At 38.8% G+C, this 216,227-nt stretch overlaps 10 protein-coding genes across 17 annotated transcripts; 4 read left to right on the top strand and 6 right to left on the bottom strand.

Moving 5' to 3' along the window:
• Positions 1-3,714: 3,714 nt before the first annotated feature.
• On the bottom strand, positions 3,715-17,788 carry LOC121516923 (large neutral amino acids transporter small subunit 1-like). Of its 3 annotated transcripts, none has more exons than XM_041798350.1 (11): positions 17,618-17,788; positions 16,461-16,994; positions 16,217-16,342; positions 14,440-14,545; positions 14,238-14,282; positions 12,574-12,697; positions 12,380-12,483; positions 12,088-12,184; positions 8,638-8,787; positions 5,128-5,302; positions 3,715-4,894 (listed from the first exon to the last, which is right to left on the bottom strand). In XM_041798350.1, exons 1-11 carry the CDS (start codon positions 17,691-17,693, stop codon positions 4,818-4,820), a joined length of 1,614 nt encoding a protein of 537 aa, XP_041654284.1. In that variant the 5' UTR covers positions 17,694-17,788; the 3' UTR covers positions 3,715-4,817. The 3 variants fall into 3 exon arrangements, with proteins under 3 accessions (XP_041654284.1, XP_041654285.1, XP_041654286.1); XM_041798351.1 differs by having other exon boundaries at positions 16,461-16,991; XM_041798352.1 differs by lacking the exon at positions 3,715-4,894 and having other exon boundaries at positions 5,177-5,302; positions 8,638-8,725.
• Positions 17,789-30,235: 12,447 nt separating this feature from the next.
• Positions 30,236-70,710, bottom strand: LOC121517734 (N-terminal EF-hand calcium-binding protein 1-like). 2 transcript variants are annotated; one of them, XM_041799731.1, is made up of 13 exons: positions 70,450-70,710; positions 66,403-66,427; positions 50,484-50,592; positions 50,120-50,145; positions 49,864-49,961; positions 39,796-40,054; positions 39,555-39,634; positions 37,337-37,390; positions 37,046-37,158; positions 36,824-36,901; positions 36,569-36,660; positions 31,951-32,013; positions 30,236-31,412 (listed from the first exon to the last, which is right to left on the bottom strand). In XM_041799731.1, the coding sequence occupies exons 1-13, from the start codon at positions 70,564-70,566 to the stop codon at positions 31,381-31,383; spliced, it is 1,146 nt and encodes a 381-aa protein (XP_041655665.1). In that variant the 5' UTR covers positions 70,567-70,710; the 3' UTR covers positions 30,236-31,380. The 2 variants fall into 2 exon arrangements, with proteins under 2 accessions (XP_041655665.1, XP_041655666.1); XM_041799732.1 differs by lacking the exon at positions 31,951-32,013.
• A 3,258-nt stretch (positions 70,711-73,968) lies between these two features.
• Positions 73,969-82,572, top strand: alas2 (aminolevulinate, delta-, synthase 2). The gene is made up of 10 exons (XM_041799775.1): positions 73,969-74,122; positions 76,433-76,784; positions 76,870-76,965; positions 77,046-77,268; positions 77,681-77,865; positions 78,099-78,278; positions 79,005-79,169; positions 80,363-80,631; positions 81,539-81,701; positions 82,060-82,572. The coding sequence occupies exons 2-10, from the start codon at positions 76,454-76,456 to the stop codon at positions 82,221-82,223; spliced, it is 1,776 nt and encodes a 591-aa protein (XP_041655709.1). The 5' UTR covers positions 73,969-74,122; positions 76,433-76,453; the 3' UTR covers positions 82,224-82,572.
• Positions 82,573-82,714: 142 nt separating this feature from the next.
• ttc34 (tetratricopeptide repeat domain 34) lies at positions 82,715-92,422 on the bottom strand. Its single transcript, XM_041798731.1, has 8 exons — positions 92,262-92,422; positions 88,454-90,223; positions 87,942-88,164; positions 85,932-86,124; positions 85,373-85,539; positions 84,769-85,042; positions 84,439-84,653; positions 82,715-83,686 (listed from the first exon to the last, which is right to left on the bottom strand). Exons 2-8 carry the CDS (start codon positions 90,169-90,171, stop codon positions 83,141-83,143), a joined length of 3,336 nt encoding a protein of 1,111 aa, XP_041654665.1. The 5' UTR covers positions 90,172-90,223; positions 92,262-92,422; the 3' UTR covers positions 82,715-83,140.
• Positions 92,423-95,855: 3,433 nt separating this feature from the next.
• Positions 95,856-119,131, bottom strand: si:ch211-112c15.8 (tumor necrosis factor receptor superfamily member 25). The gene is made up of 10 exons (XM_041800250.1): positions 118,976-119,131; positions 112,536-112,632; positions 112,310-112,429; positions 111,915-112,043; positions 111,746-111,785; positions 104,523-104,626; positions 104,202-104,369; positions 98,265-98,302; positions 97,865-97,979; positions 95,856-96,280 (listed from the first exon to the last, which is right to left on the bottom strand). Exons 1-10 carry the CDS (start codon positions 119,063-119,065, stop codon positions 95,895-95,897), a joined length of 1,287 nt encoding a protein of 428 aa, XP_041656184.1. The 5' UTR covers positions 119,066-119,131; the 3' UTR covers positions 95,856-95,894.
• A 5,421-nt stretch (positions 119,132-124,552) lies between these two features.
• On the top strand, positions 124,553-139,095 carry znf362b (zinc finger protein 362b). 3 transcript variants are annotated; one of them, XM_041799899.1, is made up of 9 exons: positions 124,553-124,829; positions 128,349-128,412; positions 128,688-128,922; positions 129,216-129,320; positions 130,286-130,655; positions 131,379-131,603; positions 132,385-132,463; positions 132,621-132,779; positions 136,921-139,095. In XM_041799899.1, exons 2-9 carry the CDS (start codon positions 128,350-128,352, stop codon positions 137,035-137,037), a joined length of 1,353 nt encoding a protein of 450 aa, XP_041655833.1. In that variant the 5' UTR covers positions 124,553-124,829; position 128,349; the 3' UTR covers positions 137,038-139,095. The 3 variants fall into 3 exon arrangements, with proteins under 3 accessions (XP_041655833.1, XP_041655834.1, XP_041655832.1); XM_041799900.1 differs by having other exon boundaries at positions 128,661-128,922; positions 130,337-130,655; XM_041799898.1 differs by having other exon boundaries at positions 128,661-128,922.
• Positions 139,096-141,547: 2,452 nt separating this feature from the next.
• Positions 141,548-163,729, bottom strand: ccdc30 (coiled-coil domain containing 30). 3 transcript variants are annotated; one of them, XM_041798517.1, is made up of 27 exons: positions 163,665-163,729; positions 162,660-162,892; positions 161,597-161,755; positions 161,266-161,386; positions 160,802-160,992; positions 160,481-160,558; positions 160,247-160,321; positions 159,638-159,794; positions 158,817-158,888; positions 156,731-156,846; positions 156,525-156,640; positions 156,215-156,407; positions 155,800-156,027; positions 155,471-155,608; positions 154,875-155,053; positions 154,412-154,679; positions 154,006-154,128; positions 152,770-152,940; positions 150,780-150,989; positions 147,466-147,623; positions 147,160-147,325; positions 144,992-145,113; positions 144,665-144,806; positions 144,376-144,512; positions 144,015-144,132; positions 142,973-143,037; positions 141,548-142,864 (listed from the first exon to the last, which is right to left on the bottom strand). In XM_041798517.1, exons 2-27 carry the CDS (start codon positions 162,678-162,680, stop codon positions 142,654-142,656), a joined length of 3,735 nt encoding a protein of 1,244 aa, XP_041654451.1. In that variant the 5' UTR covers positions 162,681-162,892; positions 163,665-163,729; the 3' UTR covers positions 141,548-142,653. The 3 variants fall into 3 exon arrangements, with proteins under 3 accessions (XP_041654451.1, XP_041654452.1, XP_041654453.1); XM_041798518.1 differs by lacking the exon at positions 158,817-158,888 and having other exon boundaries at positions 141,549-142,864; XM_041798519.1 differs by lacking the exons at positions 141,548-142,864; positions 142,973-143,037 and adding an exon at positions 143,880-143,937.
• Positions 163,730-164,654: 925 nt separating this feature from the next.
• LOC121517952 (epithelial membrane protein 3-like) lies at positions 164,655-167,506 on the top strand. Its single transcript, XM_041800075.1, has 5 exons — positions 164,655-164,770; positions 165,726-165,813; positions 165,899-166,001; positions 166,108-166,248; positions 166,531-167,506. The coding sequence occupies exons 2-5, from the start codon at positions 165,736-165,738 to the stop codon at positions 166,704-166,706; spliced, it is 498 nt and encodes a 165-aa protein (XP_041656009.1). The 5' UTR covers positions 164,655-164,770; positions 165,726-165,735; the 3' UTR covers positions 166,707-167,506.
• An 11,834-nt stretch (positions 167,507-179,340) lies between these two features.
• zmynd12 (zinc finger, MYND-type containing 12) lies at positions 179,341-185,895 on the top strand. Its single transcript, XM_041800079.1, has 8 exons — positions 179,341-179,603; positions 181,171-181,300; positions 181,502-181,673; positions 181,778-181,947; positions 182,216-182,338; positions 182,413-182,506; positions 183,749-183,894; positions 185,232-185,895. Exons 1-8 carry the CDS (start codon positions 179,446-179,448, stop codon positions 185,361-185,363), a joined length of 1,125 nt encoding a protein of 374 aa, XP_041656013.1. The 5' UTR covers positions 179,341-179,445; the 3' UTR covers positions 185,364-185,895.
• Positions 185,896-186,326: 431 nt separating this feature from the next.
• Positions 186,327-213,281, bottom strand: rimkla (ribosomal modification protein rimK-like family member A). Its single transcript, XM_041800206.1, has 5 exons — positions 212,547-213,281; positions 199,459-199,689; positions 197,445-197,531; positions 196,038-196,241; positions 186,327-190,624 (listed from the first exon to the last, which is right to left on the bottom strand). Exons 1-5 carry the CDS (start codon positions 212,707-212,709, stop codon positions 190,104-190,106), a joined length of 1,206 nt encoding a protein of 401 aa, XP_041656140.1. The 5' UTR covers positions 212,710-213,281; the 3' UTR covers positions 186,327-190,103.
• Positions 213,282-216,227: the final 2,946 nt, after the last annotated feature.

Below are 216,227 nucleotides of genomic sequence, written 5' to 3'. Positions count from 1 at the left end.
TTGAAGCAGCAGCAGCAGTACGCAGTCTTACAGAGAACTACCTGAGAAGAAAAAAAAACGGACTGCCTTTTACTTATGAATTTCACAGTTGGATTAAAGGCAGAATAGAAATGGAATCTATCAACCCTCCCCTCCTCTCTCTCTCTCTCTCTCTCTCTCTCTCTCTCTCTCTCTCTCTCCATGATGATGATACAGTGCCCCCTAGAGGTAATTCATAAAACTCATGTTGTTGCTCGTAGATCCACTGTCTAAACAGGGAGAAAATCATCTCACTGATGTTTGAAAATAATGCTTATATATTTGAACAGTGACATAGTTCATTGAAGGTCCTCACCTCACTATTTTATCACCATGACTCTGGGGGGGGGGGACTGGATAGAATCAGTCTGAGGAAAAAAACACTAAACATTTGGCAAGACAAGCACAGTCTTACATTGTGAACAAATCAGAGAATACATTAAGAACTTCACTTAAAATAGCCTCTCTGGCAGGTGTTTGAAAAATTACAAATGCATAAAGAGAAATGCAGTGTTTCACTGGAATGCTCCTCTTTACTGAGTTACTACCGACTAAAGATGCTCCTCTACCTCCATCTGCTGGTACTTTGGGTTCAGGAGGTTCATCTTTGGTTTTAATATCAGTTACACTTAAACATCATGAATGTTTTTTCATTTAAATTAAAAAAAAATATTTAAAAAATTCATACATATATATGTTAAAAATTAAAAACAGTCAGTTCAGTTTTAAATAGAATGTTATTTTTGCTTTAATAGAAATTTATCAGAGAGGTCAAGCCCATTCAAATGAGTCATTTGTTTGTTTTACAAACTTTTCTTTCATTTGAAGACTCTCTTTGAGCTCTGTTGATCAATTTTAGGTTTGTGTTGATTCCCTTCAGTCTTTGCTGATGTTGTCCAGTAAATATATTAGTTATGTTTTTTGCTGTATTTTAACAGTCATATGGTAGATTCACTTGTAGCAATTTTCAAGTCATCTGACTACTCAAAGCATATGGAGAATTGGCCATCAGTATTAGCTAGCACAATTCAGACACATCCATGCCCATTTACACACCACTGACAAAGTGGGAGCAAATTAGGATCAAGTATCTTTCCCAGGACACATCAAACCCACAACTTTCCAGTTACAGGACAACTGACTCTACCTGCTGAGCACACATATCACTCACTGCTCCTTGCCATACAGATGTTAAAAAGAAAAAACATGTGGCTACATTTACAGCTGCCAAGCTTGACGCCTCTGAACTTTTCAGAACGACTCCATTTTGCATTGCATGTATGGAAGAAGGACTTAACTTGTAACGGCTCTTTTAGTAAAGTCAACCTCAGGGCATGGAAATGCAGTATAAGTGAAAAAGGTTTAAAAAAAAAAAATCCCAGCAGGCATCACTATACAAAAGGCAACATCCAAACACAACTAAACTCTCTGCCCAAGGGCATGATGGGAAACTCCACTCACATGTTCCACCAGATTTGAGATGGCAGTTAGCATAGCTTAGATCAATTGACTCTTTACCGAGTTAAACTAACACTGGTAGATCTACACTGTCAAATAATTCCAACACTGAAGACCATTTCACTCAGAACAGAGTTAAAGTTAGCCTTTGGGAGTTAAAATCAACTTTGAAAATGTTTGACTGAGATGTCCAACAGCTGTTTTGGGATGTGATGTGGAATAATCTTCTCACCATTTTCTACTTCGTAGTCAGCAGAAGTGGGAAAAGTACATCTTCTCAAGTACAGTTGCTCTGGTTAAAACATACTTAAATTTAATCTTTGAGTTTTTTTTTAAAGTGGTTGAAACATGAAGGAGCAGTGGTGGTCTTATTTTACATCACAGCTGCAGGGAGACAATACAGTGGCTAAACTAAAGTGTGCTAAGGGGATAATAAAGTATTAATTTTATGCTATTTAAAAACGTCAGTGAACTAATTATTGTCCTTAATGGCATCCCAATTAGTGCAGTTATGCTGACGGCTCTAATTTTGATGTATTTTGAAAATAAATTCTGAATACTGATGCATGTAATGCATTGTATGTAAGGAATTATTCATAATTTCATAGTAAACAATGCTTGAGCATATTTCTATATAATACATCCCCGTATTTTACTTATCTTTACAACTTTGACAGACTTTCTTTATTCTTAAAAATTAAATGAATCACTCCTGTTCCTCTCTATGCCCCCTCTTTTTTAAACAAAGTATCAAAATACTCTGTGCGTCACTTGTGTAATATTGGATCCTTGCCTGCCCAATCTCCCATCACTAATATTGTGTCCAGCACCTCAGATACTGCTTTCATCAGTAGCCTTCAGACCCTCTCATTTCCTCCTCAGACGGATATGAACTCTCCTGACAGCACTGGCATCAGACGCATCATTGTCTGCCGGCCAACAAACAAGAGCAGATAAACAAGAAGGGACAGGGCGTTTCATAGAGATCACTAACCAAACACTTGATGGCTCTGATGATAACATCCTCGGACAACATTTGGAGAAAATCTCGCTTGTGACACTTCCTCATTTGGGTGGAAGTGATCCTATGATGCTGGATCGCCTGTTGTATTTGGAAGTGTTATCTGCAGAGAGGCTGGCTGGTCTTTTGTTAACTGATACAGGTATATTGGGATGAGACATATTTAGTGCAGTGAGGAATCTGATGTGAAGCCTCAGAGAGCACTTCTTTTGTTGGCTTTACTTTATAAAACAGACAGATTTTGAACAAAAATATTTTTATTAATATATGTACCTTTCATGGTCCATGACAAACGAACAGTTACAATAGTGGGCAGAGCTTTTTCAATTACTTAGATTAAAAGTATGGTTATCTCACTTACACTTCTTCATAACTTTTCTTCTTCCATTCCATATACAGTAATAGCTTTTATACAACTTGTTGTGCATAAAACAAACTATATGCTCATATATGTAGGCAGCATTTAACCTTTTACAACCAGTGATACACTTCATGCTTGTTTGCAAACATGTGTTTCCTTCTTCATTTCATAAAATTTATACTGGAAGGGTTCGAACAAAATCAAACCCAAAGCAGCTGTGAAATATTATGCTTGCAACTTTAAAGTTCCTGTATGTTTAAAAATATATAAAAGCATACATAACTTATTTAATCTTCTGGAATAAATAATTGGCTTCAAGAGGAATTGATGCACTTCCTTCTAGATTTACAAGTTTAAAAAAAATCACAGTGGTGTTTTAAGCTTTGATTGATTGATTATTTGATTTGTTCAGATGCTGTTGTCTCATTTCCATAAAGACAGGATGATGACTGAATGACATGTGAAAAAAAGAGGAGTAATACTTTCATCTCTGTTCAGACATCTTTAGAGGCCCTTGACTCTTTTCGTTGTTAGTAAATGTGAGGACTTTGTCTGCATAAGCATTTATGTTTAAAGAATAGCGCACATATTTTTTGTCTGTCTTCATCCAATATGCAGTGTAGTTTGATCTGACTGTGAAATTTAGCAGACAGTGGGTTTTGTCTTCAAGGACCCTCTTAATGTCAGTGCAAAAATAAGTTAAGATTATATCCCAAACTACACAACCTCTGCCCTCCTTTACTCTCCTTTGGGATCCAGAGCAGACTGGGAGTGTGCGTGCAGCAACTTTGGGAAAACATAATTTGGATTTTAAGGTACATTTCCTACTTAAAAAATAAAGGCAAAGCACATGTCAATAATTTGCAACATTCATTCTGGTCTTATAGTGACAATAAAACCATAAAACTTGAACATCAGCACTGACATGTCTGTCATAGACTATACAAACAATGCAAAACACTAAAAAACTAAAGCAAAATTACTAAATACAATCAGAATGACATCTGTACAACACTTCATTTTCCTATGATAATGCCTCACAAACAGGAGCTGGTATCCACTCTGTTTTTTTCATCAAATATCATCACATATGGAGCAAGACAATAATGTGTTTTGATACAGAAAAAGTTGATACAGAAAGCAGAGCAGATTCACAGCAAAAAGAATCACTACATATATGGTTTTATCTCACTTTAGGTTGTGCTTCACGACTGTGATGTGGGATCATTTTACAAGTAAATAAAAACACAAAACTAAAAAAAACATAGGTATTAGTACTGTATGAGTAGGATGTAAACTAGGCTAGAAAGCTAATCCCTCCAACCTTAATCTTTTTATGGAAAACATTTTAAAGATTGTTTCTTTAATGAGGTCTCTTTTGTCTCCATCTATCTTTAAAGCTGAAAGTAAAATTCAAAAGCATTTTGCTGAAACTAAAACTACAATAAACTATGTATTACTTGGTTGTTAGTGTCTGTTATTTGTACAAAAATTCAAAGATTTTGTGTCACTAAACTATTCATTTGTACACTTTAGGTGAACAATAGGCCACTAGAGTGCGTTGTATGCAGCTTCTGATGCTATTTGACTGTCCACTGACTTTCATGCATGCACACAGACGCATGTGCTAGTATTTGAGGAGTTATAATAGTCAAATTAAGTTTGGAATAAAGCAGCTGAAAATGTAAAAAAGAAAAACTTTCCTTGGTAATATTATTTCAAATTTAAAATGTTTCTAGTGTTCATATATGCTATCATACTTTGTAATCTATAGCATACATTCATGTCAAACCCTCTTTACCAGGATTGCCAGGCTCACTTTCTTTAAGGTGCAACCTGGAAAAAAATGGACTTCATGAAACAAGTGTTGCCAAATGACAAGGGAATGAATGTAAACATGTCAAGAATGTTCAGACATAAATATGGACTCAGTCTTTTGCCCTATTCAAGCTGCAGGAGTTACTCAGCCGCTTCATGCCGCTCCCTCTCCTCAGGAACAGACATGAAGATCTTCTGACAGAACATGGTGAAGATTTCTGAGAAGAAAAACAACTCATGACATTAGCCGCTCAGTGCAGGTCAGACGTCTTCACATTTTATTAAACATCTGAGTAACACCTTGTTTTGTGTGCTTTCCAACAACTATGCAAACATACTAAACGTATCAGTGCTGCGTATCAGCACATATTCCCCCATGAGTTTCATAACAAACTGAAATGAATTCTTCTCCAGCCTTGCCAGAACAAATAAACGTTAATGCTTCGCTCACCCAGCATCTTCTTGACCACATGAGGTTTCTTCCACTTGTAGCCCAGGAGGTACGCTGGGATGCCCGTGAGAATAATGCTGCAGCCGATCAGGCTCTCAAACGGAGCTGCCCAGAAGGACACAGCAATCATGAAGACACAGCCCAGAACAAAAGTTATGGGGATGAAGAGACACACCTATAAAAATAAAATAGAAAAGACACCGTTTTTACTTATGAAAAAAGATTAGGTATAAATATAGTATAAACTGTTTAAATACCATACAAGGTGTTTTTATGTAGAGAGATACAGTAAAAGGTGAAAAATGTAAGATGTTTTATTTTTACATATAGCATTGATGCCTGTAAATAAACACTTTATTAAAACTGTAAAATAAAGTCTAGAAAATGTTTGGAAATACATATATTTATGTAAAGATTAGAGGTGCACATTCCAGGACTAAAACCTTGTTCTTTGATCCAACAAAATGTTCTTTTTAACTCCAGTACATTTTGTTAGCTGTCTAATTCTAAATTCAGATTAATAGTTCCAAATATATTGGAAAAATGAATTGGAATTTAATTATTTTACTTTGTTTTTAACATATAACATATACCACAAGGAGGATCAAAAAGTTAACAAGCCATGTGAACGGTTTAATATACTAGTAAAATATGTCCTTTAATTTCTGATATTAATGGTAGAATAGAGATAGGGCGATACAAGTTTGGTTTATGTCAAAGAGAACAAAAAGAAGACCACAATTTAACCACCGTTCATATCTGTCAAAACAAGAGCAGAGATTTATTGGAAGAGCAATGAAGGTATGTCAGCATTTTCTTTGATTAATTCAGACTCAAGACCTGCCCTTTTAGTCTGGCTTTTGACTAAATTTCAGCTCATCACATTAATCTGTATTGGTATCTTAGGTTTTATTTTACTCTATTTTAAATCCAGAATTATGTTTTAGTTGTTTATTCTATCATTTCATCATAATTAATAACAATTCAATTATTCTTTTTCTGTCATTTTATTTTTTATTTCATGTAATTTTATTTTTTATTTCATTCAATTCTATTGTTATATTTCATTTTATGTTATTTTGCTTTTACCTAGTCTCCAGGGTTTCCTCATTGCAAATTCGAGACAGCATTTCCTCTGTACAAAAGTTTCTCTTTTTAATAGAATCTATAATTTATTATATATTTGCCAGCGTTGTGTATGGATTACAGGGTGGGGGGGAGGGGTGGATGGGCAGAGGACAGGTTTTATTTATTTTTCCTGTGTGTAAAGCACTTTGTACAAAATATGCAATACAAATAAGGATTTTTTGATTGAGTGATTCAAGTCATTATAGTGTATTAAAATTAGTGTTATACAGTTAATTTAAGTTTTAAGTTAATTTTACAGTATGGCAAATCAAATTAATTCAAAGAAAATAAATATGTTTGATTTAAATGTAAAGAAAAACTTTCAAGAGAGTACATGACTAAAATGTGAATAAAACTTTAAAAACTTTTTTATATGAAGTATAAGACCAATACTTACTAAAAATATCTGCTAAAATAAACACTGATTTATATGGCTGTAATGTGACACATCTAGTCACAGCATGCATCATAACTGGCACAAAATATTAATCATTACAATGGATAAACTGGATGTTTAGTTAAAATGGCAGCATAAGAAAAAATGGACACTGCAAGACTATTTCTGTATGTCAATCATGTTTAATGCTGCTGACTTGTGATGAACTATTATTAATTCTGCCATCAGCTGCACATTCTACCTCTATCTTCCAGAAAACTTTGTAAATAGCTTGCATTACAAACCAGGAAGGCCAGTTTTAACAGCCTTTCTTCCTTTTATTTTAATTAAAAAGGCAGTGTACTCCTGAGTAGTTGACTGTTTTTATGAGTCCTCAGTTCAAAGCAGCATAGGTGAGCAGAGGTAAGCAGCACATCTCTACTCATCATCTTTTGTTATTGTTTTGATTGACAGCCCCCTGGAAGTGGAATTTACATAGTGTGTGTTTTAAAGTGTGTAGTTTTTTTGTTTGAATACCTCTATATTTCTGTGGTAGGGACGAAGGTTATTATAGTTTACTAAAACTAACTAAAACTAAAATTCAAAAATCATTTTAGTTAACTGAAACTAGATAAAAACTAAGATTTACTAGAATATGAAAACTAACTAAAACTATACAATGCGCTTACAAATCTAACTGAAAACACATAAAAATAGAGACAAAATATCCTTAGTTTTAGCCTTTGACAGAGCCATACTGCCTGGCACCCACATCCAAGCCTGGGGAGTGTAAAATGGCCTGATTTGATTGGTTAAGATCTCACAGTAGTAGTTTTATGTCCAGAGTTGTATTCAAACACCATCTATGAATAAATAAAATGACAAGTGAAGAGTAGCTTGTTTGAATATGTTTTTAAAAATGTATGACGTTCATTCAGCCCTGACATGTATCTGTAAAAAAAACTAAAACTGACACTAAAACTGATAAAAAACTAAACTAAAACAAAGCATTATTGCAAATCAAAAACTAAACTAACAAACCAGCGGAAAAAAAATAATTAAAACTAAACTGAAATTGAACACAGAACATGAAAATGAAATCAAAATAAAAACTAAAGAAAATTCCAAAACTATTATAACCTTGGTAGTGACATTCTGTTAGAATTTTAGGGGCGTTTGCATTTACAACTGTTGTAATTCTTTTATCCAGTTCTTCATAGATCTGCCTAGAGGTACCTCTTAAGCCTCCGTTTAAAACATGTGTGAACACATGGTTGTTGATAATATTATCCTTTATATTATCCCTGTGTTATTTAGAATTTTATCGAATTTTTAAAGTAACTGGGTACCTTTAAATCCTGGTGAAAATTCTGACCCTCAGCACCAATATAACTGATCAGTAAAGATACATAGTGGTGTTCTGGAAATTTAGTTTCACAGCTAGCTGAGCTTCACAAGGTAATGAAGCAAAATGCTTTGTTGCCCTGTCTGTGGATTTAGAGCTAATAAGCCAGCAACCATCTTGTTTCATGACTGAATAACATCTACGTGGATAGCTCTATTTATACCTTGTTAGTGGTTTACTTTTAAAACAAATTGCTGAGGACACTTTGGCTCAAAGGAAAAGATGAAAGACTGTGATCAACTAAAGTAATATTCCCATGATCAAACAGGAACAAAGAGGCATGTATTTGTGCTCACAACCAATCCCCTTATCTTGAAAACACAGCATGGTTCCACTTCCAGATAATAACAAGAGCACTGATACAATGGTGCTTTCATAAGAAAATAAACGATGAAATAAAAAATGTAGGTGCCATATGAAACCAGGAGGTGTGTCGATGTTTTGCACACACAAAGAAGCCGGCCAAGGTTCAGCTGGAGGAAAGGTCGTGTTTATCTATCAGTGAGTCTCAGGTGCTTTAAAATGACTTTTCATTGATTTATCTCCCCTGTAACAAGCATTGACCAAATGTGATGAAGCAATTCAGACACTGGCACTTCACCTTAATGGGCCGTCTGAGGTCGGGTTTGGTAAAGCGCAGCCATAGCATGCCCGCAATGGCCATACCCACGCAGAGCCAGGTGAAGAAGCTAAAGAGGTTGATGACAGAGAAGATGTCCTGAGAGATGGCATACAGCATGGACAAAATACACTGGAAAAAGAGGGGAAAGACAGGGTAGTATTAGTCTTACAATATATCCATAGCCAATGAAAAATAGCTCTTGGTCTTCACAATTTATGTTAAATTACAGGTTATGATTTTTGTGCACAAGGCTTAATGCTAAAAGAATAATCACTATGTTCACATGCACAGTTTAGTTGAGCAACATTAAGATATAAGCGTAACTGGCTTGCTATCCTCGTCTTAGTATATGCACAGTAAAGATAATAGTGAATTGACCAGAGCTTGCCTGCCTCTGTTATGGTAGATGGCGATATGCCCCCTTTCAGTTAGAAACTGTGGATCTTCTTCCTGTTGACTGTACTAAAGAGTTAGTAAGCTGCTAACTCAAACACAGAAACACTTTACAGCCCTGTGAATTTTCTGAACACTCTTCGCTTTCATTTTCTTGCAAGTTAGATAAATGCTATGCCTCTAGCTCCTTGGTTCTCAACTGGTGGGTTAGTGGGTCACAAAGCCATTTTCAGTGGATCAGATGTCTGCCTGAAAATAACATATGTGGTTAAAAGTCTTATTTTAGAAGAAATGTCTCCTTTTTTGTTTTGTTTCATCTTTTGTTCAATCTCAAGTCCAAACTACCCCATTTCTCATCAAAAACATTTGGTTACAATTAAAATTTGTGAGAATTTTGATCACGGTTTGTCATTAAGGAGATAATGGTAGGTCCTTCATTTGTTTAAAATGAAGAACAACTGCTCTAGCTTAAGTTGATAACAGAGGGGAGATGACAAATCAGCGTCTGCTGTGCACAGCATTCATACTGTTCATCTTTCAGATTAAAACCAAGCTTGGTAATCATGCATGGAGTTCACTGGCCATATCATCGAGGTGTGTTTTTCCAGGTGTGTTTCTTACTTTAAGAAATACAAGCAAAAGGTTTTTAAAAATGGAGTTGTGTTAACTAAAACTAACTTAAAATCCATAATAGCTTATTTGAACTCTATTTGATAGAACATATTTTTAGTTTTAGATAACAGTACCCAATCATTCTAAGTATGTTTTTGTCAGTGTACTCAAATTATTTGACAATTATCCCTTAATCTGCATAGTTTTCCCAGAATGCCTTTGCCTTTGAGCATTAGACACTTTTGCCCCATGTGCATAGTTACTGACTCAGTTAGACAAGTCCCATCGGTGGCGACCTACCATCTTGTCATTCTCACTTGTAGTCACTTGAATCTGCCTATCTTTAGTGGCATAAATCTTTAGCATATATGATGGAAATAGGGAAGTTTGCAGTGGATGAAGACTATGTGGCTTTATGAAAAATACTTAAACATGTACTTCTGAGTTGGATTTCAAAAGGATTTTTATGTGTAGGAAAGTTTCCACATCATAGTTTAACTCAAAATGTTAAGTTAACCCAACATAAATGTACAAGTAAAACTGATTTGATATAATTTAAAAACACCTGCTACTAAACAAATACTGTTCCTTTAATGAGTTTTACTTACAATTTTTACATAATCACTGGCCTCTGATATTTTGAGTTCTATTACCTCATCCTGGATTGCAGTGTAAATTATACATGTTAAGTTCAGTCATACTCAAAAAATCTATTTCCACTACTTAAAATGTTGACATAATCAGTTTTAACAAATATTTTGAGCATTTTCAACTTGATCAGTTTTACAGTGTAATACAATGACAATTACTTTATCAAAATAGCTACTAAAACAACAGTCTAAACTGATGTGTGGCCTGCAGTCTGTATAACTAACAACCAGAGGTGTCAAGTAACTAAGTACAAATACTTTGTTACTTTACTTAAGGAGAAATTTTGGGTAACTATACTTTACTGGAGTAATTATTTTTCAGCCTACATTTTACTTCTACTCCTTACATTTTAAAAAAAGCCTCGTTACTGCTATTTCATTTCAGTTTGTTTTCATTCCGACTTGGCATCGTTCAAAAAAATACACAAATAAAAACCCAAAACCTATCCAGATAAATTGCGCCATCCAGATAGAGTGAATTGGATTGTGGTTGGATGAGGAGTATAAACATAATACCATTCTGACACCCTATCGGTTTGTACGCGATCCATTGCACCTTCGGACATGACACAAATCACGTCACACTCCAGCAAGGAAATAGCAGACGTATGTAGCCTAGTACGAAGATGTCTGTGGCAGAGACTCAAGAGAGCTGGAGCGAAATGTCCCAACAAGCACCAGCGAGGAGGTTGGTAGTACACATACTGTATATGGTTCTTGAATGTACTAAAATGTGTTCATTTTCAATGGGCATAAATACGGCTGAAACAGGTGCATTCCAAATTTTTCAACATTAACATTTTAATATAACATTATAGTCATTATGGCCTTTAATAAAATGTTTTTTGGGGATGTGAGGTAGTGCACTATGTTAGAATGGAATGCAATGGAATGGTAGAATGGAATGGTAGAATAGAATAGAATGGTATAATGGAATGGAAAGTATAATGGATTGGAATGGTGGAATGGAATGGAATGGTAGAATGGAATGGTAGAATAGAATGGAATGGTAGAATGGATGGGAAAGTATAATGGATTGGAATGGTGGAATGAAAGGAATGGAATGGTAGAATAGAATGGAATGGTAGAATGGAATGGTAGAATAGAATGGAATGGTAGAATGAAATGGTAGAATAGAATGGAATGGTAGAATAGAATGGAATGGTATAATGGAATGGAAAGTATAATAGATTGGAATTGGGAATGGAATGGAATGGAATGGTAGGATGGAATTGGCCCCTGTGGCACAGTCTAAGCTTTTGTCCTTAATGGAATTTTTTCCCCTTTACATTACTTTTACTTTTATACTTTAAGTAGTTTTGAAACCAGTACTTTTATACTTTAACTTGAGTAAAAAGCTTGAGTTGATACTTCAACTTCTACAGAAGTCTTTTTAAACCCTAGTATCTATACTTCTACCTGAATAATGAATGTTAATACTTTTGACACCTCTGCTAACAACTAATTTGTTGTTGTCTTGTTTTTCTTTTTTGTATTTTTTGCAGGAAGTGTGAAATCAAACAAAGTATGTGACTTTATCCCCCAAAGTTATTTTTACAAGAAAGACAGGAAGCATGGGCAGAGCGAGCAGGACATGCACCAGAGACTAGGAGTTGATCCTGCAGCAGTGCATTAAGGACTATCTGTATGGGCGCCTGCTCTACCCACTGAGCTAAACCAGCAACCCCCCAAAAGCTAATTTGACAGGGAAAATGTTTAACTGTGAGCATTTATAAAGCATAAAAGTGGCAGTATGTTGCTGCTGCATCCTTACTGTGAAGATGAGGGATGGCACTGGTGTGAAGAGGTCAGTGTGGACCAATCCCAGTGCAGCAGGGAGCTGACCTTCTCGAGCTCCAGCATAGAACAACCTAAAGGGGCATAAGGCACTTGAATATCATTTATTAGCATAGTAAGCTGTCTGTAAGTGATGACATGGATTTTTTGATAACTTTGTCAAGAAAAACATTACACACTCATTCCCAACTCAAATTCCCTCTGTCAACTGTAGAAAAGATAGACGTAATGAACTGCTGCATTATCATCGCATTCAATTAAATACAAACCTTGCAGAGGTAAACAAGGACCCATTGACAGCTCCAAAACAGGACAATCCCACAAAGACAGGAATAAGCCAGGACATCACACCAAGGTGATATTCTCCAAAGCTCTGCCAAACAGCATTTATGAGGAAAGTTCACATTTTGTTAAAACACAGTTTACGGCTGCCAAATCTGGCTGTCAGAAGTGTGAAGCTCACCACAGCAACAGCCTCGGACTCCACCATGACTTGAGGAGGGATGGTGGTGAAGTAGGCCAGGTTGGTCAGAACGTACACAACCGTCACTATAGGCATGGATATGATGATGGACAAGGGAAGGTTCCTAGTGGGGCAGAATTAAAGGTCACTAAAGGAAAACTGTATTTGACAAAATCTCTGAATGCTTTACTGTATTGATGAGGGCTTTATGTGGCTTTTTTTATGCAATCTAATCTGACCATAGTAGTTCATATGTGATTAGGTGCATTCAGTGATGAGTCATGCTAGTCTATATAATGTAACAAAAAAAAGTCTAAGTATACCATGCTTAAGGCATTATATGAAGTCCAATTCTGTGCCATAAAACTGATGTTTACAACATTTTTTTTTCAAAACTAAAGCAGTTATGAGGCTGTTGTTAAAGTGGATTTTATTAAATTACAAGGTTATATGCAGTGCCTATAAAAAGTATTAACCCCCTTAGATGTTTCACCCCTTGTTAATTTTTTAAAACAGTCATGGTCTAGATAATTTGACTTTTTTGATGAAAACAAAAAACACTTTAATGTCAAAGTGAAAACAGAATTCTACATGTCAAACAAAAATATGTCGTTTAAAATAAGTGATTGCATAAATATTTAACTCCTTTAAAATGACTGACCTAATTCTACAGAGGTCCAGCCAATTAGTTGTAGTGTTCCCACAACTGATAAAACCTGAGTGCAGCGAATGTGTCTCAAGTGATTGAAGTATAAAGATACTGGAAGGTCCAGTCTGTGGTTAACCAGTATTCCTGGCTACCATTACACCATGAACACAAAGGAACACTCAAAGCAATTCAGAGAAAAGGTTAAAGAAACGTAAAAATCCATCATCCAGAAATAGAAGGAATATGACACACATGTAAATCTGCCTAAATCAGGTTGTCCTCACAAACTGAGTCACTGTGCAAGAAGGAGATTAGTGAGAGAGGCCACAAAGACTACTGCTTGGCAGACACTAAACTCTGCACATCACCACAAACACATCCTCCACACTGTTAAGCATGGTGGTGGCAGCATCATGCTGTGGGGATGCATCTCGGCAGCTGTCCCTGGAAAGCTTGTAAGGGTAACATGAATGTGGGAAAATATAGGTCCTGGAGGACAAACTTATTCAGTCTGCAAGACAACTACAGATTGGAAGAGGATTTCATTTCCAGCAAGACAATGACTCAAAGCATACAACGAAAGACACAAAAATTGTTTAAAGACAACAAGGTGAATGTTCTGAAGTGGCCAAGTCAAAGCTTAGACCTTAATCCGGTAGGCAATTTGAGGATTGGCTTGAAAAGGGTTGTTGTACTAAATCCCCATGCAACCTGACAATGTTTTCTACTTTGTAGAAATCTGTTTTCACTATGACCTTAAACAGGTTTTTTTGTCTTTTTTGTTGGGGGGGGGTAAAAAAAGCTAAATTATATTGACCATGCTTGATTTATACAATCGATAAAAGCGTAAAACATCCAAGGGGGTGATTATTTTTTATAGGCACTATAGTATGCTGTGTCTCCATGCAGTTAACTGATGATAAACAAGATGCAGTTAGTCATGCACTTGGCATATGCAGTATTTACAGGAGAGGCTGTACAATCCTCAATACAACCTTCATTACATTTAAGTCACCTCTCTGGATTGATCATCTCCTCTGTTACGTAATTCAGGTAATTCCTAGAGGAAAACACAGAGCAAGAACATTGTTTTAGGGATTGGGTAAAGACTTGAACTATTGTTTATTGGGTTGTAAAGCCAAGTAGTTAGCTGCTAAAAATAAATGTTCATCTATTTCAGGTCTGTGATTATATAAATAAAGTGACAGTTCCCTCACCAGCCTCCAAAAGCAAAAAGACCACTGTAAAGAGCCAACACAATGTTGTCAACTCCCATTTTGCTGCCTTCAAAAGACTTTTCAGGTGTAAGGTACGGCACATCACCTGCACAGACAGAGATAAGAAGAAGAAAAAGTTAAATCTAAAACAACTGAAAGAGAAATATCTCTCTCTGCTGAGGGATTTCTGTCACTTTTTATTGCTTGCATGAATGCCAGTCAGTACTCGCTTGCCCTTTCACACACTTGACATTTTCAACCAAGAACCAGCCTGTTGGGTCTTCATCCGATCACTTTGTCCCGAGGCCTGAGCGTCTGCTTTGATGTACTGAAACATAATTAGACCCTGACCAGCTGACATTTGAGATGGAGCAGAAAAAGTATGCTCGTTTATTCACACCAGCTAAAAAAAACAGTCTTTCATTAAAAACCATCAAGTAGTATTTGTGTGTGTTCAAAAGTGTGTGTGTGCTTAAGCCTTGGCTGTGCATGACTCTCTTCTCTACCTGTCGCTTTCAGATGCTAATGACTGTGCTCTCTGTGAGGCCTATCACACACACATTATTTTCTCACTCCATCCTCCTCTCGTGCACTTTGAAAGACCACAGTGTGACAACAGCTTCGCCGCCTAGTTTCCATGGTAACACAGTGTAGAGTACAATGGCGGTGGGCTCGGCTTGCAGAGGGGGGGAGAGCAGCAGATGTATTAAGAAAAACGTGGCCTCACTGTCTTCCCGCTTTTTGGAATTTTGAATCTCATGGCTGGAGTTCACTCAGTTGCTTGATTTCAATTTTTAGAAGCATAAATGTATAAATATTTCTATTAAAATGAAGCAGATATATACATATGAATCATATCAGCAGGAGTGGTCTCAGTTTAATCAGAAACCAATGAGAAAGATTCTGTTAGCAACATGATGTATGTATGAGTCACATATGAAAAGATGCCCTGCAGCGTTCAGCTATTAAGCTCACCCACACACTGTAGAAAGACACACATGCACATGGTCGCACGGTGGCTCAGGCCCAGTCACTTGGCTTGCAGACAGACAAGGCTTTGTGTTTAGACTCAGTAACTGTGCTCACAAAGTGAAAGGAGGGCAGTCTGCTTGATTGGGCTCATTAGTGTTAGTCAACTATTTGTTGATCGTTACAGACAAAAGGAATTAACTTCTAATTGAGTGGCAGAAGATGGTCATCTGGATGACACGACAATGGATATAACTATATTTAAATAAGAGGAATGATACTTCTTTGGGTTTTTTCCTGCTTTACTTATCATAAAGAGTATTTAATACCATTCATTGACTGGCATTATAGCTTGACAATTATTTGGCTTACAGCCAGCTAGAGCTTACTCAAACTATGATTAATTTTCCTGTGAATGAGTTGTGCAACTCTAAGTTAACTCAAGCATCAAACTTCAACTATTTTTGCTATGATACTAAAGGGAAGATGAGCTAGACTGCTATTTCTTTATTTGGACAGTCTTACAATACAACATTTCTACCTTATTCAGTCCACTTTGCATAAACTTATTATCACAGTTATGATCTCAGCATGCCAAGACGCCAGACAGTGAATCATATGTAACTGGAAAACCCCGCTGGTAGTCATGAAATTTAAATAAGTTGAGATATTAAACTATTCTGAATGAATGTGTTATTTTAGCAACCCAGCATCCAAAAGCTATGAACTAGAGAAAATATAGACAATCTGAACTTTAAGGCATCTTCATATGACTTTATCTGTGTATATGAAAGTCAGCAAGACTCACCTGTAAATATCTGGATGAAGCCAAAGAGGATGATGATGACCAGGGCTAGCAATTTAGAAGCTGTGAACAAGTCCTGGACTTTGGTGGCTGCTCTCACACTGATACAGTTTACAAATGTCAGAGAGGCTACAGGAAGAGTAAAAAAGAAGAATAGCCAAGGGAATTATAGAAAAGTAACCATGAAATGTAACTGTAATTGGTAAATAAGAAGAACATGTTTCAGAACCTAAAATCTGTCACTCACTAAGACACAGGCAGGCAATGAGCTTGGCAGCACTGTCCGGCACAGCACAGTTTGGGTACAGAGGTTTCAGCAAGTACGTAGCAAACACCAGAGACACCACATACTGGGATGAAGGCCGGATTATCAGCATCTCTACCCACAGCTTCAGAAAGGCCGCCAGTTCTCCATACACCTCCAGGATGTAGGTGTAGTCACCCCCTGACTTTGTGATGGTTGTGCCCAGCTCGGCGTAGCAGAGGGCACCCATGGTGGAGATCACTCCGCAGACAGACCAGACAATGAGTGAGAGCCCAGCCGAGCCAGTCTCTTTGACCACACCTGTCGGAGTGACGAAAATGCCAGAGCCGATGATGGTGCCTATTATCATCCCCACACCATTGAAGAGGGTGATGCTGCGTTTCAGTTCAATCTTCTCCCCTTTGGCAGGGGAGTTCTCTGTGGGGCTGGTGGCAGTGGCGGCAGAGACCATGGGGGTGGTCGGAGACGTTGGCTGCTCCACGATGAGACCATCTTGATCTGGGTCTGCTTCAGCTGCTAGGGGAGACAGGACAACAGAGCAGATGGAGAGAGTTTCACATTTGAGGTACAAATGTGCATTTAAAGCCACGAAAATGAGAAACTCATCACTGAAACATTTTTGATGCTGTCTGGTTTTATCTATTAAATCAGACATTTCTGAGCACATTTCACAACAGTTTTCTCTACTGCTACACTAGGTATCAAGCAGGAGAGGAAAGCTCTACTTTGAATTCTTGGTCAGCAATTTGGGAAATGTTGTGGAACAGTTTGTCCCAACAGGTAAAACAGGATCATCCTAGCAACTTCAATAACCTGTTTTTATGAATCACTCCCTCATTTGCATCTCTCTCAGTCAAACACTAACATATTGAATCAGGTAATTTCTACACACATACACAAAAGGCAAAGTGAGGCATAAAATGTCTATTTTAAGGTAACATTAGTTAAATTTTATCACCTGTCACTTCAGTCACCTGCCATCATGACACAAGAGTTCAAAACTGAATGATAAGTCTCTAGAGCAAAATCAACACAGTGTACTTTTTACATTAGGCAATGTTGCATCAGAACGCATGGCGGGATAATGCAGCCTTGCACCATGTGGTATCTTCAGGAGAATGAGCATGCACTGTACCTACCCCCCATCTTCTCCTGGCTCACCGCCTTGGCAACGCTCTCCCGACTGCTCCGTGATTTCAGCTCAGGCTCAGCCATCTTCTCCTCTTAAACTGGGTTCCCTTGTCTTGTCTTTTTCCTCCTTACCCCCTTTTCCTTCCTCCCTTTATGTCCCCTTCCTCCTCCTGCCTAGATTTCCTCTCTGCCTCCCTAACATACACAACCTCACCCCCCCTCAACTCTCTCTCTCTCTAACCCTCCCTGATTCGTCCTCTCTCACACACATGCACACGCACTCTCCTCTTCATTTGCAAACACGCCGCCTTCGTCAGACTGGAATCAAACTGACCCTGATCCTGTCTCTGTCTCTCCCTCCCTCCTCTGTCTCTCCAGGATACAGCAGGGAGGAGCTGAACCTTTGTGATGCTGCTGCTGCCTGAGTCCACACCCACTCCAACTGAATGATGGGATTGCCCTGAGTGGGAAGTAGGTTACTTGCAGGCACCATTTGGAGGGCCTGTCATGTGACGCTGTAATCTCTCTGTGTGCTGCCTAATCCAGTAGTATACAGTCTGTCAATGTGTGCCTGTTTGTGCCATCATGTCAGAGTGAATTAGGGAGGATGTTGTAAATCTGGTGCTCCCTCTAGAGGTGTTACCAGTGAAATGCAGGCACCATTGTTCTCCCTCTGTCATGCAGGAAGGTGACACCACAGAGAAAATGGAGACCCGCTAGCCATATTCAGTGTAGACAATGCACAGTAGCAATGATTAGGCTCTTTGTGGTTTAAGAACTGCTTATTCCACCAATTCATTTACACAAAATGTTCTGATTTGTTTAACTAAAAGTTCAAGAAACAGGATCAACCAGAGAATCACCATACCCTTATGTTGATACCATAACAGTAATGGTGATGAGGCTCAATAGACCAAAGTACAAACATTGACTGGTTTATTCTGGGAGAACTTCTTTAGTGTTTGTTAGAAATTATGGACGGACATATAATAAAGACATACAACTGACTATTTGTGTATCTGTGTGGTAAAAATTAGCATCTGATAAATAATGCATATTTATTGCACACTTGGAATATTCCAATATCAAATCATGCTTTTTCTTTAAATCACCACCTAGACTTCGTAGGAAATCAAAAAGAAGTTTTAAAAAAGTTTAATAATAATGTAAAGTGAGTATGTTTGCCTCAAATTATCTTATACTGGGAGCTAAACTTATAAGGTTCCATGTCCAATATTCAACCACCAGATGGCGACCATAACAAGCAAATTGGTGGTTATAAAGTTGTTTCTCGTTCTTTTTCAGTACTGTAAAGAGCAAAAACGAGGACTGCTGACTTAAGAGATATGAATAATAGTAATAATTACTAATCTATTTAAAGCAATCTAAGATAGAAAGATAGATAGATCATTTATTTGCAGTTGCACCTGACACAATGGTCGTGCCACCTGACATTTATTTGCAGCTAACTTCAAATTAAACTGGAAAATGCTTTGACACATATTAAATACTTTTGATATATTACTTTTGTTCTTGTTAGAAAGCAGATGCATGTATAAATAACTTTATGGTAAAATAAATAAAAAAATTTACTTTGTCGTGGGTGTCAGTTGGAGTCAAATTTTGAATAACATTTGTTTATTTAAAAGATTTCGACCATAAACTCGTGCCAAAGTATTCCGATTTGAGTTTCTGACAATTACGTAATTTTAATAGTGTCAATAGGCTACTCTGACGTTGGCACCACCTGACAATTTTAGGGTTTGAGATGCCAAATTATGAAATTAATCAAATATTATCTTAAATAAAATAATACGAAGAAATATGCATTTCATGCCACTGATCCTTGCGACTATGTATTGTTTGGTACAGGTCTGCACTTACTCATGAGGGAAAAGTTAACTTATGGTTAACTACTATCTCTCTATTATTATCAATAGCGCTAACAGAAGTAAGAGAAATTACTTTTCTAAAATGGACATTCCGAGAATGAGCCCCGTTCTGTTTAAGCCCGTTCATGAGCTTACTTGCATTACTACAGTAGCAGACGAAGTCGACACACATATTACCAAGCTCAGTTCTCATGAACATCTTAGCTTATCAACGGTATAGCGTGGGACGACACTGAGACTACCCAGAGCACTTTCTGCCATGAGTCCGGGGACTTTCCCCTGGGCGGAGGTAGAGAAACGAGGTTCTCCGCTTGTAGCCCAGAATGCAAGTCTTCCGAATGCCCGGATGTGAAATACGGAAAACGACACCTACTTAGGAGGACAGAATGTAGATACTTTCTATTAGGGTGTAAAACAGTGGAGTATTTTATCGCAAAGTAACGCTATTGTTGAATAGTACACACAACTTTGCCATTACAAAAACAGTCTCTTAAAAGTTTGTAGCGTCACTTTCTTGTTAATAAAACGGTTATGATGCGCGTGGGATTATGGGGAATCTTAAAGCAACAGTAGCCTCATTTTCCAAACTCAGTACAGGCGTACAACTATTTAAAACGCGGTATTTTAAATTAGATCACAACCGGTTCCTACCACTTTGAACGCAGTGACTGCGTTTTGTTGGTCGTTTTGTTTGTTTCAGACTTCTAATACATTTCCGGATAGAGTCAAAAATCTCAGCGGATCTTTTTCATGTTTTAGCAAAACCACCCGAAAGACATTTTAGTGTTTTATTCAAGTTAAGGAAGAGCAAGAAAATGAGTTATAGCTCTCTCTCTCTCTCTCTCTATCTATCTATATACATCTATCTATATATATATGTAAAGTACGCTATAGAAGAAAGTCAAAATTTAAAGTTTGGTGCAGGGAGGGCCTGCTCCTTATGAGCTTACCTCGAGAAAAGTCCAAGTCGGTCTTCGTTGAGGAGAAGAAATTGACCTGTGTCAATATGATCATTTCCCACACAAACAGGCAGATGGCGCATGCTCATATTTTACTGACAGTACAACATGTATTCTTACTGGAGGGTGTAACATTTTAAAACAATTCTTGGTAGTCTATGTTCGACTGGTCAACCTCACGGTTAAGTGAAATTAATCATGCGGGGAAAAAATGTTAGAGTTTTAAGCAATGTAAATTTTCCTTTGAAATTGCTAATTGTTAAGTAGAAAATAGATATTCTAAATGCGCGCGCACACACATAAATATATAATTATATGCATTTAGACTTCTTGCGCTTCCTCAGACAATATATAAAGTAAGAGTTTGTTGACAGATTCATGCAATCTTTAATCGCAGATATGTAGTAGGCCTAATGTTGTATAGTTTTACATAAATCAAAAAATGTACAGATTCGACTGAGTTTTTAACAAGGGTAGGTTGAGAGTAAAGACAGCTGTTTATTCATTAGACTGATAGCAACTCACAGAATTGCAAAACTTAACATCTTATAGACAAATGATCCAACTGCTCCAGGATTAATATCCCAGATGCATTTTATTTTATGGGTTTGACCATCTGTGCCAGTTATGATCTTATAAATTGCCAGGGTTTAATAAAGCATTATTTTAGATGAAGATTTAAGAAAAATGTAAGTAAGCACCAATACTAGTTACCAGCAAATAGAGAATATGTAGAATCCAGGTTCAAGTGAAATCACACATTCCCCAGAGGAAGAATACTTTATTTAATTATTCCTCCATGGATCTGAGGGAAACGCATATTAGGCTGTTCATAACCTGAGTGTTTGCAAAGATCAAGTAAAGCATACTGCTACAGCACCACCACAATGTTTTTCTCTATATCCGTTTCCCCTCCAGCTTTCTTTTGACTTACAGCGATCTGATGTCTGTAATCTTATTCCTTAGACGACTTCAATATTCTCTATTTGGTCATTTAATCCTATAGTCTTCTCTCCTGACATTTTTTGAGTGAACTACTCTCTCACTCTCTTCACACCACCCATATTTTATGTTCTCTTTTTGATCTGTCTGCCTCCACTGTTACATCCCACACTCTTCCACTGTATGATTTTTTTTCTTTTTTGTTTGTACATGAAAATATACTTTGATAGCTTCGTGATAAAAGTTTAATCACAGAGCACCACTTCTCAAGTAAACCCCAAACATTAGAACATCTGTCTTCAAAAGTCTCAGATATCAGCGTTAACATGCATGTAAAAGCCTCTAGTCAGTGTTTTCTTAACACTATGAAACATTATTGCGGGAGTTTGCCCCATGTAGCTGCAGAGCATTGTTTCATTCAGGCACTGGTGTTTGCACACAGCAATGCTGACGTCACAAGGTGTTTGTGATGTTGAGGTTAGGGGTCTAGGTGGATCAATCGAATTCTTCCTCTTCAAAAATTGAGTGAAACAACAAAACTAAATTGGTACTGAGAACATGGTCAAGAAAAAAATCAGACAAGGTCAATAAATGTTATTAATCCTTTTCTATGAGCAAAAATACTTTAGGCCACATGTGCAAATCACTGCCAGTGTTGGGCCATGCCAGTTAAAAAGTCTGGCTACAGTGACATGTATGTTGATGTGGGATAGTCTGTAGAATAGACCGTGAGATTGACAAGAAGACTGTTGCAGCATCAGCTGTGTTGCAGAGGTTGTACTGGATTGGTGTGGTCAAGAGGGAGCTGAGCCAAAAGGCAGAGTTTTCAACTCACTGGTCTATTTTCTTCCCAAAGAGCTTTGGGTGGTGACCAAAAGAATGAGATTGCAGACACAAGCAGTCAAAATAAGATTCCTGGGGAAGGTGACTGGGCTGAGGAGGTCCAACATCTGTAGGGAGCTTGGAGTGGAGATGCACTCCTCCAGCAGGAAAGCTACTGCTCATTTGCATCAAAAGAGGTCAGTTAAGATGATTCTAGCATCTGATCAGGATGGTTGCCTCCCCATGGAGGCCGTCCAGTCAAGGCTGCTCATAAGGGGTGTGAAAGGGTCAAGCTTTTGGGACCCAGAGTCGTGGAAGGGCCCAGGAGGGTTAGCAAGCACATGGTTAATATTGACTAATATTCTACCCTCCTCATTAAGATCAAATGTACCCTAATGCTGGAGAGTAGTTTGTGCATCTATTTCTGAAATGTTATGCCTGTACACTGCCATCCTCTGCACTATCCATTATGCTGTCAATGTAAAGGATTCAATCTCTCTCTATTTCCCTGCATTTTTCTTTTCTTTACCCCATTTTTGTTCCCTCTGTATCACCATGCCAATTTACCATCTCCTCACACTTCAAAGAACCCTCCCAACCCTTTTCATCACTCACTGGTATTCCTCTGCTCATATTTCTTTTCAGTACTCCTCCAACAGAAAACATACTGCATTTCACTTTGACAACCTCATTTCAAACTGGGCCTATTTTACCTTCCTCCAGCTGTTTTATTCAGTCATTGCTCTCCTCCCTGGAGGGGGTGTAGCGGTATCCTCCTGTGATACTGTGATGACTTTAGCTCCACATCCCCTGAAACCTCTTGGCTGCTTAGTGGACTGTAGATGGCTTTTTTGTAAGGCCAGTTCCTCTGTATGTCACGACCAAACTGTAATCTCATCTTGATATGAACTATTTTGGTATGGATTGGATAATCTTGACTATTTTAGCAATTTGGTTTGCATCATAAGTCCACACAGGCTATACACAAATGCTAAAAAAAAGAAAGAAATAGACACAAATAATACATACCGCCCATGTATGCCAATGTATCGTGAAATACTAAGAGATGTAAGAAACATCAGCATAGTATATGTGCAACAGCAAACATGCCAACATATTACTTTAAAAGACATCTGCTAATGGAATAAAGGACAGACAATACCTGTTCAATTACGCTCTAGTTAGTGAAACTCAGTCAGCTGCAGTCTAAACTCTACATTAAAGATGGTGGTAAGATTTTTTAATGATGACCTTTGCCTTCTGAGTGACACAGGCCAACAGTCTTTTGGCAAAGCTTAACAATATATCCTCTTTTTTTTTTTTTTTTTTTAAACAATGCAGAGGTTACCAAACCAACAGATCATCACAAAAGTAAATAGACTCATAAAAGAAAATTCAATCCATTTTACTAGTTTGTCATCAGTAAATCCTGCAACTTTCTCAAAGAGAAAAATCTGATTAGACTTTATGCAGATGACACCAGTGTAAGCATTAAAGGTTAGTTTGTAACTAAGGATGGTACCCAGTTTTGTAAATGCTTCTCAAGGACTTAAGTAAATTTTAAGCTCCTTGTGAGGCCTTTTAAGCTGGTTATGACACAGACAGAGATTAATACTGTTGCTCCCATATGGGCTAGAATAGCGAACAACACCAGCAGTGTCTAGAGTGATTACTTATTTATGGTTGTTTTAATAAAAGTATCTTCTGCTGTTGGGTAGGTGTAACTTACCTGATAAGCTGTTTCATATATCCATTGCATGGATAGATTTCATATTCATCTGGTAAACCTCCCAAAACATTTGTGAAGGGCAGGACTTTTCAAAAAAAAAAAAAAAAATTCTGAAGGTAACAGAGCAACAAGACAAAATGAAGTTGTAGACATGTGCGGCTTTGGTTCAGCGCTACAGGCTAAAATTCAAGTGGATGCCATTCAGGAGACCTGCAAACCATCTTCTCTTCCAAACAAGCTTTCGGTGTGGTTCTTTGCTCTTGTTTGAATGAAGAAATGCGTCCCAGTTCTGATTAAACTGCTGCTATACTACAGTTACATCTGACCTAATAGCTACCACGGCAGCAGACACTATAATGAGGGCAAACTCATGCTATTCTGACAAAACTGCTGCTGTGGATACACTGTTCACATTTTCAATATCACAGTAATCAACTGGCAGCAGGTTCCCCATTATGTTACTCTAAAATAACCAGGCTTTTACTGTCACTAAAATTTACAGTATTGTACTGTTAGTGAAAAAACAGTGTAAGCTGTTTTTAAAAATTAACTTTATCTTGTGTTACTGTTAACTTATTTGCTTTTACTGTACCTAACAGTTAACTGATTTGTCTTAGATGCTTCTTTGTATGTTAGTTCTTGCTTATTTGTCTTACATACACTTGATAAATCAATATTTCTTAAAAATTAATATACAGCAATTTGTAATTTTAATAACTTAAAAAAGTGCAAAGCACTCTCAAACTTAAAAAATGACATGCCAACTAGCCATGAACAACTGTGACTGTGAATAAGCCCTGAAATGAAAGTTTGTCCTTTACTGTAGACCAAACCTCAACACAGTTAGTAAGGGACCAACTTAGTGGATAACTTCACTTATTGTGCAGAAGTGTTAAACATTAAAACATCAATAATTCACCAGAAATATGAGTGAAAGAATCCCAACAGTGATTACTGTTCAACAGGCAATATCTGAGCACATACAAACACATATAAATGCATTTAGACTCTCTACAGAGTTGAATTAACACTGAATGCATTAACACTGTCAAGAAACTCTAACACTGAAGGTCATTTCACTCACAATGGAGTTAAAATTACAGCTCAGGAGTTAAAATCAACTCTGAAAAGTTTAACACTGAGATTTCAACACTCCAGGTTTTGCAGTGTAGACTTTGCACTAACATAAAGGTTCAGCTGATACGAAATGACCATTTAGATGATGATTGATAAAGAAAAGAACAGACACAGCCCGAGATGTGTAGATTACATGAAGTTACCCCTCCTAAAATACATAATATTATTTATTTATTTATATATTTAATGTCTGTTTGAAAAGGGACAAGTGTGAAGCAAGTAAACCATTTCCACACTTACAGCATTTATAGCCAGAGCTAATTCTCAATGCCCATCCCTTGCTGTGCATTTAAAAGACAAAAAAGTCAACATCAGATACACACAAAACAATGTCAACATTAAAAAGCAAAACAAAGTATATACCCCCTAATTGGGGTTTTGCCAGATGGATTTTCCTGATGATAGACATGGAGGCAAATCCATTTGCTAAGGTTAAGGCATCGCACAAACAAATGGGAAAAATAGCCAAATGTACACAGCAAAGTTTTATAATGAAAAGTATGTTTTTAAAATTGCAGGAGGATTTCATTCTTCTGAAAACGCATCTCTTTTTAGTGGACAAAATGAGTAAAGCGATTACATGAGCTACTTTGCCCACAGGGGTCACCAATATGGATACAAACTAAACATTCTTCACAGTAAGGACCAGATTTGTTCTTATTAGTATTTTTATTTATTTATTTTAAACACATTATTGTTTTGTGTTTGGCATCTTTTTTAAAAGATTTAGTCATAGATAACATGGCATGAAACTGCATGTAAAATAAAACATCAGTAAAAGACAAATTTTCCTCTCTGCACTGAAATCACAGATTTCATCACTCATCTCTCCTGTTGGCAGAAGCAGGAAGAAAAACTGAACCTATGCTACATGTCAGATGTACAGCACTGAACTGAAAAATTGCCAAAAAGCTCTGCATCACTCTGGCTGTTAGCTGATGCACTCCCCCACTTACACTTGTGTCATCTGCCACTGATGCCAGGGAAAGCGTGGCCGATGAAAGCGTTCAGCAAAGCCCATCTGATAAGACAGATCAAACGCCTTCAAATTCCACAAATATATTTTGTGCCTCAGGCCATCACTAATCCCTCCTTGTTTGACAGTCACTAAGCTGGCCTGGAAAATGCTCCAAGATGTGAAACTGAGCACATCACTGCATTCCCAGCATCCTCCACTCCAACCTCCTACAACCTCCCTCTCCATCCTCCTCCATCTATCCTCCTCTCTGTACCTTATAGCTTATCACGAATCATGCTACTGTTGTGTGTATTTTTGCGTTCCTCTTGAGGGAATCAGAGTTCAGGCTTTCTGCTAGAGTTTGCTTTCTTGCTGCATCAATGTGCCCTGACAGCTGACCCTGATTTTCTCCCCATTTCTTCACACATCATTTCTTTCTCCCTCTCTTTCATTCATCGTCTTTATTGTTTTTTTCCTGGTCTCTATCTGGTTCATTTGCACTCAACCTGTTTCCATCCAGTCCAACCACGTATCCTTGATTATACACAAACACACAAGCACCTAATTGATCAAGTGGCTGTGCGGTGACACTTGGATGCATTAGAATAGTGGACAGAAAAACCTTGTCTGCTAATGGGTGGCAAACATCACAAATGGCATCCATTAATTCCCACAGGTTATAATCTATCTATATATTGACTGATCTGCCTTACAGTTTTTAGTGTCTGCTTAGTCTGCTGTGGAAAAGTCCATTCTCAGCTCAATTTGCAACAGGAAATTGCACAATCTGAGCATAATCCGATTGTTCTCCTAAAAGGATTATAATGTAACAGAATACCTGGCCTAATGCCAGTACATAGAGAATGAAATAGATGCATGGAGCATGTACGAGCATTTTCTCGTCCATGTAGCTAGCAGTTTTTGGCCCGGACATCCGTGCACAAGCCTCCCTGACACTCCGGAGAAAATAGCAGCAGGGAAGGATTACAGTGTGAGTCTGAATGCAGAAAATTCTCTTTCCTCTCGAGGCTGCAGCTATGAAATGCATTATGCATCAACCATCTTCACTTCCTCCAGTCTCTGAGATTGCTATAGTACTCAGTTTTAACTCTGTAGGGACCTAAAAGAATGGATTTTTCTCATTTTGTTGGAAAACAACAGACTGAAAGAATATGCTTCCGGGCTTTATAGGCTCTATTAAAATCATGTGACATATGTAAATAGAATTTGTACATGAGCTTCTTATTCAAGCTGATCTGACTTCCAGCTGCTACTGTTAGGTACTGCCAAAGTATTGGCCTATTTTAAGTATCATCCGCTTATGAATAACAGGCATAAGAACCACAACAATACAGTCTTAAAGAAATCCTCATTTGTGTAAATTGTGTATGGATTATATGTAAAGAGATTTTCCATAAGTGCAGGGTATAAAAAATTCACCAGTAAAGCTTCTAAGTAGCACTATAGTTAAAACATAGTTGATTAATTAAAAAAAAGTAAAAATTTTGCTGGATTAGAGTTGTTTAAAAGAAGGAATTGGTTGTAAGAGCAAACTGGCTTTGAGAAGCGGAGATCTGCCAAATGCAAAAGATAAAACAGAAGGTAGATCTGAAACGGTTCCATTGTTTTTGGTTTTTCAAAGGTTCCAGCTGCTCTAATCTTAAACTCATATTTACAAAGAAAATCTGTCAGTCTTCTTCCTCCAAAAGGATGGAAAATAATTCCTTCTTTTTTAGTTTTTTTTTTTTTTGCCAACTGTAATAATGTACCTGCAATTTAGGTTTTATTTTTTGACGATGTAATGCTGTCTAAAAAAAAAAGAAGCTCATTAACACTGATAAACTTATTATCAACAGATTTCTGGAGCTACCTTAAGTAGTATGGTGAACAACATGATGAAAAATGAGCTTTTTGCCAGTTATCTGCTCAGAGCATGTAAACAGATCATTTGGTTCTTTGTGTTCCAGTATATGGGTGCATGAGTAATGCACATTACCAGATAAAAGAAATTGTAACCAACTGTATTGAGAAGCAACCTTATTGGAATGACACTGATACAGATTTCATAAAATAACAATAGTGAACTATTTCAGAAAGTGCCTAAACACAAAACAAGGCTCTGCCAGCCACTGGATGGAAAAAGAGCCAAAGTCAAAGTCATGGGTTCTTGGCCAGTGATAAAGAAACACATTGTTCCAGACCAGACAGCCACTGAAGGCAAGACAGTCTGGCTGCAGCCTGTTTAAATGTGACAGCTGCTCTCATAACTGTTCATCTGAGACACCATCTCAGAACAGAAAAACACACTAGAAATATTTGAAATAACATCGGATAAAACTTTTGTGTGGGGTTATGGTAAGGGTTAAGGTAATGATTAGAATACTAAAGGTAAAAATCAAAAACCTGGCCTGCAAAACCTGATTCCAAAACATTGAACTAAGACGAGAAAACACACTGCTTACAGGAGAAAAGCTTGTCCTCTATGAAAACATTCCAAGGCAGCCAGCTTAGCTTACATAGCTCTGTTAGCTCCGCAGCTAATGGAGCTACATAGCTAACCTAGCAAAAGCTTAATTCACAAAGCAGCCCTGTAAGCTATGTAGAAATATTATCTATTATCTAGCTAAAGTTCACATTGCTAAAGCTAACTTAGCTACATTGGTTTATGTAGTAACTCTTATTATTTAGCTAGCATAGCTATGTCAGCTTTAGCTGTAGCTAACAAAGCTAAAGTGAGCCACTGTTCGTGTAACTACTTCTAAAACAGATCTATGCATATTTTAATCACAAATCAGACCTCTGACCTGTTTGTTTTTTTTAATCAAATGTTTCTTAGTCTTTAATGTTTGCAATATGGTTATTTCATAAATAGATTTTATAAATAAAGTTTACAAATACAATTTAATTAAGAAAGTTGAATCAAAAAAAATTTTGAACAAAGGCTTTTCCTTTCTGAAATGAACGGTCTGTGAGAGCCAAGAGGGTCTGGCTGCAGACCTCGACAAAACCTCTAAGCTGGGGCGTTCAGCCGGAGACCCCTACGCTGGGCCGTGCAGTAGCAGACCCTGACCCCTACACTGGGGCGGGTCTATGCTATTAAAACCTGAGTGCTTAGGTTTAGGCATTAAAACCCAAGTGGTTAGATTTAGGGTAAGCCAGTGGGCAGGCAGCTAGAGCAGAAAATTTGTTGCGGGTAATATAGGTCATCGCCCCAGCGTAGAGGTCCGCGGGCTCAGGCAATATACGTCACGCCCCAGCGTAGAGGTCCACAGCTCGGGCAATGTACGTCACACCCCAGCGCAGAGGTCCGCCCCAGCGTGCAGGTCTGCGGCTGAACACCCCAGCGTAGAGGTTTGCTTGAGGTCTGCAGCCAGATGCCTCTTGTGAGAGCTGCCATCAGAAATGTACAGTCTGCAGCCAGACCCCTCTCACTCAACGCCCCTTCCAAGCTCAGAAATTGGAAAGTGTCAGGTCAGGACCAGATTCATTCCAGAATTAACATTTTCCAAACTAGCACTGAAGGCAAAATTGATAAGAAGTAATGAACCGAATTTAAAGTTGCTGGGTCACAATGACTTTTTGCTTCTGAAAAGTGGGTTGCCAGAAAAAAGTCTGAGAAACACTGGACCAAAGGATGCTGTATCTCATGGATCTCTACCGGTCCCTTGTTGATGCATCCGTCCTCTAACCAGCTGTTCTCTCTCTGTACCCAAGTAAGCTAACATCATAGATGTTTGTGGTTTCTTTAACAAGATTGGGTGATGTTTCCTCAGAAAGTCTTTGTAAAGTTCTGCCTTTTTCAAATTATTATTCTTTGTTGTGTTTTGCTGCTCTGGCTTGAACTGCTAGCTAAATTGCTCAACACTGCCCCCAAGGTCACCAGTGATATTGCATTGTTTGGTTTGTGTCTGGCTTCAAGAGAATGTGCTGAAATATGGGTGAAGGGAACACAGATTACTGTCAGAAAGCTGTCTGTCTCTGTATGCTTTCATCGGTAGCATGGAAAGGAACCTTTACCTGATTTGCCCCACTAATCATATTAACGTAATCAAGGTACTCAATCTAATATACATTTATATTTTTCTATTAAATCAAACATTGTCTTGAGTAGACAGTAACGTAACATTCATTATTTCATCAACAAGTCATGAACTTTATTACATGCTTGAAAACAAACATAGCATCCACATAACGACATTTTATCCTTAAAGGAATTAAGAAACACCTAAAAGAAAGAGTAAACACATTCATTCCTCCTATTAACAGAGCATAAATCAAATCTCAGTAAACTATCATACTGTACATTTAGCATTTGTCTACGACAATTACTTACACACTTAGAGCTCTCTTTAACTACTGTACACAATCTTCTTAGACAGTCTTTCTAATCTATAGTTTCTACTTCTGTACTCAAAATATAAACTTCTATTTGAGTGTGCTGTTCCTTTAATCCCTTATGAATACACACTGCAAATGTAAATTAATGGCTTTGAATTTTAGATCTAAAGTTACAGTACAGGCAGACAGCAGAATTATTTGGTTTCTTGCAATCTCTGCTGATGCCTCACTGCACCTCAATGCAGTGGCTCATTTTCACAGCACTTATTCTATATTTTCAATAGACAGTCTACAATAAATAATCAACTGTTCACGTTAAGGTCCATGTTCAATGTTTTTTAAAAGTGCAGGAGTGACACACAAAAAAGAGATGGGGACCTTTTATCATGTACTTTTCTTCTACTGACTGTCTATTTAATCAACAGAAAGACGATTGGTAGCAAAGCTTTGAAGGAGACAACAAAGCACAATACCACATAGAGAACAAGGAGAATGCAGGTTAATCTTAGCACTGTGTCTGTTTTTTGACCGTACTCAAGAAGAAGTGATGGAAAGTGATAGATGGACAGATCAGGTGTCATTTATGTTTTTTTTATTCGTGTGGTATCATTGACATTTAATCTACTCTAAAGATGTAGCTTTGATCAAAATAAACTAGCACTAAGAAGAAACAAACCATGCAGATATTCCTATCAAACTTTAGGCAATCATGTGCCAAAACTGTCAAATTTTTGTTGACACATATCCTCATCAAACAATAAAATATTGCATTAGTTCTATTCCTTCTCTCCAAGGTTTCAAGTTGCTTCTCTGTTAACTGATTCCCCCAAAGAATCTTTGTTTTTAATATAACCTCAGAGCAAAGCTTTAAAAAAACAATCCTGGTCATGCCATGAGGAAAAAGTGGATATCAAAGAAAGTAAAGAAACCATCATTATAACCTCCTCTCCCTCCTGCTTTTATTAGGTTGATTAGCAGCAGCCAGTTCATTCTGTCAGTTGTTGTTGTTCATAATCCACCAAGAGGCTGTTAAATCAAAGAAGAAAACATTGATGTTAGATGATCTTTGCGTAAGAAGAACAAGTGAGTAATGAAAACCGAAAGAGATACTAAATGCATGCACTGACAAAAGTAATGGCATCATTAGATTACAAATTGTTATGAAATACAGTAAACCTACAGCCTACAAGCTGTGTTCACATTATTCTATTGTCACTTTAAAATTGAATATGTAAGACTTGTTAGCAAATGTTTGCCATGCTACAGTAAGTATAATTGTAGGTCATAAAAAGTAAAGTATAAAAAATCATAAAATGTTACAATGTGGACTTGGACATGGACTTGGATTAAAATCATCTGACTTCATCGCTATGAGAAAATTTTGTTGTTTGGCAATTTTTTTAAATATAAAACTCTTAATAGTTGCCTCAATTAAAATAAATTACTGTACCTAGAAACTTTCTAAATTTTATTGTTTTCCTTTCAAAATGTAGCCATCAAATCATGAACATAAAGTTGTGGGGTTGTGATATTAAGTCATGTACTCGTTGTACTTGTTTCCAACCTTGGGGTCCAGGACCTTGCAGGGGAGTACCAAGGATCTCAGGAGATGTGCAAGTCTTTAAACCTGACACCAGATAGACTGTTTCACAAATCCATTGCAAGGATATAATTCAAATTTGTCTGGGAAACTTTCCATACAAAATGTCTGGGAAGGGCAGGACTTAAAAAAAAAAAAAAAATATATATATATATATATATATATATATATACACACACAACTGTGATTGGACAAACGTTCCGTCACATGTGTTAAGGGCCAATCAGAATGACAAGACAAAATTACATAGACGGCATGCACAGCTATGAATATAATAAGAGGAGGCATTTATATAGTGTCAGCTGTTACAGCTAAAGACCCCAATTTAAAGACACCATTACACTGATAGTTACACTAAAGCCTGGTCGGTATTAAAAGATCTTTCAAATCTTTATAGATTTTGAAAATGTGAGTGAGCTCAGAAATGGCAAAAAATGATGATAGTTTCAACAATTTTGTTCCAAATGTGTGTGGAAAACAACCATAGAGCCAGAAAATCACACCACACACTAACAGATTCCACTCCAAACAACCAGAATCCTGACTCTAAAACCCAGAAATGTCACAAAAGGATAGATGACAAGCAGGAAGAGTTTGCAATCATATTTTTTGGATAACAAAAAAAGGAAAAACTCCTGACTAATTACTTGAGCAATCATAACCATGATCTGTGCAAGATGAGAGTGGGTAAAAATTGATTTGCTGCTCCCTAATTAGCCATCCTTTAGTTCACTTGATGATCCACAAACTGTGTGCTTGGCTGCCCTAAAGGTTCCCCCCACACATCAAGATATTAGATCATAACTACTGAACATGTTTAATATTTATGATTTGAATTCAGTGCAGCCAGGACCAATATCACAATTTGTGTTTTATAGAGAGGGGAAACTGGGCCCAAAATCAACCTGACTGTAACCTTTATCAGGCTTCCAGTGAAACCAACAATTAGCAATCAAGCACTCTTTTTAAATTTCTTTTAAAGAAAGTTTCTAAGAGAAGCCTACATGGGACTCATCTCACATTCTTAAACTGCTGCATTGTTTGCACCAGTGTTCTGATGAATGATGTTGATAATACCAGGTGCTCGTAAGCTTCTAATCAACAGAGAAACACCCTTTTTATGATCATATAAGGACATATAAGGGATGTGTGTGAAGACAGAAGGCACACAGGTGTGAGAGAAGAAGAGCAACATATCACTAACGTCCAAATTAAAACAAATCATAAAACAAACAAACATACTTTGATAGTTCAAAATTGGATGTAGTCCTACTCCAAATGACACCAGAAGAGGAAGATTTAATTGTATTTTTAACACCTGTAGATAATAAATACACACTACTAATACATGAATTGGATAAAATCACTGATTCAGAAGGTGCATTCATCAGAAATGGCATTTACACTATATTGCCAAAAGTATTCGCTCACCTGCCTATATGAACTTAAGTGACATCCCACTCTTAATCCATAGAGTTTAATATGATGTCGGTTCACCTTTTACAGCTATAACAGCTTCAACTCTTCTGGGAAAGCTTTCCACAAGGTTTCAGAGTGTGTTTATGGAAATTTTTGACCATTCTTCCAGAAGCGCATTTGTGAGGTCACACACTAATGTTGGACAGGAAGGCCTGGCTCTCAGTCTCCGCTCTGATTCATCCCAAAGGTGTTCTATCGGGTTGAGATCAGGAGGCTAGTCAAGTTTATCCACACCAAACTCTCTCATCCATGTCTTTATGGACCTTGCTTGTGCACTGGTGCACAGTCATGTTAGAACAGGAAGGGGCCATCCCCAAACTGTTCCCACAAAGTTGGGAGCATGGATTTGTCCCAAATCTCTTGCTATGCTGAACCATTCAGAGTTCCTTTCACTGGAACTAAGGGGCCAAGCCCAGCTCCTGAAAAACAACCCCACACCATAATCCCTCCTCCACCAAACTTTACACTTGGCACAGTGCAGTCAGACAAGTACCGTTCTCCTGGCAACCGCCAAACCCAGACACATCCATCAGATTGCCAGATGGAGAAGCACGATTCGTCACTCCAGAGAAGGTGTCTCGGCTGATCTAGAGTCCAGTGGCGGCTTTACACCACTGCATCCGATGCTTTGCATTGCACTTGGTGATGTATGGCTTGGATGCAGCTGCTCAGCTATGGAAATCCATTCCATGAAGCTCTCTACGCACTGTTCTTGAGCTAATCTGAAGGCCACATGAAGTTTGGAGGTCTGGAGCCATTGACTCTGCAGAAAGTTGGCAACCTCTGTATCCGCTGACCGCGCTCTGTCATTTTACAAGGCCTACCACTTCGTGGCTGAGTTGCTGTCATTCTTAATTGCTTCCACTTTGTTATAATACCACTGACAGTTGACTGTGGAATATAGGAATGAGGAAATTTCACGACTTGACTTGTTGCACAGGTGGCATCCTATCACAGTACCATGCTGGAATTCACTGAGCTCCTGAGAGCGACCCATTCTTTCACAAATGTTTGTAGAAACAGTCTGCATGCCAAGGTGCTTGATTTTATTCACCTGTGGCCATGGAAGTGAGTAGAACACCTGATTTTAATTATTTGGATGGGTGAGGGAATAATTCTGGCAATGTAGTGCATACTGTTGTAATAGGAAGAGGTTGTTTAGATTGTTTTGTTTAGTTTTTCACAGTGAGTATGATTTGATTAAATTAACATTTATTCTTTAGCTGGAGGTTTTAAATTGGTGAAACATCATCATTTGAACACATTTAAACACCTCTGTGAGGAATTTTTTATTAATTTAATAAATAAATAGTGTCTTATGATTCAAATTAACCCTTAAATTGCTAAATTTACATTCCAAATGTAAAAATGTGCTGGTCAAATCAAACTCTGCATGTTTGAATTAATACTTGACTATATTTAAGTCATGTATTTTGGCATAATTAATTATAGCTGTGTTAAGTTTATAAAAAAGCAGCAAAACAGAATTAAAAACTTGTGTCATCCTCAATCTTTTATTTTTGAGTGCTTTTGAGTGCAAAATAAACATTTTATCCCCTCATATCAGCACTCACATGTTTGTAACAATGCTCCAGATGGTTCTGAGATTTTATTGTCAGCTCAGAACAAATCACAGATAAGAAAACTATGATGGTTATCAAAATCTTCTTAAAAACTGCATAAGAGGGTTTAATGAACAAATTTCCTCTTAAGAATGGTTGGTGAATTCTTCTCTGTGCTTTGCCACTGACATACCACAGCATTGTTGTGCATATCACCTTCTGCAGTTGATGTTTCCTGCAAGTGTTCTAGACTGTTAACCAGAGTTCACAATAGAAAATATGTTCTAAAGGGTTACCTTATCTCTCTATTTCTATTCTAACATATTCTAAATCTGTAGCAAGCTGTCCATGACTAATAAACTAGTGAAATATTGCCTCTTATTCTCCCATAATGCATCAAGTCACTTGTGCATATCTGCAGCTGATCAGACAGGGGAAGAAGAAGAAGGTCGAGCATCCATCCAATTAATGTATAAGAAAGGGAAACATCTAATGTCAAATACGAACCACTCCTGTTACATTTAACAGTTTTTATCCAGGTGATGATGTTGATGTTATTCTCTGCACTATAAATCTGGGATCGATGTGCATCCACAACAGCCCTCTTTGAACAGATCAGCTGTTGCAGCCCAGCCACTCAACGCTGAGCAACAAATTTCCAATAGTGCATTTTGTTATGCATGGATAGACGTCTAAATAGCACTGATATAAAGTCAGGAGCTTGCAAAGAGAAACTGTAGGAAGCAGAGTAGAAGCCCTGTGCATATAAAGAGAGCAGTGTTTCAAGCACGTACATTTGGACAGCAGAGTTTGAATAAATGTGTTAAGTAATTTAGAGCAGTTTTTACACATAAAATGAAATTTCTTGAAAGAGAAGCACTATTTATAACCTGCGTCAAAACTTGTTAACAATGGATGCTGATTAGCACAGAATTACAGTTACCTGTGGACCTCTGTGTGTGCAGAAATATGATAGGTAATCTGCCCTTGAATATTTTTCTCTGCAAATTACAGACATGGTCAATTCAGACCAGATTAAAAGCACACGCATCCTACATTATTATTATTGGGGTCCCTCGGTAACACTAATCCTGTGCAAATAGGGTATTATTTTTCACTATATGTTCACAAAGACATCTATTTATGAAGATCAATCAAGAAAAAATTGTTGTCAGTTTTGGATCTAGGCTGCATATGCTGGACTGCTTTCTGCTACTTTAGCTCTCCACCAGGATTGCTATCTTGCAAACAGCCAAAGTTGCAGAAATGTTAGAAGATAATGCTACACAAGCTATGAATATAAACCAGATAGTGTCACCTTCCACAAATCATGGTACATGTCGGTTCCACATTTCCATGCCTAAGCTAACAGGTACCATGAGTGAAAAAGTGACATTTTCACCTAGGCTAGATTTTAATTCCTGCCACTGACATTACAAAGTTATCTGTAGTTAAAATACTTAAACTAAGATTGTTTGTACTGTATTTCTAACTGTATTTGCATAGAATTTTGTGCTGGAGATAGCAGTTTGTGGTTGTACCTGGGAGGAGCATGGTGGAGACTATCTCCGGTTCCTCCAGCGTGTCAATAATGCATCGCTGGAAGGTCTTACTGATGGATGACTGCAGGTAGCTGAGAGGAAAGAGGGACGAAAGGCATGAGATTGCCATTTGCTTCTCAGGAGGGCAATAACACATCAAAGAGAGCCTGTGAGCAGTTCGCTGCTTGGTACTGCACTGAAATACTCAGAACTTGTTTTCTGGTTTCATCTACTGTAAAGTCCCTCTGATCCTACCTCATCCAAGAGAGACGATCCTGCCAAAACTCATACATGATGAAGCATGATCTGTCGGGCAGATTCTGGACTGAAACGCTGGAAATAAATAGAGACGGAGAAAGAGGGCAAAGGGGGGTTATCTAATATGTTTGGGAAAATTGAAGCAATCTGAAATGGCTGCAACAAATCACAGAGAGATCCTGAGGCAAACAAAGGCACACAGGCAGACAAAGGACTCACTGCAGGTTGTTTAGCTGGCTGCAGGTGGCATCTGTGTAAATCTTTAGAGCTTGCTGAAACTGATCCACATCCCTCTCCTTCACTGACATTTGCCGCTGGACAAGAAGAATGTTCTGGAGAGGGAGGAGAAACAAAAGTCAGGGTCAAAATAACATCTCCTGTCACAACTATTCACAGATGTCATGTATAAATCTGAACTCGAACAATAAGCATGCCTGTATTGATTTTTAGAGCATTGTTTTGTGAATATACATCCTGTAGCTTTGACAAATACAACCTTTCAGCACTCACCGATTTATATGTCCCTGCCAGTGTATCCTCTTTGAGAGGTTCAAGGTGTGGACTCTGAAAATAGAAGTATAAATAATTTAGTCAGAAATGAGGAGAAGAAAAATTAGCAGGAAAAACTGGCTCAATCCATCCCAGCAAAAAGGTCTCCTCTTAGTACATCTTGTAGCAACGCCTCATTTTTCAAAGGGAAAACAAAGGCAGATTAATATCCTTCATCCACCTTCCCTGCAGCCTTGTGGCATGTCTTTATTCTATACTCTTGTCTGCACGGCCAAGATAAGAAAATGTTATTATTAGTGCATTAGCGAGATAGCTTATTACCCTTCCAGCACAAGGATTCAACCTTGGAAAATGCCTCATCTATATTTTCAGATGAATATTTTAAATTTTAATCAGTGCCAACATGGAAGCTAAAATAGATTATAGATAGACACAACAGCACCTGGCAGCTATTTGTGCTCTGCCTAACTCCTCCAAGCAAAAATAATTAGAACTGTATAATTCAAAACATCTGTAAACATCTGTTATCCTTGGAATCTGTACAGCACTTGTGAATCCACATCAGTGTGAGGTTTCATATTTTCCCACAACCACTCTGTCTCATCAGCTCATATTTCTCTCAGTGGAGTCTGAGTGAACACAGCATGGATTCAAAGGAGATCTTTAGGCCTGACATTCAGTTTGTGTAGGTAAGTGTAGCTTGTACAGCTGGGCAAAACATCAGCATCTACACATATTCATTTTGTACAAATCATTCTCACTGACAACTTGTTGGATCTCCTGCAGTGTAAACTCAGACTGCAGATACATTTGGGCTCAAAGTGTCTCTTTTAAAATGTTTTGTCAGCAACAGCTTAGACTCTGTTTAAATGGATCCTGACACACAGACGTTCTCCCTCATGAGATAAAGCCTGCAGCATCGTATTTGAGTAAATCTAACATATGAAACTGCTTGAATATTTATGTACTTTATTTACAAGACCATCAATTCCTACATTTATTTTACAACTAAAACTTTATTTTATACCTAGACTTTGATATAACCTTTTGAGATTAAAAAAGCCCATATTTGCACCATTATCTACAGTTAAATTAAGAAACATTATCAGACTTAAATATCAATGGTAATGTGGAGATGGCCCTCCTTTTGCAGATATAACAGCTTCCACTCTTCTCAGAAGGATTTCCACAAGATTTCGGTGTGTTTTGGTGGGACTTTGTGTCCAATCGCTCTGTAGAGCATTTATAAGGTCAGGCATTGATGTTGGACCAGCTGGCTCCAATCTCCATATCAGTTCATCCCAAAGGTGCTTGATGGTGTTGGGGTCAAGACTCTGTGTTGGCCAGTCAAATTCTTCAACACCAAACTCATCAAACCATGTCTTTATAGTCCCTGCTTTGTGCATAGGAGCACAGTCATGTTGGAACAGTAAAGGGCCTTCCCTAAACAAAGCTGGAAGCATAGCATTGTCTAAAATGTCATTGTATGCTGAGCATTAAGATTGGCCTTCACTAGAGATAAGGGGCCTAGACAAAACCCTGAAAAACAACCTCATACTATTATCTCTCCTCCACCAAACTTCACAGATGACAAAATGCAGTCAGGCATGTAACGATCTGCCAAACCCCGACTCACCCATCTGACTGCCAAACAAAGACGCATGATTCGTAACTCCACTGATCACACTCCCACTGCACAGTTCTCCACAGTTCAGTGTTGATGTGCTCTATACCACTCCATCTGTCGCACCATGTGCTTTAGCAGTCATTGACTGTGATTTCACGTGGTCTTCCACGTCTTGGCTGAGTTGCTGTTGTTCTTAAACACTTCCACTTTCTAATAATATCACTTACAGTTAACCGTGCAATCTCCAGCAGGAATAACATTTCTTACATTGTCTTATTGCAAAGGTGGCATCCATCACAGTACCAAGCTTGACGTCTCTGAACTTTTCAGAACGACCCATTTTGCATCTCAAATGTTTGTGGCATCAGGTCTGATTGAAACACCTGAATCTGATAATTATCAGGCGTGGCCAAATACTTTTGTCTATTAAGGGTGTAATGTCTTCAATAATTCTAAAATTGTGAATATCATAATTGTGAATATTATCCCAACAGTTATTTTGTATTGTTGTCTTGCACATTAGTCATGACAATAAAGCTTTCCAACTAGCTTAGTCTTGCTAATAGGCCAGATAAATGATTTTATACAAACCTCACACTCCAGTTTGTCAATGAGCTGCTCCAGCTGGTTGATCTGGGAGCCCCAGTGATTGTCTGGCTCCACGCTGACCCCTGATCCCAGGAAATACAGGTCAAATATCAGCACAAGTGCATATTTTTTTAAGTTAACTCTCAATTCTGCCTGATTCAAATATGCCCTTTCATATTGCAAATACTTTTCAGACATTTACTTGAATCAGATCTTTCTCTGGTGTTTTGTCTCTGAAACAAACCTGTGGTGAGCATGCCAGAGTAGGGGTCAGTAGGAGACAGACACATGTTCTTCTGGATGCGTCGGCCAGGGCGTTTGGCCACCCTCTGAATGGGCAGGTCCTCTGGTTTTTTTAGCACCCTCCTCCCTGTGCATCCCTGGTCATGAACTGCCTCCATAGCACAGTCCAGAGATGACTGAAGGGACTGCAGCTGGGTGGAGGTCTCCCTCAGCAGGAAGCGGGTCACAAACTGACCCAGCACTGATGAACCCTGATACTCCTGCAGGCAGGAGGAAGAAGAAAAATTAATGAAAATGATTAAAAAGTTAATTGAATCCTTCTTTTGTATATTAATTTCTTTTCTAATCTTATTTTCCTTTGTCCTTTGTTGGTAATAGATAATATACAGAAGTCCTTGGCAGCAAGTTAGAATAAATGTCAGCCACTTTATTCCTTATATCTGATCTGAACTGTCTATACTATGTTTATGAATTAGAAGAGATTGTAGAAGGACTTAACTTGTACGGCTCTTTTCTAGTTTTCTTGAGTTTTTCTTGCACTGTTGGTGACATTCACACCCTGAGGCTACTATGGAAAGTGCCCATCAATATTAGCTTAACCAACTTCGACACTTTCATACACCTCTGATTAAGCAGCAGGAACAAGTCCATGCAGGAGTCCATGTCTTGCCAAAGGACACTTTGAGATGTGGCTGCAAGAGCTGGGAATCAAACTCCAAACCCTCCGATAGGAGATGGCAGACTTTACCACTGAACAACATGACTGATGTAAATATTTTTCCAGTATATTCTAAATTCCATTATTGCCATGCTTTTCCAAGCACACTGTTAAGCTACATTTATAGCCAGGAAGAAATAGCAATCATGTTAAGCCACTTGCTAATGCTGAAATCCAGTATCCAGGGGCAGCAGTCTGCAAGGGGTGGGAACCAGAGGATCACATGTTCAAGTCCTGGTTGGACCACAACCAGAAACAGGTCTAGTCGCTGAAAAGGTGCCAGCTCACTTCCTAAGAACTGCCAGGGGGCCCTTGAGCAGGACAATGAAGCCCCAAACTGCTTAGCTGCACCCTAAGTAGTAGCTCCTCACTCTGACATCTCTCCATTAGTGCATTTCCATGGACCCTGTTTAAGGATGTGTATTACAGACTCTGGCATGCAGCAATTCAGTTTACACATAGGAGTGAGAAACTGAATTTCCCCACTGAGTAATGTAGAAAGGTCATCTTTCAGCCCAATAGATACTTAAGCCTTTATGGTGCAAGGAACAATATTTGGTCACTTTGGTAGACTTCCCCTGTGGCCTCCCCCCAAACTCTCTGTGATACAGCAGAACTAGAATGATTTTTCTCAGCCAACCAGTTTAGATTAATGAACATCACACAAAGTGACATCACACCATGCAACCAATCAGCAGTGGCCCACAGCGTCTCAAACTTTGTTTCTTCCAGTACATGCAAAATGCAGATTTATCTCTTTAGGTCCCAAGGCCCAAACATGGCCTTAAAATCATAACTAACCATGAAAAGTTGATGAAACTCACTCATTAAAAGGTGAGTAGCAGTGCTAAATGTCATGATGGTTTTGTTGGCATAGGATTTCTAGCAGTTACAGCAATTTTAGTCTAGCAACCCTACTAGGGAACAATTAACTAATTATAGTGTCGGATAAAAGCACTCAAGGGTGCAGTTGGACTGTTGCCCCAGGTTTATAAACAAAATTAAAGAGTGATCCAGAGGTAAATTTTAATAATTTACAGATGTTTTGAGGACATAAATAGTGAAACAGCTGTAATTCTTTGGTCAGTTTTATAACCTTTTAACAGTTTTATCATACTTGTGTTGATAATATCAGTTTTTTTAGTTTCACTGTGAGCCTTATGTCTGCTTAAGTTCATGAAGATATTTATTATTTGTGAGTTTTTTTAGGTTTTCTGATGGACCTATCAGGAAAAATAAATGGTTTTAAACAATGAAATATATGTGATTTTAGTCAGTATTACAAAATTATAACAGTTTTATTAAACTTAAATGGCATAAATCAGTTTTTACTTTTATTGTGAGTCACATCACTGCTAAATTTCACTAAGTTATTCAATATTTGTGATAATTATTGGTCTTCTTTTGAAATTATTAGATAAAACTGGTGGTACTACCATTACATATACAGTGATCTGAAGCCAGTCATGTCTTGCCTCTAATAGAGGTCAGAATGTAAAGGCAACCTCACCAACCCTGATGTTTCTGACCCCGTCAGAAGAAACTACAGCAATCTCAGAAGACTCTGTGGGGTCTGATCTGTCTCTGTTTTATGCCCCATGCTCTCAGCTTTATGCTTTAAGAATCAGTATGTGGATTCCCTCTTTCAGTGTTATTATGTACCCCCAAAATTATGCAGATAAAAAAGTATTTTGTAGTAAAAAACATTTTTTAATTCATAAGTAACTCATTTGACTTTTTTTCAATTATGAACATTTTAATATGCATACACTATGGATTTTTTGTCTTTACCAAAAATGGGAAAGGAACCATATATGGTCACTTCATTAACCTGGATTTGTGACCATAATAATGAAAATAAATATATAAGTGAAAAAGGTTTAAAAAAAAAAAAAAAAAAAAAAAAGTATTGTGATGTCCACTAAAAAAAATTCTAGGGATAAGATTTGAATTTCCAAGTATTAAAGGGTTTAAAAACTACAGCATTTTCACCAGGACAAAGATCCCCTTCCGCTCCTTTTTTGAGTCAAAGAAGAAAAAAATGAGAAAATACACTAACGTTTCTTATCCTCTCTTCTCCTGGGCTTCCTGGCTGATAATCTAACAATGTAATCACTTTCATTAATAGCTTCATGTCAATTCTTGTTTCATGTTATGCTCAGTTTTCTGAGCGTGAAAATTGCTGATGCTCAGATAATCTATCATCTCCTCACAATTTTGTTTTTGGGGTTTTTATGATTTGCCAAGATTATGTTCTCTCTCAGTTTTTAGCTGAATAAAATCCTCTTCAATCAGGGGCAGGATATAATTACATTTCTTCATCAGAGGGGCCCAGTTGGAGTAAAATTATCGCCCTGCTATGTTTTGAACATGTAATTAAGTAAATTACTGTGTCTATTAATGTAACGCACATAATGGTGATAATGTTCCCCTCCATGAACTGGAAAGTGTATAATGGTAGTGTATGGGAGTATGCTCACAGAGACCTTTGAACCGTGTCATAGCTGTGGCTGCGGTTTTTCTGCCAGCTGGGGTGTTTTTTGGTGGATAATGAAGCCTGTCACACTCCAGCACACTGTAGTGCAGCAAAATAGAGTTAGGAGAAAAATGACAGGAGGACACTAGAAAAATGACCACACAGCTTGTCAGAATCCATAATAGTGTGTGTGGAGATACTGCACTACATGAGTAATGAACTTCAGTCTTTCTCCAGTTTCTCCTCCTTTTAATCATCAAGACAGAAGAGCTGTAACACCACAGTGGATGTTTCTGTTTGTTGATCATTTCAGTTACAGAATTTCTGTTTCAAGGCATTATGACATTGTTGAAAACAGATGATTATGTAAAAATTCAACCATATTTTTAACAATGACAATTTAATAACTATGGCTGTTTCCAGGTTGTCTAAAAGGCATCAGAGAAATCCTTGACTAAGAGCAACATGAAAAATGTATGAGTGTAGGAGGGCAAGGGTGCTATAAAGACGGGGGGAAACAAGATGAGAGAAAACAGCCAGACAAGATGACAACGCTTAGAGGATGGAAGCAGAGAGAAACATGAAATAACAGAGGGGAAAAGGCATAAGTGAATTATAGAAATGGAATAACAAAGATGGAAAGAAAGAGGAGGAAAAGGAGATTAGAGCAGATGAGAAAATGTCTTTGTGTTTGTGGAGGACATCTAATGTTAGATCAGTTTGACAGCTGGGGGGTTTGTCAGCCTCACTTACTGTCATCCACACTCTGCTATCATCCAATGTTTCTATCATTTAATATCATCAGTTACACCCACTTCCTGCACTGCAGTTGCTGCACACCACAGAAAACAAGTCATCATGAGTCGGCATCCACATCCATCTATATATTTACAGTCCATACCTGAGCTTCTAGCCCTGCCAAATACAGATAAATATTCACTGCTTGGCTTTACATGGAGCGTAAGGTATGTGAGATCGATGAAAAGTGAGCTGAGCTATTGATTTACAAAATGTATCCAGCCCTGTATATACAGACACTTCAACACCCTCTGCATCTCGTGGATTATACAGTACATGGCTCTGCTCGGCCAGCCTTCATAATAGGATTTCATAACGCTCTAATAAGCATGTTTCATTGTTGTTTAAAGCTCATCGTTTGATGAGAAACTGTGTGTAATTATCTGGAAGTACATGTAAGAGAATTATAAGTTGCATTGTTTTAAAGTGAAGTGCACTGACGTTGATGCCAAAGTTGATATAAAAGAGACATTATCAATGGTGTGCAGCTTTACTGAAGACATGTTTGTACTTACTACTGCTTTAAAGATCAATTTAAATCGTCCTTTCTGCTTACAAAGCTTTCTACCTGAGTGAAACGACCTAGAAGTCTTTTAGTGCTGGCCATGATAAGGGCTGTTCAAATTCTCTAAATTATAAGGAAAGAAGCTTCCTTGCCTCCTTCATCTTATCTCCTACAACACAGGATACACTGGGCCATCCTTTACCAAAAGACAGGAGAAGAATTGACCCACATTTCTTTGACATGCCTGTTGAACATTCATCAGAACGTGCAATCAGTGTGACTATAACGTTACTAACACTAAATTAAACAATAATTTTCAATGTGACTCTGCAGTGCCTACAAGTTCACCCCCTTAGATGTTTCACCCTTTAATTGATTTTATAATCAGTCATGGTCTATATATATCTTTTTGTGAAAAAAAAAAAAAAACCTCTGTAATGTCAAAGTGAATGCAGACTTCTACAACGTAATCCCAATTACATAAAACATGTAATGTAGAATAAGTGACAGCATAAATATTCACCCCCTTCAAGTCAGTATTAAGTAGATGCACCTTTGGCTGCAATCACAGCACTGAGTCTGAGTCTGTGCAGTGTTTGGTGTCCATCAATCATAGTGTCTTGATGGCCAAAAAGCACCTTTTTGGTGCCATCACACCAAGCGTCAACCTCCGGTCCCGAAAAATGAAGCCATTGCAGAAGTGCAAAATATTGTAATACCATGACTGTCCACTTGAGGCTGGCTGCAGGAACACCGGAAGTCCCATCTGGACACCTGTTAAACAGCCAGTTTTTACACTAGAAATAAACTGTTTTACTGCCTGGTTCAAAAAACCAAACGTGTCTCATTAGCTAATGTCTTCATGTCCTCTCATTGTACGGGGGGTGAATTTTTTTGTACCACAATGGTTTAGATTATATTTCAGAAAAACCTCACTGCGGACTGATTGGTGCATCTCATTTGATTGACAGATAGCTCGACAGGCAGAAGCTACGTTTCTGTCAACCAGAATATGGAAGCCACCGCGGACTGGCTTCAAGAGCTGTTTGAGTCCGCCTATTGTAACTAGACGGCTGACGTCACACAGGGTTTGTCCAATTCTTTCTACAGTCTATGAGTCAGACCAAAGAACCTTCTTTCACTTGACCATGAAGTCTCCCACATACCTTTTTGTGAGCTCTAGTCGAGATTCAATCTGTGTTTTCTTCAACATTGGCTTTCTCTTTGCCACTCTGCTACAAAGCTTTGACTGTGAAGAACCCAGGCAACAGTTGTTGTATGCAGAGTCTCTCCCATCTTAGCAACTGAAGCTTGTAACTCTTTCTTCCACAGTCACTCAGTTTGTGAGGCAGATATACACATGTGCCATATTCCTTCAATGTCTTGATGAAGGGTTTAACTGAACTCCAAGGGAGGTTAAGTACCTTGGGAAATTTTTTATGTCCATCTCCTGACAAACTCTTCAATAACCACTGAGTTCTCTGAATTGTCTGCAGTGTTCTTTTGTCTCAATGGTGTAATGGTAGCCAGGAATACTGATTAACCAGTACAGGACCTTCCAGAAACAGGTGTCTTGAAAACACTATCCCTTGAGACACATTCACTGCACTCAGGTGATCCCCATTTAGCTAACTGTGAGACTTACAGCACCAATCGACTGGTCCTTTGTTGAATAAGTTCTATCACTTAAAAGGGGGTGAATATTTATGCAACTACTTATTTTACATTACATATTATTATTTAATTTACATTCTTTTTTAGAAACCTGTGTACCCTTTTGAGTTTTTTTTTTTTTTTTGGCCTTTTTACCTTTATTAGATAGGACAGTGGATAGAGTCGGAAACAGGGAGGAGAGCAGGGAGAGACATGCAGGAAATGGTGCCACGGGCCAGATTCAAACCCGGGTCACCTGCGTACATGGCACACGCCTTGGCCACTCGACTACCGGCATGCCCCCTTTTTGAGTTTTTTTTGTATTTTTTGTAAATTAAGCCAAGTTATATAGACCATGATACATTCATAAAATCGATAAAAAGGTAAAAGATCCAGGGGTGAATACTTTTTATAGACACTGTAAGTGTAAGTAAAGAAAAAAAAGAAAGCAACCTAGCATACTCTTAGCTTAAGAGCGAGAGTGCTTAATGATAACAGCAACAAAATCACATCAACGACAAAAACTTAAACCAAAGGGACAATTTAGCTCTGGATCCAATGGCTCATCATGGCATAACATAACACATTAGCAGCTGAAAAACAGGAAGTGAAGAAATACGCTCAACATAGGCTGCAAGATGCAGTGAAAGTAAATCTTAGACCAATCAGACTGTCAGTCTTGTGGGACCTGTCACTTAAGTTCCCAGCCTTTGGGAACCCCAAGCAGGGACTTTTCAAGGGATGGATTAATCACTTCATGCATTTCAGCATAACGTCCCAATTACGATGTTGATTCTTTATTCTGTGAGTACTAGACATTTGCAGATCTACTTTGAGTATTTGCTCTTTCACAGTTTGAAATCTCTGTCTTGGCTTTAACTGACTATGGTATCAAGAAGGTGTTTGGGATGCTGGTGGCAGTCGGCCGATGAGCTGCTCTGATTTTTAAAATATCTAAAGAGTAACATTTTTCTGAGTCTCTGTAAAGATATTCTTGGAGCTCGGTAGATAAATCCCACTCACATTAAAATTAAACAGCCATTTAATTCTCCCACTCACTTGCACATGCCCTCACAGTCAGGCCCTGGAATATTTAGCTGAAGTTATTCACCCCTACAGGGCTGCTCGCTCCCTCAAATCAAACACGCTACATTTGATATCTGTCCGTGTACACACCTGGTAGACCTGTGGTGACAGAGCTTTCCATGCCACAGAGAACTTTGTAAATGTTCTACCCACATCACTGTGCTTTTCAGACAAAGTGCATGCTTTCAAAAATCAGAACACCTGTTCAGACAGGCATCAGGTAAATATCACAGATCTTTTCTAATGAACTATGTATTTCATTGGTTTTGCATCAGGGATCTGTGTTTCTTTTTCCAATTTTGTCTAACAAAATTGATTAAATTAATGAAGTTATGTGCATCTGATGTAATTTGCATCCTTTGTCTTCAAAATCAACTATATAGATATAAAGATTTACGTTTTCATTCAGCGGATGAAAAAATGAACATGTTTATAATTTATTTTCTAAGGAATTCATAATTAATTGCATCTGTAAATATATAAGTAGGACTACATTACAGGTACATTGGTTATACATATAAATGTATGTATATACATTGCTCCCTAAATTTTACTCTTGTCTTCACATTATTTAGAGCTAATTATCAATTTGACATATCTGATTTGCTAGTCTTTTGACATATGAAATCCTCTTTTCCCCCAAAACAAACACACTGGCCATACCTCTGCTCTCAGTCTGCACACAGCTGTCTGCCTCACCCCTTTTTTGGATCGCTGCCTCCTTACTGAGGTTTTGTTACTCCTACAATTCACATTGTTATTCCTCATGAATAAGTTTTTATTATGCGTGAGCACGCACAGGAAGCTTCTTGTGAGTGATGTCAAGAAAAGTTTGTAATGAAAGAACATGCTTTAGACCTTTGTGCGAGGTTTTACAGTAGCAATGTTAAAGGTAAACTTTTTAACAGGGACGTCTGCACATCAATAGATAAATTCAACATTTTTGGATGTAGTACTTCAGTAACGTCTCTGCATGTTGATGAGAGTGCTTGTCTCTGTGTGTATGTATGCAAAACTGGTGCACAGGAGGCCACTTTTAACAGCTTTTCTCCCTCACTGTGTGAAATTCACCATTTAAACAAAAATGTGATCTACTATTTAGTAAATATATCTTATGAATTTAATAAGTGTCGAATGGGTCACAATTTAAAATAAGAAGCAGACATTAGAGATGGACGAAGCTGAACATTTTTACACTTGGAAAGATTCAGCTGGGCTGCATGGCTATGGAGGAAGTTTGGGTTACAGAGCACACAGCCAATGGCAGAGTGTCTATCACAAGTAACACAAAACATGAAAGAGATTTAGCAAAAGAATAGCAGTTTGCTGTAGCAGTTCCAGTTTCCTAATATAGCAGTCTTTGAGGTTAAATCCAACAGTAACAATTAACATGTCATAAATGTCACAACCACATTGAGGCATGTCCCACTACAACTATAAATGTGAAGGGTTTCATTTAACCTAGACAGCTACAAAAAGCTTGGTAAAACTGTCAGCCTGCTGAAAATGCTATTTGGCTGAGTACATCTTCACACAGCTGGGCTCTTGACACAAGCTCTGTTGAGTATTTTGCTAAGCAAAATCAAGCCCTATCTCTTAAACAGGGTTTATTTTTAGAGGTTTTTTCTTATACATTGTGAGTTACAGATAAATGGACAAAGTGAATATATACATACAGATGCATAACATCGCATTTTAGCAGATGCAGATGCTGATACTGCTGTTTTTTATCACTTCTTATGGTGTAAGTCTCCTGGTATGCCAAGATTTTTGTCTTACATCTGACCATGAAAGAAGATCAGAGTTTGTCTAACTGGTTACTTCTTCCACCCTGAAAAGATCTCTTCTTTGATTTAGCAGCTACAGATACCAGCATAAAACTGGTTGACAACAACAGAACAGATACACTGGTGCATCCCTAGGAAAAAAACAAATTTTTAAATAACATCAGTAACTACTTTTCTGCAGCTTGGTGGCCTTTAAGATTAAAATAAGAATCAGCTTAATTGGCCAAGTATAACAAGGAATTTGACTCCAGTCAGCTTTGCTCTAAATGTAATGGAATTGATTATTAAATAGAAAGAATAAATAAATACATCTGAAAAAGTACCAAGAAATTCAGATTTACATATGTGCAAGCTCTTGTAAGGTTTTTATCTAGTATATACAAGTCTGTGTGCATTGACAGCATGATTGCAAGATGTGCAAAGGGCGCAACAATGCTAAATATGCATGATCAGAAGTATAAAATGTGAAAGGATGTGGAAGGATTTACATGAGGTAGACATTAGTGAGTACAAATGTGCATGAGGTGAAGCATTACACGATAGGGAGTTTTCTTAGGTAACATCTGGTTTAGGTTTTGTTATTGTCATATAAATTTCTATAGTTCATACTTCCTGGCTGGCCAACTTATTTTCTGACATGTTTCTCCTCCTACCAAGCTGTGATCGTCTGTCTTGTTAGAGGAGGCTCTTGTCAAACAGAGCTTGTCTTGTAAGGTTTTGTGAGCTCTTGTTGGAAATGAACTGTTAGTGAGGAGAGGCAGTGTTGTTCTTATAGGCAGAGTCAGTCATGCTGTGGCTCTCTCTCCCTCTGTAGCGCCGCCACAGCAGAGTGATCTCAAAGACCTCTCTGAGGGTTTCAGACTGACAGCTGAGGCACAAACAGAAAGACTGTCTGAACACTCGGAGGCATGGAGGATGCTGACAAATGTCCAGAAAGCTTTAAAAGGGGATGATAGTCTAGCTGTGATGCCACATGTCCATGACATCTTGTTATGCAAAATTTAACCATGTGCAGAGATGATAGTTTTATTACTCTTATCCCTCACCTCTTTAGTTTTATCCATGGCCTTCAGTATGGCAACATTCAGCTTTTCCAGAGCAGACAGGACATTGACGTATTCTCCCAGATGTGGAGTGAAGTACGCTGGAGAAGAAGAATTTGTTAAACACTTGTACCATAATAAGTGAAGGACAATAATTATGTACAAAAGTAGCTCCATTACAAAGAATTAGCAGAGTTAAGTGACTAAATGTCCCACTGACAGTGGTGCATGCTTACCCGACAGTATTAAGATTAATTACCTGAGAGTTTGTCTATGTCCAAGTTGCTGAGAGACCATGAAAAAAGGATGAAAAGTGTTATAAAAGAGACAGGGATATTTCTGTAAATGCATCAAAAACAGCGAAGTGTTTTTGTCATTTCGACTGTAAATTGTCCCTCTCTCTGTGTCACAGACAAATGTTTGCATACTTCAAAATGTTATTGGTACTCGACAGCGTGCACACACAGAGTCGAGCAAACTCTGCAGCTAAAAGCTCTCCATGGGATATTGACTTCCTCTTCACTGAAGTGAGGTGCTGACGTCTCGCTGCCAGGCAGCAGGAGAGCAGGAGGGGCTGCAGATGGCAGCAGATTTGGAGGATATTCAAGGAAGGATGAGCTTACTCTGTCTGCTGCCTGTCGATGGAGTAATACAGCTCCTGCATCTGCTCGTCAGTCAGGATACCATCAGTGAAGTATGACTGGAACTCCTCCAAGGACAGCTTCCCATCGTCTGAAAGGGGAAACAAAGCTGTGAAAATCACACCTCACTGAAGCATGGGATGTTTCATCACTTTAATGAAGAGTCATCTATCATTCAAAACAGTCAAACAAGGTGACTATGGCTTCAAAACACAAAATGTATTCTACTGATAAGCTTAGAAGTAATTTCAAGTTCAGATACATAAAATCAAACCTCGCTGTCCCAAAACCTTTCCTGATTTAGCTTAAAACCTCTGCTTGGCACGCAACTTTCTTCTAAAAAGAAATTAAACTTAGACTGTCATTTCTATTTATCAGACTCCATTACTGGAACAAATGATCATTTGTTGGTTAAAAATCCAATTTCTCCTCTCAAGACTAATAATGACCTAATTTCACAGCACTGAGGCTTTATCACACCTTTTTTTTCTTATCCTTATCACTCCTGCTTCAGTTCATTTCCTATGTTACAAACTAGTAAAAATCGTGGCCATACAACTTGCACAAGCACCAAACTAATATCAGTGTGTAGTAATGACACTGTAGGGGAGAAACACAAAACAAAATGTCATGTGAAGGTTAGTAAGCTGATCCTCTGATCAGTAGCTTCAGGGTCTCTGTGCTGTGAGGCATTCAGGGCCCAGAGGAAATAAGAGGATAGAGGGCTAGTTTGAATAGTCAGAGCAGAGCTCAATAGCGGACAAACTTCAGACGATAATGAGAGCTTGTCTCCATCTCGCCAGCTTTGCTCTGTAAGCACTGAAACCTTTTGAGACTCGACTCTGAGATCCCCAGCAGGCAGCGGAGCTCAGACTAAGAGGCATGAGCCAACAGTAAATCATATCATCTGGTAGTGGTGGGTAAGGACTCATCTGACTCTGTGCCAGCTCACACAGGCTCTGGACAGGATGCATTTGCAGCAAAAGCTTTAGAGCCTCATGACACATTTCAAGAACAGATTCTGTTTTCTTGGTTTAAACTATTTGTATTCTGTGTTTACCTCATTAAAGTGGATTAAGCAGAAATAATTTACCATTGTTTTATTGCCATTTTATCAGCAATTAATAAGACAGGCTTTGTAATGGGCTTCAGTAACGTGATTAATGGTGGCCAAAATTTTACAAAAAAAAAACAAAAAAACAAAAAAAACAAATGATTGCTTAAGAGCTTGGGTTTGGTCTGTCCATTCTGGGCTCGACTGTATTACAATAAATCAAGAAGCATTCTAAAGAGAATCTGCTCCTGCTGTAGCTATCAAAGCCTTTAGTATGTATCAAAAACAAAAACACACAAAAAAAATTATTCAGGTAATTAATCACCAAAAATATTAAATAGGGATTCACAAAATTGGATTTTAACCTGAATCCTCTAAGCCGGTATTTCCAAATCCATTTGAGCAGATACCAACATCAATATCTGATTGTGGTTCAGACCTTAAACTTCAGTCCTTAAACACACTTAAAACCCCACCTTAAATTTTAGAGAATTAGGAGAAACAAAAAAGAAATAAATTCAAGCAGGAAGACTATTTCATTTCCACTCATCTTTTACTCATTAATAATCACTTACTCACATGTCTGCCTTTCCCTGCTCTATTTTCCTGCTCTGGTAATCAACTAGTATGGGCGTCTACTCACTTAAATTCTAAGCCAATCCCATTCTGCTATGACCTCTCTCAATTCAATCATCATGCTGCTGTCATATTTTAAAATCTGTTCTATCCTCTTCCACAGTCAGTCTGTTGTTTCAGTGCGACGGCTGCAACCGTCCTCCACCCCAGCCACCTCATCTCCAGCTCCTCATCACTATCCTTTTTCCCTTCATCACTAATTCCAAGTCATTTCATCAGTGTCTGGGTCAAGCTTCTCATAAGTTCATTCCTTAGAAGTCCACTCCTCATCTTATCCTGTCTTCCATCACCACAGCCAGTGTCTAGACTCCATGGGAGAGTATCCCAGCCTCATTCACATTCATAAAGACATCACAATGGAGTCTACCTGCCTAAAGCATTTCACATTTTCAAACATTTCCAAACTTATAAAGTAAACTATTGTTAGACTAATTTTAAGTCTCTCCTAACTGAACTACCTTTTCAATTGCAGGACTAAAATCAGCGGCTTTTCCAAAGCTTTTTTTTGCATTTCAGTGTGGCACATTTTCTTTTGATGCTAATTCAAAATGTGACTTTTTGATATAATTATTTGTAGTTCTCAAAGGACAAAGGGCTTGATATTATTTAGATTTTCTCTACCATCAATAATTTACATTTTATTTCTTAGAAATTAGTGTTGCTCTCTGTAACTAAATTATCCATATTTCAGTTCCTCTAAAAGCTTCAGAGTTGGGTTACTGAAGAAAGCTTAAAAGAAAATGGTTATAAAATTATATAACCTTTTGTTTCACTTCTTCCTACATCATTTTCCTCTTTCAACTTTGTGCTCTTTACTCTGTAAAGCAGTGTGAATTTTCTGTGTATGAATGGTGCTGTATAAATAAACCTGCTTTGCTTTTGGAAAAGTTAAAAACAGAGACTTAACAGAGAGTGGGCTGTTATTGATTTTTGTTGGCTTCACCGCCTTATTTTATTCTAAAGATTTTTGAAATAACTGGAAAAAACACAATATTTATAATGTGCCACTATATTCATTTTTTTATTTTACAAAAGACGTACACAGGACTATAACATATTTTTATGTTATAAAAGACTGGATCCACCCATTCTCCATGCTCCAATCTGCTTTAATCCCTTACTCTTACACAGTGTCGCCATTTTAAGATTTTTTGTATATTTGCTATTTGAACATTTGTTGTGTTCTGGCCTTGTTAAACCTCAGCTGGAAGATAAATTTATTTAAGGAGTCAGATTTTTTAAGTCCCTCCTCAAACTTTGCTGAGAAATTCTTCTTTCCACATGATGTGGGAGTAAACACAATCTGTTGCAACTGTGACTCATTCTCCAGCCTTCTCCATCTGAACTGAAGATTCACACCCAATCAGACACCCGAGAGTACTTCAGATGGTTTAATAGGCAAGTATTTCTCAACGTTAACGCTGCACTGATTGAGTTTCTGGCTACAGACTTATGACTTATGTTTCTTCTTCCTAAAGTCCTGTCAGACCAGACTAATAATTTGAGAAAGTAAAGCTAAAAGTTTAGTAAAGTAAAGGTGGAACCATGCAGTCAGCAGTACAGGACTGTTGTGTTGAGAAGGGAGCAGAGTTGGTAGGTAAAGTTTTAATTTATCGGTTGATCTATGGTCCAACCCTCACACATAATCATAAGTTTTGGGTAATGAGGACAGGAATGAGATCCCAGATCCATGTTGTCATTGAGATTCCTCAGTAGGATGGCTGGGCTCAGCTTTAGAGAATGAGGGAGCTAGAGTCACAGTTCCTTGTCATCAAAAGGAGACAGTTAAGGTGGTTCAGTCATCTGACCAGTCTTCTGATTTTCTGTGAGTTCTAGACCCTGAAATCACTGCAGGGATTCTATGTCTCATCCGTCCAGGGAACACACACGTATCCCCCAGATAGGGCTAGAACACAATGCTGGGGAGATGGATGGATGGATGGATGGATGGATGGATGGATGGATGGATGGAAAAGCTTCATAAAAATAACATTTTTTTAGACTTCACTGTCCAAATCAAACCTCTACCAACCGGATTAGGAAGCCTTTATAACCTGTGTATGTAAATCTATCTATAGTTTAATCCACCCTTAATGCAAATATGGCCAACCTTTTCAGCTTCCATCTTTTCAAATATTAGAAACTAATCCCCTTGTTCCATATGGTCCTCAGATATTAAAAAATGAAGTTGCAGATACAGTAGGTTGCCCCCTGATGTGAATCTGCACATCCTGCAGCAATTGAACCCAAGGCTTATTCACCAACAACTGTCAATACAACACCTCTGCAGGGAAATTTAAAGTGTTGCTCACATGGATGATAAATCAGTACCTCTGTGCAGAAGAGAGGATGCTTACAAGCTGTAATTGTCTCAGTAAATAAAACTGCTACAGTGACCTAAATTAAAATGGCTCCCTGTTCTGAAGCTTGTATCTAGCGAAGAACAATTTTCCTCGAGGGGTTCCTAAAACTGAAAGAGCTTAAACCTAAACAGCAGCAACATTTCATAAAGCCCAGCAGTGCAATAACAGACATAACAAAAGAGCAGTCAGAGACAACACTGAAGGATACTGACAGAGCAGGACAGTAGACTGAGTCTTTAAATGTAAATTATTCCATTAAAGCATTTAGTGTGTGCCAAAATGTGAGGAATAAGTGATGAGATCATTTTTGCTAAATAGTCAGTGAGCCAGCTCAATGACAGCCAGATCTCTGCTTCAGCTCCCTCCAACTAAAGCTGCATCCTGAGAGGACAGGGCTGTAGTCTACACTCCGCACTGCTACAGAAAAAAACGCTGCTTTAATTAAACAGTATGAGAAGAAGAAACTTCATTCTTTTGATGTGTGTGTCCACAGAGATGCAAAAACCCTATTATGTACTTTACATTGTCATGAAAACCTTTATCCAACTAACACCAAGAATAAAAGAATTAGAAATACTTTAAAATGTGGTGAATAAAAGACTTCTGCAGATATATGATTCACTCTGGTACTTCTGTACAGGAAATTGTTTTGAATAAAATTAATCATAGATGGTATTATTCTTCTATTTGTTGTTTTGTTGTTTCTCTGGTCCTTCTTTCCTCATCCCCCAGCTTCTCTCATCCTGCTTCTACCCCACCCCCTACCCCTCTCCAATCTCATCATGACTTCCACAGATGACTGTCAACATGAGTCTGACTCTACTCAAGGTTCCTGCCCGTTAAAGAGAAGGTTTTCCTCACTGCTGTAAAAAGGCTAAATGTTAATAGCACTGAGCTCATAGTGATTAGCATTGGGTCTTTATAATAAAATATTAAAGAGTACTGTCTAGACCTGCTCTCTTTGTGAAGTGTCTTGAGATAACGTTGATTATGAATTGGCACTATACAAAGATTGAGTGATTGTTTTACAGTTTTGAAAATATTTCTTCCAACTTACAAATAAAATATTCTCATTCAGATATTTTATGACAAGTGGTTAAGAGAACAACAAAATGCAGCTTTTCTCAGACCCCAAACATATAAAGAAAACAGGTGCCTGATCATTCCTTGGACACAGAATACTGGTGTTTAAATGAAGAAGGAAGAGAGATCATGAAAGACATGAAAAACTACTGCACAAAGCTGAGCTGCTTGACTTTTAGCACCAAGAGTGACATAACATCACCAAACACCAGTGTGAAGGATTTATAATTTTCTACTATGTTTTAGCATGACATTTTCATTGCTCTGTTAGCTTTGTTTTAATTCTATTTATCTTTACTTGTTTATTTATTGGGTTTTCTTTTTATGGCTTTTATGTTTTACTGCTTTATCTGTATTTAGCACTATCTCTTTTTGTTGTCTTTGTATCTTTGTTCCATATGTTTTTGGTTTGATTTGTTCTATCCATTTTAACCAGTGCTTTACATCAGGATACAGTACCACCAAATCTATGGCATAGAAGTTTTTTTCTGGCGTACCTGATCTTCTCACCAGTTGCAGGTATGCGCTCCTGTCTTCTCCTCAGCCTAAAGCTTTTAATTGATTTGTCTAAATAGTCTCTGTACAAGTAAATAACATTTAATAACAATAATGTCATTGAAAATGAACGGCCAGACTGTTGATCATGGTCAGTATTTTTGCTCAAAGAACATCTGGCTCATTGGCAGAGACTTAAAGCCTGGATGTACGGTGGCAAAGTCAGTTCACAAACACAGCAGGGACTCAGGGTGTCAGTGAGTTGAGGGGCCGTTTAATCTCTACAGCAGGTGCTCACATTTTTTTCAAAGCATAAGACATTTTAGCATTATTTATTGTAATTTTTTTAAAAATATATCATTTTGTTGTAGTTTTTCCTGTCTCACATTTTAATTTATAACCCTGTAATATTCTCTCCTTATTTGCTTTATCTCTATTTTTTATTTTCTTAAATCATTTGATCCTCCTTCATCAATTAATTTTGCTGTTCTGTGATACTAACGTTCTCTTGATGTATTTGGGGTGTTGTTTTTTACAATATTATGGTTATTTATGTTTTGTATGTTATGTTTGTTCAGTGGTGTTTTTGTATTTATTGGCTAAGTTATTTTGTGTCTAGTTTTTGTGCTTCCATCTCTCTAGTCCTGTTTTAAAAGTGCTATACATTACCAAGGATTAACAGTAGAAGGAAGAGGAGCATTTTAGTAGATGCAGTACATTAAAAAATGATTTTTGACTATCAAAAGTATTATAACCAATTTAACTGATGTACAAAAACATTCCAACCTTTAATAACAAACTAGAAAAGCACTTGTAGAGCACAGACCTCTGCCATTAGCCCTATCTCCCAATAGTAAAGGATCCTTTAAAAAATTCCTGGATCCAGACAGTGATCTGAATCACTCCCAAAATCTAATCAGTTCTTCCTTATACCATTTGTGTCATTTCCTGAAAATTTCATCAAAATCTGTCCAGAACTTTTCAAGTTATGTTTCTAACAAACTAACTAACTAACAAACTCTGCTGATCACATAACCTCCTTGGCAGAGGTAATAAATAAAATCAATGGGATTTATCTAGCTCATTGTGCACTGAAATGAAAACCACAAAGGAATGAGGTTTCGCAAAGGTTCAGTCAGTGGGTGGCAGCATGTTTCTCTAATGATGTTTTGTGGTCAGAAAGTATAACCACAAAAGAAGAGCATTTGCACTAAAATGTGGCACCTGTGCACTTTCCCAACCTTCCCTGACCTTGTTTAAAGCCATAGCTTGGTTTTTTTACTCATTGTAGATTGAAAACAAGGGAATATGAGTGAAACACATCATTAAACATTTGTTTAAGCTGTTATAAGATGAATCACTGCAGTGCTGGGCTCAAGACACAGCAACCACACTCGCTGTATGTTGCTGTTATTACAGGCCTTAAACGTGGAGAGGAGAGAACAGACATTACATGTTGACTATGCTTAATTACAACGGCATAAGTGGGTGATATCTGGTAAGTTATTCAGCTGCTCGTAACTCTAGTGCTAAACATACTGATGACTCTGACTGAACTGTTGTCTTTCACATATAACTCTGCAAGGCCAAAAGTTGCATCAGTTATGCCTCGTGTGCACCACAACACAACGCATGCATGCAAACCAGGGATGACAGTGCTGCAAAAATCCATTCTGTGGCAGAAATTCTACCAGTGACGGTACTGATACTGGTTTACTGTATACCACTACTGAGCCATGGTGACTGTGACTCAGCTGGTAGAATCTGTTGCCTTGTAATCACAAAGTCATAGGTTTGATCCCCAGGGACCACAGTTGTCTGTTTATGTGTCCTTAGTGTCTGATACTCCATGAATGGATAGATGTGACCTGCAATGTAAAATCGCAAGTCCATTTACAGTTGAAACCAGAAGTTTACATACACTATATATTTTTCTCACTGTCTAACATTAAATCAGATTAAACTTTTCCTGTTTTTGGTCAGTTAGGATTACTAAAATTATTTCTATTTGCTAAATGGCAGAATAATGAGAGAGATCATTTTTTAGACAATTTTTTATTATTTTCTTGAGAGTCAGAAGTTTACATACACTAAGATTACTATGCCTTTAAACAATCTGGGAAAGCCCAGATGATGATGTCATGTCTTTGGAAGCCTCTGATAGGTTTATTGACAACATTTGAGTTAATCAGAGGCACACCTGTGGATGTATTTTAAGGCACACCTGAAACACACTGCTTCTTTGTATAATATCATGGGAAAATCAAAAGAAATCAGCCAAGATATCAGGAAGAGAATTGTGGACCTGCACAAGTCTGGTTCATCCTTGGGTGCAATTTCCAGATGCCTGAAGCTGCCACGTTCATCTGTTCAAACAATTATATGCAAGTATAAACACCATGGGAATGTCCAGCCATCATACCGCTCAGGAAGGAGACGGGTTCTATGTCCCAGAGATGAACGTGCTTTGGTCCGAAAAGTGCATCTCAACCCAAGAACAAAAGCAAAAGACCTTGTGAAGATGCTGGCTGAAGCTGGTAAGAGTGTGTCATTATCAACAATCAAATGAGTCCTGTACCGACATGGGCTAAAAGGCCACTCTCCCAGGAAGAAGCCATTACTCCAAAAGAAACATAAAAAAGCCAGATTACCATTTGCAAATGCACACAGGGACAAAGACCTTAATTTTTGGAGACATGTTCTGTGGTCTGACGAAACTAAAATTGAACTCTTTGGCCATAATGACCATCGTTACATTTGGAGAAAAAAGGGGGAAGCTTGCAAGCCTGAGAACACCATCCCAACTGTGAAACAGGGGGGTGGCAGCATCATGTTGTGGGGTTGTTTTGCTGCAGGAGGGACTGGTGAACTTCATAAAATGAATGGCATCATGAGAAAAGAACATTATGTGAAAATACTGACGCAACATCTCAAGACATCAGCCAGGAAGTTAAAGCTTGGGCGCAAATGGGTTTTCCAAATGGACAATGACTCTAAGCATACTGCCAAACAGGTTACAAAGTGGCTTAAGGATAACAAAGTCAATGTTTTGGAGTGGCCAGCACAAAGCCCTGATCTCAATCCCGTTGAAAATTTATGGGCAGAGCTGAAAAGGCATGTGTGAGCAAGGCGGCCTACAAACTTGGCTCAGTTACACCAGTTCTGCCAGAGGAATGGGCCAAAATTCCTGCAAACTATTGTGAGAAGCTTGTGGAAGCATATCCAAAACATCTGACCCAAGTCATACAGTTTAAAGGCAATACTACCAAATACTAATGAAATGTATGTAAACTTCTGACTCTCAAGAAAATAATAAAAAATTGTCTAAAAAATGATCTCTCTCATTATTCTGCCATTTAGCAAATAGAAATAATTTTGGTAATCCTAACTGACCAAAAACAGGAAAAGTTTAATCTGATTTAATGTTAGACGGTGAGAAAAAAAAGTTTATGTGCCTTTTTATATAGTGTATGTAAACTTCTGGTTTCAACTGTACCTTATTACATAAACCCAATTTAAGTCAATTAAGTACATTATATGTGCTATATTTCCTCAAATTCGAGTTTTCACGATCATTTATCTCAGTTTATTCAACATAGAATTACTTAATTCAATTGGTTGGAAATTTGTCATTTTATTGAAACGAGGGGTGCACCGATCGATCGGCCAAGATCGGTATCGGCGCTGATTTCCTTAATTTTAGGAGATCGCTGATCGGCCGATCCTTGTAAATAAGATCGGTGGATAAGATCGGTTTCATATGCCTCTACCTACTAAAATGTGAAAGATGAAAGACTAAAGGAACTGATATAATTCAGTAGTTTGGACAGCAATGCTTTAAACTTTTCATTTATATTTGAGAGAACTACCTCATGTGCAGTTAAAACAACAAGTTTGTATTGTTTCACGGGTATTGTTCAATGTTATTCAATAAAATAAGATTGGAACATTGAAGGTGTATGCCGTCAGTTATAAAAAAATCGGTATCGGCAAAAATCGGAATCGGCAGATCAGGCTTTTTAAAGATTGGTGATCGGTGATCAGCCAGAAAATTGCAATCGGTGCACCCCTAATTGAAACACACACAACCTTAAACACACATTTTGACAAGGAGTGATAGCTGTTTTTCAAGACTAAATTGAGACAACACTATAAATAGTAAAAAATATTTGTCACCAAAATAATAAAGATATCTTGATTTATAATGCCCTAATGGATTACAGCAGCAAATAGCAGCACGATGCTCCAGGGGTCAGTCCAGTGGCAGCCAGAGCTGACTCGGGACACCTGAAATCTGATTGGCCTCCTGAAAATAATTGGCCATTTGCCTTGTCAGCCATCAACTAGCCATTTCAGCATATCAATCATTAAGCATATCTTAACCAACATTAGATTGGTTTTACTAGCTTTAATATCAAGGTGAGATATGTAAAAGTGGCCCCACCATCCCTATATATTTCTGTATGTGGGCCCTAATGGAAAAAGTTTGGACACCCCTGATTTAAAGGTTTTAGTGTACAATCAGTTTGGCTTTTCCTGACACTCAGCACACTTTTCTCCTTACATTGTGCGTAAGTCACTGTGTACACACATTACTCATATTAGATTCATAATTTTAAATTGATGCAGCTGTCTTCTGCTTTCAGTTTTTTTAATCCTCATTACAATAGCACAGAAACAAAGAAGTGTAGTGTGTTGGTAGCCAGCCCTCATTATGTGTTAAATCTGCTGTGTTCGAGGCCGATCATGGCAGCCCACTCAGAGCTGATTGGTAGGAGGCACTTCCCCTCTTGGGTGTACGACTCAGAATACGACGGGCAAGCACAGCTCAGCTGCATGTTGAAGATAACTACCACAAACAAGCGACAGAGTTTTCCTCTCTCACTTTATCTATCCTCTTTCTACAGAGAGTGAAAAATAAAAGGCTGGTGTGAGTGCTAGCAGGCGGCAGGTGAAACAGACTATTAGATGCAGATAACACAAAATAAAACTAATATACATATAAAGACTTAACTGGAAGAGAGTCAGCATCCAAATGCCACAGCCCTGCCATCTCTTTAGACACTTTGTTTCCAGCTAATTTAACCATCCGACACACAAGTTGAAATAATAAAAACCACCCACCCTTCCTTCTACCTCCGACCGTTTCTTCATAACAGTCAGAAAGAAGGAAAAAGCATGCTCCAAGGGCTTTTTCATTATTCACAAACTAAAGTGTTTTTTCTTTTTTGTTCCTAAATATCTCCACAGCGCTGCAAGGCACCCCAGACAACCCCTGCTCATGGCTGCACATGTTGCATCATTAATCCTGCTCTTACGTAACACATCCACCATCCTCCTGAGGAATCTGATCAGAGTTTGCAGATAGACTACATGCATTTATCATCTGCCTCTTTTGCATTTTGCAGCCCATTAAATGGAGATGCAGATCATGAATAAAAAATTAACAGCAAAAACATTTCTCCTGTTTGTCAGCACTCCTTTTTATGCAAAGTATATTCATTTGTTTTCTCCCAGGAGATATTAAGGAGGGGAAATCCTTTGAAGTAAAATGAGGATTTAGATTGAATCACATTAATAAAATGTAACAGTTTGCAGAGGTATTAAATTCAAATTTGTCTCAAGTGAAATATTAATATTTAGAAGGCAAATACTTTTGATTAATGTAGGTGTCATTTTTAGGACCCGAGCACTGACTTCAGAGCACGGACTCTGTCTGTAGGTGTTCTTATTATTTTTCTCTCAAAACAGTTGCTTAGGGTGGCTTAGCGTGCTCAAAAACTCTCCAAACTTTGCAGATATATTAGTCCTGATGAAAAATTACATATTTTGATGGTTTTGTGTCAGTGTGTCAAAACTAACCCCACAGTGGCTAAAAACCCCCTTTTTGGGCAGCAAAGTTTGGGCTACATGCATTAAAATTGGTACACATATGTATCATGTCCAGACAAACAAAAAAACTGATTTACTGTCTTTTAAAAATATGTACCTAAAGTGAGATTAATGGTAAAAATCTGACGTTTATTGGACAGTCTACAGGTCTCACATTTTACATATACTCCACCTAGGGATTTTATCTGATTGACCCCAGATTTTTCTGTACGATTTTAGATGAGATGGAGATCTTAAGTTGTGCAAAATGTCCCATTTCACCATAGGACTGGGTCAAAATCTGGCCCCAAAGATTGAACCATGATTTTTTTCCCTCCAAAATCTATTCAAACAATCAGCCCCCGTGCCTTATGATTTTATTTTATTTTTTATTTTTGGCTGACTGCTGAGGTCAGCCCTACAGATGGCTCTGTCCATGTACTGACTGACTGAGTAAGTAACTGACTGAGTGAGTGATTCTTCTTACAGAGCTGGGTTTGCTTGGACTGAATGCTGGCAGTAATGGCTGCCTCCACTGTGTTAACTACAGCCATACATACAGAGTTGCACTATGGGCGGGGTTTATTTGTGCTCAAAGCCCTCTAATGGCTGCCTTCACAGCTATAAATACTCAGATATAGTTTTAGCCTCTGTTTAACCAGAACTGGGCCCTATTTCTGTATGACAAAGAATAAAAACAACCATATAAGCTTTTCATGTTGGAAAAGATGTTTTCACTCCTCTGCTGACCTGCTTTGGCATGACTATGTGATAGATGAGGGGGAAAGGGTAACTTCTTGTGTGAATGCTTGTTTGCGCTGGCTGCCCGTGTAGCGATCAGCTCTGAATTAGTCACTACAGCACTTTAGTCAAAACTGGACATTTCTTGATTAAAACAAGTGAAGACAGCAGCACTAAAAGCTTTCTGTGACAGAAAGGTTGGGATTTTGAAGCAGCGATTTTGTCTGAACCAGACATCTCTCATCCAAACAAGCGCGGAGAGCAACACTGAAAGCTTTCTGTGACAGAAAAAAATGTTCTTGCTCTACTCCCGGCCCTTTTCAGCATGGCGTTCCATCATTGCAGTGGGCTTGTCCAGTATTGCCCACCGTTAGCTGTTAGTTTGGATGTCACAGTAGGACCGCTGCAGTTTTCTCCGAACTGGACTGCTGTCCTTGTTAAAACCAGAGCAGAGAGCCACACCGACAGCTTGTCTTGTGCAGAGGAGAGGTTTTTGACCATTTCTTGTAGTGTTGTCTTCCCTTCGCGCACTTGTAACAAAGAAAACAGAGAGCGTCTTTTCCCCTCTGTTCTCTAACTGCAGCTGAGACGACGTGTGTGTGTGTGTGTGTCTGTGTTTAACCAATCAGATGCGGTAGAAGAAAAGCAGGAGGAGAGGGGGAAGGATGCTGCTCTGGGCTTTATTACACACAGAAGGAGATAGAGAGAGAGAGAGAGAGAGAGAGAGGGCAACATGTAGCTTTTAATATTTCAGTAACCACTTACTATACCTTTGGCTAAAAATAATAAACTACTAACAACCATGACAAAATCACTCTGCCAGAACACACATTTCAGTCAGGCATTTCAACAGGCATCCCAGATAGTTGCAGTCAGCCATATACTAGGTTTTAACCTAGTCTTGTTTTTGCATATGGATCACCATGAGACCTGCAAGAAGAAAAACTCTTGGACCCATACCAAGTTCCCAACAGGAAGTCCACCAGCTTCAGCTCAATTTCAAAATAAGGCATTTTTGATGGTGCCAAATGACTGGCGTGTTGTAACTTTTGTATACATTGTTCTGTGTTCTTCTAGTCATTAGTGTATTCCTCATACTGTGCTGAAACTATCAAGCTCAGAACTGAACTGAAGTCCTTGATTTTTTTCCACAATGCTGACATGTTTCGTTAATAGACACCTCACTCACAAGCAAATGATAGCAAGCTCTTGATATCTCATCAGTTTCACAGGAAGTTGGCATTAATTTCATATGCAATATCTGATTTCATTCAAATTTCACATATATGATAAAGGTCTGATACTCTGCACATTCAAAGATTAACTTCATGGTTTTGTTGTAGGGCACCTACTGTACCAAGCCAGTAACACCTCCAACATAAAATGTCTAACTGTCTTCGAATTATATATAATCAATATCAGCCCTGCCCAGATCACATCTACATGTTAGCACCTTGCTTTATCATACCACCACCTAGTGTTGACAGCCAGTACTACCTCATATACAAAGTGCAACATGCACATTATTTTTTAATTTAATGACAGTCCTGTGAGGATCCGCTTATCTCCCTGCTGTGCTGCAGCATACTGCAAGGGTTACCAACACCCAGTGGTGGCATCACACCATCCCAACATGCACCGGGGTTTGCGGAGACTTTAGAGCTGCTTGCAGCCCTATTTTATCAATGAAACCGGCATGGTAGGGCCAATTTGCACAAAAGGAGCTGTCAGTACCAAACAAACACAACCACTAAAGGTAAATAATAATAATAATAATAATAATAATAATAATAATAATAATAACTTTATTTATATAGCACTTTTAAAAGCAAGGTTTTACAAAGTGCCTTCACACTCAGAAAAACAAAGCAGCAGGACAACAAAACACAACAACAAAGTCAAAAGAACACTCAAGGGGAGAGAACCTAAACAAGATCAAAACCAAACTATAGGTCCAGCCCAAACAACAATATTACTGAGACATTAGAAATACAAACCCAATGGAAGTCATGAGAGCTTTGATATGTTTCACATGACTACACCTGAGCTGAGACATCCTGGGACATCATTAAAACAAGACATCATAAGAACCCATGGGTACCCGGCCAACACAGGAACCCAACCACAGAACCTGAGACCAAGGGGACTGAAGTTTTAAAAGGCAAGTAAAAGAGAAGCAATAAGAACTAAAACATTAAGAGAAATAAAATTGTAAAGGAAGAATAAGTGTAAAAGAATATGTCCGTGGAATGAAAACACTAAAATGATACAAGCATCAAAGGTAAAAGCTAAAACCAGTAAGAACTGCCTAAATTAAAAACTCAAGATCATTAATATAGAAACTCAAAACAGTAAGAGGAGTAAGAGATATTAAAACATGAATAAGAAGAGTATAAGGTACTAAATAAGCTAAAAATCAGAAGTAGTAAAGAATTAACAGTAACAATAATAACAGTAAAACAGCAAAAATAAGTGTAATGTAACAAAAGTGGAGATAAAGGGTAAAATGATGATTGAAGGAATAGGAATGAGTAAGAAGACAACATCACATAAAAGCAAGTCTATAAAAATGAGTTTTAAGAAGTGATTTAAAAGCAGTGACTGTTTCTGTACGGCTTATTTCCCCGGGGAGGTCGTTCCAAGGTCGAGGGGCCCTGATGGAGAAGGCCCTGTCACCTTTACTTACAAGTCTCGACTTTGGGATGACCAGGAGGCCCCGACCCAAGGATCTCAGGGTACGGGCTGGCTCATAAGGGGTTAGAAGTTCTGTGACATAAACTGGTGCCAGACCCTTTAGTGCTTTAAAAGTAATGAGTAAAATCTTAAAATCAATTCTAAAACTAACTGGAAGCCAATGTAGAGACGCTAAAATGGGGGTGATGTGATGTCGTCTGTTAAAACCGGTTAGAAGCCTAGCTGCTGCATTCTGGACAAGTTGGAGGCGGGAGAGAGATTTTTGGTTAATACCAGAGAGAAGTGAGTTGCAGTAATCTAGATGGGAGAAAATGAGGGCGTGGATGACTTTTTCCATGTCTTACTGGGAAAGGATGGGTTTTAATTTGGAGATGCTGCTTAAGTGAAAGGGCAAGACTGTGTGATTTTATTGATATGAGCTACAAAGGTGAGGTTAGAATCAAACTGAACTCCGAGATTTCTGGCTGTTGATTTGATATTTGATGAAAATGAACCAAGGCTGTTATTGATTATGTTTGAGGAATTTTGTAAATTGAACAAGATTATTTCAGATTTGCAGGTGTTTAGTTGAAGAAAGTTCTGGGCCATCCAACAGTTAATAACAAACAGGCAGTCTTTTATAGCAGCTAGGCTTCTAGGATCCTCAGGTCTCAGGGGCAGGTATATCTGTGTGTCGTCTGCGTAGCAGTAAAGGGAGACACCTGCTCCTAACCTCTCTTGTTTATATCCTTTCTACCTGAATCTGTCACAAATGACAGTAAATCAAAAAGCTTAGTTCCACCAGGGTCACATAAATTTCCTCAGTGCCACAACAAGCTGTCTGTCCGAACACATCCATCAAAGCTGTGCCTTTTTTTTACACTGGTGTATCCTAATTTTGTGTGCAACAGCTCCTTCAACGAGCTTTTTAATTGAGTTTTAATTTGCCATATCATCTAATTAGCTGCATATTTTGCTTACTCACCATTTTTATCTGCCCGGTGGAAAATCTGCAAGAGAAGAGAAGAACATGTTGAAGGTATTATGTATAGGAATGACAAGCAATGGCTGGGAAATATTTCCATCTTTATAGGGAAGCCTTTCACGTGTAACAGTTTTAAACTGTAGCTCTAATCTGTCAGAAAAGGCTACTGAAATCAAGATTTTTTGCTTAAGTAGAGATTCAAGTCAGCTGAAAATTTTGAGGTGTTCTGTTCTTAGAAGAACAATTTTTCAGCATATCCTGCTTTCTGTGTGCACATTAGGACAGTGAGGAGGAGCTGTAATTTCTGCATTTCAATAACAAAAGAGCCACAAGACATCTCAGGAAAGGAAATGCTGACATTTCTGTGGATCCCCAAGGAGCGTTGAAATGACAGTTTTTATGTTTCTAGTCCTCGTGAGCACGAAATGATGCAGCTGCTCTTACATATTTCTTAGTTTTTGCCTATCCTGCAACCAGAAGATGACAATCCTTTCTTTTCATGAATATTGCCTCTAACACAATCATTACATTGGAATTAGCATCCTCCATTTCATCATAGTGTAACAGTGAAGGTGTGAGAAGTCAGATCCGCTCGTAGGTGGGAGGTGTTGTGTGTGAGATCAGAGTGACACCTTTTCTCGCTGTTCAGTCAGCCTGTGAGGACCAAAACAGTCCTGTGTCTTCTTGATTAAGAGGATCATCAGAGTGAAGCGCCGCTCTCACATCACAGCTGTCACCGTCAGAGCACAGCAGAGTGTGGATGCCTGGATGCACTCCGGTCACATCCCATTTTTTAACGGCATCTGTCCATCCTCCATTAGTGACACGTTCACTGAGCCACACACTAATCTATACTACAAAGAATAGTCCTGAACATCCGACAGATGTATAAAGGTTGCACTAAACAGGACTGTGCCTGTTTTTCTGCATCTACCACTAACATTTTAACCCTTACTTTACTATAGTTATTTGACTTGATTCACTCTTTCATTTATTAGAAAGTTACACAAGCTTTTCAGGATGATGTAGTTTAAGGGCTGCTTGTTTTGAAAGTCTGCACTACAATCTATAATGTAGCATTTCCAAAATGTTACGTATCTTGAGCTTGTTTGAAGACAGAGCTAAAAGAGCTTGACGATGAAATAAAGTGAACCAAAGGCTGACAGGAACTGTGGAAACTTCAGAATAAAACTCAAGGCAGCTGAATACTTACTAATCAGTACTGTATGGTTAACCATTTGACATATATTTTTAAAGAAGGCCTATTGCATTTTTTTATTTTGATTTTTTTACTAGCTTTTAAAACTAAGCTCACTCTCTTAAGACTTGAGGCTCTTTAGTGTGGGGCCCCTAAATCTGACCTCCCTCCAGTGATGCATGTCCACAGAATTCTTTCTCTTGTGGATGTGTGTGGATCATGTTCACTAACAAGGTGTGAACATTTATTTCCCCCTCAGTGATTGATAAATATATTGTCTTCTTGTTCTCCTTCTCCTATAAGAAAGAGAAATAGAGATATCTCAAATGGAAAAAGGAGACTGAGAAACCTTTATTGCTTGCTAGTTTCCTTGCTTTCTTCTTCTCCCTCGTCTAGCTTCTGTTGCTCCCTTCTTTCTCTATCTGCATCTCCCTTGTCCCTGTTCCCGATATTTTTCTGCACCTCCAACCACACCCCAACACAGCCACAGCAAGTAGCTGTTTAACGAGAGCCTGAGACATGAGAGTTTCCAAATTGTAGCTCAGTGCCATGTTTATGAGCTAGTTTTGAAAGTAAATAAATAATTCCATCCATCCATCCATCCATTTTCTATACCCCTTATTCCAATCTGGGGGGGGGGGGCTGGAGCCTATCCCAGCTGTCATTGGGCGAGAGGCAGGGTACACCCTGGATTGGCCACCAGTCAATCACAGGGCTGGAAATAAATAATTAATAGTTACTATTGAAAAATGAAATTAGATGTTTAATTTATAATAAAGTGATCCAAAATTAAGGTAAAAATATTTTGTAATCCTTCAGAAAAGCTTTCTAACCCACCCCTGGGTATGAAGTCTAATTCTAAACTATGTGAATTTATTTTTCTCAAATCTGCAGTGTAGTCTCTTCTGATTCATTAACGAGTTTAAGCTCAAAACTTATGGCAAAGTCTGTGATGTTATTACTGTCCATAAATGTCTGTTTGATCTAAATGTTACATTAAGTAATGAATTGCATGCAAAAAAAAATGCTGCAATGGCCCTTTAACATTTCTGCACTGACATTTTCCTTGATGATTTCTAGATGCAGGTGATGACAGAAAACCTGGAGGCTGTTCCATGACACATACTTCCCTAATGAGTGGAAACGATGATTTAAGCATCACCCTAATAAAAGCCGCAGAGGAAGCCAACAGAAAGCTGCACAGTAAAATCTAGGAAACTAATTGAGAGCCATAAAAATCAGCTGAGGAGAAATCTGAGGAGGAGATTTAGTGCCTCCTTATCCTCCTTTGTGCTGTTAAGTGGGAGGTTGGGGGGAGTCAATGGAGCTGTTGTCATCCTACACAGTGAATGGAGATCTTAGGAAAAGCAGCATTAGCTACATTGATGAAGCTCGGTTGTAATTTTCTTCTTAGCCAGTCCCTGGGGTCTGTTAATATTTCACACTGAGAGCTGCTGAACACAATAAAACTACAGCAGGAGGACAAGCTGACACTGTCTGAACATCTACTTCAACCTGGCTGTGTATGAAATGTTTCCCTTCAGCTTGTGAAGTATCTCAAAAAGAGCAGCATAACACTTTCCAGGCATGTGAAGGCTAAGAGCTTTTTCACAACTGAGAGGCTGTTAGATTGAATACAGTGAGTGCTTCGACTAGTCTAATGATAGAAGAAAAAGCCTTTTCTTAGAGACAGAAATAAAAAATAAGCTTCTTCAAGATAAATGAAGTGTCAGTTAAAAGGGGAAAAGAATAAATGAGGCTCTGTTTTAAGGGAAATAGTGAAGATTAGAGAGAGAGACAGCATGATTTAACTGTTACAGAGGACAATCAGTGCAACAGTGACAGTAAAGTTGCCTTGCACTCTTAATTCCTGCAGCTGTAACACAATAGCTGAGCATTTACTCGGCCATTGTACTACATCAAGTGAGGAAATGGGACCATATTGGAGGTAATGCAGTCTTAGGCTGGAGCGCAAGGGTGATAAATGCATTTGACTTGCTGCAGTCTTATGTTCCCGTCTTGTCGGTAAACTGAAGAAACAGCATAATTGTATTTACAGCCAGCTGTCAGGAAGTGAAAGTCTGGGAAATGATGCAGCCTGTATTTTATGATGTAAACCAGAGGCAAAACAGCTAGGCTCCTGACAGAACACAGCATGTTTTAGTCATAATACTGCATGTACATCATAGTACAGCCATCTTTTTATGGGGAGATTGCTGTTTTTTTATTTTTTGGTTAATTTTTCAGCAAAAGAGGAAGAAAAAGGCTGCTAGCTTAGAGGTACCTCCTATGCATGTGAATCCAATCCTGTATCAACTGTGCAAGCAATACCCTGATGAAATTATTAAAAATGTAGGATTATCTATCTTCATGTTTGGAGATGTGTGAAAGGAAGGCTGCTCTTTAAAAATGTAGCTACAAGTCATGATTTATAAGAATACTATGCATTTTTAATATATTCTAGTACAGCACAACCAGTGTCATAAGTGGGGAAGGAAAAAAAAACTAATTTGCACAACCTGATAGCAATTTTGTAAAGGTGAAAGGTGAAATGAAAGCAAACATGTGACCGTGCTGAGGCATCTCCTTTGTTATTCACGCATTCATGGGCATGCCCTCACCTTTCTTACATAATAGAGCTCCTTCACATCAAGCACATGTGAATAAGTCCACTGGCTCAGTGTAAAGCCATTCATAAAGAGGATGATGGAGCACAAGGGGCTACTCAGATCGTGCCATTGTAAGAGAGGTGAATGTCTAATTATAGATCTGATTTTTTATTTAACAAGAAGAGGTGTCATGCTTAAAAATGGACCCTATCAAAAAGAACATAATGTGTGCATACTTACATCCTGAACCAGAGAAAAGCCTTGGTTCTTGTTATGGTCCAGCTCCTGCTGTTTTCTCAGGTGTTCGTGTTTGGCAGATTGAAGACACATGGTTATCATCTCTGTGCAGGCCAACATCTTGCCACTGTCGATGCGATTTTCACCCTTTTTCAAAATCAAATGTCCTGTCCCTGTGTGTTACTCTGGGAGCGGTTGTCCTTGTCAGGGTGGATGATGATGATGATGATGTCGTTCCTGTGTTCCAGTCAGGATGATGATAGACTCAGCCTGCTGCCCTCTGCCTGCCGCTGCTGCTGCACGCTGCCTGCACGTCGACGACAGCGGGGATAACTCCGCCTCTACACGAGCACAGGCTGCACGAGCGATTCATAAAAGCCCGGGGAATGCACCATCTGCTGGTCAGGGCACGCACACACACATCTACATAGAGATACACGCTGACAGAAGGATGAGCAGCTAATTAGCGGCCGGGCTGACGGACGGACAGAGGGTTGAACAGACAGGATGAATAAAGAAGAGATGAACAAGAACAGCTTGTAAAGCCAAAGGCGGTATTTATGTGCACATAATATTTGAAGACCAGGATGCTATCTGTGATTTAACTGCAGTTTTAACCATACACCCCTAACACAGCCTGGGTATAAACTAACGTGTATTATAAAGTCTACTGTAGCCCTAAAGTCAGTCTGTAAGCACTCTGGTAAAATCCTGATAGTAGAGCTCATTGCACGTGAAAGTAAACTTTCCTTTTTGGCCCTTATGAGAATGATCATTGTCTATGCCAATTCTGGCTACTCCTTTTTACCCCTTTATGATACTTTGCTGGGATCTCCCCAACAGGCCCCCCGCTCAGCCTTAAAAGCATGAACATAGGCTATATGTTTGTGCAGGAAATGGTCACTGTAGAGTCACTTCCTGGACGAGCCCAACTGATAGTGCTCATACATACACTGCGCACCAAAAATTATTTAACCAAAATATTTACTTGTACAACGGCTATCACTTAGCTAGGACAGGTACTATCGAGTGTTGGGTCGTTGATGACCGAGACAGTTCTTTTACGTTTAAAGTGAACGATAAGATCTGGATCCTGTTTGAAATGTCTGAATTATTATTTTATATTTTGGGGGCTTTTAGCCTTTGATAGGATAGCTGCAGAGAAACACGAAATGAGGGGAGAGAGAATGCACTGACACCTGGGAATTGATACCACAACCAGTGCATTGAGGACTATAGCCTCTGCTTATTGTTACCTGCTCTACCAGCAACACCAGTGACCTACTATTATTGATGTGTGTGTCTGTGTGTTATGTGATTAATGGAAAATGAACTTGAGTTCATAGCATCACAGGCCAAACCTACCCATTCATACCTTATCACTCCCCATTCACACACTGGAATTGGCCATCAGTATAAGCTATTCCCATTCATACGCATCCATACCCATTTACACACCACCAACGATGCAGTGGGAGCAAATTAAGGGCCAATCCCATTTGTACCCCTAACTCTTCCCCTTAGCCCTCCCCCTTCAGCTACCTCTTCCGGGCAGGGGCAAAAACCTTCCCATAAGAAATGAGATGCCACTTGATTGCATCATCACACATTACTGATAAACAGTGCGCCATTGGAAGTGACAATAAAGCTTCGACCATCTCATTTATACTGTGGATCTCCATGTTGATCTTCTCTGTATACATACAGTCAAAAGCCCTCGTTACCTGTACTGAAAATACAATAAACTCCCATCCTATTAGCTAAATACTGAATACATTACATGAATACTTTAATACCCCCCTCCCTGTAGTTTGTTTGATCCAAAAGTTGCTGCAGAAGCTCTCAGCAGCAGATGCAAGAACTGTCAGAGACACAAATGACCGGTACCAGTGTGTGGGGGTGTTTAAAGAAGACACTGTAAGGCATTAAGTTTTGCTTTTAAACTTGTTAATATGATTTATAATGAGTTAGACAACATTATGCTCCTGCTAAAGACATTTATCATCCATAATTAAGTTGGTTTAGCACTCTGGCTTGCTAGTTGGTATCTTAAAATGTAGCTTCCAGATGAATACCAAAAAAGTGAGTTAAGTGCTGAATTAATCCTAATGCAGAGCGGGAAAGACTACAGGACTGTTGCTCTCAATTAACAGGGTAAAGTCTAGTTGAAAGGTACTTAAGTCAAACTAAAAGTACTGAACTAAAAATCTACTCAAGTAAAGGTAAAAGTATTTAATTTAATAATTACTTTGACTGCTGAGTAGTTACTGAGGAGTTGTACAATAAAATATGATCTTTGCTTCCTGGCAATAACAACATCAGAATGTAAATCTACCATTGTTCAGTTAGCCACACCTTTATAATTAAGTGAAATGCAACAGCTGTTTTAGGATTTGATGTGGGATCATTCTCTCTATGTGCTGCTGTGGTGTCAACAGAGGCGAAAAAGTACAAAAGTATTGTACCCAGGTAACCTACTTAAGCAGAAGTGAAAGGACTGAATTCAAAATGTATTCAAAACAGTAGTCCCCAAAAGAGCTACCCAGTTACAGTATTTTGTGTAAATGTAAGTTACTTTCCACCTCTGTCCTAAGGACAGCCAGAGGACTAGCAGGTAATTTTCTAACAACTAAATCAGAGGAAAACAGTAGCTATGCCATAGTTAAAGTTTTAAATAAGTGGGATATCTTAAGCTGAAAAACCTCAAAATGCACCAGATATAAAAGATGAAAACCCAGGAGATGTGTTTCTTTTTTTTAGTGCAATCACTAAATACCCCTTGGCTCTCAAATACCCCTTCTGTCCTACCTGACAAAAATCTTTTTAAATGGCCAAGATGGTTTACTTCAAGTAAAACCCCGAATTCAAGATTTTATTACTAAAATAGACATGGTATAACCAAAGTAATATGCTTAGCAGAGGCAAACTTTCACGCTGAATGTGTCATACCAGAATAAAATGTTTTATATTTCTTATTGTTTGTTAATATGTTTTGTATTAATGTGAATCTTTAAATATGTAAAGTTAAAAGTGTCTTTGTTGACCTCTGACCTTTTCAGGCTCTCTAGTCTCTTTTCTCAGCAGATGTTGCTGGCTCTGTTGTGTAAACAGTTTTTTCTGATTATTAATATAATAAATAACTACATCTTTCACTCATGAAGAGTACATTTTCAGCTGAGTTTTAGCTGATGGGAATGACACTGTTTAACTCTAAGACTTAAATACATCCTAAAGTGTGCCTCCAACATGATTTCGTTTTGTGAAAGACCCTCAAACTTGGTTATTTAAGGCCAAAACAGGTATTTCTTTAAAGAAAATGATACTATTTATCTCACAGTGTCCATTGGCTAAATATGCTTTGGTATGAACTGTAAGATCTCAATTATAATGTCTAACACAAGAATTATGTAAATGAATTTTGAGAAGTGTAACTGTTTAAAGTTCACTGGCATGTCCAGCATGAAGGCCCTTTTCAGGTTCAGTGGAGCCCTATCATTTCTATGCACCTCCCATGCACACATACACACCTCCCAGGCTGGCCCCCGGAGCTGACACCTCTGAACACTTGTAGTGGAGTCAGTTGCATCATTTTCTTTAAATCTATCCAGTAAGCCTCAACACTTCTAACCTTGGTTTGTTCGCTGTTTTGAAGTTCGTCCTCAGTGCAGGTCAACAGGTGAGCTTAATTTTATGAATCATTTGCTTTATCTTGTATTATTTTTTAAATTATTTTGTTTATTGTGATTTTTAATGTCATTATTTTTGTTATTATTGGTTGTAGTGCTATCTTTGTAATCTTTGTTATTACTGTTGCTGTCAACAATTCTGTCATCACTTCATATATTTTGCAGTAGTAATATTGGTTGCATCACTTTTATTATATTCATGAATATTATTATAAGCAGTGTTATACACGGTTATATGCCACCATTTAATACCCTGGTCTTTTGCATTATAACAATAAGGCAGCCATAATAATTATTGATATTAAGGAATGATTTAAAAATGTAGTCTCAAACAGTTTATCCCAACAATTTTTAACCAGAGAGAAGAGACATGAGATATGAACAGTCCAGTCTTTGGCTGGCTGAAGGATGTGCTTTCTATCATGTGATCCAAAGTTTCATGTCACAAAAAAAAAACAAAAAAAAAACGTGAAACTGACTTATTGTGTTTAAAGTTACACGTGCAAAATGATAGCATCTAACCACAAGAGAAAGCCACAATCCTAAGAATTACCCTTATCTGCTGACCGCACAAGATTATGCTGGAAATGATAGGAGCAGCCCACCCCTTTGTAAACGCCACTACTAAGATCAGCAACAAATTTTAATCTGCGTCAATAATTGTTTTATTCTTTGATTAAACATTCAGTTAGTAATTCGTATGTGATAGTCATAAATATAATGACAGCAGCTGATGACGTCTGTCAAGGCAGCACTTGAGCGTCTGCAGGGAGAAGATAAGCAGCAACAACCTGCCGCACCCTGGAGGAGGCTCCCACTGCTTCCTTATGCCAAACTAAACCAATACAAAGTTTTATCTCTCCCACGGACAAGTCAAACTTTGCAAACTATGATGGGATTTCAGTTTTATGGTCTATGTTCATGTCTAATCAATCCTTGGACTTCCTGGTTTCACATTTAGCTGGTCAGAGAGGAGATTTTTTTTCTGATAATGCTTAAAAATATATTTTCCATACCCTCACTGCACCAAATTTCTTACTTCTTACATTTACATTTCATACACCACATTCAAAAAATTATGATGCAAATTGGATTTTAGTGTCATAAACTTTCAATTTTTTGTTTTTCAGTTAAACTCATGGATGATATTGTGTCTAAAGACTCTTTGACTTAAATCAAGCTCAGACACCTGTGGTAATTAGTTTGCTGGGTGAGCCCAATTAAAGGAAAACTACTATAGAAGAATGCTCCACATTATTAAACAGACCACAGGTTTCAAACAATATGGGAAAGAGAAAGGATCTCTCTGCTGCCAAAAAGTGTCAAATAGTGCAATGCCTTGGACAAAGTATGAAAACATTAGATTTTTCACGAAAACTTAAGCATGATTACTGTACAGTGAAAAATCTGTGGCTGATTCAGAGCACAGACGGGTTTGAGCAGATAAAGGCATAATGAGGAAGGTTTCTGCCAGAAAAAAAATCATCGAATTAAGAGAGCAGCTGTTAAAATGCCATTACAAAGCAGCAAACAGGTATTTGAAGCTGCTGGTGCATCTGGAGTCCCATGAACCTCAAGGTGTAGGATCCTCCAGAGGCTTGCAGTTCTGTATAAACCTACTATTAGGCCACCCCTAACCAATGCTCACAAGCAGACACAGTTGCAGTGGGCCCAGAAATACATGAAGACTCATTTTCAAACAGTCTTTTTTTTTTACTGATGAGTGCCCTGCAACCCTGAATGGTCCAGATGGAGGAGTAGTGGATGGCTGGCCACCATGTCCCAATAAGGCTTTAACATCAGCAAGGAGGTGGCAAAGTCATGTTTGGGCCGGAACCATGGGTGAGACCTGGTATGCCCCTTGAGGTCCCTGAAGGTGTGAAAATGACCCTGGCAAAGTGTATAGAGTTTCTGACTGACCACTTTCTTTCATGGTACAAAAAGAAGAACCATGCCTTCTGTAGCAAAAGATCTATGGGGGTGGGAGGCGGTTCACATCAAAACAGAAGCTCTAGGAGGCTAATATGACATCTTGCAAAGAAATTCAAGTAGAAACTCCCCAAAAACTCACAAGTTCAATGGATGCAAGAATTGTGAAAGGTTTTTATTTTGAAAAAAAAAAGTTACCATTGGGAGGTTTGTTCAATAAAATTTGAATTATGTTGATGACTTGAAAATTATTCTGTCATTTGCATCGACTATTTAGAAAAATCAGTGAAATATATCATTTGCATAATAACTTGAAACACAGTGTAGGTTGGCATCTAAAGCTCTATGTCCTCTCCTTTTTCTTAATTCAGACTCAGAACAGCTGAAGAACAATGGCGGCCTTCCTCCATCACTGCCCCTTCCTAAAATCCGTGCCTATTCCAGCTCTGAGGAGAACCGGAGCTACCCTGCTGTCTCTCGCTGATCAATGCCCCATCATCACTCGACAAATCAGTCTGAGCAGTCTGAGCTCTCTGGACAACAAGCTGAGCACCTCACCCACCAAAACGAAGACTTCCCTTCTTCCCACTGTGGACCAAAAGCAGCTGTATGCTCAAACAGCAATGCAGGTGGCTGTGTCTGTATCTGAGGGCTGCCCTTTTGTCACCACTCAGATTGGGGTGGTCAAAGCCAGCCCCGAAGTACAGGAGGACATCAAAGAAGGTGAGGAATTCATCATCGCACTTTTTATACACAGATGTAGTACTTGAATTCTAACAGATTTTGCTTCTGCTTTTCTCTTTCATAGGCTTGATGGGCTCTCTCTTGAAGGGTTTAAAGGATAAAATCCAACCAAAATCAGCTCTAAGCAACACTGTCACCCACCTCCTCAAAGACTGCATGAGTATGCCTCAAATTAACCTAGAAACTATACATAAAATAATGTATTTTTGCAGTTCATTCAAAGAAAAATCTTTCTTTCAGTTGGTCCAAGCTTCGACTATGATCGCTTCTTCATTGAGAAGATTGCAGAGAAGAAGAAGGACCACACATACCGAGTCTTTAAGACAGTCAACAGGAGTGCTGGGGTCTTCCCGTTTGCTGAAGATTACTCCATATCCGGGAGAGAGGGCTCCCAGGTGTCTGTCTGGTGCAGCAACGATTACCTGGGCATGAGTCGTCACCCTCGGGTCCTTGGTGCAATCAGGTAAAGTGAGACAGAAAAAAAGACAGTGGCTTTCAAGATTTTTAAGTTGAGATCTAAATGAAGTTCTGAGTATACAGTAGGAGAGTTTGAAAGTTCTTTCAGGTGATGAAAAAGGTATTTCTGCATTTTAAAGTAGTGTTTTTGCTGATCTTGTCAGCTTAAATTCATTACAATTCAAAGAGTCCATCATGTTAAGTTATTCAGGATCAATCTAAAGACCCTATTTTTAATTTTACTCTAAGTCAGACTTGATTTGACATTGCTTGCAAAGAACAAAACAATGGTTTTGCCGCACTGGCATATAACCATTCTAAATCTTTAATATGAAATCTGATTGAAAAGAAGAGTTGAGAAGCTTTTGAAATGGAATTTATATGCCGGGTGCTTTCTCACTGTGTCCCAATGTCCTCAGTGACGCCCTGGACAGACATGGTGCTGGAGCAGGAGGGACCAGGAACATTTCAGGCACCAGTAACTTCCATGTATCTCTGGAGAAAGAGCTGGCTCAGCTGCACCAGAAAGATGCAGCTCTGGTCTTCTCCTCATGCTTTGTGGCAAATGACTCAACCCTCTTCACTTTGGCCAAAATGCTTTCAGGTAAACCCTGATCTCTGACCTATGGGTTGTTTGAATAGAAGTGGGTGATGACTTCTGTTTTAGAGAAGTCTGGCTGGGGTGCTGATGTCACTTCAAATCAATTACATTTTAGACAAGATACATTATGTTTGAATATATTTAGAATATTCTTTTTAACATAGTGGGAGGTGAGTCGGCTACATAAAGGGAAGTCATCTCCATTGGTTTCACGGTGTGTTAACTGTGGCATGCAGGTTGCGAGATCTACTCTGATGCAGGGAATCACGCCTCAATGATTCAGGGCATCAGGAACAGTGGAGCAAAGCGATTCATCTTCCGCCACAATGACAGCCGACACCTGGAGGAGCTGCTGCAACGCTCTGACCCAAAGACACCCAAAATAGTGGCCTTTGAGACTGTGCACTCCATGGACGGTGAGTACTATAACATGTTTTTAATCAGAGTTTTGTTTTTATTTAAACCTGTTACACCTAGACTTTATGCATAAAAAGTGATAAGACTAAAATCAAGTAGTGGTTGAAAATGTTCTATTCAATGTTTAATTATCTATAGTTATGAATCTGATAATATAAGAAAGCTAAAAACAAAATTTACACAAAATGGATCATCAGCCATATTTTATCACTCAGTGATAACACAAGAAAAACATAGTTATAAAGTGAAAAAAATGTGACTTCTTGATCCATGTAATGAATAAAGTCCACACATTTTCATAAGCAGAGTTCATAGTTTTGTGCATTTGTGTCTGTAAAAGCTGCAGTTATTTAGACAGTATCTTATGCCATCCATCACTGTCTTGTGTAGGAGGAAATAGATTTCCTCCCTCAGCTCTATTTCTCTGTGTGGTATTACTCCGCTGACAGCTTCATAAACCACAACCTGAAGTAGACTGAATGGGCTGCAGCGACTGCTTCCTAAAGGAGGAAGAGGATTATAAAACACTAACACTAGAATGTTGTTCTGATGTATTTTTTTTTCTGATCGTAAAGGAAGGAGAGATAATAGTTACTCATATGAATGTGTGTTATTGCAAGATACCATGAAGTCTACATGCATAGGTCTCAACACATTTGTTTCACAGATTCTTTTCTAGTTTCACACTTCTTATTGTATCTCTTTTCTCTCTGTGGGTCTTTCAGGGGGCATATGTCCTCTTGAGGAGCTCTGTGATGTTTCTCACCGCTATGGAGCTCTGACGTTTGTTGATGAGGTTCATGCTGTGGGTCTGTATGGAGCTCATGGAGCCGGAGTGGGAGAGAGGGACAACGTGATGCACAAGATCGACATTGTTTCTGGGACCTTGGGTGAGTGTATGAAAAGCTCAACTTTTTATTTTTATTTTCCATCTTTGTAAAACTGCTTTATTCAATTCCAGAGATATTAAGACCCCTCCTTAGCTGATAACTCTTCTCCTGTTAATTGCCCATCTCCTTTCACAAGGGCAAGGCAAACGGCTTCAAACTGTCAGAGATGAATTGCCTCTCTTCTTGGAAAACCTCTTACTTCCAGGCGCTTGCGCTAACTGAAGTTATCATGGTGCCACCATGGCAGCTATACATCTAAACAAGCATGTTACTTCTCCCATGTGCTGTGGGTTAAATAAGGACAGGAGAGGAGTGAGCTCTTATTAGAGAAAGCAGAGATTTTATCTGCTAGCTGCCAGCTCTACTCCCTCTCTGGTGGCTCTGATAAAAAAAACCTTCAACAGGGATTTCAAGATGTGTGTGGCTTAAAGACAGCAGGAGGGCATGTGAGGGTATGTTTATGTAAGAATCCCTGTGAAACACAGCTCTAGTGTAATACACTCTTAATGTTTAATATTTGACTTAACTTATGTGGTTGAAAGTGTGTAATAGGATATAATCTTTTTTTAAAGCCTGATCTGAATACCATCAAATTCTCTTGTAGTATATTTTTCAGCTTTATTTTGTTAAATGTACTGGATTGCAACCTTGTACTTACAAATATCAACAAATCCCTACAAATAAAGAAACATACATTTCACTCATTTTTCAGACACTATATTTTAAAAGATATTTAATGCACAACTATTGTGCTAGTACATAGATCTATTTCATGGTCAACCGTATTGAAAAAATAACTATTTAATACCTATGGGCATTCAAAATAATAAGTATCTGCAGTAAATGTAAAAACATAATAAAAGTAAAGTTCTTCCCATGAAAATGGTCAAGCAATTGGAAAAGTTATAGAACTGCCTAATGACATTAACGTAATATGTTGTTTTGTATTACATTGAATGAATATTTTACATTCATTTTACATTTTTTTACATTTAACAATCATCAAAGACTGTTAGATTTTAAATACAAATCTTCAAAGTTACCTTCCCTGTAAAACAAAGCATGACTATGAGACTAAAATACATGCTAGTGATCCCTATGTCATCTAAAATTGAGTAAATATGATTCAGCTCTTTGATTATTTTCTTTCCAGTTACCTCACACACACCGTTTCTCATCTGTTGCTGTTTCAGGCAAAGCCTTTGGCTGTGTTGGAGGCTATATTGCCAGCAGCGCCGCCCTGGTGGACACAGTGCGCTCCTACGCAGCCGGCTTCATCTTCACCACTGCTCTGCCCCCCATGGTCCTGGCTGGAGCACTGGAGTCAGTCCAGCTTCTGAAGAGTCTTGAGGGTCAGGGGCTTCGCAGAGCCCACCAGAGGAATGTGAAACATATGCGACAGCTGCTGATGGATAAAGGCCTTCCTGTGGTCAACTGTCCCAGCCACATCATCCCCATACAGGTATGAGAGTTTATCAGTGCTGGTACACCACAGCTTCCACTCCAGAAAATGCTCATCTGACTCTTCTGGTAGTAATACTGGTAATAAAAGTGGGTTACCATTGGTATGTGCATCTCTGTTTACATATGTTTTGCTTTTGTTTTTATTTTATTTTTGATTAATGCTACCCTAGAGGCAGCTTAAACGAGTGCACTTGAAATCTAATGTCGTCAGTGTGGGATATTAAAGTATATGATCTCCTACTTTATTGTATCATACTGTGGTGTCTTCTTTTCATGTTTTATTTTCATTCAGGGAACAGCACTTTGTAAAGTACTGTTTGATGTAAACATAACATCCCCCTGTTGGAAAGGTACTAATTCACTTTCAGTGATCTGACATTCTGCATGTTGGTATTTCATGTACTTGCAAAGCCTCCTGGGACACCTGAATAGAACATCAACAGTGTTACTGCCATTTAAAGCAACTGTGACAAATTAAATTGTCGTTGATAAATATTCCTTTAAAAATAAAACCATTTCACCACAATAGAAAATGAGTCAAGGCTATGCAAGCACAACAATCTGGGCTTTTGCAGTGTTTCATTATGATACACCTCTTATTTTAACAAAAACAACAACAAACATTAACATCATAAAGTTATTTAAACTCAAATTAAGTAATGCTAACTTATTTTTGTGACATCTTTATTACGCAGTTTTATATTAAATCATATTTTAAATACACCATGTCACTTAAATTACAGTTAAAATACAGCTAAATTTAAATACCTTGTTGTTTTGACCTTTACCTTTTTCAAAAATTATTATTCCTGAAAAAACTTTCTCCAAAGACCAAATCATTCACAAATTATTGTAGCAAACATTCCCTTAATGGCTCCTGTGATCTTTCATGTTCTGTTGTTTAGGTGGGCAATGCTGAGCTGAACACTAAAGTGTGTGACACCCTTCTGGAGAGACACAACATCTATGTCCAGGCTATCAACTACCCCACAGTGCCTCGTGGTGAGGAGCTGCTGCGTCTGGCTCCGTCCCCTCATCACAACCCTGCCATGATGGAGTACTTTGTGGGTAAGTGCGGGGATCCTTAAAGAAATAAGGTCAGAGTTGTTTAACTTATTGTCTAATCAAATTAAGTGGGTACAATGGCTGCTCCAGGTGATTTATATTTGTCCTAAGGAGTCTCTTTGATTTTCTAGGTATACAGAAGTGTCTTGGTATCCCACTTGTTCTCAAGAACACTGCACCGCAGTCAAAATGACAATACTCAAAAGAGAAATGCACATTTTTCTCCTTTAGCAGACAAACCAACACTGCATTCATGATATGTGCATGCTTGACCAGGGATTGATTTAAACAAAACATGTTGTAGCACATATCTGCATGTGTGTTAGCTGCATTTTAATAAATACTTGTATTTTCATTACAGAGAAACTGATGGAGGTGTGGCTGGACGCTGGGCTCCCTCTAAACAGCACAGCAAGAGCTTCATGCACCTTCTGTGACCGTCCGCTTCACTTTGACCTCATGAGTGAGTGGGAGAAATCCTACTTTGGCAACATGGAACCACAATACGTAACTGTGTGTGGATAATTACCATCCCAGCAGAAGTTATTTACATAATGATTTAACATTCCTCTATCCATTTAAAGCTCTATATCAAGTGCACTGAGAAAATAACTCAAGAAATAATTTGGTAATTTGATGTTAACATTACTTAATGTCAGAACAAACTCCAGCATTAATTCTATCTTTAACATATTTATGCTTACCAAAATGTGTTAGCTGTAATGGTTGTGATGGATATTATTAGAAAAAACTGTGCCTTCTTAATTTTAAGAGCATAAAACCTGCACATTAGGCACTTTCTCAGTATTTTTGTCTGGTTGTGGTGATGGTTTGAAATAAATTACACAGTTTCAGTGTGGTGTGACCTCTTTCATACAGTGTAATCATTATTATGACCATTATTTGCTTCCTTTATTAACAATATTTAACCAAACGATGTTCATTTATTCAATAATGCAATAATTAAAGTTTTCTGGATCACAAATAAAGCAATTAAATCATCATAAATCATACCTCTATAAAGATCCTGAATTTAAAAAAGTGGAAGACATGTGATTAATTGCAATTAAAGGTCCTTAAAGAATTTTTAAACATGCCTCTACAACATGTGATTTTCATTTGAGCCCTAATCCATGAAATGTAAAGAACGCTCCAGTGAGGAGTTTTTAGCTGGTCATGAAAAAGACTGATCTAAGTACAGAAGCGCCTTTTTAGGCTACAAAGAAATAAGACCATCAGGGACTGGACCGAATTATCACTAAACAATTAATGCTTGTTGCCTCTGTTACCAGGTAGGTGCCAAACCAGCTTCTTAATACATTATACTGCAAAGATTCATGATGATTACACTAACAGTTCCTCACAGAAGCTTGAAGGTAGACACTTAGATAACTATATTACATCACCTCAGCCGGAGCTCTTCTTTCATTCTAACAATCCCTCTAGTTGACATTACAGGGACTGGCCACTTCTCGTTTGACCTTTGCCCTCAGTCTTCGTAGCTCTGCATTTTCAGCATCCATAATGAGGCCACATTCAATCATAGTCCAGGCTTTACTGAGCTGCTGCTCTCCATAGTGCTGCAGCGCTCCCCGCAGGAAGCACTCAGCCAGACGCTGCCTCCCCAGACTCGTCTCCACACACTGAATGGTCTGGTCACTGTGGAGCTTCAGGGCTTGCATGAAGTCCCCTAGAGCCGCTCCCTCTCTGGAGCACAGCACCAGGCTGCGGCCACGTCGGCAAAGGTCCTCCGCCCAGACTTGAGGTTCCTCTGAGGAGCTGGTGTCAGCTTCCCCGTGTCTTTGGATAACTCTGTCCAGGTCTGCTATGGCACGCTCATGCAAGCCCAACTGAGCGAGACAGGCAGCTCGCTGACGGAGATACTGAAGTCTGTGACTGCCAACTGCGTAAACTGCCACATTCAGGAGTGCGAGGGCCTGATCCCAGTGGCCACTTGATGACACACTGCTGGCTTCCTGTGCTGCTGCCTTTAATAGGATAGAGTGGAGCAAATTATATCAAATTTAAAAAGGCAATAATCTTCATGAACAACATTTTAACATAAAGAAAAGGTGCTGTTAGTGTGTGTTGTAAGAATTCTTAAAGTGTTTGTTTTCTGTCAACTATTATGCAAATTTATTCAATTTCTTTTGAGCTTATTTCATGTTCAACTCTTATGAAATGTTAACGGCAATATGTCAGGAGAAATACGAAGTGAATGACAATGATTCAACTTTATTTTTCTCTTATATGACTTTTTACCTTAAACTGATTTAAAAAAAAACTCCAGATAAAATTGTTGTATTATCTTATGGTCTTATCTGAGATAAACTGATTCTATTAGTTTAACTTTTTGATCCCTTACATGTAATTAGTTATTTGTTCATTCTTGTTTTTTTATGATCACCCAAATATATACAGCTATCAGCATATAAAACAACAGACATGGGCACGTTTTTAATTCCTGTCATGTAAAATTTGTTGCAAGAAAATACTTCTTCATTGTATTTGTTGTAGCATGAAATACACATCAATGCTGGCACTCACTCTATGCTCTATACCCATGTTTACCAAAGTGCAGGGTGGTGGGGGGACTACTTGATATCTGCCATTGTAATGTACAAGGAAGTTAAGGAATTTTTCAAGACGGGGGTCTCTGCAGATACTAATGCTGTATATGGAGGTCCTTGGCTTGCTCCACTACTCAATACTGAAATGAGTCTTCCTGCTCTAGGCGTACCTGTGCGGTGCGTTTCCACAGACTGACTGGGATCAGGGCCAGCAGGAAGTCCAGACTAGATGAATCTTTCTCAGTCAGTTTGCTGAGCCGGCGAGCTGCACCACTGTAGTTCTGCTGCCAGGCTTCCACCACACCCAGTCGGGCCTGAGCTACTGCATCCCTTGGCTCCTGGCCAAACACCTGGCACAGATGAGCACATGCTGCCTTCACTTCACCTGGAGCAGGTGGACAACAACAATAGGAATAAGGACAACTGTAAACAAGGTGGTGCACCTGGTCAGTGCTCTTTTATCAGAGTGGAAATAGCCCGAACCATAATTCCCTTCTAACCTTTAGCTAACAGTGTGTCCACATAGAGGAGATGCCACCTGGGGTCCCTGCAGTCAGTCCTCATCAGAGCTCCACCTATTATAAAGGCCTCTCTGAGATGCTCCTCATGGCAGGGGACAGTGTTAGTAACCAGGATGTCTGATAGATTAGTCCGACAGAACTGATGCAGCCATTCACAGACCAGCTTTCGTGCCCTGTCCTTGAGTGACAAGATGTCTTTGGTAACTATGTCTGTGTTTATCTGAAGTGCAGCCAGGATATCACGAGTGCATTCCTAAAGGAGAAATGATTTTCAAAGTTTGAGTTTATTAATTGAGTACATGGCTGTTTCCTACAGTTAAATCAACTTTTTTGTTATACATTGTCTTTTGCATCAGCAATAAATGTTTGTTAAAGAAAAAAACATCGATGACTACTTATATCCCAGAAATAAGCTGCTTGTGTGCTCAATAACTGCCAACATAATTTTTTTTCTTTAAGTTGGTCAGCATGAGCTTTGTGGACTACAACATGGCACCTCCACCTCCTCCAATACTGCTAGCTGCAGCTACTTATATGTAATTGTGTCCAAAGAAGCTGTAATTCTGAAAGGCAGAATTATAACCTGTTGTTGGTTCAGCATAAGATATGTGAATCCTCTTCCACAGAGTGCATGAACATGTTTCGGGTGCTCCTTCAGAATGGCACTGAAATCAAAGATGGCAGTCTTTCTTTGGCCCAGCAAGGCATAGCACCTTGCTCGCTCCAGCAAAGAGTCTGCTGCCTCCCCACCTGCAACAGCACAATCAAGTGATTAACATAAAGTATTCAATGCAATTACATTTTCCAGATCACTAACTACTTTCATGATAATTACTCATCAATCGCACTAATCCAAAGACAGTTTAGTAGTGTGTATGAAGAGATACATTTTAAAGGTTTTCTGCTTTCAATGCCTGTCTTTATGTTAAAATCTAAAAGATCCAATATGACTATTTTGTGTGCAAAGATATGTTCATGTGCTGAACTACAGCAGAACATGTACACAAAGTCCCAGGTTTTATTTTAACTCTCCATCCTTCTATTCATTCCAGCTATCTAGACTGAAGTGCTATAAATTAATTTCAATCAAGGGATCACATAAATTACAAACATCTACATCTCATGAAAGAGATTCTAATCACCAGAAGCCATGATAGCGATGGAGAGATAGACCACAGCCTCCCTGACAGCACTCTCCTCTCTCGTTCCCTCCAGGATGCGTTTAGCAGCAGAGTGACAGTGTGCATGCAGCAAAGCCCGGTCCTTTTGTTGTGCCACTGCCAACAGGGGGCGCAAGCAGCATGTATCACCACAATGGATGAGCTTTTTCAGCAGCTGCAAAGATGGAAATATATTTGCAGTATAGCATTAGAGGCTAAAATCCCTGAAATGTCATGCTATTCTAGTTTGAAGGAGTATATTTTCTCTCTAAACCAAAGAATTGCCACTGTCACAATCCCATTCATGTTATAATTTAAAAAATATAATATTTTTATGTTTTTTATGTGTTAAGAAAGTGGAGAATTACTGCGGCACCAAGTCTAACAAAGGCTAGAGCAACTGAGATACAAATTAAGAATTCTAACTGGAAGGCTGTAAAACAGTCCTTGTGGTTTATCTTTATCTTGAATAGAGGTACTTTGAGGCTTTGTCTGGGGAGCAATTTAAGTAAATGAGAACAGCTCAGGCAGTTCTCACCTCAAATCTGACAAAATTCTGTTGAGTTTAAAAGTAGGTACCCAGTCTATATTTAATGTTTCAAATCAAATGACAGAAACATCTGTTTTATTGACAACAATACCTTTGAAACATGGGGTTCCCAAAGTTTTTGCACCCAGGCCTGCCCACAGATTTTGCTGGGCCCCTGACCATCCTAGTTGTGATTTATTAATGATAACAAGGTACGTGTGTTTTACCAGTAACATCAGTGCTAGCATGCCTAGCATTCTGAAGCTGAAAAGTGTGTCAAGGTAATATTGGGTTCTGATGTTGTAAGTATTAGTGTTACTTTAAACTCCTTTAAACAACTTTTTACGCATATTTTTTTGCCACTGTTCATCCATATTTTTTTGCCAATTTTGGCCTCTTTTGCCCTTATAACACTTAAAATCCATCTTGTTACATTTCACGTTTCATCACTTTTTTGGCCTTTTCACCAGTTTTAACTCATTTTTGCCACTCTTTAACTATTTTGCCTCTGTTAACCCATTTCACTACTTTCAAATTCATTTTTGCCACTTTTTAAACCATTTTCACAACTTTTCCTGCTTTCTGCCATTTAAATAATTTTTCACTAGTTTCTGTTGTCACACATTTGTTAACCTATTTTGACTAAGCTTAATCATTTTTTGCCACTTTATTTCCATTCTTTTTCACTTTTAACCCCAATGTTGCAATTATTTAATACTTTGCCCTTAAGGTTGTCTCAGTTTGTTCTTCTTTATTTTCTGGCATCCTGACATCTATGCATATCATGGCTTTGCTTTGAAGTCTGACATTGTTTTCCAAATGATTTAGTTTTATGGGCCCATCACATTTTATTCAGTCAGGAACACCTGTCATACATTTAACCATTTTACTGCAAAATGGATATACAGTTTACTTGTGGAGAAGGCTCTTCTCAAAAAATGCTCACTGGGTTAGTCAAGCAACATGCTTTGACTCTCCTGGGAGTGCATAGCTAGAAACCCCCAATATGGATAGATACATTTTTATGACAATGCATATTGAATACAATAAAATTATTTCAAAAGCAACTAAACCATAGTAGCATAAATCTGAATGAGAGTGCAACAAACTTTATGCTATAAAGGAGGGGGCTGGAGTGGAGGAGGTTAAGCCTTGCCAGTAGCAGCAGCAGCGTGGTGCATCAGCATTAGTGCAAGCATTGATTAGTGTGAAGTATGTCATAATTAAATACACCACTGTGTTGAGAGAAAAAGGTGTGATTATTTTATGAAAAGGGGCTTACATTTTGAGAACAGGCTGTTGGAACAATAAATGAATCAAACATTTGTTGCTTTGATAAGAGTGGTTATTATTCAGATAGGAAATAAAATATAGTTATCACAGCTTTATTTTACAATAGACTATTACTTTGCTGACTTCCATGCCCCCCCCCCCTCGGGCAGTCTTACCCAAAACCATCATACCTGATTGGTGTCGTATAGAAAACCTCTGTGCAGCTGCAGCAGGGCCAGGCGAGCTAGTATGGGGGCTCGTGGACCGCTGGGTCCAATGGAAAGTAACAGCCGATACGCCTCTTCCACCCGACCCAGCTGGTACAAGGCATCTGCTGCCAGGATCTGCGATCCATCAGTCCCAGGCTGGAGCTCCATCAATAGCAGAGCCAAGGAGTGAACCCCAGCAGGAGTTCTGATGCACAGAGCAAGAAGAGAGAGAAAGAAAAAAAATATGATTGAGGACTTTTTTTAATTCACTGAAAAGAACTTTAAGCATGGTAAAAATTGATTTTGAGTTGATGACAGCATATGAAACATAAGGTTTTGTGTTAATTATTTCAATGTAAGTAACATTGACAATAGTTAAACTCCATTAAAAATCCACTTAATCTCTGATAGTTATTATTCACGACTGCAGGACCTCAAATCTTTGGCAACTTAACAGTGAACTTAATGAACGAGATGTGAATAAAACACCATACCCTGATCTCTGGCTGTCCTTCTTTGATAAGACCTGCAACGGACCTCCCTTCTGATGCTGTTGAGAGTCTTCAGTATTACAGGACTTGGAACCATTCTCTCCTGTCCCCTCCAACATGGTCTGTCCCTGTTCCAGTAAAACAGTGACCAGCAGACCCCGGTAGTTCCATGGCACCAAGCAGCGAACGGTCAGTGCTGTTTCCTGTGGCTGTAGCCGACTGGCGGTCATGTAATCCAGGGCCGTGAGGTAGTTCAAGCCACTCGTCATACGCAGAAGGCCCCTGCCACACAGTGCCCGCACACAGCTGGATGGATGGGGAGCATTGTGCTCAATAACAGCCTGGAAGTCTTCTAGCGCCCCCTTGTGGTCATCAGAGAGAAGTCTGGCATATCCTCGGAGAACCTGTACTGTGTTCTGATAGCTCTGATGACCTTGGGCAGCAGCAAGCTGGCTGCAGATAGAGAGGGCCTCTTTGTGCTCTCCTCTGAGGAGAAGACAGTCAGCCAGTCGGACCCGCAGCTCTCTTCCTCCCCCGTCAGGCTCCAAATGGCACAGAGTCCGTAACTGAGTGATCACAGGATCTAGAAGTTCAACTCCCTCAGTAGACCGAAGGTCTGGGCGATTGAGAACCTGTTCTCTGTAACCAGACAGGCCCCTCTCTGCCTGCTGACGGAGATGGTTGCGAGCAGCCATTCCTGTACCTTGTTCTGTGAATAACTTTTGGAAGTAAATCCTGGAAGTAGCAGGATGGAATTCAAAAGCCTCTCCCAGGTCCCTGCACGCATCTGTAGCCCGTCCACCTGCTGACAAGTAAGCTGCTGCTCGACTGGTTAAGAGCCTCGCTCTTGTCTCAGCAGTGTCTTTGAATGACTTGTTTTCACTACTCTCTGATGTTTTCTGACAATCACCATGATGCAAGAGAGCAGAGTACACCTCTGCGCTGTCCCCAAACTTGCCTGTCAAAAACAAATATGCTGCTTGGACTTCCTGTACTTGTCTGTTATCAGGAGAGATAGATACCAAGAAGTTGATAACTGTAGGAGAAGCTTCCACACCAAGCTTTTCATTCTCCTTTGTCGTTATTGCACAGTCATCATTGTCAAACATCAAAGAAGGATGTATTTTCAGTAATTGGTCTATAAATGCCCCAACTATTTTTGGGAGGTGCTGGGCTTGTCTGCTTTGAATGAGAGTGACAGTTTCTGATTTGTTACACAGGTAAGTTCTGAGGTAAAGTTTCAACCCTTTAACACTGTGAGGTTCAGAGAACAAGCAAGCCAGGGCTCGGGTTATCTCCAACACAATACCAGTGTCACCTTGTGGATGAAAACTTTGCTTTCCTTCAAGCAGAGCAGTGCAGCGAGCAAAAATCTCCTTACAGCTATGCCCACCACTCTGAAGCAGGGACTCCATTTTGAAAACAGTGGCTGACAGATTATTGGGGCACAGTGTGGACAGAAACACGGCTGCAAGGCCTTTATTGAGACCTTCAACAGGCTGATTGTCCCCAATGCCATCAAGCCAGCCTTCTAGAGTAGTGATCACTCCATCCAGGCTGGACTCTAACTTCCGCATGTGGGACATGGTGGAGGCAGCATGAGTCCTGAAGGCAGACATATACAGACTGGTAGCTCTTCCTAGCTCTCCAGCCTCAAGGAGCCTGTCTCCTTCTTCACATAGCTCTGAAACATTAGCCCCAGGTCCAACCACAGCAGTCATGATCAGGCAGCAGACACTCCCCTTACCAGAAAGATTAAAACATTGGTATCATCTGAGGGAATGAGGACAGACATGGTTTAGAACACTGAAATTACAAAGCTTTCACATCTTTAAACAGGCAATACTATCTAAGGAAAATCTGCTGTTACTTACAATATTGACAGTTTCTTTTATAAAACTAGCCCAGTACAGCATACATAACAGTACTTTTGTTCTGAGGTACAAACATAAGGCAACTTCCTATTTAGAAATGTATTAGCCTATATATATATATATATATATATATATATATATAAAGTGCCTTTATTTGATAGAGGAGGATAGTGGATAGAGTCGGAAACAGGGACGAGAGCAGGGGAGAGACATGCAGTAAAGGGCCTCAGGCCGGGTTCGAACATGGGGCAAGCCTTAACCACTAGGCCGCCTGCGCCCCATTAGCCTATATTTTTATTACAAGAAGTACAGCATACACTGGCAAGTGATTACTGGCTATGTGTTCACCTTTGTGCAACACATTTCTGTCCTCTACGCTGATATCCCTGAGATGAAACGGTGCCAAATTTAAGGACACTACCCTTCACTGTAAGACTGAACAGTAGAGGGTTGCTTAAAAAAATTTAGTTGGTTAACTTAAAACTCCAAAATGGCTATTTTAGCTCTATGTTTTTGAGTTGATTAAAAACATGTTTTATTTTTATGTAAACAGTATTCAATTAGTTTAAGTCATTACTCACATTTTTCACAGTCAGCCCTTATTCTGCAGAGTTTTTCTTGAATATCTTTGGGCATAAAACACTTCTGCACCATGAGTGAAGTTACTAACACAGTTGGATAAGTCACACCTGTGGGAACTGTTTCAAATAGGACAAGGATAATGTAGCAAACATTGTAAAAGAATACATTCTGGGTTACAAGTGCACTTCAGAGTTTAACACTATGAGACTTTACAGCAGAAGTTAAATGAAAAATATATGTTTTTAAGTAAACAGTGCTCAATCACTTATCAGTATTTTTTGGCATTTTTCTCAATTTGTATAGAATCAGCTCTTAATCTGCATAGTTTTCCCAGAATGCGTTTGAGCATTAGACATTTTGCACCATGAGTGAAGTTGCTGACTCAGTTACACCCTCCACCCCGTGGGGACCATCCTCTTCTTTAATAGGATAGCACACTTTCTGAGTCCACGTGAACTCTTTGTTTTTCACTGTAGACTAAATAGTTGAAAATATAAATTGTAACTATTTTTAAAACATGTAAACAACTACACAGCTCTTTATTTCTGATAAACATAAAATGCATTATTAAGTTTTGAGTAAACAGTACTCAGTTATGTATTAAGTATTATTTGGCATTGTTCTCAAATTTCTGACAGTAAGCCCTTGTTTCCTAAGTATCTTGAGGCAGTAGACACTTTTGCACCATGATTGAAGTTACTGACTTTATTAGATAAGTCCTGTCTCTGACGATTGTCCTGATAATTAGTAGGAAAATGTAGTAAACCTAGTGAAAGAGCACTTTCTGGGTCCAGGTGTACCTTTGAGTCTTAAACTGCAAGGCTGAACAGCTGGAGTAACTTAAAAATATAGCAACCACAATATACAGTGGATGGTATGATGGAAGAGGACTTCCTGGTTCAGTGTGCACCTTTCAGTTATTGTCACCTGCAGGCATTTGCATAAGTTTGCCTGCCTTGGTTGGCATAAATTTGCTAGAATAAAGACTTCAAAAAAAATTTGGAAAGATTGCAGTGGATGAGGAACATATAGCTTTATGGAAAATACTTAAAAATATTGTTTTGAGTTGGATTTAAACAAAAGTGTAAGAAAGTTTAACGGAGTTTAATTTTAAAAAGTTAGGTTAACTTAAGAGAATTGTACAAGTAAAACTGAATTTTACTTGTACGACTTGAAATGGCTAAGTACCTTCCACTAAACAAACACTGTTTTTCAGTGTGTATTGCTTATAGATGGGGGGGCTTGCACCCTCTGGCCCATGGTCTACCTACCTACCTGCCTCTTCTGCTTCGGTTGCTAACAGAAGACCCCCCCTGAGCTAAACCCATGACTTTCTATGTAAGGAAACAACTCACCCTTACAGCTGGAGTCGGTTACTTTCTTAATTTCTTCAGCTGGACGTCCCGTAGGCAGCAAACATTGGCCTCATGTTTGTTATTCGATATCCCAGCGGCTCAAAGTTGCCAAGACGACGCCGTGTGCTTGTACAACAAAAGCTCTCGCGAAGTTTTTTCACCTTTATAAACAGCGGAAATAAACAAATCTAACACCGAGAAAACTTCAAAGTAACCCCCACTATCTCCACATCAAGGTAAACGCCCCCTAATGGGGCTCCGTCTGTCGTCGGAATGGGACTGTCCTGACACGCGAGATATTGTTCTTGTGAGCACGGGTCCGGTTGCCAATGGAAACCAATAACGCCCGCTCTCATAGGAAGACGACAAAACCACAGAGTCCGGATACCAGCTCGGTTTAAAGCGATAATATCAGTTCCTTTACGTTAAGACAGATGGTGATGTTCTCAGGAAAGTTAAAGGGAACCAGAGAAAAAGAAACGAGTGATTTCATACGTGGGCCTCATTATTACTCCACATACTTACCTGAGCCTGGTATTAAGGAGACACAAACATAGGCTGTAGGTCTACTACACTCTGCGTTTACGTTTAGTATTCGTTCACTTTTTAAAATAGAAAATAAGCTGTAATTGTAAAAAAAAAAAAAAAAAAAAAAACAGTCACCGATAATGCTGCATTTACACACAGATGTAATAATTAATTTATCCTGCAAAACCCACTGCTATCTCAGTATATTCACGTGTGCATATTGCCGGTATAATAGCCTACATGTCTGTGTTCGGGACCAGTGCTTTCGATGAAAGGTCCATAGACAATGGCCTAGGTCAGGACAGCTGCTCTTTGTGTTGAAACCGAATTTGCAATTCATGAGACTGGTCTAATCCAAATCAAGAATAAAAGCTCCTCGAGCACCCTGCAAACATTTTCTTTGTGCGAGATTTGTGAATAAAACTTTAAACCAGCTGCTGCTCTGAAAACACTCAGCCAATACTCCCATCTTGTGGCCAGAATTTTATTCATACAGTACAACATAATACAAAATCAATTCACAGAGCCCTTTAACCTCCTGAGACCAGATTTTTTTCTTTTGAATGCATTTTTAGGTTCTCCCTCTTATTTGGGATCAGATAAGTTTGAAAGCTCAGCCTTGTCTTTGAACAGGAATAAGTTAAAACCAAAAATGATGTTCCCAAATCTCCTAAAGGTCCAAGTCTCTGCAGAAAATGCAGACCTGGATTAGTTTTAGAGCAGATGTTTTATTCAGGTGTTGTTAGGGGTCTTTAGTTTGTAAGAAATGGTGTCAGTCCATCAGAGAGGAATGGTGGAGACATTTTTCTGGGAAGTTTGATGATGGGCAAGGACTTGTTAAGGCCAAGCATCAACAACACTTAAACTAAAATATTTGCCTTCCAAAAATCCACAAACTCCCTAAAATTTCAAAGAAATTTCAGGAAAAAATGTCTTAAACATAATTTTAATGTAACCCATAAAAAGTAAAAGGTGCAAAAGATGCATTCAATATATAAAGGTGATATTAGCAATACAATTTGAACTGCATTTAAATTCACTTTTAGATAAGAGAGTATAGATGAAAGTTTCAAGTAAATTCCCCATATTTCAAAGAAAATTTCCTGTGAAAATTTTCTTGAATTCCTCCATATTTACGAAAAAATTCCATGAAAGTCCACAAAATAAATTCCCTGAAATTTCCATGAAATTTTCAGATGACATCTCAACCTAATTTCTCAAACACATTTACAAAAATTTACAAATTAATTTACCAAAGTACCTTGAATATATCCTAAAAAATTCAAAGCAAATTCCCCCCAAAATTCAAACCAGATTCCTCAAAATAAGAAATGCATTTCCACCATTTCCATGCAAATGCCTACAACTTTCTGAACACACTCTGCCAAACATTGAAACAAATTTCCTAAATACCTATTAATTAGTAATTCCTAAAATACAAAATAAATCAAAGCAAATTTACTCCCAAATCATAATGAATTCCCCTAAATTAAAAATATATTTCTCAAATTTCCTTGAAAATGCATGAAAATCTCCAAGCAAATACTCTCAAATGTCCGAACAGAATTTCCCAAATTATAATGAAAATGCCAACAAAAACCAAATCAAATTTCCCCAGTGAAATTTTCCAAAATATACAATCCCCAAAACCGTTGAGAAAATACTTCAAAATCCCAAATATATATAAAAAATGTGACCATTTGAGGCTTCAATAGACATTCTTTACAATTATCTCAAAATTTCTAAGAGCAGAATTATTATTATGATGTAGTAAAAGCCAAGATGTACTGTCCTCATATGTGCATGAGGGTCTCAGGAGGTTAATAATGTATACAAGCACCCATGAGCCGTGTCTAAAAAAAAACAAAAAAAAAACACAGTTTTGTACACACACGTCTGAGGGTCTGTAGTCCTTAACCACAGACCTAGATTTCTATTCTAAAAAAGTCATAATTGACACAAATTGGAGTTTCCTCTCCTTTACTATCAGTTACTGAACTGAACTTTAGTCTCAAAGTGAGATACCCTAACCCCACAACAAGAAATCAAAAGCTTGGATGGAATATGTGTGGTTAGGAAAAACCCAGCTCACTAAACACTGGCACCATTAATGTGCAGGAAACTGAAAGTTTGACATCCTGTGGGGATTTCAGTTTCTAACCATTTGAAGATGCACCATAAAAACAGTGGCTGAGTTTTCTACTATAGAAGTTTATGTTAAATGTGATGAAGGAGCTGAAAAACACGATGAAATGAGCTGTAGCATTGCTGCTCATATGGCATGGATGTACTCTTAAGAGTCTGCACATCTTAAACACTCAAACTGAAGAATAGTCTTCACTCTGACAAGTCAAAATTAAAATATTCTAAACTTCAAACTTAGAAGTTTTACTTCTCTTCAATGTGTGTAATTCTGAAATGCATACACAAACGTAGATGAAATACAGTTAAGCTGTGAAACCACAGCCCTTTACTGCAGGCCTTTAAGAGATGACACACGGGCTGGAAGAGAGGTGGTGTGCTCAAAGGTGTCCTGAGGCACGATCGGGGTCTCCCCTGTTTATTGTGAAATGATTTTACTCCTTCTTTATTGCAAAAATGAGTTTAAGATGTTGTGCTATTCTTTGAATGAATCTGCTGCTGTTGTTGTGGATAATGTTTCTATGCATTTGAGGATGCCACACTATTATCCCAACTCCAGTTTAGCAGCTAACTCTGCAATACAGCAGGTCCACTGTTTTCAAAAGAATATGGTGCATTTCAATAGTCCTTTAAGAAAAAATGAAGTTCACCTCAATACAGCCTCAAGAAAGGAAATAATTTACACTTGGCTGAGTTGAAATAATTATGAAAAGATGAAAAAATCACTATAACAACTGAGCTCCTTGATGCCCATTTACACTTAGCTGGATTGTAATATACATCTAAATTACTAAGTTTGGGTCATTATTAAAGTTTAATGTGATTAAACTATGTTGTAGGAACAGTTTATGACATCCTCTCCATGCACTGGATACTTCTAGTCTTACACACAGGTTCCCAAGGTGTAAGCTCTGATGATCTCATTAAATGATAGTGTAGTCCTTGTGTACAGCAGGTGCAACCTCAGGTTTCCTGCACCACCCCACTGAAACCATTTCCCGTGTAATTCCTGCCAGTTGTGACACCTTCTTTCATTTCAGACCTCCACTTCAGTTTGTCCAGTCTTTCCTGCAACAGCTGGGCACAGCCTGATAAATCCATGTAGTGCAAGGCCAAGAAGACATCATTCAGGTTTGCAGTGGAGCGCTGGCTCCACAGCCTCAGCATCTGGTACTGCTTCTCAATGGAGCCGAGACCCAAACCAGCCTCGAGCTCTACCCGCTCCAGCTGCTGGTCAGCCACTGAGAGCAGGCGCAAGAACTCCTTCCACCTGCGCAGGGGCACCTCGTTGATAATGGCGTACAGGACAATGGCAGGCCAGTGCCCTGAATAATTCCCTTGTCTGTCAGCTGTAAGGAAAAAAGAGACAATCTGAGGACATTCAGGAGGGGAAAACCTGCACGGGTGTCAAGTGTATCCAGTGTCCTAGTGCCTTACCACATTGAGATACAACTATTTGTTTTTCATTGTCTCAAGTTTTCCCCCAGTGATTCAATGCACAGCTCAATCCCACTCTATGCTTTGTCCTTTGGTTTGCTTTTTGGAAAAATGTAAACTCAGTTCAAACTAAATTAAAGGTCATCAAGATACAGAAACTGTGCAGAAGCATTTGATCAGACCATGTCAGGAGATCGCACTGTGTTGACTGCATTCATTATGAAAAGGTTCACATGCCTTGAAAGGACTAGTTTGGGGGATATCTTCTGTCTGTTTGGTTGCTAAAAAATCCCATGAAAACACTAAAACCCAAGCATGACATATTTTTTCCACTATGCATCAGACCTCATAGCTTTCTAAAAATCTACTAAATAGCCAATTTTGCGCTTGGTGAGACATTTTTATCAGTCACTGCTCATGCATCATAACTTCCTACTGTCTGAGTAACATTTGCTTAGAACTGTAAGTTCAGGAAACCACCCAACCTCTTAAAAAAATAAAGTCTCTTTAGGGTTTGAACACTGCTGGATGTATCCTTTACATTTTCGTATCAAAATAAAGCATACAAGAAGATCAAAATCACTGTTTAAAGATCTTACAGTAAAGTCACTCTTTAAAGTCAATGGGACGATAAGTATTAGAATTATTGATGACTTTATTATCTTTTCACATGGCATATTCTAAAATAAGATGTTAACGTAGGAGATCAATGTCAAGGTGGTTCAAACGTGATGTAAAAGGACGCAAAGTTTCACAGTTAACTTGCATGCACTCGCTATCTGATTTGCCATTTACCCTAATGTCAGCTAGCTGACTGATGCACAAAAGTGAGGGCGTCCTGTTTCCCAGCTTCCACCTCCACATTGTGAGCCACAGCTACTGATCACTGATAACCAGCATGCTGAGCAAACACAGATGAAAAGCTTCAGACTCAAGATAATACACAGACTCTTCCTTTTATTAAATAGATATTTGAGTTGTTTGTATAGTACGATGTACAGTACCACTGTCACTTTATATCAGGTGAAATGTATCTTTAAAATGCAGGTTATTAAATCAAAGTCCTGACTTCATGTCTACATGACTACAAATTAATCTCACAAACCGTTGCTTTGATAGAAAACATTTAATCAATAATATTAGTTGTACTCCAACACAGTAGTGAGACTGAAATTTTAAAATAGTAATAATAACACAAATCCAAGGACTGTATAATTTGAAAATGCAACATCATGCTGTATTTACTTGTGATAAAATGCATTGTAAGATGACAAAATAAAATCTTAATGGCATAAAACCTTGCAGGTTTGGACTTGACACTTAGTCCTCGTTTATTCACACATATTAGTGAACAATCAAATGTATCAGTATCAGTTAGGAATAATGATTTTATAATACATCTATATACATACATAATAGTACATTGAATAAATTCCACTTGGTTCACTCATTCACATGCTGTGCTTTGTCACCTGGTATCAAGTAGTGAGATTTACCTTTGTGTTCGGTGTCTGGCAGCAGAGGAATCTTGTAGGCTGCAGTGGGGTGTTCTCGTGTGGACTGGCTCTCATTCAGAGTGATCATGGAAGTTTCCTCAGTTATGTTCACTGTCTAAGGCAAAAAAGAAAGATTATTATTGCAAACAACTTTATAGAATCTAAAACCAATGGCTAAAATTCATCAGTCTTTCTGACACATCAGTATATAATCTTCATGATTCATTACATCCCTAGCTTTTCTTAAACACAAATGGTGATCAGTGTTTTGCCCATGCTCAACCTGCTTGACCTTTAGGTGCTTGTTGGTTTTTTTCAGTCTGACTGTCCACCTACAGAACTATACAAATCTTCAAGTTTATCTCAGCTGACCACAACATGTACATAATGTAGCACTTACCACTGTGGTTGGGCTGCTGCCTTGATGACTGTGTTGTTCTGTTAGGAGGAAAGCAGATGTTATCAGTCAGCTTCCGTGCAAACGTTTTCAGTTGAGAGGCACATTTTGAAAAAAAATTCTTATTGAGAAAAACCTAGTGTTGTGATTGAAGTCTGTTAAATTTGCATTGTGGGCACTTAGGTATAAAAGTAGAATTGTACTATTAGCCAAATGCCCCTCTGAGGAAACTTTGATTAATGTTGATGTGGATCAGTTATTTATTTGTGATTTTTTTTTCCTGTTAATGTGCAAGTTGTCTATAACAGTTTAAAGACTCATCCTGCTTCATTTTCAAAGTCGCATGGATCACACATTCATCATTTTTGCCAGTTGCTGCAGTGTGCAGCTAATCCCTTGTTCAACATCTTCTCCAGAGCAGTGGTTCTGGATACTGAAAAACATTTAAGGATTGGTCAATCTTTGGTAGTGTTTGAATTATACAGTGGCTTTTGGGGGGCCCCCATTTTCCAAAGTGCCCCAAAGCATTCCAAGTCACATGCACCACATAGTTGAAAATTTAAAGTATGTAATGACCAAGTAAACAACATTGAGATCTTTATACAATTGGTTTTAAATTTTAGGAAACTTAATGAACATAAAATAAAATAGTAGTCTATACGGTGACAACTTTTTAGAGCTCTCCCTAAACACCTCATTTGAGGCTTTTGGGGGAGCTCATGCCTTTTCAGGGGAGTCGAGCTCTCTTTAGGTTTACTTAGGGGACTTGTTTGCTTTTTTCATTTCCACCATGAGTGAAGTTTTCCCCTGAGTTAGAGTTCACACCTGTGACTTGAGTTGCTCCTAAAAGACACAAAGTACATATTCTTCATCAGTATGCATTGCCTTTTTATGAGGTTGACTCTCTGCTTTCATCTTACCTTACTAATGTGATTTCATTGTAAGGGATGAAGATTGATAATTAAACTAACTTACTAACTAACTAACCTAAACTAAATTATGAGAAGTGCATTTAAAAAGTCTGTCTGAGGCTGATGTTAGAGTTTTTTCTTTATGTTTGCTGTAATGTACTGGAAAGATAAGACAGGAACAAAGAATGAAATGTAGGTCAAAAGGACCTAGTCTGGAGAACACTCATTAGCCCGGTTTACCTTTGATAGCTAAGCTGAAAATTATTTCAAATAATTATTTGAATAGTAACATTTCTGCACACTGAAGAATGTCGACTGCAGACACCCACATTGCCACATATTTTCAAGAGTTACTGCAGCTCTGTCAAATTGCAAAATATCTAGGACTTTGAAAAGTTTAGCTTTACTATAAGTAGTGTGGAGCAATACGGACACTTTTAAAATGTTAAATTTAATCCAGCCCTGAGATAGACTGACAACCAGTCCAGGGTGTAAGCTGGCTCTTGCCCAACAACAGCTGTGATAGGCTGCAGACCCCTTCCACACAAAACGGAATAGGCAGTGTAGGAAATGGATGGATGGGAATTGAACTCTATATAAGTTTAACCAACTGCCAATTTTGCAGTGTGTTTTATTTTGATATAGAGGTGTGTCTTTACCTGAACAACCTGCTTAGAGACCAATACTCTTGTTGTTATTGCCAACCAAGAAAGATTTTGTTTTACTGCACAACTCCTCAGCAGCTACCCAGTGCTCGGTACTTAAATGAGATGCTTTTTATCTTTACTTGGAATCTGCTTTTGGTTGTTTCAGTTGGAAGTAGGTTGTTGGCAGTTTTGCTTAGGCTGAACGTGTTAGTTTCACTCTCTCTGCAACAATAGGTGAGGCAGTTGACGCGTGTGGCTCCCTCTATTGATTGCTAAAAGTGTAAACTGCCGGGGCGGAGTTTCACTGTAGTCCAAGCTTTAAGAGAGTTTGAATCTAAATTTGCCAGCTGGGGCGGTTAGCGGCTGTGCACAATCAACTCAATTGTGCACATCTGTGGCATATCTCTCTATATAAGTACACAGACTGCGCTGAAGCGTCAGCGTAAGCGCCAGCCCTTGTGGAAGCCCAATTGTGTGAAGACCACATTGGGTAAAGACCAGCGAGTCTACCTGTGCGAGTCCACCGAGCAAGGCCACCGACAGGCAGCACTGCCTCATAACAGTCTAACGCACCCCAGCAGTCTAACGCAACATGTGCAACCAAAAAATACAAGTCATATATGGGAACAGAAAGAAGCACAATAGTTACAGAAAAGCGAAACCTGCATAATCTATCCACTTTGCAGAATGCCTCTTTTCCACAACCTTTTATCACAGTTGGCCTCTGGAACTGCCAGTCTGCAGTTAACAAAGCAGAATTCATCAATTCCCTCACTAAACTGTCTAACATTCAGGTCCTAGCCCTGACAGAAACTTGGGTCCGTCCTGAGAACACTGTAACACCAACTGCTCTATCAGTTGATGCAGTGTTCTCTCATACACCTCGCTCTTCTGGCCGAGGAGGTGGCACAGGCATTATTCTTTCTCATAGCTGGAACTTCAGCCAGTTCAAACCCTTGGACAATAACACCTCATTTGAATATCATGCAGTACAGGTCACTGCCCCAATAAAGGCTTACATGGTTGTGGTATACCGCCCACCTGGGTGTCACCTGGACAACTTTATTGTGGAACTGGACATGTTACTCTCAGACATCCCTGATGATGGCACACCATTGGTTGTCATGGGTGACATGAACATCCACTTGGATAGAGCCCAGGCTACTGATTTTATTTCACTACTGTCCTCCTTTGACTTGAAACTGGTTCAAACGCCTCCTACACACAAGGCTGGTAATACACTGGATTTGATTCTAACTCGCAATTGCTCCACGGCTAATTTGAGTGTAACACCACTTCACCTCTCTGACCACTACTTCATTCAGTTCTCACTTGGCTTACCTGAACTTCAACAATCTACTACTCAGTTAAGATCATACCAGAAACCTTCAGTCACTTGACCCAACACAGCTGTCTGACGAGGTCTCAGCTGCACTAGCCTCATGTAACGAGTCCTTCACACTCACTGTTAACGAGGCCACAGACACATTCTGCTCCTCACTGACCTCCTCTCTGGACAAACTCTGCCCTCTGGTGTCTAAGCCTATTCGTAATACTCCACCTTGTCCCTGGCTCACTGAGGTCATCAGAACCCAAAGGGCAGGGCTCAGAGCGGCAGAGAGAAAATGGCGTAAATCCAAACAAACCACTGACTTGAGTGCTTATCAGCAAAAACTGTCCTGTTTTACCTCTGCTCTAAAATCTGCTAAGAAGACGTTCTATCAATCAAAGATCTGTGCTGCCACTGATGCACCTCTTCTCTGCTTTTAACTCGCTCCTCTCTCCTTCAAACCCACAACCCTCCAGTATGTTGACTCCAGACATGTTCGCCTCCTACTTCACTGACAAGGTTTCTGCCATCAGCAACCAATTCTCTGAGCCTGTCCAACTCAGTTTTCTGCCACCAGCTAGTGATGCATCACTTAGCTCATTCTCTCCACTAAGTGAGAGCGAGGTCACCAGGCTTCTGCTTGACTCTAAGCCCACAACCTGTCCCCTCGATCCGATACCATCACATCTCTTGCAGGCGATTGAGCCCACAATCAGCCCTGCTGTGAGTTGTATCATTAACTCCTCTCTGTCCACAGGTGTTTTCCCAGCTGCTTTCAAGCAAGCGCGGGTTACACCACTGCTCAAAAAACCCACTCTCAACCCAGCCCTGGTTGAAAATTACAGGCCGGTCTCACTTCTCCCATTCCTATCAAAAATACTGGAGCGCACAGTCTTCAACGAGCTCTCAGAACAATTGCAGAACAATGATCTACTTGATCAGAATCAGTCTGGCTTTAGGCGGGGCCACTCTACTGAAACTGCACTTTTGTCGGTAACGGAATCACTTCGCTTGGCCAGAGCAGCTGGTCAGTCCTCAGTTCTCTTACTGCTGGATCTGTCTGCTGCCTTTGACACAGTAAACCACCAAATCCTCCTCTCCACACTCTCTTCACTTGGTATCTCAGGATCTGCCCTACAGTGGTTTAAGTCCTACCTCACAGGGAGATCTTTTAGAGTATCATGGAAGGGAGGAGTGTCTAAACTGCATGGCTTATCAACAGGGGTGCCTCAAGGGTCTGTGCTTGGTCCCCTACTTTTCTCAATATACACCACCTCACTTGGTGCAATCATCCGCTCCCATGGCTTTTCTTATCACTGCTATGCAGACGACACACAGCTATTCCTGTCCTTTCCACCAGATGACACAACTGTCTCAGCTCGGATCTCATCCTGCCTTGCTGATATTTCTAAATGGATGAGGGAACGTCACCTTCAGCTCAACCTGCCCAAAACTGAGCTCATTATCATCCCAGCCAGTCCCACTATTGAACCGCAGATCAGTATCCAGCTTGGATCAAATAATCTCTTGCCCACTAAGTCAGCCCGGAATCTGGGTGTCATGATTGATGACCAGCTAACCTTCAAGCTCCATGTGGCCTCGATTGCTCGGTCCTGCCGTTTCGCCTCTACAACATCAAGAGGATCAGACCCTACTTGACAGAGCATGCTACACAACTCCTAGTACAGGCTCTTATAATATCACGTATTGACTACTGTAACTCATTACTGGCAGGCCTACCTGCATGCACAGTTATACCTCTGCAGTTGATCCAGAACGCAGCAGCACGTCTGGTCTTCAACCAACCCAAGAGAGCTCATGTCACGCCTCTTTTAATCTCTCTACACTGGCTTCCAGTTGCAGCTCGCATTAAATTCAAAACTCTAATCATTGCTTACAAAGCAGTAACTAAAACTGCTCCTGTTTACCTGGAGTCCTCATCCAGGTCTACACCCCTTCTCGCCCACTACGCTCAGCCAGCGAAAGGCGCCTGGTACTTCCAGCACATCATGCTCCTAAGTCACTAGCTCGACTCTTCTCCTCTGTTGTCCCTAAATGGTGGAATGAATTACCCAACTACATTCGATCTACAGACTCCCTGTCTACTTTCAAGAGAAGGCTACAGACCCAGCTCTTCAGAGAACACTTTGCACTTAGCTAGGCAATTCTCTACTGTTGTCCCCAGTAGTAGATTGAGTCTCAGCCAGACTATTCTCCACTGCTGTCCCCAGTGGTTGAATGAGTTTCCCAACTATAGTTAGCTCGCACTGTCCTGCTCTACTTCTGGGATTTCTTTGCCCAGCTCTTTGGGAATGATCCAGCACTTGGTACTTGGTAAATAGTTGTTGTGAAGCCTAATGAATGGCAATTAGTGATCCCACATTTTCCTTGATTCATTGTTGCTGTCTAAAAACAAACAAACAAAAAAAAAAAAAAACAAAAAAACAAAAAAAAAACAAAACAAAAAAACAAAAAAACAAAAAAAAAAAAAAAAACAAAAAAACAAAACAAACCAAAAAAAAAACTACATAAACAACGTATATTTTGGTACTCTGCCTTAAACTCTACACGGCAGCACTTGCGTCCAATTGAACCTGAAGCACTTGATGGCACTTACTGATGTTGTTTCTTCTTGTCTAGATCATTGCTTGTGTTGTTCTTGCTCTCAAATGTACGTCGCTTTGGAGAAAAGCGTCTGCTAAATGACATTGTAACATTGTAACATTGTAACATTGTACTTGAGTGAATTTATATACCAGTACTTTTACTTCTACTTATACCACAGTAACTGTACTTTTACTTGAGTACAATAGCCGTGTACTTATTCCACCTCTGCATAACAGTAAACTAAACTAATTTGACTAGTTTCAAATACAATGCTATGCCTTTCAGCTGACCACATGTTTTGCATGTCAAATATGAATTTCTGAGTTTAAGTGTTATTTAAGTGGTCACATAAGTGTAAAAACTCTAAGTGTTCACACAAGGTAAAAAGTGTAAGAGTATTTCAGTGCCATACTTGACTGTTTAGTTATATTCCCCACTTGGTTACCATTGCATTTAGAGTCCTGGACAGGTTGCTCCAGGTCTTTGTTTGGGCTCCAGCAGGGACAGCTGCCAGGGCATTTGAGAGGGGGCTTGATGAAGAACAGGAGCCAAGAGAGCACAAGAAAAATCACAACTGTAAACCCCACCAGGAACAACCAGGCCATTTGGTTCCCTGCTGTGGACACAGGAAACGCAGACATCAAACCAACGGCAAGATGAAAGTAATAGAGTTTTAAGGCATTTGAGTGCAAATAAGTTTATCTGACACATTACTTGTAAAAAAAAAAAAAAAAAAAAAAGGAAATACACAATTCTTAGAACTGACAGTGTGGAGAAATTCGATTCATTTCAGGAGTATTTCTTATAGTTGTCAGTGTAGCTGTAATTGTAGATCTGGCTGTAGGCACAGGTGAGTTAGTTGTTGTATTTCTGAAAGACAAGAAAAAAGAAAGAAACTCATATAAACAACATATACATTTGGGGTGACTTCACAAACATTTAAGTCTTAAAATAATATTCTGTTCAATCTGTGAACACTGAAGCTGGTAATTCTTGCTGTAATAATTCATCTGGGCAAAAAAAGCTCCCTGACGAACGTAATTTCATGGTGAGAAATAAAGATTGATAATCAACCTCCTAGGACCCTGTGTGTACATATGAGGATGTTATAATTAGGCTTTCCCACAACCCAGTAATACATTCTGCTATCAGAATTCTTTAGATGGTTTTCTTGATTTTTCATAGAAGTTTGAATAATTTGATTGAAATGTTGGGGGAATTGTTTAAATATTTTAAGGAATTTGCATGAAATTTTTTTGGATATATTTACATATTTTAGAGTATTTGATTTTAAGCACTTTTTGGGGGGGGGGCTTTGAAATCTTTAGGTACTCTCATGGGAATCTTGTTAATTTATTCGTACTTTTTTTTATTTAATTGCTAATTTGGGGGGAATTTTTTTCAAAACTGTTCCTGGCTTTTCATGGAAATTCAGTTATGGGACTTTTTTATTTTTGTGAGAATTTTTTCCTATAATTTCTATAATTTTCTACCCTTGATAGCTCAAGCTGAATGTGACTTCAGATAATTATCTGAATACATTGCGCAATAAAAGTGTGTGTATTTTGTTTACACGGCATCATATAAAAGCTTGCTATAGAGGTATGTAATATAAGTCTGCATCAACCAAAAGAATGCTTCCAGTAAACAGAGTGTTTTAGTGTTTTTACCAACACAGGACTATAGATCAAGACCAATTTGAAAATCTCAGAATCCATCCTCTGTGTGAGTTTTTCAAAATAAAACATTACAGCTAAAAATTCCGTGCAGTTACAAGCATTATTTAGTAAGGCTGTTGTCACCCATCTAACTAAAGCACCTTTATGGAGAGACTTTTAACATCTGTAGCCACAAGATTTAGCACAGGTAGAGCAGGGCCTCAGTTAAAACCACGTGAACACAGTGTCCTCAAGAGATGCGAAAAAATAAATGTCAATTTCCACAGAATGGCAGAAGTTTCCTCTGAAGATCACATGACCCCTTATCTGGAATCATGACACACTTTACTTAAAGCAAGACTTAAAGCCAGGTAAACGTTTGAAGATGCTATTTTTTCCTCATTCAATAAAATTGTTGTCAATTATCAAAGTGAACCATCAAAAACCTAAAAATGTAAAATGAAACACACATTGCAAACTAACTGTAAGATTCTTGAAGCTTAAGTAAATGGATTTAAGTGCTATGAATAAAACTTGATGACTAACTTAACTTCTCAGCTGTTTTCAATCACACCAAGTATTTCTGAGGCAAATTAGACATCAATCTGCTCCTGACTGATCTGTTCTCACGCTTAAAGGAAGATATCTTCAGTAGAGATAGAAAAGACATTGTATGGAAATATTCACTTTACTTGTCACTGAAAATGTGGATACAATAAATTCTGCACAAAAATCCAAACCAGGAGCATGTATCATGGATAAGTGGTTCACAACTGGTGGGCCAGGTCCAAAAGTGGGTTTCAGAGCTATTGTTAGTGGGTCATGAATGTGGCAGAAAGTCTGTGGGGTTGTTTAGAAAATGCACTATTGCAGAGTAATTATCTGTTCTGGCATATGGATACCCAGTGACTGAACTTTAGTGTGTGCATGTGTATTAGGCATCAACAATACATGTAATGACCTGATATCAGAGCTGACTTGTCCGCCTCTTATGTACACAACAGCCTATATGTCATTTCTGTAGCTCTCATACCCTGTAAGTATCCCTGTAGGGGAGAGCGGGGTGAGTTGGGCCAGTTTTTACTCAAAGTGACTTTAAAGTGAGGCCATGATGGTAATGCCTCCAACTTAAGTACATATATTTCAGGATGTGGTGCATCTCCGGGAAGAATAAATTTGGATCTGAAATAAACTAGTTATATAGCTTTTGGAAAAAAAAAAGTGGTCTCATGGCACAACTTGCCCCGGTGCAGGGTAAGTTGTGCCTTTGAGGAGAATATGTTGGGGTATATTGTGCCAGTGATTATTGAAGTAAAACAGAACATCCTAATCTCATAAACTATAAGGCTTTATAAAGCAAGACAAATTCAATACAATATAACTCATTTAAGGTTTATTTAGATATCGTCAACCTATTAAACTATTAGCATAAGTCATATTTTCTAGTTTTTGGGAAAACACAAAAAACTTAAATACACAATATATGATATTTGTGAATCATTTCAGGCAACAAGGCTTTGGCAATAGATGTCTGTTGACATACATAGAACGCTGTCTGTCATGTATGTAACATATAAGAATAAAGTGACTTAGGTCAATTTCTGAACATTCCATTGTGACTTAGGCCACTTAAAAATGAATAAAACTGCTCTTTAATAACAAAGTGCAAACTCAAAACTAAAATCAGTGTTAGCTAAATTAAACAAATGGTAGGTAAATCAATGAGGCATGATGAGGCATGCCCATCTCCTCACTTCTCCAGCTGTTCTTGGCCCTTCTTTGCTGGGTTCTAGGTGTGTCGGTCTCGGTGTGTTGTTGTGTAGATTTGTTAGGGTGGGTGTGTTGGTAGTGCGTGGGTTAGGTCTAGGTCTGTTAGTCTGGGATTTGTGTTTCTGGGTGTATGGGTCTGCATGTGTGGGTCTGGATTTGTGGCTATTTGGGTCTGGTTGTGCAAGTGTCAGGGTTTGGGTGTGTCTGTGGGTCTGGGTTTGTGGGTCTAGGTGTATGGGTGTGGGTGTGTGGTTATGTTGGTTGTGACCTGCACATTTACCACGCTATGAAATAATAACATATAATTATATAACATTACGACACATGAAGCAAATACTCAGAACTATTTCTTGAGTGAACCACTGGGCAGAGTGACACAATGCAGCAGCCATGTCTGGAGTGTAGTTCTGGCTTTGCATTTAACTTTAAAACATCTTCGTCTCGTAATGTTTCATGATTATTTCATAGCATGGTGAATGTACAAGTAACTACTTGTCCACAAGAGTGTTTTGGAGTTGTTAGATTGTGTATTTGATGAGTTTGATGAGGGAAAGCAAAAATTCCGTCTGCTAAAATAGTGTTAGCAGTGCAGCTGGTCTAACGGTCCACCCAGATCTAGAAACAGCTTGCACCGACAACTAAAAGAAACAAACCTATTACTAAGACTATAGGAATTATGGCAATCGCAAATTTGCCAAAATGTTGAAGTATCCCTTTAAATGTAAAGATAGGCTTTCCATTCACAGACCTAGAATGTCACATAGTTTTAGAGATAAAATGTAAGAATACAATACACTATTACAATAAAATAATATTTTGGAAATAATCATAAGTGGGGGTGAGTTGTGCCACTGGCACAACTTAACCCAGACCCTTTGGCACAATTCACCCCAGCCCCACCATTCTGAAAAATTAGCATGATCCAGCAGTTCAGAGCTAACATCATGCTAACTGTATAGAATCATTGTGTTGCCTACTAAAGCACTAAAACGTGTGAAATGTTTTCAAACTTGTCTATAACGTCTATAATGGTTCAGACACAACAATCAAAAAACTTTGCTCATAGAATTTTTACTTTGAAAGGCAAAAAAACAGTTTTTTGAGCTAAAATGTGCTTACCTCTCATGCCATGTGTCTCTTTTCTTTGCAGGATGAGTAAAATGGATGGCTCTTCAAAAATATGTGGTCAGATGACCAATTTCTTTTATGGTTTTCTAGAAACAAGGGGTGGCACTACTTCCACCCGGGCACAAATCACCCCACTCTCCCCTACACTCTGTGCAGTAAAGCTGCTGGTAATAAAAATTAACAGAGGCAAATTAACCACAAGCTCAGAGGCTGATGGCTCCCCCTCAACAGCTTTTCACCCTCATTTGTCAAAAATATGCTTTAAGAGTACATGGTGATATACTATTTAGCAAATAGGCAGTGTGAGGAGGCTGGCTAAACTGAAATGACAACTTTTGTTTTCTTGATGTTTCCTCGTCGTCAAAAGACATAAAAAAAAACAGAAATGGTGCCAAATGAAGAGCTGTTTGGCAACTGTCTGATCAGATCTTATTAGGCTGCTGTGCTGAGCCAAATGATCCTGATTGCTAAAAAGGATTGCTAAAAAGAAACTCATTTCCCATCCTTCCAAACAGACATAAATAAAGCCATGCATTCCTTTTTTAGCAAAGATCATGTCAGTTGACAGGATGATCTATAATGCATACCAGTATGCATTGCATCTACACTACCAATCCAATTTATATAAAGGTATCACAGACCACATCTATGCATACCTCGCTTCAGTTGGAGCTATTAGATATCAAAGCATTTTCAGCGGCATTAGTATCAAGGGTTACCGTTTGGTCTCTACACTGTAAACCCTGATAGCTATTCAGACTCACACAAATCTAGTTTACTTGATAATCAATTGTACTTTTTACTGGGTTTAATCACAGGATGATGGAAACCTTTTCACTGTTGATTTAAGTAAAGTCAATTTAAAGTAAGCAAGTAAGATCTACGGACTGGGCTGCTAGTTTGCTGATTCACATCATCGTCCAGTAGAGGGTAGCCAGGTGAAAGCAAAACTCAAACTAGCAAAAGAGGAACAAATTGAGCCGTTGTGTGCTTGAGCCAAGTTTTCTCACGCTATAAACAGAAGTGAGGACAATGTAAAGTATCCGTGAATTTAACTTTGCAGCTCTATTGATGTATTTAAAATGATAAGGCAAGGTCTAGTTATTACAAGGCCTAAAACTGCATATTTGCTCTGATTGTCAGAAGTCTGCAGCTTATTTAAAGTTGAAGTTTAATAACTGGAGTTACAGTGTGAATTCCCAAAACAGGACTGTATATCTCTGAATGCATGGTATTTACAGGGTCACTAGTGTATGGAAGCCAAAGCACCAATATATTTTATTTGACTCATTTTGCTGTGATAAAGTGTGAATTTAACTTGTTTTCCTGAGATACACTATATTGCCACAAGTATTCACTCACCTATCCAAATAATTGAAATCAGGTGTTCCAATCACTTCCATGGCCACAGGTGAATAAAATCAAGCACCTTGGCATGCAGACTGTTTCTACAAAATCTGTGACAGAATGGGTCGCTCTCAGGAGCTCAGTGAATTCCAGCGTGGTACTGTGATAGGATGCAACAAGTCCAGTCATGAAATTTCCTCACTCCTAAATATTCAACAGTCAACTGTCAGTGGTATTATAACAAAGTGGAAGCGATTGGGAACGACAGCAACTTAGCCACGAAGTGGTAGGCCACATAAAGCGACAGAGCGGGGTCAGCGGATGCTGAGGGGCATATTTTGCAGAGGTTGCCAACTTTCTGCAGAGTCAATCGCTACAGACCTCCAAACTTCATGTGGCCTTCAGATTAGTTCAAGAACAGTGCGTAGAGAGCTTCACAGAATGGGTTTCCATGGCCGAGCAGCTGCGTCCAAGCCATACATCACCACATGCAATTCAAAGCATCGGATGCAGTGGTGTAAAGCACGTCGCCACTGGACTCTAGATCAGTCAAGACACCTTCTCTGGAGTGACGAATCGTGCTTCTCCATCTGGCAATCTGATGGATGAGTCTGGGTTTGGCGGTTGCCAGGAGAACAGTACCTGTCTGACTGCACTGTGCCAAGCGTAAAGTTTGGTGGAGGGGGGATTATGGTGTGGGGTTGTTTTCAGGAGCTGGGCTTGGCCCCTTAGTTCCAGTGAAATGAACTCTGAATGCTTCAGCATACCAAGGGATTTGGGACAATTCCATGCTCCAAACTTTGTGGGAACAGTTTGGGGATGGCCCCTTCCTGTTCCAACATGACTGTGTACCAGTGCACAAGCAAGGTCCATAAAGACATGGATGAGAGAGTTTAGTGTGGATGAACTTGACTGGCCTGCACAGAGTCCTGACCTCAATCTGACAGAACACCTTTGGGATGAATCAGAGCGGAGACTGAGAGCCAGGCCTTCTCGTCCATCATCAGTGTATGACCTCACAAATGTGCTTCTGGAAGAATGGTCAAAAATTCCCATAAACACACTCCTAAACCCTGTGGAAAGCCTTCCCAGAAGAGTTAAGCTGTTATAGCTACAAAGGGTGGACTGACATCATATTAAACCCTATTGATTAAGAGTGGGATGTCACTTAAATTCATATGTGAGTCAAGGCAGGTGAGCAAATACTTTTGGCAATGTAGTGTTTGTACTTTTTCATCTTGTCATCTTGGAATAACAACAATGGCTATCCCTTGAAAGTTTGTTAATGTTTTAATATCTCTCAGAAACAAACAAATCTTACATGTTGTCACAGGAAATGGAGTAAAATAAAATGTATGCATGCATGTCCTCCCAGGGCTTCAGCACTAATAAATGTGCTTGTTTTTCTCCCTGTCTCTGTGTTCAAATCCAAATTTAAACTTTTTTTCATGAGAATGGTTGATAATTTTCAAAAATTTCAGGTTGTGATTTCTCATTAAGGTGGTGATGGTGGGTCCTAACGCTAGACCAGTTAAGATATGAGATGTATGTAAGTATGGTATTTACAATAAATGTCTCATTAAAATGCACTAAGTGAAGAGAGCAGAAGATAAATATGTAGTTTGTTTTTGTTTTTTTGCCTACAGCAAATGTTGCCTGATATCTATCCAGTCTATCATGAATAGAAAAGTGTGAACATATCTGGATTTCCTGCATTCATATTTACTAATGGGGCTGAATGGCGGGTTAGCACTGTTGCCTCACAGCAGGAAGGTCCCTGGTTTGCTTGCAGGTTAGGGCCTTTCTGTGTGGAGTTTGCACGTTCTCCAAAGGTACTCCAGCTTCCTCCCTCCACCAAAATCATGCTCATTGGGTTAATTGGTGACTCTAAATTGACTGTAGGTGTGAACGTGAGTGTGCTTAGTTGTCTGTCTTTATGTCAGCCCTGCAATTGACTGGTGACCAGTCCAGCGTATACCCCGCCTCTTGCCTAATAACAGCTGGGATAGACTCCAAACCCCCCTACCACCCCCAACTGGATAAGTGGTATAGAAAATGGATGGATGGATATTTCCTCATTTGCTACCTTTGACACTTTCTTCTGCAATCCTTGTGGCGAGGAGACTCTGAAAAAAAGTGTGATTATAAGGATTAAGGAAAGTTTTCGGTAACTTTTCTGTGTGTTTTAGAAAGTATAACAATATGGGAGGTGTTAGAAGCTATTCAGAGTTTCAACAGTCTCTGACTTCACTTACTGTTACATGGATCATCTGGGCAAGGCTGGCATATCCCAAAGTCAGGGTCACCAAGGTAGTAATGTCGCTCTGGACAATCACATATTCTATCACTAATATCTGAGCAAGGCTTTATTTCCACCTCTTTATCTGGAAAAAAGGTAGAAAAAAAAGGAATTTCTGTCAAAATACCAAAAATGTTCCTTGGATTTCACTAAAAATCCACCATATCATTATCAAAGTTTTTATGTTTTGTTTAAGTACACCAGCAACAATTCTAAAAACACTGGTTATTAATTTTCTGGATATATCATGTATTCCAATTCGTTTTTTCTCAAATTACATTTCAAAAGGTTATGCAATGTACCAGAAGCTGAAAAAAAATTATGACCAAACTCAATCAATAACATACTTACGACGACATTGAGAACACCTGTGGCATTCCAATAAGTTTTCCCTGTCTGTGTATTCGCCATCCTCACATTTATTACATCTGTACTTCCCTTTATCAGCACAGACACCGTTGCGATAGTATCCTGGTATACAGATAAGAAAAAAATGAGTGCATAAAATTTACTAGTTTTACTCTAACACTATAACACAAGGCTTTCTCAGTGCCTACGGGCCCATGTTATGACTTACCATGGGGACAGTTGTAATCACAGAAATCACCAGCTTGTTCCATCCTCAAAGCGTAACATGGTCCATTGGAAAGGAAGGTAAGAATCAGTAGGAGAACCTGAAACATAGAGGAGGTTAGACAGAATCACAGACTTTATTAAACCCTGGAGGAAAATTAAAGCTAATAATAGCATTAAGAAGAAATAAATTTAATAGAGATACACATTTAAAAAAACTACATGAAAAAAACTAAATATAGAAGAATTTAAACAACAATTTAAGTTTTCAAAAATACAGAATATGAACAATAATGAGAAACATCAATAACAACAGGGAATACGAACAACAAATACTAACGATATGAAATAAGAAAACACCAAGAAAGCAGTGCCTGGTAAAAGTATTCACCACCTTGGATGTTTCACCCTTTTATTGATTTTATAAAGCAATCATGGTTAACATATTTTGGCTTTTCTGACAAAAAAATAATGTCAAAATGAGAACAGATTTCTACAAAGCAATGCATATTAAATGCATAAAGACCAGGTTAAAACCTAGTATATGGCTGACCTCAATTATACAGGATGCTAGTTGAAATGCCAGACTGAATTGTATGTTCTGACAGAGTGATTAGTTTTTCGGCTATGTAATTGTGCTGTCTCTAATGTCAGTTGGTTGAGAAATGAAGGAGCCTAAAGCCCTGTTGGCAGGAAACAGCAAACCTGGCATGCCAGATTGACTGAATATATTTCACAATCATCTGGAAAAGCTCCCGCAGAAAGCATTTGGGAATGGCAGGACTTTTTTTCGTTTTTTTAAAGGTTTAATTTGGGCACTTTTGTGCCTTTATTCGATAGAGGAGGACAGTGAACAGAGTCAGAAACAGGGACAAGAGCGGGGGAGAGACAAGCGGCAAAGGGCCTCCGGCCAGACTCAAACCCGGGCCGTTCCCGAACATGGGGCGTGCCTCAACCACTCAGCCACCTGCGCACCAAAGGGCAGGACTTTTCTGAAAATCTTCAGAAGGTGATTGGAGCAACATTCTGTTAGTGAAATTCATAAATGGCTATCAGAGCCACAAATGACGTTGTACACATGCGCTACTCTTGTGCAGGCCACCGCTGCCTTAAATTGTTGAAGGCAGAGCTTCATCTAATACCAAGGCCGCTCAGGAGACATGAAAAAAACAACTTCCAATTAAACTGCCGCTTTCCTTCAGCTACATCCAAGCTAACAGTTACCATGGCAGCAGCCCCTGGATACACCAGAGAAACCCCACCGTAACAATCGCAAACCCATGCCAAAACACACTGGGAGAAGAGTGAAAACATCTTTTCTGTCACAGAAAGCTTTCTGTGTTTCCCTCTGCCCTGGTTTTTTTTTTGTTTTTTTTTTTAACATAGACACGTTGTTCAGTTCTGACCAAAGTGCCACTGTGGCTAAGTCTGAGCTAATCACTCCACTAGCAGCCGTTGTATACAAGCATTCACAAAAGAAGTTACCCTTTCCCTAACTATCATACAGTCATGCCGAAGTAGGTCAGCAGCAGAGTGAAAACATCTTTCACAACAAGAAAAGCTTTGAGGATTGTTTTTATTCTTTATTTAATACAGAAACATGGTCCAGTTCTAGTAAAACGGTACTAAAGCTATATCTGAGGTAATCACTCCAGTGGAGGCATTCAGTACATCTAAATCCACAGGTCACTCAGTCCGTCAGTCAGTCACATAAACCCATGTGTAGGGCTGACCTCAGTGGTCAGCCAAAAATATGTAATGTAATATGAGTGACTGCATAAATATTCACCCCCCTCAAGTCAGTATTAGGAGATGTTCCTTTGGCTGCAATTACAGCACTGAGTCTGTGTGGATAGGTCTTAATCAGGCTTACATCTGGACACTAAAATTTTACTCCAGGTCTTCTTTGCTAAACTGCTCAAGCCCTGTAAGGTTGCATGGGGATCAGATGGATCACCCCCTTTCAAGTCCAGCAATGCTTTGGGTTATTGTCTTGCTCAAAAATAAATAATCTCCCAGGCTGTATAGTTCTCTTACAGACTGAATAAGATCTTCCTATATTCTGCTGCATTCGTGTTACCCTCTACCTCTACAAGCCTTCCAGGGCTGGCTGCTGAGAAGCATCCCCACAGCATGATGCTGCCACCACCATGCTTAATGGTGGTGATGGTGTGTTTGTGGTGATGTGCAGTGTTTGATGTCCTCCATTTCAAAAAGCGCCATTTTGGTCTCATCGGACCGAAGAACACTCTTCCACTTGTCCATGGAGTCTCCCACCTGCCTTTTGGTGAACTCTAGTCAAGATTTAATCTGAGTTTTCTTCTGCAGGGGCATATCTTTGCCACTCTCCCATAAAACTTTGCCTGGTGAAGAACCTGGCCTACAGTTGTTGTATGCACAATCTCTCCCATCTCAGCTGCTGAAGCTTATAACTACTTCTGAATAGTCATAGGTGATATGCTGACCTCTCTCACAAGTCTCCTCCTTCTGCAGTTACTCAGTTTGTGAGGATGGCCTAATATAAGCAGATATACACGTGTTATATTCCTTCCATTTCTTGATGATGGATTTAACTGAACTCCAGGCGATGTTCAGTGCCTTGGAAATTTCTTGTATCCATCCCATGACTTTTCAAAAACATTTTTTTGAGTTGCTTAGTGTTCTTTTGTCTTCATATTGTAATGGTAGCCAGGAATAATGATGAAGCAGTGAATGGACACAGACACACAGGTATCTTCATACTACAATCACCTTCTAATACCAATCACTGTCTTCCCATCCTGCTTTCCCAAGCACATCAGCATTAGACACACGGTCCTGCCAACAATACCCAAAAATGTGCTGCTGTCAAAAAAAAAGAGTCCAACGGGATGAAGATGGCCTAGAGGTTACGTTGCTCTCTATGCACATTGGCAGCCTGGGAACAAGTCCAACCGGTGGCCTATTTCCTGCATGTGTCTCCCCCACTCTCTCCTCCCTGTTTCTGGCTCTATGCACTGTCCTCTTCTATCAAATAAAGGCATATATCGCCCCAAAATATACCTTTAAAAAGACACATGGTCCTGCCAACAATACCCAAAAATGTGTCAAAAGGAAGTTATCAAAAAGGACTCCAGCCAACGTCTCTGGCCATCAGTCAGCGTCCAGGCTTCACAAGAGTATAGTAAGACCAGGAGGACCAAGGACTGAAAGACGTCTTCCTTCTACACACTCAGACACCATGAGCGCCATACTGCCTCTCCCAGCGAACCCATCATTCCATGTGCAAGGCCAAGTCTGCTGTTGATCTCAGTCTCACAGTTAACAGATGGATGGATTACGCTACCAAGGTAGGTAAACTGCTCCATTTCTTCTATGTTCTCACCATTTACAGACACAAATTAAATGGCAGCAGTCAAGGCGTCCCTGAATTATAGATTATAGACCTGACCCAAACCTTTTTCACAACACATCCAAATATAAACAAAAATGGAGAAATCACAAAAAAATCTCATTGAAAGTAAAACTACAAATACATTTTCTGCTAAAAATAATCTGCCAGTTAAATTTGGTCTGTTGAATATTAGATCATTTGCATCTATATCTTTATGAGCAAATGATCCAAGAGGATCCCTATGATGGGACATTTTAGACTCATTTGTTGCAGATTTCTACGATGAGGTAATCTCGACTGTAGGGCAGGAAGTGATGTCCTTTGTCCAATCTGGAACCACCACTTCACCATAGAGGTCTGCAGCTAGATGCCTCTTAAATGATCTGATGTCAGATAATCATGTTGATTTACCTTGTCTTCATGAAACATGGCTGTCAGGATGCCTTAATTAGATTATTTTCCAGGACCAAGGTTATGATACTTTATTTCTTATTTTTATTCATTTTTAACTTTTTGTTTTAAATTTCAGTTTAGTGTTAATGAGTTATGAATGCTGTTTTTTTTGTTTGTTTTTGTTTAGCTTTTATTTTGCAAAAATGCTTAGCTTTAGTTTTAGTTTGATTAATTTCAGCATCAATTTTACTTTTTAGCATTATACTCATGATAAAACTTTTAAGTTAGCTATAATAACCTTGCCCAGGACTTTGGACCCTGGTGTAAATGAATACAACAGTGGACCACAAGAACCTCTTAGCTCCTTGAAGAGAAATTCCTGGGACTAAAAGTTCCTGGAGCTGCAAGGATTATCTGCATTCAAATACATACTACATTATTTTTCACTGTATTATTTTGACACGCTTGTGGTCACTGATACACCCATTTTTGTAAATGTTAAAATACATCAATTGTTGAACAGATAAATGTTTCACAATTATTTTGAAAACCCCCAAAACAACAAGGATGAAGGGGTTTTGGTCTCTAATTAAAATTAATATTTCAGTTTTAATGTAGTTTTTGAAGCTCATTTGTGAAACTTTATTTGGTGTTTTTTTCCAATTTTGCTCCACTGAGCATAAAACAGTACCATTAAAATATTTTTTTTATCTTGGCCAGGAAGAAGATAATATAACTCTTTCATCCAAAAGAGATTCAAATTCAATTTTTACACTCTGTTATTCAACCACATAGGCCAGAAACACTTTGATCCTCACCTTGAGCACCCTTTGGTTGTTTTTTGTTTCTGTGAAACAATCCATTAAGCTTCAAGGTCTAACATATGATCCAAATATTTGTTGTGGGCGGAAAATGCTGTTTTTGGCAATTTTGTGCCCTCATAAGGCACCGTAGGCAGTTTTACTATAAGGCAAAGGTAAGTAATTGCCAAGGGCAGTGCTTCTTAAAGTGTGGGCCCATGCCCAGAGGCACTATAGGTAGGCCAAAGGGGTCAATTAGAATAACTTCAGATCATGGAAATGTAAATCTATATCAAATCATTTTTTATATGATCATAAAATACACGATAACATATTTTTAAGACTTAGAGGTAATAAAACACAGCCAGAAGTTTTTAGCATTTATTTTTTTATGATTTTTAAAACAGGTGTCGTGGTTTGACTGGTGTTGGATTAACAGGGGACATTCCATTAAACATTCCACTATGCAGCTTGCTTCTTGATTTTAATAATTTATCAGTCTCTTCAGAGACATCAATGCTACTAGGGGCCACAAAGTACATTTACAGAGATTAATGTTAGAAAAAGATAATCTGAGTGTCTTTGCAGATGCCTGATAAAACAAAATTAATGACAGTGGCTTAATAATTGTACTTAATGATGCCACAGACACTTTCTGAGTAATCCTGATGTCCCTGAAAGCAAAGCATTTGCATTAAATTCCCTTTTTATTAAACAAAAATATCATAAATTAAACGTAAATTTTTGAGGCTCATGTTATGGTTGCAAAGGGGTTTTTTGGTCTGTTTGTTTTTTCAGGTCTCAAATTGGGCCACAGCCCACTAAAATTGGGGAAAGGCTGGCATATGACCTCTGTGAGGTAGATATAAGAAATCATTTCTTAAACTAAGATGTGTAACAAACTCATCTGTAAATTTGTGTGAATAAAATAGCATTAATATAAGGTCTGATCCCCAGGAAGAACCCCTGGACCTCCTACTAAGTTCAAGCCCCTTAAAAAGATGTACAGTATCTTCATACTAGGCAAATTAAAGCAAGGCAGATCTATGCAGATGTATCAAATCCATAACAGAGTGGATGGGTTCCTTAAGAAGTGGCAGAAATGTAGTTGAAAGTCCTGATTTGTAGCAGAACTGATATTTACGCCTGCAGTACATTTTTGATTATTTCTGCAAGATACACATTGCCTGAAGACATGCTAAACTATTTTGTTATGGAAACTTTGATTAGTACTTTTACTCATATGAGAGGTTATGAGCAAGTACCTCTATGATTGCTATGATTGCTTTAAACAAAACTAAGCAAGGCTTCATGTTGTGCCCTGCCTAGGGCCTCAAATTTGTTAAAGGCACCCTTGTCTGATTTGTAAAAGCTGTTGAAGATTTTCAAAGACTTTTAAATAATTGCATAAAAATAATTAATCCTCTCACTGATGGTCTTGTTTGCTTTTGTAGGTCATTTGGAGGTAACTATATTAATTTCAGTCAGTTTCATAACCAGGTAGAAACACATATTTGAATTGAAGGAGATCAAATTAAAATAGAAAATTAAAATAAAAGCAGCAAAAAGGTCAATTGAGAAGACAGCATGAGAACAATAAAAGACACCAAAGGGAGCAGTACTAAGAACAAGTAGTAAGATTGGATAATTTTTTAAAGTATAATGATAAGTTGTAGCATTAAAAATGACAGTCACTAACCCTTTAACCAACATTATGTGGATAATATTAATGCAAATTAAATATTTATGCTCCGAGTAACAACAATGCTGTGCCAAGAGTTTCTGTAACACAGGTGACATGATTTCAACATTTCTCACAACAGCTACGTTAAGGTTAAACAGCTGATCAAAGTAAAATATCAGATCTGGATTACTTACCAAGTCCATGCTGACAGAGTAGACTACTCGGAAATTAGGCAAGTTTTGAAGTGTTACTTTCATTCGTTTGGAAAACAGACGACAGATCATGGCAACATGTCAGAACACCACAGCATTCACCAACAGGAAGAAGCTTTCTCACTTTAGAACAGAAGTAGATTTCCTACGAAAGCTGAGTCAAAGAATGTGTTAGAGGAAGCCTGCGAGACTGTCTGTCCATCTATAAGTGTGTGTTATGTTCGAGTCAAGAGTCTGTCAGTTCTTTGGTGTCTTCACAGAAATGGTTCAAGAAACAGGAAACAAAGTAGATCACATAAATCATCTCTCGCCATGCACACACACACACACACACACACACACACACACCCATATACACTGAAAAACTTTAGATGACAGCGTCACTGCATGGGTTCCTCTGTCCCTATATTTCCATTGCATTTCTGAGATGTTGATGACGATGACGATGATGCAGTTCAGACACATACATACAGACATATATGAGCAGAGGTTGGCTGTAAGTGGAGGTGGTTGTGAGAGGTCAAAGTGATGGTAAACACTTCATAATGCACACAGCAAATTAATAGGTCAAAGCAACTTTATCATTTTAAAGCAAGCAATGCTAAAACCAGAGCTACAAGTTTATATTTTATTACAAACAGGAACAAGAAGGGAGCATAAAAACCAGGAGGTTGGACATGAACGTGACTAAAAAATAATAATAAAGAAGGAAAAATCTGAGTTGTAAATTTACTTCCTGTTCAAAAGACCTCGTTCCTATCGAATAAAAGTGTGTAAAATGTCCTGTGCTCTTATTACCTCCGCCAAAGAGGTTATGTGATCGGGTCGGTTTGTTTGTTTGTTTGTTTGTCTGTTTGTTTGTTAGCAACATAACTCAAAAAGTCATGGACGGATTTTCATGAAATTTTCAGGAAATGTCAGAAATGGCATAAGGAAGAACTGATTTGATTTTGGGACTGATCCGGATCACCATCTGGATCCAGGAACTTTTGAAAGGATTCTGTACTATTGGGAGATAGGGATGTGTTGTTACCACTTTGCACCAGGAGATGGCGGACATGAGTAACTTATTCACAGTTTTGGGGTTTGTAGAGTTTGAAAGACACGCCCAGTTGAGGAGACGAGTCAGAGCGTAGCTGAGAGAAAGGCAGCGAATTGTAGCAAGAATATTCACAATGCTGGGAGGAATAGAGGAATATTCACCCGCTGCCATGACTTTCACACGTAGCAAAGCCAGTTCTTTGCCTCACCGTGTCTCCACCCCACCGGGAAGGGAGTAATTGACAATTTACATTTTGGGAGTGATCCGGATCCCCGTCTGGATCCAGGAATGTTTTTAAAGGATTCTTCACTATTGGGAGATAGGGCTAATGGCAGAGGTCTGCGCTCTCTGAGTGCTTTTCTAGTTGTATATAAAATCTTGTTAAAGCTTCTGCAAGGAGTCTTATCAAGGAATAATAATTGGCACACTTAATGAGTGGTTCTAAACTGGTGGGTCAGGACCTACAAGGGGGTCACAGGGCTGCTTTCACAGTGCCCCATAGGCGCCTGCAGTAAAAGGGCTTACATACATCACGGCATTCAGAAAATATTCAGACCCCATCACTTCTTTTCAATTTTCTTATGTTGCAGCCTAATACTAAGGTCTAAAAAATCATTTTTATTCACATTAATCTACAACCATCATGACAAAGTGAAAACAGGTTTCTTAACCACTTGCAAATTTATTAAAAATGGAAAACTGAAATATCACATTGTCACACTGTAAGCAATCAAACCCTTTGCAAAAACACTTTAAATTTAGCTCAGGTGCCTCCCATTTCTTTCAATCTAAGATTATATGTTTCTACACCTTGACTGAAGTCCACCTGTGGTAAAATAAACCGATTAGACATGCTTGGAAAGGCACACACCTCTACAAAAAGCTGTTATGCATATTAGAGCAAAAAACCAAGACATGAGTTCAAATGAACTGCCTGCAGAGCTCAAAGACAGGATTGCTGCAAGGCACAGATTGGGGGAAGGCAACAAAAAAACTGTTGTATTGAAGTTCCTGAGAGCACAGTGGCTTCCATAATTCCCAAATGGAAGAAGTGTTGCACAACCAGGACTCTTCTAAGAGCTGGTAGTGTGACAGAACTGAGTAAATTGGGCCTCATTAAGACAGGTAAAGATGTCATTCAGCAGACACTTTAGTCCAAATCGATGTACATCTGAGAGGAAGTACAACACAAGCAAAGAGCGAGACAGGAGGAAACAACATCAGTCAGTGCCACAAGGTGCTTCAAGTCCAATTAGATGGACGTAGGTGCTGCCATGCTGTACAAGAGGGAATCAACATAGTGTATAGAAGCATTTTTTAATTTTAAAATGACAAACATCAGCACTGAAACAACCAACCTTTGACATGAGACCTCACATCATCACCATCAATTAAATTGTCTTCACCTACAATGACCTACATACTAAGTACTGGGTTGTTCTCAAAGAACTGGGTGCAAAACCCCCAGAGGTAGAGCAGGACAGTTTGAACCAACTGCAGTTGGGAGACTCATTCTACCACTAGGGACAACAGTGGAGAACAGTCTTGCTCAGTTTTTAGTGTTCTCTAAAGAGCTGGGTCTTTAGCTTTCTCTTAAAAGTAGAAAGGGACTCTGCAGATCAAGTGTAGTTGGGTGATTTACTTCACCATTGAGGGACAACAAGGGAGAAGAGTTGAGCTAGTGACTTAGGGGCCTGGTGTGGTGGAAGTACCAGGCAGTGAAAACTTGGATGAGGGATTCCAGGTAAACAGGAGTAGTTTTAGTGACTGCTTTGTAAGCAATGATGAGCCAGTGTATAACACTACAAACATTGGGGTGATGTGCTGTCTAGGGCTGGTTGAAGACCAGACATGCTGCTGTGTTCTCAATCATCTCTATAGGTGGAAACCGACCAAGAAGCTGATGGTCACTCTGACTGAGCTCAAGAGATCCTGTGTGGAGATGGGACAAAGTTGAAAAGAAACAACCATCACTGACCTGGGCTTATGGCAGAGTGGCTAGATGGAAACTTCTCCTCAATGCAAAACACATGAAAGTCCACTTGGAGTTCGCAAAAAATTCTGTGGAAAAGTCAGCACTGATATACACTGTCATTTGTGAGGCTTTCTATAGAGTTGTGTGCATTTCCAGATCATGTCTAATCATCTTAATTTACCATAGGTGGACTTCTATAAAGCTGCAGAAACATATCAGCAAAGAGCAAGAGAAATGGGAGGCACCTAAACTAAATTTCAACTGTTTTGTAATGGGTCTGGATACTTATATCAATGTGATATTGCAGTATTTTATTTTTGATAAATTTGCATTCTAGGAACAGGGTAAAAAATGTAAAATGTTCTGTACTGATGACTTGATGATCATTAATAAACTGGAGCCCTAACCTGACATGCCAGATGGATTTGTTTCTCACATCCATCTGGGCAGAGCGTTTGAAAAAAAAAACTCTGAGGGTGATTGGATGAACATTCTGTCTGTCGCATCTTTATGGGCCAGTCAGAGCAACAAAACACGTGACGTAGCCGCTACTACCAAGGTGTAAACTCCATAAAGAATTGCATAACACAAACCATGGCAACTGTAAACATGTCAGTACGCGACCTTTTTCGTCTTTGAAAAGAAAAAAACTCACTGCTGTTCTTTGTTCTTCTTTTAACGAAGAAATGTGGTCAAGTTCTGATAAAACTTATGCTATAGCAGCATCCACGCTAATCTCGTCTACCATTATTGCACCGGCCTCTTGTTGCTGCTTGCTGACGTCACGACTCCGCTGCATCCGAAAGTACTGCCCCTCGTCAATGACTGGTCCTGTCACTTTCTAACCCAAATGGAGCTTTGCAAGATGGATTCGCCAGTGAGAAACAAAGAAACAGGCATATCCATCTGCTTTGCAAGGTTACTGGAGCCCTGCACAGGACTCTTTTCTTGATCCCACTCCTACCCTGCTCCCGCTGGTTTTTCTGATTGCTACTCCTGTCTGCACCACAACAGCTTCCTTCAATCCCACCTGCATCATGCATAGATTCTGACAACCTATAATAAATATTCAGAATAACAGACAGTGCCTTTAATTAAAAGAATTGTAATATTAAAAAGTTCTCTCAAGCAGCACCTTGATAAAGTTTCCTCCCTGAATGAAGGAAACTCCAAAGAAAATGACCACACAATGCATAACAGTGCCACACATGGATAAAAGAGCAGCTGGTAGCCTCAGACTGAGTTAACTCCTAATGGCAATGTCAAAGTAATATTTACAGACCTTGTTGACACATTATTTATCATTATGTATTTTAATCATACATAGGTGGAATTATTATCCTGATTTCTGGAAAGATTGTGTGTCATTAAAAATGTTGGGTCAAATGTCTAGCCTAGTGTGAGTGCGCCCTTAGAAGTAAAATAAAGAAGTTAGATTTTAGTCTGTTTGCCTACAAAAATCAAATTCCCATGTCCATTTGTATTCTATAAATTATTTCTTGTGCATCTATTGGTCATAATGCTAAGCAGAAAAAATACTTTTACCCTACCTGGAAGATTCAGGGCTTTTGAAAAAAAAGTAAGCCATTCCCTCACTCTGCCAATGGTTAAAATAAAACCCTGCCTTTCAGAAAGGCTTTGATATGAAACAGAAATTTTTTTTTTCACACAAAACTCATGTACAGCAAATATGGAAAAGATTGTAAAATAATAAATTCACACCAGAAATATTATCTAAACGTGTTCAAAACAAGGTTTAAATCACTAAGTTGTTCTTGCTTTTTCAGGCAGTATGCACAGCTGGTTGCATGGGCTACTAGTACAATACTGTCTTACTTAACCAGATGTTGAAATTTATCTTTTTTTTTTTTTTTTTTGTCTTGCCGCTTTTTCTACTTATTGATCCCCAAACTATCTTTACAAGCACGAGGTGAGGTCTCCTAATAGCATTATGACTCTGACCAGTTCTTTTGCCTTTTAATTGACTAGGCTGTTGATGATTGTCTAGTGTTACATGATATAAAAGGTTCTGTATATAAAGTAAGTTTATAAAACAAAATACAGTTTTATACATATTTACAGGCTGGAAAAAGACAAGAATGAAGGTCTTCAGACCTTTCCATATCTGTATGGACACATTACTTTTGCCTCAGCTCAGTTTTGGGGATTTTTTCCTCTTTATTTCTGCTGCTTTATACACTTATCGTAGATTTATCTTTGACGTATAAATAATACCAAGCACTTCTGAAGAAATGAAATATTTTATACGCAAAACAAGATAATAAAGACGACCTCATTAATACAATGATTTTTCCCTGTAAAAAAATACCTTACAGCGTCGCTTTGAGCAGCTTTACTTATTTGACTTTCAAGAACCCAGTATCATATTTAACCAGCTGTTCTGTGATTTTCTGATTGGGTGGACGGCTTGAGTTGTATTTTGAACGCAGTGCTTCTTTGTATTGGAAACCTATTTTTACACTGCGTCGTTGTTATTTCAGGAAACGAATTTGAGTACCTCTTCCACCCCTGCGGATCTGTGCGCAAAATCGAGCCCAAACATGCGCCGAAATATCGACATTAGATGCTTCGTGCACAAGCTTTCTCTTAAACGTGAATTATGTAGGTCATCGAGCAAAAATCCAATGCAAAATTAGTACAATATTTCCTCTGTCCGCTCTTTAGTGAGCCTGCAGCAGCACCCAGAAGTGAACAAAGCGACCCGGAAGCGGTGGTCCGACTGGAGGCAGGCAGAAAGAACATCAAGCTTTTATATTATAGCTGTACTCGCAAGACAATATCTGCAACCAGGACACAAGGTATTTGTGCATGTCTTTTCGTGTTTTCACTGCTGTGCATGTCTCCGATAAGCGATAGCCTCCTAAATGCGTGCATTCTGCACAAAATGTTATTGCTGTCCTTTGATTCGTCCAAAAGTTGCAGAATGTAAAAAAGCAGCCCTCAAAGTGAAATTTGGTTAAGATGGCACTGTGCTTTTTCCGGAGACAGGGCATTGTGCGCCAGTTTTATTTTGACCTTAGCGCATTGCTACGTTTATTTCAATCGGTATGCTGTTTGGGTCGAGCCTGCATCTTGTCCGTTTCCGTGCTGTTTTTGCAGGGCATGGTTGTAGTAGGAAGTGTCAGTTTTTTTAAGAGGTGGGGAGGCCGGGCTATTCAAACCTGCAATTCGCCGTAAACAATCATTCATGCCTTTGACATGATAAACACACCTTTGTGTCCGCGTCGGCCGCTTTTATCCCCGGCTACATCCTCACGACAGCATGTTCATGTTCCTAAATTTTGGGGGTCTGCAGAATATGGCGTCCCGCCTTATAAAAATAAGGCTGCCATTTTTGTTTCTCTTTTGTCTGGAAATGTTTAAAGAAAACTGTCTGAGAATGTCTGAGTCGCACCGGGAGGGTCGATCCGAAAACCCTCCATCAGTTTGAGTCCGACGATGCTCTTAGACGGCCGACATGTCCGAAAAGTCAAAGAATGGAAAGTTTTCATTACGTTAATGTGAGAATTTAAAGCGACGTCCACTTATTTTCAGAAATCCACTCTCAGACAAAAGGAGCAGAGGGGCTAAATGTCAAGGCTAAACGGCTAAGGCTCTGTCAGACTAATGTCTTAGGACCACTTACAAACTGTTAGGATACTTTTAACCCGGGTTAATAAAAATGTGACAATGTAGGCCTAAATTAAGCGATTGAATATCGTCATAAAAAGTTATTACACTGAAAAGAAACATCTTTTTTCCAACGACGTATCTTTTAAACATATTGTTTTATTTTATTAACTGTATTTATTTCATCGTTAATAATGCAGGTCTTAAACCAATCTAAAATAATTAAATTCGCCTTTTTAGCAAGAAAATACATAAAGGTCTAGATGTATTTTTTTCCTTCAACCACATCTCAATGTTTTTCCTGCTGAAAGGAGTTTGTTCATGGTAAATGAGTCATCTCCATGACAACTGAGCAAACTCCACCAGCTGAGGAAGACCATGATCTTGAGAGAAGCTCAAAGAGAGGAGAAAGTAAACATTGAGTTACAACGTGATGAAGGTCATGTTAAATACATTTGTAAAAAATTCTAAAACTCAGCCTATTAGACCATACATGATTCAAAACTGTACATTACATTTCAGGTACATTTGCAGGTGCTTTAAGCCAAAATGACATGATTTGTTTATTTTTTTTTAAAGATACATTTTTTGGCTTGTTGTGCATTTTTTCGGAGAAGAGGACAGTGAATAGAGTCGGACAGACTGGGGAAGAGATTTTAACTTAGGCCACCAATCTGTGAGCATGGGGTGCTACCTAATCACTAGACCTTTTGCACCAAATAATTAGTTTAATTTCAAGAGTTATTTTGTTCTGAATGTAACTGTACACACCTTGACACTTGTCTGTCCTCTCCAGATTGCCAACTCTCCTTTTAACTTTCTTCAACTAGTTCAGATAATCTTAAGTATTTGCTTTGGCTGGCCTCACACTAGGCCCAATTTGAGGCCAGATTAAACTCCCTTGAAGACTGGGAGGCATACCCCGAGTGAAGGCTAACAATTATTTGTCTGAATTAGGGCTGGACAATTAACCACAAATTAGATTAAATAGCAATATGATCTGCTGCAATTTTCAAACCGCAGATGGTGCAATATTTCTTTAGCCTGAAATTTGATAAAATACTGATTTGATACAAATTTTTGCTGCAGAGATTTTATGTTCTACACATTATGCAAACATTTAAGTGTGTTTTTATAGCATGGTTTACAAAAATCCTACTTTTCTTTTTCATGAACATGTTTTTCTTGATCAAAATGACAATAATATAAAAATGATCATCCCCTTATATGTGGCATTTAAAATCAAGTTTGCTATATAAGCCAAAATCGGGAAGGGGGGTTGCATTAGATTATTTTCCCAAATCGTTCAGCCCTAGTCTGAATAATCTTCAAGTGTGTGGTGTCAACACGATTATTTTACTGCCCAAAATCAGCCTCTCAGTCAGTCCTCTCAGATTTCAAATCTTAAATATATTAAATACATTGTATATTTCCGATTCTAGGTCATTGTGCCATTAATGTAATACTCACAACAACCAATGAGAGCGAGCAGACTGGGTAGTGTCACCAGTATGGTATAACATAGGCACACTTTCAACGCACACAGTCATAAACACAACTGTACCTTCATTCCAGCCAGGATTTCATCCTGAGTCTTTTCCTTTATTTATGTTTTAACTGTAACACATGCCAGGGCAGCATGTTGTGGAGGGACAAGCTGAGGGTATCGATAGACATCCATGTTTGTTCTTCTTCTGAAGTCACGTGATATGAGGTTGTTGCCAGGTCAGCAGGTGTGTGGTCCAAGTGGACTCCCAGTCTGACTGAGTGATCTGGTTCGTGCACTCAGAGGATTATAAGATGAAAAATTCTTTGAATTTGTCCATATGTCTGTGGTTTCCCACGTTTTTAAAATAATTTAAAATTTGAAAATCATTTAGTGTGTGGCCAGCCTTAGGAAAATCAGAAATCTGAACAAAGCTCCTGTGAGATGTTTTAAGATGGTTATGTAACAGACTGAACCTTATACTGAAATATACTGAAGGAAAACAAGACCACCAACACAGATTTATCATTTATTTTTAATTTATGTGCATGTTGCCTACGTTTCAAGGAAGGATGAAGCAGTTATCAGCTGCTGAAAAACCTTTTTGAAATTGGTCCCTCCAAATATTCATTTTGACTTACTTGTTAGACTTTTAAATTAAAGGAGGATAAGATTTTGGTTCAGAAAACAGAACAAGATCAGCAAAGAGATCAATTAATTAACAGGGGGTGCCAAAATCAATACAGTCTGAAAGTTTCTCACAGGATCTTTAAGTTTATGAAAATGCAGTTCATCTAAAATCTTACAAAAACATTAAAATCTTTATTTAGAAGTGGGCATACTCTATGGATACAAAAAATAAGTGGGTATGATGTGTTTTAACATAGAATTGCAAATCAAGCTGGTTGAAAATAAATGTGATGAAAACCACTGGAGAGTATTGTATGATTACTTTACGTCAAAGGAAAATGCTCACTTGGCATTTCACGAAACCTGTAAGATGCTTGTGGTTAAGGTGTCATTGCAGGAGTTTGCCATGTTGATACTCTGCCTACAGATTCTCTTCAGCCGTTTTTCACCTTTGACACATTAAAAAATGTGTTTTCTGTAGCATAAAGCCCTCTCTGAATCTTACTGTATGAAATAATTTGGTGTCAGATAGCAGATAATTTAGAAAAAGTTTGTCTCAGAATGTGACTGAGATAACTGTTACTCTTTTCAGGATGGCAGAGCCTCGATTTAACAATCCGTATTTCTGGCCACCACCTCCCTCCATGCCAGGCCAGGTAAGTCTCCCACAATGTCACGTAATTACTGTGACATGTTTCATTTATCATCCTTTAATTCCTTGTGTGAATGTCTGTTCAGCCATTTAGCAGCATGCAAAACTCTCAGAGTGAGAAGCTGTCCAGTTTGTCTTTTAGGGTTAAAAAATTGAGCTTGTCTTGTGTCCTGGGATGTGTTTATTGGGGCGTGAATGGCATTCACACACGGTGGCTCTTTTCTGTTGAGCATGACCCGTTAACCCTTTCAGCTGGATAACCTGGTGCTCATTAACAAGATCAAGGAGCAGCTGATGGCAGAGAAGATCCGACCCCTACACCTACCACCTACCTCCACCCCTTCCCAGCAGCCTTTGCTGGTGCCCACCTCTTCCCCTGATGGTAGCGCTCAGCACGGCATGCCAGTGCCAAAGCCACAGCCGCAGCAGTTGCCGGGTCATCACCCTCAGCCACAGGGCTCTGTGCAGCCGGACATCGCTCTGCACGCACGGCCTGCCTCCAGCTCAGCACCAGGTAAACTCTTCACTTTATTTGTCCTGCACCACATTATGTTTTGAATACTGTCTCTAAAGTATCAGCACCATCAAGTATTTTAAACAGACAATGGTTTAACCTTTAATTTTGTCACTGAGTGCCAATATAAGATTTTTAATCTTTTATTACCTTAGACAAAAATACAAAAAGACTGTGCCAGTTTCTATATTCTGTGTGTTAGTTTTAGTGCCAATTCAAAAATGAATACACTTTGTCTGTATTATCATTCTCATTTTTAATGTTTACTAACATCATCACTTGAAAATTTCCAGATGGAAATATGGACGACAAATCAGCAGTGAAGGCTAAAGGACTGTGGGAGGACTGGCACATGAGACAGCTCAGTGAGCAGGCTGGACGGGTTAACCATCGCTCAGGTACTGAAGTCCCCACTCTTTGGTCTGTTTATTGGTCATTTTTTCTTTAAAAATATCAGTCATGCTGACAGATCAGAAAACATAATACTTATTACCTGCAAGGTATCATAATTCTGTGTTAGAATAATTCCAAAACGTTAAAGAAGACATTTGTCAAAGTTTCTAAGGCGGACAGCTTTGCACTGAGTTAAAATGCTAACAGTGCTCAGAGAATAATGATAGACATTCCAGTCGCCTTTTAATGTAATGGAAAAAACAGATATGAATTTTTTTAAGATTAACAATAATAATATTTGACTGATAGTTCACACCAAAGCTGAAAAACTTATAGATACCCTTAGCTGTTGTACACCTACAAGATTAAAAAAAAAAAACAACACACTGGTAAGCTTTTAATAAAGCAGACACTCTGGGCCTTCAGAACTATTATAAAACTATAAGATGTTTAATTTAAGTCACATATTATTTGTATCACAGGCAAATATTCTGTAAACTGCCTCCGTGCTACAGGGATTTTATTGTTCTAGGCTGCTGTTGGTTGCCTGTTTATTGCAACATTGTCACAATACCAGCATTTTAAACTTTGATGATACTTTTAAAAATTAAATGATGTGGATAGCTGTTTTGATATCATTGTGACAGAAAGATGCCTTAGCCACCCAGTATTTTGTAGTTTTATTGTTTTTGATAAGTTAAAGGTTAAAAGTGCAAGCAGTCCCCTTCTCACTGTGATTGCATAGAAACACTGAGATCATCAGAGATTGTGTTTAAAGTCTCAATACATTTGGCTACTATTAGTCATAAAATAAAGCAGACTGCATCAAAAATTGCATTCAAAATAAGTAATGAAAGATGTAGCTACTGTAGTCAAATGTAATGAATGTCCACATTACAAACATGTTAGTCTGTAGTGAGAGTTTAAGTTGGCAATGAAGTGGTCATGTGAGTAATCAAACCCCTCTCAGGTCAGTATGCCATAGGCGTTTGTCTTGAGAGTTCTGGTTTCCCCCCCATAGGTCTGGCTCCTTCCTCCCGACCTGACAGCCACAGCACCTCAGAGGCCCTGACTCCCACAACTCCAACCTCCAGTGCCCATAACCGCCTGGGCGGTGCCCCCTCTGTGAACATAATCTCTGGGCTCGCTAGCGGTCCTGGTATGGACCACATGAAAGCTGGAGGCCTGGCTGGACTTTTGGGCCCCCCTCCGAAAGCCCCCAGAGGACGGAAGAAGATCAAAGCTGAAAACCCATCAGGTCCTCTGCTGGTGGTGCCCTACCCCATTCTCGCTGACCAAGGCTGTGTCACTGTTGCACCCAAAGAGGGCAAAACCTACAGGTCAGACACAGGGAGCAGCTGCCAGTACTCAACCTCAGGGTTTTAAGATGTAACTTTGGTGTCCAAGAGGTTTGGCTTTGTTTGACATCAGTTTTGTTTTAAGTCGGCCAAAGAAGTTTGCTGAGACACCCCTGTCATCCTGTCTTTTCTCGCTTGTAGGGCTGTCAGTAGATATATTTCTCCTTTATCTCCTGTCACATTATGATTATAATGTTCAGACTGCAATGGTTTATCATGTCTCCTTGGGACAATACAGGTCTAGACTTTTTGGGGGAGCTTTTGTCTTTATTTGGAGAGGGCAGCTAAAGAGACAGGCAGTATGGGGAGAAAGTGGGGAAGACATACGCCAAACAGTGCAAGAATCAGGACATGAACCCACCACCAGTGCAACAAGAACTGTAGACTCTGTATAAAGGTGCCTGCTCTATCAACTAAACTTAATTGGCATCCAAAAAAGGTTGAGACTTGATTTTGATGTTAGCACAGTGTTATCCAGTAAGATTTTTCTAACATATTTACACTGAAACAGTTTATACTCTCTCATTGATAGAATCACACTATGATTTGGTGTTTTTACAGTTTGTGTAAGGATTACTATTTGGAATTGGATGATCTGACTTTGTTTGAAAGATGACAAAAAGTAATTCAAATAAACAGTTAACTTAACTGCATCATCCAGATCTGACATGCTTATTTACTTTTGTATTATTTTCTTCCATCAAGATGCAAAGTGTGCCCGCTTACCTTCTTAACCAAGTCTGAGATGCAGATTCACTCCAAGTCCCACACGGAGGCCAAACCACACAAGTGTCCCCACTGCTCCAAGACATTTGCCAATGCCTCCTATCTGTCCCAGCACTTGCGCATCCACCTGGGGATCAAACCCTACCACTGCTCCTACTGCGAGAACTCATTCCGTCAGCTGTCACACCTGCAGCAGCACACAAGGTCAGTCCAGCTGTGAACACTTAAAAAGGGAAATGAAGTTAGCTTTAGGAGAGGACATTTTTATCAGTTATTGATTAAAAAATGCAAATGTTTTTAGCATTTGAAAGCAATATGTTTCAATGTTAATTTTGGCAGCTAATTGAATTTAGTCATAGGCCTTAGAAATTTATTTAAGTTTTAATCAAATTTTACGTCTTGAAAGTTTTATTCTAGTATTAGTCAACAAAAACACTCACTGATGCACTATCAATATTTAAATTACTTTAAATTATGCTGATTAGAATACTGACATAGCTTATATGCAAAGTGAAGATATATCATGGATCTTGACCATCCATCAGTCCACCACTAACATCTTAGTCTTGTTTTAGTCTGGGTGATGAAAACTAAACTCACTTTTCATTAGAGTTTTTTCATCAAAGATCTGTTTTCAGCAAATCTTAGCTTAGTTGTCATAATCATGGAAAAATAGGTAGTCAACTAACATTTTAGTCCCAGCTTTAGTCAACAAAAATAAAACTCTAATCTCTACAGCTCTAATACGTTTATCATTTGGGAAATCATTAAAATCACTTAATTTTTTTTGTCAGTTTTCCTGACTATGTATCTCTCATCTGTTTCAGATGTATCAAAGTTATGACAAAAACAAGGGAAAAGGTTGAAGTCATAGAATCTGTTTTCCAAGCCCTCTGCTGATTTATCTACAGTCAGTCACATCATCTGTTATTGTAAAGTAAAATATCAAGTAACCTTAAACCTTCCAACTTGTGTTTTCCCCCAGAATCCACACTGGCGATAGGCCTTATAAATGTGCTCATCCTGGATGTGAAAAGGCTTTTACCCAGCTGTCTAACCTCCAGGTCAGTACAACATACTGAAGTTATTACAACAAGAACTGTCACAGTAAACGACTACACAGGACAAATAATTTGGCTTAGGCATAGACATGTTTCTTTGCTTTAATTTACAGATATCTGAAATGTCTAAATGAAAACTTCTGTGTGTCTCCTTCAACAGTCTCACCAGAGGCAGCACAATAAAGACAAGCCGTATAAATGTCCTAACTGCTACCGTGCCTACTCAGACTCTGCATCATTGCAGATTCACTTGTCAGCGCATGCCATCAAAAACGCTAAGGCCTACTGCTGTAGTATGTGTGGCCGGGCATACACCTCAGTGAGTATACAACAGGTTACATGTTTGTTATCATTGTGTGTGGCAGATTTTCCCAGTTTGTCATCACACAGGCTCTTCATAAAACTGAAAATGGCATTTTATTGCATCAAGTTCACATACGATATGATATAATACAATACCAAGATACGAGCAGAGGTGGAAAAAGTGCATGACCACTGTACCCAAGTAGAAGTACAGTTACCCTGGTTTCTTAAGTGAAAGTAAAAACTACTCAATTTAAAGTTTACTTAGAGTCCTGAGTAGCTACTGAGAAGTTTTAGAGTAAAATATGATCTTTCCTTATTGGCAAGAACAGCAGGAGAAATTATATCTCCAACCAACCACCTCTATAATAAAGGAAAATACACATCAACATTTTCAGTGTTAATTAACCTCATATGATTTAACACTTTAAGTGTCTTTATTGATCCACATTTCATAAAGTTCAGGCAGGAATGTCAGTGGAATTAACTGTGCTTTCTCATTGCATTTTGTTGTTGAATTTTGTCTATGGCTGCAGCATGGGTGAAGTGCCCGAGACAAGTTTCTCACTCAGAGGGACAATAAAGTTTATCTAATATTATCTTATCTTACACTTTTGAAATTATTAAATATTTTACAATATGACAGAGCTACAGATACTTTTGAAAATCAGTGGCAAAGTCAGCTTCCTCTGCCAAGAAAAAAGCAGAGAGTCAACCTCATAAAAAGGCAATAGATACTAACGCACTATGAGCAAAAACCTAAACTCTCAAGTGGCAACTCCAACACAGTAGGTAACTTCACTCATGTCTCATTTTAAAAACAACAACAATCCACCAGAAAAATGTCCAGAAGAATCCCAGCAGGGTTTACTATACAGCAGGCAACAGGCGATCACTTATAAACACATATAAAACACATCTAAAAGGCCCAAGGACATGATGGGGAAGTCTGCCCACACGTCCCCCAGATATGAAATTGAAATCGCAGCAGGAAGAGCTTAGATCATCTGACTCTTCGAAGAGCTGAACTAACACTGATGGATCAACACTGTCTCCATTTCATTTCTCCAAGAACTCCATTTCACTCAGAATGGAGTTAAAACTACACTTTGGGAGTTAAAATCAACTACAAAATGTTCATTTTGCTGTGTACCACAGCTGGTTTGGGATGTGATATGGAATCATTCACACTATGTGCTACTGTGTAGTCATCTCTGGTAAAAACGTACTGAAGTAGAAGTAAAAGTACTGATTTCAAAATGTACTCAAAAGGTACAAGTACCCAAAAACACTACTCAATTACAGTAACTTGAGTAAATGTAATTAGTTACTTTCCACCCTGGATACAATAAACTTTATTGTCCCTTTGGGGAAATTTGTCTTGGACTGCAAATAAAGATGCCAGATGATACCATATAAGTAAGAAAATAAAAGAATAGCAGCAATAATCCACTTGCACATATCAATACAAGATGAAATCCCATAACCTACATATATTGCAGATACCCATATTGCACAACATTATCATAGAAATATTACAGAAAAATGATGACAATAAATAAAATAAGGAAAAGATCAAATACAACAAGATAGAATACAAAGGTCAGAGATAAGACCACAGAGAGCACCATGGCATTGTTGCACAATCCGGCTACGGCCTCAAGAAACATTATTCAAAATCCTAAATGAGGTGGGCAAAAATGAGCTTTTATTTATTTATTTATTTATTTATATATATTTTTTTTATATTGTACCTCATTGTACCAAACAAGGCATTAATGAAATAATGAACAGTCTGACAAATGCATTATTTCCTTAAAGGTGAAAAATGAATAAAATAAAATAATATAAATTAATACTTACTTATGTACACATAATCAAATACATACATACATATATTCACATATATATGTACAGTGCTTAATAAATTTATTAGACCACCCTAACCCTAACCAAAGTAAGGTTTATGCCACAGCTGCCTTAAATTAACAGCATTGGTAATTACCAAAATCATTTTTTATAAAATAGTAAAGCACATCAATATTTCTTGATTAATATGTGAAATTAGAGTCATTTACTTGCATTCCTGAACAGAAAAAATAGTTTTCGTGGTTGAATGTTATGCTTGATTAATTTCTGACTTCTCAGAGAAGCCCAGTGAGCCAGCTCAAATTTGGGTGAATTCAGTTTGAAATCCCTCATTCCTGTTCAAAATGGTAAAACGTCAAGGGCTCACTGAAAATGAAAGAGTCCGCATTAAAGCTCTTCATGATGCTGGATGGTCTTTGAGACAAATATGACAGGTGGTCTAATAGATTTGTTAAGCACTGTATATCTATACATAAATCTCCATAACATTTAAAAGCATATACATACAAATGTAGGAACATAGGCGTAGTAACAGACATAAATTCAGCAAAGGCTAGGACAATACAGATAGTGAAGTTTGAGAAGTGCGTGAGATTCTGTTTTATCATTCAAATTTAACATAGGTTACTGTGAGCCGTTGCCCTCAACAGCAACTGCTGAGTACTACCACTTTTTAGATTTAAGAAACTCCATTAACCCTTTACCTACTGAGTCTAAAAATGGTGATTTGGGCATATTTTGTTGTTATAGCTGTGAAATAGTCAGGAAATGCCCTAAGTCTGAGAGCTTTGGTTCTTTTTCCCAGGAGTACTTGAACTTGACTTCTTAACATCTGGTTAATGGTTATTGCACATTATATGGAATTGTCAGCAGTTTAAAAGAAGAAAAACACAAAAACGAATCTGTTTTTCATGGCTTTTATGAGAAGAAATTTTGTTATTGCTCATGAAGTTTTGATTTGACATTTGAAATGTGAACCTATACATGTTTAGAACAATCACCAGTCATTTTTTGAGTCTAGGACTCTGGGTGTGCAAAACACAGTGCAAAAGATAACTATTTACATAGGCGACAATTAGTGCAAAAAAAGGTGGAAAAATGCATTCTCAAGTAACATATTGTTATTGCACATGACAGACACAAATGCCACTATCCAACACTATTTTTTGAAAACAAAACACCACTCTCACTCGCTCTCCTTTTACTCTCTTCCTGAGAGGTCTTTAATATACTGATTCATGCTTGGTTTACTAACATTTTTCCATTCCATAGCAATTTCCTTGTGTTTTTAAATGGTTCTGTTTACATTTGGGGACTCTGTGTCATCTACCAGATGGTAAAAGTTCATACTTAGCGTAGACGATGTGAGATGGATCAGTGTCTTTCATTTGGAGTGAAAGGTGTTTCATTTCCTGTTTGTTGAATTTAACATCTTGCTCCTTTTAAACCAACAAAAAAATGTATTTATTTATTAATCAAAAGAGTTTACCTCACATATTGGTATACAGGGATCTACTGGACATGTGTTGGCATGAACATATAAAGTTGTTAGTAAGGTTCATATTTACACTCGTGATCAAAGATCAGAATGTTTAAATAGCACCTCCCATCTTTAAATATCTCTTATTAGCTCAGAGATTACTTAACAGCTGAAATGACTGATTGATGGATTACTTTATCAACAGATCCTAGAAAGTATGAAAATAAAAGCTTAATACAAAAATGCATAAAGTTTGCAGGTTACAGCCTCTGTGTAGGGGAAAATATTTTATAAAGTAATTAAACCTGTCAGGTTCTGTGAAACTGTGATTAGTGTTTTTTCTGATACTTTTTCAACCAAATGATTAATCAGGAAAACTTCATTAATGTCACACATTACTAACTTAAAAAAGGGGTGTTTGTAAGGTCAGAAAATGTTTGTCTTTTCTCTGGAATATTCTTTCATTGTAGGACATTAAATGGGAATCAGATCAAACAGTGTCTTCTTACTATGAATTCAAGTTTTGGAAAGCTTCAGATCAAATGCACATTCTACAGCTCACCCCAAAGTTTAAATCTTTTGCTATAATTGTTACATGTGGCCAATCCAGTAACATCAGGGACATTTTTCTCATCTGTTTTTTATATAAGTATATCTCAGTTGAATTGTGAGTTAAAGGCCAAACAGAAATCCAAAGTTCCACTGATGCTGATTAAGCAAAATTATCTGGGTTTGTATAAGGACCGGTGAAAATTCTATTTAAGCTTTTAGTCAGTTTATGTTGTTTATTTTGTGTTCATGTTTGTAGGAGACCTACCTTATGAAGCACATGTCCAAACATACAGTGGTAGAGCACCTAGTGAGCCACCAGTCGCCTCAGAGGACGGAGTCCCCCAGCATCCCCATCCGCATCTCCCTCATCTGAGCTCCCCAGCCACTCAGCAGCAGGTTGGATTCAGAGTTGACGTTAGGCTGGAGCTTATGAGGCCCTGCACCCACCGCCATCTACATAAGGCTTACATTAGCATTATGACAGCTGACATAAGCATTCAGTAAACAGGCTGCCTTCATCCATCCACACAGGCCGTCTGTCAAAAATGAGCACAGCGTTATTTTGTGAATGTAAAGAAAAAAAAGAGAAACAGATAGATGTTTGGAGGATCGACTGGCAAAGAATGTCTTGCGTCAGATTTAATAAGCACTTTCGTAAGCGTCATGTAAACTGCCGGATGCATTGGCCATTAATGTTTTAGTTTTGTTTTTTTCTTCCCTTCTTCCATGAAATGGTTTCCCAAAATGTGCCAGATGATATTTGCCCTTAAAAAGAAATTGAGAAAGTATAAAAATGTTTGCTGGGTGTATTTTGGAGACATCCAAAGATAATCTTAAAGCACTTTTAGGCCTTGTGGTTTTGGCTCAAATTGTTTCAATCTTGTCAGATGGAAAATGCCAAAGGGCATTACTTGTGGCAGCTAAGAGTACTGACTGTGTGTAGAGAACAGGCTTTTCTGTTACTTCCTTTGTTTTTACTCACACCTACAGGGTCATCTAAAATTGAAGCAAGGCAATCGGTAGATGACAATTTAAACATTTAATGATTGTATAAAGAAGTTGTATTGTTAACTTTGTGAGGCAAAAGTAGATTAAAACGTAAGGGAAGAAAGATGAATGTTTTTCTTTTTTGCTTCTAAAATTTTTCACTCATATGTTCACTTTTATGGCACCTTTATGATCATGATGAATGATCAACAAACACTGCTTTAGATATTATGTTTTCCTCATGTCCCATTTTCTAGTGCCATATATATAAACCTTGCTGAGGTTTAAAGAGGAAGCTCATCATGTCATAGAGTGTTTGCTTTCTTTAACCAGTTAAGCTTTGACTAGTGTTAGCAGTTGGAAAAATTGCACATGTATCAGTGCCAGCTGTGCTCAAATAATCCCAAATTTGGTAAGAAATGCTTGAAATGACATTTTATGGGAGTGGTGATTTTTAAAATTTGATAAATATTGGACCAAAATGTGAAGTTACTGTACATCTACTTTGACCCAGTTATGTATTTTTATTTTCATCTAAATAAGCTTTACCCACTTGGAATAAACTGCAGTATAAGTCATACTCCATTATTCTACATTATGAGTTTATGTGGAGGTGATGCCTCTCCTTTAATTTTTTTTTCTCATTAGTATTCTTTTTATTGTACTCAGTATTGTTTGTTGTATTTTTACTGTAACCTTAACCTCTGGATGGTACTAATAGGGTACCCTGCATTCTTCAGGGCACTTCAGAAAAGGTGCTACAGCTAAGCGTCACTTGGGGAGATGGAACTGAGAATAATGTAAAATACATATACAGTATATAGTATGTTTTCAAAAGATTAAAAACTTATTACTCAAGCCACTGGCCTGAAAACATTTACGCCAACAACAGACCCTGCCTCTTTAACCTACTCCCTCTTCTGACATAACGGGAAAATGTACATGTTGCTGTACTGTAAAACATGTTACTCATTTAAAGCTCCTATTTTTAAGTTTTCATAAACATGCTCTGTTTGGTTTTTTGTAAAAGTTTATGTATGAACTTTATGTAATTATTTTAGTCTACTCGTATGTTATTAATATTCATGTTTTATATCAGTTATTTACATGTAAGCCTTAACTGTTTTATCATCACATTTCCATTACTCTGTATTGTGTTCTGCAGTATTCAGTCGTGTAAACATTTTTATTTTTATCCTTCCGCATGGAGTTCCTGAGCTGTAATCTGTATGATAACTGTTTAACCCATGTTCTCTATGAAAAGATATTGCGTAGATTTATTACACTTTTTTCCTGTCTTGCATTGTGGTTTCATATACAGTTTCTAGACAACTAAATATGCACAGCCAAGACTGAGAAGTTAAACTAAGGTTATCAATGTTTAAAAAAGGAAAAAAAGCTTTGTATCTTTACCTTGTTTAATAAACAGACTGTTATAAATTCATCACTGATTGCATCTTTGTACATAAAGTGTCTATGTGGAAAAAAAGTCAAGAACTGTACATGTAGTCACTTTTATTAATGAAAATAGTTTTTAAGATTTAAAAAAATATTTACACAAAATATAACAAAAAGTCATCCATTATGTATTATGTTAGATCTGATGCAAATAGGCTAGATATTAATGCAGCAGCAAGATAAAGTCAACAGTTCATTATTTCAGGCACATTTAAGAAAAAAGAGTGTAAAACTCTGTCATTGACACAGAATAATGTAGTGGTAAGAAGTCATTCAGGGAGGAGGATGCATTTCCAGAACTGGCTCTGTATAAGAAAACAAGCATAAAACATCCAACACAGTAGTCATGGCACCAACTGTATCAACCATTGCATAACCCAGTGGTTCTCAACTGGTGGGTCGGGACCCTAAGTTAGGACTCAAAGGTGCGCCAGAAATAAACTGTGTCCTGAGGTCTATGATGTACAGGAAGTCTAAGCAAGCATACATCCATACTTTTTACCGTTTTTCCATGATACAAAGCATATTTTGGCCTTTAATCAGGATCTAAAGTTATTTAACTTATTTTTTGGGGGCAAAACCACTTTTCTCTTTTTAATGTGTTCATGTCTGAAAATATCAACAAAACAACGAAAATGTATAACTTATAATAGGGAACAAAATACTCGGTATCGCTAGTTATTAATTAGACTGCTGTTATAAGAATAATAACACGTGGTTCACAGTCGATTCAAGTGTAATATATTAAAGGTTGGGTATTCACACAACTGCTGAGTTTCCAGAGTTGTGATGTCTTAAGCTCACTGCTAGCTACTGACTGACATGTTTTTGCTAAGGCAAATGATTAGCTTAAAAGTTGAGCAACAAATTAACTTGAGATTTTTGGTGAAATTGAAAAAACAAAAAACAAAACAGCACATGTGTTTGAATGGCACAAAAGATTTTGTGAAGGCAGAGAGGATCTGGGTAACCATGCACACCAAAAACTTCTGAAAAAATTCAACAAATTAAACAAATTATGCAAAATGATCGACGACTCAGTATAAGAATGATAGCAGAAATGGTCTCCATTGATAAAAAGACAGTTGGGCAAATTTTGTTAGAAAATGTAACTACACATGACAAAAGTGTTTGTCAAAGTTGTACCAAAAACTTCTAACTCCTGATCAAAAGGGAAAACGCAAGCAAATTTAGGGAGACATTTTAGAACAATTTGAAGGAAGCACAAATTTTTTAGAACAAGTGATTACATGCGATGAAACTTGGATCTTCCAATACGATCTTGAAACAAAGCGGCAGTCAGTGCATTGAAAAACACCATCATCACCAAGAATGTAGAAAGCAGGACAAAGCAAATCCAAATTCAGGTCATGTTGGTTGCTCTCTTTGGACAAGTGGGTTCCAACAGGGAATCAACACTACTACAAACAGGTTCTAGAAAAAACTGCCAATTGAAGTCCAAGGAAGAGACCACAGTTGTAAAATGGTTTCATCTTTCATCAAGACATCTCATCATCTCAGTAAGCAGTTTCTGGCCCAAAAACAAATCTCGGTGCTCGATCACCCTCCCTATTCACCTGATCTAGTACTGTGTGACTGTTTCCTTCATTTTAAGATTAAATCTTTGCTCAAAGTAACATGTTTAGAGTCTGTGTCCGAAGGTAAGAAAAGAAGGACAGAGGTTCTGAGACAACTGTTCAAAGAAGACCTACTGCACTGCTTTGATCAGATCAATCAATCAGATCAAACTTCAATATTCTTTGTTGAATACATTTTCAGAATTATGGGTCGCAATTGCTTAATCAGGAGGGGGTGGTGTGTCCCGAGGCTAAACCAGTTGAGAAGCACTGGTGTAACCCACAAACTAGCAATGCTAGTTAGAAAACTCTGTAAGCCCATGTCCTCTCTAGACAACTTTGATGGCATATGTCCATACTGTTACTTTTGTTAAGGGTTTTGAAGCCACTTTGAATATATACATATATATATGTACAGTGCTTAACAAATTTATTAGACCACCTGTCATATTTGTCTCAATGACCATCCAGCATCATGAAGGGCCTTAATGCGGACTCTTTCATTTTCAGTGAGCTCTCCACGTTTTACCATTTTGAACAGGAATGAGGGATTTCAAACTGAATTAAACCCAAATTTGAGCCAGCTCACTGGGCTTCTCTGGGAAGTCAGAAATTAATCAAGCATAACATTCCACCTCTAAAACTAATTTTTCTGTTCAGGAATGCAAGTAAATGACTATAATTTGACATATTAATCAAGAAATAATGTGCTTTACTATTTCTTCAGTTTTTTTGTAAATCAGTAAATTGGAAAATTCATGGATAACAATAATAATTATATTTTAGCATTAAAAATATCATTTGGGTTAAAGAGCTTCTACATATTGGTGTATTAACCATTGCGGAAACATAAAAAATGATTTTGGTAATTACCAATGCTGCTAATTTAGGGCAGCTGTGGCATAAACCTTACTTTGGTTAGGGTTAGGGTGATCTAATAAATTTGTTAAGCACTGTATACTTAATATTGTATACTTCTACCTTTAAGTGTAATTGATTGCCTTGTCACACACATATCTTTGTGCATTAGTAGAAGTCCTTTCTGTTTACTGTCCCTGGAGGAAAACACTGAGGTTGACCAACTCAAAAAAAAAAAAGAAAAGAAAAAAAGCATGGGATGCTTGAAATAGACACAAAAAACCCTCTTGGAATTCAGTGGCTTCCTGACATTTTGGCTTCTTTTTTTAAGAGTGGAGCTCAAATGTAAATACTGGGATGGCTTAAACAGTACAGCTGACAAATCTCAGAACAGGCCAGACTGTGATAATAACAATGCCACATACAGTAAAAGTCCTATTTAGTAAACTCATAAAAATGCAAATGTGTTTTCTAAGTTTTCTTAGACACAGTAAAACCATACTCACACAAAGCCATAAGAGGCATTGAAAAACTCCAATGATTAACTGTAAAAATACATGTTATCAATACACTGTTAGACCCTCTGTTGTTTCCACTGCTACATTATCTCCAAATGTAAACACATCAAATAAAGTGCTCAAGTTAAACATCTGTCATCAGTTTCCCTCATGAAATGTCTTAAAGATATCCACAGCGCTAGTAAAATAAACGTCCACATATTTTACATTATCCATATTTTTAAAAATGATTATCATTCCCATAAGCCAACATATGGCTTTCAAACATTCTTATTGCTTTGGTGTGCTGATGCAAACAACTGACCACTTTCCCAGACATATACGTAACTCACCTGTGCATTAAAACATTATCATAACCATGTGTAAAATAGTTGATTGACACTCACAGGTTATTTTTCTTCTTCTTGGAACTTGCGTTCCAAACACCAATCTAGGTTGCTTAACAAATGGCATATCACCCTGAGCAGAACTATAGTGGAAGCTCCCATTCATTATTACTGCCCTTTATACTAGTTTTATATTTCACAATTTAATGCAGATTTCTTTTTCCATTGGGAGTTAGTGATGATGTAGTTCCTCACCTAAAACCGCTTATACCTGGTCTGTGTCATGACTGCTCTCCTCAGTTCCTCTGGAGTCCGGAGGAACCAATGGGGATGTGAGATTCAGGTAGCCTTGCTCCGATTGGTGATGTGTAGATGAGACTGACGCTCGACTGGTATCAACCACCATATGCTCACCCACCTTTGCACGACAAATTGCATCCAGGATGTCAAGGGGGTCGCATGAACCTGATGTCAGACTGTTGACACAGACTTTGTGAGAAAAGGTAGACAATGGGCAAGCAGGCATCCATCTGCATTTAACAGTATCAACTCCAGTAAAAATATACCCTTAAAAGCAGTTTTACCTTAGAGAAGACGTATGCAGGAGACCATCACAAAGGCTTTCAGAGGGGAGCACTTTCTTAGCATTCTGTTGAAAATTTGAACCATTTAAGATCACAGCAACTTTTTATTACCATAAAAAGGGACATGTCACCCGTTAAACGGATACTTTAACATTTTCGCAAATTCGCCAATTGCCATAATTCCTATAATCTTAGTAATAGGTTGGTTTACTTTAGTTGTCGGTGCAAGCTGTTTTTAGATCTTGGGGGACCGATACACCAGCTGCACAGCTAACGCTATGGAAGCAGACGGTATTTTTTGCTTTCCCTCATCAAACTCATCAAACTCATCAAACACACAATCCAACAACTCCAAAATGTTCTCTTGGACAAGTTGTGACCTGTACATTCACCACGCTATGAAATAATCATGGAACAATAAAAGACAGAGATGTTTTAAAGTTAAATGCAAAGCCGGAACTACACTCCAGACATGGCTGCTGCACTGTGTCACTCCGCCCAGTGGTTTACTCAAGAAATAGGTTCGAGTATTTGCTTCATGTGTTGTAATGTTACATAATTATGCGTTATTATTTCATAGCGTGGTGAATGTACAGGTCACAACTTGTCCACGAGAGTGTTCTGGAGTTGTTGGATTGTGTATTTGATGAGTTTGATGAGGGAAAGCAAAAAATACTGTCTGCTTCCATAGGGTTAGCTGTGCAGTTGGTATATCGGTCCCCCAAGATCTAAAAACAGCTTGCACCGACAACTAAAGGAAATGAACCTATTACTAAGACTATAGGAACTATGGCAATGGGTGAATTTGCCAAAATGTTGAAGTATCCCTTTAAGTCAGGCTGCATCTCTTACCTTTGAAACATAAAGCCTCAGCAGTGACAGGGTCCACCTTGCACCTTTTTTTTTCCATCAACAGCAATACTTACATTAGAAATTCCCCATCTCACATCTTAATGTTTTATTGGCTGTTTTAAAACAAAGAAAACCTGTGAATTTTGGGTGGCATGTCCCATTAAAACACAAAAGATCAGGTTGGTGTTACCTCCACACTGTAGTACGACTGGACGTTCTTTAGGGCACGCTCTAAAGAACTGACTTGATTGGAGAGCTTCAGGGTTCTATCCTGAAGTTGTCTGTTCTCCATCTCCAAGACGTTGACCCTGAAAGGCAGATTTGAATAGACATTAAAATACTGGTCATTGTTTTTGACAATACTTGATTAATAACATTTTTCTTTTTGACAATTATATCCTATTCTTTGTTCAACTCACAGCACTGGAAACTCAATAAACCTAATACATTTCTTGAGAAAAAAACAAAAAGAACAACAGAGCCCAAGCTTCAACTTGGGAGAAAAGAACAGCAACATTGAAAGCAATTCATTTGAATCCTTCATAAGATACCTGTACTGGACAGTTGAGGCAGTCCTCATTCCTTTGCTGCCCATTTCCTCTGCTTCACTTATCTTCTGCAAAAGTTCCCTTTTCTCCTCCAAAAGCTTCTCATTTTCCTCTGTCACCGTGTTAATTCTTTCCTTTTCCTGAAAGCCGCCAAAGAGATGGTAGAAAAGATGCAACAATAGTCATACTAAAGATGTTTAATCCTATAATTAAATTTGTTTTAATGGCACACATATCTGTTGTGAAAATTTCTGAAGTATTGGGACTCAGTGTTCTGTGTTGTATGTTTGACCTTGTATGAGAGGCTTGAGGCCAGCAGCAGGTCGTTCTCCAATTTCTGTATGATACGATCCCTCTGTGCGGTGGCCTTGAGAAAGACCTGCTTGGCTTGACGCAGCTTGGTCTTATGCTGACTCTGCTTTTCATTATACTTCCTGGTTGGATAAAAAAAGAACAATAAGCACAGAAAAAGAAGCAGATTCTACACCAGTCTTTATTTCCAATCATTACTTGGAGTTATTTCTGGTGATGTACTTCCCTGGTATATGAAAGTTAATTCTGAAATACTGAAAAAAAAAGAAAATCTTTAAATAGAACTGTGCTCATGTAGTTGTCTCACCTAATGTGTGTGTCCAGTTGTAGCAGAACTTGCTGCAGCTCCCCCTGCATTCTGTCACACTCCTGATGACTGGACCCCAATTCTTCCTGTAGCTTGTTGCAGGACTTCTGGCTGTCCCTCACCTACAAGGTACATCGAGCACATATTAAAATCTAAATTAGAGCTGTCAAGATTAATCACAATAATCACGATCCACAATTAGTGCACACATTTTTTTTAAATCTCGATTTATCGCATGCTTTAATGTCTCTTTCAACAAACTTTGGTTAAGCCCCTGCAGTCACATTGATGTCAAATCTACCAATGCTCCTTAATATCTAATCTCACTTTAAAAAAAACCTCATAGACAGTTCAGTTAAAAAAAATCAAAAGTCATCTGAACCTTGTGTTATCAAACAGATACCTTTTTACTGTTCACTTATTGCTTTCAATCCATAAGAAGTTCTTTTTTTCAATAATTAAGTTCAGGCTAGTCTTCAATCTACCTAAAGAAGCAGCTCTTTATCCAAACTGTAAGTCAATTACCCTTAGTTTAAGAGAGTAGAAGACCCAAAAATGACACAAACTGTTTTAACTACAAAATAGTGGTTTTTAGATTTGATTAAAAAAGGGTGCAATTAATTGTGATTAACCACTGGAATCCTGAGATTAATTATGATTTAAAATGTTAATCTTTTGACAGCCCTGATCTAAATCCAGAGTGGATTTAACACATTATGAAGTATCAGTTAATTTTAAAAACTGATAGAGCAATCAGTTTCATAAGAACATAGAAATAGATCCAGTCATGTGCTGGCAGTTTTTGGGTCCTTGGAACATTCAAACCACAACCAGGGCCTCATGGCAAGCCTACCAATTTGCCTGGAACGGTATCCTAGGCTGTGCTTTCTTGCCACATCCACCCCTTACTGTGCCCTAAAGGTGTGGACTTTGTGAATTTTTTCAACAGATTATTTTCTCATGTTCCTGGTAATATGCATAGGCATCCACAGCACAACCAGGTTGTGCCAGTCCTCCACCATACCCAATGGTGCCCTCATGCAGCTTGCTGGCAAGTTTTGGCCCAAACATGTCCTAAAAGTTGTGCACAGTACTGTACGTACATTAGGCTACATTCACACAGCAGGCCTTAATGCTCAGTTCTGATCTTTTACTCTTATCAAATTTTTGTGTCTGGCAGTTCACACTGCAGTCAAATTCCAAAAGATCAGATATGTATCTTTTCTAATACCACATCTGAAAGTGGCCGGAATCTGATCTAGAAATGTCACAGTCAATGCACCATTCCTACTATCAGAAAAAAATCAGAAGTGAGGGAAAAAAAAGACAGATTTGGGTTGCTTTTAACTGCAATGGGAACGTAGCCTATGAGAGCCTAAAGAGCACATCACATATAAGAACCCTGACATGTCTAAGGCTGACACTCTCCATACTATTTGTCTATTACTTGGTTGATGAGCTCTGATATGACCAAAGTGTTCTTGGTTGGGCAATCACACGAGCAGGCAGCGCTCAGCTTAGGTGATAAAGGGGCGGAGCATGCAGCGGAGGGACAGAGAAAGAGGAGTGCAGCGCAGTGAGCAATCCAAGTAGAGCTGAAGGACATTACCATGGCAGGGATGCAAAAATATTCTATTTTTTGATTGTTTCTGAGGATACTGAATTTTGTTTGCATGGTGGTTGCACTACAAGTGCACTACTTCGTCTTGTCACAAATTCTACCCCTGCTGCCTTTTGTCTTCAAGAGTCAACAAACAGATGGTTAAATTAAGTTCCTACATCATCTCAGTAAAACGCACACATTATTGTTAATGTCTACGGACAGATAAGAAGCAAAGGAGAGAGACAGCAATGCCTGGACCTTTCAAGTTTTTCTTTTATGCCCAGACCAGCAAAGATTTTACAGCTTAGCTTTGTAAATATACTGTACGCTGCTTGCTTTCTAGGAAGTATATATGTTATGATATTGCACTGTGCAGGCTTGGGAAATTGTATGAATATAGTCAGGTCCACACTGATCATCTCTGAATTAGTTATTTCAGTGTTGATAATGACAAGTGTGTGTGTGTGTGGGTGTGTGGGTGGGTGTGCGTGTGTGATTTCAGTCAACCGAGTTTGTCCTTGGTTGACTACAGGTCTAGAGATGTCTGTGACATTAAGCTCCTTACCTCATCTCTGGCCTTGCTAAGCTCAGCCTCCACGATGGCCAGCCGTGTGTCCAGCTGTTGAGCCCGTTGGCTGAGCTCTGCATTCATCCTAGTCATTGAGGCCTCCTTCAGCCTCAGGGAACGCAACTGCTGCTGCAACTCTTCCTCGCGCTGCTCTAACAGCTTCCTGAGATAGGAAGCAGATGAAAAAAATGTAGAGAAGTATGTTTTAAAAAGTGTTGATCACAAACATAAACTAAAAGCTGCAATGGTGATTCATGTACAACTTTTTCTAATGGCACAAAGTTCTGCACTGCAGTTTGTTACCTGGTGATCTGTTCTTCCTGCTGCTTGGCTCTCAGTGCTGATATGGTATCAGATAGATCTCTGCTGTCCCTCTCCAGACGACTACTCTCACCTGCCCGTGCTTCCTCCACACGCAGTTGATGTTGGGCAGTTTTTAGCTGCTGCTGAAGCTCCAACACCTACCATGGGAACAAAGTCAGGGGTTTCAATAACTGAGACAGAAAAACAGCATGAGTTCCAATGATTGTAGATATTGAGAGAGTTAAGTGTTGAAAAGAAAAATGATTTAATTTTAGTGAACCGACTTGAATAACAGAAAGTTTAACAATAATGATGTGTCAAGGTATATTTACAGGATAGAAGGAAACTGCTTATACAGCATCCTAAATGTACATGCAGGTATGCATCTCACCTCATCTTATCAAATTCAGGTAAGGGGCAACTTAGTTATAGCTCTGGGGGATTCAGGTCACACACAAAATACAGCAAAAAAAAGCATGCACTGATAAGGAATTATTTATATGAATATATGGTTTGCATTGAAACTGACCATTTTTTAAAATCATATTTTGTGCTTTATTATAGCTTCAAAATTGAAAAACATATCATTCAATCTTTTTGCCTGACTGCTGAGGTCAGCCCTACATATGGCTATGTCCATATACTGACTGACTGACTGAGTGATGCTTTTGTATGAGCCATATAATACAGAGTTGCATTTGCTTGTACGGAATGCTGTCGCTAATGGCTAACTTTGTTAAATAGAGCCATACATACAGAGCTGCACTATGGGCGGGGTTTAGGGGGACTGAAAGCCCTCTAATGGCTGCCTCCACTGCTCTAAATACTCAGATATAGCTTTAGCCTCTGTTTCACCAGAACTGGGCCACATGTATGTATGACAAAGAATAAAACAACCATATAAGTTTTTCATGTTGGGAAAGATGTTTTCACTCCTCTGCTGAGCTGCTTTGGCATGACTATGTGATGGTTAAGGAGGGAAAGGTAACTTCTTGTGTCAACGCTTGTGTACAACGGCTGCTTGTGTAGCGATTAGCTCTAAGTCACAGCAGCACTTACTCAAAACTGGACATTTGATTAAAACAAGTAAAGACAGCAATACTAAAAGTTTTCTGTAACAGAAAGGGTGTTTTTGCTCTTCTGCCAAAGTGCTTCAGTGAGTGTGTGATAGTTAAAGGGGGAAAGGGTTACTTTTTGTACTTGTATTTACGGCTGCTAGCCGAACATTACCATGGCCTTAGCCAGACCAACACATCTCTTCATCACAGCTAGCACTGAGAGCAACACAGAAAGCTTTCTGCGACAGAAAAATATGTTGTCACTCTTCTGCCCCCCCTAACCAGCACCACCACCACTTTTTCAGTTAATATCTTCTGATACGGACATCAAGCCGATAATATTGTGCATCCCTAAACTAGATGTATTCCTGATGTGATGACCAGCAATGATTAATAAAACAGGACTACTTAGCAAATAGCTTGGTTATCTCAAATGAAGACGAAAGTGAGTCAGTCAGAGATTATTAAGACCCCCAACACTTGTTCAATATTGTTATGTTGTAGCCTCATGCTACACTCAGTCCCTGTAGTGACAAAGTTAAAACAGGATTTAGATTTTTTTTTTGCAAATTTATAAAAAAATCAAACCTGAAATACCCCATTAACATAAGTTTCCAGACCCTTTACAAAAACAACTGAAATTTGTCTCCAAATTTCACTTGATCTTTGCCGAGATGTTTCTACACCTTAACTGGAGTCAACTAGGGCCGCAACTAATGATTATTTTTTATGTCGACTAATCTATCAATAAATTTCCCGATTAGTCAATTGATTGCTGTTATTTGGCATGCTATTTTTGGATCCACATTTTACGTAAATAGTAGCAATTTAAATAGTAGCATTTCACCTGCCTTGCAGGTTACAAATAACTAAAGGATGGCTTTCTTTAAAGTGACTGGTATGCCCATAAAAATAAATAAAGCAAATAGCCCATCCAAAGTCCACAAGTACAAATAAAGCTTCATGTCAACAAATCAAACTTCCAGCCCAAGTGACTGAACAATAGGTTATCATTTATTTAAACTGCAGTGCAGGAACAACATGTCAACATGTTCTAATGTGAGGCTGGCTCTCTTCTTTGAGTAAACTGCAAGTACAGATGAGTTTTTACCAGCCGGTATTTGATTTTACCAATATCAAAAACAATAATACGATTAGTCGACACTTGAATTTCCGTGTCGACTAATTTTTATAGTCGGCGCAAATGATTATCGTTGAATCGTTGCAGCCCTAGAGTCAACCTGTGGTAAATCTAATTGATTGACAGGCACACACTTCTATAAAGATGGCCTCACAGCTGACAATCCATATCAGAGCAAAAAAACAAGCCAAGAAGTGAAAGTAACTGCCTGCAGAGTTCAGAGACAGGATTGTTGCAAGGCACAGATCTGGGGATGGCTACAAACAAATTCTGTTGCAGTGTAGGAAGACAGGGGACAAAGAACCTGATGGTCACTCTGATTGAACTACAGAGATCCTGTGTGGAGAGGGGACAAAGTTCCAGAAGGATAGACATCACTGAAGCCTTCTACTTATTTGGCCTTATGGCAAAGTGGCCAGACAGGTGCCTCTCCTCAGAGCAAAACTAAAAGAAAAACTTTGGTTTTCATGTAGATTGTTTAAAAAAAGCGTCTTGTCACCTCTCTTACTAATGACCTTACCCTTGGTTGCTCAGTTTGGCTGGGCAACCAGCACTTGGAAGAGTCCTGCTCATTCCAAGCATCTTCCTAATCCAATGTTCATAACTTGAGAACTATGGAGGTCAGTGTGTTTTTGGGAACCTTCAGTGCAACAGAATTGTTTTGTAGCAGTCCCCAGATCGGTGCCTTGCAAAAATCCTGTCTTTGAGCTCTGCAGGCAGTTCCTTCGACCTCATGGCTTGGTTTATGCACTGATATGAAGAGAGAGGTGTGTCCAATCAAAATGTAGTAACATCTCACCCAAGATTAAGAAATGGGAATATCCTGAGCTAAACTTCAAGTGGTTTTGCAAAGGGTCTGAATACTTATGTCATTGTGTTTCTCAGTTTTAGATTTTTAATACATTTACAAAAAATTCTAAAATTCTGTTTTCACTTTATCATGATGGGGTACTGAGTGTAGATTAATAAGACTAAAAATGATATTTATTGACTGTAGCATCAGGCCACAACATAACAAAATTGAAAAAAGTGAAAGGGGTCTGAATATTTTTTTGAGTGCACTGTAAATAAAATTGAAGCTGCCATTTGTGTGAACTAGTCCTTTCAGCACTAACCTTCTTGTCAGCAGCAATCAGACGAGCTCTCTCTGCCTGCAGCTCTTCCTGCAAACTTGTTTTGGCACTGAGGTTTGTTGAGCTGCGTGCTAGTTCCAGTTCAAGTTCTCTAATTTTCTGCTGCTGACGTTCACATTCGCCGACCTGAGTGTGGACACTCTGCTCCATCTGGACCAGCTTGGTCTGGATCTGCTTCAGCTCTGCACAAAGCTGAAGGAAGCAAATGAGACAACATTGACACCAGGGCTGTACAGTGTGACATATATGTCACAAATGCTACAAGAAAATTGGTCTGGGCTAAGATGTTGTCACTCCTCATCGCAGAGGTGCTATGACAAAGTGAGAGAGGTGCGTGCATGCTGGCATGCAGATAAGACTTCAGGTTTTATTTGTTGCCAAAAAAACTTCATTCCACTTTAATTTTAGATTTGAAATTCATGTCCAGTCCATTTGTTTTATATTTCTGGCAGATTATAAATTCAAGCGGAATGTTATTTTCTCTCGAGGTGTGTAATTCTGCGCGTCTACAGTGCGAGTGGCCATGCTCCGCAGCTGATACAATGGTGAGAAAGTGACCTGCAGCAGCTCTCACAAACGGGACAGGCTCAGGGCCGTGTCTTTACCCTAACAATAAACATAAACTTTATGCAGTGTTGGATATATTGATCTATTCCTCCGTGCTCCTGTCACTCTCTGTCCCTCATCAACTGCTGTCTGTCCACCTCATATCGGACCTGTATGCTAAGTTTAGACGGGTATTGACTTGTTAACCAAAGAGCAGCGGCTACAATATTAGTGAAGGGAAATTACATCATTGTATACATTAATCTTTAATCAGAAGTTAGTGCAGACTGAGGGCTCTGTCCTCACACTGACAGCCAAGCAGCGCTCCTCTTAAACATGATGACCACGTTTTGCTAATTGTTTTTTTAATTGCTATTTAACTCAATAGTTGTGATGTTATGATTACACTGTGTTAGAAAGAAAAGAGGGATCTGTTCATTTACATTAGATCTATAAACATCAGAACCCAGTGTGATACTACAATATGGACCAAACTCTAACAATGTTAAATTAGTTTATAATAATGTTAGACATGTTTTCGCATTACTATGAGTATCATTAAATATATAAGGGGTGTCTAAACTATGGCCCATTGGCCAACTGTGGCCCTTGGTCCTTTTAAATTGGCCTGCAAGAAATCCATTAAAAATGCCCACAAAAGAACATAAAACTTTACTCTGTTTCTTAGTGTGACAAGGAATGCACAGCATTGAGGTTCATATAATATGGGAATATTTACAAATTAAATTTAGCAGATCAATACCAATATAAAAATGTATAGACTGAAGACTTCAGTCCTTGAAACACAGTATATGGATGAACAAAGAAAAAAACTGCAGCATTTAGAACACATTAAAGTTTACGTAATAAGGATGAACACAGAAAAAGACTTCAGCTGTCAGTTGGTCCTTCCAAAAGTTAAAAAAATGGATGAATACAAACAAAAGGATTAATGCAGCAAATAGCTGCATAGACGGAGCTCATTTTTGCCTCTGTCTGATCTCAAGGTCTGATTTCCAAATCATTCTGCTCTAGTCATCCTCAAGCACCACAATTTCTGTAAAGTTAGTCAGCTTCCAGCAGTTTGCTCTTGTTTTGTGTCCAAATGTGGAAATTAACCAACAGCATCTCTTCTCTTGACTGGCTGTTTGCTTTGTGAAGACATGAATTGAGAGTTGTAGTTTAGGCTGTTTTGCTATGGGCAAAAAAAGTTAACATACAGCCCTGAACACAAAAAAAGATGATAAACACAGACATTTCTACTATACTCCCAGTTCAGTATTCTTCAATAACACTTTTCTTCACTTGTACCTTTGGGATACAGTTTAGAGTTTCAGTCCTACTCAAGATAGCTGGCATTCAAAGATAAATGACCAAGATGACGTAAACGAAAATGTATGGATTGGGGGACAATCAAAAAGACTACCTTGAGTTTTTCCTGGTCTAACAGGGTGTTGTGTCTCTTAAGGTCCATGTTCTTCTCCTTCTCATAGCGCAGCTCTCGCTCTGCTGAGGTGAAGAGATTCTGGACCCTCTGCAGGTCTTGCTTCATCTGTTTAGCCTCCTCTGCCTTCTGGCTCAGCACTAAATCCTGGGACTGAAGACGGAATAATAGACAGTCCTAGGATTAGAAGTTCAAGCACAAAGACCGTTTCTACTCATTCATTAGTCACCACATGTTCATATCTCTCCCTTTCTCCATTCTTTCTCTCCCCACTCTGGTGATCAGCTGATTATGGGCGTTCACTCTCGATAGTACTAAGCTTATCAAATTCTGCCACAACCTCATCTGACCAATCATCATGCACCTGTCATATTTTAAATCTGTCATCCTCACTTTCACAGACAGCCTGTTGTTTAAGTGTGGACACTGTAACCCTCCTCTACCCCAGCTACCTCCATTCAGTTCCTCAGCATCTAGTCTAGATTCTCACGTCTTCTGCTCATCTCATTCTGCATACCTCAGTCTCCTCCTAAAAGCCACCTCGGTGGTGTCTCGGACCAGCTTCTCAGAAGTCTGCTCCTCATCTGAACCTGCATCCCTCATCAACAGTGTCTAGACTGCAATGGGGGTATTCTAATCCTCCTGTTTGTCTCACTACCCCAAGTTATTACAATGGTGTCTAATCGCCAAAGACACTGCACATTTCTCTTTCATTAAATTTGTAAAATATTGTTAAATTCTTATTAAGTCTTCCCTGACTGAAAAGAGGGACAGCATAGATAAACACAGGATAGCCAAGTGTCCCAAAATCAGCTAGCTAGCTAGCTAGCTAATGGATGGTATGAAACAAAAAGCAAATCTAAAGATTCCAGTCTCCCCCAGTAAGTCCATAAAACAATCCACATGGCTTCTGGGAGAAGTGAAGCTTTAAGTGTCAGTCATTCTTGTTTACTGTCAAATAAAAGAAACAGGGGATGCCAGAAATAATGCAGACTAAGCTATACAATTGAGTACAACTAGTTTAAACCCTTCATTAAGACCAGTAAAACCACTAGATCAAAAAACATGCCTAACTGAAAAATGCCTGAATGTAATATGGAGGCATGAAGCAACTGCTGCAATATAAAAAGTAATGAAAAGCCAGCCACAGCTTAAAAGATATGAAATATTTAATATATCATGAGACAAAGAGGAGAAGGGAAGATATAATAACCTTACCTTGATATGCGCTTGGGCTTCATTGACCTGAGCCTGAAGGCCCAGTTGGTGCTGTGAGGCCAGCTGACGATCCTCCTCAAGTTTGTTCTGGAGATGATTTAGCTCCTGCTTAAGATGTGAAACCTATGAACAACATGCATATATTTCAGTCAAACATGATCCTTGCACAGCAAATTTCCCCCTTTTGCTGGCCTCCTTTTATGAGATGGTCACTGGGTAGAGTCACGGCAAGTGCCCGATTAGGGGCATAAAAGCGGTACAACTGCACTTTAAGTAGGGAGTTACCATGTAAAGGTTGCTTAGCCTAATTTCTGAACCTTTAAATAACTCAATCATACAAATAATTTCACAAATAAGCCTTTTAAAAACTCAAATGACCCAGCTTTTATAAAAGATATCCAGTTACCTGATCCAAGCCCTCATCCTTTGTCCTCCTCACTGGACTAAGCCTGGATTCTAGATGAGCTGCGTGCAGCTCAGGCTCCTTTTTGCTAATAAGTGCTTCCTTTGAAGATGAGAGCTGCTCCTGCTGCCACTTGATCTGCTCTTTAAGGCGCTGGATCTCTAGCTTCAATTTCTCTCTTTCTCCTTCAGCCGTCAGCTTCTCCTGGACACTTGAGCTCAGCTTTGCCTGGAGTTCAGCTGTCTGCAGCCGCTCAGCAACCATCTCTTCCCTGGAAAATACGCACAGGCATGCAAAACAAGTAAGCTCCATTACTATCTTTTGACTCAACATGGCAACAGATGGATGGGTCACTTGTAGCAGTGTTCTCACTTATCTGCCAACAGTAAACTAATTCAATTTCTATGAGACACATACACTGCACCAGACAATATTTTCACAGTCTGAACTAAAGACTGCTAACAACCTCAAGGTGTTGTGTGCTGTCTGGAGGCTGCTGAGTTCAGCAGTTAGCTTGTCAGCCTGGTCCTGTAGCTGGTCCACCAGAAGTTTGTTTTCCTTGAGGTCCTCCCGGCTTCGGTTACTGGCCTTGTAGTGTTCCAGCTCGCTCTGCAGCCGGCTCTGGGCACGATCCATCTGGGCCACCTGTCAGACCAGAGACAAATAGGGCGAATCTCATTAAGTATGCTTAACTTTGAAAATGACACCTGCTGATAATTCATTTAGACACATTTTAATATTGCAAGGTTCATTTGATTTCTTTACTCTGAGCGTATGTCTTTCCAGTTTTAGCCATGTAATGCTCCTTTCACAGGTATTTTATAAACTCTAAATCATTGCCTTCATCTCAGCGGACATATATTTTCTGATTAACATGCTCCACTACTATGTTTTGCAATCTGTGCATTTAAGCAATTGTGAACAGAGTTGTTTTTTTTTTTAATCACAAATTTGTCCTGTAATCAATAGCTATTAACCCCAGTAGCAAGAACACATTCTCCAGTCTCATCATAATTAAGACTGACCTGCTGTGTCAGTGAAAGAGACTATGAGTAAACAGACCTTTTCTTCCAGAACTGCTTTCTCTCCTTTGACTTGAGTGAGGCTCTTGATGAGTGTTTTCCCTTGTTGGCATTCTGTCTGAAGGCTGTTGACTTCAAGTCTCAGCTTCTTCAGTTCTCGCTCACCTATCTGCAAAGCCTTTAGCGAAAAGGGCGAGGACATAAAGTACAGATTCTGAGTGGCTTTAAACTGTAATATTTCTCTGAAAAAAAATCAGAACACACTCTTTTATCAGGACTTAACTTCTCAAACTTTAAATTGAAGTTTACAAATTTGTGTAGCTTTAGAATGAATACTTTATTTGAAATATAGACGCATGTATTTTTTACCTCCTTGTCTTTTTTGAGTGCAGCCTGGGCAGCACCAAGGTCAACCTCCAGCTGTTTCCTCCAGTCCTTCTCCTCAGTCAGACGAGCCTCTAGCAGAGCCAGCCTCTCCTGACTGCTGTCCCTCAGGTGCAGTTGTAGGAAAGATTCACTGCTTTTGACATCTTCTCCATTCTTCATCATTTTTTCTGAGGTACTTTGCTTCTTCAGCTCTGCCTCCAGGCTTTTGATCTGCATTTGACCAACTAAGATTATTACTAAACCATTACAGAAATTACTAATTTATACTGTCTAAGTTCTAACAGGAAAAGACTGGCATTAATCTATGCCTGTCTATTTTAAACCAAAGTTGTGCTAAGTAAAAAGTCCATCAAGCCATTGTTCAGTTGAAACAGTCCAATTTTGAGTTTCTCTTTACCCTTCTGTGAAGTCCTTCCAGTTCTCCTTCATGTCGATGTCTCTCCTCCTTGCTGGTGTTCTGGGCCTCCCCCAGGACGGCCTCAAGCTCCTCGTTCCTCTCCTCAAGCTCTTCTTGTTGCTTACGGAGCCTCTGAAGTTGTCGCTGCAGCTCCTTCACCTGTACTAATCCATCTTCCATCGCTTCGCGACATCTGACAGGAAACAGACATTATTAACATTAAGGAAATTAGCTGGAATAGTCTCAACCAACAATGTCAACTTGCACTTGTAAATTTAAAAAGGGTGCAGTTGTTCAATTTATGCATCACCGTTTGTGAAGGCATTCCTTTTCTTGGTCTGACAAGCCAGGTTGGTTGTTGTTTTGTAGTTCACAGTTAACACCCTTGTTCTTTTGATCACCTTTTTTCACATCATTTATTTCCAACTAGAAAAAAAAAACAACATAAACTTTACACTGGAATGCCATAAAACATGTAGGTATTTTAAATACAAATACAATCAGTACATCACCAACCTGATCCTGGAGACTTTTCTTTTCAGAATCTAAAGTGCGGACTCTCTCTCTCAGAGCTCTGTTCTCAGTATCTAGTCTGTCATTTTGCTCTTTGGCTCGTTGCAGCTTCATCATATCTGTGAACAGACAAAACAAAGACTGTGACTGTACACACTTATCATCTGTTACAGCTGGTGATCCTTTAGTGTCTTTGACCATCTTTCTTGTTACATTAGATACAAATAGATCAGCTAGTTGTTTGGCAACAATTCATGCATTTGGCAGCTGTTCCAAGACCTGCCTAAAGGCCCTTGCACACCAGGCGGGATTTTTTCATGCAAATAATTACACAAAATATTTATTTTTTGAACCTATAGCAAGTCAATACAAGGTTCCACTCCAGACATGTAATTTCGCTAAGCAAAATTGCTATTTTTTTCGACCCCTGGTCGATTTTTAAAAACTTTTGCTCGAATGAGCACACATCTGACCAGTCAAAACACTCATATGCCGAGTTTTAAGGCAGAAAAAGAAGCAAAAACATCCTCCTCTCCAATAGCACATGATGTTTGTCATCTTCTCATATCTGTCTGTAGCCAGTAGGGGTGCACTGATTGCAATTTTCTGGCCGATCGCCGATCACCAATCTTTAAAAAGCCTGACCTGCCGATTCTGATTTTGGCCAATACCTATTTTTTTATAACTGACAGCATACACCTTCAATGTTCCAATCTTATTTTACTGAATAACATTGAACAATACCCGTGAAACAATACAAACTTTTTGTTTTAACTGCATATGAGGTAGTTCTCTCAAATATAAATGAAAAGTTTAAAGCATTGCTGTCCAAACTACTAAATTATATCCGTTCCTTTTGTCCCTCATTTTTCACATTTTAGTAGGTAGAGGCATATGAAACTGATCTTATCCACCAATCTTATTTACAAGGATCGGCCGATCACCGATCTCCTAAAATTAAGGAAATCGGTGCAGATACCGATTTTGGCCAATCGATCGGTGCACCACTAGTAGCCAGTGCTTCAAGTTTTTGCCTTACGTAGCCTGGTAGAGAGGGAGACAGACAGCAGGCAGCCTGACATGTCCATGTGAAAGTAAAAGCACTACTCGCTCAGCTGGACCTGTTTCGAAACTAACAGGACTTTAGTCCAATGAAACATTTAACGACACATTCTCCTCTGACCTCAGATACATGGCTAATAAGTGCTCCAGATCATTCAGCTCACTGAAATTACTCCTCTGACCAGTCTGTGACACAAACAGGTGAGCCATTCGGTGCGCTGTGTGGGAAATTAACTCTTCTCACAGCGAACCATAGCTGTGCCCTTATTAATGTTATTGATATATTTAACATAGAATGAATGAAAAGTAGGTCCCTCCTCTCAGCAAACTTGACTGACACAGTAAATGAAACAGTGAAATAACAAAGCACTGACCTCCTGGCTGTGCATAAAAATGCCATTACACACAGACTGGAGGAGTGAGAGATACATTCTTTTATCCTCCACTCCAATACATATTATAGTTTATCAGAGGACAGAAGAAAACACAGCAGACTTTTACAGCACGAGTATTTGCAAAATAGCGTCGCTCCTGATGTGCAAAGGAAGGTGCGAAAAAATTTGCCACCGAATTATTCACATTTTTGGTGCATTTATTTGCATCAACCTCAATGTGTAAAGGCCTTAAATCTTAGAAAGACTGAGCAGACTTATTCAACACCAGCATTATTAAACATTTTGATACAAGATATGGAAGAACATGTAGATGAAATGAGAGAATTTCATATCTTCAAAGTGCAAAGATAAACAGTGTTGTGTGACAGTAGTCAAATTCATTTCAGGTGGACTATAAAGCAGCAAGTAGATCAGTTCAACTGAAAGGAATAATATCCTGAAAAATCATAATCTGACTTCTACAGACTTTTATAAATTACATATAAATTATAAATATAAATGACATAATTTGACCTTTCATCTTTAAACACAAATGTCATAAAATTAAATTCCAAAAGATTTCATAACCATGAGGTAGGTACTAAAGTAAACTGAACAGCAGTAAATTTGGTTCACACTCAAGTCTGTCTCACCACAGTGTTTCAGTTTGTCCACTTCCTTCCTCAGGTTCTCTAATTCTTGGAACGTTCCCTGCAGCTCAGACCCTGAGATGTTACAAGCAAATTCTTAATTCTTCAAAACCAAAAACAAATTTTCTTTTTATTCACGTCAAAAAAACAATCAAGTTGAGTATCCATCTTTTGAAAGTTATCTTCAAGCTCATCAGACCCTGCATGTGCATATGAGGACATCAAATTTGGCTTTTCTACAACACAAGTGGTCATTTCTGCTTGTAGAATTTTTTAAATAATTGTCCAAAATATCCACTGAAGTTAGAGTAATTTTCTAGCAGTGTTGGCAAAATTTCTTTTAAAACTTTAAAGAATTTTTATGGAAATCCAAGGGAATTTGTTTGGAAAATTGGGGAAATTTGCTTGGAAATTTGTGGGTATGGATGTTCATTCTTGAGAGTTTCGCTGGAAGCTTGGGCAAATTTGCTTTTAATTTTTTGGCATTTTGATGGAATGTTGGAAAAATTTGTCTGTAAATTTTCAGACGTTTTTAATTTGAGAAATGTATTTGTATTTTTTAGGAGTTAGACTTGATCTTTGGGGGCCAGTCTGCTCAGAATTTTATGTGGGGTATTTCATGAAAATTGGAAAATTAGTTTGTAATTTTGGGAAATTTAATTACAAATTTTAGGGGGGTGTCCTTTGAAATTTTCAAGATTTTCAGTTGAAAATGACAGGGAATTTGGAAGTTTGGTGGAATTTTCTCTAATTTTCATGGAATTTGGGTAATGTGATTGTAAACTTGTAGGAATCTGATTAAAGTTGTAGTTCTTTGAGCATACCACTTGGGTCCAGGTTGTTGTTCTTGGCAACATCCAGCTCATTGGTGAGTCTGCGAATATCCTGATGAGCCATTGCCAGCCTCCTGGATGCCTCTTCAAGGTCTCGCTCCAATCGTTGGCGCTCATTTTTCTCTCGGGAAATCTCCTCACTGTGGGCCTGGTGTGAAAGAATGGAGCACTGATGGTTAGAGTGGGAGAGCGCGGCTGGAAACAAAATTGGTCATCAGATGGGAGATGTACATGCTGCTGTAAGAGACATACATGCTGAGGTTAACAATATCACCACTGAAGACCTGCAAAGGAGGCAATGAGTTATAGTTCAAATATCAGCATCCTCTTGCTCATAGAGACTAGAAAACACATGCTGTTACCAGTGACATGCCATCAGTGCTTCACCCAATTTGAGCAGTAGGTTGCATGAAAATATCATTTACAGGTACATTACTGAGAGAAGTATCTTCTGCATTATTGTGGTCATGCAAATATTAAAGTACACTGCCAGTGTGGCATGTGTTACCAAAAGCAGTTTCCCTCCAAGACATGCCAGTCTCACTTTAACACGACGACAACCATGTTAGTAGTTAGTTTGAGCTAAAAGTGACAACCTACAGGGGTAATATTGTGTTTGCTCTGACCAGACCTGCGCAGCCCAAACAACTTCTTCCATGGACTCTGGGTAGAGCACTGTTGAGAGGAAACAGGATTTGTACAGATTCATAACAGACAGTAGCTAACAATGACACTGTTTGAGCTCTGACCGGAAAAGGCATTTGTTTTTTCCTTAATAAGCCTGAAGAGTTACAGGCTTATAACTGAGCCAGGGCACAAGGACAGTCACCTCACCTTAATGTTATCTATGGTTTTCTGCATATCCTCCCTCTGCTGCCTCAGCTCATCCCCCATAGTATGGTGAATATGCTCCTGTCCCGAAGAGATAAGGACTTATTTCAACATTTGTCTGATTAATTAACAGTTACATTTTATGTCAGCTGTAAAGCATTTATATCATTAAATTGAAATTCAATAAGATTTCAATAAAGCCTGCACCAGGAAGACTAACAGTTAAATTTCAAGCTGTAAAGAAATACACTACACAACATTTTATATTAGAACCAACATTCTGAGATAAAGATATTAAATGCACAATGTATATGGGTCCTTTACCTGGTGATGGACTTCTAATAAGCTGTCAGTGAAGCTTTGACTCTCAAGTCTCCTTTCTACGGCCTCCAGCCTCTCCAGTAAAGTGGCCCTCTCCACAAGCAAGTAAGCCACTTGCTCACTGGGACTGCTCAGGCCAATTTCCCCAAGGTCCTCCTGAGCCAACATCTCTGCAAGCTCTTTGCTCTGATTCTCTAGAGGACAATAAAGTTATCTGAGCTGAACAGTTTTGTTCAGCAGGGTTGTGCAGCACCATTTAAAAAAAAGATAGTATGATAATGAAATACTGTACTGCAACAAAGCAGAGGAATCTACATAAGCAGATGACAATTTCTGAACAAAACATGAATGACAAACACAAATATTAAAGAAAGGTGTGTTCTACCATTACACTTAGAATTCACTGAAATTCAAGTCAGGCTGCAATTCAAAGGAGAGAATCCCCACGCCAGTGGCCCTGACTTTACCTTGTTGTTGTCTGATCTGGTGGAGCTCTTGTCGCAACTGTTCATTGTCCCTCTCATAATCTGCAGTAAGGCCCTCGCGCTCTTCCAGCAGCCCACGAATGTGGGCAACATAACTCTCCACCTGACAGCAAAAATACAGAAGCCATTGTGATGAGACTGAAACACCTGTTGTAGTAGTTAGCATTGTGCTGTAATCTTTACACAAATATACTTTAGTTTTTTGTTTGTTTTTACATGTAATATAACCATGGAAAGCACTTTATCTACAATTTTCATGAAAAGCACATTGTCTACGACTGGAAGCCAGGTTCATGTATTTAGATTTGGTCACCTCCTGCATCTCATCGGCCTGCTGTGTACGTAAGGTCTGTAGCTCCTGGATGGCTGACTGGAGCTTTGCCTCACTGTCAAGCAGCTGGTGACAGAGGTGACACTGCTGCTCCTTAACACCAGTCCCAAGAGAACCGCCATCATCCAGCTCTGTCTGCACCTAAGGGCCCAGAGGAAAGAGCAGAATGTTCAGTGGCCTGATATCATGCTTATCATTTAAGTAAAGAACCCTTATGTTAGGTTAAAACATCAAAGATTTTATAGAGAAAAATACCTCTGAGTGTGTAAAATCCTTGTCAATAATGTTTTATTATCACATTATGTATTATCAACTCAACTTTTACTTTAAACAAAAGCTGATGCATCTAACACTGTCCTCATTTTCCTCTTAATTTATACACAATTCTTCATCCATTCAACATTTTTTCTTCAGAATTATTCTACACAACACAAAGACAGAGACAATTATCCTGCAGACTACAGCATTGTCAAAAGTGTTCAACATCAAGGTTGTCAGTCAAAAACTGAAAACTGAACCATTTGCATGGCATGCGAGACAGCAACAGCATCAAAGAGGCATGCCAACAGTAAACACCTGTTGCTGAATTTAATACTGTACATTGTAGGACCTGTAACCTGAGCATGCCCCCAGTGCAGCAGTTTAACTACACCACAAGCAGTCAAGGTTCCAGTAGCATATTGTCGCTAGCTGGGTGTCAGGTCTCACGTGCCTGTTGTTCTTAAACATCACACCAATTGGTCGTTGCTGTCTCCACTGTTAAACACATAGATACGAGTGCAGATCTTAATAGCAACCACTGCACCACAGAGATGTATGTTGATAGGTCTAGGATTTGTTACAATCACTCTGCAAGGAAACATATGCCTGTTAACCTGAAAGTAAAATAGACATGCCAGGAGATATTATAGCAAAAATAGCCTATGATAATGACAGCAGAAAGTCATGTACTGCTAGTTCTCCCATGTTCCATGAACTCCAACTCTAAAAATGAGCATCAAGTGAAACAAAACAGTCTGTAGGTTAATATAAATAAAGGTGTTACCTCTTCATGATCCATGGTCATACATCCACTGAATGAAGCTGCATCTGTGAATGCTTAACTTTTTCCTTAATATGAAAGCACTTCTCCAAAAATGCAATTCAGCTTGCATAGTATCCCATACTTCACAAACTTATTTTGCAATATTGTTGCAAAGAGTGGCAGGTTTCCACACGTTATCGCTCCCATTGTTGATGCAAATCGTCCATGACAATGTCTTCTGTCCCGATGATCTCCTGTAAAGGATAATGGATTAGAAAAAAATGCTACCAAGTATTTGAGGACCTGTGAGTCTGAGGTCAAAGTTTAGAGAGAAGTACAAGCACACCAGAGTTTCAGAGCTGAGTGAAACTGCATCAGATGAGGATATGCAAAACTCTAAGCTAACTAGATATGCTTCATTTGCAGCTTTGTCTGATCTGCTGCAATGTTATCATGAAGAATTTAACATGGACAGCAAATGAGGCACCGCCATAGCAGGCGTTCATCCGACATGCATTACAAACCAAAATCTATAACAAATTCATTGCTTCGTCATCTATTGCACTCGCGTCGTTCCCAATATATAACGGCTTCGGGATTAAAAATCTTTGTTTTCCTGTTAACTGTTCTCTCCAAAATGTCTGACGAGGAGGAGCAAAAGATGTTTTTTGTGGGACAGCAGCCCTTGCATTCCTTTTAGTCACGCAAGCTGATATAAAGAAAAATACAGACAGTTTGCAGAATTGCTGCTCCCTTATTATATAATAAACCAGCCTATAAACCACACTGAATGTGACAACCCGCAGCACAAGCTAGTTAGCAAAGTTAGTCCCAAAGTTAGCGTAGTACAGCTCACATACAGCTAACGCTAGCTCAGTATCGTTAGCCGTTAGCTTTTTCCAGTGGCTGCTTTCCAGCAAATGGTATGCGGTAAAGTATCGGTTTTAAAAACTGTAGAATCCTGCCTGAAAAAAACAATTTCAGTGTAGCGACAAAGCTGAGCATGCAACACAACGCGATACTCACCTTACACGAAGAAAAGGTGACATGAAAGCTAAGCACTAAGGACAGGCGTGGCGAAATGAATCGGCTTCTACCAGCACCTAGGCAACGGACCGTACCAATTCAACAAAGGCAGGGGGCAATCGATCAGTAAAAGTGCATTCGTGTTCTTTCAATGTTTAAAATAAGGGCTTAGAAAACACACATTAGTTATAATGCTGTAAGTGATTACCTCTGCGTGATTTGTCAGTTTGTCACTCGATATAATTGTCCAATAATAATGCAAAAAAGTGTTGTCGTCTTTGGCAATTAAGTAGTACCGTAATCCTAATGGGGTGAAATTCTTCATAAAGGCATATTTTTTGTTGGCACACATTCATTTTAATAAGAATTAATAATTTAATTTGAACAAGAGAAAGAAGTGTAGAGAATTTGTTTTCTCTTCTTTTTTCCAATTTGAGTAAAATGCGTTTTTCTACTTCCCGCAGTGTTGGCCTGAATTTGTGTTTTCGAATGAATCATTAACATTATTATTTATTTTATGCTTTTGTTTTTACATGTTTTTGATAGAAAATAATTACTTAAGCATATTTCCCGGTAATGCCCCACCTATATGTTTTCTACATGACCGGTGCGCTCAAAAAGTTTCCTAGTAACGTTGTAAAGTACAAATGTGAAACATGTTGCAGTTTAGTGTGGATATTTTATATCTGCCCCTAACAAGACTTAAATAACGGATGAATTAAGTTTGTTACCAGTCTGAAAATATACTTATAAATATTGACTATTACTGTACTTCATGGCAGAATACAGCGAGTGAACTGTTTACAGAGGAGATCTTTTCATGTGGTTTATTTGCCTTCGCTGCCTATGGGTGGGTCTTACTTGAGCCTTTTTTGGATGGTGATTTTGCTCTGAGGGAATATGAGGCAGAGCTAAATTGGAGCTCTGTACTGCTTAGAGGAAATGGGTGTTCACTCTGGCAAGTTTGGATGGAGTGACTGAAAAAATATAAGGGGTGTGGAAAGGGTAGAAAGGAGAGGACCACCTAGAGGGGTATAATGTAGTGTGGTGAGGCTGCTCCAAGGCTGCAACTGAGATCTGATTTAGAGGAACAGGCAAAAACAAGAGTAAGTACATATTTCTTTGAACTTTTATTTCACTTTCTTTAACGAACAGACTTCAAAGTTCATAGTGTTAACTTTGTCTGAGAATACACATCTTATTGTTGTGATACTTGCACATCTGAAGAAGATGATGTCACTTATGTTTTTGGTGTCATATATTTTGTTTCCCAAAGTAACAAGACATAATTTTTCCCACCCTACTATGGAAAAAGGATCCTTCATTTAACCATATATGTGTCTTTGTATTATGTGTATTCTATGTGATTTGAGATTTGTAAAAAACTAGTATAATGACAGCATAATTTGATGGTGATTATGCTTCCACACCACCCACCCAGATGGGCTTCTTCTATAGATAAAGATCTGCATAGACTAAACAAATCAACTGCATGTCTCGTAATGGTAGACTACAATTGTTCTTGCAAAAGCTTTAAAAGATGTGATATGTTTCACCAGTGGAGATGAAATGTCAAGTAGTTTTGTTAAATCACAGAATCTGTGACTTTAATTTCCTCTGCATTTACACGTTGAGCAGCTTTAATGAAATCCAAATGGAAAGGGAATTAAAGACTGTTTACCTCTCACACTAAACAAAACAACCTTTCAGTTGGGTAGAGAAGTTAATTGGATAAATATTTTGGAACCATTTAGATTTCAGTGGGCTCACCCATGCTTCTCAGCAGCTTTTCTGTATGATGGCAACACACAGGCCAGTCAGAGACGTTTTAGAAATAACTTAATGCACTCTGTTTTGAAGCGTGGTCTTATGCAACACAGAGATGCTTCTGTTCAGCTATTTTCCATCATATGTTTGAGAGGAAAACAGGAACGTCCCCTACACTGACTTTTTACTATGGAACAGACAAACATGCTCATTTGGTCACACACCATTTCCTTGCTAACTTCAGGAGTAGTTGCTCAGGAAGCCTATATTTAAACTGTTTTGTTTGTTTTGCAGGGATTTGAAAATGGCATACCTCCTTATGTTTGTGACCCTGCTGCATCTCATCACACTAGCAATGCTGTTTATTGCAACCATGGAGAAGGTAGCAGTCGCATTCAGAACATGATGTTTTTGTATAACTCTGTAAGTGAAGCATATACAGCTAGATGTCTTATCTCTCTTAACAGTCCTGGTGGGTGTGGGATGGCATGGAGAACTCAGACCTGTGGTACAACTGTAGGTTTGACAACTTTACAGGGACCTGGTTGTGTGCATCCTCTAAAGAAACAGGTATGCAACTATGACTTTTCCTTTACTTCTATGAAAGGGGTATTCAGCAGATGAAAAATAACCACAAGACTGTCATTAAATGTGAAAAAAATGCTTTCTTATTTAGAGTGGCTTAAGGCAGTGCAGGTCCTGATGGTTCTCTCAGTGGTCTTCTCCTCTGTCTCCTTCTTGGTGTTCCTGGGTCAGCTGTTCACCATGTCTAAGGGTGGTCTCTTCTACTTCACTGGGCTCTGTCAGATATTTGCAGGTAACAACACAGTGAAACAAGCAGCTTCAGATATGTTGGGGGCCTTCATGATAAGATCATTGGAAAAGGGTGACACATATTATTTCATTCTGGAATACATATGTTTGATCAATGTTTAGAGAGCTGACTCACATATTGCCCTTCTCAGTTTCAGACTTTGTCATGTCACATGTACGATCTTGCCTGAATTTATATATCTTTAACTGATATGATTAAAAATAAATCTGAATTTCTTTAAAAAGCTTGTACTAAATCAAACATCATATTTGCTTTCTATTTTAGGCTTGACTGCCCTCTCAGGAGCTCTCATCTATACACTACACAATACAGAAATCCTTCAGGACTCAAGGGAACTGACTGCAGGACACTTTGGCTACTGCTTTATCCTGGCCTGGGTGTGTGTCCCCTTGTTGCTGTGTAGTGGCCTCATATACGTCCACCTGCGTAAGAAGGAGTGACCATAAACACCTACACTCAGAAGCAAGGCCACCCATAAGGAGGGATAAAGGGGAAAGCTTTCTGGGGCACAGCCACATTTGAGGGCCCATGAAGGTTGGCAAAATCATGGTCCATCCTAAATTCAAGCATTGATAACCAAGTTTTGACAAAACTAATCAAAATTACATATTAAAGCAACAAAAATGAGTGGTTTTCCTTTTTGTCTTTTTTAATATCAATATCCTGGGCTGTCCTAACTTAACAATCAGGTAATTTCATTTTGAAATTTGTTCAGCCTTCTCAGGGATACTGGAAAAGACAGGACAAGGAAAGGAGGTGCAGATGACCCCAACAATGACTTGCAAGCTAGCTTTTTTCACTTGGCTTCAAAGTTGATCTGAGCCTGGCTTTGGGGGCACATGTAGGGCTAGGGCTTGTGTTACTCTCTGGATCTTTGCTTAGATTTTCTACAGACAACCCTTTATAGAAGACCTCACAGCTGACAATGCATATCAGAGCAAAAACTGGGGTAATAGAAGAGTGGTACCCAGCTCTTCATGGATTCCCACTGTCTTAGGAATTTTCAGTGCAGCAGAATTTTTTGTAGCCTTTCCCTGATCTGTGCCTTGCAATAATCCTGTCTCTGAGCTCTGCAGGCAGTTCTTCTAAACCCCATGGCTTGGTTTATTCTCTGATATGCAGAGAGTTGTGTGACTTTCTTTAAAGGGACATATGTCTTTCCAAATTATGTCCAACCAATGTAATTTTAAACAGGTGGACTCCAATCAAGGTGTACACACATCTCAGAAAAGACCCAGAGAAAGGGGAGGCACCTGAGCTAAATTTCAAGTATTTTTGCAAAGGGTCTGAATGTTCATGTCAATGTACTATTATTTTTTTTTTCTTTAATTTGCAAAAGATTCTAAAAATCCTGTTTCACTTTGTCATGATGGGGTACTGAGTGTGAATTAATGAGAATAAATTTTTTTTTTTTCTCCAATGTAGCATCAGGCTGCAACACAACAAAATTGAAAAAAGTGAAGTGGGTCTAAATACTCTGAATGCACTGTAAGCTAGGAAACTAGTGCTAGTGTTGCTAATCAAAGTATTTTTCTTATTAAATCTACAACTCATAAATTAATTATGAGTTATAGTCACATATATATGTCTACTTGTCCACTTTATTGGAAGCCAAATATAAAAGTAACACAACAATCAGCTATAGGAAATTTTGATCTGTTTGCATTTTCCTCAAAGCAAACTCTAAGTAGGCCTGTTTGTTTATTTTTGTGCTTAAGGCTTATATATAGAATGAAAAATAAAGCCTAAAAGTTGCTTTGAAAGTAGCAGAAGGAAACTTAATTCTGTTGTAACACTTTTTTCATTATAAATTGTTTATTTTATACAACAGAGTGTAAGACGTTATTATTATAAGATATATAATTTTCAATAAAATAAATGTACTCAAAGCTCATCTGGCTACACTATTATTGTCTTTGGGGTTTGTCGTAACATCCATAGACATAATACATGTAGACGCTTCTTTGGCTGTGTTTGACCGCTGCCGTCATACGGCAACGTGTCCGCCATATTGCCAGAGGCCTCACAAGCATACAAGTGTACGAGGGAACTTGGGATTTCTCGGATAAAAAGCACTCTTGTGAGATCATAAACGTGTGATCAATGCATTTTTAAATAAATGAATGCACAAATTATAGACATTAATATTTTCATGATGTGCGCATTAATAGAGGTGGCCCTAGATGTTATATAATTGCAGTTAAGTAGATATTAGGGGCAGTGTAAGAGGTTATACTCCTAATTTATATTCTCTTTAGAAGTGGGTATTTACTTAATTTTAAAGTGGGTATACTCTGTGGCAGGGCTGTCCAATTTGGGGCCCGGGGGCCAACTTTGGCCAGCAAGCAATTATTTTTGGCCTGCTGCCCATGTTCAAATTTTTGATGTTTTTTTTTTTTTCCCACTGCCAGCATTCTGAATATTTCTTTCAATATTTATTTATTTTGGCACTTCCTCTCCTGACCACAAATTAACATTGTGTTGCACTGGGGGTAGGGTGGTGATAAGAGAAAGTTTAAAAATAGTTAGAACATGAGTGCTTTTTTACTGAAATTGATTTCAAGGCAGTATGCCTAATTAGTATTTGTGCCATATGGATGTTCAGTAATTTCATGGTGTAACAAAATAAAGAATAGTGTTATTCATTTTCCAAATTACTTTGTATGAGTTATTATTTTGCACAATTATGCTATAGGCATATTTAATTTCATGCACTGCAACATGAATGTTTAGTTTTGGCCCGCGACCCTCCACCCAGATTCATTTTTGGCCCTTCACTGAAAAGAATTTGGGCACCCCTGCTCTATGGTAACAAAAATACAAGAGGGTATACTACATAAGAACTGTTTAGGCTACACAGATGCTGTACAGTATGGAAGTGTATGGTGATCAAAATTCAATGAAAGGTGTATATTGGAAATTAGAATACAGTAACAAAATTGCTTTTTAATTTTCCAATAATGGATGTTTTTGTCTCACATAAAATTAAAATTCAGTGCAACATGCAAATGTCTTAACATAATTGAATTGAGAAAGAAAAGTACTTTTATTTTTACTTTTCAGAAAAATGTACTGCTAAATAGCTTTCATAACTTATATGGTTTGGCTATTTTGAAAACTACAGTGTATTGTCATTGAATGTTCTTTTCATTTTCACAACATGCGTGCGTTTCTTGACACAAAAATGAAAAGAACATTCAGCTACTTAATTTGTCAGTACTTTCATCTTCAATTTGAATTTTAGTTTACATTATTAAAATTTTTTATTTTTACCTCCGCCAAGGAAGTTATGTGATCAGGTGGGTTTGTTTGTTCGTTTGTTAGCAACATAACTCAAAAAGTTGTGGACTGATTTTCAGGAAATTTTCAGGAAATGTCAGAAATGGCATAAGGAAGAACTGATTAGATTTTGGGACTGATCTGGATCACCGTCTGGATCCAGGAATTTTTTAAAGGATTCTGTACTATTGGGAGATAGGGCTGCGCTGTTACCACTTTACACCAGGAGATGGCGGACATGAGTAACTTATTCAAAGTTTTGGAGTTTATAGAGTTTGAAAGACACACACCTGGTCGAGGAGACAAGTCAGAGCGTAACAGAGAGAAAGACAGTGAATTGTAGTAAGAATACTCACAATGCTGGGAGGAATAGAGGAATATTCATCCTCTGCCATGACTTCCAGTCATTCAGTGAGACCATGGGTGCATCTGTTGGCACATGTAGCGAAGGCATGTAGCGAAGGCACGGTGAGGCAATGCTTTGCCTCACCGTGTTTCCACCCCACCGGGGAGGGAGTAATCGGCAAATGCCATGGTGGGGGGCACATGGGGACAGATCCAGGAATTTTTTGAAGGGTTCTTCACTATTGGGAGATAGGGCTAATGGCGGAGGTCGGCGCTCTCCGAGTGCTTTTCTAGTTATAAAATGCTCTTTTGTTTAGCACTTTTAGCATTTTTGACTCATAAATAGAATAATTATTCAACAATTCAATTAGCATTTTAAATTTCATCTTCACTTTGCACAATGTATGATATTAAGATGAAAAAGGCATTTGATGTATAATGTTACTGAAATGCTCTATTAAATAATTCTCATCATTTTTATGGAATAGCTAATTTCAACATTAATAGGCATTATCAGAAAAATGCTTTAAAATTTTCAAAACGTGTGTGCACTTTTTGACACATAAATGAAATTATAGAACAATCTTATCATTTTGTATTTGCACATTTCCTCATCACAGCCCAAAATAAAAGCTCTGAAAAGTGACCTATGAAGAAGGGCAGCAGAGTGACGTCACAGCCAGTCCGGCTGTGCTTTACGTCGAGAACGGAAGGGGCGATGTGTATTTATACAGCTGCCAACACATGGCAATTTGTTTGAGGCAGCCATGGCGGATCCACCTGTGTAAGAGTGCTTAATGAGGCGAAATGCTGAGCAGCTAAGCATATGTTGGTACTGACTTTCAAACTATATATGTGCTCTTTTTTGTGCACTAAACTGTGATGTTGTTTGCTTGATAAATAGTGTAATTCTTGATGTCCCCCCACACTCTTAAACTAAATGTAAATTATGCCCAATGTAAGCATGTTATTTCTTTTAAATCTGACAAAGAGCTGCAATATCTACAACTACAGGTACATCTCAAAAAATTAGAATATCATGAAAAGTTCAATATTTTTTGTCACTCGTTTCAAAAAGTGAAACCCATTTTTATATAGACTCATTACACAGAATGAAATATTTCAAGCCTTTATTTCTTGAAATGTTGATGATTATGGCTTACAGATAATGAAAATCCAAAATTCAGTGTATCAGAAAATTAGAATATTGTGAAACAGCTGAATATAGGAAAGTTATGGTGTTACACCCTAATCAACTAATTAACTCAAAACGCCTGGGTCAATAGGCTACACAATCATGGGGAAGACTGCAGACTTGACAGATGCCCAGGAGATTATCTGTTTAGGCTGGCAATTTAAAGTTAGGATAACCTAGGTTAAAATTGGCTAGCTAAAAACTTCAGCATTTTTGTAGAGATGCAATGTCTCATGGTAATTTTACACTCAGGCAGCTGGGTCAGTGTAATTTCTGGCGGATCCATTTCCTTGTTGAAACCAGACTCAAAAATTACATAAGTAAATTTACATAAATGGAAAAAGAACCAGGAAAAAAAGCTGTTGTCTTGTTTCATTTTGGGCACAAAGATGGCAACACAAACAACCTTTTCCAATGAGTCACATGATTTCTTTTTCCTCAAGTATTTTGTTAAATGAAGAAAACAAAATAATGGAATTGAATAAAAACATTGGACTCCTTTCTTAAAAAGTTGTTCCGTTTTTGTGACCAAAATGAGGAAAAAAAAACAAAAAAAAAAAAACAAAAGTAAACTGCTTGTTTTTTCCATTTCTGCAAAAAATGGAATAACAAGAGTTTCTGCCCATTTTTGAGTATGGTTTATTATATATTATTTTATTTATTATTTTGTTGGTTGGTTTATTCATCTTTTCATGTAAGGTATTTGCACTTTGTGTATTTCCTTGTTTATTTTTGTCCAATTTTTTAAAATCTTTCATCCTATCCATTATTATTAAAATATATATATCTTTTGTTTTTAATTTGATTGTTAATTTTATTTATCATTATTGTCATTGATATTATTATTATTATTATTGTTATTGTTATTATTATTATTATTATTATTATCATAATTATTTTTCTCTGCATATAACTCCCCATACTGACCATAACACTCTAATGTCACAACAGTTCTCCATCTATAAAATCCTTGCTATAGGCCTCCAGCAGTCTGTATTGCTGTCTTAACAATGTGTTCCTTGTATATTTAATTTTTATTTTTGTATTATTATTTGTTTTTATTATTATATATACATTTCTTATTATTGTATTCTAATATTATGAATGCATATTAACAGATACATTTTTATTTATGTATTTTTTATTTTATCTTTTTTCTTTATTTTCTTTTCCTCCCCCTCTTCATCTCTCACTGTCCCTCATATACCACTTGAATATCACTCGTCTGTCTTGTTATTTCTCACAAATGTGGGAAAAAAAGAATAACAAGAGTTTCTTTTAAACAAGGAAATGGATCTGCTAGAACATTGACCAAGTTTCATGCTGGGGGCGTTTCTAGTCAGAATTGATTTGATATGACTTCATGTATGTTTAGTGTTGCATTGTCGGTCTACCAGTGACTTTTATGATGTGCTTATCTACTTGTCTATTACAGATAATGGTAAATTAGTAATTTATAAATCCACACACTGCCCACTTCATTAGACACATCTACGCCATGCAATGCACACCAGTATCATCTCTACCATGAATTCTATTTCAGTACGTTTGACTTTACAAATGTTGACACTGTCAGAGATGCTTCGTTCTCTACTGAGATTGGTGAGTGTTCTCTTTGTTGAAAGAGGTGTTCCTAATATTTTGACCTGCTGGTGCATGTGAGTAGGGTTGGCAAAATATCACAAACTCAATATTTTTTATTACTTAATATCGGTCTAACCTTAATTTAGAGTCAACACTGATAACATTGAAATGATTTGGTTATGAGTCACATCTCCAAATTGACTGAATAGTAAATCATGTCAAGGCACAACTGTAAGACTGAGTGTGCCTGAGGAAAATCGGACTACAAGGGACGTTTGGCATCTTTTTTGAAGGTTTTAAACATCTTGTGTAAAAACTAGGGCTGTGCAATTAATCCCAAATAAGATTAAATCGCAATATGGCCTGCTGCAATTTTCAAATCGCAGAAGGTGCAATATTTCTTCAACCTGAAAATCATGTATAAATAAAAGTAAAACTTTTTTTTGCAGCAGAGATGTTATGCATTACCTATCATGCAATCATTCTAGTGGCATATAAATATTTTCTTCATTTTTGTATGTTTTTCTTGTTGAATATGAGAATTATATAAAACTATCATTCCCTTCAGTATAACAGTTCATATCCAATTTGCAAAATGAGTCAAAATCATTACAATTAAATATTTTTTCAAAATTGTTCAGCCCTAGTTTGATCTAATATTGTGTTGGTTATAGTTGAGAATGAATTGGGGTTTTTTGTTGGGAAAATACATGAGATGAGGAACTTAGGAAATGATCGCGTTTTAAATCACAATCACAATATTGGGTAAAAAAAAATCGCAATTAGATTATTTTCCCAAATCATTCAGCCCTAGAAAAGGAAGTTAGCCATTCATGGGCTTTCATTACTGCTGACCACTAGGACTTTACCACACTGTTGTCTCTTTTTTATGACTGTGCAAAGCTAAAATCATTAATGAAACTTGATTAATGTTGGTGTATGAACAATGGCACTGAGAAGAGGCTTAACCTGTAGCAGCAGCTCTAGACGTGAAAAGTTGTCCCTGCGAAAAACCAAATCAGTTGCTTGCAATAAGCTGTGCAATTTATCTTATATTTAGCAAAGAAGGTGAAGTTGGAGACTGTCAAACTATTGTTAAAACTTACTTAAATGTATGAAATGAAATGCTAAACATCTGCAGGTGTATTTGAGATATTCTAATCCTATTTTTTCTTTTTTTTAGCACTCTGCTGATGAGTGATGGACTTCATGTGACAATGAAGAACCTTGTGCTTTAAACATTGATGAAATACCAGGTTAGTAGTTACATTTAACTTGAAGATATTGGTAATAAAACCTAAATGTTTTCTTTATTCTAAAATGATTTATTTTCCCCTTATTAGGTTCTTTTGAAGAGGATTGAGTGATGATCTATGATGTTGACACACTCAGATCAGTAAGCATCCTCTGGTTGTGTAGTCCTTCTTTGATAACACTACACTCAAAAACACAAGACAAAAAGGAAAACACTCTGACCCTGCCTCCTGCATGAATATCTATGGAATGACTGCCTGGACTAGGAGGGCATGGTTGCTTCTTTTTAAAAAGGCTAGATGTCCACTCTGGATGTCCACACTGTTGCAGTCACTGTGTGCACTTAAGAAAAAGTGGCATTAGAAATGGCAGCATAAACTGGGCATGCAGCCTTGTTAAGCAAAGAAGTGTATAAGTTATGTCACAGGAATAGAACATCTGGGGGATTTTAGAGGTCAGTAAGTGGGAAAAATTGGTAGCAGAGATGGAAAAATGCTTCATTCATTCCCCCATGTAGGCCACCCAAATAAGAAAACTCTAGACATTCATACAGTCCACATGGTTCCTTGGCTCACAAAAGGCTCTCAATCTTTACAAGGGCAAATTTTAATAACTAATATTACAGTGTACATGAAATTAGTTCCTCTGTCTAACAACCTAAAAAAATGTATTACTTTAATCAATTTAATAATAAAAAAGATAAAACTCTGTATAAAAAATGAAATTTTATTAAAAATTGCAGAAGCTGCTGGTGAGGTTGAAGTTGAAATTTGTGAGGTGTGGCACCATCAGTAGGGCCCATCCAGGCTGCCACAGGATGACCGAAACTAAGAATTTGTGCTGCCTGTTGTGCCTTCGACCACATTCAGCTTGGAAGCAAAGGCTAAGCCAGTACCTCGCACCGCTGTGTGACCGCAGCGATCACAGGAGGCAGCACACAGCTGAGGTTTCATCAGCTGCTTCCTGTCTTCTGTGTCCCCAGTCTGTTTCACAGCCTGGGCAGCGGCAATTATACTAGTAGACACCTAGGTGATCTGAACCAGGGCATAGAGTTCCTGGCATCATTTTTGTCCTGACTCAACCTGTGGCGTGGTTATCCACAGCACTGTCACAACCACAAGACATAAACATGTTGGATGATGTGATGTTTGATTTCTGTGCTGGTCATTGAGTGGCCACAGATGGGTTTGACTGTAAGGTGGTTTATAAAGGTAGCTGGTAGATCACCCGACTGAAAGGTTAACTTGGTGGTTGGTTGTATAGTCAGGTGTTTAGGTGTCCACCTGTGGAAGGCTGACTTCCTGGGCACAGTGAAAGAAAGGTCTCAGACAGACTTGTGATCATCTGCTTCCTGGTTGGTCTTCATTTACACTCAGGGTTGGGGTAAGAGATGCGTCTGCACTGATCGTTAGCTGTCCATCTGAGGATTATTCTGAAGGGTCTTGTCATGCCCATTGTCCCTGTGCATGGTGCTTTAAAGGGCCAGTGAGGCTTGAGGTGTAGAGTCTTGAGTCTAGGTGTATTTTGACTGCAGAAAACGCCTTGGTGTCCTGACAGCTCAGAATCCCGAAACCATATCATTGTGTACCTTTTACACAAACCCCTGAGCTCTCGGTGCATCGAAGTTTCTGTGGTTGCTGTATGCTGAGACGCAGGACTTTCCCTTAAGCCTCACAGGCCTTGTGGACACCAGGCATGATGATTTGGGTTTGAGGAGACTCCTCAGGACAACCTGTAGACAGATGGCTGACTGATTAGTGCACATGGTTCTCTTATTCTGACCCTTGAATGTCAATGAGACTACAAGGTTGTGGTTGATCACATCTTTTCACCGTGCACAGGAGCTCAAATTTTCACAGATGGAATGTTTGTTTGTTGGTATCTTGTGTGATCCAGTGGGACAGGTCTAGTCAGCTGTTTCAGTCATGTCACACGTTAGGTGATAGGGTCTTTACTAAGGGTAGATTGTCTTTTCCCAGGGATTGTAGCATAGGGTGTTGTGTTGGCACATAAGTGCCTGACTGTTAGAGTAGCATCTTATGCCCTTTGCATGCAGCATCTGTGGGTAGTGTCTGGTTGTCCTGCCGGCTCAGGGGTTTGTTATGGTACACTTTTATATGGCTTTGGGATTCTGAGCCTGTGGGATGACCAGATGCCAACTGCACCTGTCGTATTCAAAGCAGCAAGATGGTTAGAAAAAGGCTTTACTTGCCTTGCAAGACAGCGTTGGTGTAGATTAAAACTTGTTTCGCTTTAAGGTTTTGCAAGCATTATTGGATTTGAGTGAGGAAGTTTAGTTGAAACTGCAGGCCCACAATGCCTTTGTGTTTTGTGTGTCTGACAAGTCCACCGGTGATCATGCGATAGGCCTGAACTTAGCAAATTTGAGGCCAATAACTATGTGTCATAGTGACGACCTCCTAGGGGTCTAAGCTCTGCACTGTTCAGGTTGTTTGATGGTCTGACATGATTCCATTACAGACATCCCATTTCCAACATCCCATTTCTGTTTAATTCCATCTCTGGACGTTTCCTGGCATCTGGAAGCCACATTGTTGCTGATAGTGACCTCAGGCCTGTGTAGCCTCCAGTGATCGTTAAAGTGCTCCTCAGCAGTTCAACGTACAGGTGTAGCCCTGACCTCTCTGCTGAATGTGGCCGAAGGCTCTGCAGGCAGCATCAATGGGGTCTCGGTCCTCTTGTTGCAGCCTGGACTGGACTACACTGGGTGCCACATAAACAACCTCACCAGCAGCTTCTGCAGAAGAAGCTGGGGGACTTTACAACAATATCCCCCAGCTTCCTCAACTGGAGGGCCAGGGAAGCTTGGGACCATTAGCACAATGGCCCAAAGCTACCTCGGCCAGGGGGCCAAGGAGGTCGGATGGCCTTCTACTAAAGTGGCCCCCAGCTTTCTTGGCTTGAGGGCCAAGGAGGCATGAGGTCCATCTACTTCAATGGCTGAAGGTTTTGGCTGTCCCCTTTGGAAGAGCTCCTAGGAAGCTCTTCCTGATCTAGGGTGGGTTGTCCTTAACCTCACAGCCTTCCATTTACTCAGGATTCAAAGAACTGGTGCTGAGCTACTGGTTGACAAAAAGATCAAGTGGTACAATCAGCACACAGTATATAAGCTGTCTTTAAAATGCAGTGCAACTTTCAGTATACAAGGAATCAGGGAATTCCTCCACATGGGTTTACTTTCAGTGTGCACACAGTGAAACGCAGCATGTCATGTTTGCTTGGCCTTGCATAGCAGTGTCATCTCATCGAATTATAGCTGTTTATTCACAATGAAACGTCACACGAGTGCTAGCTTGCCAGTGTGCTGGATTTCTGCTACTACTTTATCTCAACGTCTGCCTGAACAAATGTCTTAAGACTGTTCAGTGTTGGGGAAAAAGTCTCACACTTGTACAATATAGACTTGTGTCTTGTTCTCTTTTAATCTTTGATTCACTATTTTTGTTGCTGAAGTTTTGAATTTGTCATATAAAGTGTTATCACATTGAACTTTAATTGACAACTGGATAATCTCGTCTCTAGATTGTCAGTCTTGCAAATTGCTGGTTATTTACCAAGAATCCTGTGTAGTTAATAACTGTAGTGTAAATCCTGCAGCCATTATATGCAGGATTTACACTGTGGTGTCTCCTGTTGCCTGCTGACTTTGACAGCAGCAGAGATTGGGTTAAAAATGTTGGCTGTAATTTGAAAAATCTAAGTTTAGTTAAAAATGATCTGATTCCAGTAGCTTTACCAGCAAGCTAATAGTTTTAATCCAACCATCTATTGGTGCATACAGTTTTAACTTAATTATGCTTGCAAGAACAGTAGATATGAGATTACTTCAGGAAACATCTTGGGATGCATGATAGTGGATTTTTGCCTATATCTGATATGATGATGTTTACAGATTGATTTTAGCTGATAGCAGTATGGATACCAATATTTAAATGTTTTACAAACTTAAAACTCTGCTAATTTTTAAGTTTATATGGCCAAAATTTACGGTCAATATATGCAGATATTCACAGCCAAAATATTGACTGTATATATTGTCAGAAATTTTGACATCTACTAGTATTTGCCTTTAAGTTACTATCTGCTGTGACTGATATCAGATGATAATATCATGCATCTCAAGAAACTTCTACAGATCACTCAAAAACAATTGGAAGTATTTTTGCCAGGTTTGTCCTTTTAAAGAATGTAACTGGGGTCTGAAAAAAGCTTTGTGCTTTCACTTCATGACATCCAGAGCAGCTCAGAAGTCGACTGATTCTCTTTTATATTCTGTAACTGGTTGCAAACATGCTCTCATTCAAATATATTAGAATGGGTTACCACCACAGTAATGGCGGCTTGTCAACTTCCTTGTCTTTCCTTTGTTATGTCAGTGTTGAAGATTTCAGCACTAATTATTGACCGGTTTAAGATAAAATTAATCTGTAGTCTCAAGGATTTGGTGTTCAAAATAACTAATTCTAACAAAAAACATTAAATTAAAATTCTCAATCCTGTTGAATGGTTTTAAATTGTTCAAATGTATAGACTTCATGCACTGCAACGCGTTTAATTTTTGTTTTTCACTTTAAATGACAGCATTTGTTTACCCCACATTTTTAAGATATCCTCTTCTGTTGACTTGAAATAAAATAACTCGACCTAAAACTTTGTTTCCTATTTGTATTGTGTGTTCCCTGTGCCTCATGTGTTTTGTTCATGTTTAATAAATGTTGCAGATGTTGCCGAGAACATGGCTTCTGTTGTGATTGTTTGATAATTATGAATTAAAGTTAAGATTTTTATGGTGTTTTACTGGTTTTATTATTGAATGACAAGTAGCCCTTACAGAAGCTTGACCATCCTAGGTTTGGGTGGCTTTTCTAGATCTTTAAAAGTTAAATCCACATCAGTAAATCTGCCATTTAACATTTTTTAACCCATTCTTAATCCAATTTCCATCTTACCTTTAAATTTTCAAAGGAACAGTAACATTTAAATGATGAAATAATAAACTGATGTCTCTTTCATGACACATTGTGCAAAGTGGAGATGAAATTTAAATGCTAATTTAATTATTTTAGAGTCAAAAAATTCACATTTTTTTCTCAAAATCTCGTTAATTTGTTGTTGTGGTTTTTATTATCGGTAGTTGCATTTAAATCAATGAATGTAATCGTTTGTGCTTATTCCGACAATTCACATACTCCTCTTCTACTTGTATTGCCTTACGTAGCGGACTCATTATGTCTACGAGCGGACTTGCCTCTTGCAATATGGCGGCGACGTCAACGTACAGCCAGCCAGGCGTCTTCGTATTATGTCTATGGTAACATCATTGAGTGTTTCTTTGCGTTTAGACGTTTGAAAGGCCTCTTCCCGTTTAAGGCAGGGCTAGCTGCTGAGGCCGTTACCATAGTGAACCTAAACTTCCAGTTTTTACAAACTTTGCTTCCTGGGCTTAGTCCATGTCGAAAAAGTGATACCTTTTTATTTTTTATTTTCTTAATCTAAACGGAATGTCTTCCGATTGCCTAATGGCAGGTGGACCTCGCGTTTTGGGGTTAACGTCCAAGATTCTTCCTCTTGCTTTCCCTAAAGGAACAGAAAAACTGTGTGAACTTTGTCAAAGACCTGCGAACCTGCAGTGCGTCGAGTGTAGGGTCACTTTTTACTGGTAAGAATGAGAAAGCATCTTTATAGCCAAACGCTAACATTAAAGGCCACTGTACGCCTTTTTAATGAAAGATAACTTACCCAAAACGATACAGACATATATCTTGTGTGAACATTTCGTGTAGCCTTGTTGAAACGTTTGTTTATGTTTTGGAAGCTAGGTGGCGATGTTTGCCGCATTTTTAAGGCAGAGACTGCAGAACACGTCTGCACAAAGGGCGCTCATGTGATTGTGTCGTCAGGGAAGGGGGAGAGGAACAGCTGGAAATGAAATTACCACAAGGATTTTTCTCGTTCATGTGACTCTGACTGCCTGTTTAATCGTTTTAGTCGGTCAACATCAGCATTTTTATGTAAGCAGCTACCTTTGGCAGAGGTGGACATCTCTGCAGACTCAATTACAGATCACAAGATGGTGCTCTGTAAAATCCTTGTTGGCACAGTGAGGGGAGTGAAGAGGAGCATGTGGTGACATCCTCCCTGCAGGGATTTATGTAAAGGGATGAGCCACTAAACCCAGTTTCTTAAAGGGGGCTTACAGCCACTTATTGTGCTAGCTTCCCTCTCAGCCTTCAAACTGAACTGCTAGTCTGGCACTTCTCTTGAATAAAATGGAAATTTGTAGCCTTTACTACACAAAACTGAGCCCATAAAAATAAATGGAAAATCTGAGTGGATTAAATATGTTATTTAACCTTTGTTTTTTAATTATCAGAGACTGTCATTTTTATGTCTTGACTATAAGCCATGGCACTTTGCCTCAAAACAAAGTCATTACTTCTATTCAAGGACTGATAAGCTTTGTCATATTATCTTTCTACAGACTGACTGGTATCCCACAAAATGTTTGTGAGGACCTTTTTTGTCATGCAGCAAAATAAGTATAAGGCATGAGAGCTAAGCTATAAGACAAGACAGAGTAGGGGCTATCTGTCCCCAGAAGACCCCTTGAGTTATGTCTATCAGTGCTACTGTTTATGTGACGTGTCTCTATTTCCTGCTCACTTGCTGCTTCTGTATCAGGTCCAGAGAACACAAACACAGTGGAGCGAGCTGAGCACACATGCCTCTCTGTAGAAAATAAAAACGCAAGGAAATCCAAGGCAGTTTCCACAGAAGTTTGCAGACGAGGAGAGCCAGATGAGCAAAATTACAGACCACTTATGTAACAGCATGCAATTTAGCATGCCCTCTGTGCACTCTGATGATATTTTCTAACTGAAAAGAAGCTCTGCTTTGGAAATGTCAGCACTGCAACTCCAAATGATCTACTGTTTAGACACATTTAATAGTTAACACTTAGAGTGATCAAATCTGTCTTAGCAGCAGTTTTATGCTCTGATCACAGTAGTGAAGTAATGTTTTGACCATAACTTTAACTTTTCAGCCAACACTATTTTGCCCAGATGGGAGATTCAGTGTGAATCAGAAAGAGTGATTTTCAAACAAAGCTGCTGAGACTTTATGGATCTACAGTAACTGAGAGAATACATGAAAAATCTTTTGTTTGGGGTTATAAAGGAGACCTTAAGTTGCAGTCCTTCTTTTAAAAATTGATTTTTTTCCAGCAATGCAGAGCACCAGCAGGCTGACTGGGTGGGGATCCACAAGAGAATCTGTCCATTGCTTGTACCCCTTCGTACACCAACATTTTACAGTCTCCAAAGGGCTGGCCAGATTGAAATACAGCTTAAAAAGGTGAGGAGGCATATGTCACACTGACCATGGAACAGACACCATGAAGCTTGATTTTAAAATTTTCCAAGAAGTGTGTCACATAAATAAGTGCTCCAGTATTATAATCCATACAAAAATGCAAAGTAATATTCTTTGAAGCTAAGAGTAAGGAATTCATGTAGGGTGAACCTGATGTGTACCATGTTTGCTCGGTCTCAACAGGCAGAGCTGATGGAGATCTGCAGATCAGTGGCTAAGAGCAAAATGTCTGAGGGAAAACACAAAGAAGCTCTGCCTGCTGCTTGGTTCTGTCTTCGCTGTGCCATTGACGTCCACAGCCCCAGTTCAGTCCAACTCATTCCTGTTTACCTGCTGCTGGCAGAGGCCAACATGGGTCAGCATGGAGTTTCTCAGCAGAAGATACATCCTTCCTCCTAACTATATATAATAGGTTTGTGTCTTGGTAGTGCTTGAATGTAATTGTACTTTTATTTCTAGGTATTGGCAATCTCACTCTGGTGGCAGAGCTACTGTCCCAGGCAGAGTGGGCGATGTTGAAAAGCCCAGAATATGGTCATGAAGTCTACCACCAGCTACACAGGAGCCGGGGACGCCTCCATGTTGCAACTGGAAATCTGGAAGCAGCACTGGTCCACTTTGCAAATGATGTCTGTGTCAAATTTAGTCACAACAAATTGGCTCCTTGGCATGAATAATTTTAAGCTGCCCAATTACTTCATAAGCCCTATTGATACACTGTGAGGGGAGAATGAAGGCCATGTCTCCCTATTTGCACCTAGTTTCCAAATTGACTTTTATAATTGCATATATATATATTAAACTTAAGTAAAATTGATTAAGTGTACAAAGGTACATTGCTAGTATATTAGGATGAATGATATTTTTCATGATGTTTTTTTTTCTTTTCTTTTTCAGATTTACTATGCTAGTGAGACGTATGGTGTGGACAGCACTGTCACATCGAGGGGCTACTTTCTAATGGCTGATGTGTTTGCAAAACAAGGAAAGACACCCATTGCTAGCTCCTTGTACACTGAGGTAAAATAAAACATATATGATATGGATTTTTTTTTCTGTGTGTTTCATTCCGTGCCTTTTCACTTATCTTGCAGGTGGTGCGTACCTGGCACAGCTATCTGACCGAAATCTTTAACACCCAGGTCCAAAATGTCAAAAATCCCTGCATGTTGACAGAGCGATCTTTTGGTAAATGTTGTTATACTTAGTAAGAGAATATATGTGTAAAGGAAAAACAAAGTAGGATTAATAGGATTACAATAAACATAAAATTAAATTAGATTAATAGTCTTTCAAAAATTCACTTCATTATCAGGAAATAACATCACAAACCCATCACTTGCTACTTCCGGTGAGCAGCAGAGAGCTCCATCAGTGTATCACTGATAAAATAGGGTCAATGGCTCTATATTTAGCTGAGCTGTCTTGCTGTGCAATCCGAAAGCTAAACCCCAGATTTACACGAGCATGCTTAGGGCTGACTAGAGACCGGTGCTGACACATCTCTGGCTGTGCAGCATCCGCATCACTACCCTCTATCGCAGCTGCTGCCCTACATATGATGCTAAGTCTGTTAGCAATGCAATTTCCCAAGTGTTCCGGGATGTTTAAAAGGCAGAAGTGGGTGTGGAGGGAAAGCATACAAGAAAACTTTGCATAAGATAAATGCGGACCTAAACTTCACACTCACATCTATGAAATTCACATATGAATTATTAGAATGAAAAAAGTAATATTGTGGAAAACTTTATTTATTTCAGTAATTCAATTAAAAAATGAAACTCACATATTACATAGATACATTATACATAGAGTTTAATATTTGAGGGGTTTATTATTTCTAATTTTGATGATTATGGCTTGCAGTTAATAAATAAAAACAAAATTCAGTATCACCTTTTTTTGCTCAATACTTGGTTGGGGTTCCTTTTGCATTAATTACTGTATCAATGACAGTGACATAGAGGCAATCAGACTGTGGCACTGCTGAATTGTTATGAAAGCCCAGGTTGCTCTGATAGCAGTTTTTCGCTCTTCTGCGTTCTTGGGTCTGGCGTCTCATCTTCCTCTTGGCAATACCCCATAGATTCTCTCTGGGGTTCAGGTCCAGCCAGCTTCTGGTACTTTTGGCAGTGTAGGCTTGCGTGAAGTCCTGCTGAAAAATCAAATCATGATGATGATACAATGATATTTCGTTTTTAAAACTGTAAGCCATTATCATTACAATTAAAAGAAACAAACACTTGAAATATATCAGTGTATGTGTATGTGTATGTATGATATACGTCTATATAATCTATATAATATATGGGATTTGAATTGAATTACAAAAATAAACTTATTTTTGCACAATAATTCTAATTTGCTGAGATGCACCTGTGCTGTTAAAGCTTAAACACTTTTTTGACTCTGTACCTGATTTCCAATCAGACAAATCCCAGCACGTTGAAGTGGATGAGACCTTAAAAACGACACTGGAGTTCTGGCAGAATGACTCCAGAAAAAATTCAGGTCAGATTGCACTGGTGGCCCACAGCCTGGCCATGCTTGGGTTCCTGGAAGGAGACAACCTGAAGGTGAGTCACCTGACTAGACAACCAGGCATTAACCATTCTGTTTGACACAGTGACATAGTTCCCCATGATCCTCTTGTTCGTCTCATTCAGGAGCTCCGTCTCAAGATGAGATTAACTCTAATTGGTAAAGCCGTAAAGATGAGGTTTAACATAGACTGTCTCGACACTCCGACTTCAGTCTTGGTTTCCAGGGTCTTTGTAATGCTACTTCTTGTTATTTGCGTGTAAGCTGCAGCCCGTGAGATAAATGATCAAATCTCTGGTGTGTCTTGCCAGCTGAGAGGATGAGACAGAGTAAGCTTAGAGAATGTTTTCGTATTACTGCCGGTACAGGAAGTTGAGTAGCAGACAGGTGACTGTCACAGACTTCAGTTCTTGCAGGGGGTCTAAGTTTAGCAGCATAGATTGTTGACTTATGGCTTAGCTTCAGTCTTGCAGACAGCAAACATATGGATAGTAGAGATGAAACTCAGTTTGTGGAAAAAGCCTCAACCATGAAAATCTAAAGTTAGGAGGCTCAGCCTTTTGGTTCCTGGTGCTGTAAGCACAAGTGTCAGAGCTCACCATGCAAGGATGGGAAGTTAACTAGACTTTCAGCTGAGTAATAGGTGTCCTTGATCTCCTTTAGGGAATTTCAGCAAATGTAGGTGACAAATCTACAGTTTTAGCAGTCAACCTTCCCTCCATTTGTTATTCGACCCTAAAAGGAAAAAATAGAAATGCACATGAATAGAGTATAAATAGTATCCTTGAGTGCTGTAGTTTGATTTAGGCTCATGTTCCACTTTAATATTCTAAAAGTTGGCCCACTCTATCTTGTTATTTTGAGTGAAATATGGGATTCCTTCTTTTTGGAATATCTATGATTCAAAGTAGTGCTTGAAAGAAAATGAGGTTTGAAGCCTATATGTGTATTAACTACATGAATGTATTCAGTTTTGTAATGACTATGAGAGCTGTGGATGGACTACAACACCCATAGACACTTGAACACATGAATGATTCATAGATTACCAGCTGTTCACAAACTGTAAAAAACAGAATCATCCATACATACTGCAGGTTGTTTTAATGAATTAGTACATTAAGGCTGGCAAGTTTCACCGAAGCATTCATAGTTATATCAACAATGTCAAACCATCTTTAATATAAACTATAGAGGACAGCGTGACAGCCAAATAGATCAAGTTGGGTAAGAAGGGTAAAGAGGGATGAGTTAATCCAACCGTGTGGCAGTCCAATTTGAGTGATATTATTATATAAGTCAGCTTTATTCTCCCAGGAGAGCCTAACAGCTGCAGCTGCTGTGTTTGTTTCCGTTTGTGTTTTTGTGCCAGGCACTGGGATTTGGCAACATGGCCCTGCAGGCCTGCCAGCTGATACCAAACCATGACCTGACAGAGCCCATCGAGGCCCTGCTGCAGCTGGTGAAGAGTCCACGGACAGAACCAACTCCTGGTTCTGACTAGTCACCAAACCTGTGCATATTCTATTCTGAAATGTGCTGAATCGAGGGTTTGTTCAGTTTATCACACATTCAGATATCTCCATGTGCAGTACATACTGAAACTTGAAGAAAAAAACTAAAGGAGTGAATACTTTCATTGAATGATGTTCAAAATACTGTTTTATGAGGATAACAGAAAAATCAGCTCATTACAGTCATGCTTACCTTAGGTCGGGGTGTCTGCAGTATTAAAAGTTGATCAATCAATTTAGTTTAAATTAAGGCATTTAAAAAGTATCAAGAAGTCTTAAATCCAAGACCACAAGGTCTTCAACTTCAAAGCTGTTTTCCATTTTTACATATGTCAAAAGAAGCTGAGATTCTGATATAACCACATCAGATCCAATGTCATTCTACTTGCTTGTTTATGTTCTAGCCTGTTGAGCTATTAGCTACTAGTGTCCTTAGCTAGCAAGTTACTATGTGATCTATCTGAATGTTGGGTATGTGCAAGTCCCCTGAGAAGAGGTAGGAGGAGAAGGTGTTGGCGCTGAGGCGGGGGTTACTTGTAAACATGTTACAGGATTTTACAAATAAAAGCGGCTCTGAAGTGAAGTTTTTGCCTGGTGTTCTGCTAGTACAGAGTCTATTAACGTTAGCAATGCAAACATCTCAAGAAAGCTTTCATTTCTTTAATAAATACTTTCAGCATGTTCTTGACTATGGCCACATTTTAATTTTGCAATCTCCATGAAACATGCACGTTACATTCGGCAATGTAGATGGTTAGAAATTAAAAATGTAATGTGGTCCTAAAATACATTGATAGGGTCTTGAAAAAGGTCTTAAAAATAATTTCCATATCAGATTTTCTGTGTTCCTGTAGGTACAGTAACTCTTAGAAAATTTGACCGATGTTGGTGTTGAAATGCTTGACATAAGAAGTGACAGAGACATTAATTGGTTTGAATAATGACTCATCTTTATTCATCTAAAAAAGGGGGATATATATTTACATCATTTTGCACATTTGAGTTACATCAGTTTGGGATCCAGTTTATAACACTGTTGGAATGATACAGAACAGAATGATGAAAGGGCGTTTCCTAACCCTTTGTAAATGCAATGTTTTTGCTTCTCTCGTAACCTGCAGTCCTCATACTCCTACTTCGATTCTTTATGATATGCAGATAGGGTTAAAGATTTGTAATATTTCTACACCATCAGCAGGGACCAAATTTATTAAATAAAGCACAAACATTGCATTTTCCTTCTGCAAATCAAAGAATATTGTAAACCTTTACACAAACCTCAGGTTCATTTTGAAACACAAGACACTAAACGAACCTGAAGATTGCAGTGAAATCCTACATTTTATATACAGTTCTGAAACATTTATTCATGATATCAAAACAAAGAATCACTTTTCAAAATCTTCTCACTACTAGTGTTATTAGTACTGAATTATACAACAAAATGCTTTTTTTGGCATTCAGATTCATTTTTATGTGTTGAGAGGCAGTAAAACACGGAAACACTTGGATTTCCGCCTATTCCCTTTTTAATTTTTGAGCCAAATATACATTAGCAGCAGTTTGGATTTAAATAGTAACCTTGTGCTCTGTTGAGTTGTTGTGCACAGTGACTAGTCCAGAGGTCCCTACAGTTTTGTTCTAGGCTTGCCATGCATTACACAGTCCAATACACATTTGACAACTTCATTTCAAAACATTTTGTCCTGCTTACATATGTAGAACCCCTTTCTTTCAGTAGCATCAATGCCTAATATCCACTTCATCATGGCCACTGATCTATAAAGACCAAGCAGAGAAAAACCACTTGAGCAGGGAGCTTGATGATGATCTTTACATCATTGCTCCAAAAGAAACCAGACAATGAAAAGGCATTTTGAACACTGTTAGGGCAGTTATATTACCCTTCAATGGCTAAATGTGCTCTGTATGAGTGCTGTAAAAACAGACTGAAATAACATGGGTCCGTAAGAGAGAAATGAACATCTCCCTCTTTTCTATGGCTGGCTTTTTAATGTATATACGGATATGTGATTTTGATCTACACTGATGTTCACAAAGTGGAATGACAGGCTTTAATACATGACCAAGACTTAAAGAATCAGGGGACAACAACAGCTGGAGAACATTGGGATGTGGCTTAATGATCAGGCCCAGGGGCCCTTGCATGTCAGGAGAAAAGACATCAGCAGATTTCACAGTTTGTCAGATACTTTCATTATACCAGACAACATCACAGAGGTGTCAATGGTGTTATTCTCTCAGTGGAGCCACTGTGATCATTTGACAGCAGGTTCAGATAGAGGCTGCCTTTCCTGTTGTCTGGTGGGTTTACATATGGCACCCCCAAGCAGGCCTGTTAGATTCTGGACAGTTAGTAAAAACGGCCCACAAAGAAGGGAAGTAAATCAAGCTTCACAGCGGTTTCACTTTATTGGGACAATATTAGTGCACACAAACCACTTTTTCCTTAAAAATACCATAAATTAGGAAGAAAACAATGAACAATATAAAACAAGCAAGGAAAAAAAGTGCATGTTAACCATGGTATACACCACATTGTCTTACACTGTAGTTTACAACCTTTTTTTCTTTGTTGTTTGTGGTCTTTTTGTCTGCCTGTGGAAATATGTTTTTGACATGTTCGAGCTCGGATGGCTATGTAGTGCCTTTGGGGGTGAGATCCAGGCTGCTTCCCTGAGATGCTTTCAACAGAAGAGTCATGAGCCTAAAAACGTGGACGCCATTACACGAAACAACTTTATGGGTTTACATTGTGCTTTTGATCAAAGCTATAAATTATTCTAAGTGAATGACATTTACTCCTGTGTACCACTCCTTGACAGCTGACAGTTATGTCCAGAGTGTAGGGAGCTAAATCAACAAGAAAACCATAAGCAAAAAGCTTTTGGCTGCTGAAATCCCTGGAATTATTTCCTTTGTGTTCAAAGGAAAGAAAAAGTAACATTCTATCCAAAGAGACTGCAAAAATAAAGTTTCCATTTTCATTTGTACATCATGCCAACATATTTTTGTGGGTTAAGATATTTCATTTCAATCAAAAACTATGAGAAAAATCTACAAATTATCTGACAGAAAAATCACATCTAAACAAATGCAGAAATGTTAGCACCGAATTTCAGTTTCAACCTCTCAATATTGCAGGTGTGTACAAACATGTTCATTCTCAATAGCTTATGAAAATTTCAAAGCTCGCAGTCATTTCAGCCATTCCGGTTTTATCATCTGGACACTAGTATTCTCTGAAGCTAATAGGCTACCTAAATATTTACAAAGAAAAGCTAAAAAGGAATACAAAATAATACATAACTAACTTTTTAGCTCTCAGACATAAAGGGAAGGAACATCTGGTAAATCAGGGAGTGCTGAGGAACCACGAAGGACCCTGGCTGATATGTTTTGTATGTTTGAATATCTAAGTCATCCTATGGCAGTGAGAAGTCACTGTTCTGAGGTATATTTTGTTCGCAGGTGTAGACGCAGCTTTCAAACTATGTCTAAAGTTTTCTAAATATGTCATTAAGCGAGAAACAAAATGCATCTGTTAATTATAAAGTGCTAGATATTAAATGAATTTTTAAAAAGCTGCAGACTGTTGCTGCTGCTGCTGCTGGTAAGGCTATACAAACTAGCTAGGAATGTAAAGGTAAAAAATCAAGTAATGGCACTCAATTATTTATTATATTCCAGGTTTTGATTGTTTAAAACAAACAAAAATGTGTTATTTATATTTTGCTAATGATAGGGCAGATTTGCCATGGGCCTGTCTCGTTTACAGTGAACAAAGAATGTGTTTTGGACAAAGTTTTAGCATCCAGGGTGTATTTTTTTTTAATTCTCAATTTAATTTGACAACACCACTTCATTCCCATATTTTGAATCAGTGAATCCAATTAAGATTACATGCTGTTTACTTGTAGTTAAACTATCTTAACATAATGAATATGTTGTTTTAATCTGCCTCGTTGGTATATGCAATGAGCAAACTTTTGGGTTTTTAATGCAAACATAACTAGGTGTTATTTTAATATGAAATTCCTTCATCTTGAGTTTCTGCAGTATGTTCTGCTTTCAGTTGTCATGATTGATAGTTGCACTTCTTTGCAGAATTGGAGCTCACAGTCTGCCTGGTGCAAGGGTGTTTTCCTATCCAAAAGACCTTAACGCTTTAAAAGAGAACAAAATAATTTGACCTCCTAACAACCACTAAGCCTAGCTACAATCTCAGCAGGAAAACACAATTTTATTGGTAATGCTGTAGTTTTTTTGATGTCAGCATGTTGTGAGGATAAAAATATGGCAGGTTTTAGACTTTATGGAAAACCCACACACCCACATAAAACAGAGGGCTGGTTTGGCAGAGGTCTTGCGTATTGTAGTCTACACTTGACAACATGCTGCAGTGTAGCTAAGTTAAGATAGTGCTGACTGCAATTTTGAAGTAGAGGTGCAAAGCGAGGAGAATCAGGGGAGCAGCCTCAGATCTTGACATTTTTTAATCTAATACGTAGGAGAAGGCTCATGTTTTGGTGTTTCTACTTTTGTGGTTGTGTGTTTCTCTGCTCGTGTTTTGCATTTAACATCCTTTATCTAAAAGTTTCTGCTCTGATATGTGTTTTTAAAAGGAATGTCTGTCATCATGCGTACAGGGAAGTGTATATGTGTCGTGTATCTGTTGTGTTTTGTGTGTGCATGAAGCTGCTTGAATCTCACTCAGTCAATAGCTTGATCTCATTAGCGAGGAGGGTGTTGAAGTTATAGGCTGGATCAGGGAGGTCAGGGAGATCAGGCAGGTTGGGGGCTGTGGACTGGCGGGGCGAGGACTGAGAGGGCTCGGCCAGCTCTGGGTCACTCTCGCTGGAAGTAGAGCCCACGCTCATATTACAGACAGCCTCGGGTATGGAGCCACCACCGTTGGGCACAGAGCACACCTCTGGCTCGCTGCTGGTCTCACTGGTGCTCGACACAACAGACAGCAGAGACATCTTACGGGTGAGGCGGCTGGGAAGCATCGACAGGGCGAAGTCAGCGACGATGCCTGCCACATCCATGCCACATGCCTGGTCGAAGGCAATGAAGCCCACGTTGGCATTTGCCTCACAGACCACAAACGAGCCATCATTGAGCTGCAAGAGGTCAATGCCACACACATCCATGCCCAGGATGTTGGACACCTCTATGGCCAGTTGCTTGCCCTGCTCGCTCAGTGGGCACATCATACCGACACCACCTGAAAGAGAGACATCAGTGGTTAGTATCAACTATAGTCTGTGGTTCAGTCACTTCACTATCCAGGAGTCCAAAAGAATTAATTTGTCAAACATGAAAAATCCCCCAAAATATATCCTATAAAGCATTGGTTCTCAACTGGTGGTTTGCAAATGTTTGCCTGGATTACAAAATTGTGGCAGAAAGTCTATGAAGTACTGAAGCCCTGTAGAGGCATGCATACATACAGTGCTTAACAAATTTATTAGACCACCCTAACCCTAACCAAAGTAAGGTTTATGCCACAGCTGCCCTAAATTAACAGCATTGGTAATTACCAAACTAATTTTTATGTTTCTGCAATGGTTAATACACCAATATGTAGAAGCTCTTTAACCCAAATTATATTTTTAATGCCAAAATATAATTATTATTGTTATCCATGAATTTTCCAATTTACTGATTTACAAAAAAACTGAAGAAATAGTAAAGCACATTATTATTTCTTGAATAATATGTGAAATTATAGTTATTTACTTGCATTCCTGAACAGAAACATTAGTTTTAGTTCTTGAATGTTATGCTTGATTAATTTCTGACTTCTCGGAGAAGCCCAGTGAGCCGGCTCAAATTTGGGTGAATTCAGTTTGAAATCCCTCATTCCTGTTCAAAATGGTAAAACGTGGGAGCACAGATGGTCAAGTGGTTTGAGGTGCTACCCATGTACACGGGCGGCCCGGGTACAAATCCGGCCTGAGGCATTTACCGCATGTCTCGCCTCACTCTCTTACCTGTTTCCGAGTCCATCCACTGTCCGTCCTCTATCAAATAAAGGCATGAAAAGGCCAAAAAATAAATCTTTAAAAAAAAAGAAAAAAAAAAGGTAAAACGTGGAGAGCTGACTGAAAATGAAAGAGCCCACATTAAAGCACTTCATGATGCTGGATGGGCTTAGAGACAAATATGACAGGTGGTCTAATAAATTTGTTAAGCCCTGTATATTTCATATAACTCTATTTTGACATAGTGACAGGACAATTTTGGTTGTTTTCTAAAGATGCTGACTTATTTATCTCCTTATCTTGGGATAACAAAGCTGGATTTCCATGATATTGCGTGAATGTCTCAAACTCTCTCAAAAATAATCAAAATGTGCATGTTATCCCAGGAAACGAAGTTAAATAAAATATACCGTGCATTCAGACACTTTTTTCAATTTTGTTTTGTTGAAGCCTGATGCTACATTGAAAAAAAGTATTTTTATTCTCATTAATCTACACTCAGTACCCCATAATGACAGGGTGAATAAAAATATAGAATGTTTGATATTTCAGTTTTTTTATTTTTTGAAAATGGCAGATTGACATGAGTATTCAGACCCCTTGGAAAGGCACACGCCTCTCTATAGGAGACCTCACAGCTGACAATCCATATCTGAGCATAAACCCAGCCATGAGGTCAAAGGAACAGTCTACTGAGCTAAGAGACAGGATTGCTGCAAGGCACAGATTTGGAGAAGGCTACAAAAAAATCCTGCTGAACTGAAAGTTCCCAAGAGCACAGTGGCCTCCATAATTTTCAAATGGAAGATGTGTTGCACAACCAGGACTCTTGAAAGAACTGGTCATGGCCAAACTGAGCAAAGAGGGGAGAAGTGCCTTAGTATAAGAGAGGTGACCAAGAACCCAATGGTCACTCTGACTGAGCTCCAGAGATCCTGTGTGGAGATGGGACCAAGTTCCAGAAGGACAAACATCACTGCAGCCCTCCACCGATCTGGGCATATGGCAGAGTGGCTAGATCACAGGTGTCAAACTCAAGGCCTGGGGGCCAAATCCAGCCCGTGGAACAGTTAAATCCAGCCCGCAAGATGATCTCATATTTCTGTTATAACTGGCCTATCAGTATGAGGTCTGCAGATTTCCTCAAGCATAAAATTGTGAACTTATCCTTGATGATTTAAGATATCCTTGTTAAGTCACAAAATCTTAAAAAGTAGTAAAAATATTTAGATAAGAAGTCAGGAATGTGGGAAAAGAAATTAATATGTGTTTTAATTTCATATTTTCAATTTTATATCTCACAGTTAGGACTCAAACTAAGGATTTTGATTTTTTATTTCATACTTTGAGCATTTCAACTCATTGTTTTGACTTTTCATATAATATTTTGAGCTTTACGACTCATAATTCAAATTTTTAAGTCATAGTTTGACCTTGTTGAACCAATTATTTTGTATGTTACCTCATATTTTCAACTCCAGACTATGACTTCGTAATCCCATAGTTTGACCTTTTAGACTCACAATTTAAAACTTTGAATCATATTTTGACTTTTAATTTCATGATTACAAATTTATTTCACATTTTGGCCTTTGAAACTCATGATATTGACTTTATTTCTGATATATTTGCCATTAAAAATTATTTTTCAATTTAAATTTCATGTTTCGACCTTTTTGAACTAATAAATTTGCTTTTCTCAGATTGTGAGCCTTTAAACTTATCTTTTTAATTTTATTAAATGTCAGAATCATTTCTCATCAAGTTTTTTTTTCAGATTTTACTATTGGTTAAATGAGGTTGACAGTTTATGGTTAAAAAGGTGACCCTGTTAGGCCCTCAAGTCAGTCCTGAATCCAGAATCTGGCCCCTGCTGTGATTGTGTGACACTTCTGGGCTAGATGAAAGCCTTTCCTTAATGCAAAACACATGAAAGTCTTTTATTTAGAGTTTCTTTGCAAATTCCAGGTGGGCTTTTATGGGTCTGAATACTTATGTCAATAGGATATTTCAATTATTTATTTTTCATAAACTTACCAAAATGTCTAAAATTCCGTTTTCACTTTGTCGTGAACAGATAATGAGTAATGAGAATATTTTTTTTTCAACTGTAGCATCAGGCTGCAACAAAAACTATAGGGGATCTGAAAACATTCTGAATGCACTGTATACATGCATGGCCTCTAAAGAAACAAGCTTGTTCTGACCAGTTTCTTTATTAAAATTTTTTTTTTTTCTATCTTATGTCCAAACGGCAACATTTTTCATTAAATAAATTTTAATGGATAAAAATTTTCAAAAATTCAGATCGCAATTTCTCAGAGTGTTGGTGGTCAGTCCTGAAGCTTGGCCTACTAAGAGTCACAGCCATAGATCAATACAGCAGCTTACAAATGTAAGAAGAACAAAATGTTAATGGCAGCTGTATGGGATAAAAAAATAAATGTCATTATTCAAGTGTACTGGGAGTTGTAAGTGCAGTATATGTTGTGTATTATTTCTGATTTCAGTGAACTTTATGGGGTCCTTGTCCAGTCTGTCTTAAACAGAAAATGTGAAATATCTAGATATCCTGCTGTCATATTTATCGATAAAAGGAGTATTCTATGGATTTATCTAGTTTCAGTATTTTGTATCACAAAATCAAACATAACATCAGATCCACCATCAGTCAGGGCAAGTGTTCACATGATCTGTTACATAAATGCAAAATAATCTGATGACTGATGTCCTAGAAATGTCACAGCGCATTATTGCTTCAATGAGACCAAAAGTGCTCATGCACTGACATTGAAAATCAGTCTCATCAGCTGGAAAGCAGTCAGTAGATGTCTCCAGGGAAACTTCAGCACAAGCTTGTTGATTTGACACAGTTTCCCAAAACTTGTTTACTGAGCAGATGAAGTGTGTAGCTTGTTAAGATACCGTGAGAACACTGTTTTTATGCAGAAATATTTATACTATGTTCATGTCTCCTGGTCTTTGTTAATAATTCATTCTATTGCTGTGTAAATCCAATTACTTTGCATGAGAATCTTGATCATGAGCAGAACATTGTGATATTTTTGCCAACAACTAGACACTAAATTTAACAAGCTAAATGAGCACCAAGACTGATTTTACAAGATACAAGTAATCTGTATCTAAGAACCAGGCACATTAAAAACGGCCTAATCATGCATGCTAAGGAACTGCTCCAGTGCTGCAGTGCTGGAAATGTTAGTAACTGTAATGGTGGGAGTGGGGGTGGGGGGGTTCAGTAACGTAATGCAATTTTAAACACGTGTTTACAAAGTGCTATGACATGCAGAAAACAAAGCAGCAGAGCCCAGAAAAAGATAAGAAAACAAAACAAGAACAACAAGAGAACACTCAAGGGGAGAGAACCTAAACAAGATCAGACCCTACGCTATATGTTCAACCCAAACAACATTATTACTGAGACAGCATGAGACAACATGAGACAATATTAGAACTAAAAATCCAAAGAAATCATATGAGTATTGATATCCCATGACATCATCAGAACTGAGAAACCCAAGACGTCCTGAGATATCACAAGTATTAGGAAATCACGAGACATTGTAAGAACCAACTATTACTCGGCCAACACAGGAACCCAACCACAAAAACCTGAGACCAAGGGGACAGAAGTTTTACAAGGCAAGTAAAAGAGAAGCAATAAGAACTACAAACATTAATAGAGGTAAAATCCTAAAGTAAAAACAAATGTAAAAGAATTGAAGTCTGAGGAAGGAAAACGCCAAAATGATACAAGCATCAAGAGGGTGAAAGCAAAAACCAGTAAGAACTGCTTAAATTAAAACTCAAGATCATGGATATAAGAAATCAAAACAATAAAAGGAGTAAGGAATATTAAAACATAAATAAGAATTTTAAAGGATAAAAACAAGCAAAAGATCAGAAGTGGTAATGAATTAATAATAACAATAATAATAACAGTAAAATAGCAAAAGTAGCAGTAATGGTAAAAAAGTGAAGATAAAAAAGTAGAACAATGAGTAAAGGAATAAAAAGGAGTATGAGACAACATCAGATAAAAGGAAGTCTGTAAAAATGAGTTTTAAGAAGTCATTTAAAAGCAGTGACTGTTCTTCATGCCTTATCTCCTCAGGTAGGTCATTCCAAAGTCGAGGGGCCCTGATGGAAAAGGCCCTGTCATCTTTAGTTACAAGTCTCAACTTTGGAACGACCAGGAGGCCCCTACCTGAGGATCTGAGGGTGCGGGCTGGCTCATAGGGGATTAAAAGTTCTTTTACATATATTGGAGCCAGACCCTTTAGTGCTTTTAAAGTAATAAATAAAATCTTAAAATTAGTTCTAAAACTAACTGGAAGCCAATGTAAAGACGCTAAAATAGGGGTGATGTGATGTTGTCTGTTAAAACCAGTGAGAAGCCTAGCTGCTGCATTCTGGACAAGTTGGAGGCGGGAAAGAGATTTCTAGGTAATGCCAGAAAGAAGTGAGTTGCAGTAATCTAGAAGGGAGAAAATTAGAGCATGGATGACTTTTTCCATGTCTGACTGGGAGAGGATGGATTTTAAGTTTGAGATACTGTGTAAGTGAAAGAAGCATGACTGTGTGATAGTGAACATAATTCAGTTATTCACAATGAAATCACTGACTGCCTACCCAAAGAGCAGTTGCTCTGCATACGGCCATCAGTGGAGCAGCGTAGCATTGAGCCGATGACACGTCCACCGACCAGGACGACCCGCACATCCCTGCCATGCGACTCCTTTACATACTCCTGAAACAGGTAGGGGGTGTCATGGCGGATCAAATGGCATAGGTCTGTCAGATGGTGTTTGTCTCTGGCCAGGAAAACAGCCTTGCCTGGAAGAGGAATGGAGAAATTAGATAAAGAAGGGAAGAGAAAAAAAGCCTATTTGCAGGTTGACTATGCCTGTTTTTCTTACATCAAAATTAAAATCTTGCAGTATTTTGAATTGCGTAAGAGGTTGTATAGACTGAAAAGTTCTGCTGACAAGTAGCTGCCTCTGCTGACCAAGCCTCATGTCAGTTCTCATTTCTCATATAATAACTTGGACACTCCTCTTAGCAGCCACAGAACTGCTTCTCACACAGGATAGAAGACGCCTGTTTTAATTAGCACTTCTTGGCGGCGTCTCCTGGTTGTCGAGCCCTCTGACCCCTGTTTCTTCACCAGGGAAAATCATGTGCTCGCAATGTGTCTTAGAGACAAACAGAACACTGTGACAGGGCAATCCTTTGATATGGGAAAATGGACAATATGATGTAACACCTTAGCAGTCGTAACAAGAAAAGAAAAACATTACTGTCCTGTGACTCAACAGGACACATGGCTCTGACTTCTTTGTATTTATGATACTGAAACATGGTTTGGAAAATTACCTTAAAGAGTGCATGAAATGAAAATTTGGCTAAGACCTCCCACCACCAGTGATTCAGAATATGTTGAAATGGCCTATTTATTTGCTCAGGCATTTATATGCTCATGAGAAAGAATGCATGCTGGACTTTGGCCAAAGTCAATGGTCAACCACAGATGGGAGGAGAGCTGCCCCTGAGATGCAGAACTCCATAAAAAGGTCACATTGGTGGTTGACTAACGGTTGCTTTCCCTAACAATATGCGCTGCTGGCAGCCTTGGCTAGCCAGGGTCTATTGTTGTTTCCTCTAACAATGGCAAAGCCAGTCAAGTGTCAATAACTATGAATACAGCAGGACTAAAGGGTCAGCAGACGCAGGGACTTATGTCTTAAAAACATTGATGGGCTAAAAATGTGTGAGCTAAAAATTATCAAACAAGCCTCGCAGCAAAATAGATAAACAATGGTGCATTTGTAAACTTGAAATAAAAGTGGTTCAACCTAATAGATACACTGAAGCAACATATGCCTTGTTTTGTGTTTGCTGAAGCACCACAGCCCTGATCATTTAACACTCTGTCAGTGAATTTCATATCAGGGTGGAGTGGCCATTATGGGCGTGCCGTGGACAGCTTCCTGAGGTGGGGTGTAGACTTGTGACAGAAAAAGCAAAGCATGGTCCTACCTCTGTGGCCACGTGCATTCTTCACCACCACAGGGTAGCCGAGCGGCTCTGCCTCGTCAATCATCTTACGGAAGTTATCATGCCCTCCTGAGAAATGCCCATGTATACAAACACACACACAAACATGCATCCACACAAAGGTGTAATACGTTATAAAAATGTTCTGTCTTTGATAGCATGGTTCACACATTACACACAACTGAGCAGGGTTGGGGGAGGGAATAAAGCCTGTTGCCATAGCAACAGAAGTGACTCAACACAGCAAGGCCTAGGAGTGATGTCCCAAGCCTCTACATATCTCGCTGCCTGATTCATTGAATTGGAAAAGAGCACTCTCTGAAGGATGCACTAATGTGAATCAGCTGATCATATCTGATATGGATTTAGAATGGGGACTTGTAGCAACAGATGTGTCCCTGCTTCTTCTGCCTTGCTTTGAGAAGTGATTAAAAATATGTAAGAAATAGTGAAAAATGGGTGTTAATAACATCCTTCTGCTTTCTTGCTCTCCCTCTCTCTTTTTCTCTTTGTCTCCCCTGTCTGGTCCTTTCTGGCGTTCAGTCAAGGGAACAGATGTGAACTGGCCTGTCACATGGCTTTTTCCAGACGCACAGATTCACATGTGTTTTCACTGAGAGGGAGAAAGAACAGAGGGAAAACGAGAGAGTCAACAGAGAATGTGGGGCTGACCACGTCATAAGCTGCTGAGGTAGAGGGCAGGAAGGAGGGGATGGCATCCTTTATTTTGATAAATCATGAGGGGGGCAGAGGGTGGGGCTCTGGGGTGGGGGTGGGGGGGGGGGGGGGGTTGTTACATAAGCTCTCCAGCCGCTCTGCATGCACCGCCTGGCCTACTGTGCAGAGAGACGAATGGAATGTAGGCCAAACACCCCCTCCTCTTTCACTTCTCCTTTCCCTCTGTCTGTATCCTTTTCTTTCAGCTCTCACAAACAGCACACAGCAGAGCATTGTGGCTTTTTGGAAAACAGAGAGATGTGTGTTGTGCCGGTTGTCAGCCTTTTTTGTGTCTTATTAAATCAAGACAATACAACACATTAAAAAAGCAGCATTGGTTTTACTGCAAGATGAAGCCCTAATCACTCTGCATGGATGAAATGTAAACATGTTCTTATATCTGTTGTTTTGGTAGCTGGATGTGCTTTTATTAATCTTATATTCAAACATGCCTGCTTCAGCCTTTAATGCAACTACGCAGTTTAAAAACACAAACAGATGATTATTTGTCCTTATGACAGTAACATGTAACTGGTTTCAAATAATCTAAAGCTGGATTTTACCTGCTTTAAAATAAAGAAGTGTAATTACAGACCCACTCAACAAGAATTGTCCTTTTTCGTCTCGTACACTATGATGAAACTATTAAGAAAGTGATCTATCTGTGAAGGCTATGTTGGATGTATTTCTTCATTTTACCTCCTGAGACCTCAGCTTTTGTTTGGAATGTATCTTTAGTTGCTCTCACTTGTTCGGGATCAGTGGGGCATGGTAAGTTCAAAACTGTAGCCTTGACTCTGTACAGGACTTTCTTTTTACCAAAAGTTCTGTCTGAAAATCTATTGAAGGTCCTATTTTTGCATAAAATACAGCAATGGAAATTTTTACAGCAGATGTTTTGGCTGTGTGTCAGACAGTTGCTCAGTTGCTGGGGATCTACAGTCGGTCAGAAATGATGTCAGTCGTTTAGAGAGGGATGGTGGAGTCATTTTAATGATGGACCATAAGGACTTGTTAAGGCTGGGCATGAACGAAATGTCCACCAAATTCTGAATGTAACATTACTTATAGAATAAAAAACATTTAAAAATTTCCCAAAAATTCCATGGAAATGATGGAAAACTCCACTGAACATCCAACCAATCGTACAAAGAAGTTTCCTCAAATTTTTGAGAAAATGCCTGAAAATTTTCCATACAAATCCCCCCTAACAGCCAAACAAATTTCCCAAGTTGCCTACCTTGCCCTTAACTTAAATAACTGTTAAGTATTGATTTACCGTAGGAGAAGGTATCAGGAAGAGGCACCCCGTGGCCAGCCAGCTCTTGAAAGGTCCAGAACTTGTTGACACAGTTGAGTATGGCCTGTGGCCTGTTTATCAGTCGACAGCCCATCTTTTCCAGGTGGCGCAGCACGGTGATGTCACTGTCTGACTGCACCCATGGCGTGGGCACCCGTACTACCACCACTTGTGGATAAGAGGTCACCAATTCCTGATCCACTCGCAGACCTGGAGGAACGGAGTTTGGGGGGGGGTTGAAGAAAAAAAAACAGAGGATAATCATTAAAAAACATAAATTCATGATGTTGTTTTTCCACCCTTTTGCAATCAAAAAATAATAACATATTTGGAGCTGAAACTTTCACACACAGTTAGTTCCTGTCTTCTCAGTGATGTGTCACTGTTTATAGCTACTACTACATCTTAAACAGAGAAATCAGAGCCCTTAAAGCACCTGGAAACATTGTGAAATGGTTTGTAAAATTGGATAGCATCATGCACCGGTGGAAAAGTTTACTCCTCCTATAGAGACTGTTTATGGATTGTGCTCTGGTCGTCACCACACAGCGCTGACTGAGAACTGGCATGGTTACAAGACCAGGCAGAGCCAGCCAGCTCTTAGACTGGCAGTATTAAGCCATGAATTTGGAACCTGGCTTTCCTGCTGATATGATCATTTACATGCCGCCCATATCTGAATACACTACTCCCTTGCACTGCAGCCAGCTCCTCCACTTTTGGTCCATTACTGACTGAGGAAGGAATATCCTTGCTGATTAAGAGACTCTATAACTACTCACTCTTTATTTAGGGCAGTGGAGCAGGAAGAGAAGACACATTAAAGCAAAACAGCAAAACAGCCAAAACCATTTTAAAACATAAAGCTTTTAGAATATTTTTAGGATATTAACCATACTTTTTTAATCCTGTCATGATGTAAAAGGCCATCTAGAGACTAGGGCTGCCCAATTATAAGGGAAAAAATCCTAATCACAATGGTTTTGATTGGTGTTGGGATAACGATCATTAAACACTGATTGTGAAACATCCAAAGTTCTGATATGTAATAACTGTGAATAAACAAAAAAGAAGTTTCAAGGCAACTATATCACTGCAAACATTGAAACTTTCCCCACATGACAAAATCTAAAAACATTAATCATTTAATCACAATTATCTTGTAAAAACTTGATTAAACACCCAGCACTACTAGAGACTGTCAATTTCATAGTGTTTTGTTGAATGGGCAGTCAAATTAAGCCACACAGACACTGCTTTTTAGGTGGAAACAGCTTGTGCATCTCAGACTGACACAATATGAGTTAAATTTTTGAGCAAGCCGCCATCCAGAACAGGCTGGCTGAGAATCAACCGGTTTGAGTCACCTCTCATATTGGTGAACCGTTGTCTTTAGGTGTCAGGATGTCTCATTCTAAAACTATTTTCTAACCTTTGTTTAACTTGGAAAGCTTGGATATCAGGATTGTCCAATATTGGTATTTCAGGGCCAATATCAATACTGATTCATTGTCATTCATGAGACTAATAACCAATATTTTGGAACTGATATGCATTTATTATGAATGTACAAAATGTACTTAATGTGGCAAAAGTAAATTTGGATTGTCAAAAAAGAAGGACAATAAACAATTTAGCCCTAGCTTTATCAGAAACAGCCTAGAGCAACACAGTAGCAACAGGAGAACAGGAAGTGATATCATGCACTCACTATGACACCCAAGTCTAAGTGTCGATTGGCTATTCCTCATGTGACATTAGCCAATCAGACTGTTTTCTTAACCGGACATTTGTTGAGATTGTGTAGAGTTGAAGTAAAGCCTATGGGGATATCACACTTTTCAGTAAAACCAAAGTAATATTAGCTCACCTTTTGATTAATGAATTTTATTGATTATCTGTAAAATGAATGCTGATACCAATAATCGGCCAAATGCCGAACATAAGCCACAATAATCAAAGAAAGCCTGGCTGTGGATACCAGACATTCAAAGAAGCATGGGAGCTTGAAGATTCATAAATGTATGCGTGTTGCCTGCTAAGTTTTTATTTTCAGTTTAGGTGTTTTTGTCATTATAACTCAACTCCATAGCGTGGATGTACTATGCTGTTATCCAACATTTCATTTTCATGGATAAATTTCACTTTTTGAGAAAGAAAAGATGTTCAAAAGTCCTGACATATTCTGGCATTGCACTGCATCAGGTTCCGAAAATATTTTGCATGTGGTTCCTGTCCACTGGAAGTACAAGCCAGAATACGTCGGTGCTTTTAAAACACATTTTCTCGATTAATACGTGAAATTCATCCACAAAAATTAAACGTTGGTGTACTGTTTAGTGCCTTTATTCTATGAAGTTCAGTTTTTAATGAAAAGACGCCTCAGTTAAATAAAAGATAGCAGACAACAGACGTGAGCAGAAATTGTACATCATCACACAAGCTCTTTTAAATAAAACTAAAAAATAACTGCATTTTTAAAAACCCTCAGTTGAGTGTTCTCAGTAGGGATTATGGATAAAAGAAAGATTACAGATGTCTAAATGTGCTAGGGTTTTTAGATGTCGAATTGTACATGTCCTTATGAATGTCTGATGTTCACAGCTAGGTGCCTCTCAAAAAATCCGCCAGGCCAATAATAGGTTGACCCCTAGCTGACATTGTAAATCTCTGTTTAAAGAGTGTCCAGGCCAAAATATGTAGCAGCACATTTGTCAGTGTTTCAAGCAGACAATGAACAGTCACACATACATGACTACATTAAAAGGCAATAAAAATTAAGTAAAGCAGTAAATATTTGTCCAAATTGCCAACAGTTACAAATACATTGAGCAGAACATCTACAGCCAGATATTTCTGCCTCATAATCATTTAGCATCCTCCTAAAAGCATCCTATGAGACCAGCTTATTAAGTTTCAGGTCTTCGTGTAATTCATTTCAAATAAAGGGAGCATCAAACATAAAAGCATTTTTCACCAATTTAGTTCTGACCTTTGGAAAAGACGGCAAGGAAAGATCCTTGTAAATTCCTGTACTATTGTGTTTGATGAAGGCAGAAGATGCAAAGTAGGTAAGGGCTTTAAAGTATCAGCTCCGTGATAGCGTCCATAGCATGATGCTTTAAAATGAATCAACCATATGAAAGAAAACCTCCACTTTTCTACATCTACAAACCATCACTATGCCTCTGCTGGTCCAGCACAAACATGCACCCTACTTGAATTATTTAAGCCTGAGCCAAGGAAATGCATCATGCTAACTCAACATATCTAAATATGTCACTGCTTTTTGAGTCCAATTCAGGATGTTATGCAAGAGATACAGACTGACATTACTATGGGAAGCTTTTATAGATTCAATCTAATATTGCATATAACACAGTTACTGTTCAAGGAATCTTAAAATCTGGCAGATTTCAAAACAGAATAACCATCTCCAGGCTCTATCAAGAGCTATCTAGCTGTGCTGAGCAAAACACGAGTTTGCAATAACAGAATACTGGCTTGCCCACACAGATGGCTAAATCAGCAGCCATAGCCAAAGATCTGGCAGTGTGTTACTGGTGACTAGTGTAACTTTATCACCCTGGATGAGAAAAGGAAACAGAGACAGACTGTGAGATTTTTGAGAAAGCGATGCCACCTAGCAGCTCATCGGGAAGAACAGATTGGGCGATGAAAAAACCTTTGCATACGTGTGGGCATGCACATACAATATGAGTCAGAGGGGTGGGGAAGCATTTTTCAGTGGCACAGCATTTCACCTCTACAGTGACCTAAATTTCAGCCATCTTAGAGCCTGCACGCTTACAATAGTGATAGCGCCACTGTCTTAGATCACCAGAGGTCAAGAGAAGCTTGATGGCTGCTGCATATGTTGTAAGAAAGCCATTGGTGTGATGACAGATGAGTGTGCTTAAAGCATGATGTGCTAAGGCAGGCACACACACTGTTAAAGAAGCCAGCATTTGTTTTTAGGGTGATGGTGTGCACAGAATGTAGAGACAGGAGAGAAGCGGTCAGCAGAAAAGGTCGGGCTGTCTTCTAGCCTTAGCATGGAGGAAGGGTGGGATCTGAGGGGAAAATAGAGGAGTGTGAAAAAAGGAGTATGTACCCATGAAGAAACTGCTACCCCTCCCTTTTTCTGCTCCTCCCTCTCCTCACAATGTCAGCATAGAAGCAAGAGGATTCACTGTCTCTCCGGCCCTATTCAATACTCTCACACACTGATCTGATTGTGTAGCCTCGGAGAGAACAGTTGGTGGTCTTACAGTGGGAAGTGTCAGGGGATGTGCTCTCATGCCTTCTTGACAGACAGTGTTTACTGTTCACCGTACTCGTCTCCATCTCCAGGGGAACTAAACAGTGACGGATGAGGCAGCCAGATGAATTAGTTCTATTAATTTGTGCAAGTGTTCATATTGTACTCCACGCTGCCTGTCATGTGACCGCTGTAGAAACCCAAGCCCTCCAAAACATTTCCGTGTACAACAAAAAGCAACACAGGTTTTTGTTTACCAGGCTGCATTTTCTGTGGGTGTGGCCTGTTACAGTCACCACTGATGTAACTGTTATGTTTTTAGGCTTTAGCAGACTACATGCATCCCATTTTCAATCTGCCTGACAAAGCTAACAAGCATGACAAGCATTCTGTACATACCGCTGCAACGTCACAAAGCAGGCGATGCTGACAAATGCTGTGCCAATGTTTGGCTGATGGACCCTGCCAGCCCTGAATGTAGTCCCAGTCTGGGACTGAGGGTTCTAAACAAGCCAGATGGGGCAGCAGGTTGTCTTTTGATTTCTCTGGTTTGGTCGGGGCAAAAGCTGCCTTTAATTGCAAATTTACATACATGCAAAAATTGATAAGAAACCTTTTTTGTCATTGCACATAAGGTATACAACAAAATTGAAGTACTTCTCCGGCCAGTGCAGCAGAAAGTAAACAAATAAGTACAATAATTAATACAATGAATATAAGGATCCGTATAAAAACAATCAAGTAAGAATAATGTGCAATATTGTTATACTGTTGAAGCACTTTAGGATGCATTAAGGGTTCTTATTCCCCAGTGAAGAAAACTGTTTTTCAGATGGTTATCCCTGCTTTTGAGACACCTGTACCTCCTACCTGACAGGTCAAACAGGTGCTGTGCTGGGTGTGTGGGTTCGGCAGCAATCTGCCTTGCTCTCCTTAGACACCACTTGCTGGTGATTTTGTCCAGGGAGGGTAAGGGACAGCCAGTGATTTTTTGGGCAGTTTTTTTCTTGTCTGCCTCTGAACAGTTAGCATAGCAGGCCTTGATGCAATATGTGAGGATGCTCTCTATGGTAGAAGGCCGCTAGCAACCTCTCCTCCATATGGTTCCTTCTCAGCATCCTTAGGAAATGGACTCTTTGTTGGGCCTTTTTTCCTCCGCCAAGGTTATGTGATCGGGTGGGTTTGTTTGTTTGTTAGCAACATCACTCAAAAAGTTGTGGACCGATTTTGATGAAATTTTCGGGAAATGTCAGAAATGGCATAAGAAAGAACTGATTAGATTTTGGGAGTGATCCGGATCGCCGTCTGGATTCAAGAATTTTTTTAAGGATTCTGTACTATTGGGAGATAGGGCTAATGGCGGAGGTCTGGGCTGTTACCACTTTAAACCAGGAGATGGCGGAAATGAGTAACTTCAATCCCAGCAGCATGTTTTTGGTGTGTTACTATTCAAAGTTTTGGAGTTTATAGAGTTTGAAAGACGCACGCTCAGTCGAGGAGACGAGTCGTAGCATAACAGAGAGAAAGACAGCCAACTGTAGCGAGAATACTCCCAATTCTGGGAGGAATAGAAGAATATTCACCCTCTGCCATGACTTCCAGTCGTTCGGTGAGACCATGGGTGAGACTGTCAGTGCATCTGTTGGCACCAGCAGACAAATACAATTTACACAATTACAAATGCCATGGTGGGGGGTATATGGGGATGGATCCAGGAGTTTTTTAAAGGATTCTTCACTGTTGGGAAATAGGGCTAGTGGTGGAGGTCTGCGCTCTCTGAGTGCTTTTCTAGTTTACTACTGCAGTTGTGTTGGCAGTCCAAGAGAGGTCCTCAGCTATATGTGTCCCCAGTCTCCATTGATGTAAAGAGGAGCTGGTTCCCCCTGTGCTTGCTGAAGTCTATCACCATCTCTTTTGTTTTGCTGGTGTTGAGTAGTATGTTGTGTTTTGTACACCATCCTGCCAGCTGTGGTGTCTGAGAATTTAATGATAGCAAGGGGTAGGTCATAGGTGTACAGAGCATACAGGAGAGGGCTCAGCACACGGTACTGAGGAGAGCCCATGCCCACGGTCAGGGTGAAAGAGAGGACGGTGTCCAATTTAACTGTTTGTAGGGTTACTTAGGAAGTCCTTAATCCAAGCACAGGTGGAGGGGGAGTTGCAAGTCAGCCAGCTTGTTAACCAGAATGTCAACAATGATATCTATAACAGCTATGGCATCCTCCGTTGACCTGTTTGACCTGTACCAGACTGATATGAGTCCAGGTCTGAGGGGAGGCAGGACTTGATGTGGTCCAGCATAAGCACCTTATGATACTAGTTTAAAACAAACTTTGTGGATGCCTGTTTCAATACACCAGCAACAAAAATAGAAGTCCTATGTATCAATATTGGGATACTAAGAATTATAAAACATTGCAAGCAAACACAGGCACACAAACAAAAATGCATGAATACTTGGAAATGTTTTGGGAACTAAAAAGTTGCAGGTGCATTTGAGATATTTAAACAGTGTGCAGGAGTTTGTTTGCAATACATAGATTAATTTAACCTTGAAAAGTCAATAGATTGGCCAGATTCCATGTTTGTCATCAAGCAGATCCATTTTGCAAAGCTTCAAGCACAAAACACACCAGTGCTGTCTGATGCCGGTCCAAATGCCCACCTAATTATATTCTATGTACAAACCCACACCAGTGGCAGCAGCCACATCACATCACATCAGTCACATGCTTCATTTTCAGCACAACCAGCCATCACCAGTGAAGGATTTCACTGAGCTGTTTTATCCATCTCTGCTGTCGTAGTTGCAGAACTGTTGAGAGCACAGAGAAAGAAATCTAGAGCCATCTTTGAAGAACAAATGAATCAAGCGCCCAGCAGAGTTTAGCTGTTGATGCAACACTGCCAGTGTGTGCTAGGGGCAGAACTTGAAGTGTGTCATAAGATGTGCTGCGACGCCAGTGTGTTTTGGGTGTCAATCTGAAACTTTGGTGCCCGAGAATGAATTGACTAGTGACTGACTAGCGACAGTGTCATTCAAAAGAGTGCAAAGCAGGGTTATGATTTAATGCAAGCCATTAAACTATGGTGAATGGTAAACACGACAAGGTCAGATGTAGTTATAGTGCCAGTTTTATCAAAACTTGACATTTCTTTATTAAAAGAATAGCAAAGAACTGCAATCAAAGCTTTTCTTGGCAAAAAATGTGTCTTAGCTCTTGTTCTGACCAGCTTTGGCATGAGTTGTGTCACTAACTGTCCATTTGTCATTAATAATAGCAACCTGTCTATTTGAAATTATGTATTCTATTCCTCAAGCTGCACATAACTACATACACAATGAATGTGACAGACATAACATTTATCAAGTCACCCTTAAGAGACTTTTTGTAAAGATTCACCATTCCCAAACACAGACCACAGGCTGTTGCCAGATAGATGTGAAATACACCCAGGAAAATCATACGTGAAAAAGTGTGGCCAGTGTGGTTTAACCTGGCCACCCAGGAAAATCATATGTGAAACAGTGTGGCCAGTGTGGCCAGTGAGGCTAGTCTTCTTCAAACCAATTTCTTTGCTTTATGATAGTATTAATAGTTTTCATAACAGAGACTGTATCATTTTGAAGCATGCTATTTATTGAGAGGTATGCACGTGTTGAAAATATTAAAGCACTTCAAAAAGCTATAGTGAGACCAAGTGAAAACTGTGTTAAAGGAGCAGAGCTACATCATTATACCCTGTATGACTTTATAGCTGCATTTATAGCTCTTAGCTAATAAGCACAACTTAACTACTAACAGGATTATTAGACACTCAAACATGAATCAAAGGTAGAGCTGAACTCAACAAACAGCTTGATATATCACAGAAAGTTTCACAAATCAAAAGGGTCAAATCCATTCCAGGCATTCAAACAATGACAGCTTTCAGCCACCTGACTAGTCACTGAGTACAGTAGGCTATTCTTTCTTTTGTTACCTCACAACTTGTAACACCATTTTCTTGAAAAGTGAATCATATTAAAGTAATTTCTGGCTAAATATGTTTCTTTGCAAAACAGACATAAAACTAGGCTAATTCCCTTAAAGTGGTGAAATCACTCATTTTACATTTTGTGTTTGGCTGTTAGGAAAAGATATAAGTTTCAAACTGTGATTATCTTAATTTGATTGGTTTAAAATGGCAGAATTGTCTCATGAGATTTGTGTTTAACATTAAATGTCCACTTTTAATCCCTGTGTGAAAGAAGGTCAAATCTTGAAATAATGTGAGCTTCATGCAAGTAGCTGCATTTTGTAGTTCTTTCATAAACGTTACCTTTACATGACTAAAATTACACTGACTGTTACTTAAATATTCCCTGAATTGCAGGTTATAAAGTGCTAAATGCTCAAAAGTTCCTGATGATGAACACTTAAAATGTGTTCCTCACTATGCTTAATCAACAAGTGGGCATGCTTTTAGAGCCCTTTAGCTGGCAACTTCTTTCAAACAGGCAGCGTACTCCATGCATATGTATACCCTGCTGTTGTGAACAAACACATATGCCAGTAGACATTTTCTGGTTATATCACAATGTGATAAGAAATTCTCACCTAAAACTTCAGTTTAGACCAAAGTTTTCTTTGACGTTCAGCATGCAGTGTTGTTTATTCAAGCTATGAATATGGGCTGACAGTACTGTAATTATAAAACAATTTCACATAACACTTGATTACTATAACATTGTTGTATGCTCATTTCACTTGTGTAAACTAAACACATTTATGAATAACCTACTGTTGATTTTTAAGAACCAAACAGCGAGCACTCTGGTACAGTGTCAGAATGAGTGCATACACTCTCTTGCCAAACTTTATTCAATAGCTATTTTTGTAGTTCTGACATGATGCTGGGTAGGAAAACAAAATGTATCCACCAGCCACAGTCCCTGGCATAAACAAAACAACTATTTAGTGACTATTTAAAGACCCGTTCCAATGATTTCTCATTTGCAGCCAGAATTCCTGTTAGTACTACAAGTCGACAACTGTTGCAGTGATTTCATTGTCAACTTTCTGACCAAACAGAGTCATGAGTTTGGTAGTTTCATTAATGTCTTATGACAAGAAAATAAGAGAAGAAAAATGCATCCACATTCTCTGTGTAATATCTGTGGCTTTGAGGTCAGCATCAGCCTTTTCCATCCCAGTCATTTAAGTGATGCAACATCACTCTGCAAAAGAGTGTTTAAGGTTAAAGGGTTTAGTGTCCAGTAATCATAGAGCAGCAAGCAATGCCCTGTACGGCTGCTGAAGCTATGCAAATTATAAATGTCAGTTCTTGTGGTGATGCCTTTTATAAAAAGAAAGGCCAAAAATCAAGGAATACCAGAGTCTGTATCGATGCAATTTGAGATTGAAGTACATAAGCTAAACTAACATATTATTTGGAAAGTCTTAGTCAGTGCTTCAAATATAAGCATTGTGCATGTTAACATAAAAAGTTCAGGCATGAACTGTAAGCCTTCACAGTAACACTAATAAAATGCAAATATATCTTCCAGGCTGCATGTGAACACTTGCAAATTAGATACTGCTGACAAACTGACACACAAGCTGTTGTCCTTTGGAACTTTGTGCTTGCCTTGTTATCATAATACTTAACATTTACTTGTGAATCCTTAATAAAATGGCTGGTAACAATTTTCTTATAGTGTGGTAACAAAAACCAGCAACAGTTGATATGGTAGGTTTTTGTCAAGACCTGCCAAAATCATTGTCATTCATGACAGGATAAAACATTTTAAAAATCAGCTAAAATTAATTAAACTTAGAAAATTTAAAGCAAGATGGAAACAGTGCTAATCTTCAGCATGAAGTCTTATTTCTGATTAAATGGGGAGTCTGTGCTTTACTAATAACCAATCAGTGATTGCCATTAAATTTGCTTTAACACCAGAAAAGGGACACAATCTATCTATCTGTCTATGTAATGTCCTGTCCTGCTGTAAATGAAGACACTGCGCCTGCCTCAATGTTCCATCCCTCTGTTCACTAATATGGAAGTGCTGCATTTAACATCTTTTAGTTAAGAATGGCTTCACAAGCATGTGCTATGAGCCAAAATGGTTGTAATATCAATAAATATCTGGTTTCTGTGTAAACATATCATGGCAAAAATCACTGGATGTAAAAAGCCCATGACTAATTGAATGATGTGTTTGGGTGGCTAGGAGGGACTATTGTTTGCCATAAAGTAAATGGTGTGTGTGTGTGTGTGTGTGTGTGTGTGGGGGTGTGTGGGGGTGTGTGTGTGAGTGTGTGTGCGTGTCTCCTCCTGGGGATACACTGAACCCATTAACTTCAATGTGAAATGTGGACCTCAACCAGACTTGAGAACACAAAAATGAGCAAAGCAAATCACAAACCTTTGGAACAGCAGGTTGTAACAGAGGTGTTATCTGTTATAGGGTTGTTATTGCCTGCTGACCTTTCCTAAAACAAGCAGGTTCTCAAGGACATTTGGTTTAACTTTAAAATGCAGCTTATGACGACGGTAAAGCCTAGATTTAACAAATTTAGGTATTAGAGTCCCTCTTTCATATCTGCCTTATATTAACTTTAACATCACAATGAAACATATTCATGTTTGTGCTGTTTGTTTCCTAATTTCTGAAATTGTTCGCATTATTCATCAAATTCCAATGAAAATCTCCCAAAGACAACTGACGCTAGGGATGAATTACTTTAACCACTAATAGAGGTGGTCAGAGACCACAAGGCCATTATCAATCACATGACAGTGTGATACCACTTATGATTCCAATGAAAAACAAAAACCTGTAAACAGTCACTCATCCCTCTCAGTCACTTAATTTGAAGAGATGTTTTTATGCTGTCTTGATTTCAAGAAATACCTTAACTCTCTCAATTTGTTTCTTGTTGTATATGTCAAAGATAATCCACATTGGAAAGCGCCTGCAATCTCCAAAATTGCTCTTGTCTAGGTGTAAATGAAGCCTGTTTAATTCATATGTAAGCTATAAGCTTAAGCACCTCAAGATCCCTGCCATGGACTCTGCAGCTTCCTGTGCAGCAAGCCAACAGTGTGGCCAATCTGTCCACCTGCTACTAATCTGTGATGTTGAGCCATGGCTCAGATGAAGTTTGCTGTGTGCAGACTTGAGGCCGGCAAGGATTACACGTCATGCTAACTGCCCTGCTCCAGTTGTGTATATATCTTACTAAGCTACAGGTCTAGACAGCTGTCTACCTACCCATCTGTGCTGGCCAAAATGCCCTCATTTTCAGAGTGTCTACTTATTTAGGACTTCTACAGAAGTGTTTTTGTTGGATAACAACCACAGCAGGAAATAAGATCATCTTTATGTTGTTTCATGTGGTCCATACTTTACGTAAAACCTAATTAACAGCCAAAATAACAATATGTTTGGTTTCACATACAGTATTATGGCTGTAATATGAAACGTCACGCCTTACATGTTAGGTCCTTTTCTTACTTCATTGTTGGTATTTGCACCCCTATGTTGTGTATAAAGCATAATGTACAGGTAGCCACAACATACCTGCACAGTGCACCCTATATCGCTGTGTAGCATGCAAGGAACATGCTACCCAATCTCATATCCTTTCATTCCACAACTTCTCCCAACAGCTCAACCTTTGTCAGGGTTGGCCTACACCATTAATGTGTTAATTGAGACCTACGTGCCTCTCATCTGGTGGCACAGCCCCACTTGACGCAGCCTTGACGAATTCCATGTGTGTCTGTTTGTTGAGAGTTCATACTGTTAAGAGTCACATTATCAAGGCTTCTTGAGACAACACTGTGATATGTAACCATTTCATAACAGCCTGGACAAAAACAATGTGTTCTGGACAAGCAGGTATCAAAATGACAACAGATTATTTGCAGAAGATCTATCACTACAAAGTAATGTAGGTTTGAGCAAAGCAGAGGAAGCACAGTAAGGGTTCAAGCTACACAAAATCTTAAACTATTAATTTGATAATGGTTGATTTAGTTCAGATTTTGATATAAATGCACTATTTTAGTCATCTATGGAGTAAAAATGACGGATCCACATAGCTCCATACATGATTAGTTTGTGTTCCTTTCCTTCTTTCTATGCTAAATGGCTTTTTGTTTAAAAACCCAGTCTATGTGAAATGGCAAATTTGCTCCAACATATATCTGAAGTACATAAAATAATCACCTCAAGATTTTATTCAAAACAGATATTGTATACTCTTAGTTAAAATGTTTGCAGGCTGTTTCTGTGCAATGGCATAAAGGTGTATCTGATGTTAGGTTACCACCTGAACTAAACAGATCATGAAAGGGATTTCACAAGTGTCAACAACTTTAACCTTAGGTCGACCCACGCTGCAGTATCAGTGTTGTCACTAAAAAATGTTCATGCTCTCATAAGTAACCTGAAGCGTCAAAATCATTATTTCCCTGATGATCTGTAACTTAATCATGCCTATCGTCCAGGGCATTGTTGGGATTGCAACGTATTCAGCGAAATTAAATCAAGCATCGTCGCTCCCTCCGGTCTAGAGGCAGTCTAGCTGGAAAGTGGGTTAGGCGGTCACTGCTGTGGTTACACTTCGCTTCCTTGCTAGCATGCTGACCGGGCTAGCCCCTCTCCCTGCTTTACGGCAGCGGGGTCTCCAAACAATAACCACCTGCCTTTAACTTTAAGGAACATGCAGGCACTGCAAAAAAAACCCTGTTTCACTGCATTATCTATAGACAGAGTTTAGAACTATACATGGAAGGTTTTTGTACTTGCCTAATTGCCCCTCGCTGATCGTGAGCACGATTTGATCCATAAGAAGCGAGCGGAATTCAACATCCTCGTCGGCACAGCGCTCCTTCAGAGCCCGGAGGATCTGGACTTGGGGATACTCCTGGCTGATACGCCGGTCGGTTACGAACCAAAGCCTTGAGCACATTTTGGATACGTGGATTCAAAAAGTTTGAAAAAATCCGGCTGTCGTAGCTGTCTGGGGCGGCAGGTGGTTGGTCGCAGCGAGCAAACCGGGGGTCGGGCGGCAGTGGAACAGTTAGCACAGAGATGCTCACACAATGGAGACCTCGGCTGCTGGCGGTGGAAGCAGGCTGTAATGTGGCTAAAAACAGAACCACGGGTCAACCGTTGTCTGGACCAAGCCGGCTAAGATGAATTATCTTCTTTATCACCTTTGTTTTCCTTCATTTGCAGCCATTTAGTCTTCCCGGGCGCATTTAATCAGACCGCGCAAATTCATAAGCAGCGAGCCGAAAATAACGGAATGTTTCCCGCAGAAACTTCTTTCTCTCAACCGAGTTGCAGCTCGTGGCACTTTTTGCCCGCCGGGGCAAACAAGGCTCGATCTGTGCCGCTTTAGATCCTCCTCGTTCCAACTCAAAACTGCCGATAAAGTTTTCCCGCGACTGTATAGCGTTGCAACCCGCAAAATCGTCGGTTCGTCACAATGAACTAAACTAGTAACGACAACCCTCTCTGTTCCGTTTGGCTGCTATCCACGAGGTGCTGGTGCTGAAAAGTGCACGGGCTTCGTTTACAACTCCACTTCTACTCGTGCCCGTGCACGGGAAACGGCGCCTGCCCCAAAATAAAAGGTTTGGAGGAGCATAAACCAATAGCAGTTCGTAAACTTCCTCTTTGTCCAAACAGCATAGAGAAGGTGTGGAAGAACTGTAACCGTCCCGACCAATGAGAAAGGGCCAGGCGGAAAGGGAGGCAGGACTTGGTGAGGGCGCGCGGAAAACTGTGTGAACCAGTGCGTGGAGTCTGCAGTGCGCACGAGACCGCGCACTTTCCGAACCGGTTCAGACCAGACGGTGCGAGGAGGTTTGGCGAATACCGACTACGCTGTCTCCATGCCGAAGTGGCAGAAGATGAAACAAGGTCATCACAGACCAAAGGCACCATATATCTTCCTTCTCTACTCATGAGACTTAAGACTACGGAAGTTTATTTGGAGATTATTTCTAAGAGACAGTGGCTATTGTTTTGTTGTGCCATTCAGAAGCAGCTGTGACGGCTGAGGGAAACACTTAAGTGTGTTGGTGGTACGAAATTATGCGAGTGACCCACTTCTCTTGTTCTCTCCCTCTGCCTCGATAACTGGACATCGCGTCTGATATTATGTGTAACCTAATTAGACATATTCAGATGAATATTATGAAAATATTTTGGATCAATGGCACGTATAACCTACATTTTGAGAAGATCATTTGTCAGGTGATAAGGTTTGGAAAACAGCAATAACCACAAGACAATTACCTTATCGCTTCTCAGAGTCCTCAAAGACACATTATGCTATTAGGCTTTCTTTGATATGTAATAAGTAACAGTAATAATTTTCTACACCCCAGATGTCCATTTAAAACATTCAAATTCATTTCGTGGTACTACTTTACAGTGTAATTTAAAATACATAGCCGAACTCAAAAACTTATAGAGACAACCAACCGATTCTGATAAACATGTCAGAGATATTCACTTAAAATATACTTGTGTGTATACTTCTGTGTTCACTAAGTATTTCTGTGTTGGAGGAGCATATGTGTCACAAGTCGCAAGCTACAAGCGTTTACTTGAATCAAAAGAAAACATAGGAGTTCAGTTGATAAAGCCTTTTATCAGTTAACGCACTTCTGTTAACTTCCCGTCCAGGCTAAATAGGAAATCGGATCTCTTGATGGCATGCTTCAGTTTATAATCCTCGTTATTTCACCCTATAAAAGGGTGGCCATATACCCGTATCCCTGAATTTTCATCATCCTTAATGTTTGGGGAAAAACAGCATGCGACCATGTTGTCAATAATCCGTATAACTACAGACATTTACTTCATCAGGTTTGTTTGAAGAATTTCCTTCAGTGGATGCAGCTTTGCGCAAGCGCAGACCAACTCAGTCTCTCGGATGGAGGAACGTATTCTCGCGAGGGTAGACTGTGCCCTGCCCAAATCACACATCAGAATTATGAAGTTATGCGACTCAACAAGAAATTTTTTATTAAAATCGTAACACGGATAAAGTGCAAATGTCTGTCAAACAGTAAAAAAAACGTAAATGCAAGATATACCCCTTTTCATGCAAAATATAGGCAAATAATTTAACCTGAATCACAGAATATAAGCGTTTTGAGCTTTAAGAAGCAGTAATTACGTAATTCTGAGAATGATACAACCCCTCCCCGTCTCTAAGGTCCAAAACAAATTCATTTTATCAAGCTTGCTTTTAGAACAAGGCTGCTTTTGCCTTGATACACCCTTCAGGTTCCACCCTAAGGAACGTCTGCCTCCTTCAGCATACCGAAGCCCTCTGCACAATCAACGAGGCAGCAGGATCAGATCTGGCAGAGCCAGTCGACCTGTTCAACAACCACAAATTAAGATGAGCTGCCAGACCGGTGGAGATAACCTATCTTGTGTTCCCTGGAGCAGATTTTGATGTGCTGTGAAAATGTGTACAACCATTCGTTATTACAACTAAACATAACCTTCTGAAACACTTGTTTTAGAGATTAAATATTTATGGATCCAGTGTACCTTTCAATGTTGGCCTCATCTTAAGTGTACCTTGGGCAAAAAAAGTTTAAAAATCACTGTACATGAACAACGTTTTGCCTTAATATCAGGTTTACAATATAAAAAATATAAATATTTTACAATGAAATCATAGTAACAAGTGTTATAATGAGTGCCCACAATCATCTCTGTTTCCTGGCATTTAGGCAAAAACAGACCCTGCATTCCCCACAAGACCAGTGAAGTAACAATATGGCCTTTTTATGTTAAATAAGGTATAATATGTGTGTCAATAAAGCATAAAAAGCTGGAAATAGTACACAGAAAGTATAGCTACATACCCTCAGACTATGGATGCAAAGAAAGGGTATGACTGCATTGCTATGACAGAGACATGAAGAGAGACTCAGGCCAGGGGCAAATTTCTCTAACAACTGGACTTCCTGGGCACTGTAGAGCTGTTGCAGCAGCAGAAAGGATCTACTAACATCAAGTGATTTAATCAGGGGCCACAAATTTAGACAAAGTTAGAGCAGATTGAATAGATACTGTAATGATCTCTGAGGAAATCAAAAGTTATGATGTGACAGTAAAAAATAAAAGAATACAAAAACATATAAAACCAGGTCAGGTATTGAAAATATGCTTGGGCAACAGGAGTGCTGAAGCAAAAACATAAGAGACTAAGAGAATTCTAAAAATACAGAGAAAATTGTGAAAGATACATGCATATATCTTCTTACTCATTCCTATTCCTTCAATCATTGTTTTACCCTTTATCTTCACTTTTGTTACATTACACCTATTTTTGCTGTTTTACTGTTATTATTGTTACTATTAATTCTTTACTACTTCTGATTTTTAGCTTATTTAGTACCTTTTACTCTTCTTATTCATGTTTTAATATCTCTTACTCCTCTTACTGTTTTG

This window comes from Cheilinus undulatus, linkage group 11 (genome assembly GCF_018320785.1).
Source record: "Cheilinus undulatus linkage group 11, ASM1832078v1, whole genome shotgun sequence".
NCBI classification, from domain to species: domain Eukaryota; kingdom Metazoa; phylum Chordata; class Actinopteri; order Labriformes; family Labridae; genus Cheilinus; species Cheilinus undulatus.
The sequence above is the reverse complement of the archived record's forward strand: the minus strand, read 5'-3'. Positions and strand labels throughout refer to the sequence as shown.

Bases quoted from the DNA above. Each gene is read 5' to 3' on its own strand.
- LOC121516923 (XM_041798350.1), bottom strand. From the start codon at position 17,693: ATGGCTGAGCCTGAGCTGAAATCACGGAGCAGTCGGGAGAGCGTTGCC. The intron at 16,995-17,617 runs GTAGGTACAGTG...TGTCTCCCCTAG, and splicing joins GAGCCAGGAGAAGATGGGGG to CAGCTGAAGCAGACCCAGAT. The intron at 12,484-12,573 runs GTGAGCTTCACA...GCTGTTTGGCAG, and splicing joins AGTCCGAGGCTGTTGCTGTG to AGCTTTGGAGAATATCACCT.
- LOC121517734 (XM_041799731.1), bottom strand. From the start codon at position 70,566: ATGTTGGCCTGCACAGAGATGATAACCATGTGTCTTCAATCTGCCAAA. The intron at 37,391-39,554 runs GTTTGTATAAAA...TTCTATTTTCAG, and splicing joins TTGACAAACTGGAGTGTGAG to AGTCCACACCTTGAACCTCT. The intron at 36,661-36,823 runs GTAGGATCAGAG...CTTTCCTCTCAG, and splicing joins GATCGTCTCTCTTGGATGAG to CTACCTGCAGTCATCCATCA.
- alas2 (XM_041799775.1), top strand. From the start codon at position 76,454: ATGGCGGCCTTCCTCCATCACTGCCCCTTCCTAAAATCCGTGCCTATT. The intron at 79,170-80,362 runs GTGAGTGTATGA...TTGCTGTTTCAG, and splicing joins CATTGTTTCTGGGACCTTGG to GCAAAGCCTTTGGCTGTGTT. The intron at 81,702-82,059 runs GTAAGTGCGGGG...TTTTCATTACAG, and splicing joins CATGATGGAGTACTTTGTGG to AGAAACTGATGGAGGTGTGG.
- ttc34 (XM_041798731.1), bottom strand. From the start codon at position 90,171: ATGACTGCTGTGGTTGGACCTGGGGCTAATGTTTCAGAGCTATGTGAA. The intron at 85,540-85,931 runs GTGATTAGAATC...GTGCTGTTGCAG, and splicing joins CATCGCTATCATGGCTTCTG to GTGGGGAGGCAGCAGACTCT. The intron at 84,654-84,768 runs GTTAGAAGGGAA...CACCTGCTCCAG, and splicing joins GGACACACTGTTAGCTAAAG to GTGAAGTGAAGGCAGCATGT.
- si:ch211-112c15.8 (XM_041800250.1), bottom strand. From the start codon at position 119,065: ATGATCTGTCGTCTGTTTTCCAAACGAATGAAAGTAACACTTCAAAAC. The intron at 112,044-112,309 runs GTAAGTATGTTA...CCTTTTTTCCAG, and splicing joins CAGGTGTTCTCAATGTCGTC to ATAAAGAGGTGGAAATAAAG. The intron at 98,303-104,201 runs GTAACCAAGTGG...TCCTCCTAACAG, and splicing joins CCAGGACTCTAAATGCAATG to AACAACACAGTCATCAAGGC.
- znf362b (XM_041799898.1), top strand. From the start codon at position 128,350: ATGGCAGAGCCTCGATTTAACAATCCGTATTTCTGGCCACCACCTCCC. The intron at 130,656-131,378 runs GTCAGACACAGG...TCTTCCATCAAG, and splicing joins AAAGAGGGCAAAACCTACAG to ATGCAAAGTGTGCCCGCTTA. The intron at 131,604-132,384 runs GTCAGTCCAGCT...GTTTTCCCCCAG, and splicing joins CACCTGCAGCAGCACACAAG to AATCCACACTGGCGATAGGC.
- ccdc30 (XM_041798517.1), bottom strand. From the start codon at position 162,680: ATGACCATGGATCATGAAGAG. The intron at 147,624-150,779 runs GTTAGTGCTGAA...TTCCCATGGTAG, and splicing joins TGATTGCTGCTGACAAGAAG to GTGTTGGAGCTTCAGCAGCA. The intron at 145,114-147,159 runs GTAAGGAGCTTA...TGTACCTTGTAG, and splicing joins TTAGCAAGGCCAGAGATGAG to GTGAGGGACAGCCAGAAGTC.
- LOC121517952 (XM_041800075.1), top strand. From the start codon at position 165,736: ATGGCATACCTCCTTATGTTTGTGACCCTGCTGCATCTCATCACACTA. The intron at 165,814-165,898 runs GTAGCAGTCGCA...CTCTCTTAACAG, and splicing joins TTATTGCAACCATGGAGAAG to TCCTGGTGGGTGTGGGATGG. The intron at 166,249-166,530 runs GTAACAACACAG...TTTCTATTTTAG, and splicing joins GCTCTGTCAGATATTTGCAG to GCTTGACTGCCCTCTCAGGA.
- zmynd12 (XM_041800079.1), top strand. From the start codon at position 179,446: ATGTCTTCCGATTGCCTAATGGCAGGTGGACCTCGCGTTTTGGGGTTA. The intron at 179,604-181,170 runs GTAAGAATGAGA...ATTTTTTTCCAG, and splicing joins TGTAGGGTCACTTTTTACTG to CAATGCAGAGCACCAGCAGG. The intron at 181,301-181,501 runs GTGAGGAGGCAT...CGGTCTCAACAG, and splicing joins TTGAAATACAGCTTAAAAAG to GCAGAGCTGATGGAGATCTG.
- rimkla (XM_041800206.1), bottom strand. From the start codon at position 212,709: ATGTGCTCAAGGCTTTGGTTCGTAACCGACCGGCGTATCAGCCAGGAG. The intron at 197,532-199,458 runs GTAAATCAATAC...GGCATTTCTCAG, and splicing joins TCCTGATACCTTCTCCTACG to GAGGGCATGATAACTTCCGT. The intron at 196,242-197,444 runs GTAGGACCATGC...TTCCTCTTCCAG, and splicing joins GAATGCACGTGGCCACAGAG to GCAAGGCTGTTTTCCTGGCC.